Source organism: Apodemus sylvaticus, chromosome X (genome assembly GCF_947179515.1).
Source record: "Apodemus sylvaticus chromosome X, mApoSyl1.1, whole genome shotgun sequence".
In the NCBI taxonomy this organism is placed as follows: domain Eukaryota; kingdom Metazoa; phylum Chordata; class Mammalia; order Rodentia; family Muridae; genus Apodemus; species Apodemus sylvaticus.
The window spans coordinates 150,737,440-150,981,164 of NC_067495.1; the positions used below are offsets into that span (position 1 = coordinate 150,737,440).

The 243,725-nt window shown below is 40.0% G+C and overlaps 3 protein-coding genes and 2 pseudogenes across 4 annotated transcripts; 2 read left to right on the forward strand and 3 right to left on the reverse strand.

The window, feature by feature from the left end:
* Positions 1-25,723: 25,723 nt before the first annotated feature.
* On the reverse strand, positions 25,724-26,584 carry LOC127675319 (40S ribosomal protein S2-like; annotated as a pseudogene).
* A 4,295-nt stretch (positions 26,585-30,879) lies between these two features.
* LOC127675775 (EKC/KEOPS complex subunit LAGE3-like) lies at positions 30,880-31,994 on the forward strand. The gene is made up of 3 exons (XM_052171879.1): positions 30,880-31,229; positions 31,540-31,668; positions 31,850-31,994. The coding sequence occupies exons 1-3, from the start codon at positions 30,880-30,882 to the stop codon at positions 31,992-31,994; spliced, it is 624 nt and encodes a 207-aa protein (XP_052027839.1).
* A 28,147-nt stretch (positions 31,995-60,141) lies between these two features.
* Positions 60,142-61,336, reverse strand: LOC127675780 (EKC/KEOPS complex subunit LAGE3-like). The gene is made up of 3 exons (XM_052171883.1): positions 61,011-61,336; positions 60,460-60,588; positions 60,142-60,283 (listed from the first exon to the last, which is right to left on the reverse strand). The coding sequence occupies exons 1-3, from the start codon at positions 61,334-61,336 to the stop codon at positions 60,142-60,144; spliced, it is 597 nt and encodes a 198-aa protein (XP_052027843.1).
* Positions 61,337-77,062: 15,726 nt separating this feature from the next.
* On the reverse strand, positions 77,063-237,917 carry Gab3 (GRB2 associated binding protein 3). 2 transcript variants are annotated; one of them, XM_052171179.1, is made up of 10 exons: positions 237,752-237,917; positions 138,096-138,399; positions 130,462-130,678; positions 129,275-129,753; positions 112,660-112,715; positions 111,674-111,881; positions 103,116-103,197; positions 101,200-101,371; positions 79,883-79,999; positions 77,063-78,574 (listed from the first exon to the last, which is right to left on the reverse strand). In XM_052171179.1, exons 1-10 carry the CDS (start codon positions 237,821-237,823, stop codon positions 78,458-78,460), a joined length of 1,824 nt encoding a protein of 607 aa, XP_052027139.1. In that variant the 5' UTR covers positions 237,824-237,917; the 3' UTR covers positions 77,063-78,457. The 2 variants fall into 2 exon arrangements, with proteins under 2 accessions (XP_052027139.1, XP_052027138.1); XM_052171178.1 differs by having other exon boundaries at positions 130,462-130,681.
* On the forward strand, positions 115,068-117,188 carry LOC127675447 (acyl-CoA-binding domain-containing protein 5-like; annotated as a pseudogene).
* Positions 237,918-243,725: the final 5,808 nt, after the last annotated feature.

Consider the following 243,725-nt stretch of genomic DNA (forward strand, 5'->3'; position numbering starts at 1 on the left):
GTATGATGTTCTCCAGCTCCATCCATTTGTCTAAGAATTTCATGAATTCATTGTTTCTAATGGCTGAATAGTACTCCATTGTGTATATATACCACATTTTTTGTATCCATTCCTCTGTTGACGGACATCTGGGTACTTTCAAGCTTCTGGCTATTTTAAATAGGGCTGCTATGAACATAGTGGAGCACGTATCCTTATTACATGTTGGGGAATCCTCTGGGTATATGACCAGGAGTGGTATAGCAGGGTCCTTCAGAAGTACCATCCCCAGTTTTCCGAGGAACCACCAGACTGATTTCCAGAGTGGTTGTACCAGCCTGCAAAACCACCAGCAGTGGAGGAGTGTTCCTCTTTCTCCACATCCCTGCCAACACCTGCTGTCTCCTGAGTTTTTAATCTTTGCCATTCTGACTGGTGTGAGGTGAAATCTCAGGGTTGTTTTAATTTGCATTTCCCTAATGACTAATGATGTTGAACATTTTTTAAGATGCTTCTCAGCCATCCGAAGTTCTTCAGGTGAAAATTCTTTGCTTAGCTCTGTACCCCATATTTAATAGGGTTATTTGGTTTTCTGGGGTCTAATTTCTTGAGTTCTTTTTATATATTGGATATTAGACCTCTGTCAGATGTAGGGTTGGTGAAGATCTTTTCCCAATTTGTTGGTTGCCGATTTGTCCTTTTGATGGTGTCCTTTGCCTTACAGAAACTTTGTAATTTTATGAGGTCCCATTTGTCAATTCTTGACCGTAGAGCATAAGCTATTGGTGTTCTGTTCAGGAACTTTCCCCCTGTACCGATGTCCTCAAGGATCTTCCCCAGTTTCTTTTCTATTAGTTTCAGTGTGTCAGGTTTTATGTGGAGGTCCTTGATCCACGTGGAGTTGAGCTTAGTGCAAGGAGATAAGGATGGATCAATTCGCATTCTTCTGCATGCTGACCTCCAAATGAAACAGCAGGATTTGTTGAAAAGGCTATCTTTTTTCCACTGGATGTTTTCAGCCTCTTTGTCGAGGATCAAGTGGCCATAGGTGTGTGGGTTCATTTCTGGATCTTCAATCCTATTCCATTGATCTGCCTGCCTGTCACTGTACAAATACCATGCAATTTTAAACAACATTGCTCTGTAGTATTGCTTGAGGTCCGGGATATTGATTCCCCCAGAAGTTCTTTTACTGTTGAGAATAGTTTTAGCTAACCTGAGTTTTTTGTTATTCCAGATGAATTTGAGAATTGCTTTTTCTAACTCTTTGAAAAACTAAGTTGGGATTTTGATGGGTATTGTATTGAATCTGTATATTGCTTTTGGCAAAATGGCCATTTTAACTATATTAATCCTGCCAATCCACGAGCATGGCAGATTTTTCCATTTTCTGAGGTATTCTTTCATTTCCTGCTTCAGAGACTTGAAGTTCTTGTCATACAGATCTTTCACTTGTTTGGTCAGAGTCACACCAAGATACTTTATATTGTTTGTGTCTATTGTGAAGGCCGTCATTTCCCTAATTTCTTTCTCAGCCTGCTTATCCTTTGAATATAGGAATCCTACTGATTTGCTTGAGTTGATTTTATAACCAGTCACTTTGCTGAAGTTGTTTATCAGCTGTAGGAGTTCTCTGATGGAGTTTTTTGGGTCACTTAAATATACTATCATATCATCAGCAAATAGTGATAGTTTGACTTCTTCCTTTCCAATTTGTATCCCTTTGACCTCATTATGTTGTCTTATTGCTCTAGCTAGTACCTCAAGTATAATATTGAAAAGATATTGAGAAAGGAGGCAGCCTTGTCTAGTCCTTGATTTCAATGGGATTGCTTCAAGTTTCTCTCCATTTAGTTTGATGTTGGCTACCGGTTTGCTGTATATTGCTTTTACTATGCTTAGGTATGGGCCTTGAATTCCTGTTCTCTCCAAGACTTTTAACATGAAAGGATGCTGAATTTTGTCAAATGCTTTTTCAGCATCCAATGAAAGGACCATGTGTTTTTTTTTCTTTGAGTTTGCTTCTGTAGTGGATTGCATTGATGGATTTCCTTATATTGAACCATCCCTGCATCCCTGGGATGAAGCCTACTTGATCATGGTGGATGATTGTTTTGATGTGTTCTTGGATTTGGTGGGCAAGAATTTTATTGAGTATTTTTGCATCAATGTTCAGAAGGAAAATTGGTTTGAAGTTCTCTTTCTTTGATGGATCTTTGTGTTGTTTTGGTATCAGCGTAATTGTGGCTTTGTAGAAGGAGTTGGGTAGTGTACCTTCTGTTTCTATTTTGTGGAATAGTTTGAAGAGTATTGGTGTTGGGTCTTCTTTGAAGATCTGATAGAATTCTGCACTGAAACCATCTGGTCCTGTGCTTTTTTTTTTTTTTTTTTGTTGTTGTTGTTGTTGTTGTTGTTGTTGTTGTTGTAAGACTTTCTATGACCCTTCTATTTCTTTAGGGGTTATGGGACTGTGTAGATGATCTATTTGATCCTGATTTAATTTTGGTATTTGGTATCCGTCTAGGAAATTGTCCATTTCCTCCAGATTCTCCAGTTGTGTTGAGTATGGGCTCTTGTAGTAGGATCTGATGATTTTTTGAATTTCCTCAGTTTCTGTTGTTATATCCCCCCTTTTCTTTTCTAATTTTGTTAATTTTGATACTGTCTCTGTGCCCCTTGGTTAGTCTGGATAAGGGTTTATTTATCTTGTTGATTTTCTCAAAGAACCAGCTCCTGGTTTTGTTGATTCTTTGTATGGTTCTCTTTGTTTCTACTTGATTGATTTCAGCCCTGAGTTTGATGATTTCCTGTCTTCTACTCCTCCTGGGTGAATTAGCTTCTTTTTGTTCCAGGGCTTGCAGGTGTGCCATTAAGCTGCTAGTGTATGCTTTCTCCAGTTTCTTTTTGGAGGCACTCAGGGCTATGAGTTTTCCTCTTAGCACTGTTTCATTGTGTCCCATAAAATTGGGTATGTTGTGCCTTCATTTTCATTAAATTATAAAAAGTCTCTGATTTCTTTATTTCTTCTTTGGCCAAGGTGTCATTGAGTAGAGTATTGTTCAGCCTCCATGTGTATGTGGGCTTTCTGTTATTTTTGTTGCTATTGAAGACCACTCTTATTCCATAGTGATTTGAGAGAAGGCATGGGATTAGTTTGATCTTCTTGTGTTTGTTGAGGTCTGTCTTGTGACCAATTATATGGTCGATTTTGGAGAAGGTACTGAGGTGCTGAGAAAAAGATGTATTCTTTTTCTTTAGGATGAAATGTTATATATATATATGTTAAATATATATATATGTTAAATCCAATTGGTCCAATGCTACAATTAGTTTCACTGTGTCCCTGTTTAGTGTCTGTTTTCTTGATTTGTCCACTGAGGAGAGTGGAGTGTTGAAGTCACCCACAATTATTGTGTTAGGTGTATTGTGTGCTTTGAGCTTTAGTAAAGTTTCTTTTATGAATGAGGGCAGCCTTGCATTTGGAGCATAGATGTTCAGAATTGAGAGTTCTTTCTTTTATTGATACATTTTTATTTACATTTCAAATGATTTCCCCTTTTCTTCTTCTTGGTGGATTTTTCTTTTGACCAGCAAGAAGTGTCCTTCCGTGTCACTTTTGATGACTTTAGGTTGAAAGTCAATTTTATCTGATATTACAATGGCTCCTCTGTCTAGTTCCATTTGCTTGTAAAATTGTCTTCCAGCCTTTTACTCTAAGGTAGTATTTGTCTTTGACACTGAGGTGTGTTTCCTGTATGCAGCAAAATGTAGGGTCCTTTTTCCTTATCCAGTGTGTTAGTCTATGTATTTTTATTGGGGAATTGAGTCCATTGATGTTAAGCGATATTAAGGAGTAGTGGTTATTGCTTCCTGTAATTTTTTGATGTTATTTTTATATTTGAGTGGTTATCTTCTTTTGGATTTGATGAAAGTCTTGCTTTTTCCAGGGTGTAGTTTCCCTCCTTGTAATGGAGTTTTCCTCATGTTATTCTTTGTAGGGCTGGGTTTGTGAAAAGATATTGTATACATTTGGTTTTGTCATGGAATATCTTGGTTTCTCCATCTATGGTGATTGAGAGTTTTGCTGGGTATAGTATTATTGGCTGACATTTGTGTTCTCTTAGAGTCTGCATGAGATCTGCTCAGGATCTTCTAGCTTTCATGGTCTCTGGTAAGACTAGAAGTAACTTTATATGTTACTTGGCCTTTTTCTTTTACTGCCTTTAATATTCTTTCTTTGATTAGTACATTTGGGGTTTGGATTATTATGTGACAGGAGGTATTTCTGTTCTGGTCCAGTCTGGAGTTCTGTAGCCTTCTTGTTTGTTCATAGGCATCTCTCTCTTTAGATTAGGGACGTTTTCTTCCATAATTTTGTTGACCATATTTCCTGGCCCTTTAAGTTGTAAATCTTCACTCTCATCTATACCTATAATCCTTAGGTTTGGTCTTCTCATTGTGTCCTGGATTTCCTGGATGTTTTTGGTTAAAAGCTTTTTGGATTTTGGATTTTGCATACTTCTCCATACTTCTTCATGGGAGTCATTTGTTATGCAATTTGTGCCTTGGGTATTCAGGGCTTCTGGGCTAATTAATATCCACTTATCAGAGATTGCATCCCATGTGTATTCTTTTGTAATTGGGTTACCTCACTTAGGATGATATTTTCCAGATCAAACCATTTGCCTAAAAATTTTGTGAATTCATCGTTTCTAATTGCTGAGTAGTATTCCATTGTGTAAATATACCACATTTTCTGTATCCATTCCTCCTTTGAGGGGCATCTGGGTTCTTTCCAGCTTCTGGCTATTATAAATAAGGCTGATATGAACATAATGGAGCATGTGTCTTTATTGCATGCCGGGGAATCCTTTGGGTATATGCTCAGAAGAGGTATAGCAGGGTCCTCTGGAAGTCTCATGTCCAGTTTTCTGAGGAACCTCCAGACTGATTTCCACAGTGGTTGTACCATGTTGCAGCCCCACCAGCAGAGGAGGAGTGTTCCTCTTTCTCCACATCCTCGCCAATACCTGCTGTCTTCTGAGTTTTTGACCTTAGCCATTCTGACTGGTGTAAGGTGAAATCTCAGGGTTGTTTTGATTTGCATTTCCCTAATGACTAATGATGTTGAGCACTTCTTAAGGTGCATCTCGGCCATCTGAATTTCTTCAGGTGAAAATTCTTTGTTTAGATCTGTACCCCATTTTTAAAAGGGTTATTTGGTTCCCTGGGGTCTAACTTCTTGAGTTCTTTGTATATATTGGATATTAGCCCTCTATCAGATGTGGGGTTGGTGAATATCCTTTCCCAATTTGATGGTTGCCGTTTTGTCCTTTTAACAGTGTCCTTTGCCTTACAGAAACTTTGTAATTTTATGAGGTCCCGTTTGTCAATTCTTGATCTTAAAGCATAAGCTATTGGTGATCTGTTCAGGAACTTTTCCCCCGTGCCCATGTCCTCAAGGGTCTTCCCCAGTTTCTTTTCTATTAGTTTTAGTGTGTCTGGTTTTACATGGAGGTCCTTGATCCACTTGGAGTGAAGTTAAGTACATGGAGATAAGAATGAATCAATTCGAATTCTTCTGCATGCTGACCTCCAAATTGAACCAGCACCATTTGTTGAAAAAGCTATCTTTTTTCCACTGGATGTTTTTGGCTCCTTTGTCGAAGATCAAGTGACCATAGGTCTGTGGATTCATTTCTGGATCTTCAATTCTATTCCATTGGTCCACTTGTCTGTCACTGTGCCAATACCATGCAGTTTTTTAACACTATTGCTCTGTAGTATTGCTTGAAGTCAGGGATGCTGATTCCCCCAGATTTCTTTTGTTGTTTTAGCTATCCTGGGTTTCTTGTTATTCCAGATGAATTTGAGAATTGCTTTTTCTAACTCAGTGAAGAACTGTGCTGGGATTTTGATGGGTATTGCATTGAATCTGTAGATCGCTTTTGGCAAGATGGCCCTTTTAACTATATTAATCCTGCCAATCCACGAGCATGGCAGATTTTTCCATTTTCTGAGGTCTTCTTCAATTTCCTTCTTCAGAGACCTGAAGTTCTTGTCATATAGATCTTTCACTTGTTTGGTTAGAGTCACACCAAGATACTTTATACTGTTTGTGGCTATTTTGAAGGGTGTCATTTCCCTAACTTCTTTCTCAGCCTGCTTATCCTTTGAGTATAGGAAGGCAACTGATTTGCTTGAGTTGATTTTATAACCAGCCACTCTGCTGAAGTTGTTTATCAGCTGTAGGAGTTCTCTGGTGGAGGTTTTTGGGTCACTTAAGTAGACTATCATGTCATCTGCAAATAGTGATAATTTGACTTCTTCCTTTCCAATTTGTATCCCCTTGACCTCCTTATGTTGTCTAATTGCTCTAGCTAGAACTTCAAGTACTATATTGAAAAGATATGGAGAGAGAAGGCAGCCTTGTCTAGTCCCTGATTTTAATGGGATTGCTTCAAGTTTCCCTCCATTTAGTTTGATGTTGGCTACCGGTTTGCTGTGTATTGCTTTAACGATGTTTAGGTATGGGCCTTGAATTCCTGTTCTTTCCAATACTTTTAGCATGAAAGGATGCTGGATTTTGTCAAATGCTTTTTCTGCATCTAATGAGATGATCATATGTTTTTTTTCTTTGAGATTGTTTATGTAGTGGATAGCATTGATGGATTTCCTTATATTGAACCATCTCTGCATCCCTGGGATGAAGCCTACTTGATCATGGTGGATGATCGTTTTGATGTGTTCTTGGATTCGGTTGGTAAGAATTTTATTAAGTATTTTCGCATCAATATTCATAAGAGAAATTGGCCTGAAGTTCTCTTTCTTTGTTGGATCTTTGTGTGGTTTTGGTATCAGCGTAATTGTGGTTTCATAGAATGAGTTGGGTAGAGTTCCTTCTGTTTCTATTTTGTGGAATAGTTTGAAGAGTATTGGTGTTAGGTCTTCTATGAAGGTCTGATAGAACTCTGCACTGAAGCCTTCTGATCACGTACTTTTTTTGGTTAGGAGACGTTCTATGACCCTTTTTATTTCTTCAGGTGTTATGGGACTGTTTAGTTGATCTATTTGATCCCTATTTAGTTTTGGTGTCAGATATCTGTCTAGGAAACTGTCCATTTCCTCCAGATTCTCCAGTTGTGTTGAGTACAGGCTCTTGTAGTAGGATCTGATGATTTTTTGAATTTCCTCAGTTTCTGTTGTTATATCCCCCTTTTCATTTCTAAGTTTGTTAATCTGGAAACTGTCTCTGTGTCCTTTGGTTAGTCTGGCTAAGGGTTTATCTATCTTGTTAATTTTCTCAAAGAACCAGCTCCTGGTTTTGTTGATTCTGTGTATGGTTCTCTTTGTTTCTACTTGATTGATTTCGGCCCTGAGTTTGATGATTTCCTGCCTTCTACTCCCCTGGGTGAAATAACTTCTTTTTGTTCCAGGGCTTTCAGGTGTGTCGTTAAGCTGTTAGTGTATGCTCTCTCCATTTTCTTTTTGGAGGCACTCAGGGCTATGAGTTTTCCTCTTAGCACTGCTTTCATTGTATCCCATAGATTTGGGTATGTTGTGTCTTCATTTTCATTAAGTTCTAAAAAGTCTTTAATTTCTTTCTTTATTTCTTCCTTGACCAAGGTATCATTGAGTAGAATATTGTTCAGTTTCCACGTGTATGTGGGTTTTCTGTTGTTTTTGTTGCTATTGAAGACCACTGTTACTCCATAGTGATCTGATAGAAGGCATGGGATTAGTTCGATCTTCTTATATTTGTTGAGGTCTGTCTTGTGACCAATTATGTGGTCGATTTTGGAGAAGGTACCATGAGGTGCTGAGAAAAAGGTATATTCTTTTGCTTTAGGATATATATATATATAGGATATATATATCCTAAAGCAAAAGAATATACCTTTTGCCTATATATATATCTGTTAAATCTAATTGGTCCAAAGCTTCAATTAGTTTCATTGTGTCCCTGTTTAGTTTCTGTTTTCCTGATCGGTCCATTGAGGAGAGTGCAGTGTTGAAGTCACCCACAATTATTGTGTTAGGTGCAATGTGTGCTTTGAGCTTTAATAAAGTGTCTTTTTATGAATGAGGGTGCCCTTGCATTTGGAGCATATATGTTCAGGATTGAGAGTTCTTCTTGTTGTATTTTTCCGTTGACCAGCAAGAAGTGTCCCTCAGAGTCTCTTTTGATGACTTTGGGTTGAAAGTCAATTTTATCTGATATTAGAATGGCTACTCCAGCTTGTTTCCTGAGTCCATTTGCTTGTAAAATTGTCCTCCAGCCTTTTACTCTAAGATAGTGCTTGTCTTTGACCCTGAGGTGTGTTTCCTGTATGCAGCAAAATGTAGGGTCCTGTTTACGTATCCAGTCGATTACTCTATGTCTTTTAATTGGGGCATTGAGTCCAATGATGTTAAGAGATATTAAGGAATAGTGATTGTTACTTCCTGCCATTTTTGACATTTTTTTTTGTTTTGTTTTTTGGATTTGTTTTTTTCGAGACAGGGTTTCTCTCTGTAGCCTTGAACTCACTCTGTAGACCAGGCTGGCCTCGAACTCAGAAATCAGCCTGCCTCTGCCTCCCAGAGTGCTGGGATTACAGGCGTGTGCCACCACCGCCCGGCTGACATTATTTTTTAAATTTGATTGGTTAACTTCTTTTGGGTTTGATGAAAGGTTACTATCTTGCTTTTTCCTGGGTGAAGTTTCCCTCCTTGTATTGCTGTTTTCCTCCTATTATCCTTTGTAGCGCTGGGTTTGTGGATAGATATTGGGTAAACTTGGTTTTGTCATGGAATATCTTAGTTTCTCCATCTATGGTGATTGAGAGTTTTGCTGGATATAGTAGTTTTGCCTGGCATTTGTGGTCTCTTAGAGTCTGCATGAGATCTGCCCAGGACCTTCTAGCCTTCATAGTCTCAGGTGAAAAGTCTGCTGTGATTCTGATAGGTCTTCCTTTATATGTTACTTGGCCTTTTTCTCTTACTGCCTTTAATATTCTTTCTTTCTTTAGTACATTTGGTGTTTTGATTATTATGTGACGGGAAGTATTTCTGTTCTGGTCCAGTCTGTTTGGAGTTCTGTAGGCTTCTTGTATATTCATGGGCATCTCTCTCTTTAGGTTAGGGAAGTTTTCTTCCATAATTTTATTGAAGATATTTGCTGGCCCTTTAAGTTGTAAATCTTCACTCTCATCTATGCCTATAATCCTTAGGTTTGGTCTTCTCATTGTGTCCTGGATTTCCTGGATATTTTGGGTTGCAAGCTTTTTGCATTTTGCATTTTCTTTAACTGTTGAGTTCATGGTTTCTATGGTATCTTCAGCATCTGAGATTCTTTCTTCTATCTCTTGTATTCTGTTGTTGATATTTGCATCTATGTCCCCTGATTTCTTCCCAAGGCTTTCTATCTCCAAAGTTGTCTCCCTTCGAGTTTTCTTAGTTGTTTCTACTTCTGATTTTAGATCCTGGATGGTTTTGCTTAGCGCCTTCACTTGCTTGTTTGTGCTTTCCTGTAATTCTTTAACAGATTTTTGTGTTTCCTCTTTCATGACCTCGGCCTGATGACCAAAGTTCTCCTGTATTTCTCTAAGTGGTTTTTTTTTTTGTTTGTTTGTTTTTTTGCGTTTCCTCCTTATTGGCTTTTGTATTCTCCTGAATTTCTTTCAATGATTTTTGTGTTTCCCTTGCAAGGGCTTCTAACTTTTGATCCATTTTCTCTTGAATTTCTTTAAGTATATCCTTCATGTGTTCCTGTACCAGCATCATGACCAGTGATTTTAAATCCAAGTCTTGCTTTACTGGTGTGATGGGGTATCCAGGACATGCTGGTAAAGGAGAATTGGGTTCAGATGTTGCCACATTGCCTTGATTTCTATTAGTGACGTTCTTGCATTTGCCTTTTGCCATCTAGTTCTCACTGGTGTTAGTTGGTCTTGTCAATGCTGTACTCACCAGTGCAAGCTGCCCCTTCCCAGGTGGCCTCTGGTTCACAGCTTACCTCCTGCACTGCCTGGAGACCGAGTGCTGTGGCCCAGGCTGTTCAGATCCCAACGCAGACACCTGAAGGCTCCTGCCGGGCCCGCTGGGTTCAACAGAGCACAGTGACTTCTCCCGCTGGCCTCCCGGAAGCCCCTTTTGCTTCTTGCAGGACCTGGAGATGTGATGTTGCCGCCCAGGCTGATCTGGATCCAGAAGCGGAGCGATCTGAGGGCTCCTGCCAGAGGCCTCAGGACTGGAACCTAAGCTCCGTGCTACCAGAACAAGCTGTGCCCTGAATTTCTTTAAGTGATTTTTGTGTTTCCATTGTAAGGGCTTCTAATTTATTCATGTTCCCCTGTATTTCTTTAAGAGATTTATTTATGTCCTTTTTGTGTTCCTCTAGCAGCATCATGACCAGTGATTTTAAATCCAAATCTTGTTTTTCTGGTGTGTTGGGGTATCCAGAACTTGCTGTTATTGGAGAATTGGGTTCAGATGCTGCCATATTGCCTAGATTTCTGTTAGTAACGTTGATACATTTGCCTTTTCTATCTTGTTATCTCTGGTGTTCGTTGGTCTTGTTGTCACTGGCTGGTGTTTGAACCTCCTGTGAGCCTGTAAGGCTATTTCAGCACCTCTGGATGACTGAGTTTCCCCTGGCACAGATTGCTGATGTGCTGCCCTCCTCTTGGGTGCCCTTGGAGCCCTAGTGTGTCCTGCCTCAAGCAATGCTATACTCGGGTTGTCTCTGTGAACCTGGTGCTGCCCATGTGCTCCTTCAGGGACTGAAGATGGTGGATGCTGCAGGGACCTTTTCCAAGTGTTGATCCCTCTGCAGGGCAAAAGATCTCCCAACCGGGTTGGTGCACAAACAGCCTGCCAAGCTGCCCAGGCCCTGAGTCCAGGTAAAAGCCTGACAGGCTTAGGCCCAAGCAATGTTAGCATCGGGCTATGTCTGCTAGCTGACTCTGTCTGTTAGATCTCTCTGGCATCTGGTAGCCAAGATGGCAGTGCACCCCTGCAAGTGCTGGGCAATCTGCAGGGCAAATAAACCCTTAATATGTTGGCACACAGACGGCCCACCGAGCTGCCCAGGGCCTGGGTGCAGGCAAAATCCTGACAGGCTTACACCCAAGCAGGATTAGCCTCAGACTATGTCTGCATACCTGGCACTGTCAGATCTCTCTGGCATTTGGAAACCCCCCACTTCCATTCTTAATCAAGGAAATGTCCCCACAAGTTTGTTTATAGGCCAATCTTATGGATGCATTTTCTCAACTGTGGTTTCCCCTTCTCATATAACTTGTGTCAAGTTGACACAAACTAACTAGAATAGTTATATATATGAAATCATATCAATCCATAAGTATCTTACAGATTTAGAGAAAATCTGGAAGATATATAATCAGACCTGAAATGATGGAGGAGTCATTCCCCATAACAGGCAAAGGTCTGTCATAGCCATACAATTTTAGAGAGCTTTATGATAAGGCATCTATGATATTTAAAAATAGTCATTGAGAAAAATTTTGCAGCAGCCTTACCAATGAATGTAAAATAATAATGAGTGTTGTTCCTAAGACTTCTGGGGTATTGGCACATTTTTTGGAACCCCATATTGTTCAAGTTGTCCATCTCTTATATGATGTGATAAATATGAGACATGTAGAATTGAAGCAGAGTTCAGGAAGCTTAGGGTCAAATTAAGAATTTTGTGCAATATATTGGACTTCTACCTTATTTCATGGCTGACACCAGAGTCTTGAAAAGAGAGTGGAAGCAAAACATACAAGAAATGCTAGTCATATATAAATTCCTCAAGCACAAAAAAAAATCTATTACTGGATCTGCTTCAGAGAACATTTTAAAAACCTAATAATGGGTTAGATTGACATCTTAGAACAAACACCTTTCTAGTGTTGCACAAAATCAGACTCTATGAAAGTAGCATGTATATTTGTATATTTACAGCAATGTGTAGTCTTATCTGATAGTCCTGTGACAAATGCATGCAGAACATACCTATTGGAACTGACAGCCTCACTTATAACTACTGAATTATGCCCAGTGCAATCACACTAGCTAGCCCAGGTATGGGGATCACATCCATTTTTGAAGATATTTTGTACACTGCTGCCACTAGCTGTGGTGCAGAACAGGAATGATTTGAATTTAGGATAAAATAAATAAAAGAGAAGAGAAGGTAAGGGAAGAGAAGCTAGTGAGGTGAGCTAAGAACAGTATAGATTGTGGTAACTTAGGAGAAATAGATACCTAGGCCATCTTTGGGGTTTGATCTTATGAAGAAAACAACAGGAAAAGGAGCACTAAAAATACAAAATTAATCAAAGCCACTAATAGGAGTCTTTCATGTGACCATTCATTATGTGCTAAGCCTCAGATAACCAGGAAAAGATACCTTCACAAAGACTAAGTCGTTTTCCCCTGGGTGCCTGATGAATCTGTCCCACTGAACACATGCAAAATCAGAACATGGGAGGGGGCATATAGACTGGAAAATAACAAGGCTTCAGTCATCTCCATAAAGTATTCTAATATTTTACATGATACACAGTTCCACATGAAGCTCATTTTCAGCTATGACATCTAAAAGTGATTACACTACCTGGACAGTTATATTTAAAAAATCAATGTGTTTTTCAAACTCATGGGTAATCATTTCTTTTATGTCTCCCTGAGAAATTCATGCAACAAGATACTTTATCCCTTGGTACCCATCTAAGTATATTCTTATGTCAAGGACAAGGCAAAAAAAAATTCTTTGAGATAAGATAATGAATATAATCTGTGACTGGGAGCTCAGAAATAAATGCAGAAGGTAGACTTTTTAAAAAATCCCAGTGCTGCTATTGGTGCCATGTTGAAAGATAGGCTGGTATTGACTCTGAATATAGTAAAACTGCTAACACATCTTTAGATTGTAGTGAGAATTGAATAGAAAGATTCATGGAGAGTCACATTCAGCTCAAAACCCAGCATCTAGGTGTCAAACCAATGGCAATGAGGATTTTCCATAGCTTAGAAAAGTTCTGAGCTGCTCTTCCATCTGAGAGTTGAGTAATGATACAGCCTAGGCTTGGCACACTTGACTACCCTGAAGTCTTTGATGGGAACTTTAGCCAACTTAAGTATTTTGCCAGACAATTGGAGTGGTAGCCACATGAAATCCATATAGTTCTGGAGAGAGAAAAGGCAAATAAATGTTAATAGGGGAAAAACAGTGGCCAAAATAGTAGCTGACATTCTACTCCAGCCCCACATGGCGTCTGTGTTTCAAAGGACATGCAATATTCTTATAGCCTCTGATGGGTAATTATTCACTTGAGCAAGGTAAGGTAGTTTCTTCTCCTGCTATTTCTTCAAGAAGCATTAGCTCTGACTGGTTGAATCACAGTCCTGATGGATTGGCTTACATCTTTGTGACTAGGAGTGATAGGTATGATCACAAGAGACCAACATGAGAGACTATTGTGTTGTTGGAGCTATTCAGTATTGTGACTGTGAAAACAGATACAAAGGTAATAAATCCTCTCTTATTTTCACAATAAACATATAAAATACTGACAATTCAGCTCTATGAAGCAAAGATTTTAAAAAATGTTCTTTTCTATACTTTTGTGTAAATGTGTATTCTTGTGTAGAAATAATGTGTGTAATAAAAAATTCTAAAAGGTAAAGAGTACTGACTGGAGTACTGACCCATTAGTCTAAGCATTGTAATTGCTTAGAATGTCCTTTCCCCACCACCTCTCTCTCTCCTCCCCCCCCTCTCTCTCTCTCTCTCTCACACACACACATACACACACACACACACACACACCATATATATACATACATACATACATACATACATACATACATATACATACATATCACACACACACACACACACACACACACACACACACACACACACACATTCACACACCCTCATCCATAGGTGCACATATTTTGGGGATAGGACTGACTGGAATATAATCAGGCCACTACCAGTCATGGAGATCAGGCTTTGATTACCACCCAGAGTACCAGTCAGAAATAGTGAGTAGATCAGGCTATGGGGACAGAAAGGAGAAACATACCATTGGAAGGACCATCTATGGAAGAGCAGGTCCACCAGCCCTGTCAGGTGCAGCTCGGCCTTCCCTGGTCTAAGGCAATCCTATGATAGCTGCATGCCCCTTCCAAGAGGAAGAGTTCTATTTAGGTCAAATCTTTACAGGAAAAATCCTCAAAATCTGAAATAAACAAGGAAAATACTTTGCCCTCACATAGTTGAAAGATATTGTCCTCTTGGCCTCTGATAGCCTACAGATATTAAATAGAACATGACTAAAGCAATTGCTCAGATAGAAAGGGAGCTAACAGTCTGTGGAAATGCATATTGCTAAGACTAATACCAAATGATAGAGACATATTTGGGAACTGAAACCAATGCACAGTTGAGTTGGTTAAGAGTTGATTATTTATTATAGCACAGGATATCCAATTCATGTGCTATATATTCTTGGCCATCCAAAATCTTTAGAGATAACTAACATTGAAAGGAAATATTCAAAAAATCTGTACTAAAATAAGAAAATAGACACTTTCCTAACATTTTTGTTTAAATAATACAGTATAACAACTGCATAAACTTTACATTGTGTTAGAAATTAAAAATATTCTAGAAACCATTTAAAGTGCTGCTGGGAGGACAGGTTATATGTAGATAATACGACATCTTATACAAAGGACTTGAGTGTAAGAAATTAGGCATCTAAGAAGCCCCTGGAACCAATCTCCCACAGATACGAACAGATAATTGGACGTTTTGAATTTCAGAATTCCAAGAAATGTCTTTAGTATCTGAAAAAATAGATATTTGTTTAATTTCCATTTTCCCCAAATTTATACACTCTGTCCCTTTTATTTGTTAGGCTTAACTTATTACAGGTTGATCTTTTCAAATGTTTATTATACTCTAAACACGTCTTCAATAATTTATAAATGTGAAAGCTATGTTCTTCAGAGGGTTCAGGTTAGGACTGGCCACATGGAGAAGAGGGGATGCTATTTGCCAAGCATTTGCCTTGCTTGCACATATTTTTAATGTTTTAAGTATGTGTGTGTTTATACGTGAGTAATTGAAGAAACAGAATACAAATTCCATTGTGTAGTATTGAGAAAATGTTGATGAAGCAAGCTATCAGGGGTTCTCTTCAGGATAATTTTCAAGAACAGATGAGTATATGTTGCTTTTTGGAAACAGCTTAAAGACACAGAAAAAAAAAACCCAATGTGTTGGCCCTATGGTATCTAGCTCTGTACTCAATGTTCAGTGACTTCAGGGACTTCATTATGGTACAGTCATCCTCAATGCATGGGTAATAGGGTACCAATTAGAAGAACTTTCAGCCTTTAATGAATTATACAGGATAATTAAAACTTCAGCAAAGCAGATCACTTGGGAACTAATTAGAAGTTTTTCTCAATAATTGGTGAATAACTTTTTAGATTTGTTTTGCTTACAAATGCAATACATGGTAAACATAAAAAATTATGGGAAACTATGGAAAAGAATGTAAAATCCAACATCATCTTGTCACTTAAGATAACTATAATGAACATGTATATTGAAGTGGAAATTTCTGGATTTTTTTGGAGACTCAGCTGTGTCATGTGATATTTTTCTGGAAGCTGTCTTATGAGAGGAGTTTTGCTAAATCAGACATTTGAGAGAACACATGATGTTTGGAAAGAGTCACCACAAGTGAAACTTATCAATTCAATCAATATAAGGCAAACCAATACATGTATGTCATCAGCAAAGACTAGCAAGGCAGAACAAGTCAAACCAATACTCTAACTCCCACCGTCTGTGGGATCATATTTATGTTCTTTCTAAACATCATGCATCCTTTTACTTAATTGCTATAGCAAAACATCCTCTCCCCCCTGTCTGCTTTAGGAAAACTCTCTTTCATGTGTCTGCTCTAGCAAAATATTTTTTTTACCTGTCTGCCCCAGTAAAACATCATTATAACCTGAGTCTCCAAAGAAAACAGAAATTTCCGCTTTACACCACATACTGTTTTTGTTCCTAGACAGCCTCATCTAGATGGACCCCGGTTATGGCAAAGCCTGGAAGGCTTTTTTTTTTTTTTGACTATGTTCATTTTGGGATAGGGGGGAATGAAAAGAGGAACAAGAGATAGAGCATTGGAACATGAGGAACAACTTGCTATGCTGGTAGGGAGAAGGATGGTCCTTTTCTGGTGGATTGTGAAATTTTGGATCATTTTACTTAAAATTGGATGAGTGAGACTTTAACACCCCTCTCTCACCAGTGGACAGGTCATCCAGACAGAAAGTAAACATAGAAATGATGGAACTAACAGATATTATGAATCAAATGGACCTAACAGATAATCTACAGAACATTTCACCCTAGATACAAATAATATACCCTCTTCTCAGCATTTCATAGAACCTTCTCCAAAATTGACCATACAGTCAGTCACAGAGCAAATCTCAACAGATACAAGAAAATTAAAATAACCCCCTTTACCTTTTCAGACCACCACAGATTTAAAGGTGGTCTTTCAACAACAACAGAAACAACAGAAAGCCAAAAAACATGTGGAAACTAAACTCCCTGGACTCAATGACCACTGGTTTAAGGAAAAATAAAGAATTCAAAGACTTTCTAGAATTCAATGAAAATAAAGGCACAATTTTGGGACACAGTGAAAGCAGTGGTAAGAGGAAAGTTCATAGCACTGAGAGCCAACATAAAAAGATTTGAGAGTTCTCATATTATCAACTTAACAGAAGACCTGAAAGCCTTAGAACAAAAAGAGGCAAGCACACATAAGAGGAGTAGATGGCAAGAAATAATGAAAGTCGGGGCTTAAATAAACCAATTAGAAACAAAGAGAAAAATACAAAGAATGAACAAAACCAAGAGTTAGTTCTTTGAGAAAATCAACAAGATAGACAAACATGTAGCCAAACTAACAAAAAGGCAGAGAGAGAATACACACATGAACAAAATCAGAAATGAAAATGGGCACAAAACAACAGACACAGAGGAAACACATGAAATCATCAGGTCTTGTTTCTTTTTTTTTTTCTTTTTATATGGTTTATACTGAAAGTGATTTTTTAAATTTTCTATATTCTTTGTTTACATTCCAAATGATTTCCCCTTTCCCGGTTCCTCCCTCCCCATAAGTCCCATAAGCCCTCTTCCCTTCGCCCACTCCCCAATCACTCCACTTTCATTACTCTGTCCTGGTACTCCCCTACAATTCTAGATCAAGCCTTTGCAGGACCAAGGCCCTCTCCTTCCTTCTTCTTGGGAATCATTTGAACCTGTACTACACAAAATTGGGAAATCTTAATGAAATGGATGATGTTCTTGATTGATATCACCTATCAAAGTTAAGTCAAGATCAGGCAAACTATTTAAATAGGCTTATAACCCCTAAGGAAATAGAAGCACTCATTAAAAATCTCCTGATCAAAAGAAGCTGAGGGCCAGATGGCTTTAGGGAAGAATTCTAGCAGAATTTCAAAGAAGAGCTAATACCAATACTCCTCACAATATTCCACAAAATAAAAACAGAAGGAACACTGATAAATTTATTTTATGAGGCCACAGTCACCCTGGTACATAAACCACACAAAGACTCAACCAAGAAAGAGAATTTCAGACCAGTATTTCTTATGAACATTAATATAAATACACTCAATAAAATACTCACACATAAAATCCATGAACAAACCAAAAACATTGTTCACCATAATCAAGTAGGCAATTCCACAAAAACCAGAGACAAGACAAGGCTGCCTAGTCTCTTGTTATCTACTCAATACAATACTTGAAGTTCTGGCTAGAGCAATGAGACAGCTAAAAGAGATCAAGGAACTACAAAATGGAAAAGAAGAAATCAAAGTATCACTATTTGCAGATTATATGATAGTATACATATCATATACTAAGTGACCCCAAAAATTTACCAGGAAGCTCCTACAGCTAATAAAGACCTTCAGTGATGTGGCAGGATATAAAACTAGAAATAAAAATCAATATCCCTCCTATATACAAATGATAAATGGGCTAAGAAAGATATCAGGGAAACAGCACCCTTCACAATAGCTGCAAATAAAAATAAAACATATCTTGCTGCAAACCTAACAAAGCAAGTGAAAGATTTGTATGACAAGAACATTGAAGACACACAGGGCATAAGATCAGTGGAGCAGCTGGGAAGGAAGTCTTCCTGCTGCCATCAGCACCAGGGAGCTGGGAGACTCCACAGCCTTCTGAGATCAATGGAGCAGCTGAGACAGAAGTCTTCCCGCAACCATTTGCACCAGGGAGCCAGGAGACCCCACACTCTTCTGTGCACAGCCCACCAGGAGAGAGTCATCTCCCAGCAGCACTTTCACTTCTGGACACAGAGATGAGAGCTCCACCTTCTCTCTGGAGGGGACCAGCTAGGAGCACACAGGGCATAAGATCAGTGGAGCACCTGGGAAGGAAGTCTTCCTTTTGCCATTTGTACCAGGGAGCCAGGGAAACTCCACAGCATTTCTGTGCTTAGCCTGACAGGAGAGAGTGATCTCCCAGCAGTGCTTTCACTTCTGAGCTCAGAGGAGTAAGGACACAGACTTACAGGCCCACAGGAGGAGCAAACTCCAGCCAGAGACAACAGTACCAACTAGCACCAGAGATAACCAGATGGTGAAAGGCAAGCACAAGAACCCTACCAACAGAAACCAAGGCCACATGGCAACATCAGAACCCAGTTCTCCCACCACAGCAAGTCCCGGATACCCCAACACATCAGAAAAGCAAGAGTTGGATTTAAAATCATATCTCATGATGCTGATAGAGGGCTTCAAGAAATACTTAAATAACTCCCTTAGAGAAATACAGGAGAACATTGTTCAACCAGCAAAAGCCCTTAAAGAGGAAACACAAAAATCCCTTAAAGAAATACAGGAGATCATAGGTCAACAAGTATCTTCAGAACCTCAGGTGCTGAAGATACCATAGAAAACATTGACTCAACAGTCAAAGAAAATGCAAAATGCATAAAGCTAAAAACCCAAAACATCCAGGAACTCCAGGACACAATGAGAAGATCAAACCTAAGGATTATAGGTATAGACAAGAGCTAGGATTTACATCTTAAAGGCCCAGTAAATATCTTCAACAAAATTGTAGAAGAAAACTTCCCTAACCTAGAGAAAGAGATGCCCATACAAGAAGCCTTCAGAACTCCAAACAGACTGGACCAGAACAGAAAGTCCTCCCAGCACACGATAATCAAAACACCAAATGCACTAAACAAAGAATATTAAAAGCAGTAAGGGAAAAGGGGCAAGTAACTTATAAAGGCAGACCTATCAGAATCACACCAGACTTCTCACCAGATATGATGAAAGCTAGAAGATCCTGGGCAGATCTCATACAGACCCTAAGAGAACACAAATGCCAGCCCAGGCTACTATACCCAGCAAAACTCTCAATTATCATAGATGGAGAAACCAAGATATTCCATGATAAAACCAAATTTACACAATGTCTCTCTACAAATCTAGCCCTACAAAGGACAATAAATGGAAAATGCCAACACCAGGAGGGAAACTACACCCTAGAAAAAGAAAGTAATCTTCTTCCAACAAACCCAAAAGAAGATACCCACGGTTTCTATGGTATCTTCAGCATCTGAGATTCTTTCTTCTATCTCTTGTATTCTGTTGTTGATATTTGCATCTGTGGCCCCTGATTTCTTCCCAAGGTTTTCTATCTCCAAAGTTGTCTCCCTTTGAGATTTCTTAGATGTTTCTACTTCTGATTTTAGATCCTGCATGGTTTTGCTTAGCTCCTTCACTTGCTTGTGTTTTCATGTAATTCTTTAAGAGATTTTTGTGTTTCTTCTTTCATGACCTCAGCCTGTTGACCAAAGTTCTTCTGTATTTCTTTAAGTGATTTTTGTGTTTCCTTCTTATTGGCTTCTGAATTCTCTTGAATTTCTTTCAATGATTTTTGTGTTTCCCTTGTAAGGGCTTCTAACTTTTGATCCATTTTCTCCTGAATTTCTTTAAGAGATTTATTTATGTCCTTCATGTGATCCTGTAACAGCATCATGACCAGTGATTTTAAATCCATATCTTGTTTTTCTGGAGTGTTGGAGTATCCAGGACATGCTGCTAATGGAGAATGGGGTTCAGATGCTGCCATATTGCCTTGATTTCTGTTAGTGATGTTCCTGCATTTGCCTTTTGCCATTTAGTTCTCACTGGTGTTAGTTGGTCTTGTTGTCAATGCTGGACTCACCAGTGCAAGTTTCCTCTTCGCAGCTGGTCTCCGGGTACACAGCTGACCTCCTGCACTGCCTGGAGACTGGTTGCAATGGCCCAGGCTGTTCCTGATCCCGAAGCAGAGGCCTGAAGGCTCCAGCCAGAGGCCTCAGGGCTGGATCTTCTGCTCTGCAGGGCCTGACTCACCAGAGCATGCTGCTTGCTCCCAGCTGGCCTCCTGTTGTACTGCTGGCCTCTTGCACTTCCTGGAGATGGGGTGCCCTGAATTAATTAATTAGCCCTGAAGCTCTGAATACTGAAGATACAATTAGCATATCAAATGATTCCCATGAAGAAGGAAGAAGAGGGCCCTAATCCTGGAAAGGCTTGATCCAGCATTGTAGGGGAGTACCCGGACAGAGAAAAGGGAGGAGAAAAGATAGGAGAATGGATGGAGAGAAGAGGACTAATGGGACATATGGGGAGGGGGAAATTGGGAAAGGGGAAAGCTTTTGGATTGTAAACAAAGAATATAGAAAATATATATATATATTAAGAAAATACCCACACGAACATAAAAATACCATCAAACATAACAGAAAGCAACAATCACTATTCCTTAATATCTCTTAACAACAATGGACTCAACTCCCCAATAAAAAGACATAAACTAATGAAATATTTCTCATATAACTCTTCAATTTTATCAGAAAATGTTTGTAATTCCCCTTTTAATTAATTTAGTAACGTTTTATGTCTACCATTTTATCTGCAGTACTTATGATAATCTTCAATTTTAATGTCTTTCTATACATTTCCTCTATTTTATCAGAAATGTTTTCAATGTAAATCTTTGATTTTATCACAAATGTTTCTGATTCGACCTTCAATTAATTTAGAAAACATTGTTATATCTACCATTTTATATGTAAAATTTTCCATGAGATAGTCAATTTTAACGTGTATGTCTATATATTTCTTGAATTTTACCAGAAATATTTTCTATGTAAATCTTCAATTTTATCTGAAAATGTTTATAATTCCACCTTCAATCAACTTAGAATTATCTTTATGCCTATCATTTTATCTGTATAATTTCCATGACAATCTTTAATTTTAACATGTTTTTCTATATATTTCTTCAATTTTATCAGAAATATTTTCCATGCAAATCTTCAAGTTTATCAGAAAATGTTTATAATTCCACTTTCAATCAACTTAGGAATACTTTTATGCCTACCATTATTATATCTATATAAAATTTTGATAATCTTCAATTCTAACATGCTTTTGTACATTTTCTACAATTTTTTCAGAAATAGTTTCCATGTAAATCTTCAATTCTATCAGAAAATGTTTCTAATTCATATTTCAATTATTTTAGCAATTTTTTGAGACAGGGTTTCTTTGTGTAGCCCTGGCTGTCTTAGAACTCATTCTGTAGACCAGGCTGGCCTCTAACTCAGAAATCTGCCTGCCTCTGCCTCCCAAGTGCTGGTAATAAAGGCAAGCGCCACCACGATTTTTCTTTTTCTTTTCTTTTTATTTTCCATCAGATCTCTTATTAGGGAAATTAGGGAAATGACACCCTTCACAATAGCCACAATCAGTTTAAAGTACCTTGGGGTGACTCTTACCAAATGTGTGGAAGATTTGTATGACAAGAACTTCAAGAGTCTGAAGAAGGAAATGGAAGAAGACCTCAAATAATGGAAAAACCTGAACCAACACACTTATGGTCACTTGATCTTCGACAAAGGAGCTGAAAGCATCCAGGGGAAAAACGATAGCCTTTTCAACAAATGGTGCTGGTTCAACTGGAGGTCAGCATGCAGAAGAATGGGAATTGATCCATCCTTGTCTCCTTGTACTAAGCTCAACTCCAAATGGATCAAGGACCTCCACATAAAGCCAGACACTCTGAAGCTAACAGAAAAAAAACTGGGGAAGACCCTTGAGGACATCGGTACAGGGGGAAAGTTTCTGAACAGATCAACAATAGCGTATGCTCTAAGATCAAGAATTGACAAGTGGGACCTCATAAAATTACAAAGTTTCTGTAAGGCAAAGGACACCATCAAAAGGATAAATCGGCAACCAACAAATTGGGAAAAGATCTTCACCAACCCTACATCTGACAGAGGTCTAATATCCAATATATAGAAAGAACTCAAGAAGTTAGACCCCAGAAAACCAAATAACCCTATTAAATATGGGGTACAGAGTTAAACAAAGAATTCTCACCTGAAGAACTTCGGATGGCGGAGAAGCATCTTAAAAAATGCTCAACTTCATTAGTCATTAGGGAAATGCAAATCAAAACAGCCCTGAGATGTCATCAAGAATTGACAAATAGGACCTCATAAAATTACAGTTTCTGTAAGGCAAGAAACACTGTCAACTGGACAAAACAGCAACCAACAAATTGGGAAAAGATCGTTACCAACCCTACATCCGACAGAAGGCTTCTATCCAAGATATACAAAGAACTCAAGAAGATAGACTCCAGAGAGCCAAATAACCCTATTAAAAAATGGGGAACAGAGCTAAACAAAGAATTTTCACCTGAGGAATATTGAATGGCTGAGAAGCACCTAAAGAAATGTCCAACATTCTTAGTCATCAGGGAAATGCAAATCAAAACAACCCTGAGACTTCACCTTACACAAGTCAGAATGGCTAAGACCAAAACTCAGGAGACAGCAGGAGTTGGAGAGGATGTGGAGAAAGAGGAACACTCCTCCACTGCTGGTGGGATTGCAAGCTGGTACAACCACTCTGGAAATCAGTCTGGTGGTTCCTCAGAAACTGAACATAGCACTACCGGAGGACCCCGTTATACCACTCCTGGGCATATACCCATATGATTCCCCAGCATGTAATAAGGACACAGGCTCCACTATATTCATACCAGCCCTATTTGTAATAGCCAGAAGGTGAAAAGAACCCAGATGCCCCTCAACGGAGGAATGGATACAGAAAATGTGGTATATTTACACAATGGAATACTACTAAACTGTCAAAAATATTGAATTCATGAAATTCTTAGGTAAATAGTTGGAACTGGAAAATATCATCCTATGTGAAGTAACCCAATCACAAAAGAACACACACAGAATGCACTCACTGACCAGTGGATATTAGTCCAAAAGCTCGGAATACCCAAGACACAATTCACATATCAAATGATGCCCAAGAAGAAGGAAGGAGAGGCCCCTGGTCCTGGGAAGGCTGGATGCTGCAGTGTAGGGGAATACCAGGTCAGGGAACCTAGAGGAGGTTGATTTCAGAACAGGGGGAGGGGAGAGGGCTTATGGGACTTTTGGGGAGTGGGGAACCGGGGAAGAGGAAATCATTTGAAATGTAAATAAAGAATATATCTAATAAAAAAGAAAGAAAAACAGGATGCTTACATGGATCTCATTTCAGTATTTTGGACTTTGGAGATCACATTGTGCCATATAAATATTTTTTTTAGTTCCAGAACTTTTTTGTAGGCTTTTTTTTTTTTTTAATGTGGACATCTTATTTCCCTTTTGTGGAAAATGCATTGTTTTGTGTATTTGAAAAATAAGGCAAAACATGGTGATGTAATGTGAAGCTCCACATTAAATACTTGGAATTCTTACAGAAAAAAAAAAACAAAAAACAAAAACAAATGTAGGATGTAAGACCTTCCCTACTCATATGATACTATTTTTTTCCAGGTAAATTCCTTGCAAGCCTTATTCCTGTAACACCCTACATGTTTCCCAAACCATCAGTCTCTGCATTAATACTTTACACAAAAGGAGCTACTACAACACTCAATATGAAAGATACTGTTTTTATAAAAATTTTAGTAATTCAGAACTTCGACATCACCCATCCATATAGCGCTGTATAACTGAATGCAGCAAGTACATTATGGCTGATTAACTTGGTGTTCTTGTGTAAAAACCTAACAGTGTAAAACCAGTGAGTGCAGCAATTGTCCCTGACTCTTTTGCCTACTTTTGAGACCCTTTTTCTCTTACTGGTTTGCCTTGCCCAGCCTTCATGTGATGGTCTTATTGTAGCTTGTTGGACTGTTTGATTAATGTTCCTGGGAGTGCAGCTCTTTTCAGAGGGGAAGCAGTGGGGGTGTAAATCTGGGGAAGAGCAGGATGGTTATGGTGGAGGGACTATGGTCAGGATGTAATATGAGAGAAGAATAAAAAAATAGTCACGAATGCTACTGCATCAGCAGGAAAAAAAAGAGGCATCCTGAGGCACTATAAATGAATAAAAATAGAATTATAAAATAAGTCCATGTAACCCATAAGAAGATAAAGAAAAGGAAACAACAGGGGGACAGAAAAATAAAAGTAAATTGACAGAATTAACAATAATTGCATTAAATGTGAATGTTCTAAATACACCAATTAAAAGACTGAGATGATAGCTTTGGAAAAGCAGCACAAACTCTAAGCTTACGTGAGATAAGCAAAACATTGCGTGGTTACCTGCCTCAAATGCTACTGTCATATGACCTTCCTTCCCCCTTTACATTTTCTTCTATGTGCCTTTGGTTTCAAACCCAACTTAGATGGCTTAAATAAGCGAAAAGCATGGCAGTGCTAGAATGACATTGACTTGGATATTGGAGCATCTGCCATATGTGCTTCCTTTCTGCAGATAAGTAGTTCAGAGAAAATAAACCTTAACCTTGCATAAGAAAGTAATCATACTGCAAAAAATGTGGTATATCTACACAATGGAGTACTATTCAGCCATTAGAAACAATGAATTCATGAAATTCTTAGGCAAATGGATGGAGCTAGAGAATATCATACTAAGTGAGGTAACCCAGACTCAAAAGGTGAATCATGGTATGCACTCACTAATAAGTGGATATTAACCTAGAAAACTGGAATACCCAAAACATAATCCACACATCAAATGAGGTACAAGAAGAAAGGAGGAGTGGCCCCTGGTTCTGGAAAGACTCAGTGAAGCAGTATTCAGCAAAACCAGAACGGGGAAGTGGGAAGGGGTGGGTGGGAGGACAGGGGAAGAGAAGGGGGCTTGCGGGACTTTCGGGGAGTGGGGGGGCTAGAAAAGGGGAAATCATTTGAAATGTAAATAAATTATATCGAATAATAATTAAAAAAAACCAGTAAAAAAAAAGTAATCATACGTATGCAAAAATAACTAATACAGACATAATACTGTATAGTTGAAAGAGTACAGTGCAATTATATGACAATTATAGTATTAAATCATAGTCAAAGTGATGTAAACCTATGTAAAATATAAACTTTCATAAGAATAGCTATTTACACTCTTTAGATAGCTATTTACACTATTCTTGTAATTGTATCAAAATTTTCAAGATCTTCTCTTTACTCTGTAATAAGCAACCCAAATGATGCATGGATCTGCATGGGAAAATAGTTTTTAACAGAATTAGTTCATTTACTTTTCTTGTATAAAAACCCCTATGTGGTAGCCACAGCTGGAGCCTGGGTCCTCTGAACAGAGACTCTGGTGTGGGTTTTCAAAAGATGATCAGTGAATTCCTGATAAGGAGACTTGGTGAACAAGGACCTCTTTCCAGAGGTCTGGGGGGGGGGGGAGGTAGCTGTAGGTCTTGGAGATGGCATCAAAAGTGGCAAAGGTGAGTAGCAGTGCAGTCTCTGACTGAAGTCTAGCAGTCATCTATACTGGCCATCATCAGGAGCTTCTTGGGCACAGGAGCAGAGACAATGCCAGTGCCTCTGGGGACAGGGATGAGACGCACCAGAACAGAGCCGCAGCAGCCTGTCGCCTTGCATGAAACGGTGTGGGGCTTGCCGATCTTGATCCCTGATCTCCTTACAAGGATGATGGAGAGCTTGGCCAAGATGATGGCCCCTCGGATGGCAGTGGTGACCTCCTTGGAGCACTTAACACCAAGGTCAACGTGACCATTGTGGTTCCCAATAGCGACGAATGCCTTGAACCTGGTCCTCTGGCCAGCCCGAGTCTGCTTCTGCACTGGCATGATTTTCAGAACCTCATCCTTTAGGGATGCACCCAGGAAAAAGTCAGTGATCTCAGACTCCTTAATGGGCAGGGAGACCAGGTGGATCTCCTCCAAGGACTTGATCTTCATGTCCTTAACCAGGCGGCCCGGCTTGGTGACGGGGATCCACTCCTTGTCTTCAGCTTCACCTCCACGAGCCCCATGGCCTCGACCACAACCTTGGCCCTTAAGACCACCAAATCCTCCATGGAAGTTGCCAGAGCCTCCTAATCCTGAGCCCCTGGGTCCTCCAGGCCCTCCTACTGCACTAGCATCATCCACCATTTAGTATTTTCTCAAAGAAGAAGCAGGAAAATATTTTTAATGAAGACAATATTAAATAAATATATATGAGCCTGTGAAGTTGAGTGTTGACAAGTCATTGAATAACATGACATCATTTCTTCTCTTAGCTTTTATCTCAACCACAATATGAAACAATATAAGAAACAATCCCCAATGGAGGAGTTAGAGAAAGGACTGAAGGAGTTGAAGGGGTTTGCAGCCCCATAGGAAAGACAACAGTATCAACCAATCAGACCTCCCTGAGCTCCCAGGGACTAAACCACCAAAGAGTACACATGAAGGGACCCATGGCTCCAGCTGCATATGTAGCAGAGGATGGCCTTGCTGGTCATCAATGGGAGGAGAGGCCCTTAGTCCTGAGAAGACTTGATGCCCCCCGTATAGGGAAATGCCAGGGCAGGGAGGCAGGATAGGGTGGAGGGTGAGTAACTTCATAGAAGCAGGGGAAGAGGGGATAGGAAAAGGCATTTCCTGGGGGGTGAGGAACCAGGAAAGGGGATAACATTTGAAATGTAAGTAAAGAAAATATCTGGGAAGAGGACTTATGGGACTTAGGGGGAGGAGGGAACTGGGAAAGGGAAAATCATTTGGAATGTAAACAAATAATATAGAAAATTAGAAAAAGAAAATATCCAATTTTATATATATATATATATATATATATATATATATAGAGAGAGAGAGAGAGAGAGAGAGAGAGAGAGAGAGAGAGAATTTCTAATAGTATTTTTAAAGTGGCAGTAATTCTCAATCTCCCTGGCTAGCTCCCAAATGAATGAGACTGAGATTTCTAGATTTATTTAAACAAACTTTACAGCACAAAACCTTGATCTATTCTAATCCTCTAGGCTAATCTGGCTCCCTCCTAGGCAAAATCCCCGAGATGCATGCATTTTATTATTGGTCTTGCCCTTTGGGCTTCAGATATGTTCTCCCAGCATGTCCCTTCTCACCTTCTTCTTGTCTGAATACCCCTTCTTCTCTCTCTCCTCCTCCCCTGGATGTCAGCAGTCCCACCCTATGACTTCATTCCCAGAAGTCTCTTCTGCCCAATCATTAGCTGATCAGCTTTTATTGACAAGGCAGAGAATAAATGGTGAGCATTGTTTACACAAACTTGAAATAGATATTTGGGATAAGCATTACAATGCCATGTCTGAATTGCAACAAGGTGTGAGGGCAGAGAAATAAGCACTTGATTAATACAAGGATAATCTTTACACAATGTACAAAGGCATTGTGCCTGCAAAAATTAATAAATCTTTTCTACAAAAATAAAATAAATAATAACACATGCAGGTGAACATATTCGAACCAAAGTGAACCATATTTACTGCTGGTGGGAATGCAAATTAATCCAACTTCTATGGAAGTTTCCCAAAACACTACAATTAGATCTCTCATATGCACCATGTATTCCTCCTGAAAGCCTCTAAGTCACATATCACAGAGATAGTTGCACATCAATATTTATTGCCACACCATTCATATTTTGTTTTGTTTTTCAAGCTATGCACCTCCCTCCAACAATAGGGTAGGGAGTACCAAAGGACCAATTCAATCTATAAATTAGGCTTCCAAGATGAGGTGACAGCCAGTACTTAGACCCAATCTCCTGGGGGGAGGGATGCTCAATCTAAGTGATGTTTGGTTAGACTTAGCTGCCTCTGCCTGGATGAGGCCTAACGAGAGAGAGAGAGAGAGAGAGAGAGAGAGAGAGAGAGAGAACAAAAATAAATGCTATATGCTATATGATCTGTATCAACAGAATAACCTGGTCCAGGCAGAAAGTAATGGAAATTTCCAAGTATTCAGAGTCTTTGTCAGTCAATCAGTTCAAAATGAGGTTGAAGAGAAGAAAGTTAATGAATGTGCATTTACTTTTGGTGATACTTTTGGTGGGAACAGGCTCTTTACATCAGGGTATGTTCTTAGATCCTATCGATTCTTGAGTGATCCCACTGACATCTCATAAGGACCTTGCTGATGCAGTTAACCGGGCCACAGGCTACCATGGCCTACCCAGACTCCTTTGTATTCTAACATCACTAGTATGCCAACAGACACTGCGAGTTCTCTCTTTATTGCACGTTGAAAGGGCTAGTCCTGTAGGACCAGATAGTGGAAGGCTGATGAGAAAGGTACTATGAGGAGGATGGTAATAAAGTTCTGGTTAGGACACAGTCTGATACCGATGCTGCTTTTATCTCAGGCCTCCCTATCACCATGATACCTGTATAACAATTTCCTCTGATATAAAACCGCTATCTTGTAGGGAAGCTTATTAAGACACAAGATGTTAAAAAGATAGGTGAAAACTCCATCCTGCAACGAAGCTTTTAAAAATCAGGTAAATAACTCAAAAAACATCAGGATGTCCCTGAAACTGCCTAGCCCCACTTCTCCCTCAAGCTTACATAAGCTGTAAAGACTAATCAGAGAGTGTCTCAAACAAGCTGAACCACAATGAAGAGTCTCGGACTAGCTGAGCCACATAAAGAAGAAGAGATCAGCCAAGCTCCTTGAAAGAAGCTCAGACCACCTGATTAACCTGAATTTAACCTAATTTCCTAACTTATTAAGCTGGCTGCCAGTTGTAAAGTTCACTTCACATTTCTAGACCTGTTACCAATGCTTTGCTGATGCAGCTGTTTTTGAGTTATTTCTGCTCCTGTAACTAACCTTAATGAATTAACTTGTTGGTTCACCAAGTTGGATTTTTGTAGTGACCTTACTCAGACCTTTGTCCATTCCCTATATGTGATAGAAGATGTTGATTCACATGTCCCCAGTAATAGTGTCACACAGCACCTAAATACTCCAGAGCTGCACTCAGGTTTCTGACTCAAATTTGGCACCACCAAAGTCTGAGCTTTCACCAACCCCCAATTTGCCGTTTTTCCAGTTTCCCTGGCTGTTTTCTTCCAAGACTATCCTATGTAGTTGATAACAACACCAAATACCCACCCCCACTGACGTGACTGTGCTGAATAGGTATGATACACATAAAGAAATCTTCCTCCTATCCTTCTGTTGTGGGCCTGAGGCATCTATCCAGCTCTGACTTGGCCAATGGAACAGAACATCTTCGAGGATGTACACACACACCTGGCAAAAGATGTCTTAAGGGGATGAGTTCGCCCTGCCCTCTGGATTCTGATAGGGTATCTCCACTCATGGCAAGAATATAAGGTACCTCTGAATATGGTAGGGGGCCTATATTGATGCTCCTACCCCTTAAGTATCAAAAGGACAGTGGTTAACTCTATGGCTTCAAGACCTAGCAGAGTATCCTCGTCTTATATTTCCAAATGCATCAGCAGCTGTGGCAGCCGTCTCTGCCACAGCAGCATCTTGGTCATCATCTTGCATCGTCACTCACACTTCTTCCACACCCTAAGAGGAACCCAGAGCCCCTCACCACCTGACCGCCTCCAAGCAGGAAGCACAATCCTCCAATGCGGGAAACATAGGAGAAGTTCTACCCCTCAAAGCACTTGCGGCTTTGCTGAGCATGCAAATACATCTCTTCCTTATGACAAAGGCCAAGCTTGTGTCCTGGATTCCAAACAGAGGCTGCTGCTGTAACAGATAGTTTCTATATGCCCACCTCGCTTTTGGAACACCGTAATCGAGGGCCATGATAAGCTTACCCTTTCAATCACACTAATCAGTGTCACTAGGCAATGCCAGGTGAAGAGAACTGAATTATAATTGCATGTGAGGATGTCATGATCAATGCAGAAACGTTTGGGCAGAACAGTAGGTCAAAACTGACATAGCAGAGTCTTAACCTGTCAGGGTGTTAGAGACAGGGCCGCTGGTCAGTCAGCTTGCTCAGGTTCTCTGAATACCCGACTCCTGCAACCTGACTGAGCTTCCTAAAGCTTCAAGTTTGTTAGGATCAGTGCCATTCGTGGGTGGAACAGCCTGGAGGGAACCTATATTGAAGGGTCCCATATAAGTCCCTATACAACCTGTACAAGTCCCCTGAGAAAGAGCTGTGTGAAACAGCTGTACTTTGCGGGCTCTCCGAGATGCTGAGCCCCCACCTTCTCCCCTCCCCGCAGAGTCTGGGCAGAACGCTAAATTAAAGGGAACCAACCCTCGCGAGATCTTGTTTGCGCATGCGCAGTGCGCCTCACGTGCTGTTCCGTGTATAAACCCGCTGCGCTTGGCACAAGAACTTCCTATTTTTAGTCGAATTGAGGGTGGTACGGTTGCGGTTGCGTTAGTGACAGGATTGGGGCGCTGAGGGAAAAGCCAGAGTAGTCATGCAGGACCCTGTTGAGGGCTTAGATGGGAGAGCAGGGGTTGAAGAAGGTGAGGATAGCCAACGGAGGCCTCAAGCTCCCGATGTCCAGGTTAGCTCTCAAAATTCGACAACTGAAGGTGACCATGGCAACTTCCCTCAGAGTTGCCCACAAGATTCTGGGAGCCCAGCTGCTCCTGGGACACCGGCTGCTCCTGGAAGTCAGGCTGCTCCAGGCAGCCCCAGCCCAGGGAGTGCTGTAGGGTCTGGAGCAGCAGCTGAAGAGGCAGCTCCCCACAGCGAGCAGGTGCCACTTGCCCCTGGACCCAGCGGAGATACTGCATCAACAACTGGAAATCGACTCCTGGAGTTGTATCTTTTCCTAGGCGACCATGGCAGGGGCTACAGGAAGATTAGGAGGCTAAAACTTCCATGGAAGTTTTTCGGTGCACAGCTGACTAGAGAAAGGACAGACAGGTGCAGTGTGGGCAGTCATGACAGGACAAGGAGACTCCTTTCCTGAGAGGGCTGAAGAGTGTAGAATAAGACCAGAACCACTGAGGAGGCAGGAGGTGACTGGGCTTGGGTTACAGGAGGGTTCATTCCCAGGCAGGCCTAGTAGGTATATCCAGGCAAAAGTAGAGTATGCAGTGGATGGTGCCTTAACATTATCTCCTCCTAGCTCTGTAACAGTGCCTTTCCGGACTGCAGTGGAGGCAGACATGGCCCGCAGGTCCCTGGTCGCCAATGCCCGTCGCCAGCAAGTGATGGTTCAACAGGAGTTCACGGTGAATGACAGGATCCTGGCTGTGTCAGTATTCCAAAAGTGTGGAGGGGGTGGCCTCAGGGTTGGGAGGCAATGTGCACTCTAGTGGAGCCCTAAGGGAGACACTGGTAGATTATATGTAAGCAGGAAGGCAGTAGGTGGCGGACCTGAACAGATAGATCCCTGATCATTTCCCTGACGGTGTCTCTTTCTCTCTCAATTTTAGTAGGTGGACTACTGAAGACCCTGTCCTCTTCCGAATTTCCATCAACACTTTCCTTGACCAGCTCTCCCTGGTGATGAGAAACATTCAGCGCCTGGAGTTTGTGGCTGTTGTCAAACGGGGACGAGGAAGAAGTCGCGAATCCTAACATGTTACCAGATACAAGAAAAGTCAGAAGTGTTTCCTGTTTTGAGCAATTGTTATTTTGAACTTAAACTTCAGCACTTCAATGCTCTGTGCTCCATATCAGTCAGTCTCTTGGTTACATTGTTTCTCGGTTGCTGAAGGAGTGGTTGTTTAAATGTTACTGAAAAAATAAAAAATAACAAATGTTTTTCATCTGATTTTACTTTAATATAGCAGAAACCTCCAGATTTCTCATCTATGTGCTTCTGTGGAGTTCTGGAATATAAATGTTTGAGTAGTCTAAAGTAATTTAAGACAGTTTGGGATATGGAAGGAAAATTAAATTAAATAAATTAATTTAATGTAATTAAGAGTCTTAGAGCGTTTAATGGAGTTATTTTTTTTAATTTTAGCATGCAATACAGGTTATTTCTTCTTGCATACACACTTGGGTTTTTCTTGTTTTGTTTCTTGTGCTCTCTTCCTTGCCCTTCCTTTCTCTACATCTATCCCAGCCTTAACCCTTTCATCTTCAGTATCCCTCTCCTTTTTATTTTCATATCAGATATGTTCTGTCACTCTTTCTATTCCTTCCTTAATGTTTATTTTTCAATTCTCTGGACCCTCTACTTTACTGGAATCTACTTACACTAAGTGCCACATAAATATATAAAAATTAGAAGGTAACTTTTTACATTGAACATTTTGAGTTTTTACTTCTGAGCCTTGATTTTCTTTGCTTAATATATTTTACAGCTCATCCATTTTCTTGCAATATATGAATTTTTTGATGGGTGAATAAAATTACCTGTGCCACATTTTCATTTTCTGTTCTCCTGTTGATAAACACATAGGCTGATTCCAATATTTAGCTAATATTAATCGAGTTGCAAATTAACAAGAATAAGATGAGCAAGTGCCTTTGTAGCAGGATGTAAACTGTTAGATATTTGTTCAGGAGTGCCATATCAGCGTCTTAAGTAGCTGTATTTTTAGCTTTTTGAGAAACCTGCATGCCAGTGTACTAGCTTACAATGGCAATCAATGAGATTTCCCCTTTCCCCACATCTTCAGCAGCATCTGTTATCATTTGTTGTCTTGATAATAGTCATTCTAACTGGGCTAATAAGACAGATTCTCAGTGCAGTTTTAATGTGTTTCCCTATGTGGTTCTGTCAGTAGTTAGCCTAATATCCTGACCAACTGGAGTCCTATTCAGAAAGCCTTTACCTATGCCTCCATCTTGAAGTGTTTGTTACTATTCTTTTCCTAAATTATAGAACAGTTTTTAAAGCATTAGTATTAGTTTTCCTTTAAAGATCTAGAATTCAGCAGTGGCATTCAGCAGTGAAAAATTTCACCTGGACATGAAATTTTTAGTCTTAAGGTATTATTATGCTTCTTCAATCTTATAACTTGTCATTGATTTGTTTACATTATTTGTCTAGTTTTTGGCTTAGTTTTAGTAGTTCATATACATCTAGAAATTCATCCACTTATTTTAGATTTTATTTTATATTTACCAGTTTGGTAAAGCATGTGTTTTTAAGGTTTAGAGCTGGATGTTCTGAGTTTCGTTACTATTTGTCAACATGGCTCCCTTTTCATCTCTAAACCTTTAAATCTTTTATTATTATTTTACATATTTTTTACTGTGTATGTATTGTTTACTGTGCATTGTGGACAATTGTGTGGAGCTAGTTTCTCTCTTTCCACCTTTACATTAATTCCAGTTATCAAACTCAGGCTGTCAAGTTTGTGAAGCAATGGCTTTAGTTCAATAAGCCATCTTGCCTCCCTTTACTCTGGGCTTAACAATTTTTTCCTTTCCATCTACTGATTTGTGGGCTAACATGTTCTTTTTCCAAGGACCATATCATTTATTTATTTGATAGCTCTGATTTCACAGAAGTGGAACAGGAGGGAATTGTGCTCTCATTCATGTGTGGAGGCCAGGGATTGATTTCACTGAACATGAAACTTCCCAATTTAGCCAGAATGCCTTGGCTAGCAAGTTCCCTTCATTGCCTTCTCAGTTCTGGGATAAAAGCATGGGCCATTGCACCTGGCTCCTTTCCCCCCCCCCCCCCACAAATACTGGAGCTACAAACTCAGGTCCTCATGTTCCCAGAGCAAGCACTTTATCAGCTGAACTATTTTCCCAGCCCTGAAATATCTCAGCTTTCTTAATATAGGCCCTGACACCTATAAACTACTTCTTAGGACTGTTTTCATTCTATCCCCTGAATTTTAGAATATTGTATTTTCATTTATTTCTAGAAATTTCTTGAATTCCTTGATTCCTTTAATGAACTAGTAGTCAGCATACAATGGTATGTTGTTTAGGCTGAGCATGGTGGCACACACTTGTAATTCTATGTCTTAGGAGGTAGATGCAGAAAGATCAGTAGTGCAAGGACGACCTCAGCTACATAATGATTTAGAGGTTAATATGGACTACACAAGACCCTGTCTCTGAAAATTAGTGTGTTATTTAATCTCTATGAGCTTGTATATGTTCTATAATTTCTATCACTGTTCATTCACAGTCTTACTCTATTGTAATCAGAGAGAACACAAGAAATTGTTGCAAAATTTTTATATTTATCTTCGTTGGGGTTTCATTGCTGTAAAAAGACACCATGACCTAATAATTCCTATAAAAGAAAGCACTGAATTGGAGATAGATTACAGTTTGAGAAGTTCAGTCCATTATCATCATAGAGAAGAGCATGGCAGCATCCAGGCAGACATGGTGCTGGAGAAGGAGCTGAGAGTTCTACATCTTGATCTGAAAGCTGCCAGGAAGAGATGGGCTCTTCTGCAGAGGAGACTCTCTTTCTTCCCGTCCTGGACAGAGCTAGAGCACTAGGAGTCCTCAAAGCCCACCCTCAGAGTGACACATTTCCTAGAACAAGGCCATACCTATTCTAACAAGGATAGTTAGAATAGTGTCTATTCTTATAGACACTATTATAATAGTGTCACCTCCTAATAGTGTCACTCTTTGTGGGCCAAGCATTCAAACACATGAGTCTATGGGGGCCAAACCTATTTAAACCACTACATTTGGCAACACATTTTTTTAACCTTATGTATGATTATTTTAGAGAAAGTCTATGGGCTGCCAAAAAGAATGCATACACTGTAGTGTCTGGATGGATTGTTCTTTAGATGTCTTTTAAGTCCATTTGATCTATGACATCGTTTAACTTCGATGTTTCTTTTTGTTCAGATGTTCGCCTACTGGTGAAAGGGTATTGAAGATACCCACTATTTTGTGGTTCTGGGGTTAATCTTTGACTTTACCTACAGCAGTGTTTGTTTTGTGAAGTTGTATACACTAACATTTGGTGCATATACATTTACAAGTGACTTGTTGCTTTCAATATTCTTTCTTTGTACTGTATATTTAGTGGCTTAATTATAATATGAGGAAGGGAACTTCTCTGGTCTTGTCTATTTGATGATATAAATGCCTCATATCTAGATTGGCTTCTCTCTAATTTAGGAAATTTCTCTATTATTTCATTGAAATGTTTTCTATGCATTTAGAATGGAATTCTACACCTTTTGGACTGATGAGTCTTAAATCTGGTATTTTTATAGTACTAATAATATCTTGAAAGTCACACTCAGATCTTCTTAGTAACTTATCTTCTTCTTGATTACATATCCCAATTCTTCCATTTGTCTTCAAATACAATGTGCATGTGTTCATGAGAGTGCACATGTCACACACAGCATGTGTGGAAATATGAGGACAACCTTAAGAATCAGTTCTTTCTACCTACATATGGACTCCAGGGATCAAACTTGCCTCATCAGACTTGTAAGGCCCTCCTTGATCCTATTGGTGAGGATATCCACAGAGGTTTTTTTTTTAAACATTTATTTTATGTGAGTGTGGGTTTGTGTGCTGTGCATGTATGTGGAAGTCAGAGTGAAATGCCAAAGCTTTTAAGTTCAGACTCCATTTTAGAGAACCTGCTTTAAGTTTGAACTCAGGTAAACTAGCGGGCTGGTACCTCGCATTAGTTTCCAACTTGCCCCCCAACAAACCCAAGCCTAGCACCAGTGTCTAGGCTAATCCCCAATAAGACCAGAGTTTCCAGGTTACACCCTCAACAAGGCCAGTGTCTCCAGGTTATTCCCCCCAACAAACCTGTACCCCGAGGTTACAAGCCCACCCCCTGCCTAATGACCACCAGTGCAGAAGGGAGCAGAAGTTAAGTTTATATGACTCCCAGCACCAACCAATTATGTTAAAGGCCACAGTAATTTTCCAATTAGATGCTTACACACATATTCCCTGCTTGCTGCTTACTATAAAGCCTTGTCCCGATAGGCATTCTGGGCTCATCCACCAACAAAACCGTCCCGCGTGATGGTGTGTTGAGGGGGACCAAGCTAGCTGGAATAGAATAAAGACCCTGATGTGAGTTGCATCAGATTGGCTCTTATAAGTGTTTTTGGAGATCACTAACATTTCCCTGGCACAACAAAAGAGCAACTTGAGAGCTCTCCTTTCATACTAAGCTGTTTCACCAGCTTTTTAAAATTTCATTTGCTATGCTCAGCTTTTTTATTTCATTTGCTATGCTCATTTCAGTCTGGTTTTTCTTCAGAATTTCTGTCGCTTTATTAAATCCCTCTTTAAATTTCTTGAATTGACTCCCTTCTCTCATTCAGATGTTTGTTTATGGCGTTTTGGGATTTGTTCCGGGAGGATTTTATTTAACTAATTTTTTATTTCTTTGAAAGTACTTATAAGTAGGGATTTCATCTAGTTCACTCTTATTGGAAACCATTATTGTAGGATTAATAATTTTTGTTGTGGCACCAGACTCAAACTCTAGTACTTTCCAAGTTTACTTTTCATCAGTTCTATTTTTCTGTAAAGTTCCCAACACCACACCTACATGTTATTCACGAGCTGAGACAGCTCTGATTTACAGATTTCCAGGGTACCTGGGGTGGTTGCAAACCTAACAGAGTCATGGGTCAGGACAGATTGGAGCCCCTGCAGGGTTTGGAGGCTAAGGAATTAGAGCCTCAGCAGGCCTGCCTAATTAATCACTGGGAAAAATGGGTAGTTGAAACTTCAGCAGGCCTCCTGACCTCACCCCTCATCAGGAAATGAGCAGGGCTGATGCTTCATGGGCATACAGTCCTCAGTGGGGCTACAGGTTGGGCTGAAACCTCATGGGTGCACTGTCCTCACTTGTTTGATAGTCAGGACTGGAGCTTCATGAGTTCATGGTACTCACCAGGCTGAGATGAAGCCTCAAACACACTGTGCCACAGCCAGTGAATGTGCCAGTCTGGAATACATTTTCTTCATGGATTCTGCTGCAAAGCCATAGAAGAGGCTTAAGCAAGAAAGAAGCACCACATCTATCATCTGTAGCTGTCTTTTTGCTACTTTGTGGGTTCTTCTTTCTTCCACCCTTCATCACGACAAAAGATATATATGAGAAACCCATAGCGAACGCTATCATAAATGGGGAGAAGCTTGAAGCAACCCCACTGAAGACAGGAACATGTCAGGGTTGGCCACTGTCTTCACTCCCCACCTGTCACTGTGTTCTGGAGCAATAATAATACAAAGGAAGGAAATTAGCTGGGTGTGGTGGTGCATACCTTTCATCCCAGCATTCCAGAGGCAGAGGCAGAGGCAGGTGGATATCTATGAACTTGAGTTCCAAGGCAGCCAGGACTATGTAGAGAGACCCTGTCTCAAAAAACTTGAGAGATAGAAAGAGAAAGAGAAGGGGGAGAGAGACAGAGACAGACAGAGACAGACAGAGAGAGACAGAGACACAGAAACAGAGACACAGAGACACAGGCAGAGACAGAGAGACAGGAGATATTAAAGAGGTACAAATAGGGAAAGAAGTAAATGTATCCCTATTTGCAGATAATATGCTGCTCTACATTAGATATCCCAAAATTCTAACACAAATCTTCTAGGAATGATAAACAGCTGCCAGGGTGGTGGCGGGAGCTGCCACCCTGCCAGGGAGTTGCAGTGCTTGGGCGCCTGTGGCCCAGTGGTGGAAGCGCTGCTCTCCATGGAGCCCGCCGCCTCTTGAATCCACTCCTTGCCTGCACCACACGCCTGGGGAAGAGTTCGGCTTGTGGCCACTTAGAGACAGACAGTTGGAAGCAGCTATTCAGACCAGGTAGAGAAGCTGAGCCTGTTTCTTTTTATTTAAGAAGGATTAGCTATAGGTCTTTGAATACCTGGTAGAATTCTACTGTGAACCCATCTGGTCCTGAACCTTTTTTTATTTTTTTAAGCTGAAAGGCTTTTTATTGCTATTTTAGTTTCCTTTTTTATTATTATTATTATTTTGAGTCTGTTTAAGTATTTAGTTGTTCTTCCTTTAATTTTATTTTTTATTGGATATTTTATTCATTTACATTTCAAATGTTATCCCCTGTTGCAATTCCCCTCGGAAACCCCCTATCTCATCTTCCCTCCCCCTGCTTCTATGAGGGTGTTCCCCCACCCACCCTCTCCTACCTCCCTGCCCTGGCATTCCCCATTGAGTCTTCTCAGGACCAAGGTCCTCTCCTCCCTTTGATGTCCAACAAGGCCATCCTCTGCTGCCTATGTGTCTGGAGCCATGAGTAACTCCATGTGTACTCTTTGGTTGGTGGTTTAGTCCCTGGGAGCTCTGGGGAGTCTGGTTGGTTGATATTGTTGTTCTTCCTACGGGGTTGCAAACCCCTTTGGCTCCTTCAGTCGTTTCTCTAACTCCTCCATTGGAGACCCTATGCTCAGTCCATTGGTTGTCTGAGACCATCCACCTCTGTATTTGTCAGGCACTGGCAGAGCCTCTCAGGAGACAGCTATATCAGGCTCCTGTCAGCAAGCACTTCTTGGTACCCACAATAGTGTCTGAATGTGGTGACTGACAGTTCTTTGCTAGCAGATAGCTTCGAGGAGAGAACCTAGGACCTGCCAGGTCTCTCCAGGGCTGAGCAGGATGGTGAGTGTCGGTGACCCAAGAAGAATTTCACCAGGCTGGGAGTCTTGTCAAAGCAGAAACTCGCTTTAATGAGGCAGCAATTTGCTTACATTGGCAAGGAAGTGGGGATAGGGGTATGGGGTGAAATAACATATGGGGTGGTGTGAGATGACGAGGGATATGACGTGACTTCATGGGGCCTATGAAAAATTTTGCCATCAGCAGTTGCTAGGCAGAGGCGATTTCATCTAGGCTGTGTGGAGTCATTTTTAAGCAGAGTCGAATGACTTCGGAAATTGAGCCAGGCTCAGATTTGTCTTGAAGGCTCAAACCAAGGCGAGTAGGACCCAACATTCCCCCCGCCCTATTTGTTTTTGTAATGAGCAGGTTACAGGGCTCCTGTCTTAGGTTGTCCCCCACCAGAGGTTATCTGCCTCTCGACACCATGTCTCGCACTGGCTCAAATTTTGGCTCTAAGACCTATCTTAGGTCATTTTAGCATGTCTGAGATCTTAGCTGTCATTGGTCAAGTGGAGAGCCAGGGAGGGTCACTCATACTGAGGGCCAATAGTATGTTGACCTGGGCTCTCGGGACTGGAGCTCTTGAAAATGGACCTCAACCTGATGAAGCTTTATTGCCTCTAAGTTCTGCTGGACAGAATTGTGTATCTTGTTAAGTAAACACGATCCCACCGTGAGAAGGAGAAGGAAGAAGGGACCAGGGAGGGTAAGTAGGTAGGGCAGGAAGTCATGGAGGCCAGTCCACACTGAGTTGTCGTGAAACTCTCTCCTCTTCTCTAAGTCTTCTTGGAGCTTTTTGATCTTATCTTGAACAATTTCAGATTAGTTAGCATAGAAACAGCATGTCTCCAGTCTGTTTGTTGAGGACACCCCAGGCCTATTGTGGATCTTTGAATCCCCCATCAATCTTTTGGAGGATCATCATCATCGTCATCAACAGAGGAATCTTCATTCTTTTTTTTTTTCTTGATAAATCCGTGGGGGAAGCAGAAGGAGGGCTCTCAAGGCTGGGAATTTCCCTGGAGTGATTATTATCATCATCCCTTTGTTGGGGCAAGTATTTTATGTCTCTGGCCAGAATCCAAAATCTTTTTGTTTTCATTTTGGCGGAACATGCAGCCAAACCCTCTTCCAGCTGTCAAAAGTAGGTCTGGCCCTCTCCAAGCTCCAGTCAGTGGGTCTCTCCACCTGACCCATACTGAGCTATAGAAAATGGAAGAGGTCCAGTGCTTTTGAAAGGGAGATAAATGGGGACTTTCTTTTGGAAAATGTAAAATATCTTAAGTAAATAATGCCTTCTTTAATTAATGATGTGGGGGTAAGGACTCCCTCTTTTGCTTTTGTAATTGAGACTTTAAGACTTGATTTTGTCTTTCAACAATTGCTTGTCTTCTCGGGTTGTACGGGATCCCTATAGTATGGGAGATCTTCCACATATGGAGAAACTCTGAAAAAGGTTTGCCATTATCTGTTTTAATTTGATCTGGAAGTCCAAGAATGGCAAAACACTGGTGCATGTGGCTAATGGCATGCTTTGATTTTTCTCCAGTATGGGCTGATGCCCAGCATGTTTGAGAAAATGTACCAACAATCAAGAAAATATATTTAAGTTTTCCAAATGGGGAATAGTGTGTAACATCAATTTGCCAAAGATGATTAGGGTGGAGTCCCCAGGGATTATTTGCCACTTTTTGGAGGGGAGGCACCTGTAGAAAGGGCTGGCAAGATTTACAGGTACGCACTATCTTTTTTGAGGTCCTTAATTGGAATGTGTGGGAACTTATGTATAAGGCCCCTGCTAGTTGAGGTGGGTCAATGACTGGAACTGTGTGGCCTCAGAGACATTATGACACTGTATTGTGGAGGCTAGCTAGCTGGTCAGCCAGACTGTTTCCTTGGGATGAAAATTCTGGGAAATTTTGATAGCCTCAAAGGTGTTCAAGAAAGATAGGATTTCTTCTTTGTTTAAGCAATGTGCAGACCTGTATCATCTAAGGGGTGATAGGATTAGAATCTAGCTTGATGTGGCCTTCAATAAAATTGGGTAACAAATTTACAACATTCATTCTTTGTTTAAGCAATGTGCAGACCTGTATCATCTAAGGGGTGATAGGATTAGAATCTAGCTTGATGTGGCCTTCAATAAAATTGGGTAACAAATTTACAACATTCAGGCTATCAGAAAACAGATTAAGATTGGTCCCCACTTTCTCCTCTATAAGCTTCAGTGTGACTGGTTTTACGCATAGATCCTTGAGCCAGATGGACTTGAGCTTTCTACAAGGAGATAAGAATGGGTCAATTTGCATTTTTCTGCATGCAGACCTCCAGTTGATCCAGCACCGTTTATTAAAAATGCTGTCTTTTTTCCACTGGATGTTTTTAGCTCCTTTGTGTGTTGGTTCTCTTCTGGGTTTTCAATTTTATCCCATTGATCTTCCTGCCTGTGCATACCTATACCAAGCAGTTTTTATCACAATTGCTCTGTAGTAGAGCTTGAGGTCAGGGATGGTGTTTCCCCCCAGAAGATCTTTGGTTGTGAAGAATAGCTTTTGCTATCCTAGGTTTTATGTTATTCCAGATGAATTTGAGAATTGCTCTTTCTAGCTCTATGAAGAGCTAGATTTGGGATTTGGATGGGGATTGCATTGAATCTGTAGATCGCTTTCAGCAAGATGGCCATTTTTACAGTGTTGATCCTGCCAATCCATGAACATGGGAAATCTTTCCATCTTTTGAGACCTTCTTCGATTTCTTTCTTCAGAGGCTTCAAGTTCTTTTCATACAGATCTTTCACTTGCTTCGTTAGAATCATGCCTAGGATGTGGGACTATTGTGAAGGGTATCATTTCCCTAATTTCTTTCTCATCATGTTTATCCTTTGAGTAGTGAAAGGCTACTGATTTGCTTGAGTTAGTTTTATAGTCACTTTGCTGAAGTTGTTTATTCGCTTTAGGAGTTCTCTGGTGGAAGTCTTGGGGTTGCTGAAGTATACTAACATATCATCTGCAAATAGTGATATTTTGACTTCTTCCTCTCCAATTTGTATACATTTGACCTCCTTTTGCTGCCTGATTGCTCTGGCTAGGACTTCAAATATTATATTTAATAGATAGTGTACTGGCTAGTTTTGTGTGTCAACTTGACACAGGCTGGAGTTATCACAGAGAAAGGAGCTTCAGTTGGGGAAGTGCCTCCATGAGATCCAGTTGTGGAGCATTTTCTCAATTAGTGATCAAGTGTAGAGGGCCCCTTGTGAATGGTACCACCTTTGGGCTGGTGCTCTTGGGTTCTATAAGAGAGCAGGCTGAGCAAGCCAGGGGAAGCAAGCCAGTAAGAAACATCCCTCCATGGCCTCTGCATCAGCTCCTGCTTCCTGACCTGCTTGAGATCCAGTCCTGACTTCCTTTAGTGATGAACTGCAACGTGGAAGTGTAAGCTGAATAAACCCTTTCCTCTCCAAGTTGCTTCTTGGTCATAATGTTTGTGCAGGAATAGAAACCCTGACTAAGACAAATTGGTACCAGCGTAGTGGGGTATTCCTGTGCCAACCTGACCATGTTTTGGGGAGGACTGTGGAAGGACTTTGGAACTTTGAGCTAGAAAAGCCATTAGAATATTAAGAGCTCGGTGGAAAGTTCGGTAGGAGCTTGGAAGACAATGTTAAGAACAGTGCAAAAGATGGAAGCCTGGCTTGTGAAATTTCAGAGGGAAGATTAAAGACTCTTACAGTGGCCATGTTTTGATTGTGAAGATTCTGTGGTTTTGGTTCGCTGAGGCTGAAGAATCAGCTGTGAGTAACAAGATACCGGAACCACTAAAGCAAACCTTTGTGTTACTGGGACTATTGATGCTGGTTAGCTAGAGCTAAGAAATTAGCGGGGATTAAGAAGAGACCAGCATCACTGAGATGAAATCTTCTGGGAAGTGTTTTCTGAGAGCACAGAGGCTGTGTTCCAGAGATAGCCACAGTTGTATTTTGTGCTGTGGCTGGACTTTGGTACTGTGTAAGAGTCACCCAGATGGTACTGGTTTTGAAGGCATGAAGGGGTCATGAAGAGCAGCTGAGGCTCTTGGCACAGTGAGAGGCCACGGAAGGCCATTGGTGAAGGTGCAGCCTCAGTTGCAATTGATGGCCCAGGACTTGAAGGGGTCATGCATAGGAGCAGAGGCTTGTCACCATGAAGAGAGCCTATGAGAGGCTACTGGTGAAGCCTAATTACAGTAGAAGTCAGCAGTGTTTTGGACATGCCAGTACAATGTGATGACCACCAAGAACAGCAGCAGCAGTGGAGTACAGGCAGCTGGAGCCTAGAAGACAAGCTGGAGAAGTGACCCAAGCCCTTGGAGGAGCCCAGAAGATCATGAGTTGGATCCCAGACATTGGACATTTGGAGTTTGAGTTTTGCTTCTGGTTGTGACTGTGCCCTGATATTTCCCTCTTGAAGGATTTTAGTGGAGCCCACAGTTAAAAGACTTTGAATTTTTAAAAGACGTTGAATTTTAAAGATATTGGATATTTTAAGGTGATTGAACTTTTAATATGTAAAGACTGTGGGACTTTTAAAGTAATTTAGATCTTGGGGATGAATAAGAAAGTAAGGGTTGAGGCTTAATAGTGATGTGTTTGTGTGTCAAGTTGACAAGGGGTCAATTGTACTGGCTAGTTTTGTGTGTCAACTTGACACAGGCTGGAGTTATCACAGAGAAAAGAGCTTCAGTTGGAGAAGTGCCTCCATGAGATCCAACTGTGGGGCATTTTCTCAATTAGTGATCAAGTGTGGAGGGCCCCTTGTGAGTGGTACCACCTTTGGGCTGGTGCTCTTGGGTTTTATAAGAGAGCAGGCTGAGCAAGCCAGGGGAAGCAAGCCAGTAAGAAACAGCCCTCCATGGCCTCTGCATCAGCTCCTGCTTCCTGACCTGCTTGAGTTCCAGTCCTGACTTTCTTTAGTGATGAACTGCAATGTGGAAGCTCAATAAACCCTTTCCTCCCCAAGTTGCTTCTTGTTAATGATGTTTGTGCAGGAATAGAAACCCGGACTAAGACAGATAGGGAGAGAAAGGGCAGCCTTGTCTGGTCCCTGATTTTAGTGGGATTGCTTCAATTTTCTCTCCTTTTTGTTTGATGTTGTCTACTGGTTTGCAGTATATTGCTTTCACTATGTTTAGGTATGGGCCTTGGATTCCCAGTCTCTCCAAGATTTTTATCATGAAGGGATGCTGGATTTTATCAAAAGCCCTTTCAGCATCTAATGAAATAACCATGTGTTTTTTCCCCTTCAGTTTATGTAGTGGATTACAGTGACAGATTTCCATATATTGAACCATCCCCGCATCCCTGGAATATAGTCTACCTGATCGTCGTGAATTATAGTTTTGATTCATTCTTGGATTCGGTTGGCCAGGATTTTGTTCAGTATTTTTGCATCAATGTTCATGAGGGAGATTGGTCTGAAGTTCTCCTTCCTTGTTTGGTCTTTGTTTGGTTTAGGTATAAGCGTTATTGTGGCTTCATAGAATGAGTTGGGTAGTGTTCCTTGAGTCTCTATTTCATGGAAATTTTTGAAGAGTATTGGTATTAATTCTTTTTTTTTTTTATTATTCGATATAATTTATTTACATTTCAAATGATTTCCCCTTTTCTAGCCCCCCCACTCCCCGAAAGTCCCGCAAGCCCCCTTCTCTTCCCCTGTCCTCCCACCCACCCCTTCCCACTTCCCCGTTCTGGTTTTGCTGAATACTGTTTCACTGAGTCTTTCCAGAACCAGGGGCCACTCCTCCTTTCTTCTTGTACCTCATTTGATGTGTGGATTATGTTTTGGGTATTCCAGTTTTCTAGGTTAATATCCACTGATTAGTGAGTGCATACCATGATTCACCTTTTGAGTCTGGATTACCTCACTTAGTATGATATTCTCTAGCTCCATCCATTTGCCTAAGAATTTCATGAATTCATTGTTTCTAATGGCTGAATAGTACTCCATTGTGTAGATATACCACATTTTTTGCATCCACTCTTCTGTTGAGGGATACCTGGGTTCTTTCCAGCATCTGGCAATTACAAATAGGGCTGCTATGAACATAGTAGAACATGTATCCTTATTACATGGTGGGGAGTCTTCTGGGTATATGCCCAGGAGTGGTATAGCAGGATCTTCTGGAAGTAAGGTGCCCAGTTTTCGGAGGAACCGCCAGACTGATTTCCAGAGTGGTTGTACCAATTTGCAACCCCACCAGCAGTGGAGGAGTGTTCCTCTTTCTCCACACCCTCTCCAACACCTGCTGTCCCCTGAATTTCTAATCTTAGCCATTCTGACTGGTGTAAGATGAAATCTCAGGGTTGTTTTGATTTGCATTTCCCTAATGACCAATGAAGTTGAGCATTTTTTAAGATGCTTCTCCGCCATCCGAAGTTCTTCAGGTGAGAATTCTTTGTTTAACTCTGTACCCCATTTTTTAATAGGGTTGTTTGGTTTTTTGGAGTCTAACTTCTTGAGTTCTTTATATATATTGGATATTAGCCCTCTATCTGATGTAGGATTGGTGAAGATCTTTTCCCAATTTGTTGGTTGCCGATTTGTCCTCTTGATGGTGTCCTTTGCCTTACAGAAACTTTGTAATTTTATGAGGTCCCATTTGTCAATTCTTGCTCTTAGAGCATACGCTATTGGTGTTCTGTTCAGAAACTTTCTCCCTGTACCGATGTCCTCAAGGGTCTTCCCCAGTTTTTTTTCTATTAGCTTCAGAGTGTCTGGCTTTATGTGGAGGTCCTTGATCTATTTGGATTTGAGCTTAGTACAAGGAGACAAGGATGGATCAATTCGCATTCTTCTGCATGCTGACCTCCAGTTGAACCAGCACCATTTGTTGAAAAGGCTATCTTTTTTCCATTGGATGTTTTCAGCCTCTTTGTCAAGGATCAAGTGGCCATAGGTGTGTGGGTTCATTTCTGGATCTTCAATCCTGTTCCATTGATCCTCCTGTCTGTCACTGTACCAATACCATGCAGTTTTTAACACTATTGCTCTGTAGTATTGCTTGAGGTCAGGGATACTGATTCCCCCAGATTTCCTTTTGTTGCTGAGAATAGTTTTAGCTATCCTGGGTTTTTTGTTGTTCCAGATGAATTTGATAGTTGCTCTTTCTAGCTCTGTGAAGAATTGAGTTGGGATTTTGATGGGTATTGCATTGAATCTGTATAGTGCTTTAGGCAAAATGGCCATTTTAACTATATTGATTCTGCCGATCCATGAGCATGGGAGGTTTTCCCATTTTTTGAGGTCTTCTTCCATTTCCTTCTTCAGAGTCTTGAAGTTCTTGTCATACAGATCTTTCACATGTTTGGTAAGAGTCACCCCAAGATACTTTATACTGTTTGTGGCTATTGTGAAGGGGGTCATTTCCCTAATTTCTTTCTCAGCCTGCTTATCCTTTGAGTATAGGAAGGCCACTGATTTGCTTGAGTTGACTTTATAACCTGCCACTTTGCTGAAGTTGTTTATCAGCTGTAGGAGCTCTCTAGTGGAGTTCTTTGGGTCACTTAGGTAGACGATCATGTCGTCTGCAAATAATGATAGTTTGACTTCTTCCTTTCCAATTTGTATCCCTTTGACCTCCTTATGTTGTCGAATTGCCCGAGCTAGTACCTCAAGTACAATATTGAAAAGATAAGGAGAAAGGGGGCAGCCTTGTCTGGTCCCTGATTTCAGTGGGATTGCTTCAAGTTTCTCTCCATTTAGTTTGATGCTGGCTACCGGTTTGCTGTATATTGCTTTTACTATGTTTAGGTATGGGCCTTGAATTCCTGTTCTCTCCAAGACTTTAAGCATGAAGGGATGCTGAATTTTGTCAAATGCTTTTTCAGCATCCAATGAAATGACCATGTGGTTTTGTTCTTTGAGTTTGTTTATGTAGTGGATTGTATTGATGGATTTCCGTATATTGAACCAACCCTGCATTCCTGGGATAAAGCCTACTTGATCATGGTGGATGATCGTTTTGATGTGTTCTTGGATTCGGTTGGCAAGAATTTTATTGAGTATTTTTGCATCGATGTTCATAAGGGAAATTGGTCTGAAGTTCTCTTTCTTTGTTGGATCTTTGTGTGGCTTTGGTATCAGCGTAATTGTGGCTTCGTAGAAGGAATTGGGTAGTGTTCCTTCTGTTTCTATTTTGTGGAAAAGTTTGAAGAGTATTGGTGTTAACTCTTCTTTGAAGGTCTGGTAGAATTCTGCACTGAAGCCATCTGGTCCTGTGCTTTTTTTGGTTGGAAGACTTTCTATGACTCCTTCTATTTCTTTAGGCATTATGGGACTGTTTAGATGGTCTAGTTGGTCCTGATTTAATTTTGGTATTTGGTATCTGTCAAGGAAATTGTCCATTTCCTCCAGATTCTCCAGTTGTGTTGAGTATAGGCTCTTGTAGTAGGATCTGATGATTTTTTGGATTTCCTCAGTTTCCGTTGTTATATCTCCCTTTTCATTTCTAAGTTTGTTAATTTGGATACTTTCTCTGTGCCCTTTGGTCATTCTGGCTAAGGGTTTATCTATCTTGTTGATTTTCTCAAAGAACCAGCTCCTGGTATTGTTGATTTTTTGTATGGTTCTCTTTGTTTCTACTTGATTGATTTCGGCCCTGAGTTTGATGATTTCCTGCCTTCTACTCCTCCTGGGCGAAATAGCTTCTTTTTGTTCCAGGGCTTTCAGGTGTGTCATTAAGCTGGTAATGTATGCTCTCTCCATTTTCTTTTTGGAGGCACTCAGGGCTATGAGTTTTCCTCTTAGTACTGCTTTCATTGTGTCCCATAGATTTGGGTATGTTGTGTTTTCATTTTCATTGTGTTCTAAAAAGTCTTTAATTTCTTTCTTTATTTCTTCCTTGACCAAGGTATCATTGAGTAGAGTATTGTTCAGTTTCCACGTGTATGTGGGCTTTCTGTTGTTTCTGTTGCTATTGAAGACCACTTTTACTCCATAGTGATCAGATAGGAGGCATGGGATTAGTTCGATCTTCTTATATTTGTTGAGGTCTGTCTTGTGACCAATTATATGGTCGATTTTGGAGAAGGTACCATGAGGTGCTGAGAAAAAGGTATATTCTTTTGTTTTAGGATAGAATGTTCTATATATATCTGTTAAATCTAATTGGTCCAAAGCTTCAATTAGTTTCATTGTGTCCCTGTTTAGTTTCTGTTTTCCTGATCGGTCCATTGAGGAAAGTGCAGTGTTGAAGTCACCCACAATTATTGTGTTAGGTGCAATGTGTGCTTTTAGTTTTAATAAAGTTTCTTTTACAAAAGAGGGTGCCCTTACATTTGGGGCATAGATGTTCAGGATTGTCAGTTCTTCTTTTTGTATTTTTCCTTTGACCAGCAAGAAGTGTCCCTCAGGGTCTCTTTTGATGACTTTGGGTTGAAAGTCAATTTTATCTGATATTAAAATGGCTACTCCAGCTTGTTTCCTGAGACCATTTGCTTGTAAAATTGTCTTCCAGCCTTTTACTCTAAGGTAGTGTTTGTCTTTGACCCTGAGGTGTGTTTCCTGTAAGCAGCAAAATGTAGGGTCCTGTTTACGTATCCATTCAGTTAGTCTGTGTCTTTTTATTGGGGCATTAAGTCCATTGATGTTAAGAGATATTAAGGAATAGTGATTGTTACTTCCTATCATTTTTGACGTTATTTTTTAAATTTGAATGCTTAACTTCTTTTGGGTTTGATGAAAGGTTACTATCTTGCTTTTTCCAGGGTGAAGTTTCCCTCCTTGTATTGGTGTTGTCCTCCTATTATCCTTTTTAGGGCCGGGTTTGTGGATAGATATTGGGTAAACTTGGTTTTGTCATGAAATATCTTAGTTTCTCCATCTATGGTGATTGAGAGTTTTGCTGGATATAGTAGTTTTGGTTGGCATTTGTGTTCTCTTAGAGTCTGCATGAGATCTGCCCAGGACCTTCTAGCCTTCATAGTCTCAGGTGAAAAGTCTGCTGTGATTCTGATAGGTCTTCCTTTATATGTTACTTGGCCTTTTTCTCTTACTGCCTTTAGTATTCTTTCTTTGTTTAGAACATTTGGTGTTTTGATTATTATGTGACGGGAAGTATTTCTGTTCTGGTCCAGTCTGTTTGGAGTTCTGTAGGCTTCTTGTATATTCATGGGCATCTCTCTCTTTAGGTTAGGGAAGTTTTCTTCCATAATTTTATTGAAGATATTTGCTGGCCCTTTAAGTTGTAAATCTTCACTCTCCTCTATGCCTATAATCCTTAGGTTTGGTCTTCTCATTGTGTCCTGGATTTCCTGGATATTTTGGGTTACAAGCTTTTTGCTTTTTGCATTTTCTTTAACTGTTGAGTCAATGGTTTCTATGGAATCTTCAGCATCTGAGATTCTTTCTTCTATCTCTTGTATTCTGTTGTTGATATTTGTATCTCTGTCCCCTGATTTCTTCCCAAGGCTTTCTATCTCCAAAGTTGTCTCCCTTTGAGTTTTCTTAGTTGTTTCTACTTCTGATTTTAGATCCTGGATGGTTTTGCTTAGCTCCTTCACTTGCATGTTTGTGTTTTCCTGTAATTCTTTAAGAGATTTTTGTGTTTTCTCTTTCATGAGCTCAGCCTGTTGACCAAAGTTCTCCTGTATTTCTTTAAGAGATTTTTGTGTTTCGTCTTTCATGACCTCAGCCTGTTGAGCAAAGTTCTCCTGTATTTCTTTAAGTGTTTTTTGCATTTCCTCCTTGTTGGCTTTTGTATTCTCCTGGATTTCTTTCAATGATTTTTGTGTTTCCCTTGCAAGGGCTTCTACCTTTTGATCCATTGTCTCCTGAATTTCTTTATGTATGACCTTCATGTGTTCCTGTACCAGCATCATGACCAGTGATTTTAAATCCAAATCTTGTTTTACTGGTGTGATGGGGTATCCAGGACATGTTGGTAGAGGAGAATTGGGTTCAGATGTTGCCATATTGCCTTGATTTCTGTTAGTGACGTTCCTGCGTTTGCCTTTTGCCATCTAGATCTCACTGGTGTTAGTTTATCTTGTCAGTGCTGGACTCACCAGTGCAAGCTGCCCCTTCCCAGTTGGCCTCTGGTGCACAGCTTACCTCCTGCACTGCTTGTAGACAGTGTGCTGCTGCCCAGGCTGTTCAGATCCCAAAGCAGGCACCCGAAGGCTCCCGCTGGGGCCGGCTGGATTCACTGGAGCACACTGACTTCTCCCAGCTGGCCGCCCGGAAGCCCAGCTAGCCACTTGCAGGACTTGGAGATGTAATGCTGCCGCCCAGACTGATCTGGATCCGGAAGCGGAGAGAGTAGAGCTAAGGGCTTCTGCCTGAGGCCTTGCCCCAGATTGTGTCTGTGGAGCAGATGGAGCCCGTGTGCACTCCCAGGGAGTGCCAACGGTGTATGCTACTGTGACCTCCCCTGAGTTCCGCTCACTCCGCTGGGCAGCCGATCTGCCAACCGGGCTATCGCACACAAGGTTAGCCTGGCCGCCCAGTCCCTGAGTCCAGGCAAAAGCCTGGGAGGCCAAGGTCCGAGCAAAGTTCCCCTACGGCTTTGACTGTTAATTGGGTTTGCCAGGTGACTAGGATGGCGGGCGTGTGCGCCCGCGCTCCCTGAAAGCGCCGGGAGAGTCTGCTTTGCTAACAATCACCTGGGCGGATTGACTCACAGATGGCCCACCAAGCCGCCCAGTTCTTGGGGTCAGTCCTGTGCCTTTTGGGGCCTGGACCCCCGCTTTGTTAGCCTTAGGCTATGCCTGTTACAGGTCTGCCCGCCTGAGCTCTCTGTCGTCCTGCAGGCAAAATGGCGGCGGCGCGCTCGCAGGCCTGGGCAAAAAACCTCCTGGTTGGGTTGGCACCCGGATGGCCCCCCGACCCGCCCAGGGCCTGGGTGCAGGCCAACGCCCGTCGGGCTCAGACCACCGCGGTGTTGGCCTCGGATTATGTTTGTGTACCTCAGTCTGTCCGATTCCTAGAGTACGGAACCAAGATGGATCCTCCTCTCCTGACTGGTGGGAGGCCGAGTTCTGAAGTGGCCTCCGTGCAGGAAAGGCGCCGCACAACTGCAGCTGCTTGCTGTCCGGCTGGTCAGCGAAGGTCAGTGGTCGTGGGCGCAGGGCCTAACTGGTCCCTGTGACGCCTTGGTTCCACTGCTGATGGCCCTTCAGCTGGAGCAGCCACTGCTGCCGCTGCTGCCGCCCCGCCGCCGATCTCCGGTATTAATTCTTCTTTGAAGATCTGATAGAATTCTCCACTAAATCCATCTAGTCCTGGGCTTTTTGTTTTATGGGAGACTATTAATGACTGCTTCTATTTCCTCAGGGCTTATGAGCCTACTTAGATGGGTTATCTGGTCCTGTTTTAGTGTTGGCACCTGGTATGTATCTAGAAAGTTGTCCATTTCATCCAGGTTTTCAAACGTTGTTGAGTATAAACTCTCGTAGTAGGACCTGATGATTTTTTTGAATTCCCACAGATTCTGTTGTTATGTCTCCCTTTTCATTTCTGATTTTATTAATTTGGATACTGTCTCAGTGCCCTCTGATTAGTCTGATTAAGGGTTTATCTATCTTGTTGATGTTTTTCAAAGAGCCAGTTCCTTATTTTGCTGATTCTTTGTATAGTTATTTTTGTTTCTGTTTAGTTGATTTCGGCCCTAAGTTTGATTATTTCCTGCTGTCTACTCCTCTTGGGTATATTTGCTTCCTTTTGCTCTAGAGCTTTCAAGTGCACTGTCAAGCTGTTGTATAAGCTCCCTCAATTCTCTTTTTAGAGGCACTCAGAGCTATGAGTTTTCCTCTTAGCACTGCTTTCATTGTGTCCCATAAATTTTGGTATGATGTGTCTTCATTTTCATTAAATTCTAAAAAGTCTTTAATTTTTTCTTTGTTTCTTCCTTGACCAAGCTATTGTTGAGATGATCATTCTTCAAAGTCCATGTGTATCTGTGTTTTACATTGCTTTTGTCTAAGCTTAAGACCAGCCTTAGGCCTTGGTGATCCGATAAATTATATGGAATAATTTCAATATTTCTGTATAAGATGAGGCCTGTTTTGTGACCAATTATATGGTCAGTTTTGGAGAAGGTACCATGAGGCACTGAGAAGGTATATCCTTTTGTTTTAGGGTGGAATGTTATATAAATATCAGTTAGATTCATTTGGTCCATAACTTCAGTTAGTTTCACTGTATCTCTGTTCAGTTTCTGATTCCATGATTTGTCCATTTTTGACAGTGGGTTATTGAAGTCTCCCACTATTATTGTGTGGAGTGCAATGTGTGCTTTGAGCTTTATTAAAGTTTCTTTTATGAATGTGGGTGCAATTGCAAACTGGTAAACCACTTTGGAAATCAGTTTGGTGATTCCTCAGAAAAGTAGACATAGTACTACCTGAAGACCCAGCTATACCACTCCTTGGCATATGCACAGAAGATGCTCCTACATGTAATAAGGACACATGCTCCACTATGTTCATAGCGGCCTTATTTATAATAGCCAGAAGCTGGAAAGAACCCAGATGTCCTTCAACAGAGGAATGGATACAGAAACTGTGGTATATATACACAATGGAGTACTATTCAGCTAATAAAAACAATGAATTCACAAAATTCTTAGGCAAATGGGTGGAACTAAAAAGTGTCATCCTGAGTGAGGTAACCCAATCACAAAAGAACACAGATGGTATGCACTCAATAATAAGCAGATGTTAGCCCAAAAGCTCAAAATAAACAAGTTACAATTTACCCAGCACAGGAAGCTCAAGAAGAAGGAGGACTTAAGTGAGGGTGCTTTGGTTCCTCTGAGAAAGGGAACAAAATACTCACAGGAGCAATAAGGGGGACAAAGTGTAGAGCAGAGACTGAAGTAAAGGCCACCCAGAGACTGCCCTACCTGGGGATTCATCCTATAAACAGTCACCAAACCCCAACAATAAGAAGCTTATACCAAAAGGAGCATGGCATGGTTGTCTCTGGAGGGGCCCTGCCAGAGCCTTACAAATACAGAGGAAGAAGCTAGCAACCAACTATTGGACTGGGCATGGGGTCCCTAACGGAGGTGCTGGAGGATGGTCTGGAGGAACTGAAGGGGTTTACAGCCCCATGGGAAGAACAATGATTTCAGTCACCTGGATGCCCCAAGACTCCCAGGGACCAAACCATCAACCAAGGGGCACACATGGTTCCAGCCAAAAATATGGCAGAAGAAGGCCTTGTTGGGCATCAGTGGGAGGAATGGTCCTTGGTCAGGTAAAGACTCGATAGAGACTTCAATAGAGGTTTCCATCAAAGGGAAAGGGGGGGAGGTGGGAGTGTGTTGGGTGGAGGGGTATATACGTGGAGGCAGGGGGTGGGAGGAGGGGTTGGGGGTCTTTGGGGAGGGGGAAATCAGGAAAGGTTTTTACCATTGGCAATGTAAATGAAAACGATATACAATTTTTAAAAAACACTTAAAAAAAAAAACAATAAAAACCAGATTAAAGGACTCAGGTACCGAATCAAGCACCATTACTACTGCAAACAGCTCCTTAAACTATGTGGACCCTCTACAACATGAACATCTAATTTTATGGAGATAGGTGGATTGCCTTGTCTAAAGGAGGTATAGACAACAATGGAGGATCCTAAACACCCACCATCCAAAAAGATGGTGGGATAATCCCAGTAGGGGTAAGAAAGAAAAAGCCTGGGAGGATTCTACTCGATCCTGGGGGAATTCCACTCAAGCCTGGAGAAAGAACTCATCCACTTATGAGGTCCTTAATGGCAGTTATGAAAGCATTAAACAAAACCATCCAGGATTTTAAAAAAATGGAAATACAAATAAAAAAGAAATCACAAAGGGAAACAACTCGGAACACAGAAAACCTAGGAAAGAAGTCCAGAGTCATAGATGCAAGCATCTACAACAAAATACCAGAGATAGAAGAGAGAATCTCAGGTGCAGAATATATCATAGAAAACATTGATACAACAGTCAAAGAAAATGCAAAATGCAAAAATCTCCTAACCTAAAGCATCAAGAAAATCCAGGAAACAATGAGAAGACTAAACCTAAGGATTATATATACAAGAGAGCAAAGATTTAATATTTAAAGGGCTAGTAAATGTCTTCAATAAAATTATAGAAGAAAACTTCCCTAACCTGAAGAAAGAGATGTCCACTAACATACAAGAAGCCTACAGATAATAAAAAAGACCAAAACCACCAAACGGGAAGAATATTAAAAGCAGTAAGGGAAAAAGGTAAAGTAACATATAAAGGCAGACCCATCAGAATTACACCAGATTTCTCGCCAGAGACTGAAAGCCAGAAGATCCTGAGGCAGAGGTCATATAGACCCTAAGAGAACAAAAATGCCAGCCCAGGCTACTATACCCACCGAAACTCTCAATTACCATAGATGAAGAAACCAAGGTATTCCATGACAAAACCAAATTTACATAGTATCTTCCCACAAATCCAGCCCTACAAAGGATAATGAAAGAAAACACCAACAAAAGGAGGGAAACTACACACTAGAAAAAGCAAGAACATAATCTTCTTTTAACAAACCCAAAAGAAGAGAGCCACACAAACATAACTCCACCTCTAATAACAAAATAACAGGAAGCAACAATCACTTCTCCTTAATATCTCTTAATGTCAATGGACTCAATTCTCCAATGAAAAGACATGAACTAACAGACTGGATACATAAACATAACAGACTAGATACATAAACAGGACCCGATGTTTTGTTGAATACAGGAAACTCACCTCAGGCACAAACACAGACACTCCTCAGAGTAAAAGGCTGGAAAACAATTTTCCAAGCATGTGGTCCCAAGAAACAAGCTGGAGTAGCCATTCTAATATCAGATAAAATGTACTTTCAACATAAAGCAATCAAGAAAAAAGAGATAAGGACAGTCACTTCATACTCATCAAAGGAAAAAATCTACCAAGATGTACTCTCAATTCTGAACATCTATGCTCCAAATGCAAGAGCACCCACATTCATAAAAGAAACTTTACTAAAGCTCAAAGCATACATTACACCTCTCACGATAACAGTGGGAGACTTCAACACCCCCTCTCATCAGTGGACAGATCAGGGAAACACAATCTAAACAGAGACTCAGTAAAACTAACAGAAGTTATGGACCAAGTGGATTTAACAGATATCTATAGAACATTTTATCCTAAAACAAAAAAATATACCTTCTTCTCAGCACCTCATGGTACCTTCTCCAAAATTGGCCATATACTCAGTCACAGAACAGACCTCAACAGATATAAGAAGACTGAAATAATACCATGCACCCTATCAGATCACCACGGACTAAGGCTGGTCTTAAACAACAACAAAAACAACAGAAATCGGTTTCAAAAAAAAAAAAAAAAAAAAGAGAAAAGATGGTACTGGTGGCAAAGTAGATGTCCCATCACCTCCCTGGAAGGAAAATGTCCATTTCTGAATTCTGCTGACCTGGTCAGGTTATTCATCGGGGGTTCTTTTTACTGTCAGATATGCCCTCTAGTGGCACACCTGCTGCCTTGCCCATCCGATTCTCCTGATTCACTGGAACTCTTCAAGTGCTGAGAGTCTCCTTGGGGAGGAGACTCTACAAAGGGAGATGTGATAAGCTTCTGGCCAGACATGGCCTTCTGCAAACTCAGAGCCCTGGGCTTGTCTAAAATATTGATATTGTTTCAGGTGGGGCTCTGCCAAGGCTTAGTTCTTGACCTGTTTGAAAGAGGGACTTCAAGACTTGACAGAGTGTCTCTTTTCAGTCTATTTCAGGAAAGAATTACACTACTCCAAGTTTTTTTTAAAGGTACCCCAAATGGTGACACTATACAAGCTGTGATGTTCTCAGTCTTGTGGCAAGGGACAGAATGGAAATTTTACTCATGGCAAGGAAATCCTCACGTAAGCTCCAGAGAGCCACTGAATCTTCAGCGGATCATACTTAGCCCATCCAGTCTCTATCAGAACTGGCATGTTCTTTTGCACTGGTCACCCTATAGCTGAATTGCATCCCATGTTTTGGATGCTCAATGATACTGCTATTGCAGGAAAATTTCCTCCTCAGTGCCTTCACTGGGCTCTTTTTTTGTAGCGATCATCAGCTATTTTGGACAGTAGAAGTAAGAGCCTCCCTACAATTTCTCTATCAAACTCTTATATGGAAAGAATCCTCAGTGCCAGCAGCACACAGGTCATGACCCTCTCTTGGATCACCAAAGGAGTTAAAAGGGGGCTTCTCACTAAGCCACACTAACCAACTCCATTAGGTTATGCCAGCCTGCTGAAGAATGTGGAGCTTCCTTGTATAAGAGGGCATCCTCAGACCAAAGGGTCATGACAATTTGGTGGAGAAGGTCAATGGAACAATCCACCAGTGTCTTAACATCTTAGACTGTCCAAGATAGACAAGACCTGCTTGCACGGGCACTCTCTGAATAAGGCCTGGGTTATACCGTAACCCATGAATAATGCCATACTGGGGGTTTCTGTGGTCCTCAGAATCAGTGGCACATGTGGGTGAAACAGCTTAGAGGAAATTCATATTGAAGCATTCCATTTGTATCAGTTTGTAAAATCAGATTTAATCAGCACTGGAAACATCCATGAGTGTCCCTGCAGCATTTGCTGCATGGTGCATATTTTTTTCACTGCATTCTCTCTCTCTCTCTCTCTCTCTCTCTCTCTCTCTCTCTCTCTCTCTCTCTCTCTCTCTCTCTCTCTCTATCTCTCTCTCTCTATCTCTCAACACACACACACACACACACACACACACACACAAAGTCATACACTACACACACACACACACACACACACACATACCCCAAAGGCCAAATTTTCTGTGTTACTATTCTATCACATGACTCCCCAAGAGGCACTGTCCCAAATGTCTGCTTTAGCTTCCCTATGCTCCTGTAGCCCCTGCAAAGGGTGTCCTCCAAAAGGTAACAACCCCAGGAGTCGACTTCTAGTTGTTGAAGCACCTCCAAAGAATCCAGGAACATTCGGTACCTGGGGAAGGACAGTTGCCACTCCTGACCCCACAGGGGTCTGGAGACTGATACTGCCTGGAAAAATTTGGCTACCAGTATCTTCTGGGCCATTCACACGAATAACACAGTCATGGCCACCCTCAGATGCAGAACGCAGTGAGCTAGATCGGGCATGAGGAGCTTGAGGCCTGTTTCTATCTTTGTCTTCTTCACTGTCTGCTCTCCCATCTGGGTTCATACAGCAGAGTAGGAATTCTGTGGCTCCCTGGCCTTTCAGATTAGTGTAGAATAGCTGTGGGGGTGGGGTGTGTGATTGTTTGTGTTTGTGAAGTGGTGTCTACCTGTGTCCAAAGAGCTTGCATGCAAGTATCTTGCTAAACTCACTTATTGGTTCTTGTGACTGTTTTGTAGGCCCCATCAGATTTTAATTTTTATATATGGGTGAAAGAAGTCCTGCATGGTGACCCTAGTTTTCCTCTCAGCACCCACCTCCAAAAGAACTGCACCACTCGCCTTCTCTTGAATGACTGAAGTGAAAGGCTCCGGCCTTTATATACAGTGCTTATGTGAAGCCCACTGCTCTCTGTGCAAACAGGATCTCGAGGCTGGTTCTGGCTGAGGCTTAACTGCCCCTAAGCCTTGGGGATCAAGGGTCCTCTCTGAGAGCCAAAAAGCCACTCTTCCATCACACAGCCCTTGTCCTGGGAACTTGTACAGATGGAACCTTTCATAGGTAACTAACTGCTCAACCCAACCAAGACAGGAGCCTGAGTCTGTGCTGGTCCATCTGCACACAAAGCCTCATCATTCAGGAGGCAGCAGGCAGGGCTCTCAGAGAGGCCTGAACACCCACCCCAAACTAACCATGAACAGATAAAAGGATTGGGAACACCCAAGATAGACAAATCAAAGAAAGAAACAAATCAAGAAATGGTATCAGATCTAAAAGAAATAAAATTGCCTTTACTGACTTTCACCTATATATAAAAAAATAAAATCTGATGGGGCCTACAAAACGGTCACAAGAATCAATGAGTGAGTTTAGCCAGATTCTTGCATGCAGGCTGTTTGGACACAGGTTGGCACCACTTTACAAACACAAACAATTACCCCCCACACACACACACACATCACCACCACCACCACCACCACCACCACCACCACCACCACCACCACCACCTCTATTCTACACTAATCTGAAAGGCCAGGAAGCCACAGAATTCCCACTCTGTTCTTTCTACATTCTTGTCCTCTCGCACCAAATCAGTTTTTCACTCTTGTAGGAAAACATCCAATCCAGGGTTCATGAGGGTGGGCATGGCAGACCGAGATTTGTGGAGCCATATTAGAAATTGGCTGAGTAGTACACATGGAGAAAATTTTAAACTCAGTCTTTAAATGTTTAACTCAGAGAGTCTGCCTCTTCCAATATAGCTTAAGGAAGTTACGTTTTCATGAACAAAATTATTTATTATATGCGGGAAGTGGGTAAGCCTAAACATTTGATGGTTACATTTGGGTGTTTTATGTATTGGTGTTTGCTTTAGAATTTCAGAAAATGGTAATGGAATTCTGCTACACTCATAGATCAGTGCCTAGCCTAATTGTCATCAGAGAGGCATCACCCAGCAACTAATGGAAGCAGAGAGTAGAGGTCCACAGCCAAACATTACACAGAGACAGGGGAGCCCTGCATAAGAATGGGTGGGGAATTTTAGGAGCCAGAGGGGTCAAGGACACCATGAGAACAGCCCACAGAATCAACTAAACAGGGCTCATGGGGGGATCAAAGAGACTGAAGTGACGAGCCGATCACAGACCCTGTATGGGTTTGAGCTAGGTCCTCTGCATAAACATCACAGTTGTGTAGCTGGGTCTTCTTGTGGAACTCCCAACAATAGGAGTCTGGGGTATCTCTGACCCCTTTGCCTGCTCTTATGACCCTTTCCCTCCTACTGGGTTACCTTGTCCAAACTTGACATGAGGGTTTATACCTAGTCTTATTGCAACTAGTTATCCAGTTGAGATCCCTGGGAAGTCTACTCTTTTTTAAAGGAAAAGAGAGGAGGAGTGGATCTGAGAGAGCAGAGAAGTGGAGCAGGGTGGGGTGGGGCCTGAAAGAGAGAAGGGAAGGGAACGTGGGAGAAGATGAAACTAAGAAAAGGCTTTGGGAAATGAATCCCAATGATTTAATTTACAAAATAAATGAAGCAACAACAGCAACAAAAGAATTTCAGAAAATGAAGGACTTTTTATACATTTTGAAGAAATATTGGTATAATATTAAAACCTCATAAGCCAATTTTATATACTCAGAATATTGATACAACTGTAGAACTAACACCTTTTTAAATAAAAAAAATTAGTTTTTGCATGTGGGTCTTTGTATGGGCTTTTGTGCACCATGTGTGTGCAGAGGATATCACTGGATTCCCCTGGAACGGAGTTACAAAGGGTTGTTAGTCACCATGTGCGTGCTAGGAACAGGACCTATATCCTCATGAAGTGTAGCCAATGAGTCTTAACCAATGAGTCATCTATCTCTCCAAACCAGAAGAGGTTTCTAAAACAAACAACAACAATAAAACCAAAACAACAACAACACAGTACAAAGGTATTTCAAGAAAACAATGAAGTCACACATTTTTTTTTCTTGGCTGAATGGTATTCTGCATTATCTCTGGATTGCAAGGTAAGCACTGTTTTTCACATTAAACTGTTCTTATTTCAAACATTACTGTATTAATTGCTTAATAAATGACCTTAACTAATTTGCCTTTTCCCCCCATTTCCTAAACAGTCTTGAATTACTTTAGACTACAAGAAATCTTTAGAATTTAAAGTCCTTTAGACTACAAGAAGTTCTGAATTCCAGAACTTCTTCACAGAAGCACACGCATGAGGAAAAAAAAAAAAAAAAAAAGCAGAGGTTTCCGCCATAGACAAACAAAAGTAAAGTCATACAAACAAAGAAACAAACAACCGTAGTAGGTCAGTTGTATTTTGCTCAGCAACAAAGGAATGTTTAAGTGCCTGTTCCTTTAGCAATAGTGAAACAAGCCTACCAAGAGACTTATAGAGGGTGTATGAGCATCAAAAACATTAACTTTGAAGGCAAGGTGACAATTACCAAAAGGATGAAATGCTTGTCTTGTCTTGTCTTGTCTTGTAGCAGGTAACAGATCAGTTATTATGACTTCTTTCTCTTCTTCGTTTAAAAGCCACAAACTGAAGGTGTTGAATGTTTCTCATGACCAGGGAGAGTTGATCAAGGAAGTTATTGATGGAAATGCGGAAGAGAACAGGGTCTTCTGTAGTCCACCTACTAAATGTGAGAAAGAGACACCATCAGGGAAATGATGAAGGACTCTGTTCAGGCCAACCACGCCATGCCTTCCCACTTGTACCTAACTCACCCACGTCTCCACTAATAAGCCCCTACAGTGCACATTCCCTCCCAACCCTGAGGCCACCCCCACTCCAGAGTTTTGGAAAACGGACACAGCTAAGATACTGTCATTCACAGTGAACTCCTGCGGAACCATTAAGAGCTGACGCTGGGCGTTGGCGACCAGGGACCTGCGGGCCATGGCTGCCTCCACAGCAGAAGAGAAAGGCACTCTTACAGAGCTGGAAGGAGGTTATGGTTAAGGTACCATCCACCTTTAGGTTTCCTATTGCTATGTGGCCTGGTATACTTCTGAGGTCTGTCTGGCACTACCCTCTTCTGCCACCCAAGACCAGGACTACCCCCGAACCATCTTTCTGACTACGTGAAACAAGCCTCACCCACCTCCCACCTCCCCAGTGGTTCAGATTTTCGTCTACACCATGAAGTGGTGTAGCACCTCACACGTGGTCTTCCCAGGCTTAGGCGACTTCCTGTCCTGCCAGCATGACATTTCTTCTTGGACTGACAGTCCAGACTGTAGCACTCTTGTCTCTTCCCCACCCAGCTGCTCACCTACTAAAAAGCCCCCCCCCCCCGGTTTCTTGTTTTATCCTTCTTATCTTCCCGTAGCCCCTGCCAAGGGTCTTCCAGGAAAGGATACAACTCCAGGAGTCGACTTGCAGTAGCTGCAGCATCTCCACTGGGTCCAGGGAGAAGTGGCGCCTGCTCATCCTGGGGAACCAAGGCTGCCTCTTCAGCTGACACTCCTGACACCACAGGGCTCCCTGGGCGGGAACTGCCTGGAGCAGCCTGTCTGCCAGCATCTTGTGGGCCAGTCTCAGGAGAGGAGTTGTCGTGGTCACCCTCAGTCACCAAACTCTGAGAGCTGGCCTGGGCCTCCGCAGCTTGAGGCCTATGCTGCCCATCCTCGCCCCCGTCGTCAATCCCTGTCAGGCCACCTGCGTTGTCCTCACCGGGATCCTGCATGGCGATTCTGACTTTCCACTCAGCAACCCCAGCTCAAGCAGCTGCACTGCTCAGGCTCAGCTATGGAGGTGAGGTGGCGGTTACAACCCGCTAACACCCATCACACCACGTGTGTGCCCACTGCGCTTGCGCAAGTAAGTTCTCGCGAGGGTTGGTTCCTGGCTGAGCTACTGCCTTGCTCTTGGTGGGTTTCCCTGGGGGCCCTACAACTCGTGCTCCCTCACTCGGCTCCTCTCCTAGGTGGCTTGTACTGATAGAACCTTTCGATATACGATTCCCTCAAGTTTCTTCACCATCGAGTGTGGAGAAACTGCCTCCTTGGCACACAGAAAGCCTGAAGCTTCAGGAGCTCACTGCGGCAGCAGTAGTGCATGGTGCTGCAAGAGCACCTGTGTGAGCACGTCCAGCCTGTGTCCAGGATAAACGTAGCTGTTCGGACCCTGACAGATGGTTCCGCTGAGATAATCTACCCAAACTTTCCCCTCTGAACTCAGACCCTTGCACACAATGGTGCCCCATATCTGTCACCAGGAGGGCATCCCTTAATGACACGGATTAGTGTGGATGAAAGACAAGGCCCAACACACCCCTCAGTGCTGACCGAGATCAGACACAGATCTTCATCGCCTCCCTGTACTCATTCACATTCCTAAGACTGGACCCTGCACTGGAGATGGGATGGCATGCTATGGGATTGGCTCAGTGGTGTTTGCTTCTCTCCCAGAACTGGGCGATGGACAGAGGAATTGCCAGCAGGATGATCACAGGAGCATTTGTCCTATGGGCACGAACGGTGTTTTCAAAGACCTGGGAATCATTTGACACAATGTGAGGCATGGCATTGAGGAACCATCTTCTAGGGCAGTGGCCTTAGGTTGGATTCCATGGCAGGACACTGGGGAGTATAGGTGGTTTTCCCATTTACAGTGAAGAAAGATACGCTTTAAGGGTGAATAAAGCACGCTTTGTTCATGCTCTTGAAGGGCAGGGCTGAAACTGGTGCCTAGATGTGGTGTTTCCTGCCATCTGATGATGTTGAATTGGTGGGGGACTGTATGGCCTCTCAAAGTGGATGATCCAGTGGCCATGCAGGTTGCAGACGAATTCATAGGGACTGCTGAGATCAGAGAGTAAGACAAGACAAGGCAAGACCATCCTGGTGGTCTGGGCATCCTCAAAGTCCCATGTGACCCGGGTGGTCCCATGTGACCCGCGTGGTCACAAGAGTCAGGAGACCCAGGCTATAGGGACTCGTTGGTACCTCATGTCCCCAGCTTGTGTAGTAGTGTCCTGCCTGACTCTGGAGGATACAGTTCCTCAGGACTCAGAGAGCATTTTGAACAGTCCTAGTTGGGCTCTCCAGAGGGTGGTTTGTTCTACAGGCTGAGTCAGGGCTGGATGGATTCTGGAGGGCCACAGCAAGAGAGTCAGAGCAGATAGCTTCATTTGTGTGATTCCATAGTCTGGGGTGCTGTTTGGTGGTGGTGGTGGTGGTGGTGGTGGTGGTGGTGGTGGTGGTGGTGGTGTGTTCATGGAAAATGTGAAGGACTCCTAGGGGAACCCATCCAAGAAAGTAGTGGGAAGTTTCATAGCTGGGGGATTGGTCCACTGGGAGCCAGAGGCACACTTGAGTTCTTGTTCTTAATTCCTTTGATGATGAACAGTGCTGAGGAAGTGCAAGCCAAATAAACCCTTTCCTCCCTGACTTGTTTCTTTGTCTTCGCTGTAGCAATAGAAATCTTAACTGAAACACTATTTCGCATTTATGTATGTCTGTGCATCGCATAACTGCCTGGTGCACAAGGAGGCCAGAAGATGGTGCCAGATCTAGAACTGGGGTTACAGACAGTTGTAAGCCACCTATGGATGCTGGGAATCAAACCTGGATCCTCGGGAAGAGCAGGCTGTGTTCTTAACCACTGATTTACCTTTCCACTCCCAATTCACTGGTAGTTTTGATAAGGTTTAAGTAGAAGAGATGCCTATCCAATGAGCTCACTGTATTTTTTTCTCCTCTAAATGAGTTAACTTCCCTTCAATTTCTATTGACTCATTTCTCCAATGCATGCTTCATAATTGGAGAAAATTTGATCCTTAGACCTTAAAAAAGAAAGGTAATGATACTTTTTCTGTTGTATCATGCCGTGTGAATATCAACCATAAACAGGTTGTGGTTGGCTAAGCAAGGCAGGTCCAGAAAGTGGGAGTGTTGTTTTATAATCCTGTTTTAGAACCAGGTCTCTTTTTGTAGATTACTGGGGCAAAGGCCCAAGGTATCGAGCTTATAAATTTTCTCTACTGCAAGAGAAGACCCAGATTTATGCCAACCATGTAACCTAAATCCAAGAATAATGACACCCATAAAATAGACCCATTAAATTAAAAAAAATGCTGACAAATGGGAAAAAATGGAAACCTTTGCTAACATTGTCACCTAGTGGACAATAAAAGGTCCGTGTCATTGTCATGTCCCACAAGCTCCCACCCCTGATGCCTCAAAAACCTGTAGGTATGTCCTTTCCAGCAACTTGTTAGGGAGTCAGCAACTTTTCTCTATGCAAAACTTTAAACAAAGTAGGTTTGTAAGAGTTTCTTAGATGATTCTGAGAAATAGATACATAAATTTTATATTCTTCCAAGATGATGAGTTTTCTTGGAAGGATGTCAATACTATTGTAAGACAGAATTTAACTGATTCTGAGAGAACTAGCATGGCTTCAGACTGACTCAAAGCATTATGCAGATCAGTTACCTTTGTTAGATCCTAAGTATCCCATATGACCTGAAGCATTCCTGGTGCATTCTTAGAGATGGGATACTGAGGATGATATGTGGAGATGTTGTTGTTTGTGTGTTGAGGAACTAAAAATCAGTAACATCAAACCCAGTATAGTATGCTGGATTGGCAATTATTGACCAGGGGGAGGTGCAATAAAAAGCCTACTTTCTTTTTTCAGGGTGTCTTCAGGAGAATGTGTACTAACACTTCTTAAAAAGAAAAAAATACTTCTCTGGGACGAATTTCTTATCGATTTGCTTCTAACACTAGAAGGAAATCACAAACCTTGTCATTAATGCCCAAGACACCTACTGATGTTCAACAGTGATGTTCAATTGGAAATTCTGTTTTCAATAAACAAAGACTAGAGGGGGAAAGAGAGGACAAAAACAGGCCAATGCTACCCTGGGAAAGAAAAAAGAAAGGTATGCAGAAGTTCCTCCAGCCTTACATCATGACTTAAAATCTCCGGCTGGCTTCTCTTTCCCAGAGGAAATAGACTCTAAAATAAGTGCTGTCTCAAATAAAGGCCGCTGGAAGAGAATTGCCCGATATTGGACTGACTTCTAATACTTCTTACCCTCGGTGTAGTAAAGCAGGACACTGGATGGCTTAGCGACACAAGGATCAAAGGGCTTCCAGCCTGGAATGAGGAAACCCTTGGTCCAGTTGGCCAACCATTTGAGTCATCCATAACCACCAATAGGTTAGAGCTTCATATAAATCATGAAGTTGCAGGCAGGCAAGAGCTTAAAATTTCTTATTTTATTAAAAAACTATTTAGTCAGAACATATAGTATTAGGTTTTATTATGGCAATTCCAAACAAAATTTGTTTCTGTTGATTCTCTTCTCCTACTCCCGTGAATCCCCTTGTATCTTTCCATCTGTGCTCCCCACAAGACTCCTTTTTTTTCTTTATTCCACTTCTCATGTGCCCTATTACTCCTCCTTCCTCAAGGTCTTTTTTCTCTTAAGTGGTCTCCCTACTAATTTCATAGCCTATACCCAAGGTTTATATACCGATCCCCAATTCATATACATACATACATACATACATACATACATACATACATACATACAAGCACACATACATACAAACATACAAGCATACACACATACATACATACATACATACATACATACATACATCATATAACAGGATCCACATATGAGAAAGAATGTACATTTTCATAGAAGTCTGGTTTACCTTGATTGATTTAATGCTTTTCAGATGCATCCATTTTTCTGAAGATTACATTTTGATAATAGGGCCTCTAATCTTTTATTTCAGGCAATTAGCTTCTGACTCTTGTAGAGGTAGGGCTATCAACTTCATAATAATGGCCACAATCACCTTTCCTCAAGGCAAAAACAGTGAATTAGCATTTTTAGATGCTCTCCTCATTATTCACTGAGTATGGGCTATAAACATGTAAGATAGAGCAGTCAGAGTCACCTAGATTAAAAGAGTCATGATTTTCCTAGCTTTTACTCTATACTTTGTTAAATTCAATTCCTTCTGTTATGAATGTTTTACAGTTCTAAATATGAAAGATGACATCCCCCACCCCCCCATACCAGCTCCTGAAAGATACCTTCTCCCCATACCTAACCCTAAATCTCAATTTCTCTTTTGGCTTTAAATAGACTGGTGGACAAGATTGGAATAAAAAAAAACTAGCTTTGACTTCATGTGCCAGGGTGTGATACCCAGAGGGGGTCTCCCCCTTCTCAGAGAAAGAGAAGGAATGGTAGAACAACTGTGGGAGGGAGACTGGAGAGAGGGGATTGCAGATATTGGGATGTAAAGTGAATAAATAAATTAACAAAAAAATCAAAATGACAAAACCAAACAAATCTAACTTCCATGAGGCTCTATTGACAGCCTCCATATTTTTAGTCAGGCCCTACCAAGGGACATAAATGACTTAAACTGTGATGGTTATGCAATTTTAGATACTAATTTTACAAATATGTGGTGATCTCTTTCTTTGCTCTCCTTCCTTTAAAAGAGGCCATCAAATCTCCTAATAAAAACTTTAAATCTACTAGTTAACAGAGGATATCTAATTTCTAAGCCCACAGCCTATGTATTATTTCAAAAGGCATTATTTCTAGGATTCATTTTGACTCTAAAGCATAGATTTTGGGGTGGTAGGAATTGTAGGAAGAGCCACCCAGGCCCTTCCAAACGCTAGCACTAGAAAACAGCTTAGAATTTTTTTAAAGTTGATGATTTGTTTATTTTTATTTTATGTACACTGGTATTCTGCCTGCATGTATATCTGTGTGAGGGTGTCAGATCCCTGGAATAGTTGTGAGCTGCCATGTGGGTGCTGGGAACTGAACACTGGTCCTTTGGAAGAGCAGCCAATGCTCTTAACCACTGAGCCATCTCTCTCGCCTCCATTTTTTAATTGTCTCCTGATGGTTTTTAGATTTCTGAATACAAATTCATGGACAGAATGAATGAATGTTTAAATGGACATAATAACTGGGAGGCTGCCACATGACAGTCTTTTAAAAGAAAGTAGCATGTATATGGATAATTTTCTTGCATGTGTATCTATATGCCACCTATGTGCCTGGTACTTGCGGAGGCTGAAAGAGGGCATGGGATCCCCTGGAACTGGAGTTAAAAGAAGCTTGTAAGATAACATGTGGGTACTGAGAATCCAACCCAGGTCCCCTGCAAGGTCAGCCAGTGCTCTTAACTATAGAAACATCTCTTCAGACCTCTTTTTTTGTTTTGTTTTGTTTTGTTTTATTCGATATATTTTTTATCTACATTTCAAATGATTTCCCCTTTTCTAGCCCCCCACTCCCCGAAAGTCCCACAAGCCCCCTTCTCTCCCCCTGTCCTTCCACCCACCCCTTCCCACTTTCCCGTTCTGGTTTTGCTGAATACTGCTTCACTGAGTCTTTCCAGAACAAGGGACCTCTCTTCCTTTCTTCTTGTACCTCATTCGATGTGTGGATTATGTTTTGGGTATTCCAGTTTTCTAGGTTAATATCCACTTATTAGTGAGTGCATACCATGATTCACCTTTTGAGTCTGGGTTACCTCACTTAGTATGATGTTCTCTAGCTCCATCCATTTGCCTAAGAATTTCATGAATTCATTGTTTCTAATGGCTGAATAGTACTCCATTGTGTAGATATACCACATTTTTTGCATCCACTCTTCTGTTGAGGGATACCAGGGTTCTTTCCAGCATCTGGCAATTATAAATAGGGCTGCTATGAACATAGTAGAGCATGTATCCTTATTACATGGTGGGGAATCCTCTGGGTATATGCCCTGGAGTGGTATAGCAGGATCTTCTGGAAGTGAGGTGCCCAGTTTTCAGAGGAACCGCCAGACTGATTTCCAGAGTGGTTGTACCAATTTGGAACACCACCAGCAGTGGAGGAGTGTTCCTCTTTCTCCACACCCTCTCCAACACCTGCTGTCTCCTGAATTTTTAATCTTAGCCATCTGGCTGGTGTAAGGTGAAATCTCAGGGTTGTTTTGATTTGCATTTTCCTAATGACTAATGAAGTTGAGCATTTTTAAGATGCTTCTCAGCCATCCGAAGTTCTTCAGGTGAGAATTCTTTGTTTAACTCTGTACCCCATTTTTTAATAGGGTTGTTTGGTTTTCTGGAGTCTAACTTCTTGAGTTCTTTATATATATTGGATATTAGCCCTCTATCTGATGTAGGGTTGGTGAAGATCTTTTCCCAATTTGTTGGTTGCCGATTTGTCCTCTTGATGGTGTCTTTTGCCTTACAGAAACTTTGTAATTTTATGAGGTCCCATTTGTCAATTCTTGCTCTTAGAGCATACGCTATTGGTGTTCTGTTCATAAACTTTCTCCCTGTACCGATGTCCTCAAGGGTCTTCCCCAGTTTCTTTTCTATTAGCTTCAGAGTGTCTGGCTTTATGTGGAGGTCCTTGATCCATTTGGATTTGAGCTTAGTACAAGGAAACAAGGATGGATCAATTCGCATTCTTCTGCATGCTGACCTGCAGTTGAACCAGCACCATTTGTTGAAAAGGCTATCTTTTTTTTTTTTTGGTTTTTCAAGGGTTTCTCTGTGTAGGCCTGTCTGTCCTGGAACTCATTCTGTATTCCAGGCTGGCCTCGAACTCAGAAATCCGCCTGCCTCTGCCTCCCAAGTGCTGGGATTACAGGCGTGTGCCACCACGGCCCGGCTTCTATCTTTTTTCCATTGGATGTTTTTAGCCCCTTTGTCGAGGATCAAGTGGCCATAGGTGTGTGGGTTCATTTCTGGATCTTCAATCCTGTTCCACTGATCCTCCTGCCTGTCACTGTACCAATACCTTGCAGTTTTTAACACTATTGCTCTGTAGTATTGCTTGAGGTCAGGGATACTGATTCCCCCAGACTTTCTTTTGTTGCTGAGAATAGTTTTAGCTATCCTGGGTTTTTTGTTATTCCAGATGAATTTGATAATTGCTCTTTCTAACTCTGTGAAGAATTGAGTTGGGATTTTGATGGGTATTGCATTCAATCTGTAGATTACTTTCGGCAAAATGGCCATTTTAACTCTATTGATTCTACCGATCCATGAGCATGGGAGGTTTTCCCATTTTTTGAGGATCAGACGTCTTTTAAAATGTGTGATCCTGAATGCCATGGTGTGGCCCTGGGAGTTCTTACCTAGGCCCTGAGCCAACTCCATTTATAGAAATAACCTGTTTTAGAAGCTCAAGGGTCACCAAGATGTGTGAAGATAATAGCTGACTCTAGTATCTTAATAGAAGAATCCCTAAAATCACTTTGGGCTCTTATTTGCATATATCATACCAAATAATATCCCTGTCAAAATCTGAATGGTATGCACTAACAGTTACCAGTTTGTTGTCTCTGCTTGGTGCTTACAGTTCAAGATGTGGGCTCTCAGCTAGTTGCTACAATCACCTTGCTTGTTGCCATATTTGTCACTTGTGATGGTGATGAATTTATAGCCTTATGAAACAAACAAACCCTTCCTTCTGTAAATTGCCTTGGTCATATACTTTATTACAGCAATAGAAAAGTAGCTAATACAATATTGGGAAAGTAGCTGCCTTTCCCAATCCATTTAATGGAAAATTATTAAGGAATTAATTGAGTCTGGCCATCATAGCTAATACCAAACAGTGAATTTGTAATCACAAGTTTGATGGCAAAGGGCTCTATAAAACCTGTGATCACTTTTAGTATGTTTAGACATGGACCTTGAATTCCTGATCTCTCCAATACATTTTTCATGATGGGGTGTTGTATTTTGTCAAATGCTTTCTCAGCATATAATGAAATGGCCATGTGTTTTTTTCTTTGAGTTTGTTTATGTAGTGGATGACATTGATAGATTTCTGTACATTGAACCATCCATCCCTGCATTCCTTGGATGAAACCTACTTGATCATAGATAATGATCATTTTGATGTGTTCTTGGATTTGGTTTGGGAGAATTTTGAGGTTTTTTTTTTTATCAACATTCATGAGGGAAATTGGTCTGAAGTTCTCTTTCATTGGTGGATCTTTGTGTGGCTGAGGTATCAGCTTAACAGTGGCTTCATAAAAAAAATGGGTAGTTTTCCTTCTGTTTCTAGGGTTTTGTGGAATAGTTTGAGATGTATTAGGTCTTCTTTGAAGTTCTGATAGAATTGTACACTAAAACCATCTGGCCCTGGGCTTTTTTGGGGGAGTGGTGTTGGAAGACTTTAAATGACTGCTTCTATTTCCTAGAAGGTTATGGGGCTGTTTAGATGGTCTAACTGATCCTGATTTAACTTTGGTACCTGGTATCTGTCTAGAAAATCTTCCATTTCATCTAGATTTTCCAGTTTTGTTGAGTATAGCCTTTTGCAGTAGGATCTGATGGGACCACCCTCACATCTCAAAGTAACCCAGAAATGTTGCTGTCCAAAGGAAAAATGGACAAAAAATGGAACAGAGACTGAAGAAAAGGCCATCCAAAGTCCACCCCCACCTAGGGATCTATCCTATCTGCAGACATCAAACCCCCACACTATTGTTGATGCCAAGAAATGCTTGCTGACAGGAGCCTGGTATGGCTGTTCCCTGAATGGTTCTACTAGTACCTGACCAATAGAGATTCAGATACTCACAGCCAACCATAAGACTGAGCCAGGGGACCCTAATAGAAGAGTTAGAGGAAGGACTGAAGGAGGTGAGGGGATTGCAACCCCATAAGAAGAACAATATCAACCAATCAGACCCCTCAGAAATCCCAGGGACTAAACCACTGAACAAAGAGGGAGGGACCCATGGCTCCAGATGCATATGTAGCAGAGGATGGCCTTATCTAACATCACTGGGATGGGAGGCCCTTGGTCCTGTGGAGGCTCAATGCTGCAGCGTAGGATATTAGAGCGGTGAGGCAGGAGTGGGTGAGTCGTTGGAGGAGCACCCTCATAGAGGGACAGGGATTTGGGTGAGGAGGCATAGAATGGGGGGTTGGAGGAGTAACCTGGAAGGGGTATATCATTTGAAATGTAAACAAATAAAATTGTTAATAAAATTAATAATAATAATAATAATAATAATAGTAAAAAGTGATAGCTATTCTTGGTTGTCAACTTGACTATATCTGGAACTAAAACTCCAAAATGGAGGGGCACACATGTGAGGGATTTTTGCTTAATATGAAGAGGGAAGATCCACTTCTAATCTAGATATTTGATATGCGAATGATACACCTTTAAAACAGATCTTTTGAGGTAGGAAGACACACCTCTAATCTGGGCCATGCCTTCTGCTCAAACCCTATATAAAGACATGAAGGAAGGTTTGCCTTTTGCCTGCTTGCCCTCACCTTTCTAGTAAGTTCATCCCTTCACTGGTGTTAGAACCTACATCCAGGATTCCAATGTATACTAAAAACCACCTGAGATATCCAGCCTCATGGACTGAACAACTACTGGATTCTTGAACCTTCCATTAGTAAACAACCATTGTTGGATTAGCTTGGACCACAGTCTATAACTAATTCTTTTTTTAAAATTCGATATATTTTATTTACATTTCAAATGATTTCCCCTTTCTGGCTCCCCACTCTCCAAAAATCCCATAAGCCCTCTTCCCTTGGGTTTGGAGAGATAGCTCAGCAGTTCAGAGCACTGACAGGGGTCCTGAGTTCAATTCCCAGTGATGCTGGCTCACAACCATCTATAATGGGATCCGATGCCCTCTGCTGGTGTGTCTGAAGACAGCTACAGAGTACTCATACACATAAAATAAATGCATTTTTTTAAAAAATTGCACACACACATACATGTTCATCTTATAGGTTCTGTTACACTGGAGAACCGTGATTAACCACAAGACCATTAGTCAAATCTCTGTTTCTGAATTTTGTGCTACTAATCATCCTTGGGGATCTGAACCTCCTTATTAGCTCCTACTCAGTGGCATGAGCAATAATCAAGCAAAGATTAGCACATAGAGTTTACATAATTGCCTCTTTGTCAAGAATGGAAATTATTGGTGGTACTTTGATGAAATGGGTAGGGGCTGTCTTAGTCAGGGTTTCTATTCCTGCATAAACATCATGACCAAGAATCAAGTTGGGGAGGAATGGGTTTATTCAGCTTACACTTCTGCATTGCTGTTCATCACAAAAGGAAGTCAGGACTGGAACTCAAGCAGGTTGGGAAGCAGGAGCTGATGCAGAGGCCATGGAGAGATGTTCCTTACTGGCTTGTTTCCCCTGGCTTGCTCAAGCTGCTCTCTTTTAGAACCCAGGACTACCAGCCCAGGGATGGTAGCACCCACAAGGGGCCCTCCCCCCCCTTGATTACTAATTGAGAAAATGTCCCACAGCTGGATCTCATGGAGGCACTTCCCCAACTGAAACTCCTTTCTCTGTGATAACTCCAGCCTGTGTCAAGTGGACACGCAAAACCAGCCAGTACAATTGACCCCTTGTCAACTTGACACACAAACACATCACTATTAAGCCTCAACCCTTACTTTCTTATTCATCCCCAAGATCTAAATAACTTTAAAATCCCACAGTCTTTACATATTAAAAGTTCAATCACCTTAAAATATTCAATATCTTTAAAATTCAAAGTCTTTTAAAAATTCAAAGTCTCTTAACTGTGGGCTCGACTAAAATACTTTCTTCCTTCAAGAGGAAAACATATCAGGGCACAGTCACAACCAAAAGCAAAACTCAAACTCCAATGGTTCAATGTCTGGGATCCAACTCACGGTTCCAGGCTCCTCCAAGGGCTTGGGTCACTTCTCCAGCTCTGCTTTTTGTAGCATACAGCTTGTCTTCTAGGCTCCAGCTGCCTGTACTCCACTGCTGCTGCTGTTCTTGGTGGTCATCTCATGGCACTGGCATCTCCAAAACACTGCTGACTTCTGCTGTTCTAGGCTTCACCAATAGCCTCCCATAGGCTCTCTTCATGGTGACAAGCCTCAATTCCTATGCATGATTCTTTCAGTCCTGGGCCATCAGTTTCAACTGAGGCTGCACCTTCACCAATGGCCTTCCGTGGCCTCTCACTGTGCCAAGAGCCTCAGCTGCTCTTCATGACCCCTTCATGCCTTCAAAACCAGTACCACCTGTGTGACTCTTACACAGAACCAAGTCCAGCCACAGCACAAAATACAACTGTGGCTATCTCTGGAACACACTCTCTGTACTCTCAGAAAACACTTCCTAGAAGATTTCACCTCAATGATGCTGGTTTCTTCTTAATCACTGCTAATTTCTTAGCTCCAGCTAACCAGCATCAATAGTCCCAGTAACACAAAGGTTCGATTTAGTGGTTCTGGCTTCTTGTTAATCACAGCTGATTCTTCAGCCCCAGCGAACCAAAACCACAGACTCTTCACAATCAAAACATGGCCCCTTTCAGAGTCTTTAATCTTCCCTCTGAAATTTCACAAGCCAGGCCTCCATCGTCTGTACTGTTCTTAACATTATCATCCAAGCTCCTACAGAACATTCCACAGAGCTCTTAACACTGAATGGATCTTCTAGCCCGAAGTTCCAAAGTCCTTCCACAGTCCTCCCCCAAACATGGTCAGGTTGTCACAGGAATACCCCACTACACTGGTACCAATTTGTCTTAGTCAGGGTTTCTATTCCTGCATAAACGTCATGACCAAGAAGCAAGTTGGGGAGGAAAGGGTTTATTCAGCTTACACTTCTGCATTACTGTTCATCACAAAAGGAAGTCAGGACTGGAACTCAAGCAGGTTGGGAAACAGAAGCTGATGCAGAGGCCATGGAGGGATGTTCCTTACTGGCTTGCTCAGCCTGCTCTCTTATAGAACCCAAGAATACCAGCCCAGGGATGGTAGCACCCACAAGGGGCCCTCCCCACCTGATCACTAATTGAGAAAATGCCTCACAGCTGGATCTCATGGAGGCACTTCCCCAACTGAAGCTCCTTTCTCCGTGATAACTCCAGCCTGTGTCAAGTTGACACACAAAACCAGCCAGTACAGGGACCTTCTAAACTCCGTTTGAAAAGTCCACTGAAGTACCCAAACCCCTCCTCCAGGATATTGTTTCCCCATTTGGCTTCCTGAGATAACTTTGAAATGATAATGACCCCTCCTTTATTTTCTAGATTATTCAGGGAACTAGATGCAATCTTTATTCCCCTTGGAGACCTTAGTTGCTTTGAAAAGTGAGACATACTAACCCTATGGTTATCCATTTATAAAGCTTTAGCTGTGACTAGAGAGGTGGTCCGGGCTTAAGAGCACTGGCTGCTTTTCCAGAGAACTCAGATTGGATTCCCAGAACCTATATAGCAATTTTCAACTATAACACCTGTCTTAGGGGATCCAATGCCCTATTTTGGCATTTTCAGGCACCAGGAATGAATGTGGTATATGGATATACATGAAGACAAAACAACCATATACATTAAATAAATACAATTTTGGAAAAAGCTTTGAAGGGAGATTCATCTTATTTGGATAGCTGTTACCAACAGCTCCTTTTGATTCCATATGGACCTTCAATCACTTACAGGCACCCCTATATCCAGAACTGTTTCTAGTTGATGAAGTTCTGTCTTTAAGCCACATTGTCTATAGCCTCAATGAATTCCAAGAGACTATCAAAGAATATGGTTTACAGGGACTGCATAATACATTTCAAAAAGGAAAGTGGACATATAATCTCAACACCAGCAGAGGAAGGACTACCATTTGATAAGGGATTGGGAGAGAGAGAGAGAGAGAGAGAGAGAGAGAGAGAGAGAGAGAGAGAGAAAGCTGTTTTTATCTATACAATTATTATTTATTTGTCTATACACCATCACTATAAGATAGTACATCTCTTTAGGTCTGCAGAGATCTGCTCAAAAGGGTGGGCTAATACCTAGTGATAGTTATGTATTTAACAATAACAGGAAAAGCATAATAGTAGCAGGAATCTTTCCTAAAATGGATTTCTCCTGGGCCTTTTCTATCAGAGCCATCATAAATTTTTTTTTAATTTTTATTAATCATTCCATTCCTTTATACCTCAAATGATATCCCACTTCCCGGTTACCCCCTTCACCAACCCCTCATCCCATGATATCCCACTTCCCAGTTATCCCACTACCCCATCCCATATCTGCCTTCCTCCCTTCCTTTTGCCTGTTTGAGAGTGCTCCCCCACCCACACACTCTCTCTTGCCCCACGACTCCAGCATCCCCCTCCTCTGGGGCATCAAACCTACTTGAGACCAAGGCCCTCCCCTCTTGCTGATGGTGGGCAAGGCAATCCTCTGATACATATATATCTGGAGCCAAAGATCCTATTAGGTACACTCCTTGGTTAGTGGTCTAGGTGGGCCTAACCACACAGTTCTCCCAGAGAGAGTCAGCTTTTTTTTAACTATTCAAGCATTAGTAGGCTCACATCAAGAGAGGCCCCATGACTAGCTGGACAACACAAACTAGATTTGATAGGGAAAGAAGGAAAAAATAAGTAATCTCAGAGTTGGGTGAGAAGAGATAGGAGCATGGAGAAAGTAGTAAGGGGGGAATCTGAAGGAGTATGTTCAAAATACATTTTATGATTTTCCTAAAGAATTAATACAATTATTGCAAAAAATCAGATAAATCTTGAATTTAACCAGAATAGCAGGTGCTAATTAAAAGGCATAGGAAAGGCAATCAGGAACAACATCTAACTCCTCTTTGGAAATGCCTGGGTTTGTTTTTTGTTTTTTGTTTTTTGGGGTTTTTTTTTTGTTTTTTGTTTTGTTTTGTTTTGTACTTACATCTTCCCCTATAGCTATCAAACTCCACAGATCTTGACCTGGATTTATCACTTCTGAGTTGAGGCACACTTTGAAAAAAAAAAACTCCCCAAAATACATAACTTTTTGGGACAGTAAACACATAAGTAACCATAAAATACCTGTTCCAATGAGATGATGAGTAAACTTTTTTTTTACTGCTTGTCCTGTCCTCATTAAAAAGTCCTGTGGTGTTGCCTGTCTTTGGTTCTGGCTGTTAATTTCTGCCTTCCTATGGTAAATAGGAAGTGTACCTTCCAGGTAAGAACTCATTTCTTAGATGAGTCTAGATTATGCCCAAGAAAGTACACAAAATAATTGTTGTATCTATGAACTCTAGTATTTATAGTACTTCTTGACTTCAGTGGTGGATATCCACTCTTCCAAGGGATCGGTAGAATCAATCACAACAGTGCATTAGGAAGTTTCTTCTGTCTCAAATGTGGTTGATGAATAGGATGTTTTCCAATGACCTATTAATATAGCTCAGAATCAAAACGAACCCAGAAAGAACTTTTAATAGGAAACCATAATGGCTAAACAAAACCAAATCAATCAATCAACCAACCAACCAATCAAACGAACAAAAAATAAAACCCTCCATTTTATGCAAGGCATCTATCTTGGTACCCACTAGTCTCTGATTCCAGTCCCTGGAACTTAAGTTTTCAGTAACCCTGACTCAGTGACTGCCCCCCCAATCCAGAAATGTACAGACATAACCATCTATTTGTCATATTGTGACTAACTGCTTTTTGGCTTCTGTAACCTGCTCATGCAGACATTCAGGTTGCCTTGACTACCTAATCTTTGCAGAGTAAAACAGCTCTTGGTTTCCTCGTGTAAATACTCTAGGGGTTTTTTCCTTTTAAAATACTTTACTCACGCTCCTCCTCATGGCAATCCCAATATTTGCTCAGAGATTGTTGCCCTGCTAGTAGTAACCAATAAATCCTTTAATTATAATTGTGTTGAGTCCATGATCTTTTCCCAGGGATCAGTGCCAGGAGCCATCAAGGAATAGCTAAATACTAGCAGATGATCTTCCTGAGATGGTTCTGCCATGAAATGTAAAGCTATGACTGTTTTGCCTCTTTAGGCAAGGGTAAGGAGAATACATTTTAGGAAACATTCCTGGTATTAATATGCTTTTCCTGTTATTATTAAGTATATATAACAATCACTAGGTATTAGCCCACCCTTTTGAGCAGATTTCTGCAGAACAATGAAGATGTTAGTGATGCTATATAGACATATAGATAACTTCTTTTTTTGCAGGGTCTACAAATAATTTTTATTGAAATTGAACAAATAACACAACAGTCTTCCTATGCTGGGGATCACTCTGCCTAAGCCATTTCCCATACTCTAGGAGCACAGAGCTTCCACAAATAATCATTTTTTAAAGCTATCTCTGTATAGAAATCAGACTCTGCCCCAGCATTATCATAGTCTAGACTATTTACAAACCTTCACATTTTAATTACACCCTTTATGTTATTTCTTCCTCCTTTTTATCCTTTCCAAGGAGCTCCAGTACTTTCCCTTAACAGACCCTGAAGGAAGGGGTAAAGATACTGTAGGAGAAGGGGGTGGGGGGATGGCTTCTAGGACAGCCAGGGCTATATAGAGAAACCATGTCTCGAAAAAAAAAATTAATAAGTGAAAACTTCAGTCACAATTCCTCCTTATAAAACTTTTATTAATGCCAGAAATGAAATAGTAAAGGTGAAATAAAATTTAAAAATCAATATCATTGTTGGTACAGAGATGATATGAGTGGAGGAACTAGGGAGATCATTAAGAAGAAGAATGCTTATGGGGCTTATTCAGTTTGGATACTGAACAAAGGTCACAATGGTTCAGGTAATTCCAGCTCTATCGTGAGGCATCTACAGGTAGGTTGCTTTGTACCTTTATAGGCAGGCTATTTGTGCCTCAGGCCTCCTTCTTCCCTAAGGAAAGCTTAACTACTCACTGTTTCTGCATTTGCAGCTTTCCCAATTTGCAGACTTAAGGCTTCCTGTTCCCCATTCTGCACTGGGAATAAAATAGAAAGGAGCTACAGAAAACAGAGTGAAATTAATAACAGTACTGTCCTATTCAATTGGATCATAGAGTCCTCAGTAAAGTGTCTATTGAACAGTATACAGCTGAAGCCATGTGCATTTGACTCAAAACGGTCTCTGCTATAATTCCTAGGACAAACACAGGCCCTTGATTAGAAGCACAGCCCTTTCTTATAGTACATTGCTCTTTACTAAAGTTGGCGTCCTGAGTGACAGGCAACAGCAACAGAATAGCAAACTGAAGTCGTGTCTTCATTGATACTAATGTCATCTGATATGCTCATCATGGAATCTTTATGAGGAGTTATACTTCAACTTTTGCAATATCTAGACAGATCCATTACCCCATCACTGGAATTGTACTGCATTGGGAACATAAGTGATTGGCCCAATGAAATATTTGGTGTAAAGATTTAAGAGTAACTACCACCTTTGCTAGACATGATCTCCTCAACTATGTCTTCAGGGATTGTGGCAAGACAATCTCCATATCCTCTTTGCTAGGATAATTTATTATTATGAGCAAGGTGTAGGAGATAGGACATAACTTCAAATACCGAAGGCAAATGATGTAAACTTGTTGGTATCAATTACTGACTGCAAATTTTGCTCTAAATATTTTATTTGACAAAACTTTAACAGAGTATTTGGAAAAACATTTTTTGTAATCATTGCTGTTGTTTCTACACAGCCTGAATAAATGACATTTTAAAAATACATTTCTATCTTTGACTCGAGCATTCTCTTTCTCTTTCTCCCTGACTGTGGAATTGATGGCAAGCATCCCTGATGCTGAAAAAAATGACCCTCTGCCATATTGGGGACTAGACTCCTTGAACTCAACATACAAGGTGTTTTCTAAAGGTTTTTGCCAAGAAACCCCCAAACCACACATTTACTGTTGGTTTTTCCCATACTGACCACTGGTTTGTTTTTAATGAAAAAAATTGCAAATGTATTCCCAAGCTTCTCTGTTGCACACTTTGCCCAAGCCTCATGCTTTGGATTGCCTCTCATCAGTCCATTCTTGCTTGGTGCTCTGGAGAGCTTGTGTCTTCTGTTCATCCACTTGAACATAGTCTACTCTCTGCTCTTCTGAAAGGAGAAGTTTCTGATAGGGAAGAACAAAAAAGGTTTTATTTCATCTTAATTTAAACGTTCTTTGATAGGTTATATTTGCTCTCTATAGAAACTTGATACTACATGTATTTGTGGTTTTGTAAGCATCTCTTTAGGTATTTGATTTGCTTAGATCAATAGGATACAAATGGATGTAATATGTACTGACACAAGTAGATGCATCCTAGAATTCAGTTCTCTCTTTTTTTCCTCTACCAAGAGCTCTGGGTTGAAGATTGACTGTAACACAATGGCCTTGGCCTGAGATATTCTTTCTTACGATAGACAGCTAAATGTTCCTTTGTGGCTGTAAGCACCAAAGATTTTCTGCTTTGAGTGGAAAGCTTACTCAAAGTAACAAATTTCCTGCTGAACTTGTTACTATAACTTGTCTCGCTCTTTTTTTTTAAATTTATTGATATATTTATTTACATTTCAAATGATTTCCCCTTTTCTGGACCCCCACTCCCCGAAAGTCCCATCAGTCCCCTTCCCTCCCCCTGTTTTCCCACCCAACCCTTCCAACTTCCCTGTTCTGATTTTGTTCTAAACTGCTTCACTGAGTCTTTCCAGAACAACGGGCCACTCCTCCGTTCTTCTTGTCTCACTGACTTTTCTTCAATGTCAGAACAGTGTTTGGGGATGTAAAAAGATATACACAAATGGAATCTTTGTATAAACCCTGTTCAATTAGTTGGATTTTATTCACTAAACAATACATTCTTAGTGTGGATCATGACCATCCCTTTCTCACATACCACCTTCCATTTTATGGCTGGCAAGTGAGTGCTATCAGTTAATAGCTAATATCACTAATCACTTAGTCCTCACAGTCCTTGAAGTAGGTGGTATTATTTCTGATCCCTACTCTACAGAGGAGAATGCTACCCAATGGAGTTGAAACTACATTCAAGGACCTTCACTGAGATCTAGTTCAACTTAAAGCTCCTTTCATCATTCCTTAACAACCAGATAGACTATACTATTAATTTTTCCCTAAACTGGTCCTTCCTTTGCCTCAAGAGTGCTGTGTGTGCCCCCACCCTCATCTCTGCCTAAAGATTTTTTCCTATACCTTTCAGGGCCCCAAATTTCAAAATTATGAATATTACATGTATCTATACACAAGCACCCAACAGGAAATATACTGAGACTTCATTCTTTCAGGGTGGCAAGATTAAGGTTAATTTTAACATTTTGATCATACATATCTGCACTTCTAAAATCTAAAGCAAATACACATGGTTTGATCATTAGAAAAATCTAAGCAGAAGTAGAATTACCTGGGAATTGTTCCTACCTGCTGCACAGGGGCTAGTGATGTTGAATTGAAGTCCAGGTCCAAATAATCCAAGCTGAATTTCTTTGTCCAAGTAAGAGCACTGCTACTCAGGGAATTGACTGTTCTGTATTCCTCCTAGGAACCAACATCACAAGATTGAGATAAATAATGAATAGCTAGGTTGTGTTTGGGAAAGAATGATAGTTTGGGCTTCATCCAAGCAGCTGACACCAGATCATAAGAGGGTGATTTGAAGCTTGCACATTTGAGTAGAAGGTTACTTTTCAAATACAGTACAGAAAGTTAGATGCACCTGTTGCCATGTCCATCTATATATTTTAATGTGGGTTCCGGGCATCTGTATTCTGATCCTCTTAGTTATGCAGCATGAACTTCTAATCAGTTAATGTTCTTAATTAACATAATAGATATTGATGGCTGATTATATTAATAACTCATTTTTCTGAGTATTGGTGATACAATTTTTAAAAGGTTTTTCCTTTTAGCAGTTTTATTTTCTCCCATCTCTTTTGGCCTCTGTCTTTCATGTCATAGATTTCTCAAAGTGGCACATAAAATTACTGTTGTCACTCATATTTTAAAATGAATGGTTAAAGCTGAGACTGGTGGCATACATCCTTAATCCCAGCACTAGGGAGGCAGAAGCAGATGATCTCTGTGAATTTGAGGCCAGCCTGGTCTATGTGGTGAGTTCCAGGACAGTCAGGGGCACCTGATGAGATCCTGTCTCAACAAAAAATAATAATAACAGCAAAAACTAAACTAATCAAAGAACAATGAAAGCAAATGATCAGAAAGAAGACTAACATGTGGTGTTGGAGAGATGGCTTAATAATTAAAAGCATACCACTGCTCTTCCAGAGAGAAAGACCAAGTTATGAATCTGATGCTTCTGGATTCCTGGAAGAACTACAATTATGAGTACATAGCTCTCTCCCCACCAGACACACACATGCACACACACACACACACACACACACACACACACAGAGAGAGAGAGAGAGAGAGAGAGAGAGAGAGAGAGACAGAGACAGAGACAGAGACAGAGACAGAAACAGAGAGAAAGAGAAATACACAGAGAGAGACAGAGACAGGGACAAAAACAGAGAGAGACAGACAGACAGAGGGACAGGCAGACAGACAGTCAGACAGGCAGGCAGAGAGGTGGAGAAACAGAAACAGACACAGAAACACACACACTTTAAATCTTCTTTTAAAAGAGCTAACACAAAGTTTTGCTGAAGGGACATCTTTTTTTTATTAGATATATTCTTTATTTAGATCTCAAATGTTGTCCCCCTTCTTGGACATACTGCTGACTTGTTTTCATGGGTCACACCTAATAATATAAGGAAGGACCTACGACTTTTTGGGCTGTTGAAATAGCCCAGAGAATATCATCTTCCAGAGCCAGTTGTAAAGGTTTTGTTGTTAAATAGACCTGGAAAGGAGAGGGCAGAGAAAGGGCTGGGAATTATTATTCTCATCCATTTGCTCACCTTATTTTTAGTATTGCATCATAAGACAGAGAGGGGAAGGACAGATAATAAAGATTAAGAGAGGAGTGAGTATGATCAAAATATATTATATACATATGTAGAAATGCTATAATGAACTCCTTTGTGCAATAAATATACCTTAATAGAATTTTTCTCAACATAATATTTAGAAATTAAATTGCTTTCTCCTACACTGTGGCCTGGATGGATGAGCTATTAGATCTGACGTAGTAGATGACTCATATTGCAGAGGTTTCCTCCTGCCTCTGCCTTCTGTGTGCTGGGATTCAAGGCATGCATCATCACTGCCCAGCTTTGTGTGTTTTTTAAAAGAGGGAGAAAGAACATAAATTCGGGTAGGCAAGGAGGTAAGGAGGATCTAAAAGGAGTTGGAGGAGGAGAAAGTATGATAAAAAATATTGTATGACAAAAAAATCCCCTAATAAAAAGGAAAATATTTTCTTCAGACTGAAAAATGAAAGTATGGGACAGGAAGATAGTTCAGCAACTGCTTGCCTTTCAAGCAGGAGGATCAAGTTTAATCCACAGAACCCACAAAATAAAAGCCAAGCATGGTGATACGAATTTATAATCCCAGTACTGGGGAAATGGAGACACATAAAAGCCCAAGGCACACCTCCCAGCCTGTTGAGCTATCTCTCCAGCCCCTTAAGTTTTCACAAGTGTACTGCTACACACATGAACAGATATAAGCACACATTAATACACAATATGTACAAAGTATTGTGTGGCTGAGGGTTTATTGCTAGTTGAATTGGTACAGTGCTTGCCTAGAACTTATGAAGCCCTGTATGCAACTCTGCAGCTCCATGGTGCTGGCATGATGGCACATATCTGCCATCCCAACACTTAAGGGCGGGGTAAAAGGATTAGAAGTTCAGGGTCAACTTGGGTTACATACAGAGCTAATGCCACTCTGGGTTATGGGAGACTGCAAAAAGGGGTATTATACTGCTATAATAAAAACTTAATTGATGTCAAGTGACCATAGGTGTGTGGGTTCATTTCTGGGTCTTCAATCCTATTCCATTGATTTACCTGCCTGTCACTGTACCAATACCATGCAGTTTTTATCACGATTGCTCTGTAGTATTGCTTGAGGTCAGGGATACTGATTCCCCCAGAATTTCTTTTACTGTTGAAAATTGTTTTAGCTATCCTGGGTTTTTTGTTATTCCAGATGAATTTGAGAATTGCTCTTTCTAAGTCTATAAAGAACTGAGTTGGGATTTTGATAGGGATTGCATTGAATCTGTATATTGCTTTTGGCAAGATGGCCATTTTAACTATATTAATCCTGACAATCCACGAGCATAAAAGATTTTTCCATTTTCTGAGGTCTTCTTCAATTTCCTTCTTCAGATACCTGAAGTTCTTGTCATACAGATCTTTCACTTGTTTGGTTAGAGTCACACAAAGGTACTTTGTATTGTTTGTGACTATTGTGAAGGGTGTCATTTCCATAATTTCTTTCTCAGCCTGCTTATCCTTTGAGTATAGGAAGGCTACTGATTTGCTTGAGTGGATTTTATAACCAGCCACTTTGATGAAGTTGTTTATCAGCTGTAGAAGTTCTCTGGTAGAGTTTTTTGGGTCACTTAACTATACTATCATATCATCTGCAAATAGTGATAATTTGACTTCCTCCTTTCCAAGTTGTATCCCTTTGACCTCCTTATGTTGTCTAATTGCTCTAGCTAGTACCTCAAGTACTGTATTGAAAAGATATGGAGGGAGAGGACAGCCTTGTCTAGTCCCTCTCCATTTAGTTTGATGTTAGCTACCGGTTTGCTGTATATTGCTTTTACTATGTTTAGATATGTTTAGGCCTTGAATTCCTGTTCTTTCCAAGACTTTTAGCATGAAAAGATGCTGAATTTTGTCAAATGCTGTTTCAGCATCTAATGAAATGACCATGTGGTTTTTTTCTTTGAGTTTGTTTATGTATTGGGATACATTGATGAATTTCCATATATTGAACCATCCCTGCATCCCTGGGATGAAGCCTACTTGATCATGGTGAATGATTGTTTTGATGTGTTCTTGGATTCAGTTGGCAAGAATTTTATTGAGTATTTTTGCATTGATGTTCATAAGGGAAATTGGTCTGAAGTTCTCTTTCTTTGTTGGATCTCTGTGTGGTTTTGGTATCAGCATAATTGTGGCTTCATAGAATGAGTTGGGTAGTGTCCCTTCTATTTGTATTTTGTAGAATAGTTTGAAGAGTATTGGTGTTAGGTCTTCTTTGAAGGTCTGATAGAATTCTGCACTAAAACCATCTGGCCCTATGCTTTGTTCAGTTGGAAGACTTTCTATGACCCCTTCTATTTCTTTAGGGGTTATGGGGCTATTTGATCCTGATTTAATTTTGGTATTTGGTATCTGTCTAAGAAATTGTCCATTTCCTCCAGATTCTCTAGCTGTGCTGAGTATAGGCTTTTGTAGTAGGTTCTGATGATTTTTTGAATTTCCTCAGTTTCTGTTGATAAATGGGGCTGGTTCAATTGGAGGTCAGCATGCAGAAGAATGGGAATTGATCCATTCCTATCTCCTTGTACTAAGTCAATTCCAAGTGGATCAAGGACCTCCACATAAAACCAGACACACTGAAACTAGTAGAAAAGAAACTGGGGAAGACCCTTGAGGACATGGACACAGGGGGAAAATTCCTGAAGAGAACACCAATAGCTTATGCTCTAAGATCCAGAATTGACAAATGGGACCTCATAAAATTACAAAGTTTCTGTAAGGCAAAGGACACCGTCAAAAGGACAAAAGGGCAACCAACAAATTTGGAAAAGATCTTCACCAACCCCACATCCCATAGAGGTCTAACAACCAATATATATAAAAAACTCAAGAAGTTAGACCCCCGAAAACCAAATAAGTCTATTAAAAATGGGGTACAGAGCTAAACAAAGAATTTTCACCTGAAGAATTTCGAATGGCTGAGAAGCACCTTAAGAGATGTTCAACATCATTAAATCATTAGGGAAATGCAAATCAAAACAACCCTGAGATTTCACCTCACACCAGTCAGAATGGCTAAGATTAAAAACTCAGGAGACAGGAGGTGTTGGTGAGGATGTGGAGAAAGAGGAACACTCCTCCACTACTGGTGGGAGTGCAAGTTGGTACAACCACTCTGGAAATCAGTCTGGTGGTTCCTCAGAAAACTGGGCACCGCACTTCCGGAGGACCCTGCTATACCACTCCTAGGCATATACCCAAAGGATTCCCCGGCATGCAATAAGGACACATGCTCCACTATGGTCATAGCAGCCTTATTTATAATAGCCAGAAGCTGGAAAGAACCTAGATGTCCCTCAATGGAGGAATGGATACAGAAAATGTGATATATTTACACAATGGAATACTACTCAGCAATTAAAAACAATGAATGCATGAAATTCATAGGCAAATGGTTGGAACTGGAAAATATCATCCTAAGTGAGGTAACTCATTTACAAAAGAACACACATGTCACTGATAAGTGGATATTAGCCCAGAAGCTCAGAATACCCAAACCACAACCCACATAACAAATCATTCCCAAGAAGAAGGAAGGAGAGGGCCCAGGTCCTGGAAAGGCTTGAAGCAGCATTGTAGAGGATTGCCAGGACAGAGGAGTGGGAGTGGGTTGATTGGGGAACTGGTAGAGGGAAGAGGACTTATGGCACTTAGGGGGATGGGGGAACCATTTGGAATGTAAACAAAGAATATAGAAAATTTAAAAAAAATAAATTGAGAAAAAATTAATTGATGTTTTATTTTATTTTATTTGGTTTTGCAAGCCAGGGATTCTCTGTGTAGCCCTGGCTGTCCTGGAGCTCACTCTGTAGACCAGGCTGTCCTAGAACTCAGAAATCTGCCTGCCTCTGCCTCCCAAGTTCTGGGATTACAGGTATGTGCCACCATGCCTGGTCTTGATATGAGTTTTAAAACTATGTTATTCTACTCCTACCACAAGTTGTCCTCTGATTTATATATGTGCACTATAGATTGTGCACACACCATTGCTTGTACACACACACACACACACACACACACAGAGAGAGAGAGAGAGAGAGAGAGAGAGAGAATTAAAACAGAAGTCTCACAAATTATTTACACTACAAGCCTCAAAAAAAGTGATATGTAGAAATAGCATTAAAATTATTTCACAAATGTTTGAAGGATAGTTGAAATGTATAAGGCAAAATGTGTATTTCAAATCTGGGCCTCACTTTTTTAATTGGATATTTTTTGTTTACATTTCAAATGTTATCCCCTTTCCGGGTTTTCCCTCTCTAAAACCCATCCCACCCCCTCCCCCTGCTTCTATGAGGGTGATCCACAACCCACCCACCCACTATTGCTTCACCTCCCTAGCATTCCCCTACAGTGGGGCATCTATCCTTCACAGGACCAAGGGCCTTTTCTCTCCGTGATGCCAGATAAGGCCATCCTCTGCTACATATGTGGCCGGAGCCATGGGTCCCCACATGTGTACTCTTTGGTTGGTGGTTTACTCCCTTGGAGTTCTGGGGGATCTGGTTGGTTGATATTTTTATAATTCCCATGGGGTTACAAACCCCTTCAGCTCCTTCAGTCCTTCCCCTAACTCCTCCAGTGGGGTCCCCACACTCAGCCCAATAGCTGGCTGCAAGCATCTGCATCTGTATCAGTAAGGTTCTGGCAGAGCCTCTCAGGAGTTATCCATATCAGGCTCCTGTCAGCAAACACTTCTTGGCATCAACAATAGTGACTGTGTTTGGTGGCTGCATATGGAATGGATCCCCAGGTGGGGAAGTCTCTGTATGCCCTTTCCTTCAGTCTCCATTCCACTCTTTGTCCATGATTTTCTTTAGACAGGAACAATTCTGGGTTAAGATTTTGAGAAGGTTGGGTGGCTCCATCTCTCAACCTAGCCCCTGGATATGGCCTCTACAGGTTCTTCCTCTCCTTTGTTGGGTATTTTAGCTAATGTCATTCTCCATTGGGTCCTTGGAGTCTTTTGCTTTCCTGCCAACTGGGACTTTCTGGTGGCTACACCCAATGCCCCATCCCCCATTGCTACACACCTCTGTTCAATTTCCTGACCATTAGTACACCAGCCCCATCTCCTCCCATACCTGATCCTGTCCCCCCTTTCCTTTCCCCCATCTCTTCCTCCCAAGTGCCTCTCACTCTCTACCTCCTATCATTATTTTGTTCCCCCTTCTAAGTAGGACTGAAGTATCCACACTTTTGTCTTCCTTCTTGAGCTCCATATGGTTTGTGACTTGTGGGTATTACAAGCTTTCTGCCTAATATCCACTTATCAGTGAGTGCATACCATGTGTGCTCTTTTGTGACTGGGTTACCTCACTCAGAATGATATTTTCCAGTTCTACCCATTTGCCTATGAATTTCATGAAGTCATTGTTTTTAACAGCTGAGTAGTATTCCATTGTGTAAATGTACCATATATTCTGTACCCATTCCTCTGTTGAGGGGCATCTGGGTTGTTTCCAGCTCTGGCTATCATTAATATGGCTGCTATGAACATAGTGGAGCATGTGTCCTTATTATATATTGGAGCATCTTCTGGGTATATGCACAGGAGTGGCATAGCTGGGTCCTATGTCCAATTTTCTAAGGAATCACCAAACTGATTTCCAGAGTGGTTGTACCAGCTTGCAATCCCACCAGCAATGGAGAAGTGTTCCTCTTACTCCACATCCTCTCCAGCATCTGCTGTCCCCTGAATTTTTTATTTTAGCCCTTTTAAATGGTGTGAGGTAGAATCTCATGGTTGTATTGATTTGCATTTCCCTGATGACTAAGGATGTTGAACATATCTTTAGGAGCTTCTCTGTCATTCCAGGTTCCTCAGTTGAGAATTCTCTGTTTAGCTGTTCCCCATTTTTAATAGGGTTATTTGGTTCTCTGGAGTCTAACTTCTTCAGTTCTTTGTATATATTGGATATTGGCCCTCTATCAGATGTAGAGTTGATAAAGATCTTTTTCCAATCTGTTGGTTGCTGTTTTGTCCTATTAATGGAGTCCATTGACTTACAAAACCTTTGCAGTTTTATGAGGTCTCATTTGTTAATACTTGATCTTAGAGCATGAGCCATTGATGTTCTGTTCAGAAAATTTCCCCCTGTGCTAATGTGTTTGAGGGTTTTTCCCCACTTTCTCTTCTACTAGATTCAGTGTATCTGGATTTATATGGAGGTACTTGATCCACTGAAGAAAGGAGGAGTGGCCCCTGGTTCTGGAAAGACTCAGTGAAACAGTATTCAGCAAAACCAGAACGGGGAAGTGGGAAGGGGTGGGTGGGAGGACAGGGGAAGAGAAGGGAGTTTGCGGGACTTTCGGGGAGTGGGGGGGCTAGAAAAGGGGAAATCATTTGAAATGTAAATAAATTATATTGAATAAAAAAAATGTTTAAAAAAAAAAAAAAGAATGGATTGATTTGCATTCTTCTACATGTTGACCACCAATTGAACCAGGACCATTTGTTGAAAATGCTGTCTTTTTTCCACTGGATGGTTTCAGCTCCTTTGTCAAAGATCAAGTGATCATAGGTGTGTGGGTTCATTTCTGGGTCTTCAATTCAATTCTATTCCATTGATCTACCTGTCTGTCACTGTACCAATACCATACAGTTTTAATCACTATTGCTCTATAACCCAACTTGAGGTCAGGGATGGTGATTCCCCCAGTAGTTCTTTTTTTCTTGAGAATAGTTTTTGCTGTCCTAGGTTTTTTATTATTCCAGATAAATTTGAGAATTGCTCTTTCTAAGTCTATGAAGAATTGAGTTGGAATTTGAATGGGGATTGCATTGAATCTGTAGATTGTTTTTTGGCAAAATGGCCATTTTTACTACATTAATCCTGCCAATCCATGGACATGGGAGATATTTCAAATTTCTGAGGTCTTCTTTGATTTCTTTCTTCAGAAACTTGAAGTTCTTGTACATATCTTTCACTTGCTTGTTTAGAGTCACACAAAGATATTTTATATTGTTTGTGACTATTGTGAAGGGTGTCATTTCCTTAATTTCTTTCTCAGCCTGTTTATGCTTTGAGTATAGGAAGGCTACTGATTTGCTTGAGTTAAATTTATATCCAGCCTCCAATTGAACCACCACCATTTGTTGAAAAGACTATCTTTTTACCACTGGATGCTTTCAGCTCCTTTGTCGAAGATCAAGTGACCATAAGTGTGTGGGTTCATTTCTGGGTCTTCAATCCTATTACATTGATCCGCTTGCCTGACTTTGTACCAATGCGAATCGATCCATTCTTATCTCCTTGTACTAAGCTCAACTCCAAATGGATCAAGGACCTCCACATAAAACCTGACACACTGAAACTAGTAGAAAATAAACTGGGAAGACCCTTGAGGACATGGGCACAGGGGAAATATTCCTGAATAGAACACCAATAGCTTATGCTCTAAGATCAAGAATTGACAAATGGGACCTCATAAAACTACAACGTTTCTGTAAGGCAAAGGACACTGTCAAAAGGACAAAACATAAACCAACAGATTGGGAAAGGATCTTCACCAACCCTAAATCTGACAGAGGGCTAATATCTAATATATACAGAGAACTCAAGAAGGTAGAACCTAGAGAACCAAATAACCCCATTAAAATGTGGGGTACCGAACTAAACAAAGATTTCTCACATGAAGAACTTCGGAGGACTGAGAAACACCTTAAGAAATGTTCAACGTCATTAATCATTAGGGAAATGCAAATCAAAACAACTCTGAGATTTCACCTCACACCAGTCAGAATGGCTAAGGTCAAAAACTCAGGAGACAGCAGGTGCTGGCGAGGATGTGGAGAAAGAGGAACACTCCACTGCTGGTGGGATTGCAAGATGGTGCAATGACTTTGGAAATCAGTCTGGCAGTTCCTCAGAAAACTGGGCATGGCACTTCCGGAGGACCCTGCTATACCACTACTGGGGCATATACCCAGAGGATTCCCCAGCATGTAATAAGGACACATGCTCCACTATGTTCATAGCAGCCCTATTTGTAGTAGCCAGAAGCTGGAAACAACCCAGGTGTCCCTCAACAGAGGAATGGATACAAAAAATGTGGCATATTTACACAATGGAGTACTATTCAGCCATTAGAAACAACGAATTCATAAAATTCGTAGACAAATGAATGGAGCTGGAGAACATCATACTAAGTGAGGTAACCCAGTCTCAAAAGATCAGTCATGGTATGCACTCACTGATAAGTGGATAATAACCTAGAAACTTGGAATACCCAAGAAATAATCTACATATTAAATGATGTCCAAAAAGAACAGAGGAATGGCCCCTGGTTCTGGAAAGACTCAATGCAACAGTATAGGGGAATACCAGAACAAGGAAGTGGGAAGGAGTTGATGGACGAACAGGGGGAGGGAAGAGGGCTTGTGGGACTTGCGGGGAGTGGGAACCCAGAAAATGGGAAATCATTTGAAATGTAAATAAAGAATACATCAAATAAAAAAATTTTATATCCAGCCACTTTGCAGAAGTTGTTTCTCGGGTTTAGAAGTTCTCTGGTCAAATTTTTGTGGTCACTTAAGTATACTATCATGTCATCTGGAATAGTGGTATTTTGACTTCTTCCTTTCCAATTTGCATCCCTTTGACCTCCTTTTATTGTCTAATTGCTCTGGCTAGAACTTGAGTACTACATTGAATAGACAGGGAGAGAGAGGGCAGCCTTGTCTAGTCCCTGATTTTAGTGGGATTGCTTCAAGTTTCTCTCCATTTGGTTTGATGTGGGCTACTGGTTTGCTGTATATTGCTTTTATTATGTTTAGGTATGGGCCTTGAATTCCTGATATTTCCAAGGTTATTAATGTGGAGGGTTGTTTTGTTTTGTCAAAGGCTTTTTCAGCATCTAATGAGATGATTGTGTTTTTTTTTAAGTTTGTTTATATAGTGGATTACATTGAGGAATTACCATATATTAAACCATCTCTGGAACTACTTGATCATGGATAGTGAATGATCATTTTGATGTGCTTTTGGATTTGATTTGCAAGAATTTTATTGAGAATTTTTGCATTGATATTCATAAAGGAAATTGCTCTGAAGTTCTCTGTTAGGTTTTTGTGGGTTCAGTTATCAGCATAACTGTGACTTCATGGAACAAATTAGGTAATACTCCTTCAGTTTATATTTTGTAGAATAGTTTGAAGAGTATTGATATTAGGTCTTCTTTGGAGGCCTGATAGAATTCTTCACTAAAACAATCTGGTACTGGGCTCTTTTTGATTAGGAGATTTTTTAATGATTGCTTCTATTTCTGCAGGGCTTATGAGACTGTTTACACGGTTTGTCTGATCCTGATTTAAATTTGGTACCTGCTCTCTATCTAGAAAATTGTCAATTTCATCCAGATTTTCCAGTTGTGTCGATTATAGAATTTTTTAGTAGGATCTGATGATTTTTTAAAATTTCCTCAGGTTCTTCTGTTCTTTTTTTTTTTATTCTTTTTTTCATTTTTTTAATTCGATATATTTTTCATTTACATTTCAAATGGTTTACCCTTTTCTAGACCCCCACTCCCCGAAAGTCCCATCAGCCCCCTTCCCCCCCCCTGTTTTCCCATCCAACCCTTCCCACTTCCCTGTTCTGATTTTGCCCTATACTGCTTCACTGAGTCTTTCCAGAACAAGGGGCCACTCCTCCGTTCTTCTTGTACCTCATTTGATGTGTGAATTATGTTTTTGGTATTCTAGTTTTCTAGGTTAATGTCCAATTATTAGTGAGTGTATACCATGATTCATCTTTTGAGTCTGGGTTACCTCACTTAGTATGATGTTCTCTAGCTCCATCCATTTGCCTAAGAATTTCATGAATTCATTGTTTCTAATGGCTGAATAGTACTCCATTGTGTAGATATACCACATTTTTTGCATCCACTCTTCTGTTGAGGGATACCTGGGTTCTTTCCAGCTTCTGGCTATTATAAATAGGGCTGCTATGAACATAGTGGAGTATATAACCTTATTACATGCTGGGGAATCTTCTGGGTATATGCCCAGGAGTGGTATAGCAGGATCTTCTGGAAGTGAGGTGCCCAGTTTTAGGAGGAACCGCCAGACTGATTTCCAGAGTGGTTGTACCAATTTGCAACCCCACCAGCAGTGGATGAGTGTTCCTCTTTCTCCACATCCTCACCAACATCTGCTGTCTCCTGAATTTTTAATCTTAGCCATTCTGACTGGTGTAAGGTGAATCTCAGGTTTGTTTTGATTTGCATTTCCCTAATGACTAATGAAGTTGAGCAATTTTTAAGATACTTCTCCGCCATCTGAAGTTCTTTAGGTGAAAATTCTTTAACTCTGTACTCCATTTTTTAATAGGGTTGTTTGGTTTTCTGGGGTCTAACTTCTTGAGTTCTTTATATATATTGGATATTAGCCCTCTATCTGATGTAGGGTTGGTGAAGATCTTTTCCCAATTTGTTGGCTGCCAATTTGCCCCTTTGATGGTGTCCTTTGCCTTACAGAAACTTTGTAATTTTATGAGGTCCCATTTGTCAATTCTTGATCTTAGAGCATAAGCTATTGGTGTTCTGTTCAGGAACTTTCTCCCTGTACCGGTGTCCTCAAGGGTCTTCCCCAGTTTTTTTCTATTAGCTTCAGAGTGTCTGGCTTTATGTGGAGGTCCTTGATCCATTTGGATTTGAGCTTAGTACAAGGAGACAAGGATGGATCAATTCCCATTCTTCTGCATGCTGACCTCCAGTTGAACCAGCACCATTTGTTGTAAAGGCTATCTTTTTTCCATTGGATGTTTTCAGCCCCTTTGTCCAGGATCAAGTGGCCATAGGTGTGTGGGTTCAGGTTCTTCTGTTCTATCTCCCTTTTCAATTCTGATTTTGTTAATTTGGATATTGTCTCTGTGCCCCCTGGTTAGTCTGGCTAAGGGTTTATTAATCTTATTGATTTTTCTCAAAGAAACAACTTCTGGTTTTGTTGATTCTTTGTGTAGTTCTTCTTGTTTCTATTTGGTTGATTTCAGCCCAGAGTTTGATTATTTTCTGCCACCTTCTCCTCTTGGGTGTATTTGCTTGTTTTTCTTTTCTTTTTAAATTGGCAATTTTAATGGAAAATTAGAGCAAAGTGGTAGACATGTACAACATTGCTAAATTAACTGAAATATGGGATAGAAACATTTTATGGTAGAATTGAAGATTTACATGGAAAATATTTTTGATAAAATTGCAGAAAATGTAGAATAATATGTTAGAAGTAAAGATTATCATGGAAAATTTTATATAGATATAATAATGGTAGGCATAAAAGTATTCCGAAGTTGATTGAAAGTGGAATTATAAACATTTTCTGATAAACTTGAAGATTTACATGGAAAATATTTCTGATAAAATTGAAGACATATATAGAAAAACATGTTAAAATTAAAGATTATCATGGAAATTATACAGATAAAATGATAGGCATAAAGATAATTCTAAGTTGATTGAAGGTGGGATTATAAACATTTTCAGATAACATTGAAGATTTACATGGAAAATATTTCTTGTAAAATTCAAGAAATATATAGACAAACATGTTAAAATTATTTCATGGAAAATTTTACATATAAAATGGTAGATATAAAAACTGTTTCTAAATTAATTGAAGGTGGAATTAGAAACATTTGTGATAAAATCAAAGATTTACATTGAAAACATTTCTGATAAAATAGAGGAAATATATAGAAAGACATTAAAATTGAAGATTATCATGACAAATAATGCAGATAAATGGTAGATATAAAAATTACTAAATTAATTGAAAGAAGAATTATAAACATTTTCTGATAAAATTGAAGATTTATATGAGAAATATTTCTGTTGGTCCATGTCCTTTTATTGGAAAGTTGAGTCCATTGTTGTTAAGAGATATTAAGGAATAGTGATTGTTGCTTCCTGTTATTTTTGATGTTATTTTTATGTTTGTGTGGGTATCTTCTTTTGGGTTTGTTGGAAGAAGATTACCTTCTTGCTTTTTCTAGGGTGTAGTTTCCCTCCTTGTGTTGGCATTTTCCATCTATTATCCTTTGTAAGGCTGGATTTGTAGATAGATATTGTGTAAATTTGTTTTTATCATGGAATATCTTGGTTTCTCCATCTATGATGATTGAGAGTTTTGCTGGGTATAGTAGCCTGAGCTGGCATTTGTCTTCTCTTAGGGTCTATATGAGGTCTGCCCAGGATCTTCTAGCTTTCATCATCTCTGGTGAGAAGTCTGGTGTGATTCTGATAGGTCTGCCTTTATAAGTTACTTGCCCTTTTTCCCTTACTGCTTTTAATATTCTTTCTTTGTTTAGTGAATTTGGTGTTTTGATTATTATGTGCCGGGAGGTATTTCTGTTCTGGTCCAGTCTGTTTGGAGTTCTGAAAGCTTCTTGTATGTTCATGGGCATCTCTTTCTCTAGGTTAGGGAAGTTTTCTTCTACAATTTTGTTGGAGATATTTACTGGGCCTTTAAGATGTAAATCCTCACTCTCCTCTATACCTATAATCCTTAGATTTGGTCTTCTCATTGTGTCCTGGAGTTCCTGGATGTTTTGGGTTTTCAGCTTTATGCATTTTGCATTTTCTTTGACTGTTGAGTCAATGTTTTCTATAGTATCTTCAGCACCTGAGGTTCTGAAGATACTTGTTGACCTATGATCTCCTGTATTTCTTTAAGGGATTTTTGTGTTTCCTCTTTAAGGGCTTTTACTGTTGACCAATATTTTCCTGTATTTCTTTAAGGGAGTTATTTAAGTCTTTCTCGAAGCCCTCTATCAGCATCATGAGATATGTTTTTAAATCCAACTCTTGCTTTTCTGGTGTGTTGGGGCATCTGGTACTTGCTTTGGTGGGAGAACTGGATTCTGATGTGTCCTTGGTTTCTGTTGGTAGGGTTCTTGTGCTTGCCTTTCCCCATCTGGTTATCTCTGGTGTTAGTTGGTACTGTTGTCTCTGGCTGGAGTTTGGTCTTCCTGTGGGCCTATGAACCTGTGTCCTTACTCCTCTGAGCTCAGTGAAAGCACTGCTGGGAGATCACTCTCTCCTGGCAGGCTATGGACAGAAGGCTGTGGAGTTTCCTGGCTCCCTGGTGCAGATGGTGGCAGGAAGACTTCTGTCCCAGCTGCTCCACTGATCTTATGCCCTGTGTGCTCCTAGCTGGTCCCCTCCAGAAAGGAGGTGGAGATCTCACCTCTGTGCTCAGAAATGAAGATGCTGCTGGGAGATCTGGTGTGATGTGCACAGAAGGCTGTGGAGTCTCCTGGCTCCCTGGTGCACCTGGCTCCCTGGTGCAAATGGTGGCAGGAATACTCTGCTTGATTTTCTTGTAGAGCTTTCAGGTATCCTGTTAAGTTGGCAGTGTATGCTTTCTCCAGTTTCTTTTTGGAGGCACTCAGCTGAGTTTTACTCTTAGCACTGCTTTCACTGTGTCACATAAGTTTGCATATGTTGTGCCTTCATTTTCATTAAATTCTAAAAGGTCTTTAATGTTTTTTCTTCATTTCTTGCTTGACCATGTTATCATTGAGTTCAGCTTCCATGTGTATGTGGGTTTTCTGATTCTTTTGATGCTATTGAAGACCAGCTTAAGTCCTTAGTGATCAAATAGGGTGCATGGGATTATTTCAATATTCTATCTGTTGAGGCTTGTTTTTGTGACCAATTATATGGTCAATTTTGGAGAAGATACCATGAGGTGCTGAGAAGAAGATATATTCTTTTGATTTAGGATGAAATGTTCTATAGATATCTATTAAAACCATTTGGTCCATAACTTCTGCTTGTTTCAAAGTGTCTCTGTTTCATTTCTGTTTCCTTGATCTATCCACTGATGAGAGTGGGGTGTTGAATTCTCCCACTTTTATTGTGTGAGGTGTAATGTGTGCTTTGAACTTCAGTAAAGTTTCTTTTATGAATGTGGGTGACCTTGCATTTGGAGTATAGATGTTCAGATCTGAGAATTCCTCTTGGACAGTTTTTCTTTGATGAATATGAGGTGTCTTTCCTTGTTCTTTTTGATAACTTTTGGTTGAAAGTTGATTTTATTCTATATTAAAATGGCTACTCCAGTTTGTTTCTTAGGGCCATTTGCTTGGAAAATTGTTTTCCAGCTCTTTACCCTGATGTATTGTCTGTCTTTTTCACTGAGGTGCATTTCCTGTATGAAACAAAATGCTGGGTCCTGTTTACATATACAGTCTGTTAGTCTGTCTTTTTATTGAGGAATTCAGTCTATTTATGTTAAGAGATATTAAGGAATAGTGATTGTTGTTATTTTTGATATTAGAGGTATAATTTTACTAGTGCGGCTATCTTCTTTTGGGTTTGTTGAAAGAAGATTACTTTCTTGCTTTTTCTAGGGTATACTTTCCCTCCTTGTGTTGGTGTTTTCCATCTATTATCCCTTGTAGTTCTAGATTTGTGGAAATACGCTGTGTAAATTTGTTTTTGTCATGGAACTTGGTTTCTCCATCTATGGTAATTGAGAGTTTTGCTTGGTATAGTAGCCATGTGCATGCATTTGTGTTCTCTTAGGGTCTGTAAGACATCTGCACAGGATCTTGTAGTTTTCATAGTCTCTGGTAGGAATTCTGGTGTAATTCTGATAGGTCTGCCTTTATATGTTATTTGACCTTTCTCCCTTATTGCTTTTAGTATTCTTTCTTTGTTTTGTGCATTTGGTGTTTTGACTATTATGTGACCAGAGGAATTCTTTTCTGATCCAATCTATTTGGAGTTCTGTAGACTTCTTGTATGTTTATGGGATTCTCTTTCTTTAGGTTGGGAAAGTTTTCTTCTATAATTTTGTTGATGATATTGACTGGCCCTTTGATTTGGGAATATTTGCTCTCTCCTATATCTATTATCTTTAGATATAGTCTTCTCATTGTTTCCTGGATTTCCTGGATATTTTAGGTTAGGAGCTTTTTGCATTTTGCATTTTCTTTGACTGTTGTGTCAATGTTTTCTATAGTATCTTCTGTACCTAAGATTCTCTCTTCTGTCTCTTTTATTCTATTGGTGATGCTTGCATGTATGACTCCTGATTTCTTTCCTAGGTTTTCTATCTCCAGGGTTGTCTCCTGTCAGGAGCCTTAATGGGACAAGCTAACATACTAGCAGGTAATCATCTTGAAAAGGCCTGCTTCGGATATTTATATAATTGCAACAGGTGAGCACTTATTAAGCAAGGCTGTAAGGGACTCATTTTAGGAACGATTCCTGCTATTAATATGCTTTTCCTGTTATTATTAAACATATATAATAATCAATAAGTAATAGTACACCCCTTTGGAGCAGATCTCTGCAGATCCACGAGGACATACTGTCTTATAATGATAGACAAATAGATGACTTAAGTTTTAATGATGATTCTATAAGAATTCCTAAAAATTACACCCTTTTATAATGAGACTGCTATTAGGTCATTTTCTGATAACCAAAACTACAATGAGAACTCTGCCAATCTCTCAAGTGTCACCAGTTAACTGCTCTTAGATAATAACCAGACTTTCTCCTACTCAGAGCACATTCCAAGAGGTTGTAAAACAATTAACCAAAGGTCATAAAAAGGGAACTTATGATCTATTATAAGTGCTAGGACAGAAGATAAAATATTAAGTGGGTTTATCTGTACAAAATTTCCCTAATAACTTAGTAATGGTTTTAAACCTTGAGTGAACCTGTAAAGTAGAGACAGGTGATAGAAGTTTAGCTAGTTAATTACTCCTAATGGATATGCATGTAAACATTCTCTGTTGTAAATTTCTATCTCAATTTATGATTTGAAGTTTTGTGTGAACTTGTGAAGAACTTTGTAATATGTATTCTGAAAGATGTATAAATACTGAAGACAAGAAGAAAGAGCTCTCTCTCTCTCTCTCTCTCCCTCCCTCCCTCCCTCCCTCCCTCTACCTCTCCATCTCCCTCTCCCTCTCCCTCTCCCTCTCTTTGCCTTTTCCTCTTAGAGTAGAATTTTTCCCTTCCCCACTTAGACTAGAATCTTTTTGCCTTTCCCCACTTAGAGTAGAACATTTTCTCTTTTCCCATTTAGAAGAATTTTCCCTTTCCCCTGCTTAGGATCTTTCTGCCTTTCCCCTTAGATAGTTTTCATGGGAATCTTTTTACAACTTAGTAATAAACTATCTTCCTGTAACTTCCAACTAGCAGGCAGAAAGTTTGAGCCCAGCAGTTCCTGCTGAGATATAACAAAGGCCACATTGCTTAATCCTCAGATGTTATGCTACAAGTGTTAATCACCTAAGCCAGCAGTCTTTCACCCTCAGAAAAAGCAAGAACATTTTTTAGGACTTTTGAGAAGTTATCATCAGCATTTCAGTACAGTTAAGTTAGAAAGCTAGAAAGCCCTGTGACCCTCAGACTTTAAAGCCATCACCAGAGTCCTACTCTGTGCCTCCACCACTACCTTCTCTGGGTTGGCAGGCTCCCAGCAGCCTCCCTTTGTGATTTATTTTTTCTACTCCCATTTTTAGATCCTGGATGGTTTTGTTCAGTTCCATCACTTGTTTGATTGTGTTTTCCTGTAATTATTTAAGGGATTTTTGTGTTTCCTTTTTAAGGACTTCTACCTGCTTACCTATGTTCTCATGTATTTCTTTAAGGAAGTTATTTACGTCCTTCTTAAAGTTCTCTATCATCATCATGAGATGTAATTTTTAAATCAGAAAATTGCTTTTCTGGTATGTTGGGGTATCCAGGGCTCACTGTGGTAGGAGAACTGGTTTCTGATGATGCCAAGTAGCCTTGGTTTCTGTTGCTTATGTTCTTGCCCTTGCTTCTCACCATCTGGCTATCTCTGGTGTTAGCTTGTCTTGCTGTCTCTGACTGTGGCTTATCCTTCCTGCAAGCCTGTGTGTCAGTAGTCCTGGGAGACCAGTTCTCTCCTGGAGGAATTTTGGTATGGAGATCTTTGGCACAGAGCTCTTGGATACAGACTGAAACTAGTAGGATCCTGCTCCCAGCTGTTCCTTGGTTCCTATGTCCTAATGGCTCTGGGAGGGTCCCTCTTGGGCCACAAATTTGAGCAGAAGTGGTGGTCTTCCATGTGCTCACAGGTGTTTTGGCACTCCTGGAAGACTAGCTCTCTCCTGAATGTATTTGCTTATGGATTGCTGTGGCACAGTATTAGCTCTGGGCACAGGATCAGCTCTCAGTGCAGACCAAATGGAAACCAAAAGGATCCTGTCCCAGGCTTCTCCTTGGATCCTGTGTCCTGAGGTCTCTGGGTGGGTCTCTCAGAGCAGGAGTTGTGGTCTTACCTGTGTTCACAGGCACATCCACACTCCTGGGAGACCAGCTTTCTATGGAGCACTGTGGTACAGGGTCAGCTCCTGGCACAGACCAGATGGAAACTAGAAGGATCTTGTCTCATATGTGCTGTTAAGCTGCTAGTGTATGCTCTCTCCAGCTTCTTTTTGGAGGCACTCAGAGCTGTGAGTTTTCCTCTTAGCACTGTTTTCATTATGTCCCATAAGTTTGTGTATGTTATGTCAATATATGGAAGTAGATGACTAGTAACATACATTGGAGCCTGACTTTCAGGATTTGTGCATCAATAATTAGGTTGCTTGTGGGTGTTACCTTACAAAGGTATTTTGGAATGTAAACTTTCATACCAGATAAATTGTGAGTTATCAGTGAGATTTTCACTTTTTTAACAATTTAATTTTATTTATGTACATGAAATTCTTGTCTCCATATATATCTGGGCATCACTTGTATGCCTGAACCTAGCAGAGGACAAAAGAGGGCATCAAATCCTCTGGAAGTGGAGTTTCAGATGGCTGTGAGCCACAATGTCGGTGATGGGAATCAAACTTGTCCAATGATCTTAAATGCTGGCATGCCTCACTTTTAATAATTAGATCACAACTTCTCTTCAGTGGAGAAAAAACATATATGATTACAGAAAAAAATCAATGTAAATGATGTTAGTTCTGATTGTCATATAAGGGCATTGCATGGAATAAAATAAAGAATATAAATCAGTTATTTCAGAGTATATAATTACCTGGAGTTAAACACAGCTAAATGAGGTAAGACACCTCTTCACCTTTTTTTACATAATACTTCACTCACATCTACCATCAACCATTGTTGCCTATTCCTTAAGTGCTGTGTCATGTGGTTCAGTAATCCACAATCATTAACCACCTATGTACAGTTAAGCAAGCAATCAATATTTAACTGTGTTGTCTTACTGTCTCAAATATCAGAAGCAAACTGTTGGTGCCTGAAATAACTTTGCACTTGCTTGCATACATTTTAAGTTCACTTCCCGTTTCTGCTCTCCAGAGACAGAACACAGGTAGCTGTTCAGAATCTTTTATAGGAAAGTTTTCTTCTAAAAATTTCCCATGGGCCATTATTAAGTGTAAGAAATATTGGGAAGAACACAACAGATTTATGGATGAACCATTTCCAACCTGCATATGGTTAAGTGCATTATAACATAACTTTTATCAAATAAGACAAATAAAGCATTCAGTTGTTGCTTTCCTAGAGATAATTCATTTTAGACTTTTATTTTTATATAATATTTTAATATATTCTTTGAAATTTTCATAATGCATACAATGTGTTTTAATTGACTTGTATCTTCATGCATATGAGAATAAGATTATCTTCTCAAGAGTGTATTTTCAGTATCTTGAACATCATTCTTCTAAGATCTCTTTAAAAAATCTAATGTTCATACTGAACTCCCTGCTACTGTGTTGTGAATAGACATATTTCTGGATAAGGGTTCCCTAATTGCACTAATATTAGCACTTTTGAACTGTAATGTCTTATCAAAGCACAAAGATGTTACATCTCTACCACTCAAATCTACTGCCAGACCATAAAAGATGAATGTTCAGAAAGTTCAGAGGTCGATGTTTTTATAAAATAAAGTCTTGAATAAATGTATTTTCACAGCTTGGACTTTGGACATTTAGAGAATTAATTACAAACCCACTGGAATCAAACAGAACATCACAGGTTTTTTGAAATAATTGGTTACCATTTCTATTTTCTATAACATAACCTTTAGTCCTGGGTTCTCCTGAAATATTGTAGACTTCAACTGGTATAAGGAGCTGAATACTGTAAGAAAGAAAACTAACTTCAAGGTTGCTGAGGAGTGGCTCAGTAGATAAAGCACTTTGAACTCAAACATTAGGGTTTGAGTACAGATCTCCAGAACCCACATAAAACTAGGCATGATTACATATATCTAATTCAGGTACTTGCTAGGGAGGAGAAGGTAGATGAATCCCTGAAAGCCTCTAGCAAGATAGCCTAGTCAATCCTAAAATTAACTTGAGAGAGAGAGAGAGAGGAGAGAGAGAGAGAGAGAGAGAGAGAGAGAGACTGAGATAGAGAGAAGGAGAATTGAGGTGGTGGAACACTTCTGATGTCAACCCTTGGCCCTTACACACATGTGTATACACCTGTGCACATGCACCAATATGTACACATACATATTATAATACATACGTGCAACCATGACATATATGCATACACTTAAAATATACATTAAAAAAGAAAAGGAAAGGAGGAAATTAGCTTTCTCCCAATCTAAAAAAACTGATGACCTGGTTTTATAATCAGCCATGCTTTATGACTGCACACAGACTTTTGAGGAATGTACGATTGTCATAATGAACTCTCAAGATTAAATTTGGAGAAAAAAATAACGCGCACGCGCACGCGCGCACACACACACACACAAACACACACACTAACACACACACAAAAAAAACCCAAGATTACCATTTGAATGTAGCTTTCTTCTTCTTCTTCTTCTTCTTCTTCTTCTTCTTCTTCTTCTTCTTCTTCTTCTTCTTCTTCTTCTTCTTCTTCTTCTTCTTTTTCAGAAGGAGTGGCAAAAAATCTTGCACAATTAATATGATTTCTTTGTGGAGAGAGAAGGCTGGTTTGATTGCTAAGACCAAAGAATACAGATAAGGTCAATGCAATGTCTAACATCTGCTTTGAAGCATAGCCAGGAATAGACATCCCTGTGGGGTTTGAGCCCATTCCTTCCAAACACAGCTTCCTTTTGACCCAAGCAATTCTTAAAGAAGACACTTTCCAGCAGCCCTGTCCCACTCTGGAACAAATGCTTCCTAGTTGCTTTTTCCTAGGCCCTCCTTGTAACACAGACAAATGCATTTGTTTAGCAATCAACAAAAAATTAACAAAAATTCCCCAAAGTATTAAAGGTAACTGTCAGAATAAAAAATACTCCAAAGCAAAATCTAATCAATCAACCAAACAACAAAAACCCCTCCCCACTTCCTTGGGGTCTTTTTGTTTCAGAACTAGACAGGAGAAATAAGAAAGTATACTCAATCATCTGACAAGACAAGAAGAGACAGTATATTAATCTCTGTCTTCCTCCCAAGGCAGAAGAACAGGCTAAGCGTCTCTGCAGTTTGGCCAGGAAATAAAGCTCTCTGCAGAATTCTTTACAAACTTAGTGTGTCCACATGAGTAGGGTGGTATATGCTTTTAGCTTTATTTAATCCTAGAACTTGGTACAAAGAAACAGGCAGATTTCTGTGAGTTCAATGCCTTCCTAGTCTACAAAGTGAGCTCCAGGTAAACCAGTCCTTATATCAAAAAAGGTTCCATGTCCTGTGGCATTTATTGTGTGCCAGGAAACCCTTGGGCTAGCCTGAAATTCAGAAAATGAAGCTTCTAGAAGGTAAGAAGAGCAGGCACAGATATGTGAAGGTTTGTCTATCCAGCTTATAAACAACAATCCCACTTTCTCTGAAAACTCTTTTTTCAGATATGATTCATTAAATTGAGCTGGAACCCTAGTTTGTACTGCTATCTGTGCACTCTGTGCCATGAGTGATTCCAATCTGACAGAATTCCATAATTTTATCTCCCTTGAATACCTGAATTTGATAAAAAAAAAAGAGCCTATCTTTATTGATGTTGGAATTAAAGCATGAAAACAGGCTTGGAGTATGTGATAATCTTTGTTGCCAACATGACTACATCTGGAATCAACTAAAATGGAAGCATCTGGGCACACCTGTGAGACATTTTCTTTATTAGATCATTGAAGTAGGACGACCCACCCTAAACCTAGAGAACACCTTCTGACAACAGCTCACATAAAAAGATGTGAAAGACGAAAGCTTTTGCTTTTTTGCTTGCTTGCCTTCCCTCTCACTAGCAAGTTCATCTATCTTATTCCTGAGGCATTCCTTCACTGGCGTTAGAACCTACTTTCATGGGATTCCAATGTAGACTGAAGATCAACATCCCTCTGGGAATTCCCTGTGACTCCAGTACCAGATTGGGACTGTTGAGATATCCAGTATCATAGAATGGAATGACTACTGGATTCTTGGCCTTCTCACTGGAAGGCAGTCATGGTTGGACTAACTCCCATTTTGTGTGTGTGTGTGTGTGTGTACACATTCTATTAGTTCTGCTTCTTTAGGTAACCCTGACTAATACATAGCAAGATCATGCATCAAAGGAAAGAGTTCTGTAGGGAACAGGTACAGCAGGAAGAGAAAGAAGTTCCTAACACTGCGCTATTTCTGGAATTCAGAATCCAGAGAAACTCAGTCTGGCTCTTGATAACAAGATCAAATCCTCCTTTGGCTCTCTTAAGCAAGATGAAATGAGCTTCAACCACAAGAGACCTAAGGTCTAAGGCTTACCAAGGCACAGTGTGAGTCCTGGTTAGAGATGTGTGTTCTCGGATGGTGGAAAGGTTTCTCAGGTCCAAAGAAGGTGGCCGTGCTAAAAAAAAACAAAAAAAAAAAAAAACAAAAAACAAAACAAACAAACAAACAAACAAACAAAAAAAAAACAAAAAAAAAAACCAACAAACAAAAAAAACAGTGCACAGTATTCAGTATGGATAGCACTTTAAACAGAGAATCTAAGAATTTCATGAATTCATTGTTTTTAATAGCTGAATAGTACTCCATTATGTAAATGTACCACAGTTTCTGTATCCATTCCTCTGTTGAAGGACATCTGGGGTCTTTCCAGCTTCTGGCTATTACAAATAAGGCTGCTATGAACATAGTGGAGCATGTGTCATGGAACTAGAAAGTGTCATCCTGTGTGAAGTAACCCAATCACAAAAGAACACACATGGTATGCACTCACTGATAAGTGGATGTTAGCCCAAAAGCTCAAAATAAACATGTTACAATTCACAGACAACAGGAAGCTAAAGAAGGAAGACCAAAGTGGGGATGCTTTGGTTCCTCTGAGGAAGGGAACAAAATACTCACAGGAGCAATAAAAAAGACAAAGTGTGGAGCAGAGACTGAAGTAAAGGCTATCCAGAGACTGCCCTACCTGGAGATTCATCCTATAAACAGTCACCAAACCCCAAAACTACTATGGATGACAAGAAGTGCGAACCAAAAGAAGCCTGTTGTGGTTGTCTCTGAAGTGGCCTGCCAGAGCCTTATAGATACAGAGGCAGATGCTAGCAGCCAACCATTGGACTGAGCGCGGGGTTCAAAATGGAGGAGCTTGGGGGACTGTAGTTTACAGCCCCATGGGAAGAACGATGATGTCAGTCAACCAGATGTCCCAGGGCTCCCAGTGACTAAGTCATCCACCAAGGGGTACACATGGTTCTAGCCAAAAGAGTGGCAGAGGAAGGCCTTGTTGGGCATCAGTGGGAGGAGAGGTTCTTGGTCAGGTGAAGGCTCAATAGAGGCCCCAGTATGGGTAAATTGAGTGGGGGTCATGAGAATGGGGTTGGTGGAGGAGCATATTCTTGGAGGAAGGGGGTAGGAGGATGGGTTGGGGGTTTTCAGGGAGGGGGAAACTGGGAAGGGGTATAACATTTGAAATGTATATGAAGAATATATTCAATAAAAAATAGAAATGGAAGTTTCATACAATATTGGTTATTATAGAAAAATTAGAGAGCATTTATTGTTCATCAATAATATCCAAAGCACTTACCAACAAGTCAATGTACTATGCACCCCCATAAAGAATCTAAAGATTGTAAAAGCTTTCACAATCCACTTTCTTTACATGTCAAATTCAAATTTACTAACGGGAATTACTGGTGATGAGTGAGAATTTCAACATTTCACTTGGGGATACGATCAACTAATTGAACAAGTGGCCTTATGACACATTAGAAGTAAAAAACAATTAAACCATACATGTAGTCAATATACAGTTATTGGAGTCTCACTCTATCAGTTATAAATCAAGTGTTGGAAACACAATATTAACCAAATACACAAAAATTTGCAGCCTTGGGAAGATCAATGTATTCCAGACACTCTACATGTTTGAGAGGCAGACGTGATCAGCAGGTTCTAGTCTCCATGTCTCCACCTACTGGTCCTCCCACCTAAAATATTCTCCCTCATGTTATTGCCCAGTTACTTATCTTCACATCTCAGTTCAATATCCCCTGCTTTGGGTGGCCTCTGGCATCCAGACTGTGTCAGATGCCTCATCACAGGCCTCATGCTTTTGTTTGTTTACCATCCATGCACTCTTCCTGGGGTTTATGATGAAACAATATCTGTGATTATTTGACCAAAGTCTAGGCTATGATCCCAAATGGCAGTTTCCTTTTGGCTTGGTCAAGGCAGCAGCCTCTATACTAAGTATTTGTCTCAGTGGCCTATTTGCCTGCTTTTAAATCTATTTCCTCCACTAAAGTACATAAGCAGAAAGACATACTGACAAAGACCTTCCTGCTGCCCAGGTGTTTTCTCAGGTATCATGAACCTAGGCAACTGTCTGGACTGGGGAGAGTGAAATACATGAATGAAGTCCCTAGTGAGAAAGGCTCTCCTAGTAGCATGATACCAATCATCTGTCTTCAGGCTTCACCATCTCCTTCCTAACACACCAGTACATACTCAGTGGGTAAGAGCACTGACTGCAGTCTGGAGGAGAATAGGTTGGAGCACACAGGGCATACAATTAGTGGAGCAGCTGGGACAGGAGCCTTCCATTCACCATTTGCACCAGGAAGCCAGGCAGCTCCACAGTCTTCTGTGCACAGTCCACCAGGATAAAGTGATCTCCCAGCAGCACTTTCAGTTCTGAGTGCAGAGGTAAGATCTCCACTTTCTCACCAATATCTGTCCAGAGGGGAATGGCTAGGAACCCACAGGGCATAGGATAAGTGAAGCAGCTAAGACAGGAACCTTACAGATGCCATCTGCACTCAGGAGCCAAGTGGCTCCACAGCCATCTGCTCACAGAGAAGAGAGTTGGTCTCCCAGGAGCATGGTCACAGGCTTATAGGCCCACAAGAGGAACAAATTCCAGCCAGAGACAGCAAGACCAACTAACACCAGAGATAACCAGATAGTGAAAGGCAAGTGCAAGAACCCTACCAACAGAAACCAAGGTTACTTGACATCATCAGAACCTATTTCTCCCCACCACAGTGAGTCCTGGATACCACTACCCACCAGAAAGCAAGATTTGGATTTAAAATCATATCTCATGATGATGACAGAGGACTTTAAGAAGGACATAAATAACATGCTTAAAGAAATACAGGACACAGGTAAACAGCTAGAAGACCGTAATGAATTACAGGAAAACACATCCAAACATGGGGAGGAACTGAAGAAAACCATGCAGGATCTAAAAATAGAAGTTGAAACAATAAAAAAATCACAAAAGGAAACAACATTGGGGATAGAAAACATAGGAAAGAAATCAGGAGTCACAGATGCAAGCATCAACCTCAGAATACAAGAGATAGAAGAGAGAATCTCAGGTGCAGAAGATACCATAGAAAACATTGACACAACAGTCAAAGAAAATGCAAAAGGCAAAAAGCTCCTGACCCAAAACATCCAGGAAATCCAGGACACAATAAGAAGACCAAACCTAAGGACTATAGGTATTGAAGAGAGCAAAGACTCCCAACTTAAAGGGCCAGTAAATATGTTCAACAAAATTATAAAAGGAAACTTCCCTAACCTAAAGAAAGAGATGCCCATGAGCATACAAGAAGCCTACAGAACTCCAAACAGACTGCACAAGAAAAGAAATTACTCCCATCACATAATAATCAAAACACCAAAAGCACTGAACAAAGAAAGAATATTAAAAGCAGTAAGGGGAAAAGTCAAGTGACATATAAAGGCAGACCTATCAAAATTATACCAGATTTCTCACCAGAGACTATGAAAGCTAGAAGATCCTGAGCAGATGTCATGCATGCCCTAAGAGAACACCAATGCCAGCCCAGGCTACTATACCCAGCAAAACTCTCAATTACCATAAACGGAGAAAACAAGATAGTCCATGACAAAACCAAATTTACACAATATCTTTCCACAAATACAGCCCTTTAAAAGATAATAAATGGAAAACCCCATCACAAGGAGAGAAACTACACCCTAGAAAAAGCAAGAAAGTAATCTTCCATTAACAAACCAATAAGAAGACAGCCACATAAACATAACTCCACATTTAACAACAATAATACCAGGAACCAACAATCACTTTTCCTTAATATCTCTTTATATCAATGGACTCAATACTCCAATAAAAAGACATAGGCTAACAGACTGGATACATGAACAGAATCTAACATTTTGCTGCATACAAGAAACCCACCTCAGTGACAGAGACAGACAGTACCTTAAAGTAAAAGGCTGGAAAACAATTTTCCAAGCAAATGATCCCAAGAAACAAGCTGGAGTAGCCATTCTAATATCAAATAAAATTGACTTTCAACCTAAAGATGTTTTTTAAAAGATAAGGAAGGGCACTTCATATTCATCAAAGGAAAAATCTGCCAAGGAAAACTCTCAATTCTGAACATCTATGCTCCAAATGCAAGGGCACCCACATTCATAAAAGAAACTTTACTGAAGCTAAAAGCACACATTGCACCTCGGACAATAGTAGTGGGTGACTTCAATACCCCACTCTCATCAATGGACAGATGAGGGAAACACAAACTAAACAGAGAAAGAGTGAAACTAACAGAAGCTACGAAAAAAATGGATTTAACAGATATCTATAGAACATTTTATCCTAAAACAAAAGAATATGCCATCTTCTCAGCACCTCATAGCACCTTCTCCAAAAGTGACCATATAATCAGTCATAAAACAGGTCTCAACAGATACAAGAAGATTGAAATAATCCCATGCATCCTATAAGATCATCACAGATTAAGGCTGATATTCAATATAATCAAAGACAATAGAAAGTCCACATGCACATGGAAGCTGAACAATACTCTACTCAATGATAACTTGGTCAAGGAACAAATAAAAAAAGAAATTAAAAACTTTTTAGGATTTAAGGAAAATGAAACCACAACATACCAAACTTATGGGACACAATGAAAGCAGTACTAAGAGGAAAACTCATAGCTCTGAGTGCCTCCAAAAAGAAACTGTAGAGAGCATACACTAGCAGCTTGACAGCATGTCTGAAAGCTCTAGAACAAAAGGAAGCAAATACATACAAGAGGAGTAGACAGCAGGAAATAATCAAACTCAGGGCTGAAATCAACCAAGTAGAAACAAACAAACAAAAAAAAACTATACAAAGAATAAACAAAACCAGGAGCTGGTTCTTTGAGAAAATCAACAAGATAGATAAACCCTTACCCAGACTAACCAGGGGGCACAGAGACAGTATCCAAATTAACAAAATCAGAAATGACAGGGGGAATATAACAACAGAAACTGAGGAAATTCAAAAAAATCATCAGATATTACTATAAAAGCCTTTATTCAACACAACTGGAAAATCTGGATGAAATGAACAATTTCCTAGACATATACCAGGTACCAAAGTGAAATCAGGATCACATAAATGATCTAAACAGCCCCATAACCCCTAATGAAATAGAAGCAGTCATCAATAGTCCCTCAACAAAAAACAGTCCAGAACCAGATGGCTTTAGAGCAGAATTCTATCAGACCTTCAAAGAAGACCTGATACCAATACTCTCCAAACTATTCTACAAAATAGAAACAGAGGGAACCCTACCCAATTTGTACTATGAGCCACAGTTACTCTGATACTTAAACCACACAAAGACCCTACAAAGGAGAACTTCAGACCAATTTCCCTTATGAATATTTATGCAAAAATACTCAGTAAAATTCTTGCCAACCGAATCCAAGAACACATCAAAACGATCATCCACCATGATCAAGTAGGCTTTATCCCAGGGATGCAGGGATGGTTCAATATACGGAAATCCATCAATGCAATCCACTACATAAACAAACTCAAAGAAAAAAACCACATGGTCATTTCATTAGATGCTGAAAAAGCACTTGACAAAATTCAGCATCCTTTCATGCTTAAAGTCTTGGAAAGAACAGGAATTCAAGGCCCATACCTAAACATAGTAAAAGCAATATACAGCAAACCAGTAGCCAACATCAAACTAAATGGAGAGAAACTTGAAGCAATCCCACTAAAATCAGGGACTAGACAAGGCTATCCACTCTCTCCATACACATTCAATATAGTACTCGAATTCCTAGCCAGAGCAATCAGACAACTAAAAGAGGTCAAAGTGATACAAATTGGAAAGGATGAAATCAAAATATTATTTGCAGATGATATGATAGTATACTTAAGTGGTCCCGCAAAATTCCACTAGAGAACTCCTAAACCTGATAAACAACTTCAGCAAAAATGGCTGTATATAAAATTGATTCAAACAAATCAGTGGTCTTCCTCTACTCAAAGAATAAACAGGCTGAGAAAGTAATTAGAGGGAAAAACTCCCTTCACAATAGTCACAAATAATATAAAATACCTCTACTTTAGTTAGTGTGACTGTACCTAAACAAGCGAAAGATCTGTATGACAAGAACTTCCAATCCCTGAAGAAAGAAATTGAAGAAGACAGCTCAGAAGATAGAAAGATCACCCATGCTCATGAAGTGACAGGATTAATATAGTAAAAATTTCCATCTTGCCAAAAGCAATCTACAGATTCAATGCAATCCCCATCAAAATCCCAACTCAATTTTTCATACAGTTAGAAAGAGCAATTCTCAAATTCATCTGGAATAACAAAAAACCCAGGATAGTGAAAACTATTCACAACAGTAAAAGAACTTCTGGCAGAATCACCATCCCTGACCTCAAGCTATATTACAGAGGAATAGTGATTAAAAAAACTACATGGTATGGTACAGTGACAGGCAGGTAGATCAATGGAATAGAATTGACCCAGAAATGAACCCACACACCTATGGTCATTTGATCTTTGACAAAGGAATTAAAACCGTCCAGTGGAAAAAAGATAATCAACAAATGGTGCTGGTTCAACTGGAGGTCAGCATGCAGAAGAATGCGAATTGATCCATTTTTATCATCTTGTACAAAGGTCAAGTCCAAGTAGATCAAGTACCTCTACATAAACTCAGACACACTGAAACTAATAGAAAAGAAACTGGGGAAGACCCTTGAGGACATGAGCACAGGTGAAAAGTTCCTGAACAGAACACCAATGGTTTATGCTCTAAGATCAAGAATTGACAAATGGAACCTCATAAAATTACAAAGTTTCTGTAAGGCAAAGGACACCATCAAAAGGACAAATCAGCAACCAACAAATTGGGAAAAGATCTTCACCAACCCTACATCCGACAGAGGGCTAATATCCAATATATACAAAGAACTCAAGAAGTTAGACTCCAGAAAACCAAATAACCCTATTAAAAATGGGGTACAGAGCTAAACAAAGAATTTTCACCTGAAGAACTTTGAATGGCTGAGAAGTACCTTAAGAAATGTTCAACATCATTAGTGATTAGGGAAATGCAAATCAAAACAACCCTGAGATTTCACCTCACACCAGTCAGAATGGCTAAGATTAAAACCTCAGGAGACAGGAGGTGTTGGCAAGGATGTGGAGAAAGAGGAACACTCCTTCACTGCTGGTCGGAATGCAAGTTGGTACAACCACTCTGGAAATCAGTCTGGCGGTTCCTCAGAAAACTGGGCACCACACTTCCGGAGGACCCTGCTATACCACTCCCGGGCATATACCCAGAAGATTCCCCAGCATGCAATAAGGACACATGCTCCACTATGTTCATAGCAGCCTTATTTATAATAGCCAGAAGCTGGAAAGAACCCAGATGTCCTTCAATGGAGGAATGGATAAAGAAAATGTTGTATATTTACACAATGGAATACTACTCAGCAATTAAAAACAATGAATTCATGAAATTCTTACGCAAATGATTGGAACTGGAAAATATCATCCTAAGTGAGGTAACCCAATCACAAAAGCACACACATGGAATGCAGTCACTGATAAGTGGATATTAGCCCAGAAACTGTGAATACCCAAGACACAACTCACATATCAAATGATTCCCAAGAAGAAGGAAGGAGAGGGCCCTGGTCCTGGAAAGACTTGATGCAGCATTGTAGGGGGTTACCAAAACAGAAAAGTGGGAGGGGTTTGATTGGGGAATGGGCGGAGGGAAGAGGGCTTATGGGACTTATGGGGAGGGGAGAACTGGGAAAGGGAAAATCATTTGTAATGTAAACAAAGAAAAAAGAGAAAAAAAGAAATGTTCAACATCCTTAGTCATCAGGGAAATGCAAATCAAAACCCTGAGATTTCACCTTACACCAGTCAGAATGGCTAAGATCAAAAACTCAGGGGACAGCAGGTGCTGGTGAGGATGTGGAGAAAGAGGAACTCTCCTCCACTGCTGGTGGGATTGGAAGCTGGTACAACCACTCTGGAAATCAGTTTGGCAGTACATCAGAAAATTGGACATAGTATTACCAGGCCTGTGGTCCTGAGAAGGTTCAATGCTCCAGAATAGGGAAATGCCAGGACAGGGAAGCAGGAGTGGGTGGATTGGTGAGCAGGGCGAGGAGGGGATGGGGTAGGGTGTGTTCCAAAGGGAAACCAGGAAAGGGGATAACATTTCAAATGTAAATAAAGAAAACATCTAATAAAAAATGTTTAATTGAAAAAGGAAAAGAAAAAAAAAGAGCACTGACTGCTTGCTCTTCCAGAGTTCCCGAGTTCAATCCCCAGCAACCACACAGTGGTTCATAACCATCTGTAATGGGTTCTGATGCCCTCTTCTGGTGTGCCTGAAGACAGCTACAGTGTACTCATATGTATAAAATAAATAAATCTTTAAAAAATTCCCCAAATCTCTTAATTCTCTCCCATCTATTTTTTTCCTAATCATTGTAAGCTTGCTCCTCGACCCAACATAGCAGTCTTAGCCAAATGCCTTACATTTTCTCTGGGGCTTGAGATTTCTGTTCACTGGCGGTGGCTCCAAGTCTGAAGGTAACTCAGGCAGTATGCTTGAGCTCATTGGAATGTAGTCATCCTGGCTGTAGTGGGCTCTAAGTTCAGAAGTAGTGCCTTTGGGGCTCATGGGCACATAGCTGTCTTCAGCACTGGTTGAAGCTGTGAGATATATCGGTGAACACTTATGTGACTGCAAGACAGAACGAGTATAGGTTGGGAATTATAGACCATAAATGCAAACTGATACTAGTAGGTAATACAGCTGTAATACAGTTTCAGTTCTAAATTACCCCCAAAGGAACTCTTAATTTCTTCGGGAAAACTGGACAAGTGTCTAATTAAAGTTCTGCCTCTGAGAATAGGTGATGTCTGAGATCTGAAACTAGAACACTAAAGGTTTTAAATTAATGATTTTCTTTGTAGTAGTTAATTCTGGTTATCAAGTTCACTGAATACATATCTTTAAAGGGCATTTCTAGAAAGGTTTAACTGAGAAGGGATGTCCCACTCTGAATGTAGTTGGTACCAAACTCCTGGCTAGAATCCTGAACTGAATAAAAAGGAGAAAAAAAAGAAATCCAGGTAAGTCCCAACTGCAACCCACATTACCATGAACTCTGCCATGTTCTCCCTTTTAACCCATTAGGTAAAATAAACCCTTTTCTTTGCAGCTTCTGGCGGAAATTTTGTCACAGCAATGAGAAAGTAACAATGTATCCTTCAAGTATGATATGGTGCTTTAACAGCTACTCAAAGTAAGCAAAAGTCTAATTCATTGGCTTTGAAGGGTCCTTATAAAATATCAAATCCAATAGTTCCCAAATCAATTCAAATCTTTAGGAGTTTACTGGAAGAGTTCTCAGAGATTCAGAATGCTGAATCTCAGAGGACTTAAAGGAAACATCACATATAGGTCAGGTTATTTCTGGTCAAATTGAAACTTAAAGGAATTCAAGAGCCAAACATACCAGATTTAAACTTAGCCGCTTATTTCGGAGTCTTAAGGACTGGCTTTGTACATCACCTAAAAGATAGAGGCTTGAGTGGTGAGTGCTGTATGACAATATCCATTTAAACTAAAGTCCAAGCCCCTATCCTCCCAGGGCCTGTGCCTATAGCTCCAGAGAAACAGGGAAGAATAATATATAATTTCCATGCAAAAAGCTTGCTATTAAATGTAGCTGGAAGTCAGAACTCATTCCCCAAGAGATGGAAAAATCAGTTCAGATTCTAAACAAATTAAAGTTTTCTGATGGTTTTGATTCTCTTCATAAATGAGAAGGAGATACAGCAAGTAATTAATAAATGTTTGCTAAATTTATTAAAAGAATCTTCTGAGTTTGGAGATAGTGGAGATAGACCTGTGGGTCTCAGGAGAAAGTGTTTGAAATATCCATTGAGGTGAGAAAAAAAAAAAACAAACCAAGTTTAGCAGCATTGTGGGCAGCATTATGGGCCCAGTTGAGCTCTGCTACCATAAGTCACTGACTGATCTTTCTGCAACAATCATTAAAGACTTGGATATAGGCATGAGAAGACAGAGTATTTGAGCTATCTAGAGTTGGGAACTTGTTATATGGATGTGAAAATAAGACAAAATTTAGAATAGTTGTTAAACTGAAAGAAGAAATGTCCATAAGGCATATTGAATACTTAACTCAGTCAATAAGGCTAGAATTACTCTAAAAAAAAAGCAGAAGTATTTTAGGGAAACTGTAGACCAACATATTTAATGAATATAAATGCAAATGTTCTAAAAATATTAATAAATTCAATTTTATGATGTTAAAGTAATTAGATAACATGATCAAGTAGGATTTATAATAGTTATGGAAGTCTTGGTTCAGCATTTGAAAATTAATTACCATATTCCACATTAAGTCCTAGGAATATTGTGGGGCTTTGATCTCCTTATGAATGTTGTGAATGATAGCAACTAGTGGGCAGTAGAATAACACCGGTGATATGAGGAACCAGCATCACCATGTTAGAAGCCTTGGGAAGAGTCTAAACAATGGGTATTCAGCAGAGAAGTTCATGTCTCTCCCCTAAAAGCCTATTTAACTCTTGAGTAAAATTGGGTTTGCATTTTCATATGATACTTTTTGCAAAATAAACTTTTTTGTGATACTCAAAAATGGAAACAAAATTACATGATCATATCTACAAATGCAGAAAAAATTAACAAAATCTAATACCCATTTATGATTTAAAGGAGGAAATCCTTTAAAGGATGTCTGCTGGAAAGATAGGAAAGTGGTTAAGAGCATGTTTTGCTCTTGTAAAGCACCTGAATTCAGTCCCCAACACCCACATCAGGCAGCTCATAAGTACCTGTAACTACAGTTCCAAAGAGATCCAATACCTCTGACCTCTATAAGCACCAGCACTCATGTGAACATAACCAAACACCACTCACTCTCTCTGTCTGTCTCTGTCTCTGTCTGTCTCTGCCTCTCTCTCTCTCTCTCTCTCTCTCTCTCTCTCTCTCTCTCTCCCTCCCTCCCTCCCTCCCTCCCTCCCTCCCTCCCTCCCCCCTCTTTCTCCCCCTCTCTAAAAAAAACTCTCAGTAAAATAGGAATACTGGGAACTTCCTCACCTTGATAAATAAAGCTACAGGGCAGGTAATGTAGCTACATCAAGTCCATGAGTTGAGACTCCAGCACTAAGGAAGGAAGATAGTGAGGTAGGGAGTGGGCAGGGAGGGAGAGGGAGGGGGAGAAGGAGGAAGGAGAGAGGGGTGAAGAGAAGGAATGGAAAATCTACAAAGAAATCTATGGCTAACACCATACTTAAATGGTAAGAAATTCAAAACATTCCTCCTAAAAAAATCATGAAAAATTCAAGGATTTTCTTTGCACTGTTTTTAACATTGTGCTATAAGTAATAATAAATACAATATGACAAGAAATGGAAGAATATACAAAGTGGGAAGGAGGAAATTAAACTTGTCTTTGTTGCTAGGAATGGTGGCGCATGTCTGTAATTTTAGCAGTTGGGAGGCTTAGGCAGGAGAACCAAGTCTAATATAGGGTACATAGTAAGTTTGAGGCTTGTCTGGGCAACTTAAGACTTTATCTCACAAAAACAAAAATCCACAGATGACATTATTACAAAGAAATCTTTTAAAAATTCAACATTTTTTCCTGAAATAATAAGTTATCTTTGCAAGGTTTTAGGAAATAAAGTTAATACAAGTTTCCTATACAGTAGCAATGAACAAGTGGAATTTGAAGTAAAAAAGGCAATATAATTTACACTAGTACCCCCTTAAATGAAATATATCACTTAGATATAAACCTAACAATATATGTACAAAGTTGAAAATTTCTGGTGAAATAAATAAACTAAATAAATAAATGGAGGGGGTATAGAGATGGTCAGTTGGTAAAGTACTTATTTTGCAAGCATTAGAATTTGAATTTGAATGCCCATAATCCACATAAAAGCTGTTACAGCAACCCACATTTGTAACTCCAATTATGGCAATATAGACAGGAGAATCCCTGGAACTCACTGGCCAGATAGTCTAGCTTACTGATGAACTTCAGATTCAGTGAGAGATCCTGTTTTAAAAATAAGGTAGAGAGCAGTAGAAAAAAACATTCAACACTAACTTCTAGCCTCCACATTCACAGACATACACCATACAATACATTAAATGGGCCCTGGAATTATGGCTCAGTGGTTAAGAGAACATGCTGCTCTTTCAGAGTTTGATTTCCAGCACCAAGTTGCATAGTTAATAACTACCTGTGATAAAGCTCCATGGATCTGATGACCTCTTCTGGATTCCACAGGCACTTACACTCACATGTACACATACACAGATACATACATATATTAAAAAGGCACAAAATAAATTTTTTAATTAAGTACGTGGAGAAACATACCATTTTCATTAAAAGTATTGATTTACAAATAAATCAGTACTGTCAAGATGTTAATTTCCAAGTTCATCAACAAATGCAGTATAATTCTAATCAAACTACAGAAAGTTCGGGGCTTGAGAGCTGTCTCACCAGTTAAGAGCAGTTGATGCTCTTACAGAGAACATAGGTTCAATTCCCAGCATCCACATGGCAGCTCAATATTGCCTGTAACTCTAGATCTGATACCTTCACACACACACACACATGCATATATATCAATGCACATAAAGTAAAAACAAACTATTTAAAAATACAGAAAGCTGGCTTATGGATGGAGATAGAGAGAAGACAAGATGTAGCTACTAATGTCTCCTGGAGGATTTAGATTTAATTGGCTTACAAGATTAGGATTTTAGTAGATTCACCCAGCAATTGAGTTGCCATTGCTTCTGAACTAAGTTTGTGTGGTGTTTTCCTTCACGCGACTGCTCAACTGGGCTCCAGAGAGAAAGATCTTGGTAATGTTCTGATCTCTTCAAATTCCAAAGCTATTAATGGTAAAGAGGAGAGCAGAGATAGTGGAGCTGAGTCTGAGGAAGGAGAAGCCCAAGAAGAGTTAAAAGGAACAGAACTTAATGGCCGTGATGATAAGAAAATGATGAAGAAACCAACAGATAAGAATTTGGAAATCATTGTTACAAACAGCTATAAAGATAGCTTTGCTCAGGATATACAGAGTGACGTTCAAAATGATTCTTCCTCAAGTACCAGAAGCACTGAAGATGAAAAGCTTGGAGATCAGAGCTCACAGCGTACAGGAAACACTGTTGTCTGTGTTCACCAAGATGCAAATAAAGATGCTTCAAGAATACATCATTTGACAAAAGATCCAGATAGTGAACAGATACTGTGATACTATGGAGCAACTTGGACAAGAAGAGTATTATTTAGGTGGTGATCCTCCTCAACACTTGGAAAGTTATGGGTTTTGTGAAGATGCTCAAAAATCTCCTGGAAATGGCAGCATTGGAGAAATGCAGATGGTATCAGTCAAAGGAAATGCTGAAGTGAAGCAGGAGGGGAAGATGGCAGCAGTAGCAGTGGAGCACCTCACTGTGAGAAGAGAGGCAGAGAGAGCGAGGGCTTCTCCAGGGTCAGGAGAGGGAGAGTAGGACAGAGAAAGCCACATTTGAGCAAAGGAACCAAGGGTGCGCAAGTAGGAAGTGGAGGTGACAGAGAATGCTGGGCTCAGACTGAGGATCCATAGGCAGTCTCACCTAGCAGATCGCTCTTGTACTCATTAGACGGCAGGATTTTAGTAGAATCACCCAGCAATTGAGTTGCCATTGCTTCTGAACTAAGTTTGTGTGGTGTTTTCCTTCACGTGGCTGCTCGACTGGGCTCCAGAGAGAAAGATCTGGAGAGAATGCCCTTCAGAGACTTCATAAAGTGGAAACACTAACTGCTTCACAGGTGAAATTATCTTTGCAGATTAGTAATCAGCCCTACTCATAGAGACCATCTTGGTGGCCCTTTGAGATGTCCCCTGGTGCGTTATATGGCCTTCTATTGCTCAGTGGTTGGTGCATTTGTATTATCAAAGAAGGACAAGAAAACTAAATTGAAGAAATGACCTTTTACTCAAGACTGCTGGGACTGGATGCCATAAAAGACAAGAAGAGTATTATTTAGGTGGTGATCCTCTTCAACACTTGGAAAGTTATGGGTTTTGTGAAGATGCTCAAAAATCTCCTGGAAATGGCAGCATTGGAGAAATGAAATGGACTTCACAAGAAAATCTCAGTTTTGATGATTAAATTTCTTTTTTGTCCAGTAGTTTATATACATAAATATTCTTTGCACTTCACACAAGTGGTTACCATTTTAAAAACTAATATTGCTAATACTTGAAAAATCAATCTCAACTAGATTTTTTATTTTCTATATTCTTTGTTTACATTTCAAATGATTTCCCCTTTCCCAGTCCCCCCCTTCCCATAAGTGCCATAAGCCTTCTTCTCTCCACCCATTCCCCAATCACCCCCTCCCTCTCTCCTGGTAATCCCCTACAATGCTGCATCAAGCCTTTCCAGGACCAGGGCTCTCTCCTTCCTTCTTCTTGGGTATAATTTGATATGTTGATTGTGTCTTGGGTATTCAGAGCTTCTGGGCTAATTAATATCCACTTATCAGTGACTGCATTCCATGTCTATTCTTTTGTGATTGGGTTACCTCACTTAGGATAATATTTTCCAGTTCCAACCATTTGCCTAAAAATTTCATTAATTTATTGTTTTTAATTGCTGAGTAGTATTCCATTGTGTAAATGTACCACATTTTCTGTATCCATTCCTCCATTGAGGGGCATCTGGGTTCTTTCCAGCTTCTGGCTGGAAATAAGACTGCTATGAACATAGTGGAGCATGTGTCCTTATTGCATGCCAGAGAATCCTCTGGGTATATGCCCAGGAGTGGTATAACAGGGTCGTACAGAAATGTCCTGCCCAGTTTTCTGAGGAACCCCCAGACTGATTTCCAGAGTGGTTGTACCAGCTTGCAATCCCACCAGCAGTGGAGGAGTGTTCCTCTTTCTCCACATCCTTGCCAACACCTGCTGTCTCCTGAATTTTTAATCTTAGCCATTATGACTGGTGTGAGGTGAAATCTCAGGGTTGTTTTGATTTGCATTTCCCTAATCACTAATGATGATGAACATTTCTTAAGGTACTTCTCAGCCATTCAATGTTCAACAGGTGAAAATTCTTTGTTTAGCTCTGTACCCCATTTTTAATAGGGTTATTTGGCTCTCTGGAGTCTACCTTCTTGAGTTCTTTGTATATATTGGATATTAACCGTCGGTTGGGATGTAAGGTTGGTGAAGATCTTTTCCTAATTTGTTGGTTGCAATTTTGTCCCATTGACAGTGTCCTTTGCCTTACAGAAACTATGTAATTTTATGAGGTCCCATTTGTCAATTCTTGATCTTAGAGCATAAGCTATTGGTGTTCTGTTCAGGAACTTTTCCCCTGTGCCCATGTCCTCAAGGGTCTTCCCCAGTTTCTTTTCTATTAGTTTCAGTGTGTCTGGTTTTATGTGGAGGTCCTTGATTCACTTGGACTTGAGCTTAGTACAAGGAGATAAGAATGGATTGATTTGCATTCTTCTACATGCTGACCTCCAGTTGAACTAGCATCATTTGTTGAAAAGGGTATCTTTTTTCCACTGGATGGTTTTAGCTCCTTTGTCAAAGATCAAATGACTGTAAGTGTGTGGATTCATTTCTGGGTCTTCAATTCTATTCCATTGATCTACCTGCCTGTCATTGTACCAATACCATGCAGTTTTTAACACTATTGCTCTATAGTACTGATTGAGGTCTGGGATACTGGTTCCCCCAGAAGTTCTTTTACTGTTAAGAATTGTTTTAGCTGTCCTGGGTTTTTTGCTATTCCAGATGAGTTTGAGAATTGCTCTGTCTAAATCTATAAAGAACTGAGTTAAGATTTTGATGAGGATTGAATTGAATCTGTATATTGCTTTTGGCAAGATGGCCATTTTAACTACATTAATCCTGCCAATCCATGAGCATAAAAGATTTTTCCATTTTCTGAGGTCTTCTTCAATTTCCTTCTTCAGAGACCTGAAGTTCTTGTTATACAAATCTTTCACTTGTTTGGTTAGAGTCACACCAAGATACTTTATATTTTTTGTGGCTATTGTGAAGAGTGTCATTTTTCTTACTTCTTTCTCAGCCTGCTTATCCTTTGAGTATATAAAGGCTACTGATTTGCTTGAGTTGATTTTATAACCAGCCACTTTGCTGAAGTTGTTTATCAGCTGTAGGAGTTCTCTGGTGGAGTATATTGAGTCACTTAAGTATACTATCATATCACATGCGAATAGTGATAGTTTGACTTCTTCCTTTCCAATTTTTATCACTTTGACTTCCTTCTGTTGTCTAATTACTCTAGCTAGAACTTCAAGTATATTGAAAAGATATGGAGAGAGAGGGAAGCCTTGACTGGTCCCTGATTTTAGTGGGAATGCTTCAAGTTTCTCTCCATTTAGTTTGATGTTGGCTACCAGTTTGCTGTATATTGCTTTTACTATGTTTAGGTATGGGTCTTGAATTCCTGTTCTTTCCAAGACTTTTAGCATGAAAGGATGCTGAATTTTGTCAAAAGCTTTTTCAGCATCTAATGAAATGACCATGTGGTTTTTTTTCTTTGAGTTTGTTTATGTAGTGAATTGCATTGATGGATTTCCATACATTGAGCCATCCGTGCATCCCTGGAATGAAGCCTACTTGATCATGGTGGATGTTGCTTTTGATGTGTTCTTGGATTCAGTTGGCAAGAATTTTATTGAATATTTTTGCATCGATATTCATTAGGGAAATTGGTCTGAAGTTCTCTTTCTTTGTTGGATCTTTGTGTGGTTTTGGTATCAGCATAATTGTGGCTTCATAGAACGAATTAGGTAGTGTTTCTTGTGTTTCTATTTTGTGGAATAGTTTCAAGAGTATTGATATTAGGTTTTCTTTGAAGGTCTGATAGAATTCTGCACTAAAACTATCCGGTACTGTGCTTTTTTTTTTTTTTTTTTTTTTTTTTTTTTTTTTTTTTTTTTTTTTGGAAGGCTTTCTATGACCCCTTCTATTTCTTTAGGGATTGTGGGACTGTTAGATGATCTATTTGATCCTGATTTAATTTTGGTATTTGGTATCTGTCTAGGAAATTGTCCATTTCCTCCAGATTTTCCAGTTGTGTTGAGTATAGTTTTTTGTAGTAGAATCTGTTGATTTTTTTTCGAATTTCCTCAGTTTCTGTTGTTATATCTCCCTATTCATTTCTAATTTTGTTAATTTGGATGCTGTCTCTGTGCCCTCTGATTAGTCTGGCTAAGGGTTAATCTATCTTGTTGATTTTCTCAAAGAAACAGCTACTGGTTTTGTTGATTCTTGTATTGTTCTCTTTTATTTCTACTTGATTGATTTCAGCCCTGAGTTTGAGGATTTGCTGACTTCTACTCCCCCTGGGTGAAATAGCTTCTTTTTGCTCCAGGGCTTTAAGGTGTGTCATTAAGCTGCTAGTGTATGCTCTCTCCATTTTCTTTTTGGAGGCACTCAGGGCTATGAGTTTTCCTCTTAAAACTGCTTTCATTGTGTCCCATAGATTTGGGTATGTTGTGTCTTCATTTTCATTAAATTCTAGAAAGTCTTTGATTTCTTTGTTTCTTCCTTGACCAAGTATCATTGAGTAGATTATTGTTCAGTTTTCATGTGTATGTGGGCTTTCTTTTGTTTTTGTTGCTATTGAAGACCACTCTTACTCCATAGTGATCTGATAGGAGGCATGGGATTAGTTCGATCTTCTTATATTTGTTGAGGTCTGTCTTGTGACCAATTATATGGTTGATTTTTGAGAAGGTACAATGAGGTGCTGAGGAAAAGGTATATTCTTTTGCTTTAGGATGAAATGTTATATATATATATATATATATATATATATATATATATATATATATATATATATATATGTTAAATACAATTGGCCCAAAGTTTCACTGTGTCCCTGTTTAGTTTCTGTTTTCCTGATCAGTCCATTGAGAAGAGTAGAGTGTTGAAGTCACCCACAATTATTGTGTTAGGTGCAATGTGTCCTTTGAGCTTTAGTAAAATTTCTTTTATGAATGAGGGTGCCATTGCATTTGGAGCATAGATGTTCAGAATTGAAAGTTCTTCTTGGTGGATATTTCCTTTGACCAGTAAGAAGTGTCCTTCTGTGCCCCTTTTGATGACTTTAGGTTGAAAGTCAATTTTATCTGATATTAAAATTGCTACTCTGGCTTGTTTTCTGAGACCATTTTCCTGTAAAATTGTTTTCCAGTCTTTGACTCTGAGGCAGTGTTTGTCTTTGACACTGAGGTGTGTTTCCTGTAAGCAGCAAAGTGTAGGATCCTGTTCATGTATCCAGTCTGTTACTCTATGTCTTTTTATTGGGGAATTGAGTTCATTGATGTTAAGAGATATTAGGGAATAGTGATTATTACTTCCTGTTATTTTTGAAGTTATTTTTATGTTTGAGTGGTTATCTTCTTTTGGATTTGATGAAAGAAGGTTCCTATCTTGCTTTTTCCAACGTGTAGTTTCCCTCCTTGTATTGGCGTTTTCCACCTATTATCCTTTGTAGGTCTGGGTTTGTGGAAAGACATTGTGTAAATTTGGTTTTGTCATGGAATATCTTGATTTCTCCATCTATTGTGATTGAGAGTTTTGCTGGGTATAGTAGTCTTAGCTGGCATTTGTGTTCTCTTAAAGTCTGCATGAGATCTGCCCAGGATCCTCTAGCTTTTGTGGTCTCTGGTGAGAAGTCTGGTGTAATTCTGATAGGTCTTCCTTTATATGTTACTTGGCCTTTTTCTCTTACTGCCTTTAATATTCTTTCTTTGTTTAGTACATTTGGGGTTTTGATTATTATTTAATGGGAGGTATTTCTGCTCAGGTCCAGTCTGGAGTTCTGTAGGCTTCTTGTATGCTCATGGGCAACTCTTTAGGTTAGGGAAGTTTTCTTCCATAATTTTGTTGAAGATATTTGCTGGCCCTTTAAGTTGTACATCTTCACTCTCATCTATACCTATAACCCTTAGGTTTGGTGTTCTTATTGTGTCCTGGATTTCCTGGATGTTTTGTGTTACAAGCTTTTTGCATTTTGCATTTTCTTTGACTGTTGAGTCAATGGTTTCTATGGTATCTTTGGCATCTGAGATTCTTTCTCCTATCTCTTGTATTATGTTGTTGATATTTGCATCTATGACCCCTGATTTCTTCCTAAGTTTTCTAGCTCCAAAGTTGTCTCCCTTTGTGAATTCCTAGTTGTTTCTACTTCTGTTTTTAAATCCTGGATAGCTTTGCTCAGTTCCTTCACTTGTTTGTGTTTTCCTGTAATTCTTTAAGAGATTTTTGTGTTTCCTCTTTCATGACTTCTGCCTATTGACCCAAGTTCTCCTGTATTTTTTAAGTGATTTTTGCATTTACTCTTTATTGGCTTCTATCTGTTGACCCATATTCTCCTGAATTTCTTTAAATTATTTTTGTGTTTCCCTTGTAAGGGCTTCTACCTTTTGCTTCATTTTCTCCTGTATTTCTTTAAGAGATTTATTTATGTCCTTCTTCTGTTCCTCTAACAGCATCATGACCAGTGATTTTAAATCCAAATCTTGTTTTTCTAGTGTGTTGGGGTATCCAGGACTTGCTGTTGTCAGAGGATTGACTTGGATGCTGCCATATTGCCTTGATTTCTGTTAGTAATGTTCCTATGTTTGCCTTTTGCCATCTTGTTATCTCTGGCGTTAGTTGGTCCTGTTGTCATTGTCTGGTGCTTGAACCTTCTGTGAGCCTGTAAGGCTATTTCTGCTCCTCTGGATGACTGGGTTTCCCCTGGCACAGATTGCTGATGGGCTGCCCTACTCTTGGATTCCATTAAAGCCCTGGTGTGCCTTGCCCCAAGCAATGTTATACTTGGGATTGTCTCTGTGTATCTGGTGTTGCCTGTCCTGTCTGTCTGTGAGCAAAGATGGCAGCAGGAGCCCCTACAAGTGCTGATTACTCTGCAGGGAAAATGACCCACAACAGGGCTGGCACACAGATGACCTGCAAAGCTACCCAGGTCTTGGGTGCAATCAGAAGCCTGGCAGTCTGTGTTCCAAGTGATGTTAAACTCCGGGATATTTCTGTGTACCTGGAGCTGCCTTTCCTGTCCATCTGGGAGCAAAGATGGTAGCAGGGAGCCCCGAACTAGATTTTAAAGTAGCATCCATAGACTTACTTTTTTTGAGCTTGAAGAACTTTAAGTTATTAATTGTTCACCTGATTTTCTCTCATAAGAATGATTTTGTAAGGCATAGCTACAATTATGAGAAAAAAATTATACTTTTTACTTTTCTAAATTAAACACAAGAAAGAATGCAAAAACAAGAGTGGCTTTTAAATGAGGTTAAATCAATATTGTATCAGTCACTGAACTGTCAGCTACATAGCAGAATGCCAATGGAAGAATAAGAATCCTCTACATTCTTTGTGGTCTGTACAGAAGACTGGGCTGTATTTAGTGGCTTGATTTCCCTGGCTTGCTCAGGGGAACTCAGAAAATCGTGATCCTTGTACTGTGTTTACTGTTTACAAATGATTCACTGAACAGACTTAACTTGATGGAAATGGTGAAGAATAGGCCTAATGTAGGTGTAAAAATGTGTTCCAATTCTAGAGATGGTTAATCAGATTTTAATTCAACTATGCACAATCCTTTGTAACCATTTTTCTTTTAAGTGAGGATATATCTACTGTCTGCTTCATAGGGTGCTTTGTAATGAAATGAAAACTTATTTATACTGTTTTTACTAAGGTAACAAAAGCATGAAGATCCTTTTTTGTGCAAATCTGGATTACTAACATTTTAGTGCCTCAGATTTCCTTTGGGATATACTTCACAAGGTATCAGAAGTGCGTTCAGTCCACAATTCTTTATGTCCACATGATTAAGGAATTCCTAACTAATGTAAACAAGTTCCTTCTAGCCATTAGAACAAATGGAAGATTAATTTAGATCCTGGAAGACTGTATTTGAAAAATAATCTCTCTTGTGTACTTTCCCAAACCTGTGCTCAGTAATATACTTTGTATTTTGAAGATTTAATTTAAAAAATTTAAAGCAAATCCTTTTCTGCTTTTTCTTTTGAAACAGTCTTGGTAGCTCATGCCAGCCTCCAGTTCACTATGTAGCTAAAGATAACCTTGAATACCTGATGTTCCTGTCTCTACTTTTCAGTCTCTGGGACCACAGGCATGTACCACTATGACCAGCTTTGGATAATGAAACATTTTAATTTGTTCTTGATTTGTATGATGTTGGGGGCATTAGCATTAGATATTGAATACTTTTAGTAAGAGGGAAATAATCCATCTCCAGAATATAGGGTTGTTCTTTGAAAAAAAGTGTGAGAACATAATTTGCTTGTTCTAGACTTTACAAAGAAATTCTTTAAAACTGTAACTTTATTTAAAATTGTGTGAACAACTTGGTTGATCTTCCTTAAATGATCTACTGGTTTTTGCTTATGATTAAAAAAGCCTGAATCTATCTTCCTTTTAAAAGGAAGGAAAAGAGGCAAATAATTGAATTATTATGGAAAACTTTAGACATGGAGTGTTTGTTTTAAATTACAAAAGAAGTTGGTATGATAGAGTGATGCCTTGTTCTTATATAAATAAAATGCAAATCAAAAATGTAGCCAGTTGTGATTCATTGCAATTAGTCAAGTGTAACTAACTCTTATGGGCAATCATTTGTATCTTATATATCAGAATTACTTTATAGTTTGAAAGCACTTTGCACATACTTCTTGTATATAAAGGATGTAATTACAGGATATAGTGGTAATACTTTAAAAGATAAATCTCATTTTAAAAATTGACAACTATGGTATTTTTTAATGATGAACTTTTCTTCTTATTGTAAATACTAAGTTAAAAATAAAAGGTTAATGAGAAAAAATAGAAAAAGTTGGTGTGTGCAGATGAATAGTTTTTATATAAAGTTGATGTGGACAGAAAAAAAATACAGAAGACCTCAGAAAAATAAAGAGATATCCCAATGCTCATGGATTGGTAGAATTAACATAGTAAAAATGGCCATCCTACCAAAAGCAATCTACAGATTCAGTGAAATCCCCATCAAAATTCCAACACACTTCTTCAAAGACATGGAAAAACAAAGAACCCAGGATAGTGAAAACAATTATTAACAATAAAAGAACTTCTGGAGGAATCACAATCCCTGACCTCAAGCTGTATTACAGAGTAATAGTGATAAAAACTGCATGGTGTTGGTTGGTACAGAAACAGACAGATTGATCAATAGAATAGAATTGAAGATTCAGAATTAAAACCACACCCTATGGACACTTGATCTTTGACAAAGAAAACAAAAATGTACAATGGAAAAAGAAAGCATATTCGATAAATGGTGCTGGTCTAACTAGCAGTTGGTATATAGAAAAATGAAAATAGATCCAAATAAAATGTCTTTGACAAACAATAAATATAAAATAGTAAATACATGACACTATATGATAAGGAACTCAAAAACTCGTAATAAAAAAGCAAGTATCTAATTTTTATACTAACTATTTTATTCAAAAATTTTTTAATTGTTATAGATTTGATATTTTAAACAAAGTAGAATAAAACCATATAATACCCATCATGGTAAATTGAACTTAAAAAATTATTTTTAAGAGGTAAAATAATCCCAAGTTTTCTAAACATTTACCCATGGAATATAACCAGTATTAGATAGCTTTGTTGGCAGATTAAGTTCTACGTTACATTATGTTAAATAGACTATGAAGTTAAAATTGTTTGAGGTGAGGCATTAAGAAAATATTTTAAATATAATGGACTTAAAAATTAACTATCTGTGGTTTGTCTTTTTATAACTAAGTACTGCGTACTTTGCAAAAAAAAAAAAAAAAAAGTATATCTTATAGTTCTGGAGTTCCAAAAACATCATGGCATTATTCAGTTTGGGAAAGAAACTCATGGACAGATCATCATGCAAAACAAAGGAAACATCCATGTGTATTGTTCTTCAGAGGAGTATTCCTTATAATCAATGAAGTTACATTAAAGCAGACTAAGCGTTGAGCAGGTTGCTCAGCAGTTAGGAGTGCATATTCTTCTTACAGAGGACCCAACTTAGTTGCCAGCATTCACATTAGGCATCACATAACCACCTCTAACTCTACCTCCAAATGACCTCATGCCTCTTCTGGTCTACACTTTCAACAGCATTTATGTGCATATATCCCTCACAGGGATACATTTGGATAATTCTAAAATATACAAATCAAATTTAAAAATAGAAAAAAAACAAACTATAATTAAAGTTAACCAAACCAAAATAAAGTTAAATTTAATTGACATTTATATTTGTTTATTACAATTAAAGCATGATAGGATAGGCCTGTATTTTTCCCTCATTTACCAGCAGAATTACTATGTTTGTTTCTAAAAATGTAACCTCCTGTGAGTGTGAATGTGTAGAAAATAGGTATTTTTGAAACTTATAGACATGAGATACCATTCATCTAGCAAAATGGAAATATAAAAATAAGTAAACAAAATGCAGTGATGCATGCCTTTAATGCCAGCACTAGGGAGACAGAGGCAGGAGGATCTCTATGAGTTCGAGGCCAGCCTGGTCTACAGAGTGAGTTCCAGGCCAACCAGAGCTACATGGTGAAATCACATCTCAAAAACAAAAACAAAAACAAAATGCTTGAAGAAATACTATGATAGCTATATGTATGATAACTTGTGGATAGCTGATAAGTAGAACATCTTAACAGCGTGTTACACAAACTGAATGTGAGCTACTACCTGTGCAATTTGCCTCATAATATTTTGAGATTTATCATAATTTATTTTTTTCCTTTTTTTGTAATTTCTTTTTTATTTATTCTTTAATACTTTTTTTACAGTCCAAACTTTTTCCCCCTCCTGGTCCATCCTCTGACTGTTCTACATCCCATACCTCCTCCCCCAACCCCCCAGTCTCCAAGAGGACATCCTCCCCACCCCAACCCCCCACCCCCACCCCACCAGACCTCCCCACTCCCTCGGGCCTCAAGTCTCTCCAGGGTTAGGTGCTTCTTCTCTCACTGAGACCAGACCCAGGAGTCCTCTGCTGTATATGTTTTAGGGGCCTCATATCAGCCCCCAAAACATAGGGGGGCTGATAGGAAAAATGTATCATACACATATTCATACAAATATATACATACACACATGCATGGCATCATATATACACACAGTAACATATACATGTACACAGTGGAAAGTCATTCAGCCATAAAAATAGAAAATCTTTTCATTTGCAAAGACATAGCAAATGAAAGCAAGCAGATAAAGAAAAACTACTGTATGGCCTTCACATGTTAAGTCTAAAATGATTAACTCATAAAAATGGGGACTAGCCTGTGGTTGCCACGAACATAATCAAAAGGTCTAAACTTTTAGCTATACAATATAAGCAGTTCTGAGCATCTCTTGTAAGACATGGACATTGAGTGTGCTAAATAATCTGTGTTCATCCTTATAGATTGCATATAAATAACAGGAAGTGAAAACATTTCTGACTTCTATCAAGACAGAAAGATTCACTGGTTTTCAAAAAAAGGTAGTACTTGTGTAAGCTGAGGATAGGAAGCAGAGCTCAGACTGAGACCCTTATACACATGGGTTTCCTTTATGACAGAGGGAACAGGACAACTTTCCCAATGCAGGCAGCTCCATGACAGGATGAACATCCAGATGGACAAAATGATCCTTTCCCAGTGCTGCCTCCACACACAAACCCCGCATCCAGGTAGATGGCAATGGGAAGGTAGTGTTCAACTCTACAGATTTCCTCTGCTTTCTCCAACTCAGTTTGTTTCTACTCCTCACTGTCTCTATTTTCACCAATTTTAGCCTTGTCTGTCATTGTGTGAAAATAACACAACCTGGCTGTTTTATGTTTGTCTCAACACTTTCAATTCATTGTCATATTCTATTATTCTATTAGCTTTATTCATTTCAGTTTCCTAATTTTGCTTACTAACTTTTATTTGCCCATACTTTTCTCACTATTCCCATGCATTATGAACCATTGTTCAGCCAGAATACTCCTATTTCACTGGGGTTGTCTGAAGGAAGAAACATGTGACTTTGTTTCCAGTCCCTAGAGACATATTTGATTGCTCAGAGAGATCTGAAAGCCAATTTGCCTTCCTTACAGTTTTAGTAAGCTCCTTTGATATATGGTCTTAGTAAATAATAGTGTGTGATTGTATTTGGAAGGAGGGAAGGAAAGAGAATTAAGGGGGTTTTGTGTCTGTCTAAGACCCATAGGGTATCATAAAAGAAAAGAATATGATGCTTAGACTGATGAGCTCATGGAAAAATATGAGAATGCCCAAAGAGGCAATAAAATGTTTACTAAAAATCCAGTGAGGATACTTGTCAATCAGCCTTTGAAGGCTTCAGAGAACTGGAGTGGAAGGGCAAAGAGTGGTAGACAATGGTACTATATGCAAAACTGCAAGTCATTCAAATTGGAAAGTACGCCAGTAGACAAAATTAATGAGGCTAGGTGAGAATTACATATAGCCAATCAGGATATAAAAAGAATGTGTGAATTGGTATGCTGAATGAAACTAACAAAATTGATAAGAAATAGGAGCTATGATCTCCAGGATCATTATGCAGGTGAAAGGCAGAGAAGAAAATGGGATCGAGCTGAAGCAAAACCATATGACCTTCTAGACTCTCGCTAAAATATGTCCTCAGGTGACTCCAAACAAAAATCAGCAGCTCAGTCTCTGATGAGCAGATTACAACCTGGGAAAGGACTCACAATGGGCAAAGGCTCTGGCCCTTTACAGTATTTGTAGCAATCTATGAATCTTTCTTGGTGGCTAGGCTCAAAAGGAAAGCACAGGTACCTAGGAACAAGAGAGATTTGTGTGTTCTCATCATACACTTAGCCTCATTAGGAGACTGAACTGGTTTCAACAAAGAATGTTACCACGTGGACACAAAGTGTGATAAGGAGTTGTAAAGGATAGTTTTTGCCCCTAATCTTGTGCCTGAATATTAGCACCCAACACTTACCTTTCCAGGACCCCACATGGTCTAACCCAGAGAGAGAGATTCTTCTTGGCACCATAGTGCACCCTGTCTTCTTGTTACTGCTGTTCCCAGTCAACAGGGGCTGATCTTGGCGATGTTCAGAGAGATAACTTGGTTTAGGGGGACGAGGAGGTGGAGTGTTAGACATAATGTTTAGTTCTTTTACCCTACTGGGTAAGGAAACTTGCTTTCCTTCTAGATGAACTTTGGTATTTAAGGGAGATTCCAGCAATGGTGAAGAAGACACACGGTTCCTGGATGGGCCATTGATTTCTCTATTCCAGATTAAAGAAGCCTGGGGCCTTATGGAAGGAAATTCCTGAGATACTTTCCCATGGTGCAAAGGAGGGACAAAATTATTAGAGGTAAATGGCTGTAGACCATCAAGAAATACATCATCAAATGAAGTCTGTGCCAATGAGTGGTTTGAATTTGACCAGCTATCACATCTGGTGGGAAGACTGAAGGAAAAAAACAAATAAATTGGATAGATATGTAGACATCCACACTCAAAATCCACATGTACCTCATTATAAGTTGTCATATGCCACATTTTGTTCTACTTATAGAGACTTATTCTTTCTACAACCCACAGTTATACCAACTTCTTAGTGCAGAAAAAAAGTTTGCTGGGCTTTTCATCCTATATGGCACAAAATGAGTATGAAAATGCAAGGTTAAAAATGAAAGCCACAGGCTAGAGAGATGTCTCAGTGGTTAAGAGCACTGACTGCTCTTCCAGAGGTCCTGAGTTCAATTCCCAGCAACCACATGGTGACTCACAACCATCTGTAATGGGATCTGATGCCCTCTTTTGGTGTGTCTGAAGACAGCGACAGTGTACTCACATACATAAAATAAATAAATCTTAAAACAAAAAAAGACTTTTAAAAAAAGAAATGAAAGCCACAATGTTGAAACCCATAACTTATTTTATTTAGTATACTACTTCATCTTTAATAGTGATATTAATAATCATCCACCATTGTCCTTGGCAGTAGTAAGAAAGAGATGACTAGACCCATCTACTAGAAATTACTCTTGCTAAACAGATGTATTCGGCTATGTGTTTTGAGCACATCTCAAAGACTTTGCAAAAGGGAATATGGGCTCTGTGAACAAAGTAAAACATGCTAAAAGGCCCAGTTGAGTCTCAAAAGTAAGCATACCTGGCATGGTGTAGTCTTCCAGTCTCACAGTTGGACAGAATCAGATAATCAGGACGAAAGAGAAACTCTGGCTTACTTCTGGTTTCCTCAGTGTATACAGTATTAGTGTTTCGGTCATCTTTTCGCAAGGCAGAGTTGGCAACATGGACAGTATGAAATGAACTGGCAGGGGATGGCTGGAGGGAGGAGGGCATGTGAGAGAGACTCTCCATAGAATCTGCTGGAAAAATCATTTCCCAAGTTAGTATTTAAAGAATGGCTATAACATTCAAAGTTTTTCAAATAGCATCCAAAAACCAAATAGAAGATGCCAAATCACAGCTGGTATTTGGATGGGTGGAGGCAACCATTTCCTCATGCTATAAACAATATCTGAGAAAGAAGACCAATGTTCCAAGGGTGAATGAGGTGTTGGATCAATTAAAGGTCAACACACACACATACATACATACATACATAAACAACAACAACAACAACAACCATAAAACCCCCAAGCATTCTTGGCTTAAAACCTACAGTTCAATAGCTTAACAGTCCTCAGCAGCAGCCTTGTATTATTCACTCAACAAACATATATATGTGTGCTTATTATTTATGTATAACAGTCTACATATACTTACATATACATTCATGTATATAAATATTATGATTTGGATATGATGTATCACCCTCTGCAAGGTTCATGTGGTGAAGGCTTTGACACTGACTAATGAATTGAATCATTGAGTGGATCATGTAGACTCTCACTAAGAAAGGATTAATCTACTAAGGAATTGACAATTTGGTGGCATTATTTGGAGGTGGTAGAAACTTTCAAAATCATGATTGCTGGGTGGTGGTGGCAGCAGCACATACCTTTATTCTCAGTACTTGGGAGGCAGAAGCAGGCATATCTATGAGTGTAAGGCCTGCCTAGACTACAGATCAAGTTCCAGGACAGACAGGACTGTTACACAGAGAAACTCTGTGTAGAAAAACAAAACAAATCAAACAAAAAAGAAGTCATGATTTCTAAAAAGATTAGCATCATTAAAAAGAAGTTAAATGGGGATGAAGAGATGATGGCTCAGCAGTTAAGGATCTTCACCAACCCCACATCTGATAGAGGGCTAATATCCAATATATACAAAGAACTCAAGAAGTTAGACCCCAGGGAACCAAATAACCCTATTAAAAATGGGGTACAGATCTTTTTTTTATTCGATATAATTTTTTATTTACATTTCAAATGATTTCCCCTTTTCTAGCCCCCCACTCCCCGAAAGTGGGGTACAGATCTTAACAAAGATTTTTCACCTGAAGAACTTCGGATGGCCGAGAGGCACCTTAAGAAGTGCTCAACATCATTAGTCATTAGGGAAATGCAGATCAAAACAACCCTGAGATTTCACCTCACACCAGTCAGAATGGCTAAGGTCAAAAACTCAGGAGACAGCAGGTGTTGGCGAGGATGCGGAGAAAGAGGAACACTTCTACACTGCTGGTGGGGCTGTAAGATGGTACAACCACTGTGGTTCCTCAGAAAACTGTACATGAGACTTCCAGAGGACCCTGCTATACCTCTCCTGGGCATATACCCAAAGGATTCCCCAGCATGCAATAAAGACACATGCTCCATTATGTTCATAGCAGCCTTATTTATAATAGCCAGAAGCTGGAAAGAACCCAGATGCCCCTCAAAGGAGGAATGGATACAGAAAATGTGGTATATTTATACAATGGAATACTACTCAGCAATTAGAAACAATGAATTCATGAAATTCTTAGGCAAACGGTTTGATCTGGAAAATATCATCCTAAGTGAGGTAACCCAATCACAAAAGAATACACATGGGATGCAATCTCTGATAAGTGGATATTAATTAGCCCAGAAGCCCTGAATACCCAAGGCACAAATCGCATAACAAATGACTCCCATGAAGAAGTATGGAGAGGGTCCTGATCCTGGAAAGGATTGATCTAGCATGGGAGGGGAATATAAGGACAGAGAAAAAGGAGGGAGGTGATTGGAGAAGGGATGGAGAGAAGAAGGTTTATGGGAATATGGGGAGGGGGGATCCGGGAAAGGGGAAATCATTTGGAATGTAAACAAAGAATATAGAAAATAAAAATATTAAAAAAAAAGAAGTTAAATGGGGCTGAAGAGATGATGGCTTAGCAGTTAAGAGCTCTTCCAGAAGTCCTGAGTTCAAACAGCAATGACATGGTGGCACACAACCATCTGTAATGGGATCTGACGCCTTCTTCTGGTATGTCTGAAGACAGCTATAGTGTACTCATATACAATAAATAAATAAATGAATAAATAAATAAATAAATAAATAAATAAATAAATAAATCTTTTCTAAAAGAAGTTAAGTGGACTGAGTATAAAGCACAGTGATAAAGTGCATGCCTACCAAAATCAAGGCTCTGGACTCAATCTCAAAATGTGTACCAGTGACAACAATACTAATAATGTGAAGCACTTTGCACCAGAAAAAAATAGGAAAGCTTTGTTGATGATACCTGGAGAATCAGTGTGTCCCTAGCCATTGCAAGGATAAAGTGTTAAAGTATAAACCCACTTGAAAAACTCTCCTTTGAGAAGAGAGTGTTGTCATGGTACCCTAATCACAGGATGCCTTGCTTCAACAAAACTACCCAAGTTCAGTAGCATGGGTATTTGGATGTTTCCTGTAGCCATGTTTCAAGAAGGACTAGCTAACACCCATGAACTCATGGCAGACACTAGCGTCATTCACAAGATGCTGGTTTTACGAGGATACTGAATCTAAGAGTCTTGGAGTCTTGAGGATGTTCTTTTAGATTTTAAAGGAAACAACAAGACAATGTGTACCAGGATCCGATTATTTGGGAGGAGTCTATGAGAGAGCATTATATAAAGCTGTTTGAATGAAGCTAAAGATACAAGGGAGAATTCAAGAAGCTGGAAATGTCAAGAACATGAAACATCTTTGTTTGCTTTATTTTGTTTTGTTTTGAGGCAGGGCTTATTTGTATAGCCTTGAATATTCTGAACTCACTTTGTAGACCAGGCTGGCCTCAAACTCACAGAGATTTACCTGCCTCTGCTTCCTGAGTACTGGGATTAAAGATGTGCTCCACCACTGCCTGACCATATAATGTCTTCTAAGGAAAGGCACTGGGAGCAAATGGAGCTAGCCTAGGGAGGAAACCATATGAAGTAGTAGCTAACAAGACTGGAAGGGCATGGCTCTCCAAACCCTGAGGAGCCCACATCATAGTGTTCTATGCTCCAGCTAAAGAACATGAAATTATATGATGTAAAACTTGTTCTGCTGGGTCTTGGCTTTTCTTGGGTCCCATCTCTTCTTATGCCTCCATCCCTACCTTTTGAAATTGGAATGTTTAGTCTGTGCCATTTTATGTTGGGAGTATGTAAATAGTTAGATTTTAGAGGGACTAACAAACAAGAGATTGCTTCTAGTCTCCAGATATGATTTTGTACTTGGATTTTTGAGTAACACTGAATTTGTTGATTTTTTGGGAAAAGAATTTGTACGTTTTTCGTTTTGTACAGGATAGTTATAGCATGTTAGGTAGAATTACAATCATGTTGATGTCTTTATTTGCAGTTTAAGTATATTTTAAGGGAACTTGATAAGGTATCAGATAGACAAAGATGATGACTATCTTATCAATTTGACTGGACTAAAAAAATGACTTAAAAGTTATTCAAGCACTGTTCTGTGAGGATAGGAATGTTCACAGATGATTAAGGGGAGAGAAGTGTGTACATCATCCAATGGACTATGATCTTGGATGAAACAAAAAGAGAACAAAGAAGCCCCACAAGTATAGGCATTCATTCCCCTTGCTTCTGGCTACTATGAAGTGAGCAACTGTGATAAGCACATATTTTTGTAGCTATGACCATCTGCCTCACAATAGGCTGACAGCAATAGGCCTACAAACAAAGGAGCCAAGCAATAGTGGACTGAAACAATCAGCTAAAATAAATCTGCCCCCTTTGTTTTTTGTCACTGCACCAAAAAGCCTAACATTGTGTATGCATAAATTGTATGTATATTCATGTTTATGTAGAAATTCTATTAGTGCATGTATGTATACGACTAGAACCTTTCTAACTCTGATGATGTAGCTGAAACAAAGACCCTGTCTTTACTTGAGTTCACACTATACCAGAGGAATCACATAAGCAACACATAAATACAGTAGTGTTAATAATTGTTATATATAAGGAGAAATAAAGGAACAGTGTGTTTTGATGGCTGGGTAACCCTCTGTTTCTCAGGAAAACTAATCTCACCAAAGCCTAAGAACAGAGGTCAAAAATTAATGAGAATTAAAAACTAATAAGAACTCCAGATCATAAAAGCCAATGAAAAGCTTGCTTTTATATTTTTCTTTTTTTGTGTATCATTTTTAAAAATTCTTCTCTCAGATATTATATCCTGACAACAGTTTTCAATGCAGGGTTCCTCAGTCAAAGTGACACTGAGTTTCCTAAGGTCTTGTCTGGGTTCTAGCTATTATGTTTCCTTCACATGTCCCCTGTATATAACATAGTGATGACAATAGCACATCTACCACAGAGCCAATATGTAATAAGACAAATTCATAGGAAAGATACAATATTCACTAGCCTGTAGCTGTCAGAGACAGAAGCAAATACTGTAGAGTTGTCCCTTCTTACTCTACTTTCCTTTTCTGTAGTTTTATTTACCTGAAATCAAGCTTGGTCTAAAAATATAAAATGGCAAATTTCACAAATATAGAAGTAGCATGTTTTAAAATAGATTTTGTGTGTGTGTGTGTGTGTGTGTGTGTGTTCATAGTTATATAAGTGTGTGTATATATGCAGTGACTGTGATGGCCAGAAAAGGGCTTTGGATCCCTTGGATATGGAGTTACAGTAAGTTGTGAGTTGCCTAATGTGGGTGATGGAAACCAAAACCAGGTTATCTGCCAGAGCAGTGTGCACTTTTCACCACTGAGCCATCTCTCTATCCCTGGAAGTCATAAGTTTTAAATTGTGAGGCATTATGTATAGTATGATAAACTTTTGTGCCATCCACCATGTGCTGCCTGGGATTTTAATCTTCTCTTTGTCCAGCATATCCACAGTCTATCAGGCATGTAACAGCTCTCTTTGTTATCAAGTTGTCATGGCACCACTCAATGTGTAAGAGTAGTAATCCCAGCAATTGAATTATGTAAAATAAAAGTCATAAAGTGCTTCTGTTAATACAAACAGGTGACATATTTTCACTTAATAAGAAAACAATCTTATACTAAGGTTGCAGGATTATCATAAGAATGAGCCTTCTGCTAGGGTGGTGAGGTGGTAGTGGGTTGGTGGGTTGGAGCACCCTCATAGAATCAGAGTAAGGGGTGATAGGATAGGGAGTTTGCAGAGGGGAAACCAGTAAAGGGGATAACATTTAAAATGCAAATAAATAAAATACCCAATTAAAAAAATGAGTCTTCTATTCATGAAATTGTGAAGGAAAAAGAAATATGTACTAATCCTGCTGTCCCATTTCAAACTACAAAAGTTTCTGATGACTGTCATAATATATGATAAATACTTATATAAGATGGAAAAGCATTAAATTTGTATGTCCTTATGTAGAAAAAATGATATATCATTAAAAATAGACTTTGGTACTATTTGAGGCTTCAGGCATCTACTTGGAATTTTGAAATCTGGGCTGGAGAGATGACTCAGTAGTTAAGAGCACCAACCGCTCTTCCAAAAGTTGTGAGTTCAAATCCCAGAAAACACACTCCATAATGAGATCTGATGGCCTCTTCTGGGGTGTCTGAAGACAGCTACAGCAAGCAAGCAGGGGGCCGAAGAATAAAGGGAAAAAAAGTGTCTGAAGACAGCTATAGTGTACATACATACATACATACATACATACATACATAAATAAGGTTTGAAATCTATCTCTTGTAAATAAAGAGGGCTGGGCTAGTGCATATAGAAAACTGCAAGAAAACCTTTATAACATGGATTTAAGATGAAAAAAGGACTTGGTCTTTACAGTCTCCTAAAAACTGAGGGAATAAAAGGAGTTGTGCGGAAGTTTGGTTTCTTCCTGATTGTTTATTCCAGTTCCTTCTGAGCCACAGGTGTGTGTGTGTGTGTGTGTGTGTGTGTGTGTGTGTGTGTGTGTGTGTGTTTACAATTTCTGGATGAGAAATGAAAGAGGGAGTGAATTATAACAGGATGCATGAAAAATATATATGTAAAAGTTTTGCTGAATGTAGGAATTAGGGTAGTGAAGAGTCAGCAGCAAATAACACTGGAAGAGATGGTCAAGGAGGTTTGTTGGGTTTGCTTGACATTAGGCTCTAGGCTTGATGGATATAGCACTACTTTGCAAATTCTATCTGTTGTACCAAAGACAAAGTACTTGCTGTCACTTCATTTCCTTTTATTTGAGTGGTTTTAAAGCTCAGCAATGTTACTAAATAATATCAATTAATAAGCTCCGCTAGGTCATAAAAAGAAATGGAAGCACACATGCATGTTTGCCTTAGAGATGCAACCCTGACTCTCCATTGTCACCTGGTGTTATAATGTGGATATTTCCTTGGTAGATGGTATAAAGAGTAAAAGAGTTATTGAAATGTTGAAGAATGTGCCAAGATTAGAACACAATTTCTGTCTACTAAAAACAGAAGCTAAAAGAAACCAAATTCAAAATTCCCTATTCTATCAGAATATGGCATAATTGGCCTCTATGGTGACTAATCTTAGTTGCCAAACTGACTACATATGAAATCAACTATAACCCAAATGACTGGGCATGCCTGTGAAGGGTGATTGGATCATTAGAGGTAAAATAGCACACCCTGAATCCTGGCCACACCTTCTGGTAGCAGCCCACATAAAAGCACACAAAAAGAGGGAACTTTTGCTTTTTGTATGCTTGTCCTCACTCTGGCTGCCAAGTTCATCTATTCTATTGTTAAGGCATTCTTTTGCTGGTATTAGAACATATTTCAGTGTATTAGAACAGTGTATATAGGATTCTTATATACACTGCAGACCAACTGAGACATACATCCTCATTAGTTGAACAACTATCTGATTGTTGGGCTTTCAATCATGAGACACTGTTGGACTAGCTGAATAACACTTATAAGCCCCTCTAATAAAATCTCTCTCTCTCTCTCTCTCTCTCTCTCTCTCTCTCTCTCTCTCTCTCTCTCTCTCTCTCTCTGTGTGTGTGTGTGTGTATTAGTCAAGGTTCTTTATATATATATATATATATATATATATATATATATATATGTACATACATACATATATATGTATGTATGTACATATATATATATATATACATCAGTGATTCAGAGCAAGCATCCAGGTTATCAGCAGAGATCTCCAATATTATGTGTATAGGCAGATTTTGCCTTTCCACATTTGGACTTAAATCTTACTACCAGGTGAAAGACAGTGCTTTCTAGTGTTGTATTGGATTTAGTAGTAGTAGCTCTGGTGTTATACATTAGATTGCCAAAATACCTTCAACTGAGGCAGACACCTTGCATCACTTATTTGCAGTAGCTTTCCAATACCAGCAAACTATCGTGGACCATCCTTTTGTTCACAGGAGTTCAAACCCTGCTCTTACCTGCACCATCTTCCAGATGACTGAAATTGCAAACTTGACTGATGTTTTGTACCCACACCTGCATTTCTTCCTCAGTCTTGGCTACTAGGTAGAATGTACGGGAAGTGGTCTTGACAATGAACACAAAATTGTTCTGAAATTCCTTCCTAATGAAACCAGGGCCTGCATGCTTCCACACAGTGCATTCGCTGAGGTCTATCACACGGATGGGCTTGCTGGAGTGCTTGTTGCGGTAGTACTCTAAGACATCAGGATTGCCACTCATGTGGCCCCGCCTGAGGACAAACCAGCGCTTGCGCCAAGCCTGCAGAGGAAATTTAACATAAAGATTTTAGACCAGTTGTTCATTTTTTTCAAGCTCAGCCATTCTAAAGTTTTTTGAGAGAGAGAGCTGGAGGGTCTCATAGAGGCCAAGCTAGACTCAAAATCACTATGTAGCCAAAGATGACCTCAAATTCTTGATTTAAGGAGCTAGGGGCTGGATTGATGCTCAGTAGTTAACAGCACTTGCTGCTCTTATAGATAACCTGGGTTCAGTTTCTAACACCTACATGGCAGCACACAGCCACCTGTAATTCCAGTTTCAGGGGGATATGATGCCTCTTCTGATTTCAAAGGCATAAGTTCTGCACATAGTGCACAGATTTATGTGCAGGAAAAACATTCCCACACATTAAATAAAATAAACAAATGTAATATGTATATTGTTAGATAATTTTATGTCAATTTGACACTAGAGTCATCTGAGAGGAGGGATACTTAATTGAGAAAATGCCTTTATAAGATCAGTCTGTAAACAACCCTGAGTAATCTCTCTAGCCTCTGTATCTTTAGCTTTTAAAACCTACTATGACCAAGAAACTAGGAGGGGAAAAGAAAGCATCATTTGGAGTATACTCCTCTCTCCCTCTCTCTCCCTCCCCCCCCCTCTCTCACCATCATGAACTTTCTTAGGTTTTAAAATGTCTCTCTGAGAACTATGATTGTACAAAAGCTAAAACAATGTATTCTAAGAACTATTTGCTAAGTAGGTCAAAGCCAAGGTTAAGTGCATATCACAGAAGAAAAAGCTTCTGTACAGCAAAAGAAATGACAAAATGAAATGTCAACTGTGAAAAGAGACAGAGAAAAAAATCCAAGACACACTTTTGATTAGATTTGGTTTTGTTTGGTTGGTTTTCGTTGTTTTGGGTATTTGTTTTGTTTTGTTTTGTTTGTTTTGAGAAAAGGTTTCTCTGTACAGCCTTAGCTGTCCTGAAATTCACTCTGTAGACCAGGCTGGCCTCAGACCCACGGCTCTGTCACCTTCTGCCTCCCGAGTGCTGGGACTAAGGGCATGCAGCATCACACCAATATATAAAAAACTTCTAGGGGGCTGGAGAGATGGCTCAGTGGTTAAGATCATTAGCTTATCTTCCAGAGGTACTGAGTCCAATTCCCAGCAATCACATGGTGGCTCAAAACCATCTGTAATGGGATCTGATGCCCTCTTCTTGTGTGTCTGAAGAGAATGAGACATATATAAAATATATTTATTTTATATATTCACATATATGAAATAAATAAGTCACCTTAAAAATAAAAAGTAAAGAAAAAAAAAGAACCCATTTCCTTTATTAAAAAAGAAAAAGAACCTCTATTACCAGAAAGACAATTTATTGTTTTTTTATTCGATATTTTTTTATTTACATTTCAAATGATTTCCCCTTTTCAAGCCCCCCACTCCCCGAAAGTCCCATAAGCCCCCTTCTCTCCCCCTGTCCTCTCACCCACCCCTTCCCACTTCCCCGTTCTGGTTTTGCCGAATACTGCTTCACTGAGTCTTTCCAGAACAAGGGGCCACTCCTCCTTTCTTCTTATACCTCATTTAATGTGTGGATTATGTTTTGGGTATTCCAGTTTTCTAGGTTAATATCCACTTATTAGTGAGTGCATACCATGATTCACCTTTTGAGTCTGGGTTACCTCACGTAGTATGATGTTCTCTAGCTCCATCCATTTGCTTAAGAATTTCATGAATTCATTGTTTCTAATGGCTGAATAGTACTCCATTGTGTAGATATACCACATTTTTTGCATCCACTCTTCTGTTGAGGGATATCTGGGTTCTTTCCAGCATCTGGCAATTATAAATAGGGCTGCTATGAACATAGTAGAGCATGTATCCTTATTACATACTGGGGAATCCTCTGGGTATATACCCAGGAGTGGTATAGCAGGATCTTCTGGAAGTGAGGTGCCCAGTTTTAGGAGGAACTGCCAGACTGATTTACAGAGTGGTTGTACCAATTTGCAACCCCACCAGCAGTGAAGGAGTGTTCCTCTTTCTCCACATCCTCGCCAACACCTGCTGTCTCCTGAATTTTTAATCTTAGCCATTCTGACTGGTATAAGGTGAAATCTCAGGGTTGTTTTGATTTGCATTTCCCTAATGACTAATGAAGTTGAGCATTTTTTAAGATGCTTCTCAGCCATCCGAAGTTCTTCAGGTGAGAATTCTTGTTTAACTCTGTACCCGATTTTTTAATAGGGTTGTTTGGTTTTCTGGAGTCTAACTTCTTGAGTTCTTTATATATATTGGATATTAGCCCTCTATCTGATGTAGGATTGGTGAAGAACTTTTCCAAATTTGTTGGTTGCCAATTTTTCCTCTTTATGGTGTCCTTTGCCGTACAGAAACTTTGTAATTTTATGAGGTCCCATTTGTCAATTCTTGCTCTTAGAGCATACGCTATTGGTGTTCTGTTCAGAAACTTTCTCCCTGTACCGATGTCCTCAAGGGTCTTCCCCAGTTTTTTTTCTATTAGCTTCAGAGTGTCTGGCTTTATGTGGAGGTCCTTGATCCATTTGGATTTGAGCTTAGTACAAGGAGACAAGGATGGATCAATTCGCATTCTTCTGCATGCTGACCTCCAGTTGAAACAGCACCATTTGTTGAAAAGGCTATCTTTTTTCCATTGGATGTTTTCAGCCCCTTTGTCGAGGATCAAGTGGCCATAGGTGTGTGGGTTCATTTCTGGATCTTCAATCCTGTTCCATTGATCCTCCTGCCTGTCACTGTACCAATACCATGCAGGTTTTAACACTATTGCTCTGTAGTATTGCTTGAAGTCAGGGATACTGATTCCCCCAGACTTTCTTTTGTTGCTGAGAATAGTTTTAGCTATCCTGGGTTTTTTGTTATTCCAGATGAATTTGTTAATTGCTCTTTCTAACTCTGTGAAGAACTGAGTTGGGATTTTGATGGGTATTGTGTTGAATCTGTATATTGCTTTTGGCAAAATGGCCTTTTTAACTATATTGATCCTGCCAATCCATGAGCATGGGAGGTTTTCCCATTTTTTGAGGTCTTCTTCCATTTCCTTCTTCAGAGTCTTGAAGTTCTTGTCATAAAGATCTTTCACATGTTTGGTAAGAGTCACCCCAAGATACTTTATACTGTTTGTGGCTATTGTGAAGGGGGTCATTTCCCTAATTTCTTTCTCAGCCTGCTTATCTTTTGAGTATAGGAAGGCTACTGATTTGCTTGTGTTGATTTTATAACCTGCCACTTTGCTGAAGTTGTTTATCAGCTGTAGGAGTTCTCTAGTGGAGTTTTTTGGGTCACTTAAGTAGACTATCATATCATCTGCAAATAATGATAGTTTGACTTCTTCCTTTCCAATTTGTATCCCTTTGACCTCCTTATGTTGTCTAATTGCCCGAGATAGTATCTCAAGTACAGTATTGAAAAGATAATGAGAGAGGGGGCAGCCCTGTCTAGTCCCTGATTTTAGTGGGATTGCTTCAAGTTTCTCTCCATTTAGTTTGATGCTGGCTACCAGTTTGCTGTATATTGCTTTTACTATGTTTAGGTATGGGCCTTGAATTCCTGTTCTTTCCAAGACTTTAAGCATGAAAGGATGCTGAATTTTGTCAAATGCTTTTTCAGCATCCAATGTGGTTTTTTTCTTTGAGTTTGTTTATGTAGTGGATTGCATTGATGGATTTCCCTATATTGAACCAACCCTGCATTCCCGGGATAAAACCTACTTGATCATGGTGGATGATCGTTTTGATGTGTTCTTGGATTCGGTTGGCAAGAATTTTATTGAGTATTTTTGCATCGATGTTCATAAGGGAAATTGGTCTGAAGTTCTCTTTCTTTGTTGGATCTTTGTGTGGTTTTGGTATCACCGTAATTGAGGCTTCATAGAAGGAATTGGGTAGTGTTCCTTCTGTTTCTATTTTGTGGAATAGTTTGAAGAGTATTAGTGTTAAGTCTTCTTTGAAGGTCTGATAGAATTCTGCACTGAAACCATCTGGTCCTGTGCTTTTTATGGTTGGAAGACTTTCTATGACTCCTTCTATTTCTTTAGGCGTTATGGGACTGTTTAGATGATCTATTTGGTCCTGATTTAATTTTGGTATTTGGTATCTGTCAAAGAAATTGTCCATTTCCTCCAGATTCTCCAGTTGTGTTGAGTACAGGCTCTTGTAGTAGGATCTGATGATTTTTTGGATTTCCTCAGTTTCCGTTGTTATATCTCCCTTTTCATTTCTAAGTTTGTTAATTTGGATACTTTCTCTGTGCCCTTTGGTCAGTCTGGCTAAGGGTTTATCTATCTTGTTGATTTTCTCAAAGAACCAGCTCCTGGATTCGTTAATTCTTTGTACGGTTCTCTTTGTTTCCAATTGATTGATTTCAGCCCTGAGTTTGATGATTTCCAGTCTTCTACTCCTCCTGGGTGAATTGGCTTCTTTTTGTTCCAGGACTTTCAGGTGTGTCGTTAAGCTGCTAGTATATGCTCTCTCCATTTTCTTTTTGGAGGCACTCGGGGCTATGAGTTTTTCTCTTAGCACAGTTTTCATTGTGTCCCAAAGATTTGGGTATGTTGTGCCTTCATTTTCATTAAATTCTAAAAAGTCTCTGATTTCTTTTTTTATTTCTTCTTTGGTCAGAGTGTCATTGAGTAGAGTATTATTCAGCCTCCATGTGTATGTGGGCTTTCTGTTGTTTTTGTTGCTATTGAAAATCACTCTTACACCATAGTGATCTGATAGGAGGCATGGGATTAGTTTGATCTTCTTATATTTGTTGAGGTCTGTCTTGTGACCAATTATATGGTCGATTTTGGAGAAGGTACCATGAGGTGCTGAGAAAAAGGTATATTCTTTTGCTTTAGGGTGAAATGTTCTATAAATATCAGTCAAATCCAATTGGTCCAAAGCTTCAATTAGTTTTACTGTGTCCCTGTTTAGTTTCTGTTTTCCCGATCGGTCCTTTGAGGAGAGTGGAGTGTTGAAGTCCCCCACAATTATTGTGTTAGGTGCAATGTGTGCTTTGAGCTTTAGTAAAGTTTCTTTTACGAATGAGGGTGCCCTTGCATTTGGCGCATAGATGTTCAGAATTGAAAGTTCTTCTTGGTGGATTTTTCCTTTGACCAGCAAGAAGTGTCCTTCTGTGTCTCTTTTGATGACTTTAGGTTGAAAGTCAATTTTATCTGATATTAGAATGGCTACTCCTGCTCGTTTCCTGTGACCATTGGCTTGTAAGATTGTCTTCCAGCCTTTTACTCTAAGGTAGTTTTTATCTTTGACACTGAGGTGTGTCTCCTGTATACAGCACATTGTAGGGTCCTGTTTCTTTATCCAGTCTGTTAGTCTATGTCTTTTTATTGGGGAATTGAGACCATTGATGTTAAGAGATATTAGGGAATAGTGATTATTACTTCCTGTCATTTTTGATGTTCTTTTTATATTTGAGTGGTTATCTTCTTTTGGGTTTGATAAAGGAAGGTAACTATCTTGCTTTTTCCAGGGTGTAGTTTCCCTCCTTGTATTGGAGTTTTCCTCCTATTATTCTTTGCAGAGCTGGGTTTGTGGAAAGATATTGTGTAAATTTGGTTTTGTCATGGAATATCTTGGTTTCTCCATCTATGGTGAATGAGAGTTTTGCTGGGTATAGTAGTCTTGGCTGACATTTGTGTTCTCTTAGAGCCTACATGAGATCTGCCCAGGATCTTCTAGCTTTCATGGTCTCTGGTGAGAAGTCTGGTGTGATTCTGATAGGTCTTCCTTTATATGTTACTTGGCCTTTCTCTCTTACTGCCTTTAATATTCTTTCTTTTTTTAGTGCATTTGGGGTTTTGATTATTATGTGACGGGAGGTATTTCTGCTCGGGTCCAGTCTGTTTGGAGTTCTATAGGCTTCTTGTATATTCATAGGCATCTCTCTCTTTAAGTTGGGAAAGTTTTCTTCCATAATTTTGTTGAAGATATTTGCTGGCCCTTTCTGTTGTAAATCTTCACTCTCATCTATACCTATGATCCTTAGGTTTGGCCTTCTCATTGTATCCTGGATTTCCTGGATGTTCTGGGATACAAGCTTTTTGCATTTTGCATTTTCTTTGACAGTTGAGTCCATGGTTTCTATGGTATCTTCAGCATCTGAGATTCTTTCTTCCATCTCTTGTATTCTGTTGTTTATATTTGCATCTATGGCCCCTGAGTTCTTCTCAAGGTTTTCTATCTCCAAAGTTGTCTCCCTTTGTGATTTCTTAGTTGTTTCTACTTCTGTTTTTAGATCCAGGATGGTTTTGCTCAGTTCCATCATTTGTTTGTTTGTGTTTTCCTGTAATTCTTTAAGAGATTTTTGTGTTTCCTCTTTCATGATTTCTGCCTGTTGACTCAAGTTCTCCCGTATTTCTTTAAGGTTTTTTTTTTTTTTTTTTTTTTTTTTTGCCTTTCTTCTTTATTGGCTTCTATCTCTTGGGCCTTATTCTCCTGCATTTCTTTAAGTGATTTTTGTGTTTCCATTATACGGGTTTCTAGCTTATTCATGTTCCCCTGTATTTCTTTAAGAGATTCATTTATGTTCTTTTTGTGTTCTTCTAGCAGCATCATGAACAGTGATTTTAAATCCAAATCTTGTTTCTCTGGTGTGTTGTCATAGGACTTGCTGATGTTGGAGAGTTTGGTTCAGATGCTGCCATATTGCCTAGATTTCTGTTAGTAGCATTCCTGCGTTTGCCCTTTGCCATTTTGTTCTCTGGAGTTAGTTGGTCTTGTCTCTGGCTGGTGTTTGAGCCTCCTGAGGGGCTCTGGGGCTATTTCTGCAACACTGGATGGCTGGGTTTCCCCTGTTGCACATTGCTGATGTGCTGTCCTCCTCTTGGGTGTCCTTGCAGCCCTAGTGTTCTTTGCCCCAGATTGTGTCTGTGAACCAGATGGTGCCTGTTTGCTCCTTCAGGGAGTGCTGAGGCTGTATGCTGCAGGGACCTTTTCTGTGTGCTGATCACTCTACTGGGCAGCGGAACTCCCAACCTGGTTGGTGCACACAAGGCTAGCCTTGCTGCTCAGGCCCTGAGTCTAGGCAAAAGCCTGGCAGGCCAATGTCCGAGCAAAGTTCCCCTCAGCTGTGAGTGTTAATTGGGTCTGACAGGTGGCTAGGATGGTGGTATGTGCGTGCTCCCTAAGAGTGCTGGGGGAGTCTGCTGGGCTAACAACCTCCTGGCCGGGTCGGCACATAGATGGCCCACCAAGCAGCCCAGGACCTGGGGGCAGTCCAGGGCCTGACCATCTGAGACCCCTGCTATGTCCGCCTCAGGCTATTCCTGTTAGCTGGTTTGGTTTCGCCTGCTAGGTCTCTCTGGCTTCCAGTAGGCAAAATGGCAGCGGTGCACGCGCCGCCCTGCACCTCCTGGCCGGGTTTGCACCCCGGTGGCCCCCCAGATCAGCCCAGGGCGTCGGGCTTAGACCCCCGCGATGTTGATCTCGGGTTATATTTGCGTACCTCAGTCTGATTTCTCTGGCGACCGAGAACCAATATGGAGGCCTCTTAACTGACTGGCGGGAGGCAGAGTTCTGATGTGGCTTCTGTGTGGTGAAAGGTACCATAAATCCGCCGCTGCTTGCAGCCTGGCTGGCCAGCGATGGCCAGTGGTCGTGGGCGCAGGGTCTGCCTGGACCCTGTCCGCTTGGTTCTACTGCTGATGGCCCTTCCTCTGGACCAGCTGCTGCCGCTGCCCGACAATTTATTGTTTAAGAGTGCATGCTTAGGCAAATGGATGGAGCTGGAGAACATCATACTAAGTGAGGTAACCCAGTCTCAAAAGATCTATCATGGTATGTACTCACTAATGAGTGGATATTAGCCTGGAAAACTGGAATACCCAAAACATAATCCACACATCAAATTAGGTACAAGAAGAATGGAGGAGTGGCCCCTGGTTCTGGAAAGACTCAGTGAAGCAATATAAGACAAAATCAGAACGGGGAAGTGGGAAGGAATGGGATGGAGAACAGAGGGAGGGAAGGGGGCTTATGTGACTTTCGGGGAGTGGGGGACCAGAAAAGGGGAAATCATTTGAAATGTAAATAAAAAATATATCGAATAAAATTTCAAAAAAAAAAAAAGAGTGCATGCTGATCTAGCAGAAGACCCAGATTCCGTTCTCAGTACCCACATCTGTTACCTCTTATAACCCTAGCTCCAGGGAATCTCCAGAAAACCCTCTTCTGACTTCCAAGAGCACCTGCACTCAGGTACACAACCCCCTACACACATATACATTAGTAAAAATAAATAAATATTTTAAATGAGTAAAATTTTTAAATGAACTGTTTACAATGCAATAGCACAACAACAAATAATCCCATTTAAGAAATAAAATAGTTATAAGAGGCAGATAGATGGAGGGAACTGGGAGGGAAGGGGATGGAGAGAGGAATAGGGAGCTCAGGAACAAGTGTGGAGAAGGACAGGAGAGATAACTAGATGGTCATGAAAATGAATGGAAATCTGCAATTGATGGGAGTGGGGAGGTGGGAGGGGGCATCTCCAAGACAAGACAGAGACCTGGGATAAGAGAGGTGCCCAAAAATCAATGGGGTGACCTTATCTGTAACTCTTTACATTGGGGATATAAAACCTGAAGAGACCACCTCCTATAGCCAGGCAGGAACCCCAGTAAAGCAATAGAGACACCAAACCATCCACAAATCTTTCAACCCAAAATTTATCCTGTCTACAAGAAATGCAGGGGCCGGGATGGAGCAGAGACTGAGGGAATGGCCAACCAATAACCAGCTCAACTTGAGATCCAACCCATGGACAAGCACCGATCCCTAACACTATTAATGATACTCTGTTATGCTTGCAGACAGGAGCAAGTTGTCCTCTGAGAGGCTCCATCCAGAAGCTGACTCAGACAGATACAGACACCCACAGCCAAACAGTGGATGGAGCTTGTGGACTCCTATGGAAGAATAGGAGAAAAGATTGCAGCCCCAAAGGAGATAAGAACTCCACAGGAAGATCAATAGAATCAAGTAATCTGGATCCTTGGGGCTCTCAGAGTCTGAAGCACCAACTAAAGAACATACATGGGCTGGACCTAGGCTTTCTTGCACATATGTAGCAGATGCACAGCTTTGTCTTCATGTGGGTCCCTGAACAACTGGAATGGGACTACCCCAAAAGCTGTTGCTTGTATGTGGGATATATTCTACTAGCTGGGCTGCCTTCTCTGGCCTCGGTGAAAAAGGAAGCACCTAGCCTTGCAGAGACTTGAAGTACCAGGGTGGAAGGAATAACCAGGGAGGGGGGAGGAGGGGGAGAGGGAGGGGGGCCCACCCACTCAGAAGAGAAGGGAAAAGGAATGGGGGAAAGATTGTGGAAGGAGGTGACTGGGAGGGGGCAGTGAGCAGGATGTGAAGTGAACAAGTAAAAAATCAAAATACTAAAAAAAAAAAAAAAAATCACATTGGTGGCATATGTTTTAATTCTAGCACTCAGAAGACAGAGACAAGAAGATCTCTGTGAATTCAAGGCCAACCTGGTCTACAGTACGAATTCCAAGCCATTCAAAGGTACATGGTGAGACTGTGTCTCAAGTGGAAAAAAATAGCAAAGGATCTGAAAAGAAACCTCTACAAAGTAGAAAGGCAAATGGCCAAGAGATATTTCTAATTGTTTAACATCACTACTCATTAGGAAACACAAATTAAAACAAAAGGACATTACTTCATCCCAGTTAATTTATCTGTTATCAAAAAGAGAGAAGAACTGTTTATGAAGATGGAGAGGAAAAAGGTACCCTTGCACACTTAGAGAAATGTAAACTAGTATGACCACTATGAAGTTAAAACTGTAATTACTATGTGACCCAGAAATTCCTTTTGTGGATATACACCAAAAGAAGATAAAATCAACACCTTCTAAAGATGTGGCCAAGAAGCACCTTAAGAAATGCTCAATATCATTAGCCATTAGGGAAATGCAGATCAAAACAACCCTGAGATTTCACCTCACACCAGTCAGAATGACTAAGGTTAAAAACTCAGGAGACAGCAGGTGTTGGCGAGGATGTGGAGAAAGAGGAACACTCCTTCACTGCCGGTGGGATTGTAAGATGGTACAACCACTCTGGAAATCAGTCTGGCGGTTCCTCAGAAAACTGGACGTGACACTTCCTGAGGACCCTGCTATACCTCTCCTGGGCATATACCCAGAGGATTCTCTGGCATACAATAAAGACACATGCTCCACTATGTTCATAGCAGCTTTATTTATAATAGCCTGAAGCTGGAAAGAACCCAGATATCCCTCAATGGAGGAATGGATACAGAAAATGTGGTATATATACACAATGGAGTACTATTCAGCAATTAATTTACCTTTATTTTATGTGCTTGGTGCCCACATGTCTGTGTGAGAGTGCCCGATCTTAGAGTTACAGACAGTGGTGAGCTGCCATGTGGGTGCTGGGATTTTAACCCCTGTCCTCTGGAAGAATAGCCAGTGCCCTCAACTGCTGAGCCATCTCTCCAGCACCCCTATTCAGCAATTAAAAACAATGAATTCACGAATTTTTTAGGCAAATGGATGGAACTGGAAAATATCATCCTAAGTGAGGTAACACAATCACAAAAGAATACACATGGAATGCAATCATTGATAAGTGGATATTAATTAGCCCTGAAACTCTGAAATTGAAGATACAATTAGCATATCAAATGATTCCCCTGAAGAAGGAAGAAGAGGGCCCTAATCCTGGAAAGGCTCAATCTAGCATTGTAGGGGAGTACCAGGAGAGAGAAAAGGGAGGGGAAAAGACAGGAGAATAGATGGAGAGAAGAGGACTTATGGGACATATGGGGGGGGGGGGACTGGGAAAGGGGAAGGCTTTTAGAATGTAAACAAAGAACATAGAAAATAAATTTAAAAATTAAAAAAAAAGATGTCTACACTGCCATTCATGTGGTCTAAGGACCAATTTGTCTTAGTCAGGGTTTCTATTCCTGCACAAACATCATGACCAAGAAGCAAGTTGGGGAAGAAAGGGTTTATTGAGCTTACACTTCCACGTTGCAGTACATCACAAAAGGAAGTCAGGACTGGAACTCAAGCAGGTCAGGAAGCAGGAGCTGATGCAGAGGCCATGGAGGGATGTTTCTTACTGGCTTGCTTCCCCTGGCTTGCTCAGCCTGCTCTCTTATAGAACCCAAGAGCACCAGCCCAAAGGTGGAACCACCCACAAGGGGCCCTCCCCTCTTGATCACTAATTGAGAAAATGTCCCACAACTGGATCTCATGGAGGCACTTCCCCAACTGAAACTCCTTTCTCTGTGATAACTCCAGCCTGTGTCAAGTTGACACACGAAACTAGTTAGTACAATTGATCCCTTGTCAACTTGACACACAAACAGCCAAGGTGCTCCACGGAGAAACCCTGTCTCAACAAACAAACAAACAAAAATAAAAATAAAAGGACTCTGTTGGTAATTTGATTTCAGATGGTAACCTCTCAAACTTGGAATCAACAAAATTCTGTTAAGAAAGTGTTTTTCTGAGAGCATATCTTCTGACAGCTCTATTGGTATACATGTCATGGAGCTTGCTTCCCACCGACAAAACCAGTTTTAAAAGTATCCTAAATAAATGATACTATGTGAAAGGCATACAGTGCCAGGTTGATTTTTCTTTCCATGAACCATCCTTGCCCCCAACAAACTACCACAGTTGAAGTCATCACTGTCTCTTATATGACTAATTGAAATGTCTCTTGCCTTCAAGAGACATATCTACTCTTAACTTCCCACATAAATGTATTCTCAATAGAGGATTGATAGTTCTTGAAAATCACAAATCTAATCATTTTCCCTCTTGGTTAACACATTCCACAAGTTTTTGGTAAATACCACAGAACCATACTTTACTGTTTTACATAACACTTCTTCTTGATTACCAGTTTATTCTCTGAGCTAAGTAGGATTGGGCACAAAATAATTATTCAGCAAATAATTATTAAATGAATGAGCTCCAAACATGGTAACATAGACCTAGGTTTTAAATAACACTCTCAAGAGATATTGCTTCTTTATTGGTTTATAATGAACCTAATATCCAGGATTTTCTCATCATAAACTTGCTTGTTAGGAAGAACTAGATGTATATACATGGTCTCTAATTGGAAACGTAGGCTACCAGGAAAAGTTTAGTTCCAGGCTTTTAACTCAAATGTGACAAATGTTCTATCTAGACATTATACTATGTACTTGAATGTGAGACTGACTATATAGATAATGACTTTAATCTAGAGCATACCAAAGATGAGAATTTGTTAATCAGTAGGATGGACAATTGGACAATCGAGGCTGAAGCTGGACCACTTTATTTCTGCACTCAATTAAGCTTGCACAGTAAAACAAGCCTGGCAGGGTTATAACAAGTTTCACTTCTTAGGCTTTAGAATTCACTCTAATAAAATGAAGCGGTCTGTCTGGATTGTATCCATTGCCAAAAGACACTGACATATACTGGGAAACATCCTGAAAGTATCTGAGGCTGTAAAGAGATGCCTTTGATTTAAACTGCTTTTCTGGCAAGAGTGATTACTGTCCCTTTGTTTTAATGGACTTGGCTCCCTGACCCTCTGCAGTGGTGAAATCGCTAAGCTATGAAATCATTTCCTTCACATGTGCACAGGATGGGTCAGTAACCTGCCTCCACAGCCAGGCATTCCAACTCAGACTGAGAGGGCAAAATCCACAGCTATCTTAATTTCAAATCCTAGGTTTTGATCTTTCAATATTGTCATTTCAGCAATAGCAGTTTTGATTTTGTTTTTCTTACTTAACTGGCTTTAACCAAAAAAAAAAAAAAATTGTAGGCCTCTTCCTTTCTTGACCCATAGATTTGATACACACTGACATGCCCAAGCATTTGTTTGCTTACATTCTGATTGTTCTGATTACTTACAGACACTGATATCACTCTGAACTTTTTAAGTGGCCCTATAAGACACCTTTAGGAGATGAATCAGATTAAAGGAAAATGAAGATAAAAACTGTACCTATGAATATATCTCCAAATAGCATGTAATCTAGCCCAATTTTTCTCACTAGTACATATGAAAAAAAGTTAATTAGAAATGGAAGTAGCTTGGGAACATCTGGATTACAAGCAAAATCGCAGAATCCAAGCTATAGTCAGTGAACAACTGGCATCTATTGCTTTTTGGAAACAACCTATGTTGACAAAGATTATATGCTTTATTACAGCAGGTATGTTTCATATCTTGGTTTCTAAAGTACAACAGATATTTTTAATAGACTTGGAATATAAGACATTCTCAATGCATTACTGTTCATCAAATAAGAGGCTGAAATGGGTGCAGCTACACAATGACAGTATGAAGGATTGTTGCAGTGGCACAATTCTGTTTATAGGCCTCAGAGGTAGCTAAACAAATCTACATGGTGATGAGCTACCATTGTGTACACCTGTATACATAAGTGTACATGTAATCAGAGCCACCTACAGTAGACATTAATTGGTAACAATGTCCATTGTTTGTTGTGAGAGATGCTATTACGAAAGGAACTGGGAAAAGGTTACATTGGCCTCCTGTATGTTCCTTTTTATAACTTTCTGTGAATCTAATGATTTTAAAATAATGAATCTTAAAAAGACACATAATCCAACATGATTTTAAAATATACACTTCATGTTATAGAAAAACCCTAAAAGGTGAAATAAGTAAAAAATAAATAAACAAAATTAAAAACAAAAGTGTTGAACTTCAGTCCAAACGCATCAACCATTACTTTAAATGGAAATTTGCTCAATATTGTAGTGAGAAGGTACTTATTATATGACTATCATAGGATAAACCTTAGGATGTGTACAACTGCAGTGCCAACAGCAGTCTAGTGAGCCAAGTTCATAACTGCCAGGAGGTTTGAAGAAAAGAGAATGAAGTTAGAGAGGTAGCTGTGGACAGATAAAGGAAGACTAATAGGTAACATAATTAATAGGACTTGGTCACCAGCTGTGTGCCACAAGGGAAATAAAATACACTATCCACTGAGCTATCTATCTCCTTAGCTCCTTCTCTTAATTTTAATTTTCCCATTTATTTGAAGCAATATTCTTGAATATTGTGAACAGAGAAGAAAGACACATGATGTCAACTTCTGGCTTCTACACACATGTGTTAGCATACATGTGTGCCCATACAAATGCACACATGTATGCACACCACATGCATACACACAAACACACACACACACACACACACACACACACACGCTCACACACAGACAGGGAAATTTAAATTAAAGCAAGGGGAAAAGCCAGAGGTACAGTAAGAAGATGGTACATCCTTTAAGTTAGTTGATGAGTATTCAAGATAGCTTAAAGCTGTATCATAAATTCTTTCAGGCTAGATGCTCTTATCTTACCCTGAGATTTACTGGGAAGTACTTGAAACAAATGTAGTGGCACAGCAAGACATCCCCAAAGCCATGTGTACTTTCAGCAAATTCTGTTTTATCACATAGAACTATCAAAGCTGTTTTCCAAAATTTACTTCTATACTCCAATCATTTCTTTCACTTCACCTAAAAACTTTTCCTTTGGACTCAAGAAGACACAGTGGAAAGAAGGAAAAGAATAATATTTGCTCTTGTCTGATTTACTGACTCAATTTCCTTTTTAGGCCCTTCCCATTTATGTTCCTCTGACTTTGAATTAAGTTTTCCCTATTCCATTTCTCTTATTCTTGTGCTTCTAATGATATGTACTTAGTAAATGCTGATTAGTGTTTAGGAAACCTAAATATTCAATTACTGACTGTAATTTGTAAGGCCTCCAAGAATCTTGGATGTGATCCCAGAACATGAAGTGAAAGAAAACACCCACAGCTTGGAAGTTTTCAGTTACTTCCAAAGACCAGCTTCTCTACACTGAGCTCCCATATTCTTTTCAGTAGTTGTACCTTGAATGTACTCAGGAAGCTTAGGTATATTTATAAGTTGCATAAGGTGAAAAAAATCATTGATAGGAAAAAAACAAAATTCTGGTTAATCCTCCATTTTTCTGCTGAGGTTTACACTATTTCCTTGCCAAAGGGGTCATAGGACCCAAAGGCAGAGGGTTGGGAATTTGCAGGATCAGGTTGCATTGCTCCTCTCTGTCCTGGCTGAATTCCAGTAGTCCAGGGATTTCTGGTGACCCTTCAGCCTGATGGTCTGTAACCTTCTGCTTCATTACTGATAGAGTTGGGACTTGTCCCAGGCATGGGATAGCTTCCTGTGATTGTGCTGGAGATGACCTGGCCCCCAGGATCTAATTCCATGGTTTGTCAAAGGGGCAAGGGAAATCTTGTATCTATGCAGTGATGTGGGACTTTGGAGGAGAAATCCTGAGACTATATGTTCAGCAGAGATAAAGTGAGCCAGGAGGATGTGTTCAAGCATAGCCATACTACATGACATGTATTTGACCTTCCTTATGCATTGTTTCTCATTATTCCTTGAATGTTAGTCTTAGCAGTCAATAAGAGCTGCAACATAGAGTCCCAGAGGTTATAAACTTGTGTCACTAGTCACCATATGTTATATACCAGCATCAAGATGCAAAATGGGTTGGAATGAAAAATTAAACTCAGGAACAACCTCACCTTAAAACTCTGATAAAAACTATGATTAGGTCTGACGTGCAATGGAAACACAAAAGAAATAAAGTTTGAACAGATTCAAAGATGGTTAATACAGAGTCTGCAATAACAGAACTGACCTTGTGAGAGACAATACCAGTGTGAGAGAGGGGAAGATCCTCTAAACAAATGCACTTTCAAAGGCACAAAATCATAAGAATATGCTTTCTTTTGTAGTACATGTATTCTGTGAGAGGTTCACACTGAAAATCTTTCTCAATTGCCCTTCACCTTATTTTTTGAGACAGGGTCTTTCACTGAAAATGGAGCTCAGAAATTCAGCTAGGCTAGCTGGCTAGCAAACCCCATGGATCTATCTGTCTTTCCCTTTATCCACCTCCCCGAGCTAAGATTATAGGTGTACACCAACATATCTGGCTTTTTCATGTGGGTACTAGAGATGAAACTCAGGAGAAAAACTAAATTTTAATAGAGTTATATCTGGGACCATTGTGTGAGACATTCTGTAGCCTGGTTGAGCAAGGCCCACTCTGGAGACCCAGTAGAACATTCTACAAGGAACGGAACCCATGAACCATGCTCCCAGACTGCGGACTCCTCAACTCCATAATCCTGTGGCCATCAATCACATATGGCCAGGTAACCCAGCTTACTATAAAAAAAAAAAAAACAAAACAAAAAAAAAAGGCTTCTTGCCCCACCTTGCTCTCTCTCGCCCCTCTCTGATCTCTTATCCCTCTCTGCCCTTTCTTGCCCCTCTCTCACTGTTCCTCCTTTCTCTCCATTCTTTCCCCCTCTTTCCACATGGTCATGGCCAGTTCTCATCTATCTATCTCCTCTTTTATCTTTATTTCTCTATCACCTTTTCTCTTTTTACTCTTCTAATAATAAAGCATTAAAATTATGAACTGTGTCTTCTTATCAAAACCTGCTGCTTAGAAACATAGAGCAGGCCTCAGGGTTTCCAGCCACCAGGGAAGGATTGAGCTTCCTCTTGGCCAAGCAGCTTCTTCTACAGGTACCTGGGGCTGTTTACATGGCCCTGCCTTCTGGGCAAAGACCTCTACACTAGCCAGACAGTCTCATGTTCTATAGGTACTGGGGTGCCCCCTGTATCTACTCTGGTGCAGTGTGTGGGCCTGCCAGTGTGACCCTATCCCCATAGGCAGGCTCTGCCGGCCAGAGTTCTCCTATGCAGGACCCCTGCCCCCGCTTTTTTCCCCACAGTTATAGACATAAGAATTCCATACCAAAGGCATAGAAAATATTTTCAGGGAATAATTCTGGTCTCCATACTTGTACAGCATGCATTTAACTGAGAGAGCTATCTCCCAGCCCAAGCACATATTTTTTTAAAAGTACTCTCACACTAACATGCTGATAAAAATAACAATATCCACATAACATGAAGGCCCTTACTGTCATTCAGTTGTATAGTGACAAATGGTTAATATACTCAAGTTTATATATATATACTATTAGAATAAGAAATGAAAAAGAAATGTAATTTTCTCCCCTTTAAAAGGATTATCGTCAGCAAAGTAAAAACAACAACAGACGGTGCCTTTCACCACACAGAAGCCACATCAGAACTCTGCCTCCCGCCAGTCAGTTACGAGGGCTCCATATTGGTTCTCGGTCGCCAGAGAAATCAGACTGAGGTACGCAAATATAACCCGAGACCAACGTCGCGGGGGTCTAAGCCCGACGGGCGTTGGCCTGCACCCAGGCCCTGGGCTGATCGGGGGTCCACCGGGGTGCAAACCCGGCCAGGAGGTTTTTTTCCTCCCGGGCCGACGCGCGCACCACCACCATTTTGCCTAAGGGAAGCCAGGGAGACCTAGCAGGCAAAACCAAACCGGCTAACAGGCATAGCCCGAGGCGGACATAGCAGGGGTCTCAGACGGTCAGGCCCTGGACTGCCCCCAGGTCCTGGGCTGCTCGGCGGGCCATCTGTGTGCCGACCCAGCCAGGAGCTTGTTTGCCTGGGCTGGCGCGCACGGCCGCCATTTTGCTACGGGAAGCCAGAGAGACCTAGCAGGCAAAACTAAACCAGCTAACAGGCATAGCCCAAGGCGGACATAGCAGGGGTCTCAGACGGTCAGGCCCTGGACTGCTCCCAGGCCCAGGACTGCTCGGTGGGCCATCTGTGTGCCGACCCGGCCAGGAGGTTGTTTATCGGGGCCGTTTGCGCACCACCGCCATTTTGCCTACGGGAAGCCAGAGAGACCTAGCAGGCAAAACCAAACCAGCTAACAGGCACAGCCCGAGGCGGACATAGCAGGGGTCTCAGACGGTCAGTCCCTGGACTGCCCCCAGGCCCTGGGCTGCTCGTTGGGCCATCTATGTGCTGACCCAGCCAGGAGGTTGTTAGCCCAGCAGACTCTCCCAGCACTCTCAGGGAACTCGCGCACGCCACCATCCTAGCCACCTGACACACCCAATTAACACCCACAGCCGAGGGGAACTTTGCACCGACATTGGCCTGCCAGGCTTTTGCCTAGACTCAGGGCCTGAGCAGCTAGGCTAGCCTTGTGTGCACCAACCCGGTTGGGAGTTCTGCTGCCCAGATCAGCCTGGGCGGCAGCACCACATCTCCAAGTCCTGCAAGTGGCTAGCTGGGTTTCCGGGCGGCCAGCTGGGAGAAGTCAGTGTGCTCCAGTGAATCCATCGGGCCCCAGCGGGAGCCTTCGGGTGCCTGCTTTGGGATCTGAACAGCCTGGGCAGCAGCACCCTGTCTACAAGCAGTGCAGGAGGTAAGCTGTGCACCAGAGGCCAACTGGGAAGGGGCAGCTTGCACTGGTAAGTCCAGCACTGACAAGACCAAGTAACACCAGTGAGAACTAGATGGCAAAAGGCAAACACAGGAACGTCACTAACAGAAATCAAGGCAATATGGCAACATCTGAACCCAATTCTCCTCTACCAACATGTCCTGGATACCCCATCACACCAGTAAAACAAGATTTGGATTTAAAATCACTGGTCATGATGCTGGTACAGGAACACATGAAGGACATACTTAAAGAAACTCAGGAGAAAATGGATCAAAAGTTAGAAGCCCTTGCAAGGGAAACACAAAAATCATTGAAAGAAATCCAGGAGAATACAAAAGCCAACAAGGAGGAAATGCAAAAAACACTTAAAGAAATACAGGAGAACTTTGGTCAACAGGCTGAGGTCATGAAAGACGAAACACAAAAATCTCTTAAAGAAATACAGGAGAACTTTGGTCAACAGGCTGAGCTCATGAAAGAGGAAACACAAAAATCTCTTAAAGAATTACAGGAAAACACAAACATGCAAGTGAAGGAGCTAAGCAAAACCATCCAGGATCTAAAATCAGAAGTAAAAACAACTAAGAAAACTCAAAGGGAGACAACTTTGGAGATAGAAAGCCTTGGGAAGAAATCAGGGGACAGAGATGCAAATATCAACAACAGAATACAAGAGATAGAAGAAAGAATCTCAGATGCTGAAGATTCCATAGAAACCATGGACTCAACAGTTAAAGTAAATGCAAAATGCGAAAAGCTTGTAACCCAAAATATCCAGGAAATCCAGGACACAATGAGAAGAACAAACCTAAGGATTATAGGCATAGATGAGAGTGAAGATTTACAACTTAAAGGGCCAGCAAATATCTTCAATAAAATTATGGAAGAAAACTTCCCTAACCTAAAGAGAGAGATGCCCATGAATATACAAGAAGCCTACAGAACTCCAAACAGACTGGACCAGAACAGAAATACTTCCTGTCACATAATAATCAAAACACCAAATGTTCTAAACAAAGAAAGAATACTAAAGGCAGTAAGAGAAAAAGGCCAAGTAACATATAAAGGAAGACCTATCAGAATCACAGCAGACTTTTCACCTGAGACTATGAAGGCTAGAAGGTCCTGGGCAGATCTCATGCAGACTCTAAGAGAACACAAATGCCAACCAAAACTACTATATCCAGCAAAATTCTCAATCACCATAGATGGAAAAACTAAGATATTTCATGACAAAACCAAGTTTACCCAATATCTATCCACAAACCCGGCCCTAAAAAGGATAATAGGAGGACAACACCAATACAAGGAGGGAAACTTCACCCTGGAAAAAGCAAGATAGTAACATTTCATCAAACCCAAAAATGCCCCAATAAAAAGACACAGACTAACTGACTGGATACGTAAACAGGACCCTACATTTTGCTGCTTACAGGAAACACACCTCAGGGTCAAAGACAAACACTACCTTAGAGTAAAAGGCTGGAAGACAATTTTACAAGCAAATGGTCTCAGGAAACAAGCTGGAGTAGCCATTTTAATATCAGATAAAATTGACTTTCAACCCAAAGTCATCAAAAGAGACCCTGAGGGACACTTCTTGCTGGTCAAAGGAAAAATACAAAAAGAAGAACTGTCAATCCTGAACATCTATGCCCCAAATGCAAGGGCACCCTCTTTCGTAAAAGAAACTTTATTAAAACTAAAAGCACACATTGCACCTAACACAATAATTGTGGGTGACTTCAACACTGCACTTTCCTCAATGGACCGATCAGGAAAACAGGAACTAAACAGGGACACAATGAAACTAATTGAAGCTTTGGACCAATTAGATTTAACAGATATATATAGAACATTCTATCCTAAAACAAAAGAATATACCTTTTTCTCAGCACCTCATGGTACCTTCTCCAAAATCGACCATATAATTGGTCACAAGACAGACCTCAACAAATATAAGAAGATAGAACTAATCCCATGCCTCCCATCTGATCACTATGGAGTAAAAGTGGTCTTCAATAGCAACAGAAACAACAGAAAACCCACATACACGTGGAAACTGAACAATACTCTACTCAATGATACCTTGGTCAAGGAAGAAATAAAGAAAGAAATTAAAGACTTTTTAGAACACAATGAAAATGAAAACACAACATACCCAAATCTATGGGACACAATGAAAGCAGTGCTAAGAGGAAAACTCATAGCCCTGAGTGCCTCCAAAAAGAAAATGGAGAGAGCATACATTACCAGCTTAATGACACACCTGAAAGCCCTAGAACAAAAAGAAGCTATTTCGCCCAGGAGGAGTAGAAGGCAGGAAATCATCAAACTCAGGGCCGAAATCAATCAAGTAGAAACAAAGAGAACCATACAAAAAATCAACAAAACCAGGAGCTGGTTCTTTGAGAAAATCAACAAGATAGATAAACCCTTAGCCAGACTGACCAAAGGGCACAGAGAAAGTATCCAAATTAACAAACTTAGAAATGAAAAGGGAGATATAACAACGGAAACTGAGGAAATCCAAAAAATCATCAGATCCTACTACAAGAGCCTGTACTCAACACAACTGGAGAATCTGGAGGAAATGGACAATTTCCTTGACAGATACCAAATACCAAAATTAAATCAGGACCAACTAGACCATCTAAACAGTCCCATAATGCCTAAAGAAATAGAAGGAGTCATAGAAAGTCTTCCAACCAAAAAAAGCACAGGACCAGATGGCTTCAGTGCAGAATTCTACCAGACCTTCAAAGAAGAGTTAACACCAATACTCTTCAAACTATTCCACAAAATAGAAACAGAAGGAACACTACCCAATTCCTTCTACGAAGCCACAATTACGCTGATACCAAAGCCACAAAAAGATCCAACAAAGAAAGAGAACTTCAGACCAATTTCCCTTATGAACATCGATGCAAAAATACTCAATAAAATTCTTGCCAACCGAATCCAAGAACACATCAAACCGATCATCCACCATGATCAAGTAGGCTTTATCCCGGGAATGCAGGGTTGGTTCAATATACGGAAATCCATCAATACAATCCACTACATAAACAAACTCAAAGAACAAAACCACATGGTCATTTCATTGGATGCTGAAAAAGCATTTGACAAAATTCAGCATCCCTTCATGCTTAAAGTCTTGGAGAGAACAGGAATTCAAGGCCCATACCTAAACATAGTAAAAGCAATATACAGCAAACCGGTAGCCAGCATCAAACTAAATGGAGAGAAACTTGAAGCAATCCCACTGAAATCAGGGACCAGACAAGGCTGCCCCCTTTCTCCTTATCTTTTCAATATTGTACTTGAGGTACTAGCTCGGGCAATTAGACAACATAAGGAGGTCAAAGGGATACAAATTGGAAAGGAAGAAGTCAAACTATCATTATTTGCAGACGACATGATAGTCTACCTAAGTGACCCAAAGAACTCCACTAGAGAGCTCCTACAGCTGATAAACAACTTCAACAAAGTGGCAGGTTATAAAATCAACTCAAGCAAATCAGTGGCCTTCCTATACTCAAAGGATAAGCAGGCTGAGAAAGAAATTAGGGAAATGACCCCCTTCACAATAGCCTCAAACAGTATAAAGTATCTTGGGGTGACTCTTACCAAACATGTGAAAGATCTGTATGACAAGAACTTCAAGACTCTGAAGAAGGAAATGGAAGAAGACCTCAAAAAATGGGAAAACCTCCCATGCTCATGGATCGGTAGAATCAATATAGTTAAAATGGCCATTCTGCCTAAAGCACTATACAGATTCAATGCAATACCCATCAAAATCCCAACTCAATTCTTCACAGAGTTAGAAAGAGCAATTATCAAATTCATCTGGAACAACAAAAAACCCAGGATAGCTAAAACTATTCTCAGCAACAAAAGAAAATCTGGGGGAATCAGTATCCCTGACCTCAAGCAATACTACAGAGCAATAGTGTTAAAAACTGCATGGTAATCCACACATCAAAGGAGGTACAAGAAGAAAGGAGGAGTGGCCCCTGGTTCTGGAAAGACTCAGTGAAACAGTATTCAGCAAAACCAGAACGGGGAAGTGGGAAGGGGTGGGTGGGAGGACAGGGGAAGAGAAGGGGGTTTGCGGGACTTTCGGGGAGTGGGGGGGCTAGAAAAGGGGAAATCATTTGAAATGTAAATAAATTATATCGAATAATAAAAAAAAAAAGACAAAAAAAAAAAACTGCATGGTATTGGTACAGTGACAGACAGGAGGATCAATGGAACAGGATTGAAGATCCAGAAATGAACCCACACACCTATGGCCACTTGATCCTCGACAAAGAGGCTGAAAACATCCAATGGAAAAAAGATAGCCTTTTCAACAAATGGTGCTGCTTCAACTGGAGGTCAGCATGCAGAAGAATGCGAATTGATCCATCCTTGTCTCCTTGTACTAACCTCAAATCCAAATGGATCAAGGACCTCCACATAAAGCCAGACACTCTGAAGCTAATAGAAAAGAAACTGGGGAAGACCCTTGAGGACATCGGTACAGGGAGAAAGTTTATGAACAGAACACCAATAGCATATGCTCTAAGATCAAGAATTGACAAATGGGACCTCATAAAATTACAAAGTTTCTGTAAGGCAAAGGACACCATCAAGAGGACAAATCGGCAACCAACAAATTGGGAAAAGATCTTCACCAATCCTACATCAGATAGAGGGCTAATATCCAATATATATAAAGAACTCAAGAAGTTAGACTCCAGAAAACCAAACAACCCTATTAAAAAATGGGGTACAGAGTTAAACAAAGAATTCTCACCTGAAGAACTTCGGATGGCGGAGAAGCAGCTTAAAAAATGCTCAACTTCATTAGTCATTAGGGAAATGCAAATCAAAACAACCCTAAGATTTCATCTTACACCAGTCAGAATGGCTAAGATTAAAAATTCAGGAGACAGCAGGTGTTGGAGAGGGTGTGGAGAAAGAGGAACACTCCTCCACTGCTGGTGGGGTTGCAAATTGGTACAACCACTCTGGAAATCAGTCTGGCGGTTCCTCCGAAAACTGGGCACCTCACTTCCAGAAGATCCTGCTATACCACTCCTGGGCATATACCCAGAAGACTCCCCACCATGTAATAAGGATACATGTTCTACTATGTTCATAGCAGCCCTATTTATAATTGCCAGATGCTGGAAAGAACCCAGGTATCCCTCAACAGAAGAGTGGATGCAAAAAAATGTGGTATATCTACACAATGTAGTACTATTCAGCCATTAGAAACAATGAATTCATGAAATTCTTAGGCAAATGGATGGAGCTAGAGAATATCATACTAAGTGAGGTAACCCAGACTCAAAAGGTGAATCATGGTATGCACTCACTAATAAGTGGATATTAACCTAGAAAACTGGAATACCCAAAACATAATCCACACATCAAATGAGGTACAAGAAGAAAGGAGGAGTGGCCCCTGGTTCTGGAAAGACTCAGTGAAACAGTATTCAGCAAAACCAGAACGGGGAAGTGGGAAGGGGTGGATGGGAGGACAGGGGAAGAGAAGGGGGCTTACGGGACTTTCGGGGAGTGGGGGGGGGCTAGAAAAGGGGAAATCATTTGAAATGTAAATAAATTATATCGAATAAAAAAAATTTATTCCTGCACCTTAGGAATAAACAATACTGTTAGAAATGAAAAAAAAAAAAAGAGGTGTGGCCTTTTTGCAGGAAATGTGTCTCTGGGGGTGGGCCTTACAGTCTCAGAAGCCAAACGCAGGCTCAGTGGCTCTCTCTTCTTCCTGCTGCCTGCAGATGATGATATAGAACCCAGAGCTCCCCTAGCATTATGTCTATCTTTGTGCTGCTTGCTTCCTGACATGTTGATGATGGAATAAACCTTTGAAACTGTAAGAAAAAAAAAACAACAACAACAAATCCTGGAGTAACACAGACTCCTCAAAATACACACTTAGAGTTGAAAAACATATGCCCCAGAATTGCATATAATGCTTTAGATAGGTGATTACATAATTTAATATTCTCTGTGAACCCCCACATGAAATATATATTCTTTTTATACCATTTACTGTAGAGACTAAGGTGTTAGGAACTTAACCAACTTGTCTGAAGAAGCCAGCTATACCCCCAGGAGCCAGCTAGGAAGAGGCAGCCTGCACAGGTGAGAAAGGGCCTGTAGTCCAGAGACCACTGGCGAGAGTCTTAAGGTTTCTCCTCCAGAAGGGGAACACCCTCGGCCACAGTGCACCATCTCCAAACAGTGCAGGAAGCCAGATATACACCCAGCAGCCAGTGAGGAAGAGACAGTCAGCACAGCCTGCATCCAGAGCTGATCCAGGCCACAGAGGTACATACCCAAATACAACTACAAGAGAGTGGGTCTCAGCCGCCATCTTTGCTTCTAGGACTGTGCAAACGATTGGTAGGCAGGTTTCACCAGAGTAGAGGATCACTTGGGACACACCCCACCAAGGATTCCACCTGCACCCAGGAACTCGGCAGCACCACAGCAATTTGTGCCAGGGGAAAGCAGCTCACCCAGGGTTGCTGAGATAAACCTGCAGGCACAAAAGAGGGGCAAGCTCCAGCCAGTGACAGCAGGCCCAACTAACACCAGAGATAATCAGATGGCAAAAGGCAAACATGGGAACCTTACTAACAGAAATCAAGGCAATATGGCACCATCCAAAACCAATTCTCCCACAACAGCAAGTCCTGGATACACAAACACACCAGGAAAGCAAAATTTGGATTTAAAATCACAGGTCATGATGCTGATGGAGGGCATCATGGAAGGCTTCAAGAAGGACATAAATAACTCCCTTAAAGAAATACAAGAGAACACATGTAAACAGCAAGAAGCCCTTGAAGAACTAAGGGAAAACACAACAAAACAGGTGAAGGAATTAAACAAAGCCATCCAGGATCTAAAGAAGGAGGTAGAAACAATAACAAAATCACAAAGGGAGAGAACTTGGGACATAAGAAAACCTAGGAAAGAAGTCAGGAGTCATGGATCCAAGCATCAACAACAGAATACAAGAGATGAAAGAGAGAATATCAGATGCAGAAGATACCATAGAAAGCATTGATACAATACTCAAAGAAAATGAAAAATGCAAAAAGAGCCTGACCCAAAATATCCAGGAAATCCAGGACAAAATGAGAAGACCAAACCTACGGATTATAGGCATAGAAGAGAGTGAAGATCTCCAACTGAAGGGGCCAGTAATGTCTTCAACAAAATTATAGAAGAGACATTCCCTAAGCTAAAGAAAGAGATGCCCATGACTGTACAAGAAGCCTACAGAACTCCAAATAGATTTGACCAGAAAAGAAATTTGTACTGTCATATAATAATTAAAACACCAAATGCACTAAACAAAGAAAGAATATTAAAAGCAGTAAGGGAAAAAGGTCAAGTAGCATATAAAGGTAGACCTATCAGAATTACACTGGATTTCTCAACAGAGACTATGAAAGCCAGAAGAACCTGGGCAGATGTTATACAGACCCTACGGGAAGACAAGTGCCAACCCAGACTGCAATGTCCAGCAAATCTCTCAATTACCATAAATGGAGAAACCAAGGTTTTTCATGACAAAAACAAATTTACATAGTATCTTTCCACAAATCCAGCCCATCAAAGGATAATGAATGGAACACACCAACAAATGGAGGGAAACTACACACAAGAAAAAGCAAGAAAGTAATCTCCTTTCAACAAACCCAAAAGAAGATAACTACATAAACATAAAAATTACATCAAAAACAGCAGGAAGCAACAATCACTATTCCTTAATATCTCTTAACATCAATGGACTCAATTCCCCAATAAAAAGACATAGACTAACAGACTGGATTAGTAAACAAGACCCAACATTTTGTTGCATACAGGAAACCCATCTCAGTGTCAAAGACAAACATTACCTAAGAGTAAAAGGTTGGAAAACAGTCCTCCAAACAAATGGTCCCAAGAAACAAGCCAGAGTGGCCATTCTAATATCAGATAAAATAGACTTTCAACCAAACGTCATCAAAAAAGATACAGAAGGCCACTTTTACTCATCAAAGGAAAAATCTACCAGGAAGAACTCTCAACTTTGAACATCTATGCCCCAAGTACAAGGACACCTGCATTCGTAAAGGAAACCTTTACTAAAGCTTAAAGCATACAGCACACCCCACACAATAATTGTGGGGGACTTAAACACCCCACTCTCTTCAATGGACAGATCAGGGAAACACAAACTAAATGGAGTCACAGTGAAACTAACAGAAGTTTTGGACCAAATGGACTTAATAGATATCTATAGAACATTGCATCCTAAATAAAAAGGATAGACCTTCTTCTCAGCACCTCATGGTTGCCGGTTGTGGTGGCGCACGCCGGTAGGATTTGCTGAAGGAGGCAAAGGCAGGAGGATCATCACCTCATGGTACCTTCTCCAAAATTGACCTCAACAGATATAAGACGATCAAAATAATACCATGCCTCCTATCAGATCACTATGGAATACGGGTCATCTTCAATAGCAACAAAAACAACAAAAAGCCCACATACACAAGGAAGCTTAACAATTCTCTACTCAATGAAATATTGGTCAAGGAAGAAATAAGGAAAGAAATCAAAGACTTTTTAGAATTTAATGAAAACAAAGGCACAACATACCCAAATTTATGGGACACAATGACAGTGCTAAGAGGAAAACTCATAGCTCTGAGTGCCTACAAAAAGAAGCTGTAGAGAGCATACACTAGCAGTTTAACAGAACACCTGGAAACTTTAGAACAAAAAGAAGCTAATACACACAAGAGGAGTAGAAGGCAGGAAATCATGAAACTCCGGACTGAAATCAACCAAGTTGAAACAAAAAGAACTATACTAAGAATCAACAAAAGCAAGAGTTGGTTTTTTGAGAAAATCAACAAGATAGATAAACCTTTAGCCAGACTAACCAGAGGGCAGTACCCAATTTAAAAAATCAGAAATGAAAAGGGTGATATAACAACAGAAACTGAGGAAATCCAAAAAATTATCATATCCTACTACAAAAATCTATACTCAACAAAACTGGAAAATCTGGATGAAATGGACAGTTTCCTAGACAGATACCAAATACCAAAATTTAATCATGATCAGATAGACCATCTAAATGGTCCCATAACCCCTAAAGAAATAGAAGTGGTCATTGACAGTATCCCAACCAAAAAAGCACAGGCTTTAGTGCAGAATTCTATCAGACATTAAAAGGAGACCTAATGTCAATACTCTTCAAACTATTCCACAAAATAGAAACAGAAGGAACATTACCCAACTTGTTCTATGAAGCCACAATTTTGCTGATAGCAAAACCACACAAAGATTCAACAAAAAAGAGAACCTTAGAACAATTCCTTATGAATATCGATGCAAAATACTCAATAAAATTCTTGCCAACTGAATCCAAGAACACACCAAAACCATCATTCACCATAATCAAGTAGGCTCCATTCCAGGGATGCAGGGATGGTTCAATATATGGAAATCCATCAATGTAATACAATACATAAACAAACTCAAAGAAAAAAACCACATGGCCATTTCATTAGATGCTGAAAAAGCATTTGATAAAATTCAGCATCCTTTCATGCTAAAGGTCTTGGAAAGAACACGAATTCAAGGCCCATACCTAAACATAATAAAAGCAATATACAGCAAACCAGTACCAACATCAAACTAAATGGAGAGAAACTTAAAGCAATCCCATTAAAATCAGGGAATAGACAAGGCTGCCCTCTTTCTCCATATTTATTCAATATAGTACTTGAAGTTCTAGCCAGAGTAATTAGACAACAAAAGGAGGTCAAAGGGATGCAAATTGGAAAGGAAGAAGTCAAACTATCACTAATTGAAGATGATATAACAGTATACTTAAGCGACCCAAAAAACTTCACCAGAGAACACCTACAGCTGATAAACACCTTCAGCAAAGTGGCTGGATACAAAATTAACTCAAGCAAATCAGTAGGGTTCCTATACTCAAAAGATAAGCAGGCTGAGAAAGAAATTAGGGAAATGACACCCTTCACAATAGCAACAAACAATATAAAGTTTCTTGGGGTGACTCTAACCAATCAAGTGAAAGATCTGTATGACAGTAACTTCAAGTCTTTGAAGAAAGAAATCGTATAAGACCTCAGAAGATGAAAAATCTTCCATGCTCTTGGATTGGTAGGATTAATATAGTAAAAATGGCCATCTTGCCAAAAGCAATCTACAGATTCAATGCAATCCCCATCAAAATCCAAACTCAATTCTTCATAGACTTGGAAAGAGCAATTCTCAAATTCATCTGGAATAATAAAACACCAGAATAGCTAAAACTATCCTCAACAGTAATAGAACTTCTGTGGGAATCATTATCCCCAACCTCAAGCAGTACTATGGAGCAATTGTGTTAAAAACTTCATGGTATTGGTACAGTGACAGGCAAGTAGATCAATGGAATAGAACAGAAGACCCAGAAATGAGCCCAGAGAATTATGGTCACTTGATCTTTGACAAAGGAGCTACAACGATCCAGTGGAAAAAAGAAAGCCTTTTCAACAAATGGTGCTGGTTTAATGGAGGTCACCATGCAAAAGAATGCAAATTGATCCACTCTTATCTCCTTGTACTAAGCTCAAGTCCAAGTGGATCAAGAACCTCCACATAAAACCAGACACACTGAAACTAATAGAAAATAAACAGGGGAAGAGCCTTGAGGATATGGGCACAGGGGGAAATTTCGTCAACAGAACTCTAAGAACAAGAATTAACAAATGTGACCTTGTAAAACTACAAAATTTTTGTAAGGCAAAGGACATTGTCAAAAGGACAAATGGCAACCAACAAATTGGGAAAATATCTTTACCAATACAACATCCGACAGAGGGCTTATATCCAAGATAAACAAAGAACTCAAGAAGGTAGACTCCAGAGAGTCAAATATCCCCCCTTAAAATGGGGTACAGAGCTAAACAAAGAATTTTCACCTGAGGAAGATCGAATGGCTGAGAAGCACCTAAAGAAATGTTCAGTATCCTTAGTCTTCAGGGAAATGCAAATCAAAACAACACTGAGATTTCACCTCACACCAGTCGGAATGGCTAATATCAAAAACTCAGGAGAAAACAGGTGCTGGTGAGGATGTGGAGAAAGAGGAATACTCCTGCACTGCTGGTGGTGTTTCAAGCTGGTACTACCACTCTGGAAATAAGTCTGGCAATTCCTCAGAAAACTGTGAATGATACTTCCAGGGGACCCCGCTATACCACTACAGGACATATACCCAGAGGATTCCCTGGCATGCAATAAGGATACATGCTCTACTACATTCATAGCAGCCCTATTTATAATAGCCAGAAGCTGGAAAGAACTGGAAGATGTCACTCAACAGAGGAATGGATACAGAAAATGTGGTTTATATACACAATGGAGTACTATTCAGCCATTAGAAACAATGAATTCATGAAATTCTTAGACAAATGGATGGAACTGGAGAACATCATCCTAAGTGAGGTAACCTAGTCTCAAAAGAACACTCATGGTATACACTCACTGATAAACAGATATTAGCCTAGAGGCTTGGAATACCCAAGACACAATGCACATATCAAATGGTGCCCAAGAAGAAGGAAGGAGCGGCCCCTGGTCCTGGAAAGGCTCAGTGCAGCAGTGTAGGGGAATACCAGGACAGGGAAGTGGGAAGGGATGGATTGGGGAACAGGGGGAGGGAAGAGGGCTTATGAGACTTTCAGGGAATGGGGATCCAGGAAAGGGAAAATCACTTGAAATGTAAATAAAGAAAATATCAAATTAAAAAAAAGAAAAGGCTTCTAGTGTATGCTCGCTCCAGTTTCTTTTTGGAGGCACTCAGAGCTATTAGTTTTCATCTTAGCACTGCTTTCATTGTGTCCCATAAATTTGGATATGTTGTGCCTTCATTTTCATTAAATTCTAAAAAGTCTTTGATTTCTTTCCTTATTTCTTCCTTGACCAAGGTATCAGTGAGTAGAGCATTGTTCAGCTTCAATATGTATGTGGGCTTTCTGTTGTTTTTGTTGCTATTGAAGACCACCCTTACCCCATAGTGATCTGATAGGAGGCATGGGATTAGTTCAATCTTCTTATATCTGTTGAGGCCTGTTTTGTGACCAATTATATGGTCAGTTTTGGAGAAGGTACCATGAAGTGCTGAGAAGAAGGTCTATTCTTTTGATTTAGGATGAAATGTTCTATAAATATCTATTAAAACCATTTGGTCCAAAACTTCTGTAAGTTTCACTGTGTCTCTGTTTAGTTTGTGTTTCCCTGATCTGTACAGTGAGGAGATTGGGGTGTTGAAGTCACCCACAATTATTGTGTGAGATGCAATGTGTGCTTTAAGCTTTAGTAAAGTTTCTTTATGAATGAGAGTGCCCTTGTATTTGGAGCATAGATGTTTAGAATTGAGAGTTCTCCTTGGTAGATTTTTCCTTTGATGAGTATAAAGTGTACTTCCGTGTCTCTTTTGATGACTTTTGATTGAAAGTCTATTTTATTGGAAATTAGAATGGCTACTCCAGATTGTTTCCTGGGACCATTTGCTTGGAAAATTGTTTTCCAGCCTTTTACTTTGAGGTAGTGTCTGTGTTTGTGCCTGAGGTGAGTTTCCTGTATGCAGCAAAGTATTGGGTCCTGCTTATATATCCAGTCTGTTAGTCTATATTTTTTTATTGGGGAGTTGAGTCCATTGATGTTAAGAGATATTAGGGAATAGTGATTGTTGCTTCCTGTTACTTTTGATGTAATTTTTATGTTTCTGATGTTACCTTCTCTGGGATTTGTTGAAAGAAGATTCATTTCAGGAACTTTCCCCCTGTACCGATGTCCTCAAGGGTCTTCCCCAGTTTCTTTTCTATTAGCTTCAGAGTGTCTGGCTTTATGTGGAGGTCCTTGATCCATTTGGAGTTGAGCTTAGTACAAGGAGACAAGGATGGATCAATTCCCATTCTTCTGCATGCTGACCTCCAGTTGAACCAGCACCATTTGTTGAAAAGGCTATCTTTTTTCCACTGAATGTTTTCAGCTCCTTTGTCGAAGATCAAGCGGCCATAGGTGTGTGGTTTCATTTCTGGATCTTCAATCCTATTCCATTGATCTGCCTGCCTGTCACTGTACCAATACCATGCAGTTTTTTAACACTATTGCTCTGTAGTATTGTTTGAGGTCAGGGACACTGATTCACCCAGAATTTCTTTTGCTGTTGAGAATAGTTTTAGCTATCCTGGGTTTTTTGTTATTCCAGATGAATTTGAGAATTGCTTTTTCTAACTCTATGAAGAACTGAGTTGGGATTTTGATGGGTATTGCGTTGAATCTGTGTATTGCTTTTGGCAAAATGACCATTTTAACTATATTAATCCTGACAATCCATGAGCATGGGAGGTTTTTCCATTTTCTGAGGTCGTCTTCCATTTCCTTCTTTAGAGTCTTGAAGCTCTTTTCATACAGATCTTTCACTTATTTGGTCAGAGTCACCCCAAGGTACTTTATACTGTTTGTGGCTATTGTGAAGGGGGTCATTTCCCTAATTTCTTTCTCAGCCTGCTTATCGTTTGAGTATAGGAAGGCCACTGATTTGCTTGAGTTGATTTTATAACCTGCCACTTTGCTGAAGTTGTTTATCAGCTGTAGGAGTTCTCTAGTGGAGTTGTTTGGGTCACTTAGGTAGACTATCATATCATCTGCAAATAGTGATAGTTTGACTTCTTCCTTTCCAATTTGTATCCCTTTGACCTCCTTATGTTGTCTAATTGCCCGAGATAGTACCTCAAGTACAATATTGAAAAGATAAGGAGAGAGGGGGGCAGCCTTGTCTAGTCCCTGATTTTAGTGGGATTGCTTCAAGTTTCTCTCCATTTAGTTTGATGCTGGCTACCGGTTTGCTGTATATTGCTTTTACTATGTTTAGGTATGGGCACTGAATTCCTGTTCTTTCCAAGACTTTAAACATGAAAGGGTGCTGAATTTTGTCAAAAGCTTTTTCAGCATCCAATGAAATGACCATGTGGTTTTCTCTTTGAGTTTGTTTATGTAGTGGATTGCATTGATGGATTTCCGTATATTGAACCATCCCTGCATCCCTGGGATGAAGCCTACTTGATCATGGTGGATGATCGTTTTGATGTGTTCTTGGATTCAATTGGCAATCCCAGAGGATTCCCCCACAGGTAATAAATATACGTGATCCACTATGTTCATAGCAGCCCTATTTGTAGTAGCCAGAAGCTGGAAAGAACCCAGGTATCCCTCAACAGAAGAATGGATGCAAAAAATGTGGTATATATACACAATGGAGTACTAGTCAGCCATTAGAAACAATGAATTCATGAAATTCTTAGACAAATGGATGGAGCTGGAGAACATCATACTAAGTGAGGTAACCCAGTCTCAAAAGATCAATCATGGTATGCACTCACTAATAAGTGGATATTTGCTTAGAAAATTGGAATACCCAAAACATAATCCACACATCAAATGATGTACAAGAAGAATGGAGGAGTGGTCCCTGGTTCTGGAAAGACTCAGTGTAGCAGTATAGGGCAAAACCAGAAGAGGGAAGTGGGAACGGGTGGATGGGAGAAAAGGGGGAAGGGAAGAAGGCTTATGGGACTTTCAGGGAGTGGGAGGCCAGAAAAGGGGAAATCATTTGAAATGTAAATAAAAAATATATTGAATAAAAAATAGATTAAAAAAAGAAGATTAATTTTTTGCTTTTCCTAGGGTGTGGTTGCCCGCCTTTTGTTGGTGTTTTCCATTCATTATCCTTTGAAGGGATGGGGTTGTGGAAAGATACTGTATAAATTTGTTTTTGTGTTGGAATACGTTGGTTTCTCCATCTATGATGATTGAGAGATTTGCTGGGTATAGCAGCCTGGGTTGATATTTGTGTTCCCTTAGGGTCTGTAGGACATCTGCACAGGCTCTTCTGGGTTTCATAGTCTCTGGTGATAAATCTAGTGTAATTCTTATAGTTCTGCCTTTATTTGTTACTTGACCTTTTCCCCTTACTGCTTTTAATATTCTTTCTTTGTTTTGTGTGTTTGGTGTTTTAACTATTATATGACAGGAGGAATTTCTTTTCTAGTACAATCTATTTGGAGTTCTGTAGGCTTCTTGTATGTTTATATGTATCTCTTTCTTTTTTTATTTTCTATATCCTTTGTTTACATTCCAAATGCTTTCCCTTTTCCCAGTTCCCCCCTCCCCATATGTCCCATAAGCCCTCTTCTCTCCACCCATTCCCAATCACCCCCCTCCCATTTTTCTGTCCTGGTAATCCCCTATAATGCTGGATCAAGCCTTTCAAGGACCAAGGACCTCTTCTTCCTTCTTCTTGGGAATCATTTGATATGCTAATTGTGTCTTGAGTATTCAGAGCTTCTGAGATAATTAATATCCACTTATCAGTGATTGCATTCCATGTGTATTCTTTTGTGATTGAGTTACCTCACTTAGGATGATATTTTCCAGTTCCAACTATTTGCCTAAAAATTTCATGAATTCATTGTTTTTAATTGCTGAGTAGTATTCCATTGTACAAATATACCACATTTTCTTTTTTATTTATTTTTATTTTTTTATTTTATTAATTTGATATATTCTTTATTTACATTTCAAATGATTTCCCTTTTCCTGGATCCCTCCTCCCAAAAGTCTCATAAGCCCTCTTTCCTCCCCCTGTTTCCCAATCCACCCCTTCCCACTTCCCTGTCCTGGTATTCCCCTACACTGCTGCACTGAGCCTTTCCAGCACCAAGAGCCTCTCCTTCGTTCTTCTTGGTTTTATTTGATATGTGAATTGTTTCTTGGTTATTCCAAGCTTCTAGGCTAATATACACTTATCAGTGAGTGTATACTATGAGTGTTCTTTTGTGATTGGGTTACCTCATTTAGGATGATATTCTCCAGTTCCATCCATTTGTCTAAGAATTTCATGAACTCATTGTTTTTAATGGCTGAATAGTACTCCATTGTGTATATATACCACATTTTCTGTATCCATTCCTCACCACATTTTCTGTATCCATTCCTCCAGTGTCCTCATTAAATAAAAATTTTATTTCATTTTAGATCATATTGTTTAATAAACACTTACAGTGTTTATTATTATTATACCTTATTATTATCCCTGATAGTTTACATTATTTTTTTTGTCTCCTGGCTTTCTATCCAGCCTCATCTATATTCCATCTTTGAACTTTTACTTTCTTTTTTTTATTGATGTATTTTTTATTTACATTTCAAATGATTTCCCCTTTTCTGGGTCCCCACTCCCAGCAAGTCCCATAAGCTCTCTTCCCTCCCCCTGTTCCTCCATCTACCCCTTCCCGTTTCCCTGTTCTGGAAATCCCCTATGCTCTTGCATTGAGTCTTTCCAGAACCAGGGGCCACTCCTCCATTATTTTTGGACATCATTTAATATGTGGATTATGTCTTGGGTATTCAAAGTTTCTAGGCTAATATCCACTTATCTGTGAGTGCATACCATGACTGATCTTTTGAGACTGTGTTACCTCACTTAGTATAATGTTCTCCAGCTCCATCCATTTGTCTAAGAATTTCATGGATTCATTGTTTCTAATGGCTGAATAGTACTCCATTGTGTAAATATATCACGTTTTTTTTTATCCATTCACCCGTTGAAGGACACCTGGGTTCTTTCCAGCTTCTGGCTACTACAAATAGGGCTGCTAGGAACGTAGTGGAGCATGTGTCCTTATTGCATGCTGAAGAATCCTCTGGGTATATGCCCAGGAGTGGTAAACAGGGTCCTCAGGAAGTGACATGCCCAGTTTTCTGAGGAACCGCCAGACTGATTTCCAAAGTGGTTGCACCATCTTGCAATCCCAACAGCAGTGAAGGAGTGTTCCTTTCTCCACATCCTCGCCAACACCTGCTGTCTCCTGAGTTTTTGACCTTAGCAATCCTGACTGGTGTGAGGTGAAATCTCAGGGTTGTTTAGATTTGCATTTCCCTAATGATTAAAGATGTCGAACATTTCTTAAGGTGTTTCTCAGCCCTCCAAAGTTCTTCATGTGAAAATTCTTTGTTTAGCTTCGTACCCCACTTTTTAATGGGGTTATTTGGTTCTCTGGGTTCTACCTTCTTGAGTTCTTTGTATATATTAGATATTAGCCCTCTGTCGGATTTCGGGTTGGTGAAGATCCTTTCCCAATCTGTTGGTTGACATTTTGTCCTTTTGACAGTGTCCTTTGCCTTACAGAAACTTTGTAGTTGTATGAGGTCCCATTTGTCAATTCTTGATCTTAGAGCATAAGCTATTGGTGATCTATTCAGGAACTTTTCCCCTGTGCCCATGTCCTCAAGGGTCTTCCCCAGATTCTTTTCTATTAGTTTCAGTGTGTCAGGTTTTATTTGGAGGTCCTTGATCCATTTGGAGTTGAGCTTAGTACAAGGGGATAAGTATGGATCGATTCGCATTCTTCTGCATGCTGACCTCCAATTGAACCAGCACCATTTGTTGAAAAGACTATCTTTTTTCCACTGGGTGCTTTCAGCTCCTTTGTTGAAGATCAAGTGACCATAAGTGTGTTGGTTCATTTCTGGGACTTCAATCCTATTCCATTGATCTGCTTGCCTGATATTGTACCAATACCATGCAATTTTTATCACTATTGCTCTGTAGTAGTGTTTAAAGTCTGGGATATTGAATCCCCCTGACGTTCTTTTACTGTTGAGAATAGTTTTAGCTATCCTGGGTTTTTTGTTATTCCAGATGAATTTGGGAATTGCTCTTTCTAGCTCTATGAAGAACTGGGTTGGGATTTGTATGGGGATAGCATTGAATCTGTAGATTGCCTTTGGCAAGATGGCCATTTTAACTATATTAATCCTGCCAATCCACGAGCATGGAAGATTTTTCCATTTTCTGAGATCTTCAATTTCCTTCTTCAGAGATCTGAAGTTCTTGTCATATAGGTCTTTCACTTGTTTGGTTAGAGTCACCCCAAGATACTTTATGCTGTTTGTAGCTATTGTGAAGGGAGTCATTTCTCTCATTTCTTTCTCAGTTTGCTTATCCTTTGAATATATAAAGGCTACTGATTTGCTTGCATTGATTTTGTAGCCAGCCACTTTGCTGAAGTTGTTTATCAGCTGTAGGAGTTCTCTAGTAGAGTTTTTAGGGTCACTTAAGTATACTATCATATCATCTGCAAATAGTGATAGTTGGAACTCTTCCTTTCCAATTTGTATCCCTTTGACTTCCTTATGTTGTCTAATTGCTCTAGCTTGGACTTCAAGAACTATATTGAAAAGATATGGAGAGAGGGGGCAGCCTTGTCTAGTCCCTGATTTTAGTGGGATTGCTTCAAGTTTCTCTCCATTTAGTTTGATGTTGGCTACCGGTTTGCTGTATATTGCTTTTACTATGTTTAGATAAGGGCCTTGAATTCCTGTCCTTTCCAAGACTTTTAGCATGAAAGGATGATGAATTTTGTCAAATGCTTTTTCAGCATCTAATGAGATGATCATGTGGTTTTTTTCTTTGAGTTTGTTTATGTAGTGGATAGCATTTATGGATTTCCTTATATTGAGCCAACCCTGCATCCCTGGGATAAAGCCTACTTGATCATGGTGGATGATCGTTTTGATGTGTTCTTGGATTCGGTGGGCAAGAATTTTATTTAGTATTTTTGCATTGATATTCATAAGGGAAATTGGCCTGAAATTCTCTTTCTTAGTTGGATCTTTGTGTGGTTTTGGTATCAGCATAATAGTGGCTTCGAAGAAGGAATTGGGTAGTGTTCCTTCTGTTTCTATTTGGTGGAAAGTCTTCTTTGAAGATCTGATAGAATTCTGCACTGATACCATCTGGTCCTGTGCTTTTTTTGGTCAGAAGCCTATATATGACCCCTTCTATTTCTTTAGAGGTTATGGGTCTGTTTAGATGGTCTATTTGATCCTGGTTTAATTTTGGTAATTGGTATCTGTCTAAGAAAATGTCCATTTCCTCCAGATTCACCAGTTGTGTTGAGTACAGATTTTTGTAGTAGGATCTGATGATTTTTTGAATTTCCTCAACAATTTCTGTTGTAATATCTCCATTTTCATTTCTAATTTTGTTAATTTGGATGCTTTCTCTGTGCCCTTTGGTTAGTCTGGCTAAGGGTTTATCTATCCTGTTGATTTTTTCAAAGAACCAGCTTTTGGTTTTGTTGAGTCTTTGTATGGTTCTCTTAGTTTCTACTTGATTGATTTCAGCCCTGAGTTTGTTGATTTCCTGTCTTCTTCTCCTCCTGGGTGAATTAGCTTCTTCTTGTTCCAGGGCTTTCGGTTGTTCCATTAATCTTCTAGTGTATGCTCTCTCGAACTTCTTTTTGGAGGCACTCAAAGCTATGATTTTCCTCTTAGCACTGCTTTCATTGTGTCCCATAGATTTGTGTATTTTGTGCCTTCATTTTCATTAAATTCTAAGAAATCTTTGATTTCTTTCTTTATTTCTTCCTTGACCAAGGTATTATTGAGTAGAGTATTGTTCAGTTTCCATGTGTATGTGGACTTTCTGTTGTTTTTATTGTTATTAAAGACCACTTTTACTCCAAAGTGTTCTGATAGGAGGCATGGGATTATTTCAATCTTATATTTGTTGAGGTCTGCTTGTGACCAACTATATGATCTATTTTGGAGAAGGTACCATGAGGTGCTGAGAAAAGGGTATATTATTTTCCTTTGGGATGAAAAGTTCTATATATATCTGTTAACTCCAATTGGTCCAAAGCTTCAATTAGTTTCACTGTCTCCCTGTTTAGTTTCTGTTTTCCTGATCGGTCCATTGGTGAGAGTGTAGTGTTGAAGTCACCCACAATTATTGTGTTAGGTGCAATGTGTACTTTGAGCTTTAGTAAAGTTTCTTTTATGAATGAGGGCGCTCTTGTATTTGGGGCAGAGATGTTAAGGATTGAGAGTTTTTCTTGTTGGATTTTTCCTTTGACCAGTAAGAAGTGACCTTCCATGTCTCTTTTGATGACATTAGGTTGAAAGTCAATTTTATCTGATATTAGAATGGCAACTCCGGCTTGTTACCTGGGACTATTTGCTTGTAGAATTGTCTTCCAGCCCTGTAGTCTAAGGTAGTTTTTGTCTTTGACACTGAGGTGTGCTTCCTGTATGCAGCAAAATGTAGGGTCCTGTTTCTGTAACCAGTCTGTTAGTCTATGTCTTTTTATTGGGGAATTGAGTCCATTGATGTTAAGAGATAGTAAGGAGTAGTGGTTATTGCTTCCTATCATTTTTTATTTTAATTTTATACGTGTGTGGTTATATTCTTTGGGTTTGATGAAAGAAGCTTAATATCCTGCTTTTTCCAGGGTATAGTTTCCCTCGTTGTAATGGTGTTTTCCCCCTATTATCCTTTGTAGGGCTGGGTTTGTGGAAAGGTATTGTATAAATTTGGTTTTGTCGTGGAATATCTTGGTTTCTCCATCTATAGTAATTACGAGTTTCTCTGGGTATAGTAGTCTCAGCTGGCATTTGTGTTCTCTTAGAGTCTGCATGAGGTCCGCCCAGGATCTTCTAGCTTTCATGGTCTCTGGTGAGAAATCTGGTGTAATTCTGATAGGTCTTCCTTTATATGTTACTTGCCCTTTTTCTCTTACTGCCCTAAATATTCTTTCTTTGTTTGGTTTTGACGTGGAATATCTTGGTTTCTCCATCTATAGTAATTAAGAGTTTCTCTGGGTATAGTAGTCTCGGCTGGCATTTGTGTTCTTTTAGAGTCTGCATGAGCTCTCCCCAGGATCTTGTAGCTTTCATGTTCTCTGGTGAGAAGTCTGGTGTAATTCTGATAGGTCTTCCTTTATATGTTACTTGCCCTTTTTCTCTTACTGCCCTAAGTATTCTTTCTTTGTTTAGTACATTTGGGGTTTTGATTATTATGTGACAGGAGGTATTTCTGTTCTGCTCCTGTCTGTTTGGAGTTCTGTAGCCTTCTTGTATATTCATGGGCATCTCTCTCTTTAGGTTAGGGAAGTTTTCTTCCATAATTTTGTTGAAGATATTTGCTGGCCCTTTAAGTTGTAAGTCTTCACTCTCATCAATACCTATAATCCTTAGATTTGGCTTTCTCAATGTGTCCTGGATTTCCTGGATGTTTTGGGTTACAAGCTTTTTGCATTTTGCATTTTCTCTAACTGTTGAGTCCATGGTTTCTATGGTATCTTCGGCATCTGAGATTCTTTCTTCTATCTCTTGTATTCTGTTGTTGATATTTATGTCTATGGTCCCTGATTTCTTCCCAAGGTTTTCTATCTCCAAAGTTGTCTCCCTTTGTGCTTTCTTAGTTGTTTCTACTTCTGTTTTTAGATCCTGGAAGTTTTTTGCTCAGTTCTGTCATTTGCTTGTTTGTGTTTTCCTCTAATTCTTTAAGAGATTTTTGTGTTTCCTCTTTCATGACTTCTGCCTGTTGATCAAAGTTCTCCTGTATTTCTTTAAGTGATTTTTGCGTTTCCTCCTTATTGGCTTTTGTATTCTCCTGAATTTCTTTCAATGATTTTTGTGTTTCCCTTGTAAGGGCTTCTAATTTTTGATCCATTTTCTCCTTAATTTCTTTAAGTATGTCCTTCATGTGTTCCTGTACCAGCATCATGACCAGTGATTTTAAATCCATATCTTGTTTTTCTGGTGTGTTGGGGTACCCAGGACTTGCTATTGTTGGAGATTTGGGTTCAGATGCTGCCATAATGCCTTGGTTTCTGTTAGTAACGTTCCTACGTTTGCCTTTAGCCATCTAGTTCTCCCAGGTGTTAGATGGTCTTATTGTCACTGCTGGTGCTTCAACCTACTGTGGATCTTTAAGGTTATTTCTGCAACACCTGATGACTGGGTTTCCTCTGGCACAGATTACTGATATGCTGCCTTCCTCTTTTGTGCCCTGCTCAGTCTTGCCTCAAGCAATGTTATACTTAGGTTGTCAAGGTGAACCAGGTGTTCTCTGTCTGCTCTATTATGGAGAAAAGATGATGTGGTGGGCTCACTCCCTCTGTTGATTCTCACATAGGACACAGGTCCCGAGACTGAGTGGCTTGCAGATGAACCGCCTATGTGCTCAGTTCCTGAGTGCAGGTAGACCCCTGGAGATTTACAACCCCAGAGATCTAAAGCTCAGGGTGATCTAGTACCTAGTGACCCTTTTCTGTCCCAGCAGGGAGAGAATATGGCCACATGGAATCTCTTCCTCTGCTGCTCTCTGGGCAGGACACAGGTCCCATGCCCGATGGGCTGGCAGACAAACCGCCTATGTGCTCAGTTCCTTGGCGCAGGCAGACCCCTGGCGGCTTGCACCACCAACGATCTAAAGCTCAGGGTGATACTCTACCTAGTGACCCTTTTCTGTCCCGGCAGGCAGCGAATATGGCTGCGGGGCTTCTCTCCCACATTTTCGGTATCTATTCCTCCACTGAGGGATATCAGGGTTCTTTCCAGCTTCTGGCTATTATAAATAAGGCTGCTATGAACATAGTGGAGCATGTGTCCTTATTGCATGCCTGAGAATCCTCTGGGTATATGCCCAGGAGTGGTATAGTAGGGTCCTCCAGTAGTATAATGCCCAGGTTTATAAGGAACCTCCAGACTGATTTCCAAAGTGGTTGCACCATCTTGCAATCCCACCAGCAGTGGAGGAGTGTTCCTCTTTCTCCACATCCTTGCCAAAACCTGCTGTCTCCTGAATTTTTAATCTTAGCCATTCTGACTGGTGTGAGGTGAAATCTCAGGGTTGTTTTGATTTGCATTTCCCTAATCACTAATGATGTTGAACATTTCTTAAGTTGCTTCTCAGCCATTCAAAGTTCAACAGGTGAAAATTCTTTGTTTAGCTCTGTACCCCATTTTAACAGGGCTATTTGGTTCTCTGGAGTCTAACCTCTTGAGTTCTCTGTATATACTGGATATTAGCCCTCTGTTGGATGTAGAGTTGGTGAAGATCCTTTCCTAAATTGTTGGTTGCCGTTTTGTCCTTTTGACAGTGTCCTTTGCATTACAGAAACTTTGTAATTTTATGAGGTCCCATTTGTCAATTCTCGATCTTAGAGCATAAGCTATTGGTGTTCTGTTCAGGAACCTTTCCCCTGTGTCCATGTCCTCAAGGGTCTTCCCCAGTTTCTTTTCTATTAGTTTCAGTGTGTCTGGTTTTTTTTTTCAGATTTTTTTATTTGATATAATTTATTTACATTTCAAATGATTTCCCCTTTTCTAACACCCCCCACTCCCCGAAAGTCCCGTAAGCCCCATTCTCTTCCCCTGTCCTCCCACCCACCCCTTCCCACTTCCCCGTTCTGGTTTTGCCGAATACTGTTCACTGAATCTTTCCAGAACCAGGGGCCACTCCTCCTTTCTTCTTGTACCTCATTTGATGTGTGGATTATGTTTTGGGTATTCCAGTTTTCTAGGTTAATATCCACTTATTAGTGAGTGCATACCATGGTTCACCTTTTGAGTCTGGGTTACCTCACTTAGTATGATGTTCTCTAGCTCAATCCATTTGCCTAAGAATTTCATGAATTCATTGTTTCTAATGGCTGAATAGTACTCCATTGTGTAGATATACCACATTTTTTGCATCCACTCTTCTGTTGAGGGGTACCTGGGTTCTTTCCAGCATCTGGCAATTATAAATAGGGCTGCTATGAACATAGTAGAGCATGTATCCTTATTACCTGCTGGGGAATCCTCTGGGTATATGCCCAGGAGTGGTATAGCAGGATCTTCTGGAAGTGAGGTGCCCAGTTTTCGGAGGAACCACCAAACTGATTTCCAGAGTGGTTGTACCAATTTGTAACCCCACCAGCAGTGGAGGAGTGCTCCTTTTTCTCCACACCCTCTCCAACACCTGCTGTCTCCTGAATTTTTAATCTTAGCCATTCTGACTGGTGTAAGGTGAAATCTCAGGGTTGTTTTGATTTGCATTTCCCTAATGACTAATGAAGTTGAGCATTTTTTAAGCTGCTTCTCCGCCATCCGAAGTTCTTCAGGTGAGAATTCTTTGTTTAACTCTGTACCCCATTTTTAATAAGGTTGTTTGGTTTTCTGGAGTTTAACTTCTTGAGTTCTTTATATATATTGGATATTAGCCCTCTATCTGATGTAGGATTGGTGAAGATCTTTTCCCAATTTGTTGGTTGCCAATTTGTCATCTTGATAGTGTCCTTTGCCTTACAGAAACTTTGTAATTTTATGAGGTCCCATTTGTCAATTCTTGCTCTTAGAGCATACGCTATTGGTGTTCTGTTCATAAACTTTCTCCCTATACCGATGTCCTCAAGGGTCTTCCCCAGTTTCTTTTCTATTAGCTTCAGAGTGTCTGGCTTTATGTGGAGGTCCTTGATCCATTTGGATTTGAGCTTAGTTCAAGGAGACAAGGATGGATCAATTCACATTCTTCTGCATGCTGACCTCCAGTTGAACCAGCACCATTTGTTGAAAAGGCTATCTTTGTACCATTGGATGTTTTCAGCCTCTTTGTCGAGGATCAAGTGGCCATAGGTGTGTGGGTTCATTTCTGGATCTTCAATCCTGTTCCATTGATCCTCCTGCCTGTCACTGTACCAATACCATGCAGTTTTTAACACTATTGCTCTGTAGTATTGCTTGAGGTCAGGGATACTGATTCCCCCAGATTTTCTTTTGTTGCTGAGAATAGTTTTAGCTATCCTGGGTTTTTTGTTGTTCCAGATGAATTTGATAATTGCTCTTTCTAACTCTGTGAAGAATTGAGTTGGGATTTTGATGGGTATTGCTTTGAATCTGTATATTGCTTTTGGCAAAATGGCCATTTTAACTATATTGATTCTACCGATCCATGAGCATGGGAGGTTTTCCCATTTTTTGAGGTCTTCGTCCATTTTCTTCTTCAGAGTACCTCAAGTACAATATTGAAAAGATAAGGAGAAAGGGGGCAGCCTTGTCTGGTCCCTGATTTCAGTGGGATTGCTTCAAGTTTCTCTCCATTTAGTTTGATGCGGCTACCGGTTTGCTGTATATTGCTTTTACTATGTTTAGGTATGGGCCTTGAATTCCTGTTCTCTCCAAGACTTTAAGCATGAAAGGATGCTGAATTTTGTCAAATGCTTTTTCAGCATCCAATGAAATGACCATGTGGTTTTGTTCTTTGAGTTTGTTTATGTAGTGGATTGTATTGATGGATTTCCGTATATTGAACCAACCCTGCATTCCCGGGATAAAGCCTACTTGATCATGGTGGATGATCGTTTTGATGTGTTCTTGGATTCGGTTGGCAAGAATTTTATTGAGTATTTTTGCATCGATGTTCATAAGGGAAATTGGTCTGAAGTTCTCTTTCTTTGTTGGATCTTTGTGTGGCTTTGGTATCAGCGTAATTGTGGCTTCGTAGAAGGAATTGGGTAGTGTTCCTTCTGTTTCTATTTTGTGGAATAGTTTGAAGAGTATTGGTGTTAACTCTTCTTTGAAGGACGGGTAGAATTCTGCACTGAAACCATCTGGTCCTGTGCTTTTTTTGGTTGGAAGACTTTCTATGACTCCTTCTATTTCTTTAGGCATTATGGGACTGTTTAGATGGTCTAGTTGGTACTGATTTAATTTTGGTATTTGGCATCTGTCAAGGAAATTGTCCATTTCCTCCAGATTCTCCAGTTGTGTTGAGTACAGGCTCTTGTAGTAGGATCTGATGATTTTTTGGATTTCCTCAGTTTCCGTTGTTATATCTCCCTTTTCATTTCTAAGTTTGTTAATTTGGATACTTTCTCTGTGCCCTTTGGTCAGTCTGGCTAAGGGTTTATCTATCTTGTTGATTTTCTCAAAGAACCAGCTCCTGGTTTTGTTGATTCTTTGTATGGTTCTCTTTGTTTCTACTTGATTGATTTCGGCCCTGAGTTTGATGATTTCCTGCCTTCTACTCCTCATGGGTGAAATAGCTTCTTTTTGTTCTAGGGCTTTCAGGTGTGTCATTAAGCTGGTAATGTATGCTCTCTCCATTTTCTTTTTGGAGGCACTCAGGGCTATGAGTTTTCCTCTTAGCACTGCTTTCATTGTGTCCCATAGATTTGGGTATATTGTGTTTTCATTTTCATTGTGTTCTAAAAAGTCTTTAATTTCTTTCTTTATTTCTTCCTTGACCAAGGTATCATTGAGTAGAGTATTGTTCAGTTTCCACCTGTATGTGGGTTTTCTGTTGTTTCTGTTGCTATTGCAGACCACTTTTACTCCCTAGTGATCAGATAGGAGGCATGGGATTAGTTCGATCTTCTTATATTTGTTGAGGTCTGTCTTTTTTTTTTAAAAAAAGATTTATTTATTTATTATATGTGAGTACACTGTTACTGTCTTCAGATGCAGCAGAAGAGGGCATCAGATCCCATTACTGATGGTTGTGAGCCACCATGTGGTTGCTGGGAATTGAACTCAGGACCTTTGGAAGGGCAGTCGGTGTTCTTAACCACTGAGCCATCTCTCCAGCCCTGTTGAGGTCTGTCTTGTGACCAATTATATGGTCGATTTTGGAGAAGGTACCATGAGGTGCTGAGAAAAAGGTATATTCTTTTGTTTTAGGATAGAAGGTTCTATATATATCTGTTAAATCTAATTGGTCCAAAGCTTCAATTAGTTTCATTGTGTCCCTGTTTAGTTTCTGTTTTCCTGATCAGTCCATTGAGGAAAGTGCAGTGTTAAAGTCACCCACAATTATTGTGTTAGGCGCAATGTGTGCTTTGAGTTTTAATAAAGTTTCTTTTACGAAAGAGGGTGCCCTTGCATTTGGAGCATAGATGTTCAGGATTGAGAGTTCTTCTTGTTGTATTTTTCCTTTGACCAGCAAGAAGTGTCCCTCAGAGTCTCTTTTGATGACTTTGGGTTGAAAGTCAATTTTATCTGATATTAAAATGGCTACTCCAGCTTGTTTCCTGAGACCATTTGCTTGTAAAATTGTCTTCCAGCCTTTTACTCTATGGTAGTGTTTGTCTTTGACCCTGAGGTGTGTTTCCTGTAAGCAGCAAAATGTAGGGTCCTGTTTACGTATCCAGTCAGTTAGTCTGTGTCTTTTTACTGGGGCATTAAGTCCATTGATGTTAAGAGATATTAAGGAATACTGATTGTTACTTCCTATCATTTTTGACGTTATTTTTTAAATTTGATTGCTTAACCTCTTTTGGGTTTGATGAAAGGTTACTAGCTTGCTTTTTCCAGGGTGAAGTTTCCCTCCTTGTATTGGTGTTGTCCTCCTATTATCCTTTGTAGGGCTGGGTTTGTGGATAGATATTGGGTAAACTTGGTTTTGTCATGGAATATCTTAGTTTCTCCATCTACGGTGATTGAGAGTTTTGCTGGATATAGTAGTTTTGGCTGGCATTTGTGTTCTCTTAGAGTCTGCATGAGATCTGCCCAGGACCTTCTAGCCTTCATAGTCTCAGGTGAAAAGTCTGCTATGATTCTGATAGGTCTTCCTTTATATGTTACTTGGCCTTTTTCTCTTACTGCCTTTAATATTCTTTCTTTCTTTAGTACATTTGGTGTTTTGATTATTATGTGACGGGAAGTATTTCTGTTCTGGTCCAGTCTGTTTGGAGTTCTGTAGGCTTCTTGTATATTCATGGGCATCTCTCTCTTTAGGTTAGGGAAGTTTTCTTCCATAATTTTATTGAAGATATTTGCTGGCCCTTTAAGTTGTAAATCTTCACTCTCATCTATGCCTATAATCCTTAGGTTTGGTCTTCTCATTGTGTCCTGGATTTCCTGGATATTTTGGGTTACAAGCTTTTTGCATTTTGCATTTTCTTTAACGGTTGAGTCCATGGTTTCTATGGAATCTTCAGCATCTGAGATTCTTTCTTCTATCTCTTGTATTCTGTTGTTGATATTTGCATCTCTGTCCCCTGATTTCTTCCCAAGGCTTTCTATCTCCAAAGTTGTCTCCCTTTGAGTTTTCTTAGTTTTTTCTACTTCTGATTTTAGATCCTGGATGGTTTTGCTTAGTTCCTTCACTTGCTTGGCTGTGTTTTCCTGTAATTCTTTAAGAGATTTTTGTGTTTCCTCTTTCATGACCTCAGCCTGTTGACCAAAGTTCTCCTGTATTTCTTTAAGTGTTTTTTGTGTTTCCTCATTATTGGCTTTTGTATTCTCCTGGATTTCTTTCAATGATTTTTGTGTTTCCCTTGCAAGGGCTTCTAACTTTTGATCCATTTTTTCCTGAATTTCTTTAAGTATGTCCTTCATGTGTTCCTGTACCAGCATCATGACCAGTGATTTTAAATCCAAATCTTGTTTTACTGGTGTGATGGGGTATCCAGGACATGCTGGTAGAGGAGAATTGGGTTCAGATGTTGCCATATTGCCTTGATTTCTGTTAGTGACGATCCTGCGTTTGCCTTTTGCCATCTAGTTCTCACTGGTGTTATTTGGTCTTGTCAGTGCTGGACTCACCAGTGCAAGCTGCCCCTTCCCCGTTGGCCTCTGGTGCACAGCTTACCCCCTGCACTGCTTGTAGACAGGGTGCTGCTGCCCAGGCTGATCAGATCCCGAAGCAGGCACCGGAAGGCTCCCGCTGGGGACCGCTGGATTCACTGGAGCACACCGACTTCTCCCAGCTGGCCGCCCGGAAGCCCTGCTAGCCTCTTGCAGGACCTGGAGATGTGGTGCGGCCGCCCAGGCTGATCTGGATCCGGATGAGGAGAGAGTTGAGCTGAGGGCTTCCGCCTGAGGCCTTGCCCCAGATTGTGTCTGCAGACCAGATGGAGCCCGTGTGCACCCCCAGGGAGCGCCGACGGTGTATGCTGCCGTGACCTCCCCTGTGTTCCGCTCACTCCACTGGGCAGCCGATCCCCCAGCCGGGCTGGCGCACACAAGGTTAGCCTGGCTGCCCAGGCCCTGAGTCCAGGCAAAAGCCTGGGAGGCCAAGGTCCGAGCAAAGTTCCCCTATGGCTATGACTGTTAATTGGGTCTGCCAGGTGACCTGGATGGCGGGCGTGCGCGCCCTCGCTCCCTGAAAGCACCAGGAGAGTCTGCTGTGCTAACAACCTCCTGGGCGGGTTGACTCACAGATGGCCCACCAAGCCGCCCAGTTCTTGGGGTCAGTCCTGTGCCTTTTGGGGCCTAGACCCCCGCTTTGTTAGCCTCAGGCTATGTCTGTTATGGGTCTGCCCGCCAGAGCTCTCTGTCGTCCTGCAGGCAAAATGGTGGTGCGCGAGCAGGCCCGGGCAAAAATCCTCCTGGCTGGGTTGGCACCCCGATGGCCCCCCGAACAGCCCAGGGGCTGGGTGCAGGCCAACGCCCGTTGGGCTCAGACCCCCACGGTGTTGGCCTCGGATTATGTTTGTGTACCTCAGTCTGTCCGATCTCTGGAGTCTGAAACCAAGATGGAGATGAGCCTCTCCTGACTGGCGGGAGGCCGAGTTCTTAAGTCGCTTCCGTGCAGCGAAAGGCACCGCACAACCGCAGCTGCTTGCTGCCCGGCTGGTCAGCGAAGGTCAGTGGTCATGGGCGCAGGGCCTAACTGGACCCTGTGTCGCCTTGGTTCCACTGCTGATGCCCCTTCAGCTGGACCAGCCACTGCTGCACTGCCGCCACCACCGCCCCAGTGTGTCTGGTTTTATGTGGAGGTCCTTGATCCACGTTTCTCTTTCTTTAGGTTAGGGAAGTTTTCTAACATAATTTTGTTGAAGGTATTTACTGGTCCTGTAAGTTGGGAATCTTCAATCTCTTCTATACCTAGTATCCTTAGGTTTGTTTTTCTCATTATGTCCTGGATTTTCTGGATGTTTGGGGTTAGGAGTTTTTTGCATTTTGCATTTTCTTTGACTGTTGTGTCAATGCTTTCTGTGGTATCTTCTTCACCTGAGATTCTCTCTTCTATCTCTTTTATTCTGTTGTTGATGCTTGGATCCATGGCTCCTTACTTCTTTCCTAGGTTTTCAATCACTACTCCTTAATATTTCATAACATCAATGGAATCAGTTCCCCAATAAAAAGGCATAGACTAACTGAATAGTTAAAGAGGATCCAGCATTTTGCAGCACACAGGAAATGCACCTCAGTGACAAATATAGACACTACCTCAGAGTAAAAGGCTGGAAATTTTTTTTCCAAGCAATTGGTCCCAAATAACAAGCTGGAGTAGCCATTCTAATATTGAATAAAATCAACTTTCAACCAAAAGTTATCAAAAAAATAGTCATAGTCATGAAACGAAATATCTACCAAGAAGAACTCTCAATTCTGAACATCTATGCTCCAAATACAAGGGCACTCATATTCATAAAAGAAACTTTACTAAAGCTCAAAGCACACATTGCACCTTACATAAAAATTGTAGGAGACTTTAGCACCCCAGTCTCATCAATGGACAGATCATGAAAACAGAAACTAGACACAGACACAGTGAAACTAACAGAAGGTATGGACCAAATAGATTTAACACATATCTATAGAATATTTCATACTAAAACAAAAGAATATACCTTCTTCTTAGTACCTCATGATACCTTCTCCAAAATTGACCATATAATTGGTCATAAACTAGACCTCAACAGATATGAAAAGTTTAAGATAATCCCATGCATCAAATCACATCACTACCGACTAAGGCTTGTCTTCAATAACAACAAAAACAACAGAAAGTGTACATAACAATGTAAGCTATACAACACCCTACTTGATTACTTGATCAATGAAGAAATAAAGAAACTAAAGACTTTTTCAAATTTAATGAAAATGAAGGCACAACATACTCAAACTTCTGGGACACAATGAAAGCAGTGCTACTTCAGATGGTGGAGAATCCGTGCTAAGAGGAAAACTCAGCTTTGAATGCCTTCATAAAGAAAATGGAGAGAACATATACTAGCAGCTTAAGAGCACACCTGAATGCTCTAGAACAAAAACAAGCAAATACACCCATGAGGAGTAGACAGCAGGAAATAATCAAGCTCAGGGCTGAAATCAACCAAGTAGAAACAAAATGAACTATACAAAGAATCAACAAAACCAGGAGCTGGTTCTCTGAGAAAATCAACAAGATAGAAAAATGCTTAGCCAGACTAACAACAGAGCACAGAGACAGTATCCAAATTAACAAAATCAGAAATGAAAAGGGAGAAATAACAACAGAAGATGAGGAAATTCAAAAAATCATCAGATCCTACTACAAAAGCCTATACTCAACACAACTGGAAAATCTAGATGAAATGGACAATTGTCTAGACAGATACCAAATACCAAAGTTGAATTGGGATCAGATAAACCATCTAAACAGTTCCATTCCATAACCCCTAAAGAAATAGAAGCAGTCATTAAAAGTATCTTAGGTAGCTATCTTCTATTGGGTTTGATGAAGAAATTAGAGAAATGACACCCTTCACAATAGCCACAAACAATATAAAGTATCTTGGTGTGACTCTAACGAAACAAGTGAAAGGTCTATATGACAATAACTTCAAGTCTCTGAAGAGAGAAATCAAGGAAGATCTCAGAAGATTGAAAGATCTCCCATGCTCATGGATTGGCAGGATTAATATAGTAAAAATGGCCATCTTGCCAAAAACAATCTACAGATTCAATGCAATCCCCATAAAAATTCCAACTCAAATCTTATTGACTTAGAAAGGGCAATTCTCAAATTCACTTGGAATAACAAAAACTCAGGACAGTGAAAACTATTCTCAATAATAAAAGAACTTCTAGGGGAATCACCATCCTTGACCTCAAGCAGTACTACAGAGCAATAGTGAAAAAAGCTGCAAGGTATTGGTACAGTGACACCGAGGTAGATCAATGGAATAGAATTTAAGACTCAGAAATGAATCCACACACCTATCGTCACTTGATCTTTGACAAAGGAGCTAAAATCATCCAGTGGAAAAAAGGGAGCATTTTCAACAAATGGTGCTGGGTCAACTGACTGCTAGCATGCAGAAGAATGCAAATTGATACATTCTTATCTCCCTGTATAAAGTTCAAATCCAAGTGGATCAAGGACCTCCACATAAAACCAGATATACTAAATTTAGTAGAAGAGAAAGTGGGGAAACACATGGGCATGGGGGACAATTTTTTTGACAGAACACCCATGGCTTATGTTCTAAGATCAAAAATCAATAAATGGGACCTCATAAAATTGCAAAGTTTCTGTAAGGCAAAGGCTAATGTCAATAGGACAAAAATGGCAGCCAACAGATTGGCAAAAGATCTTTACCAACCCTACATCTGATAGAGGGCTAATATCCAATATATACAAAGAACTCAAGAAGTTAGACTCCAGAGAACCAAATAACCATATTAAAAATGGGGAAAATGACATGGCTGTCTCCAGAGGGGCCCTGCCAGAGCCTTACAAATACAGAGGCAGAAACTAGCAACCAACTATTGGACTGAGCTTGGGGTCCCCAACGGAGGATCTGGAGGGTGGTCGGGAGGATCTGAAGGGGTATATAGCCCCATGGAAGAACAATGACTCCAGACACCCTAACACCCCAAGACTCCTAGGGACTGAATCATCAACCAAGGGGTACACATAGTTCCAGCCAAAAATGTGGCAGAAGAATGCCTTGTTGGGCATCAGTGGGAGGAGTGGTCTTTGGTTAGGTAAAGGCTCAATAGATGCCACAACAAAGGGAAATGGATGGGGGTAGGGGGTGGGGGGAGGTGGGAGTGTGTCAGGTAGAGGGGCATATACATGGAGGCAGGGGGTGGGGGGGGAGTAGGGAATCGTTGGGGAGGGGGGCTTTTGGGAGGGGGGGAATTGGGAAAGGTTTTACCATTGGCAATGTAAATGAAGAAGATATATATATATATATATATATATATATATATATATATATATATATATATATATATATGCCATATTGCCTAAAGCAATATACATATACAGATTCAATGCAATCCCCATCAAAATCCCAACTCAGTTCTTCATAGAGTTAGGAAGAGAAATTTTCAAATTCATCTGGAATAACAAAAAACCCAGGATAGCTAAAACTATTCTCAACAGCAAAAGAACTTCAGGGGGAATCAGTATCCCAGACCTCAAGCAGTACTAAAGAGCAATAGTGATAAAAACTGCATGTTATTGGTACAGTGACAGGCAGGCAGATCAATGGAACAGGATTAAAGACCCAGAAATGAGCCCACATACCTATGGTCACTTGATCTTTGACAAAGGATCTGAAACAATCCAGTGGAAAAAAGATAGCCTTTTCAACAAATGGTGCTGGCTCAACTGGAGGTCAGCATGCAGAAGAATGCAAATTGATCCATTCTTATCTCCTTTTACTAGTCTCAACTCCAAGTGGAAGTTGGAATGTAAACAAAGAATATAGAAAAGAAAAAAAAAAAAGAAAAGTCAACCCACCAAATGAAAGGATACTCTTTGCCAGCTTTACATCTGGCAAAATAATGCTGTCTAGAATACACAAAGAGCTCAAGAGACTAAACATCAGGAAAACAAATAACCAAATTTAAAATGGGATATGGGAAATTTCTCCATCCATCTTGAGATGATAACTAGTGTCCTCTCACACAGGTCTTGTTTAGGCAGCCATAGTGTTTTAGATTTCATAGGTTCAGCTTCCTGTAATGTCTAGAAGTCATTATCTCCCAGCAGACTTTCTGGTCCTCTGCTTCTTACGATCTTTCTGACCAGGTTTCCATGATGTTCCCCGAGCTTTGGGTGTAGCGATTTCATTGTAGATGTACCAACTGGAGTTGGATACCCTACAGTCTACATGTTGACCACTTGTGGATCTCTGTAATAGTTTCCATCTTCTACAAAAGGAAGCTTCTTGTTGAAGGGTAAGAGTGGCCTTATCCCTAATTAAATAGCCTATACTTAATTGTAAAACCTAATGCTGAAGACACTATATAAGTTTGTTGTAGGACATAGAGAAACCAATCTTGAACTGACCAAGAATCTTTCCCCCTACTGGTTAGCTTTTATAATACTGGAATATTCTGTGCAGACTTTTGGAAATAAAAGATACCAATGGTCCATGCATGGTACAAATCTAGCCTGTCAGGCAAGATATAACCACTGGTGCAACTGTTAGAAGGATAAACAACTTCTTTTACTTTTCATCTGAAGCCTGCTCTGTTGGAATTCATGTCTAGTACTATAAACCTGGTCAAAAAAACATGCCTTAGAAAGTTATAAAGCTTAGAGGAGAACCTACAAGTATTGTTTTGTCAAATGATCACATTGATTGTCAAGACATTTCTAAATCTCCATGTTTATATGCATAGATTTGCACTGCTCTTGGTCATATACGCTTCTATTTGTAACAGGCAGCAGGTAATACAGAAACTCATAACCAGTCAAAGTACTGGCAATAAGTGAACATGCATACTCAGTCCTAGATGGGACATCTCTATAAACCTGGTTACACCACTCCAATATCAGGGGGGAAAGAATCTCTTTTCTCTGATGCTATGATGACTGGTAGGTTTCTCATACCCCCATTGGATCCATGTGCATATACAGACATGTACATATAGGCAACACTAATTGAATTTAGTGGTTACTTTTTACAAAACAGTTTTTGGGTGTCTTTGGAGGAGTCATATTGGTAAAATGGGATGGATACAATCAAAACAAATTGCATATGTGTATGAAATTTATCAATAAAAAGTACTATTTTATGAGTTTTTTATACAGCAAAAAATGAAGTCTTTCTAAAGTTTTTCTACTGTTAAGAAATGTTCTCTGCCCAGTTTTCTGAGGAACCACCAGACTGATTTCCAGAGTGGTTGTACCAACTTGGATTCCCACCAGCAGTGGAGGAGTGTTCCTCTTTCTCTACATCCTTGCCAACACCTGCTGTCTCCTGAGTTTTTAATCTTAGTCATTCTGACTGGTGTGAGGTGAAATATCAGGGTTGTTTTGATTTGCATTTCCCTAATCACTAATGATGCTGAACAATTCTTAAGGTGCTTCTCAGCCATTTGAAATTCTTCAGGTGAAAATTCTTTGTTTAGCTCTGTACCCCATTTTTAATAGGGTTATTTGGCTCTCTGGAGTCTAACTTCTTGAGATCTTTGTATGAGGACCCTGCTATACCACTCCGGGGTATATACCCAGAGGATTCTCTGGCATGCAATAAGGACACATGCTCCACTATGTTCATAGCAGCCTTATTTATAATAGCCAGAAGCTGGAAAGAACCCAGATGTCCCTCAATGGAGGAATGGATACAGAAAATGTGGTGTATTTACACAATGGAATACTACTCAGCAATTAAAAACAATGAATTCATGAAGTTCTTAGGCAAATGGTTGGAACTGGAAAATATCATCCTAAGTGAAGTAACCCAATCACAAAAGAACACACATGGAATGCAGTCACTAATAAGTGGATATTAGCCCAGAAGCTCTGAATACCCAAAACACTACCCACATATCAAATGATTCCCAAGAAGGAAGGAGAGGTCCCTGGTTCTGGAAAGGCTTGATCCAGCATTGTAGGGGAGTACCAAGACAGAGAAAAAGGAGGGGGTTGATTGGAGAACGGGCAGATGGAAGAGGGCTTATGAGACTTATGGGGAGGGGGAAACCGGGAAAGGAAAAATCATTTGGAATGTAAACAAAGAATATAGAAAATAAAAAATAAAAAATATAAAAAAAGAAACCATCACACTCTGACAGCAAACTAAAAAAGAAAAAGAAAAAGAAATGTGCTCTGTAAAGATTCTATAATTTCATTTTTTGCCTTTAAATAAAAACAGCTGTAATCCATTTCCCATATCTATATTAATTGATATTTTCTAACACCAAAATTTCCTTATGCACCTTGCTAGGTATTAGGGATGTAGTAGCATCATACAAAATATTACATAAGTCTTCATCTTCCTCTGTCTAAATAGTTTCAAGAACATGGGCATTATCTCTTATTTAAAGTATAAAAGAACTCAAATATAAAAAAATTCTGGAGGCTGGAGAGATGGCTCAGAGGTTAAGAGCACTGACTGCTCTTTCAGAGGTCCTGTGTTCAATTCCTAGAAACCACGAGGTAGCTCACAACCATCTGTAATAGGATCTGATGCTCTCTTCTGGTGTGTCTGAAGACAGGGACAGTGTACTCACATGATGATGTCTGAAGATTGAATTTCTCTACAGAACAGGGGGCAAGAGATCATCCCTGGCCTCAGATCTTTACCCGAACTGATCAAAAAAGTGAGAAGATCCATGAGTTGGCCCTACAAACAAAGGTCACTCCTAATGATGAGAGAGAGATATAACTATGCCATGCGCCTAGAAGGTGCCTTGAAAATTAAAGAGATAACCTACATGCATTTGGAAGGTATCTTGGCCGGAAAGCTGAAGCACCATACCCTTTCATTGGTCGACAAGAAGATGCCAGTTATCATGGTCATCATGAAGGACTCTTGTTTTGCCAAGTGCCAGAATGCGCTGCAGCAGGTCACTGCCTACCAGGGCCACCCAGTCATACTGTGTTCCAAGGATGACACCTAGAGTTCCAAGTTAGCATATAAAACCATTGAACTTCCCCACACAGTGGACTGTCGCCAGGGTATCCTGAGCATGATCCCACTCCAGCTTCTGTCCTTCCACCTGGCTGTCCTCCAAGGTTATGATGTCGACTTCCCCAGAAACCTAGCCAAGTCTGTCACTGTGGAATGAGAACAGGTCTTCCATAACAAGATCGTCATTACTTGCAGTCTGATTCAAGACCTGAACCAACAGCAAAGATGCCACATGGGAAAGGAAGTGGGCCTCCATGATCCCCTTATGCTTCCAGTAGAGCTTGGCAGCATTGAAGTGCCTTGTACCTAAAGTGCTTTGCTTACAGCCAGTGATGTCTCTCTGTGTCTTGACATCACTGAGAAGGGATTGTTTACACACAGGAATCAGAGCAGATTTCCCACTACTGTGCAATAGAGATACTGCTCTCTTCAGAGTAACTGTGAACCTTTTTTTAACCAACATTAGCTAGTTTTAAAAGTCAAAATATGAGTGGAGCAGCTGGGTCAGAAGTTTTCCTGCCTCCATTGGCACCAGGGAGCCGGGAAACTCCACAGACTTCTGTGCACAGCCCACCAGGAGAAAGAGATCTCCCAGCAGTACATTCACTTCTGAGCTCAGAGGAGTAAGGACACAGGCTTACAGGCACATAGGAGGAACAAACTCCAGCCAGAGACAATACCAACTAGCACCAGAGATAACCAGATGGCGAAAGGCAAACACAAGAACCCTACAAACAGAAACCAAGGCCACATGGCAGCATTGGACACTACAGTTCTCCCACTACAGCAAGTCCCGGATAACCCAACACATCGGAAAAGCAAGAGTCAGATTTAAAATCATATCTCATGATGTTGATAGTGGGCTTCAAGAAAGACTTAAATAACTCCCTTAAAGAAATACAGGAGATCATGGGTCAACTGGCAGAAGCCATTAAAGAAACACAAAAAAAAAAAATCCCTTAAAGAATTATAGGAAAATACAAACAATCAAGTGAAGGAACTGAACAAAACCATCCAGGATCTAAAAGTGGAAGTAGAAACAATAAAGAAATCACAAAGTGAGTAATCTCTGGAGATAGAAAAGCTTGGAAAGAATTCAGGAGTCATAGATGCAAGCATCAACAACAGAATACAAGAGATAGAAGAATCTCAGGTACTGAAGATACCATAGAAAACATTGACTCAACAGTCAAAGAAAATGCAAAATGTATAAAGCTGGTAACCCAAAATATCCAGGAACTCCAGGACACAATGAGAAGACCAAACCTAAGGATTATAGGTATAGACAAGAGCGAAGATTTCTAACTTAAAGGGCCAGTAAATATTTTCAACAAAATTATAGAAGAAAACTTCCCTAACCTAGAGAAAGCGATGCCCATGAACATACAAGAAGCTTTCAGAACTCCAAACAAACTGGACCAGAACAGAAAGTCCTCCCGGCACATAATATTCAAAACACCAAATTCACTAAACAAAGAAAGAATATTAAAAGCAGTAAGGGAAAAGGGGAAAATAACTTATAAAGGCAGACCTATCAGAATCACACCAGACTTCTCACCAGATATGATGAAAGCTAGAAGATCCTGGGCAGATCTCATACAGACCCTAAGAGAAGACAAATGCCAGCCCAGGCTACTATACCCAGCAAAACTCTCAATCATCATAGATGGAGAAACCAAGATATTCCATGATAAAACCAAATTTACACAATATCTTCCCACAAATCCAACCCTACAAAGGATAATAGATGGAAAATGCCAACACAAGGAGGGAAACTACACCCTAGAAAAAGCAAGAAAGTAATCTTCTTCCAACAACCCCCAAAGAAAATACCCACACAAACATAAAAATAACATCAAAAATAACAGGAAGCAACAATCACTATTCCTTAATATCTCTTAACAACAATGCACTCAACTCCCCAATAAAAAGACATAGACTAATGAAATATTTCTCATGTAAATCTTCAATTTTTTTTTTTTTTTTTTTTTGGATTTGGGTTTTTCAAGGCAGCATTTCTCTGTGTAGCCCTGGCTCTCCTGGAACTCACTCTGTAGACCAGACTGGCCTCGAACTCAGAAATCTGCCTCCCAGAGATCTGGGATTACAGGAGTGTGCCACCACCGCCCGACATAAATCTTCAATTTTATCAGAAAATATTTGTAATTCCCCTTTTAATTCATTTAGTATTTTTTATGTCTACCATTTTATCTGCATTATTTTTCATGATAATCTTCAATTTTAATGTCTTTCTATATACTTCCTCTATTTTATCAGAAATGTTTTCAATGTAAATCTTTGATTTTATCACAAATATTTCTAATTCCACCTTCAATTAATTTAGTATTATATCTACCATTTTATATGTAAAATTTTCCATGAGATAGTAAATTTTAACATGTTTGTCTATATATTTGTTGAATTTTATCAGAAATATTTTACATGTAAATCTTCAAGTTTATCAGAAAATTTTTATAATCCCACCTTCAATCAACTTAGAATTATCTGTATGCCTACCATTTTATCTGTATAATTTCCATGATAATCTTTAATTTTAACATGTTTTTCTATATATTTCTTCAAATTATCAGAAATATTTTCCTGAACATCGATGCAAAAATACTCAATAAAATTCTTGCCAACAAATCCAAGAACACATCAAAACGATCATCCACCATGATCAAGTAGGCTTTATCCCGGGAATGCAGGGTTGGTTCAATATACCAAAATCCATCAATGCAATCCACTACATAAACAAACTCAAAGAAAAAAACCACATGGTCATTTCATTGGATGCTGAAAAAGCATCTGATAAAATTCAGCATCCTTTCATGCTTAAAGTCTTGGAAAGAACAGGAATTCAAGGCCCATACCTAAACATAATTAAAGCAATATACAGCAAACCGGTAGCCAGCATCAAACTAAATGGAGAGAAACTTGAAGCAATCCCACTAAAATCAGGGACTAGACAGGGCTGCCCCCTTTCTCCTTATCTTTTCAATATTGTACTTGAGGTACTAGCTCAAGCAATTCGACAGCATAAGGAGGTCAAAGGGATACAAATTGGAAAGGAAGAAGTCAAACTATCATTATTTGCAGATGACATGATAGTCTACCTAAGTGACCCAAAACACTCCACCAGAGAACTCCTACAGCTGATAAACAACTTCAGCAAAGTGGCAGGTTATAAAATCAACTCAAGCAAATCAGTGGCCTTCCTATACTCAAAGGATAAGCAGGCTGAGAAAGAAATTAGGGAAATGACCCCCTTCACAATAGCCACAAACAGTATAAAGTATCTTGGGGTGACTCTTACCAAACATGTGAAAGATCTGTATGACAAGAACTTCAAGACTCTGAAGAAGGAAATAGAGGAAGACCTCAAAAAATGGGAAAACCTCTCATGCTCATGGATCGGTAGAATCAATATAGTTAAAATGGCCATTTTGCCAAAAGCAATCTACAGATTCAATGCAATACCCATCAAAATGCCAACTCAATTCTTCACAGAGTTAGAAAGAGCAATTATCAAATTCATCTGGAATAACAAAAAACCCAGGATAGCTAAAACTATTCTCAACAACAAAAGAAATTCTGGGGGAATCAGTATCCCTGATCTCAAGCAATACTACAGAGCAATAGTGTTAAAAGCTGCATGGTATTGGTACAGTGACAGGCAGGCAGATCAATGGAACAGGATTGAAGATCCAGAAATGAACCCACACACCTATGGCCACTTGATCCTCGACAGAGGCTGAAAACATCCAATGGAAAAAAGATAGCCTTTTCAACAAATGGTGCTGATTCAACTGGAGGTCAGCATGCAGAAGAATGCGAATTGATCCATCCTTGTCTCCTTGTACTAAGCTCAAATCCAAATGGATCAAGGACCTCCACATAAAGCCAGACACTCTGAAGCTAATAGAAAAGAAACTGGGGAAGACCCTGAGGACATCGGTACAGGGAGAAAGTTTATGAACAGAACACCAATAGCGTATGCTCTAAGAGCAGGAATTGACAAATGGGACCTCATAAAATTACAAAGTTTCTGTAAAGCAAAGGACACCATCAAGAGGACAAATTGGCAACCAACAAATTGGGAAAAGATCTTCACCAATCCTACATCAGATAGAGGGCTAATATCCAATATATATAAAGAACTCAAGAAGTTAGACTCCAGAAAACCAAACAACCCTATTAAAAAATGGGGTACAGAGTTAAACAAGAATTCTCACCTGAAGAACTTCGGATGGCTGAGAAGCATCTTAAAAAATGCTCAACTTCATTAGTCATTAGGGAAATGCAAATCAAAACAACCCTGAGATTTCACCTTACACCTGTCAGAATGGCTAAGATTAAAAATTCAGGAGACAGCAGGTGTTGGAGAGGATGTGGAGAAAGAGGAACACTCCTCCACTGCTGGTGGGGTTCCAAATTGGTACAACCACTCTGGAAATCAGTCTGGCGGTTCCTCCGAAAACTGGGCACCTCACTTCCAGAAGATCCTGCTATACCACTCCTGGGCATATACCCAGAGGATTCCCCACCATGTAATAAGGATATATGCTCTACTATGTTCATAGCAGCCCTATTTATAATTGCCAGATGCTGGAAAGAACCCAGGTACCCCTCAACAGAAGAGTGGATGCAAAAAATGTGGTATATCTACACAATGGAGTACTATTCAGCCATTAGAAACAATGAATTCATGAAATTCTTAGGCAAATGGATGGAGCTAGGGAACATCATACTAAGTGAGGTAACTCAGACTCAAAAGGTGAATCATGGTATGCACTCACTAATAAGTGGATATTAACCTAGGAAACTGGAATACCCAAAACATAATCCACACATCAAATGAGGTACAAGAAGAAAGGAGGAGTGACCCCCTGTTCTGGAAAGACTCAGTGAAGCAGTATTCGGCAAAACCAGAACAGGGAAGTGGGAAGGGGGTGGGTGGGAGGCCAGGGGGAGAGAAGGGGGCTTACGGGACCAGGGGCCACTCCTCCGTTCTCTTGTACCTCATTTGATGTATGGATTGTGTTTTGGGTATTCCAGGTTTCCAGGCTAATATCCACTTATTAGTGAGTGCCTACCATGATTGATCTTTTGAGTCTGGGTTACCTCACTTAGTATGATGTTCTCTAGCTCCATCCATTTGCCTAAGAATTTCATGAATTCATTGTTTCTAATGGCTGAATAGTACTCCATTGTGTATATATACCACATTTTTTGCATCCATTCTTCTGTTGAGGGATACCTGGGTTCTTTCCGGCTTCTGGATATTATAAATAGGGATGCTATGAACATAGTGGAGCATATATCCTTATTACATGCTGGGGAATCCTCTGGGTATATGCCCAGAAGTGGTATAGCAGGATCTTCTGGAAGTGACGTGCCCAGTTTTCTGAGGAACTGCCAGACTGATTTCCGGAGTGGTTGTACCAATTTGTAACCCCAGCAGCAGTGGAGGAGTGTTCCTCTTTCTCCACATCCTTGCCAACACCTGCTGTCTCCTGAGTTTTTAATCTTAGCCATTCTGACTGGTGTAAGGTGAAATCTCAGGGTTGTTTTGATTTGCATTTCCCTAATGACTAATGAAGTTGAGCATTTTTAAAGATGCTTCTCCGCCATCCGAAGTTCTTCAGGTGAGAATTCTTTGTTTAACTCTGTACCCCATTTTTTAATAGGGTTATTTGGTTTTCTGGGGTCTAACTTCTTGAGTTATTTGTATATATTGGATATTAGCCCGCTATCTGATGTAGGATTGGTGAAGACCTTTTCCTAATTTGTTGGTTGCAGATTTGTCCTTTTCATGGTATCCTTTGCCTTACAGAAACTTTGTAATTTTATGAGGTCCCATGTGTCAATTCTTGATCTTAGAGCATATGCTATTGGTGTTCTGTTCAGGAACTTTCCCCCTGTACCAATGTCCTCAAGGGTCTTCCCCAGTTTCTTTTCTATTAGCTTCAGAGTGTCTGGCTTTATGTGGAGGTCCTTGATCCATTTGGATTTGAGCTTAGTACAAGGAGACAAGGATGGATCAATTTGCATTCTTCTGCATGCTGACCTCCAGTTGAACCAGCACCATTTGTTGAAAAGGCTATCTTTTTTCCATTGGATGTTTTCAGCCCCTTTGTTGAGGATCAAGTGGCCATAGGTGTGTGGGTTCATTTCTGGATCTTCAATCCTGTTCCATTGATCCGCCTGCCTGTCACTGTACCAATACCATGCAGTTTTTAACACTATTGCTCTGTAGTATTGCTTGAGGTCAGGGATACTGATTCCCCCAGAATTTCTTTTGTTGTTGAGAATAGTTTTAGCTATCCTGGGTTTTTTGTTATTCCAGATGAATTTGAGAATTGCTCTTTCTAACTCTATGAAGAACTGAGTTGGGATTTTGATGGGTATTGTGTTGAATCTGTATATTGATTTTGGCAAAATGGCCATTTTAACTATATTAATCCTGCCACTCCATGAGCATGGGAGGTTTTCCATTTTTTGAGGTCTTCTTCTATTTCCTTCTTCAGAGTCTTGAAGTTCTTGTCATACAGATCTTTCACATGTTTGGTAAGAGTCACCCCAAGGTACTTTATACTGTTTGTGGCTATTGTGAAGGGGGTCATTTCCCTAATTTCTTTCTCAGCCTGCTTATCCTTTGAGTATAGGAAGGCTACTGATTTGCTTGAGTTGATTTTATAACCTGCCACTTTGCTGAAGTTGTTTATCAGCTGTAGGAGTTCTCTAATGGAGTTTTTTGGGTCACTTAGGTAGACTATCATATCATCTGCAAATAGTGGTAGTTTGACTTCTTCCTTTCCAATTTGTATTCCTTTGACCTTCTTATGTTGTCTAATTGCCCGAGCTAGTACCTCAAGTACAATATTGAAAAGATAAGGAGAAAGGGGGCAGCCCTGTCTAGTCCCTGATTTTAGTGGGCTTGCTTCAAGTTTCTCTCCATTTAGTTTGATGTTGGCTACCGGTTTGCTGTATATTGCTTTTACTATGTTTAGGTATGGGCCTTGAATTCCTGTTCTTTCCAAGACTTTAAGCATGAAAGGATGCTGAATTTTGTCAAATGCTTTTTCAGCATCCAATGAAATGTTTTTTTTTTCTTTGAGTTTGTTTATGTAGTGGATTGCATTGATGGATTTCCGTATATTGAATCAACCCTGCATTCCTGGAATAAAGCCTCTTGATCATGGTGGATGATCATTTTTTTGTGTTCTTGGATTCGGTTGGCAAGAATTTTATTGAGTATTTTTGCATCAAGATACAGAAGGACACTTCTTGCTGGTCAAAGGAAAAATCCACAAAGAAGAACTTTCAATTCTGAACATCTATGCATCAAATGCAAGGGCACCCTCATTCATAAAAGAAACTTTACTAAAGCTCAAAGCACACATTGCACCTAACACAATAATTGTGGGTGACTTCAACACTACACTCTGCTCAATGGACTGATCAGGAAAACAGAAACTAAACAGGGACACAATAAAAATAATTGAAGCTTTGGACCAATTGGACTTGACTGATATTTATAGAACATTTCACCCTAAAACAAAAGAATATACCTTTTTCTTAGCACCTCATGGTACCTTCTCCAAAATCGACCATATAATTGGTCACAAGACAGACCTCAACAAATATAAAAAGATCAAACTAATCACATGCCTCCTATCAGATCACTATGGATTAAGAGTGGTCTTCAATAGCAACAAAAACAACAGAAAGCTCACACACACAAGGAGGCTGAATACTCTACTTAATGACACCTTGGCCAAAGAAGAAATAAAGAAAAAAATCAGAGACTTTTTAGAATTTAATGAAAATGAAGGCACAACATACCCAAATCTTTGGGACACAATGAAATCAGTGCTAAGAGGAAAACTCATAGCCCTGAGTGCCTCCAAAAAGAAAATGGAGAGTGCATACACTAGCAGCTTAGGGACACAGCTGAAAGCCCTGGAACAAAAAGAAGCCAATTCACCCAGGAGGAGTAGAAGACAGGAAATCATCAAACTCAGGGCTGAAATCAGTCAAGTGGGAACAAAGAGAACCATACAAAGAATCAACAAAACCAGGACCTGGTTCTTTGAGAAAATCAACATGATAGATAAACCCTTAGCCAGACTAACAACCAAAGGGCTGTCTTGTGACCAATTATATGGTGCATTGAGGAAAGTGCAGTGTTGAAGTCACCCACAATTATTATGTTAGGTGCAATGTGTGCTTTGAGCTTTAGTAAAGTTTCTTTTACGAATGAGGGTGCCCTTGCATTTGGCGCATAGATGTTCAGAATTGAAAGTTCTTCTTGGTGTATTTTTCCTTTGACCAGCAGGAAGTGTTCCTCAGTGTCTCTTTTGATGACTTTAGATTGAAAGTCAATTTTATCTGAAATTAGAATGGCTACTCCGGCTTATTTCCTGAGACCACTTGCTTGTAAAATTGTCTTCCAGCCTTTTACTCTAAGGTAGTGTTTGTCTTTGACACTGAGGTGTGTTTCCTGTATGCAGCAAAATGTAGGGTCCTGTTTCCTTATCCAGTCTCTTAGTCTATGTCTTTTTATCAGGGAATTGAGTACATTGATGTTAAGAGAGATTAAGGAATAGTGATTATTACTTTCTGTCATTTTTGATGTTATCTTTTATATTTGATTGGTTATCTTCTTTTGGGTTTGATGAAAGAAGGTTACTATCTTACATTTTCCAGGGTGAAGTTTCCCTCTTTGTATTGGTGTTTTCCTCCTATTATCCTTTGTAGGGCTGGGTTTGTGGTAAGATATTGGATAAACTTGGTTTTGTCATGGAATATCTTGGTTTCTCCATCTATGGTGATTGAGAGTTTTGCTGGGTATAGTAGTCTTGGCTGGCATTTGTGTTCTCTTAGAATCTACATGAGATCTGCCCAGGATCTTCTAGCTTTCATAGTCTCTGGTGAGAAGTCTGCTGTGATTCTGATAGGTCCTTTATATGTTACTTGGCCTCTTTCTCTTACTGCCTTTAATATTCTTTCTTTGTTTAGTGAATTTGGTGTTTTGATTATTATTTGACGGGATGTATTTCTGTTCTGATCCAGTCTGTTTGGAGTTCTGTAGGCTTCTTGTATATTCATGTTCATCTCTCTCTTTAGGTTAGGGAAGTTTTCTTCCATAATTTTATTGAAGATATTTGCTGGCCCTTTAAGTTGTAAATCTTCACTCTCATCTATGCCTATACTCCTTAGGTTTGGCCTTCTCATTGTGTGCTGGACTTCTTGGATGTTTTGGGTTACAAGCTTTTTGCATTTTGCATTTTGCATTTTCTTTGACTGTTGAGTCCATGGTTTCTATGGTATCTTTGGCATCTGAGATTCTTTCTTCTATCTCTTGTATTCTGTTGTTGTTATTTGCATCTTTGGCCCCTGGTTTCTTCCCAAGATTTTCTATCTCCAAAGTTGTCTCCCTTTGCGATTTCTTAGTTGTTTCTACTTCTGTTTTTAGATCCTGGGTGTTTTTGCTCAGTTCCTTCACTTGCTTGTTTGTGTTTTCCTGTAATTCTTTGAGAGATTTTTGTGTTTTCTCTTTCATGACTTCTGCCTGTTGATCAAAGTTCTCCTGTATTATTTTAAGTTATTTTTGCATTTTCTCCTTATTGGCTACTATCGTTTGACCCATATTCTCCTGCATTTCTTTAAGTGATTTTTATGTTTCCCTTGTAAGGGTTTCTAGCTTTTGATCAATTTTCTCCTGAATTTCTTTAAGAGATTTATTTATGTCCTTCATGTGTTCTTGTAACAGCATAATGACCAGTGATTTTAAATCCAAATCTTGCTTTTCTGGTGTGTTGGGGTATCCAGGACTTGCTGTTAATGGAGAATTGGGTTCAGATGCTGTCATATTGCCTTGATTTCTGTTAGTAACGTTCCTGCGTTTGCCTTTTGCCATCTAGATCTCACTGGTGTTAGTTGGTCTTGTTGTCAATGCAGGACTCACCCCTGCAAGGTGCCTCCCTGCAGCCAGCCTCTGGATGCACAGCTGGCCCTCTATACTGCTTGGGGACTGGGCGCGTTGCCCAGGCTGCTGTGGATCCAGAGGTGGCAGCTGGAAGGCTCCCACCAGAGGCCTCGGGATGGATCCTCTGCTCTGCCGGGTCAGACGGACTCACAGGAGCAAGCTGCCTTCTTGCGGCCGGCCTCTGGCTGCACCGCTGGCCCTCTGCACTGCTTTGGGATGGGGCGTGTGGCCCAGGCTGCTCCCGATCCAAACGTGGTGACTGGAAGGCTCCAGCCAGAGGCCTCCAGATGGATCCTCTGCTCTGCCGGGTCAGATGGACTCACCAGAGCAAGCTGCCTCCCTGCGGCCGGCCTCCAGATGCACCAATGGCCCTCTGCACTGCTTGGGGATGGGGTGCGTGTCCCAGGCTGCTTGCCAATGGCATTTTAAAGCCATTTTAATTTTTATTAAATTTAAAGGGGGGAAATGGTACCCCCAAAGAAGACCTCAAAACATACTTCACCATTCTCTTTTCATTTTAAAGTTTTTAAATGTGGACAAGGATGGTAAATCTGCAGCTTATCATTTTTTGCATGCAGATTCCAAATCCACATATGCAAAGTTCATGTGGAAATACACATTGTTTGGAGTTTGGAATGGACCTTCCCCTGTCCTCCTATGGGGTCGAGGATCTCCTTGTATTTTTGATCATCAAGCTAACTCTGTAAGATGGCTACCAGAAAAATTGGTGAAGCAAATTAATGATTGATCCAGGGCTGAGTTCCTGAGAAAATATCTTTTATGTGTTTTCAGATGAAGAGCATCATGCTGATGGTCACAATACAGATGATTGTGGAGGCTGCCTGCATACTTGCACTGCATGAACCAATGGAGCTGGCATTGATCATGAAGATGGAAAGGGAAGAAAACTTACATCAGTGACAAGAACAACAACTCTTAGAACCTGGTTTCTGGAGATCACTCTCTTGGAGAAGGACTTGTTTAGCTATGCCACTTGGACTCAGTCACCCCAAGTACATTTTTACTTATGTCCTCCTGCTCATGATTCTGATGAAAAATCTTGTGGCTCTAGTGATTCTTTTTATTGTGCATCTTAGGGTTCTGAAACTTCTGGGCACATCTACTGGAAGGCTAAGGGTGGAGACTTGATTACTATGTATTTCAGGGGACAAGATTCTGGCATCTTTACGTAAGCGCTTTGTGTTCATGCATAATCTCTATTCTTGTAAAGGAAGCAACACTATCTATCCCACCTTAGGTATTTCATTCAGTGACAAGGGTAAAAGGGTTAATTGGTCAGGGGGGGTTGTGGGGGGTATTCGAGTCTACACATCAGGAAGTTATGATGCTGGTAATACTTTCAGAATTAGACAGGTCAAAAGGCTGTTTCACCTATGCAGGGCCTTGGTCCAAATGACCTTCTGGTTCCACCTTTACTGCATCCAGATTATGTCACTCCAAATCCATTTTCTGTAAGTCATCCTACCTCAGTCATCCCTCAGGCACCCTTGGCCTCTTCCCATGAGGGATTGTTTAAGCTTGTCAGTGGATCCTTTTCAGCATTAAATTTTTCTCAACCTAACTTTACTAAAGACTGTTAGCTCTGCCTTTCCTCCAATCCTCCATTTTATGAAGCTGTAGCCTCTAATGGAACTCTCAGCCTGGCTTTTGATCAGGCTGTTTGTCAATGGAGTCAATCTCTTGAAAGAGTTACCCTTTTGTCTATAGTGGAAACTGGTTTATGCATTGGTCAGTTACCCAGAAACTATGGTCATTTTTGTGCCATCCATAAGTTTTCAATGCTACTGACTATTTGGTGCAACCAGAAAATTTCTGGTGGACCTGCAACAGCGGCATTACTCCCTGTTTCTTTGAATTTTTTTTTTTTGAAAACTATGATTTGTGTGTTCTAGTGCAGCTTGCTCCACATGTTACTGTTTTTTCTGGTCAGGCCTTTTTAGATGCCTGGGACCCCCCATGATACCCTGGTCCACAGTAGAAGGACCAGAGAACCTGTCACTGCTGTGACTATGGCTGTTTTGCTGAGGTTGGGAGTCATTGGAACTGGCACTACTATTTCCTTATTTGTTCTGCAGAACAAACATTATAATGAGCTTCAAGTAGCCATAGATGAAAATTTAGAGAATTTAGAAGTAGCTATGTCTCTCATGAGAGATTCTATATCATCCTTATCTGAGGTAGTTCTTCAAACTATAAGGGGTTTAGATTTATTATTTTTACAGCAAGGAGGTTTGTGTACTGCCCTAAAGAAAGAATGTTGTTTTTATGCTGATCACACTGGAGTCACAGAAGATTCTCTAATCAAAGTGTGTGAAGGGTTAGAGGCTCATAAGAAGTTGAGGGAAAGGGACACAGGGTGGTTTAAGACTTAGTTCAGCACTTCCCCGTGGCTACCTTATCTGCTTGGGCCATTGCTAGGTCTGCTCATCCTATTGTCCCTTGGTCCAGTTTTAGTCAATAAACTGATGAACTTTCTGAAACAACAGATTGATCAAATTCAGTCTAAACCTATACAAATTCATTATCAGCTCTAGCCTTAGCTGATGAGTAGTCAATGATGGGTAATCTTCATGGTAACAGCTTTACATGGGGTATCATGTTTTTGAGCTAAGACAGAAGGCATACCTTTGCTGGATGTTCATTCACCGACAGCTACAAACATGACCTGAAGCTGCTTGAACCGGGAAACCTAAGACAGGCTCTCATCCATTGGCTTTTATTTTGTTTTACAGAAGAGGGACATGTAGGAGACCACTGGAATCAGACATGTCTTTCTCAGGCCTGATCAGGATCCAGGTAGGGGCATTAGTCACGGGAAGTGGTCTGGTCAGTCTGGAACTGTTATTGCTGATCATACCCTGAGCTCTTGATGATACACAGTGTGCTGACATATACTTTAGATTAGATTCTCTGTGAAGGTAAGGTTGTTTATCTTTGTTGGTTGCTTACCACATCCTATTGTACTTTTCGCTGCCAAATGTTTTACCATATAACGGCTATATATATGTGAACCTGCATTAAATGAGACTTGATTAGAATCCTGTCTTGTTTCCATTTCTCGAGCCTCTTGCCCCCTAGGTCCTCACTCCACCCCTCAGGAACCTGTTCGAGAATCCACAGACGGGTTCAGCTGCCCTCCAAGAGAAGCAACAAACAGCTGAAAGAGTCAGATGCAGATACTAGCACCCAACCAACATACAGAAACTTGGGACCCCTGTGGTTGAATTAGGGAAAAGCTGAAAGAAGCTGAGGAGGAGGATGACCGTAGAAGATCAGCAGTCTCAACTAACCTGGACACCCAGGATCACTCAGACACTAGAACACAAAGCAGGCAGCATACACCAACTGATATAAGGCCCCTAACACATATACAGCAGAATACTGCTGGGTCTGGACTCAGTCAGAGAAGATGCGCCTAATCCTCGAGAGACTTAGGGCCCTAGAGAGTGTGGGGAGGTCTGGTGGGGAGAGGAGGTGTGGAATGTAGAAGAGAAAGAGAGCAGACCAGGAGGGGAATAACAACTGGACTGTAAATAAAAGATTAATGAATAATAATAATAAGTAAAAAAAAAAAGAGATAAATATTTGAAACGTGTAAATTTTTGTCAAACAAGGAAGTCTCATTTGGTATAAAAATTGGATTGAGTTTACTTGTAATTACACAGTTCTCATGGTCAAAAGGTCCCAGACCACTGTGTTCTTGTCAGTATTGTAAGCCACAATGTAACAGACTCACTTGTTGTGAAATAGGAAGTCATGACTTTGTGGTGATGAACTGAAATAACTGCACATAAGGATATATCTGAGGCATAAGAAAGCAGCCTTGCTATCGCACGGTTCTTTCTGTCTTTTAGAAAAGTTTACATTAGAATAAAGGGAAATAAATTCTTATCTGCAGAGAAGACTGTAAAATGAACTACTTTGATAGAAAATTTTCACGAGGTACTGAGTACAAACCACAAGAGTGTCATCCTCTCTAGGACTTGGGGAGACAATGACATTGAACAAATCCACCACAGCCCCTATGCTCACAGGCTAACAGCTTAGAGAAGAAGAAAGACATATAAACAGAAAAGGTGATCCAAAAGGGAAGGAAACCAACTTTGACCTCTGATTCCATTGCAGCACCATTGTTAGCTATAGAGACAACAGATATGAAGTCATCCTTTCAGGGTTTCACAGCACACTCCAGACCTGTCTAGTCTGACTGAATTTGGGTGCCCAACATGTCTTCTCTGTTTCAAGACTATAAAAATATTTTCTTTTAAAATTTCATAGTTAATTGTTATATGCATGTTATTGTAAAGGACTAAACAAATCACAAGAACTAGAATAGAACGGATTTACTTACTAAGAGTAAAAATTACTTTTATGGCAGGAAACTGCCATGAACAGAGGTAAGATGATTAATACATAAGGAATTTTACAGTGTAGTAAGTGAAATTTGTAAAGAGCTTCTGTGTGGCATCATGATAAATAAATATGAATGAATGACCTAATAGAAAAAAGTTCAAAAGACATGATTAAGCTTTTCATAGAAAATGAAACAGAATAAAAATTAAATATTAACAAATGTTTTGTGCCTAAAATCTACAATCTATCCTGCCTTCAAGATATGCTAAGGCAATGGTGGGATTTTTGTGTTTCCTCTTTTAAGGGCTTCTCCATGTTTACTTGTGTTCTCATGTATTTCTTTAAGGGAGTTATTTATGCCCTTCTTGAAGCCCTCTGTCAGCATCATGAGCTGTGATTTTAAATCCAAATCTTGCTTTCCGATAGACAAGTGACTGATTAAAAAAAATCAGGGAAATAGTGAAAATAATATACAATATCTGATGTAACTCAAGATAAAAACTTCAAGTCATTGAAGAATGGAAATTGAAGAACATATCAAAAGATGCATCTCAAAATGCATCTTGCATGTTGGGGTATCTAGGACTTGTTGTTGTGGGAGAACTGGGTTTGGATGGTGCCATGTTGCCTTGATTTCTGTTGGTATCGTTCCTGCATTTGTCTTTCATCATCAGGACATCTCTGGTATTGGCTGTTCTTGCTGTCTCTGGATGGAGCTTGTCCCTTCTGTGGGCCTGCACGCCTGTCTCAGCACCCCTGGGAGACCAGCTCTCCCCTGGCACACAGGGCTCAGCCCAGCTCCTGGGTGTAGGCAGAGCCTGGAAGGACCCTGTCCCAGCTGCTCTCCCACTCCTGTGCTCCCTGTACTCCTGGCCTTACCCACCTGCACAGTCACTGGAGAGAAAATGGCAATCTCATCTCCAAACCCCAGAGTCAAAGCACTCCCTGCAGACCAGTTCTCCTCTGGCAGGATGGATGCACAGATGGCTGTGGCACAGCCCAGCTCCTGGGTGCAGGTGGAGCCTGGAGGGATCCTGTCCCAGGTGCTCTGCCACTCCTGTGTTCCCTGTGCTCCTGGCTGTACCCGCCTGCTCAGTCACCGGAGAGAAGATGGCCCCATCTTTTTTTTTTCCTATGAACCATCTCTCTATCTGACTCTCTCTTTTTTTATTAGATATTTTCTTTATTTACATTTCAAATGTTATCCCCTTTCCTGTTTCCCCTCTGAAAACACCCTATCCCATCCCCATCTGCCTGCTCACCAACCCACCCACTCCTGCTTCCGTGTCCTGACCATCACTTGACTCTGTTTCTTCCTCTGTTAGGCCTGAGTTTTGTCACCTAAGTCGCTGGCTTTTTATTTATTAGAGGTAAAATGCCTCTCCTTTCTATTCTCTCTTTTACTATCTTTTCTCTATCACTGACCACCTAAAATGATTCCTTCCTAAACTAATATTAGGAAACAGTTTCAAGTAAGAAAAAAAACCCTACTTTGGTTGAAGGCCCAAGTGACTTCTAATTCAACTTCTTTTTGGTGATAAAAAAGCTATTTTGCTTCTGTCATGTATCATCCTCCTTGTTAGTTCTACCAGTCAGAGGCCTAGAAGAAGAAAGGGTAACTAGCTAACTTTATAAAGCATTCCCTCTTATTCTTTAACTAAGGGCACCTCCCAGAATTCAATGCTAGGTTGTTTTTTTTATTATTATTATTACATTTTGCTTAGATCATTTCATATGCAGCCATGATTTCAAGTACCCAAAGGCAATGGAAATTCCATTTAGAGCTCAGCTCCTTCTCCTCATGTTCTCTAGCTATTTCAAACTCATATGCTCTGAACTTAATATATTCATCACACCTATGTCCACCCCCATCAAGTCTTCTTTCTAACATGGTCCTTTTTCCAGTGCCTATTGTGACATAATCAGTGTCCAAAATGATTTCAACAGACTGGTGAAAGAAGCAGTGTGTGTGTGTGTGTGTGTGTGTGTGTGTAGACAGAGAGAGAAACAGAGCGGCAGAAGAATGTGGAGAGAGGGGAAAATATAACAGTAATAATATACTGTTCCATGACTGAAACAAAACATTAATAGCACAAGATCAGCCTGGAGAATAGATAGCTTAACAGAGAAAAACTAAGTTGACAGGAAACTCAATGTGAGTCAACAGTATGATGTAGCTTCCAGAACAAAGCTAATGGAATCTCCGGCTGCCTTCTCAGAAGGAAAGTCTTAATTAGGAGTGATCGTCCCACTCTGCCTGCCCTTGGACAGTCTTAAATCTGGGGGAGTTTATGCAGCTCTGGTATCAGTTCAGAGGAGGCACACAAAGCAGTGTGGAAATTTACAATGCCGTTTGCTGTTCAATTCTAAGGAATAGCTGAATATACTGGAAATGTTTAGAATGGAAATGTTGGTTGAGCTAACTTGCAGACCATAATCAGCCATCTGTGTAAGTAACATCATTTGTTTTAGTTACCCCAAATCTGAACCTTTTTGTGAATCCCTTACCTTGTAAGATTTTAGTAAAGAAGAGGTGAACTGTAGTCAAAGAAGCAAGGACTGAAAGTTTTTTCTAGTTTCCCTTACAGCTAAAATTCAGACTTTGAGAGCCTTTGCTGATAGCTTTACATAAAACAGCTGTTCTCAACCTGTGGTTCATGATTCCCCACAGGGGCTACATATCAGATATCCTGCATATCAGGTATTTATATTACTATTCATAACAGTAGCAAAATTACAGTTATGAAGCATCAACAAAAATTTTTATGGTTGGGGTCCCCATAACATGAGGAACTGTATTAAAGGATTACATCATTAGGAAGGTTGAAAACTACTGATATAAAGCTGAGTTCTGCAGACCTCATAGCAGATTTTAGCTGCCTAAGAAAATCTCATGTCTGAAATAATATGTGTATTAAGGAGAAGGATTATATAAGTGGGGAGTATGGGATCCCTGCATCACTACCACAGGGTAATAATGAGAGACATTCTTGGACTCTGAGACAGCTATTGTTTCCAAAGGACGATAAATTCAAAGGCCTAAGCTTGTGGAGCAAAACATGGTTTTAAAAAATAGACTTTCTGTCTCTTATCTTACAACCATATGCTGAAATAGTACAAGACCAAGCTTCAGAGTTTAATATTTCAAGTGATTAAATTACTCTACCACATCTTATGTGTGAAACTGGGAGTATGCTGAAGAAGGCCTGGGGTCTTGAGAATTGGAATAGAGAACCTTTCAGGACTGAGGGTTCAGGTCCTCTCACAGGTAAAGAGCCTGGACATGCTGAGGTATTGGATAAGCAGAGAAAAAAATGTGAATAATGGAGTGAAATTGTCACTGTTCTGCATGCTTATGACATTTTAGTAAACAACCTTTTCTTTCTTCTTTCTCTTCGATGCCACTTTATCTAAGTTGTGTTGGAGCTAGCAAAATTTACAAGTGAATCCACAGCAAGACAAGAGCCATCACACAGACCATCCCATCTCCTTTCATACAAAAGGAAAGAAACAAGTAGGCAGTGGTAGCAGTAGATTTCTCACCAGCCCTAGACCTGACATGTGGTTTAGGGTGTTTTTTCCTGACTGTTTAACCTCAAAGCTTGTTTCTCTAGCCCTCTCACTATTTCTGGGAACCACTAAATATTGTTTTGATAAGCAACTTTTTGCTGTTTTCTAGGAAAGTATAATTTACCAAAAGTGACCTAGAGTGACTAAAAATATTAATTTCCATAAGAGAAACAGAAAGTTGACAATAATCTAAACACACAAAATAATACCAGTCCAGTTTTAGGGAAGAATTCTGCTTGAATATGGTAAATTTGTAGTTTTTATAAGGTAAATGTAATATCCATGCCAAAATCTTCTAAAAGTTTAAAGACAATAAAACCAAAGAATATAAATATCCAGAACTGGAATTTACTCCAGAAATGTACAAGTAGTTCATTATTAAATAACCTATTAATAGAATCATAGCTTTAATAGGAAAAAATTTAAAAATCAGATGATCTTTCTAGAAATGTTGAAATATTTTAATCAGCAAAATGCAAGAAAACAGAAATATCAAACTTATCAAAGTGACAGTACCTTCTATCCTGACTAGTTTGACCTTTCAGGAGGAAAGGTTGGGTTCTGACATAGCTTCTGCCACATCTCACGGCAGAAACCACAACAGCACCTATGTCCTGGCCTACCACCAAGGAATCCTCAAAAGCTTTGCTTATTTTTCCCACCACTCTTAATTCAGATAAGATACAGAAGATGAGACCTGGCTTCCCCGGTGATTGTCTAGAGTGATAAAAGGAGATGAGAGCCCTAAGGGAAATGGGATTTTTTTTTCTTCCTTCCTTGTTGAAAAAACAATATTTTGAGGTGCAGTGCTTTTAATAGAACTTGTTCAAATAGATCCTTCATGATTCAACAGCTGTCTTTATTTTCTTATAAAGCTGTAGCATACTAAGTATCAGTTTTTTCTCTTTCTTTTTCCATTATCTTCATTATACTGGGTTTATGATTCTAACAACACATTGGCTGAAGTTCTATTTTCTACAGAACCCAGCTAAAGACAAAAGCAATACTTTTATACAAAAAATAACCAGTTAGTAGATATAGTGGAAAAAGACCTCAGTTACAAATAGCCAAATTGAAATTTACTAGTCATAAACTTAAATGCATAAAAATCAATATTAAGAAAACAACCTAACTTTTAATTACAATTTTTCATATGATATATTTTTATTGTATTTTCCCCACCACAGACTCCTCCCAGATCCTCCCACCTTCCTACTTACCAAATTTTATTCTTCATTCTCGCTGTCAAAATTTAAAAAAAAAAAACAACCAAAAATCAAAACAAACAAACAAAAAGTCCCAATACAAAGTATATCATGCATAGAATCCATTGTATGTTAACTATTCCTGGGCTCAACTCATAGAGATTGTATTGTGACAGCATGTGTAGGATCTGCACAGATTCAAACCAGATAAAGTCCCAGGATTCAGAAGGAAAAGTGAACACAAAGTCCCACCCCTAGTCAAGAAGCTATATGTAATTGGTACCTGCTAGGAAAAGATAGAAATCTCTACTGAATGTTTTTAATCTAAATTACTTGAATGAACAGTCTGTTCCAATGGAAGTCATATAAGGGGGGCCATAGAATTCCTTATTACTCACAGTCCACTGAAACCTTAAATGAATAGGTTAAGGGGTATAGCTATCACAATGTTAAGAGTACAGAAATCAACCCATGACACTACTTCTGTGGAGAAAAGTATTCTCATTGAGTGCCTTTTGATGGTGGTGCACCACCAACCAACCGGATTATCAATGGCTAGTTAATTATCATACCAGTTAATTTTTATTAAAAATTTGGCAGTTGTGTTGCTGTCTATTGTATTGCAAACCTTGGAAAATCTCCAGTGTTTGTGGCTCAGGCATGGGATGGGGAGTTGTGGAGGGGTAACTGGGAAGTGGGATATCATTTGAAATGTAAATGAATAGAATGATTAATAAAGAAATGAAATGTGAAGATGTGGTACAATTCAAAATCAGAAGCTAAGACCAGTATATGAAACAGAACATGAAGTATTGGTGTTTATGAGTCTGGATTATCTCAGTTAATATAGTATTTCCAGACCCATTCATTTTCCTGCAAATTTCATTTTTCTTTATGCCTGAATAAAACCACACTATGTATCTGTGCCACACTTGTGATGGGGGCCATCTTATGTGTTGTAGGTCATTTGGCAGCATGCCTGATCTCCACCCATTAGATGCCAGGAGCATTCTCAAAAACAATTTTAATAACAAAATCATCTCCAAATATTTTAAATCCATCTTTTTTTTAAAGGATTGGCAATTTTATAGTTAGCTAATATTTAAAAAGTTTTGATTTTTTTTCTCTGAAATCCAAATTCAATTGAATGTGTTATGCTTTTTTCCAAATAGCCATCCTGCAAGGGCAAAATTTACTCTCATGGAGAACCTTGATTGAGACTATCAGATAGGAACAAAAGCAGATAATTGAGAATCAAGAGTTTGAAGAATACAAAATCAAACCCAAAAACCTCTTCCTCAAATACCACAAATATATTCTTTCTGCCTCACGAACTTTGCACCTGCTACTTCTTCTTTCTAGAAATCCATTCCTGTAAATTTCTCAAGCTAGCATTTATTCAGTGGTCTTACAATCTGTGGTGAGAGGTGGGATCTGTTACCTTATATTATTACAGACTGAGCTCAAGGCCTTGATCAACCTTCACAGCTGCCTGTTGAATGTGGCAGGCTGTGAGAACAAATACACCAGATCTCAGCTTCTTTCCTCTCATGAAGGTAGGGTGGAAGTAGGGACGGGTGTTACTACTGCATGTTGTCTAATAGCCTAGCAAACAGTGCTCATTTTTTTATTTTCCATATCTAATGAAGAATTCATCATTACATGCTTACTCAGCTCTTAGGTAGGCATGGGGGTGGGGGGGTGGGGGGTGATACCCTGAGTTTGATGTTTGAAGACCCTGGGTAAACAAAAGCAGTGCCTCTGGAGTCAGTGAGAACCAGCACAGCCTACAGAATATAATAACTTCTTAGGACCAATAGTGCTCCTGGTGATGGTTTGTATATGCTTGGCCCAGGGAGTGCTAGTATTAGAAGTTGTGGCCTTGTTAGAGTAGGTGTGGCCTTACTGGAGTAGGTATGTCACTGTGGGTGTCAGCTTTTGAGACCCCCATCCTAGCTGCCTGGAAGTCAGTATTCTTTTAGCAGCCTTCAGATGAAAATATAGAATACCCAGTTCCTCCTGTACCATGCCTGTCTGAATGGTACCATGTTCCTGCCTTGATGATAATAGACTGAACACCTAAACCTTTAAGCCAGCCCCAATTAAACATTATCCTTTATAAGAGTTGTCTTGGTCATGGTGTCTGTTCACAGCAGTAAAACCCTAACTAAGTGTTAACAGGGACTGGGGTATTGCTGTGATAGGCCTGACCATGCTTTTGTTGAAGACTGTGGACTTGGAGACTTAGGATTTGCAAACCCATGGGATGTTTTAAGTGGGGTTTAATAAGTCATTTTAGTATTGTACTTGAGGTACTAGCTCGGGCAATTCAACAACATAAGGAGGTCAAAGGGATACAAATTGGAAAGAAAGAAGTCAAACTATCATTATTTGCAGATGACATGATAGTCTACCTAAGTGACCCAAAAAACTCCACTAGAGAACTCCTACAGCTGATAAACAACTTCAGCAAAGTGGCAGGTTATAAAATCAACTCAAGCAAATCAGTGGCCTTCCTATACTCAAAGGATAAGCAGGCTGAGAAAGAAATTAGGGAAATGACCCCCTTCACAATAGCCACAAACAGTATAAAGTATCTTGGGGTGACTCTTACCAAACATGTGAAAGATCTGTATGACAAGAACTTCAAGACTCTGAAGAAGGAAATGGAAGAAGACCTCAAAAAATGGAAAAACCTCCCATGCTCATGGATCGGTAGAATCAATATAGTTAAAATGGCCATTTTGCCAAAAGCAATCTACAGATTCCATGCAATACCCATCAAAATCCCAACTCAATTCTTCACAGAGTTAGAAAGAGCAATTAACAAATTCATCTGGAATAACAAAAAACCCAGGATGGCTAAAATTATTCTCAGCAACAAAAGAAAGTCTGGGGGAATCAGTATCCCTGACCTCAAGCAATACTACAGAGCAATAGTGTTAAAAACTGCATGGTATTGGTACAGTGACCGGCAGGCAGATCAACGGAACAGGATTGAAGATCCAGAAATGAACCCACACACCTATGGCCACTTGATCCTCGACAAAGGGGCTGAAAACATCCAATGGAAAAAAGATAGCCTTTTCAACAAATGGTGCTGATTCAACTGGAGGTCAGCATGCAGAAGAATGCGAATTGATCCATCCTTGTCTCCTTGTACTAAACTCAAATCCAAATGGATCAAGGACCTCCACATAAAGCCAGACACTCTGAAGCTAATAGAAAAGAAACTGGGGAAGACCCTTGAGGACATCGGTACAGGGAGAAAGTTTATGAACAGAACACCAATAGCGTACGCTCTAAGAGCAGGAATTGACAAATGGGACCTCATAAGATTACAAAGTTTCTGTAAGGCAAAGGACACCATCAAGAGGACAAATCAGCAACCAACAAATTGGGAAAAGATCTTCACCAATACTACATCAGATAGAGGGCTAATATCCAATATATATAAAGAACTCAAGAAGTTAGACTCCAGAAAACCAAACAACCCTATTAAAAAATGGGGTACAGAGTTAAACAAAGAATTCTCACCTGAAGAACTTTGGATGGCTGAGAAGCAGCTTAAAAAATGCTCAACTTCCTTAGTCATTAGGGAAATGCAAATCAAAACAACCCTGAGATTTCACCTTACACCAGTCAGAATGGCTAAGATTAAAAATTCAGGAGACAGGAGGTGTTGGAGAAGGTGTGGAGAAAGAGGAACACTCCTCCACTGCTGGTGGGGTTGCAAATTGGTACAACCACTCTGGAAATCAGTCTGGCGGTTCCTCCGAAAACTGGGCACCTCACTTCCAGAAGATCCTGCTATACCACTCCTGGGCATATACCCAGAGGATTCCCCACCATGTAATAAGGATACATGCTCTACTATGTTCATAGCAGCCCTATTTATAATTGCCAGATGCTGGAAAGAACTCAGGTATCCCTCAACAGAAGGGTGGATGCAAAAAATGTGGTATATCTACACAATGGAGTACTATTCAGCCATTAGAAACAATGAATTCATGAAATTCTTAGGCAAATGGATGGAGCTAGAGAACATCATACTAAGTGAGGTAACCCAGACTCAAAAGGTGAATCATGGTATGCACTCACTAGTAAGTGGATATTAACCTAGAAAACTGGAATACCCAAAACATAATCTACACATCAAATGAGGTACAAGAAGAAAGGAAGAGTGGCTCCTTGTTCTGGAAAGACTCAGTGAAGCAGTATTCGGCAAAACCAGAACGGGGAAGTGGGAAGGGGTGGGTGGGAGGACAGGGGGAGAGAAGGGGGCTTACGGGACTTTCGGGGAGTGGGGGGCTAGAAAAGGGGAAATCATTTGAAATGTAAATAAAAAATATATCGAATAAAAAAAAGTTTCTTCTTTGGGAATATTGGAGAACATGTGTTTTGTCTGTGTGTATGAATGTGTGTGTATGTATGTGTGTGTATGTGTGTTTACGTGTGTGTGTGAATGTTTAAATGGATGAGAATGCATTTGTAGATCTGGGGAAAGTAACCTAAGAAAAAAAAATAAATCATTTTAGTAGAAATATGGAAGACTTTCTTGTTGTGAGTAAATTGAACTGTATAGACGTGACCCAAGAGGTTTCACTAAAGAAGAACTTCAATATCTGGCTTAGAGATTGTTTTGTAGTATTTTGGTGAAGAACATAGTTGCTTTTTGCTCTTTTCTGAAAGAGTCTGCCTGAGGCTAAGGTGAAGAGATTTATATTAATTGCATTGACAAAAGAAGTCTCAAAAGAGCCCAACAGAGACTTTGTTCTCTGGTTAAGTCTCATGAAGAGCATTTTAAACAAGCATAGCAAGCTGAGAAAGAAAAATATGTAAAATACATGGTTAGAGTATTAAAGGGGCTCCAGGAAGTAAAATGGAGCTGAATCCTGTGCTCAAGGATATTAAATTGAATTTAGGAAGTAGTGACCTGGGGGGCAAGATCCTACCCAGCTAAATTTAGGTCCAGGCTTGGCAGAACAAGCTTTTAATCTCAGGAGAAAAAGGCAAAGAAGTCTCTGAGTTGAAGGCCAGCCTTGAACAGAGTAGATTCTAGATGAAGAAAATCCCAGCAATACTGGAAACAGAGCTATGCAGATCTCTGAGTTCAAGGTCAATCTACATAACAAGTTCCAGGACAGCCAAGCTTAGGCAGTAAAGGAGTTGGAAAACAAAGCTAATAATAATATAATAAAATAGGGAGGGGGCAGGTTCTAACACCATCAAGCAGCAGAACTCAGCAGCTTTGGCTATGTGGCTCTGGCTTTAGAGCCAAGAATAGAAGGGACTACTGGGACAACTGATGCTGGTTAGCTGGAGCTAAGTAATTAGTGGTTATTAAGAAGAGACCAGCATCACTGAGGTAAAATCTTCTGGGAAGTGTTTTCTTAGAGCACCAAGATGCTGTGTTCCAGAGGTAGCCAAGGTTGTGCCTCATGCTGCAGCTGAATTTGGTAATGTTTAAGAATCACCCAGGTGGTACTGGTTTTGAAGTTATGAAGGGGTCATGGAGAGCAGCTGAGGCTTGGCACTGTGAGAGAACAGGGAAGGGCTAATTGAAGTACTTATTTAACAGAATGGACCTAGCTGCCAGGTTCTCCCACAATCCCTTACCTGTTACAGGGTATGGTAGGCATATCCCACCCTCTACCCTAAACTTCTTCAGCACAGAGGCTGGGCTACCATTCCGTATATAATCCAACAATTTTGGTTACTTTGTCCACTTGGCTTACCCTTTAGCCTCCAGGCCTCTTGGTCTCCAAGATCTCTCCTCTATCCCCTCCATCCTTTCCTCATATGGCCCAGCTGAGAGTCATGTTTACTCTGCACTCTCCCAGATGTCTCTGCCTCTGGCTATTCCTTCCCTCATATCTATAATAAACCTCCTCCACCATAACTAGGAACAGTAATGTCCTCTTTATTTCTCTTTTGTTTCAGTCACATACAGCTGCATAACACATATTATTGGGAGCTTAAAAGATATTACAATTAAAACTATAGGATACATCAAAACAGACATAAAACAATAATTTGTGTCTTTCTGGATCATAATGGAAAAACTAGAAATCACCCAGGCTGGCCTCAAACTTACAGCAATCCTCCTACTAGTCTCCAGAATACTGAAACTGTATGTGTGCACATCATGCCATGCTAAACAATCAGTGGATCGCTGGAGAGATGGCTCAGCGGTTAAGAGCACTGACTGCTCTTCTGAAGGTCCTGAGTTCAAATCCCAGCAACCACATAATGGCTCACAACCATCTGTAATGAGATCGGACACGTTCTTCTGGTGTGTCTAAAGACAGCAACAGTATACTCATACATAAAATAAATAAATAAATCTAAAAATAAATCTCTAGGTTAGCTTGTGCTAAGCCTAAAGGAGTATTAAAAAACAAAAACAAAAACAAAAAAAAAAAACAAAAACAATCAGTGGATCTGGAAGAAATTTTAAAATTCTTAGAATCCAATGCAAATAAAAGCAAAACTTATCAGAATCTTTGCATTATTGCAAAGTCAATTTTCAAAAGGAAAGTTTCTAGCTATACTATAAGTTATAGTAAAATTCAAACTGGAGGGAAGAGAATATGATCAAAATACATTATATAGAGGTTCCAGTCCTGAGGCCCCTGGCAGGAGCCTTCAGGTCTCCGCTTCAGATCCAGAACAGCCTGGGCTACAACACCACATCTCGAGGCCCTGCAAGAGGCCAGAGGGGCACCCGGGAGGCCGGCTGGGAGGAGTCAGTGTGCTCTGGTGAGTCCAGCAGGCCACGGGCAGGAGCCTTCAGGTCTCTGCTTCGGGATCTGAACAGCCTGGGCCACAGCACTCGGTCTCCAGGAAGTGCAAGAGACCTGCTGTGCACCCGGAGGCAGGCTGGGAGGACACAGCTTGCTCCAGTGGGTCCTGCCCCACAGAGCTTAGGTTCCAGTCCTGAGGCCTCTGGCTGGAGCCTTCAGGTCTCTGCTTCGGGATCCAGAACAGCCTGGGCTACAACACCACATCTCCAGGCCCTGCAAGAGACCAGCTGTGCACCCGGGAGGCAGGCTGAGAGGAGTCAGTGTGCTCTGGTGAGTCCAGCCCTGCAGAGCAGAGGATCCAGTCCTGAGGCCTCTGGCTGGAACCTTCAGGTCTCTGCCTCTGGTTCTGGAACAGCCTGGGCCACAGCACCCTGTCTCCAGGCAGTGCAGGAGGTCAGCTGTGCACCAGAGGCCAGCTGGGAAGAGGAAACTTTTGCTGGTGAGTCCAGCATTGACAAGACCAACTAACACCAGTGAGAACTAGATGGCAAAAGGCAAACGCAAGAGCATCACTAACAGAAATCAAGGCAATATGGCAGCATCTGAACCCAATTCTCCACTAACAGCATGTCCTGGATACCCCATCACACCAGAAAAACAAGATTTGGATTTAAAATCACTGGTCATGATGCTGGTACAGGAACACATGAAGGACATACTTAAAGAAATTCAGGAGAAAATGGATCAAAAGTTAGAAGCCCTTACAAGGGAAACACAAAAATCATTGAAAGAAATTCAGGAGAATACAAAACCCAATGAGGAGGAAATGCAAAAATCACTTAAAGAAATACAGGAGAACTTTGGTCAACAGGCTGAGGTCATGAAAGAGGAAACACAAAAATCTCTTAAAGAATTACAGGAAAACACAGCCAAGCAAGTGAAGGAACTAAGCAAAACCATCCAGGATCTAAAATCAGAAGTAAAAACAACTAAGAAAACTCAAAGGGAGACAACTTTGGAGATAGAAAACCTTGGGAAGAAATCAGGGAACATAGATGCAAATATCAACAACAGAATACAAGAGATAGAAGAAAGAATTTCAGATGCTGAAGATACCATAGAAACCATGGAATCAACGGTCAAAGAAAAATGCAAAATGCAAAAAGCTTGTAACCCAAAACATCCAGGAAATCCAGGACATAATGAGAAGGCCAAACCTAAGGATTATGGCATAGATGAGAGTGAAGATTTACAACTTAAAGGGCTAGCAAATATCTTCAATAAAATTATGGAAGAAAACTTCCCTAACCTAAAGAGAGAGATGCCCATGAATATACAAGAAGCCTACAGAACTCCAGAACAGAAATACCTCCCGTCACATAATAATCAAATCCCCAAATGTAATAAACAAAGAAAGAATATTAAAGGCAGTAAGAGAAAAAAGCTAAGTAACATATAAAGGAAGACCTATCAGAATCACACCAGATTTCTCACCTGAGACTAAGAAAGCTAGAAGATCCTGGGCAGATCTCATGCAGACTCTAAGAGAACACAAATGCCAGACAAAACTACTATACCCAGCAAAACTCTCAATCACCATAGATGGAGAAACTAAGATATTCCACGACAAAACCAAGTTTATCCAATATCTTTCCACAAACCCAGCCCTACAAAGGATATTAGGAGGAAAACACCAACACAAGGAGGGAAACTTCACCCTGGAAAAAGTGAGATAGTAACCTTCTTTCATCAAACCCAAAAGAAGATAACGAATCAAATTTAAAAAATAACATCAAAAATGACAGGAAGTAATAGTCACTATTCCTTAATGTTTCTTAACAGCAATGGGCTCAATGCCCCAATAAAAAGACATAGAGTAACCGACTGGATATGTAAACAGGACCCTACATTTTGCTGCATACAGGAAACATACCTCAGTGTCAAAGACAAATACTTCCTTAGAGTGGAAGGCTGGAAGACAATTTTACAAGCAAATGGTCTCAGGAAACAAGCTGGAGTAGCCATTCTAATATCAGATAAAATTGACTTTCAACCCAAAGTCATCAAAAGAGACTCTGAGGGACACTTCTTGCTAGTCAAAGGAAAAATACACCAAAAAGAACTCTCAATCCTGAATATCTATTCTCCAAATGTGAGGGCACCCTCATTCATAAAAGAAACTTTACTAAAGCTCAAAGCACACATTGTACCTAACACAATAATTGTGGATAACTTCAACACTGCACTTTCCTCAATGGACCTATCAGTAAAACAGAAACTGAACAGGGACACAGTGAAACTAATTGAAGCTTTGGACCAATTAGATTTAACAGATATATATAGAACATTTTATCCTAAAGCAAAAGAATATACCTTTTTCTCACCACCTCATGGTATCTTCTCAAAAATCGATCATATAATTGGTCACAAGACAGACCTCAACAAATATAAGAAGATCAAACTAATCCCATGCCTCCTATCAGATCACTATGGAGTAAAAGTGGTCTTCAATAGCAACAAAAACAACAGAAAACCCACATACACGTGGAAACTGAACAATATTCTACTCAATGATACCTTGGTCAAGGAAGAAATAAAGAAAGAAATCAAAGACTTTTTAGAATGTAATGAAAATGAAGACACAACATACCCAAATCTATGGGACACAATGAAAGCAGTGCTAAGGGGAAAACTCATAGCCCTGAGTGCCTCCAAAAAGAAAGTGGAGAGAGCATACACTATAACAGCTTAACAGCACACCTGAAAGCCCTGGAACAAAAAGAAGCTATTTCACCCAGGAGGAGTAGAAGGCAGGAAATCATCAAACTCAGGGCTGAAATCAATCAAGTAGAAACAAAGAAAACCATACAAAGAATCAACAAAACCAGGAGCTGGTTCTTCGAGAAAATCAACAAGATAGATAAACCCTTAGCCAGACTAACCAAAGGACACAGAGAAAGTATCCAAATTAACAAGCTTAGAAATGAAAAGGGAGATATAACAAGAGAGACTAAAGAAATTCAAAAAATTATTAGATCCTACTACAAAAGCCTATACTCAACACAACTGGAGAATCTGGAGGAAATGGACAGTCTCCTAGACAGATATCAGACACAAAAACTGGATCAGGATCAAATAGATCATCTAAACAGTCCCATAACCCCTAAAGAAATAAAAGGGGTCATAGAAAGTCTCCGAACCAAAAAAAGCACAGGACCAGATGGCTTCAGTGCAGAATTCTATCATACCTTCATAGAAGGCCTAACACCAATATTCTTCAAACTATTCCACAAAATAGAAACAGAAGAAACTCTATCCAACTCGTTCCATGAAGCCACAATTACGCTGATACTAAAACCACACAAAGATCCAACAAAGAAAGAGAACTTCAGGCCAATTTCCCTTATGAATATTGATGCAAAAATACTCAATAAAATTCTTGCCAACCGAATCCAAGAACATATCAAAACGATCACCCACCATGATCAAGTAGGCTTCATTCCAGGGATGCAGGTATTGTTCAATATAAGGAAATCCATCAATGCAATCCACTACATAAACAATCTCAAAGAAAAAAACCATATGATCATCTCATTAGATGCAGAAAAAGCATTTGACAAAATTCGGCATCCTTTCATGCTAAAAGTTTTGGAAAGAACAGGAATTCAAGGCCCATACCTAAACATCATTAAAGCAATATACAGCAAACCGGTAGCCAACATCAAACTAAACTGAGAGAAACTTGAAGCAATCCCACTAAAATCAGGGACTAGACAAGGCTTTCCTCTCTCTCCATATCTTTTCAATATAGTTCTTGAAGTTCTAGCTAGAGCAATTAGACAACATAAGGAGGTCAGGGGGATACAAATTGGAAAGGAAGAAGTCAAATTATCACTATTTGCAGATGACATGATAGTCTACTTAAGTGACCTGAAAAACTCCACCAGAGAACTCCTACAGCTGATAAACAACTTCAGCAGAGTGGCTGGTTATAAAATCAACTCAAGCAAATCAGTTGCCCTTCTATACTCAAAGGATAAGCAGGCTGAGAAAGAAGTTAGGGAAATGACACCCTTCACAATAGACACAAACAATATAAAGTATCTTGGTGTGACTCTAACCAAACAAGTGAAAGATCTATATGACAATAACTTCAGGTTTCTGAAGAAAGAAATCGAAGAAGACCTCAGAAAATGGAAAAAATCTGCCATGCTCGTGGATCGGCAGGATTAATATAGTTAAAAGGGCCATCTTGCCAAAAGCAATCTACAGATTCAATGCAATCCCCATAAAAATCCCAACTCAGTTCTTCACAGAATTAGAAAAAGCAATTCTCAAATTCATCTGGAATAACAAAAAACCCAGGATAGCTAAAACTATTCTCAACAACAAAAGAAATTCTGGGGGAATCTGTATCCCTGACTTCAAGCAATACTACAGAGCAATAGTGTTAAAAACTGCATGGTATTGGCACAGTGACAGACAAGTGGACCAATGGAATAGAATTGAAGACTCAGAAATGAATCCACACACCTATGGTCACTTGATCTTCGACAAAGGAGCTGAAAACATCTAGTGGAAAAAAGATAGCCTTTTCAACAAATGGTGCTGGATCAATTGGAGGTCAGCATGCAGAAGAATGTAAATTGATCCATTCTTATCTCCATGTACTAAACTCAACTCCAAGTGGATCAAGGACCTCCACCTAAAACCAGACACACTGAAACTAATAGAAAAGAAACTGGGGAAGACCCTTGAGGACATGGGCACAGGGGAAAAGTTCCTGAACAGAACACCAATAGCTTATGCTCTAAGATTAAGAATTGACAAATGGGACCTCATAAAATTACAAAGTTTCTGTAAGGCAAAGGACACTGTTAAAAGGACAAAACGGCAACCAACAAATTGGAAAAGGATATTCACCAACCCTACATCTGATAGAGGGTTATTATCCAATATATACAAAGAACTGAAGAAGTTAGACCCCAGGGGACCAAATAACCCCATTAAAAAATGGGGTATAGATCTAAACAAAGAATTTTCACCTGAAGAAATTCAGATGTCCAAGAAGCACCTTAAGAAGTGCTCAACATCATTAGTCATTAGGGACATGCAAATCAAAACAAACCTGATATTTCACCTTACACCAGTCAGAATGGCTGAGGTCAAAAACTCAGGAGACAGCAGGTGTTGGCGAGGATGTGGAGAAAGAGGAACACTCCTCCACTGCTGGTGGGGCTGTAAGATGGTACAACCACTTTGGAAATCAGTCTGGAGGTTCCTCAGAAAACTGGACATGAGACTTCCGGAGGACCTTGCTATACCTCTCCTGGGCACATACCCAAAGGATTCTCCGGCATGCAATAAAGACACATGCTCCATTATGTTCATAGCAGCCTTATTTATAATAGCCAGAAGCTGGAAAGAACCCAGATGTCCCTGAAAGGAGGAATGGATACAGAAAATATGGTATATTTACACAATGGAATACTACTCAGCAATTAGAAACAATGAATTCGCAAAATTTTTAGGCAAATGGTTTGATCTGGAAAATATCATCCTAAGTGAGGTAACCCAATCACAAAAGAATACACATGGAATGCAATCTCTGATAAGTGGATAGTAATTAGCCCAGAAGCTCTGAATACCCAAGGCACAAATAGCATAACAAATGACTCCCATGAAGAAGTATGGAAAGGGTCCTGATCCTGGAAAGGCTTGATCTAGCGTTGGAGGGGAGTATCAGGACAGAGAAAAAAGAGAGAGGTGATTGGAGAATGGGTGGAGAGAAGAAGGTTTATGGGACATATGGGGAGGGGGGAATCTGGGAAAGGGGAAATCATTTGCAATGTAAACAAAGAATATAGAAAATAAAAATATAAAAAATACATTATATAAAAACAATTTTAAATCAGACAGTGTTAGGGTTAACTATGACCTCAAATAGTTAACCCAAGATGTACCACAAAATCTTTGAATAACAAGAATAAGCCCAACCCCAAATCAATGGATTAAAAATTAGAACATAGTTAATTAAATAAAGACTGTGAGAAAAATACAAAAATCAATTAAACAAAGACTTGGGGTTTTGTTGTTGTTTTGTTTTGTTTTTCAAAGAAGAGTTTCCCTATGTAGTCCTGGCTGTCCTAGAACTCTCTCTGTAGGTAGACCACGATGGCCTTGAACAGATATCTGCCTGAGTGCTGAGACTAAAGGCATGAGCCTTTACACACTCACAGCCTACCAATATTGAGCCAAGAGTCCATGAACAGTAGGAAAAGTGCCTCCTGGTACTGAAGCATAAGGACCTGAGTTTCAATCTCTAGCATCCACATAAAAAGCCAGATGTAGCAATGTGTGTCTGTAATTTCAATAGTGGGAGGTCAGAGAAAGACAAGAGGATCATTGGTGTTCACTGGCTAGCCTATCTAGTTGATTCATGAGTTTTAGGTTCAGTGAGAAACTTTGTTTCAAAAAGTAAGATTGAAAAGGATGGAGCGAGGAAACCAGGGTCAACCTCTGGCCTCCACCTGAACATCTGCACACATATGTATATATATACACCAGCATGTACAGACAAAGGCAAAAAGTAACACTAAACAGATTATTAACAAGCAATGGGATTCAAATAGTATATATTTCATATATATATATATATATATATATATATATATATATATATATATATATATATAACCCCACAGGGCTGGAGAGATAGCTCAGCAGTTAAGAGCACTGGCTGCTCTTCTAGAGGTCCTGAGTTCAATTCCCAGCAATCACATGGTGGCTCACAACCATCCGTAATGGGATCCGACGCCCTCTTCTGGTGTGTTTGAACAGAGCTACAGTGTACTCATATACATAAAATAAATAAATAATTCTTAAAAAAAAACACAACTTAACAAAAAAAGCCAAGGACTATGTAGATTCACATTCAAATTATATCAAACCTTTAAAGATCTGACATCAATGCTTTTCACATTACTCAATAAAATAAAAAGAACAGGATGCTTTCAAAGTTATTCTATATATGCTAAAAACGTACACAACAAAATAAGAAAATTATGAATCAATTTATTGAATAAATACTGGTATAAAATCCTCAGCAAAATACTTGCAAGCTAAATTCAACAATGTATTTAAAAGATAATGGCACAGTGTTTTGATGTTTTGAAGCAAAGAACAAGAAGTTACTTCATAATATTAAGTGGGCTGATTAAACACACAATTCTAAGAGATCTCAGGTTACACAGCAGGCTATGAATTTGAAATACAGTCACAGAAGCCTGCAGAGAGGGACAAAAAGCAATACTTGCTTGCCTTGTCAGTGATGACTATGTCCACAAGAAAAATTCAGCTGAAACAGTGAGTTGGAAGCAAAAGGTAGCCCAGTAGGGCTTCTTAAATTTTTTTTCTACTTGTGACCCCCACTTCATCCAAGAAATGTTTATTCAACTCCAGCATATAAATATATAAAATAGGTACCCAAATCAAACATCCATTGATAATAAATCATAAAGAAAAATATTTTAAAACATTTTTTCACTATGCATATAATCTTATTTACTTTGATAAAAGTAAATTTTCATACTAATACAATGCATGTGCTTATTTATTTTTAAATAAAGAATCAAATATTGGGCCTGTTTTGTAGGCAAAGTCACTTGTCACTAAGCTTGAAAATCTGAATTGGATTATTGGAACTCACATGGTGGAAAAAGAGAACATTTACACATTGTCCTTTGACTTTCATATGTGTACTATGGTTCATGTGTGCACATACTCTCATGCAGTTGTGCACACACATATAACAAATAAATATAAAAACTAAACTTACCTGAAATTTGATCCTGCAGGACATAGAGTATTAATTTTTCTCAGAGTTCATTGATTTTATAATCATCAATATTGATAATATTGCTTTGCATAAATTATGTAATTAAAATGACAAATGTTTAGGGCTATTCCAGAAATTGTCAGAAATTTTATATTAATCCTGAGTCAAAATGTATTTACTGATTTTTTTGTGAAATGTAAGCCAATACACAGCAATTTTAAAAACCAAACATTCTAAAGTAACATAATACAAACATATACACTGAGGAATGACAGTAGGAAAATATTGAAAATGGAAATATTGAAAATTTCTCTATCCAAGCCATTATCTTTCTATAAAAACAGAAAAATTTTATGTGCCACAGAAACAATGTAAGTTATAACATAATAATGGTATAATAACCTGTGCCAGGGCATTTTGAGAACTGTTTGTTGGTGTGATGGCTCACACATGAAAAGTGTGCATGTTGAATCTTCAAAACCAAGGCTTCAGTGAAGTTGTAGGATACACAATGGGTAAACACTGCCAGAAACACCTTGAATTCATTATTCATTTGGCTTTGATAGGTACACATTTAGCAAAGTTGTTCAACATCCCCATTCTGTTATACAACCTATATTGTGGAATAACCACAGTTCAAGAAGATCATCATACTAAGTGAGGTAACCCAGACTCAAAAGGTGAATCATGGTATGCACTCACTAATAAGTGGATATTAACCTAGAAAACTGGAATACCAAAAACATAATCCACACATCAAATGAGGTACAAGAAAAAAGGAGGAGTGGCCCCTGGTTCTGGAAAGACTCAGTGAAACAGTATTCGGCAAAACCAGAACGGGGAAGTGGGAAGGGGTGGGTGGGAGGACAGGGGAAGAGAAGGGGGCTTACAGGACTTTCGGGGAGTGGGGGGCTAGAAAAGGGAAATCATTTGAAATGTAAATAAAAAAAAAAGAAGGTAAGTTGTACTGGAAAAAGATGGAGCCCTCTGTGGTGGTTTGAATATACTTGGCCCAGGGAGTGGCACTATTGGGAGGTGTGGCCTTGTTGGAGAAGGTGTGGCCTTGTTGGAGGAAGTGTCACTGTGGAGGTGGGTTCAGAGACCTTCCTCCTAGCTGCCTGAAAGCCAGTCTTTTGTTTGCCTTCTGAACAAGATGTAGAATTCTCATTTTCTCCTGTTGCATGTCTGCCTGGAAACTGCCATGCTCCTGACTTGAGGGGATAATGGACTGAACCTCTGAACCTGGAAGTCAGCCCCAATTAAACATTCTTTAGAAGAGTTTCCTTTCTGGGGGTGGAGGGTTGGGGAGAGAGATGGCTCAGTGGTTAAGAGCACTGACTGCTCTTCCAGAGGTCCTGAGTTCAATTCCTAGCAGTCACATGGTGGCTCGCAACCATCCATAATGAAATCTATTACCCTCTTCTGATGTGTCTGAAAACAGCTACAGTGTACTCATATACATAAAATAAATAAAATCTAAAAAAAAAATTTAAAAAAAAGAATTGCCTTTGTTATGGTATCTCTTCACAGCAATGGAAACCCTAAGACACACTTTTAAGTATGGAGGAATTGAACTCTTGAAGGCTCTGCCTGCACAGTTCTTATCAAGTACTTATCAGACCAACAGCCATAGAGTAAAACTAATGGACAGTGAAACAATGCTATGAATACCACAAGAAACTCACTCTATGAAGAACAGCACAAAAAGTTGTAAATTTAGGAGTATACCTCAATAGCAGAAGTTTTAGGCAGCATGAATAAGGACCTAGGTTCCTTCTCTTGCATCAAAAACAATATCACATTTTTTAAAGCTAAATGTTTTATTTACAAAACAAACTAGAAAGAGAAATGGGAAAACTGGCCAGGCAGTAGTGGCACATGTCTTTAATCCCAGCATTCAGGAGGCAGTGGCAGGCACATCTTTGAATTTGAGGTCAGCCTGGTCTGTAGAATGAGTTCCTAGACAGCCAAGGCTACACAAAGAAACCATATCTTGAAAAACAAAACAAAAGAAAAGAAAAAAGAGGAGGAAGAAAAGGAAGAGGAGGAGAAAAACATAGACAAACTGAAATTTTAAAAATGGAAACTTTTTCACCTCTCTTTCTATAATAGCTCTATAACAGTAAAAGGAAGCAGAAAAATCAGTAAGGATTTAGAAAATCAGTAAGGATGTAGAAAATCTGAACAATAGCATCAATCCAACTGGACTAATTAATGTTTATATGTACAGAGCCATATTGGGGAGTCATACCACGGTAGGAACTTGACATTGGCCAAGGACAATTCCTGGCTTCAGGCAGGAATCTGCCCTTAGGACATAATAGGGAAGTAGGTTAAGGCAGGAATTTTTATCCTAGGGTGGAGAAGCTCAGTGAAGGTTAAGCTCTTTGTTCCTCCAGGTCTAGGAATTCCTGAATTAAGCAGGTGACCCACCCAGCTGCTGGAGCAGTTGAGACAAGGACCTCCAAGAGAAGCTAGACAACTTCCACCAGAACTCAGCCCGGAGTCTGGGGGGGAAGGGTTTGTCCAAACTGTTAAAAGGTCTGACCACCATTAAAGTTTCAGCCTCGATCAGTGAAACATTGTCCTGGCCCTTCTTTCTTTTCCCCCCTTCCCCATCCATCCCTCAGCTTCTGTTCCAGAAACCCAGTTTGTAATAGCTGCAGGCAGCTATGGAATACAACATTTATAGAACATTCCACCCAATGAAAGATCCATCTTTTTCATTCCAACACACAATATTCACCAACTGAAACTACATTGTGGATTATAGTGTAACCCTAATATAGTTTTTTTAAAAAACATATAAATCATATAGTTTGCTCTTGGATCATATCATAGTTTAATCAGAAACTAATAATAGGAAGAAAACTAGAAAATTTCAGAATATTTGGAAATTAAACAGGAAACTTTTATGCAGTCTTTGGTTCAAAAAAGGAAAACTCACAGAGAAATTGACTAATGTTTATAATGACTGAAAGTAAAACAATGTATCACATTTTGTGGGTTATACCTAAAGCAATACTTAGAAATTTACAGTTTTCAACACTTGCCTTAGAAGGTAAGAATTGAGTCTGGGGGTACAGGCCTACAAATGGCAGCTACTCAACAGGATGAGGCAGGAAGAATGCAAATTCAAGGCCTTCTTAAACTATAGTCTCTGTAAGCTGCACAGTGTGATAAGGGAAGAATTCCTTTACAGACAAATCAGGGTTTCTGCCAGAATTCTGAGACTCCTACAGAATAATCCATTCATTTAGAGACTGTAAGCCAAATCTCAAAGCTCAACAACTAAAACTAATATTTTTAAATTTAAAATAATTAGCCATAGTATCAATAAAATTAAACTCAAAGCAATCAGAAGGAAATAATAAAGATGAGAGAATAAACTAATGAAATTAAAAGCAAAGAAAATAATAGAGATCAATGAAAATGAAGGCTAGTTCTTATAATATATCAGAAAAATTAACAAAACTCTAGCAAGAGTGATCAGTAAAACAGAATAATCAATGAAAGTTACAGAATAATAAAAAAGGAAACGCTATTACAGATCCTGTAAGGGAAAAAGACAGAAAGGAATATAGCAACTAACTTAATTTCAATAAATCTGGCTGTTCAGTAAAAACTAAGAAAAACCTTGACAGGCTAAACTACCACAGTTCATTCAAGAAAATATGGATCCTCCAAAGAGTTCTTCAAAGAAATGGAATTCTAAGGTAATAAATAGTCTCCCCAGAAATAGATGGTCAATTTCAAATTGTTTCAATGGTTAATTCAACCAGATATTTAAGGAAGAAGAAAAACTAATTCTATGCAATATAACTCAGAAAACACAAGAGGAGCACATTTCCATTTTCATTTTACATGCCCAGCATTATGCTAACATCAGAACCAAAGATAGTCACATACACCAAAAGGAAAACTATGTCCATTTCTTCTATTAACAGAAGTACAAATGCCCTCAGCAAACTACTAGCAAAACAAGTCCAAGAACACATGAAAATCACATGAATTTTATCCTGTGAATTCACAGCTGGCTCAGCACTGGAATAAAAATGAGTCTAGGGATGTATCTTAGCAATAGAGTGCTTACTAATAACATGAGCAAGGTCCTGGGTTCCATCTCCAGCATCACAAACATAAAAATAAATCACAGCTAGCTGTGGCGGTGCATACCTGTTATCCAAGCACTTGGAGAGCTAAGGCAGGATGACTATCACAAGTCTGAGGTCAGCCTGGACTTGATAACAAGTTCAAGGAAAGGCTAGACTACAGAGCAAATACCATCTCAAAAACTGCAAAAATTAGGAATTCTCAAATTTATCTGGATTAACAAAAAATCCAGGATAGCTAAAACTATTCTCAACAGTAAAAGAACTTCTGGGGGAGTTAGTACCCCAGACCTCAAGCAATACTACAGAGCAATAGTGTTAAAAACTGCATGTTATTGGCACAGGGACAAGCAAGTGGACCAATGGAATAGAATTGAAGGCCCAGAAATGAATCCACACACCTATGGTCACTTGATCTTCGACAAAGGAGCTGAAAACATCCAGTGGAAATAAGATAGCCTTTTCAACAAATGGTGCTGGTTCAACTGGAGGTCAGCATGCAGGAGAATGCAAATTGATCCATTCTTATCTCCATGTACTAAACTTCACTCCAAGTGGATCAAGGACCTCCACGTAAAACCAGACACACTGAAACTAATAGAAAAGAAACTGGGGAAAACCCTTGAGGACATGGGCACAGGGGGAAAGTTCCTGAACAGAACACCAATAGCTTATGCTCTAAGATCAAGAATTGACAAATGGGATCTCACAAAATTACAGCGTTTCAGTAAGGCAAAAGACACCGTCAAAAAGACAAAATGGCAACCAACAAATTGGGAAAAGATCTTCACCAACCCTACATCAGATAGAGGGCTAATATCCAATATATACAAAGAACTCAAGAAGTTAGACCCCAGGGAACCAAATAACCCTATTAAAAAATGGGGTACAGACCTAAACAAAGAATTTTCACCTGAAGAAATTCGGATGGCCGAGAAGCACCTTAAGAAATGCTCAACATCATTAGCCATTAGGGAAATGCAAATCAAAACAAACCTGAGATTTCACCTCACACCAGTCAGAATGGCTAAGGTTAAAAACTCAGGAGATAGCAGGTGTTGGTCAGGATGTGGAGAAACAGGAACACTCCTTCACTGCTAATGGGATTGTAAGATGGTACAACCACTCTGGAAATCAATCTGGCGGTTCCTAAGAAAACTGGGCATGACACTTCCGAAGGACCCTGCTATACCTCTCCTGGGCATATACCCAGAGGATTCCCCAGCATGCAATAAGGACACATCCTCCACTATGTTCATAGCAGCCTTATTTATAATAGCCAGAAGCTGGAAAGAACCCAGATATCCCTCAGTGGAGGAATGGATACAGAAAATGTGGTATATATACAAAATCGAGTACTATTCAGCAATTAAAAACAATGAATTCATGAATTTTTTTAGACAAATGGATAGAACTGGAAAATATCATCCATTCACAAAAGAATACACATGGAATGCAATCATTGATAAGTGGATATTAATTAGCCCTGAAACTCTGAATACTGAAGATACAATTAGCATATCAAATGATTCCCATGAAGAAGGAAGAAGAGGGCCCTAATCCTGGAAAGGCTTGATCCAGCATTGTAGGGGAGTACCAGGACAGAGAAAAGGGAGGGGGAAAGATAGGAGAATGGATGGAGAGAAGAGGACTCATGGGACATATGGGGGGGAGGGGGCTGGGAAAGGGGAAAGCTTTTAGAATGTAAACAAAGAATATAGAAAATAAATTTTAAAAAATTTTAAAAAACTGCAAAAATTAAATAAAAATAGTCAGGAAGCCATCATAGTAATAGACTAAGGAAAAGCAACTTATTACTTTACAGAGTAATAAGTTTGAATCTACAGTTTAAAAAAATCAGGCAGGGGCAGTGGTGGTGCACTCCTTTAATCCCAGCACTCTGGGAGGCAGAGGCAGGCGGATTTCTGAGTTCAAGGCCAGCCTGGTCTACAGAGTGAGTTCTAGGACAGCCAGGACTACACAGAGAAACCCTGTCTCGGAAAAAAAAAAAAAAACAAATCCAAAAAAAAACAACAAAAAAAAAAAATTCAGTAAAGTGGTCGTGCATTCCTGTAATCTCAGCACTCAGGAGTCAGAGACAGGTAGATCTCTAAATCTGAAGTCAGCCTGGTCTACAAAGAGAGTTACAAAAAAGTCAGGTCTACACAGAGAAGCCCTATCTCAAAAAACCAAAAATAAAATAAATAAAAAGAAAAAAATCTCGGTAAATTGACAATATATAGAATGTATTTAATTTGGTAAAACATGTCTACAAAATAACTATAGCTGAGGCTGGAGAGATAGCTCAGTAGTTAAGAGCACTTGTTGGTCTTGCAGACAGCCCAGGTTTGATTCCTGAAACCCACACTGTTGCTCATATCTGGCTATAATTACAGTTTCAGGGAAACTGGTACCCTCTTCTGGCACTTGTAGGTACTTCATGTACATAGTGTATACATACACATGCAGGCAAAACACCCATACACATAAAATAAAAATAAACTTTAAAAAGAGACCTATAGTTAAAATTTGAAATGAAAAAATTAAATGATGTTATCCCTAAGATCAACATAGTGAAGGATGTCTTCACTCATCATTTCTATAAAACACTGATTATACTGCAAGTTCTAAGTACAAGCAAGGCCATAAGTACTAAGTGACGTAAACAAGGATATAAGGTATAAACTCAATAAAATCAATTGACATAATAATTTAAATATTGTTACAGAAAAACAAAGGACCTAGAATGGCCAAATCAACTCAGAAAAAGCAAAACAAAGTTAGACATCTAAAACTAAGTTTTATGAAGGTAGGCTCATTAAACAGTATGATATTGGCATAGAAATGAACAGTTTGTCAATAAAGTAGGCATAATTCAAAATCTTATATTTTCAATTTCACACATTTTTAAGGCTTAGCTGACCATGGAAGTTCATGTTTTTAATTCCAACATTACAGAAGCAGGATTGCCATGTGTATCAGGCCAATGTAGGCTGCATACTGAATTTCAAGTCAGCCTGTATGAGATCCGGACTCAAATAAGAAAAATAAAATCTTTGTACTGGAAAAAAAACTATAAATAATGATAATGAAAAAGCAAACTACAGGGTGGTAGAAGATGCTTGCCTATTGCATATCCAACAAAAATTTGTGTATTCAGAGGTAAAAATAGCATCTGTCACTTAACGTTGTTATAATAACCAAGTTAATAAATTAGTATAGCATGGCATGTACACATGTGTGTGAAGTCCAGAGGTTGACATTGGATGCCATTCTTCAATCACTTCACTACATTTTTCTGATAAACCTTCTCAATGAGCCTGGAACACACCAATTCTATCCAGCAATCTCCAGGTTCTTCATATCTCCATCTTTTCACTGTTGGGATAATAGGTATGTATCACTGTCTCCAGCTTTTATGTGAGTGCTGGGAACATAAACTCCCGTCTGATTGAGCCATTTCCTCAACCTTTGATTGAGCCATTTCCTCAGCCTTCTAGCATTACTTAAATCAAAGGAACAGAAGTAAGCTAAAAGTTCATCAACAGAAAAATTGTTAAATTATGATACATGTATTATAAGCAATATTACACAATGATTTGAAAATGAAGTAAATCTGTATGCACTAACTTGGAAAAATGTATAGACTACTTATAAAAAGGAAGATAAAATTATTGGACAATTGCATTTATGTGAAAAGAAAAAATATAGAAAATGTTCTATAACAATATCATACATCTAAGAGCACTTGTCCTTAGGGACAACCCTGAGAAGGATGTGTGTGTGTGGAGGGGGGAGACTTCTATTCTATTCATTCATCCATTCCTACAATGTTTGAATTTTGATGATAAGAATAAATGTCTAGATTACTTATAAAACAAAGAAAAAGGAATCAACTTTATTTTTTTAAAAGGGGGGAGGCAGTCGGGCAGTGGTGTCACATGCCTGTAATCCCAGCCAGTGCTATACAGAGAAACCCTGTCTCAGGGGAAAAAAATCCAAAAAGAAAAGAAGAAACATGGGCATTTAAAAACTTTAAGCTGCTTCTTCAAGAATCTGTCTTCTCTCCCACTTCCCTAACTCCTTGCCTACCTATCATGAAGATGCTGTGTTAGAAGATCAGATGGACATTTCATATTTTTCCATAAGGTCGGATTTAGTGAATAAATAAATTCAGAAGTTATATTAGGTTTTTTTTGTTTGGTTTTTTTGGATTTGGTTTTTTCGAGACAGGGTTTCTCTGTATAGCCCTGGCTGTCCTGGCACTCACTCTGTAGACCAGGCTGGCCTCGAACTCAGAAATCTGCCTGCCTCTGCCTCCCAGAGTGTTATATTAATTTTATTGGCTATGGTTAGTAATATGGTTCCTAAGTTCTCTTCTGTTTTCAGTCTTGTCCACTACAGGTCTACCTCACCAAATAAATAAATAAATAAAATAACAAAATAACAATCCACATGTGACAAAAGATCTACATATCCAAGTCTTCCCAAAATCATAAAACACTAATAAACTCTCTTAAGTCAGCCTGTTGAAGACAAAATACAAAACAAAAGGGGGGGGGGCATGAAGATGGGTCATCCATAAACCTTGTTCTAGAGATTCACCGTCTTGAATCAGCTACTGGAAAGTTCATGCCACTCTGAAAACATCCAGTGATTCTTTAAATGACTCTCATTAGGAGCAGCAAGGGAATCCTCCCAGGGAGCAGCACTGCAAGTTTCACCTGCCCATGTGGTACATAGGAACATGTTTTTGCCTCATTGGTATGAATGCATCTTCTTCTTTTTTTAAAGAATTATTTATTTTATTTATATGAGTACACTGTCGCTGTCTTCAGACACACCTGAAGAGGGCATCAGATCCTATTACAGATGGTTGTGAGGATTACATGTGGTTGCTGAGGATTGAACTCAGGACCTCTGGAAGAACAGTCAGTGCTCTTAACCACTGGGCCATCTCTCCAGCCCATCACTGCATCTTCAAAGGAGCTGAAAAGTTAGGGAAACAGCTTGGATGAGAGATGTGGGACTCTGGTGCTTAGGAATTTGTGAAATCAAAACCATGATGCCGGTCCAGGTATAGTGGCACGTGCCTTTAATCTCAGCACTTAGGAAACAAAGGCAGGTGGACCTCTGACTTTGAGGCCAATCTGGTCTACGAAGTGAGTTCCAGCACAGCCAGGGCTATGTAGAGGCCTTGTCTCAGAGAGAAAGATGGGGGGGGGAGGTGACTACTGCTATTATTCAAAGAAGTGTTTATATTTTGCATCTGTGATAGCTACACGCTAAGTAGAACAACATTCTTTGATTCAATAGCACAAACAACAAAAACCCATCATCATAAAGAATATACTGAGGAGGGACATGATGAGAAAGAGTTAGATTGTATGGAAGACTCCTAAGAGTGAGACACTGTCTAACTCAGAAATGTGGGGAGAGAGAGAGCACTGAGCAACTTCATATTCAGGAAAAGCTTCTGTTACAAATTTTAGAAATATCCGTACATTATTGTTATCTTCTTATAATTCTACCCCTGAACTTCTACATGATATGTGCTCTTTAATATGCAACAAGAGTACTGGCTGGTGATATAGGGACACCTGCTAGAAAGCTATAGACATAAATACCAGGTAGAACCCCATTTGTGGTGGAGTACCTCAGCTGAGTGCAAACCTTGGCAGGGTAGTTCCCACCAGCATGCTTTGGTTTTGCAGATAAATTAGAAATTATGAAGGACAAGGATCCATCAAACTACTTCCAGCTCCACCAAAACCCAAAGGCAAGAAATCTTAATATCTACACATACAATCCCCTGGGGACTAAAGTGATTCTTGCTCAATAACAATCGTGTCTTTAAGCCAAATATTTTTACGATTTTATTCTGAGAACACTAGATATAATGAACTTTTTGAGTTGTGTGCAGCTTTTTTAAATATAGTCGTATGATGAGTAGAAAGATGTATTTCTCCGGGTGTTCCTTATTTCATAATAGGAAATGTCAATGGTTCCGGCTGTACTAGAAAAGCTTGGTGTCATCATAAAGGATGTGCTGAGAAGGTACATAATGAAAAAAGAGTTACACTGTATGGTAGGCTCCCAACAGGAGTGTTCTATGATAGCTACAACAGTACTCATTACAGTCCAAGAGGAAGGTAGTAGCTTTACTGGGTGGCCCACACAGCTTTACTTACTGTCCACTTCCCTGTCCCTCGCCCTGTTCTCTCTGTGAAATAGAACTCCAGTTAAAAACAGGACACCCTTTAGAGAAGTCTCTCTGGTTGCTCCAGCATACAAACTGGTGTTGGGTGTTTCAGCCCCAACCCACCTCCCTTTACCGCTGACTGCATAGAGACACTGAACACAGCAGGCAAGAGGCACCAGGCCAGCCTGCTGCAGGACGCCTCAGCAGCACAGCTCAATGTGAGATTTCACTTTCCGACGTCCATTGGCCTCGCTCTGGGAACAGTTATGTTTGGCGCGCCTAGAGTCAGGGACTCCCCAGGACCACACACGGCCACCCCATGGGCAGAGAACCGAGGGCATGAGGGCCAGGGTTGAGTTGACACCCCTACTCACATAGCGCTGCAGCTTCCTCTCGGGAGGCGACTTGACGAGCCAGCCCATGCACACAGCGTCACCAGTGCTCATCGTGGCCGTTTCTTCTTCTTCTTCTTCTTCTTCTTCTTCTTCTTCTTCTTCTTCTTCTTCTTCTTCTTCTTCTTCTTCTGCTGCTGCTGCTGCTGCTGCTGCTGCTGTTTCCTCCAGCTGGGCTGGCAGCTTGCAGGAGGAGGAAGTCTAACCAGGGATGCCTTGGGGGCGGACGTGCCCACATAGCACCGCCCCAAACTGCTGAGTGACGCCCCCTCCTCACCCTCCCACCACCACCACCCCCACTTGAGGAAGGGATGGATAGTAGTAGCCTTAGACTGCAGGTTTATGGGTGTGGTGGGAGCAGGAAGGGAGAGGGGGGAGGCAGGAGCGAGGACAGGGAGAGAGTAGGGGCAAAGATAAAGAGGCCCCTTAGAGCAATTGCTGTGCTGCAGGAGGCTTTGCTTCTGGAGACCCCAAACAGGATGCCCTGCTGCTGTCTCCCAGGTTCCTAGAATGTTACCTTCATAGTTATAGCAGAGGGAGGAAGGAGCCTGCACACACACACACACACACACACACACACACAGGAAAGCATTAGGTGAGATAACGGCAGCCAATAAGCCTTTTACCTCCACCACCATCCCTGAACATCTATGTCAACAAGGGTTGGTCTCCTTGCCTCAGAGGCAGGCACAAGAACAAAAATCTATGGCTCATATCTGTCATGTATATAGTTGAGAGGAAGAAAGACTCCTCTTCCACTTCACTGTTCCACTTGATTGTTTGCAGAGAAGTGTGATTTTTATGCCCCTCTTCCAAAGATTATTGTGTTCAATGATGAGCTTCCAAGGCAGAACTGTTTAAATGTTCTAATGAACACAAATGATCTGAATTCAACAGTATAGTACTATTTGCTCCTTACTAAACCCTGGGCTTTTAAAAGAGAAATATAAGGTTAAGCCAGGTTGTTTGCTGGGAACTCTAAAAACAAAAGTAAACAACTAATGTTTATTGTGACTACTGAGTACCATATGCCAGCCATTGTCATAAGTGCTTCACAGCATCTACACAAACACCCTATACACTATATTGTTGAGTCAGTTTTGCCCATACATAAGACAAAAAAACAGAACAATGCTGTCCCCTATGTAGAGCGCACACTAGGAAGTTACCAATAGCAGAGTTAGTTGTCTGTCTCAAGAGTTTATCCCTCTAACCAACACCTTCTCTTTGTGAAAACACCTTAAAAACTGGAAAGTACCATAGTAAAGTTAGAATTAGCATCCAAGATGTGAATACAATCCATGTAATGTTTGGTGGCATCTGGTCAGCTTCCTAATCTGCAATGGTCTTTTTCCCTAGTGTAGTGCTTCTTTCTCACTTAGAAATGATAATTAGAAGAAAAATTTACAAAACTACTTCTCACAACATGACATTCACAATGTCTAGGGAGAGATATATGCAGGGTTCATTATCATTGTACAACCAGGGATCAAAGGAGAGAATACATTCTAGGTGTTTCAAGTGGGGATAAATTAATTTCACAAAGATAGCACTTAGCAAACTCATTGGCAGAACAGGAGCCATGAAACTAAGGAGTGTCACTAGTCAGGGCTTCAAGGTATACCCAGAGTACAAAGCAGAGGATGAGGGTCTGTCATAAAGCTGGATTCCAGCTGCTGCCAAGTCATGTCATTGCAACCGTCTGTCTCATCACTGATTTCTGTGTCTCACACTAAACCTTTATAATTAGCCAAACACAATTCTTATGGAAAAATCTAGATAAGAGAATGTTAAATATCTTTATTTAGCTTTCCTACCTCTCCAAATATAGAGGGGAAATATAAGTTGAGACACACAAAATACTCCTCTTGGTACTAAATATGCATACTCATTGTATACAAACTTATTATACAAACAACATATTCACAAAAAGCAATGCCATTTTCCTTCCTACAAACTAAGAAAAATACTTCTAAAACAAAATAGTAATGGTTTCATTGAATTGTACAATTACTCGATGTAGTCATCTGTGGGAATAGTTATTCCTCTTATAGTTCAGGTATCATCTGATATCAATAACCTACAAGCTAAAGAAAAAATTATAAAGGCAAGCTTTATGAACTTTTACTTGACATGTACAAAATATAGACAAAGGGAAAACAGAAAAAGTTAAGGAGAGGCAGAACACAACTACGATAATTTTGTGACTGCTCATGAGACTCTAATTGATATGTCTCAGTTCTATCCTTTATTTGCTTTCTAGCCAGGGCATCAACTGTACTGGCTGGTTTTGTGTGTCAACTTGACACAGGCTGGAGTTATCACAGAGAAAGGAGCTTCAGTTGGGGAAGTGCCTCCATGAGATCCAGCTGTGGGGCATTTTCTCAATTAGTGATCAAGGGGGGAGGGCCCCTTGTGGGTGGTGCCATCCCTGGGCTGGTAGTCTTGGGTTCTATAAGAGAGCAGGCTGAGCAAGCCAGGGGAAACAAGCCATGGCCTCTGCATCACCTCCTGTTTCCTGACCTGCTTGAGTTCCAGTCCTGACTTCCTTTGGTGATCAACAGCAATGTGCAAAGTGTAAGCTGAATAAACCCTTTCCTCCCCAAGTTGCTTCTTAGTCATGATGTTTGTGCAGGAATAGAGACCCTGACTAAGACAACAACTGATCAAAATTCTTTTCATAGTGCAGTGGTTCTCAACCTTCCAAATGCTGTGACCCTTTAATACAGTTCCTTATGTTGTGGTGACTCTCAACCATAAAATTATTTTTGTTGCTACTTCATAACTATAATTTTGCTATTCTTATGAATTGTAATGTAAATATCTGATATGCAAGATATCTGATATACCACCTACAAAGAGGTTGTGCCCACTTTGAGAACTTGACAGAGCTCTCGGTTGTGACAGAGTTGAGAACTGCTGGCCTAGTGAGTGGGAAAAAAAAAACAACCAAAAACCTTTCTTTCTGGTAAGTTTAAATCACCAACAGTCTTGCTTAGGCATATCACTGTGAGGAGATGCTCCAGAGGATGCTGTGGATTAAAAACCATAGTGCCTCTGATCTCCTTGGTTAAATACAAACTTTGACTTTAAAAAATCCACTTGATAATCATGTAAGTCATTCAGCCAGTTCAGTAGAATCCATTGTTGTAAATTTTCCTAGAATAAGGAATGTCAAATGGCCCAGTGGCAGCCTCAGTTTTCAATGTGCTAAAACCAATGTCTTATCATTGGAAAAGCATGCATCCCACTGGGAACCAAGAATTCTAACCAGAAGATCTCAAAGTTCTAGGTATAAAAAGAAGAACTTAGAGAGTGGTTTGTTATGTGTGATCATAAAAGGAACAATTACAAACTACAACTATTAATTCCAGACTCCTATCAAGCCTGACCTTGGGGAAGTAATGTTGTGTCTTGATCACTTGATCAAAGCGTTATGATGATTTCCTCAGTGAGAAGTGCTGATTCTTGAAGTATTGGAAATATGAACAGATAGATGATCTAGTAAGTGGTAGAGCCAACTGAAATATGGATTTAAAAATAAATCCATAGCCCAGCATGAGGACACACATCTTTAATCCCAGCACTTGGGAGGTAGAGGCAGGAGGATTTTTGTGAATTTGAAGTAATGCAGGTCTACAGAGTAAGTTTCAGGACAGCCAGGACTACACAGAGACCCCCTGTCCTGGAAAAAAAACCAACCTATCAATCAATAAATAAATAAAATAAAAATTTTAAAACAGAAAATAAATTATGAAAAAGCATCTATTCAACTGAAAATGAGTTGCTGTCCTTCAAATGGATATAATCCAATTTCTGCTGTGAGGTGCTTGGTTGGCCCCTCCAGAGAATGCAGTCACATTAGGAAAACTCATTGTTATATCCAATATATATAAAGAACTCAAGAAGTTAGACTCCAGAAAACCAAACAACCCTATTAAAAAATGGGGTACAGAGTTAAACAAAGAATTCTCACCTGAAGAACTTTGGATGGCAGAGAAGCATCTTAAAAAAATGCTCAACTTCATTAGTCATTAGGGAAATGCAAATCAAAACAACCCTAAGATTTCATCTTACACCAGTCAGAATGGCTAAGATTAAAAATTCAGGAGACAGCAGGTATTGGAGAGGGTGTGGAGAAAGAGGAACACTCCTCCACTGCTGGTGGAGTTGCAAATTGGTACAACCACTCTGGAAATCAGTCTGGCGGTTCCTCCGAAAACTGGGCACCTCACTTCCAGAAGATCCTGCTATACCACTCCTGGGCATATACCCAGAAGACTCCCCACCATGTAATAAGGATACATGTTCTACTATGTTCATAGCAGCCCTATTTATAATTGCCAGATGCTGGAAAGAACCCAGGTATCCCTCAACAGAAGAGTGGATGCAAAAAATGTGGTATATCTACACAATGTAGTACTATTCAGCCATTAGAAACAATGAATTCATGAAATTCTTAGGCAAATGGATGGAGCTAGAGAATATCATACTAAGTGAGGTAACCCAGACTCAAAAGGTGAATCATGGTATGCACTCACTAATAAGTGGATATTAACCTAGAAAACTGGAATACCCAAAACATAATCCACACATCAAATGAGGTACAAGAAGAAAGGAGGAGTGGCCCCTTGTTCTGGAAAGACTCAGTGAAGCAGTATTCGGCAAAACCAGAGCGGGGAAGTGGGAAGGGGTGGGTGGGAGGACAGGGGAAGAGAAGGGGGCTTACGGGACTTTCGGGGAGTGGGGGGGCTAGAAAAGGGAAATCATTTGAAATGTAAATAAATTATATCGAATAAAAAAAAAGAAAACTCATTGTTGGTCTTTGTTGTGCAATATTGAACAATGAGCATTTACTGTGAACATATCAACTGTTTTTAGGAGTCTCATTATTTATGGCTGATTCTCAACCTTGTTCACGGCTCTGTAAGAAAGAGCAGTCTAGCCTTGGGAGGGAAGAAATTCAAATAGAAAGTAGGTTTTTAGAATCTGAGTTCACTTTGTTGTCTCCCCATTTACAGTTTACTTTAGATCTAGTTAAACTGTGTAAGATAGCATTGTGTTCATCCCCAGATTTAGTTTTGTAGTTTATTCAGTATTTTAACTCTTATAACTAGAAGAATTTATAGAAATGAATGATCATAGTTACAAAGGAGTTTCTTTGTTAATTGTGTCAAGAAATAAGGATGACTCAGTTCTTAAAAGTATGTACTGCTCTTAGAGGAACATAGTTTAGTTCCTAGCACCCACAATCATACAGCTCACAACTACCTTTAACTCTAGTTCCAGAGAATCTAATGCCTTGGGCCTCCATGGGCACCTGCACTCATACTCACATGCCACATCTTTTAATGGTCATGAGAATTGTACATCTGACTCATTTACTATGAGAAGAGGGAAAACTTGAAAAGAAAAAGACCATGGATTTTTTTTTCAGAATTAAAATTGAAAAATCCACATCATAAGCAGACTTAGGGAAAGAGTTATATATCCGTATGAAGGCCAATAATAAGGTTCTAAGGTCTGTGCATTTCTGTCGCCTACTTCTTGTTCATCATGAAGCATGAGACTTAAAAGTCTAAAGTATACATTTAGATAGGCTAACTTACTCTTTCATATGTAAGCATCTATAAAATGCTTCTTTTTAAGTGAAGGCTATCTCCAAATTTCCATCTTAAGTTTGAAACTTAGGTATTTCTTATTTTGTTTATGTGAAATTTTTTTTTACCCAGTCATAAAATTTTATTTTATTTTTTATTCGATATAATTTTTTATTTACATTTCAAATGATATCCCCTTTTCTAGCTCCCCCACTCCCCGAAAGTCCCATAAGCCAATTTCTCTTCCCCTGTCCTCCCACACACCCCTTCCCACTTCCCCGTTCTGGTTTTGCCGAATACTGCTTCACTGAGTCTTTCCAGAACAAGGGGCCACTCCTCCTTTCTTCTTGTACCTC

Coding starts and splice junctions, on each gene's coding strand:
- LOC127675775 (XM_052171879.1), top strand. CDS start 30,880: ATGCAGGACCCTGTTGAGGGCTTAGATGGGAGAGCAGGGGTTGAAGAA. Junction 31,230..31,539: donor GGAAATCGACTCCTGGAGTT/GTATCTTTTCCT, acceptor ATCTCCTCCTAG/CTCTGTAACAGTGCCTTTCC. Junction 31,669..31,849: donor AATGACAGGATCCTGGCTGT/GTCAGTATTCCA, acceptor TCTCAATTTTAG/TAGGTGGACTACTGAAGACC.
- Gab3 (XM_052171178.1), bottom strand. CDS start 237,823: ATGAGCACTGGTGACGCTGTGTGCATGGGCTGGCTCGTCAAGTCGCCT. Junction 111,882..112,659: donor AGCGGCTAAGTTTAAATCTG/GTATGTTTGGCT, acceptor TCTGTCTTGCAG/TCACATAAGTGTTCACCGAT. Junction 80,000..101,199: donor AAGAAAGCTACATTCAAATG/GTAATCTTGGGT, acceptor GTTGGTTCCTAG/GAGGAATACAGAACAGTCAA.
- LOC127675780 (XM_052171883.1), bottom strand. CDS start 61,336: ATGCAGGATCCCGGTGAGGACAACGCAGGTGGCCTGACAGGGATTGAC. Junction 60,589..61,010: donor GCAAGTCGACTCCTGGAGTT/GTATCCTTTCCT, acceptor ACCTCCTTCCAG/CTCTGTAAGAGTGCCTTTCT. Junction 60,284..60,459: donor AATGACAGTATCTTAGCTGT/GTCCGTTTTCCA, acceptor TCTCACATTTAG/TAGGTGGACTACAGAAGACC.